This window comes from Battus philenor, unplaced genomic scaffold, assembly GCF_028537555.1.
Source record: "Battus philenor isolate CCGP_79_NKW_IND1 unplaced genomic scaffold, ilBatPhil1.0.hap1 SCAF_11, whole genome shotgun sequence".
In the NCBI taxonomy this organism is placed as follows: domain Eukaryota; kingdom Metazoa; phylum Arthropoda; class Insecta; order Lepidoptera; family Papilionidae; genus Battus; species Battus philenor.
In genome coordinates, this window is record NW_027181673.1 from 7,825,927 (window position 1) to 8,114,284 (window position 288,358).

General features: G+C 32.4%; 15 protein-coding genes and 1 non-coding gene across 34 annotated transcripts; 10 read left to right on the forward strand and 6 right to left on the reverse strand.

Moving 5' to 3' along the window:
- Positions 1-46,915: 46,915 nt before the first annotated feature.
- LOC137932118 (transmembrane protease serine 9-like) lies at positions 46,916-56,663 on the reverse strand. The gene is made up of 10 exons (XM_068775696.1): positions 56,425-56,663; positions 56,072-56,345; positions 55,894-55,992; positions 55,294-55,487; positions 55,038-55,138; positions 50,491-50,716; positions 49,515-49,788; positions 49,343-49,441; positions 48,367-48,560; positions 46,916-47,020 (listed from the first exon to the last, which is right to left on the reverse strand). Exons 1-10 carry the CDS (start codon positions 56,659-56,661, stop codon positions 46,916-46,918), a joined length of 1,803 nt encoding a protein of 600 aa, XP_068631797.1. The 5' UTR covers positions 56,662-56,663.
- A 729-nt stretch (positions 56,664-57,392) lies between these two features.
- Rpt3 (26S proteasome regulatory subunit Rpt3) lies at positions 57,393-66,278 on the forward strand. The gene is made up of 10 exons (XM_068771412.1): positions 57,393-57,494; positions 57,569-57,661; positions 57,827-57,998; positions 59,445-59,606; positions 60,188-60,391; positions 61,518-61,665; positions 63,155-63,251; positions 64,316-64,410; positions 65,781-65,939; positions 66,126-66,278. Exons 1-10 carry the CDS (start codon positions 57,462-57,464, stop codon positions 66,208-66,210), a joined length of 1,248 nt encoding a protein of 415 aa, XP_068627513.1. The 5' UTR covers positions 57,393-57,461; the 3' UTR covers positions 66,211-66,278.
- A 2,639-nt stretch (positions 66,279-68,917) lies between these two features.
- mbt (serine/threonine-protein kinase PAK mbt) lies at positions 68,918-76,638 on the reverse strand. Of its 2 annotated transcripts, none has more exons than XM_068771411.1 (9): positions 76,189-76,638; positions 75,942-76,101; positions 74,934-75,510; positions 74,009-74,115; positions 73,533-73,724; positions 72,786-72,965; positions 71,969-72,091; positions 71,046-71,210; positions 68,918-70,025 (listed from the first exon to the last, which is right to left on the reverse strand). In XM_068771411.1, exons 2-9 carry the CDS (start codon positions 76,080-76,082, stop codon positions 69,786-69,788), a joined length of 1,725 nt encoding a protein of 574 aa, XP_068627512.1. In that variant the 5' UTR covers positions 76,083-76,101; positions 76,189-76,638; the 3' UTR covers positions 68,918-69,785. The 2 variants fall into 2 exon arrangements, with proteins under 2 accessions (XP_068627512.1, XP_068627511.1); XM_068771410.1 differs by having other exon boundaries at positions 75,942-76,107.
- Positions 76,639-77,109: 471 nt separating this feature from the next.
- On the forward strand, positions 77,110-80,728 carry LOC137928812 (CWF19-like protein 2 homolog). The gene is made up of 5 exons (XM_068771799.1): positions 77,110-77,237; positions 77,322-78,197; positions 78,993-79,376; positions 79,864-80,202; positions 80,526-80,728. Exons 1-5 carry the CDS (start codon positions 77,157-77,159, stop codon positions 80,667-80,669), a joined length of 1,824 nt encoding a protein of 607 aa, XP_068627900.1. The 5' UTR covers positions 77,110-77,156; the 3' UTR covers positions 80,670-80,728.
- On the reverse strand, positions 79,624-83,149 carry LOC137928821 (dnaJ homolog subfamily C member 17). Its single transcript, XM_068771811.1, has 3 exons — positions 82,980-83,149; positions 82,297-82,903; positions 79,624-80,934 (listed from the first exon to the last, which is right to left on the reverse strand). The coding sequence occupies exons 1-3, from the start codon at positions 83,052-83,054 to the stop codon at positions 80,744-80,746; spliced, it is 873 nt and encodes a 290-aa protein (XP_068627912.1). The 5' UTR covers positions 83,055-83,149; the 3' UTR covers positions 79,624-80,743.
- Positions 83,150-83,560: 411 nt separating this feature from the next.
- Positions 83,561-87,878, forward strand: mRpS2 (mitochondrial ribosomal protein S2). The gene is made up of 3 exons (XM_068772134.1): positions 83,561-83,679; positions 83,773-83,862; positions 86,615-87,878. Exons 1-3 carry the CDS (start codon positions 83,661-83,663, stop codon positions 87,259-87,261), a joined length of 756 nt encoding a protein of 251 aa, XP_068628235.1. The 5' UTR covers positions 83,561-83,660; the 3' UTR covers positions 87,262-87,878.
- On the reverse strand, positions 87,314-96,221 carry LOC137929159 (leucine-rich repeat-containing protein 58). Its single transcript, XM_068772133.1, has 4 exons — positions 95,591-96,221; positions 93,160-93,376; positions 91,738-91,927; positions 87,314-87,765 (listed from the first exon to the last, which is right to left on the reverse strand). The coding sequence occupies exons 1-4, from the start codon at positions 96,079-96,081 to the stop codon at positions 87,590-87,592; spliced, it is 1,074 nt and encodes a 357-aa protein (XP_068628234.1). The 5' UTR covers positions 96,082-96,221; the 3' UTR covers positions 87,314-87,589.
- A 2,875-nt stretch (positions 96,222-99,096) lies between these two features.
- Positions 99,097-127,483, forward strand: LOC137928467 (glycogen synthase kinase-3 beta-like). Of its 5 annotated transcripts, none has more exons than XM_068771417.1 (10): positions 99,097-99,497; positions 110,859-110,921; positions 114,608-114,798; positions 115,412-115,495; positions 117,436-117,546; positions 117,832-118,069; positions 118,924-119,021; positions 120,518-120,613; positions 123,310-123,604; positions 124,777-127,481. In XM_068771417.1, the coding sequence occupies exons 1-10, from the start codon at positions 99,389-99,391 to the stop codon at positions 124,827-124,829; spliced, it is 1,338 nt and encodes a 445-aa protein (XP_068627518.1). In that variant the 5' UTR covers positions 99,097-99,388; the 3' UTR covers positions 124,830-127,481. The 5 variants fall into 5 exon arrangements, with proteins under 5 accessions (XP_068627518.1, XP_068627520.1, XP_068627521.1 ...); XM_068771421.1 differs by lacking the exon at positions 99,097-99,497 and adding an exon at positions 110,483-110,721 and having other exon boundaries at positions 124,777-127,483; XM_068771418.1 differs by lacking the exon at positions 99,097-99,497 and adding an exon at positions 110,543-110,721 and having other exon boundaries at positions 124,765-124,853.
- A 1,723-nt stretch (positions 127,484-129,206) lies between these two features.
- Positions 129,207-142,565, forward strand: Vps39 (vacuolar protein sorting 39). The gene is made up of 13 exons (XM_068772275.1): positions 129,207-129,458; positions 129,572-129,721; positions 131,347-131,474; positions 131,907-132,110; positions 132,650-132,836; positions 133,505-133,622; positions 134,069-134,195; positions 136,483-136,863; positions 137,792-138,014; positions 139,051-139,521; positions 140,267-140,496; positions 141,018-141,152; positions 142,227-142,565. Exons 1-13 carry the CDS (start codon positions 129,389-129,391, stop codon positions 142,383-142,385), a joined length of 2,583 nt encoding a protein of 860 aa, XP_068628376.1. The 5' UTR covers positions 129,207-129,388; the 3' UTR covers positions 142,386-142,565.
- A 2,721-nt stretch (positions 142,566-145,286) lies between these two features.
- TRNAR-CCU (transfer RNA arginine (anticodon CCU)) lies at positions 145,287-145,359 on the forward strand. The gene has a single exon. It is a non-coding gene; the product is annotated as a tRNA-Arg (tRNA).
- A 1,219-nt stretch (positions 145,360-146,578) lies between these two features.
- Positions 146,579-165,667, forward strand: LOC137930519 (homeobox protein Nkx-2.2-like). Of its 2 annotated transcripts, none has more exons than XM_068773797.1 (3): positions 146,579-146,907; positions 157,187-157,410; positions 164,312-165,667. In XM_068773797.1, the coding sequence occupies exons 1-3, from the start codon at positions 146,753-146,755 to the stop codon at positions 164,902-164,904; spliced, it is 972 nt and encodes a 323-aa protein (XP_068629898.1). In that variant the 5' UTR covers positions 146,579-146,752; the 3' UTR covers positions 164,905-165,667. The 2 variants fall into 2 exon arrangements, with proteins under 2 accessions (XP_068629898.1, XP_068629906.1); XM_068773805.1 differs by lacking the exon at positions 146,579-146,907 and adding an exon at positions 153,967-154,188 and having other exon boundaries at positions 164,312-165,666.
- A 43,676-nt stretch (positions 165,668-209,343) lies between these two features.
- Positions 209,344-222,323, forward strand: Mf (myofilin). Of its 10 annotated transcripts, none has more exons than XM_068771598.1 (8): positions 209,344-209,457; positions 216,039-216,156; positions 216,611-216,847; positions 218,686-218,928; positions 219,935-220,099; positions 220,847-221,074; positions 221,255-221,357; positions 221,992-222,323. In XM_068771598.1, exons 2-7 carry the CDS (start codon positions 216,066-216,068, stop codon positions 221,323-221,325), a joined length of 1,035 nt encoding a protein of 344 aa, XP_068627699.1. In that variant the 5' UTR covers positions 209,344-209,457; positions 216,039-216,065; the 3' UTR covers positions 221,326-221,357; positions 221,992-222,323. The 10 variants fall into 10 exon arrangements, with proteins under 10 accessions (XP_068627699.1, XP_068627691.1, XP_068627740.1 ...); XM_068771590.1 differs by lacking the exon at positions 209,344-209,457 and adding an exon at positions 214,055-214,164; XM_068771606.1 differs by lacking the exon at positions 209,344-209,457 and adding an exon at positions 214,064-214,140.
- Positions 222,324-225,925: 3,602 nt separating this feature from the next.
- Positions 225,926-227,622, forward strand: LOC137928434 (uncharacterized). The gene is made up of 3 exons (XM_068771414.1): positions 225,926-226,075; positions 226,169-226,375; positions 226,985-227,622. Exons 1-3 carry the CDS (start codon positions 225,963-225,965, stop codon positions 227,307-227,309), a joined length of 645 nt encoding a protein of 214 aa, XP_068627515.1. The 5' UTR covers positions 225,926-225,962; the 3' UTR covers positions 227,310-227,622.
- On the reverse strand, positions 227,447-234,321 carry LOC137928418 (serine/threonine-protein phosphatase PP1-beta catalytic subunit). Its single transcript, XM_068771413.1, has 7 exons — positions 234,223-234,321; positions 232,817-232,948; positions 231,209-231,424; positions 230,715-230,906; positions 229,657-229,808; positions 229,193-229,327; positions 227,447-228,929 (listed from the first exon to the last, which is right to left on the reverse strand). The coding sequence occupies exons 1-7, from the start codon at positions 234,269-234,271 to the stop codon at positions 228,831-228,833; spliced, it is 975 nt and encodes a 324-aa protein (XP_068627514.1). The 5' UTR covers positions 234,272-234,321; the 3' UTR covers positions 227,447-228,830.
- A 1,719-nt stretch (positions 234,322-236,040) lies between these two features.
- On the forward strand, positions 236,041-264,822 carry LOC137930144 (nuclear factor related to kappa-B-binding protein). 3 transcript variants are annotated; one of them, XM_068773277.1, is made up of 23 exons: positions 236,041-236,716; positions 236,792-237,085; positions 238,025-238,141; positions 238,214-238,605; positions 240,454-240,581; positions 242,115-242,372; positions 243,087-243,199; positions 243,933-244,048; positions 246,332-246,457; positions 247,361-247,531; positions 248,532-248,678; positions 249,641-249,734; positions 250,367-250,972; positions 251,455-251,544; positions 251,928-252,023; positions 252,524-252,623; positions 253,050-253,114; positions 253,203-254,090; positions 254,717-254,923; positions 260,399-260,477; positions 260,703-260,758; positions 261,395-261,445; positions 263,058-264,822. In XM_068773277.1, exons 1-23 carry the CDS (start codon positions 236,264-236,266, stop codon positions 263,187-263,189), a joined length of 4,779 nt encoding a protein of 1,592 aa, XP_068629378.1. In that variant the 5' UTR covers positions 236,041-236,263; the 3' UTR covers positions 263,190-264,822. The 3 variants fall into 3 exon arrangements, with proteins under 3 accessions (XP_068629378.1, XP_068629387.1, XP_068629395.1); XM_068773286.1 differs by having other exon boundaries at positions 260,402-260,477; XM_068773294.1 differs by having other exon boundaries at positions 246,341-246,457.
- A 2,909-nt stretch (positions 264,823-267,731) lies between these two features.
- On the reverse strand, positions 267,732-271,386 carry LOC137930638 (uncharacterized). Of its 2 annotated transcripts, none has more exons than XM_068773967.1 (3): positions 270,379-271,386; positions 269,022-269,147; positions 267,732-268,367 (listed from the first exon to the last, which is right to left on the reverse strand). In XM_068773967.1, the coding sequence occupies exons 1-3, from the start codon at positions 271,384-271,386 to the stop codon at positions 268,293-268,295; spliced, it is 1,209 nt and encodes a 402-aa protein (XP_068630068.1). In that variant the 3' UTR covers positions 267,732-268,292. The 2 variants fall into 2 exon arrangements, with proteins under 2 accessions (XP_068630068.1, XP_068630059.1); XM_068773958.1 differs by having other exon boundaries at positions 267,732-268,370.
- Positions 271,387-288,358: the final 16,972 nt, after the last annotated feature.

Sequence of the window (288,358 nt, forward strand, 5' to 3'; positions counted from 1 at the left end):
AAACGTTATTGTAAAGAAATAGTTGTTACAGTTATGAAGAAAATTTAATTTAATTGTGTCTGACTGACGATGAACCTATTAGCTTGTTGACGAAATAACTCAATTACAAGATAAGTTTTGTCTTCAGATGAAAAATGTATTAGAAATTATTTACATTGTGTGATATGTCTATATCAAAGATTACAATGACAAAAGAGTTTACCAAAATAACCGACCTCTGAAGAAGTTCATAACAAAATTATACAAGAATAAAATATAAAAGGGACTAAAGGAGATGTTTAAAATAGTGTCAATCTATCAAGTCGCATACCGAGTTGACATTTTTCGTCATAACATAGCTGGGGTGGCTACCGCCTTGAAGGGGACCGTCAGCCGCGTCCAGGGGACTATAAAAAGTGAGGGCGCGTAATTATATAGTGCCACTAAACTAATTTCACGATACATTGCCGACGAAATCTGTGCTTGGCACCGCCTCGCCTGTCGGCAAAATGTGATTTTCCTTTATAACGAAACGTCTAATTACTATTGTTATATATTATTTCCTATGAATAGCAAATATCACACTACGTACTGACATTAAAGCTATTTGTACCAAGCTTGAGTGATGTGTGTCTAATGTATATATTTACAAATAAAATATCCAAGCTATGTATTATTAAATATAATTTTAAATATGAAGTAAGCGCGACAAATACACAATGTTGTCCTAAACTTTTTTAATTTTTTTTTTACCGATGACATTGTATCCGTCTTATAAATGGAGTGATTAGTTATATGTGTAAAAGCTTTAAAGTTATAAATTAATGTATGGCACACTCTCTACAAAAATCAATGGTTTCATAAATAACAAATAGTCTATTGATGCTACACATTAAAATCGATTATAATTGTCTATCTGTCCCGAGTCTATTGCCAGAAGTCATTGGCCAGTCGTACTCTAATAGAAAAAATAAATTAATGTTATTTATTTTAGAGTTATCACTTTATGCAAAGTGGTTATAAATAGGTGTAAAAGGTTTAAAGCTTTTTGCTCTGTGTCTCGTTTTAGCCCCCATTGTCCCCTTAAAGTGAACATTATCCAATCATCCTGTATATCAATTAATAGTAAAAAGCTTAATAAGAATATATATATATTCTATCGTGGTGTAGTACGAACTTACCAACTTATTACAATTGTATTGTAAGCATAAAGTACTTGACGACTTACCGGTAGTTAGTCTCTCGTAAACAGAAGATTAGAAGCGCGAAGTTAACAGATTTGTCAAACGTCTTCCGCTAAACTAAACCACTATCTCTTACGTGCTGTTTAACATTACTCATCTCTGTTCACGAAGCAATATTTAATATTCGTTAATACAAATTTCCAAAACGTAACATTGATATATATATTCCCATTTTTTACTATTTATTCAGATATCTGCAATTAGTCGTAAAACTATAAACCGCTTATGGGACGTGGGTTTAATAAAGCAAGAGCTTAATGCATTACTATCTAATCAAATCACATGGTTCCTCTTCGATCTTTTAACCATATTGTTGTCATTAAGTCATAGCGCTCGATATCTTTGGCCACTGTTGTTATGTTCAAGTACTGGTATATTTCGTTATTTTTAGTAAACAAACGGTCGTTTTTATTTTTTAAAGGATGATATTTTGAACCCTTTACAAGTATACTTTAGTTTTGATAATGAAACCCTATTAAATAATAGTTTTTTACCATTACAATAGTTTTTAAGACAGTTAGTTTATACTAGCGTAAAGATTATTCTTCATCTCATATGTGACATAATTTATCTCTTTTCTGCATTCCCTAATTCATCGTCATTATTTCGGTCTCGAGGTCGTCTTGCTGGACATATGCCTCTTGTACAAATTTCCAATAGAGCCGGTTGAAAGCGGCAGCATCTTCTAATGACCTTAACAAGGTAATCAGTCCACGTTGTTCTTGGACGTGTTTGCTGGTCTTTACTAAAGAACCTCAATACACACCCACATAGCACGCAGCGGCCTATGCTGCGTGCTATGTGGCCTGTTTACCGCCACTTTAATTTACCAAACCGGCGATATTGACATAGGCGATAAGTCATCTCCGGATCCTTATATCTGACAGTATAACCAATGAATAAGATTGCTACAGAATTTTCCGGCTATGCCGAAGGAAGTCTTCACTTCTATTTTTTTTATTCATTTTTTAGTTATATATGTTATTAATGGCTTCGAAATCATAACTAGAAATATTCTCACATTTACAGGTTAGCACTGATAGAATATGCTAACAGTTGCGAAACCAAAATATAAAACAATATAAAGTCTTTATATGAAATCAATAATAAAGGGATTGGAAAAGCAATAACGTATCAAATCACGGGTGTACAAAATGCGTCGGTGGGGCATGTAATGTGTCATTTCACGGCGGGAACGCATGCCGCCGTCGCTTTCGTCTACATTAAATAATTACCCCAAGTCAAAATTTAGTACGACGGGGTAACCAAGTTTGGTAATAAAACTGTGAAGAATATATATTATTATTACTACTATTAAAAACTGCAATTAGAACATATAATAAATGATGATTGGTTATTTATTTATTGAATTTGATTTATTTATTTCTATACCCCTAGAGCAATTCATAACATATATTTTGTTTAGTTTTATTCAACAAAGTACATAATTTAATGTTTTCCGATTAAAGCCCTGGCCATCATAATGCTAGCTTAACTAAACCTATCGTTAATAACTGAACAAAACAGAAAACAATATTAAACGACTCATTTGTTAGCAAAAACTTTTAAAGTTTTTTTGCAACTATTTCCAATCACGATGTATAGTGAAATATGTTGGTCTGAAATATTTCACAGTAATTTATTTTTCCTGCGAGTGGCCTATAATTTCTGTCAGTACAAAGGCTGCAGGGGCAAATAGAACAGTAATTATTTTTAATATGTAGTCATTTAAATTTTGAAAACAATTTTTCTTACTACAGTATTATTGCGTTATTTATTATTTCTCAAACCATTGATTATTAGATAGAGTGTACCGTACATTAATTGGCAGTAAACAAGCTATACATTCACCATTTATTTAAATTCAATGCGTTTATAGATCTATAACTTCTCAGTATAGATACTATCAAAAATTCTATAATCAAAATTTTAGTATTACATTCTTTAACCACTTTAGTGCTGTATTCAAAAAGTATATTAATGAAATTGTCATATTAAAATGCTTTAATTTTAAGTAATATTTATAAAAATTAACAAAATACTTATATATTTTTATAATAAATAATACATTAAATGGTAGCATATGATGTATACGTTCACCTTTTATGATATATTTATTTGTAAAATAATTTACGATAACATAATTCGTCAAAATGTTTTAGTAATTGGAAACCGTTTTAAATTGTAAAAGGTCTGAGAATTAACTTAAAAGGATTAAGTCATATGTGCTTAGTTCACATCAGTAGAAAGTAAACAAGAGGAGCCGAGTGCAGCGCCGTTAGGTCAACCGAGTAATCCTTTATTACATACATCGGCACGGGATGAGCTGCGGTGTCCCACTCTCGTAAGCGCATTACCCGAATTAACAATTAGTCATGCCTACGTCTGCCGACAAAGTTTGCACAAATTTACATAACAATAAAGCCCTTCGTCCTCCGCACTCCTATGCTGATTTTTAATATTAATTGGATCACGATCGTGCACCGTGGAAAATTTGTACCCACTGAACACGCACAACGCCCGTTGCGGTCAGACGCGAACGCAACGTGCGTTATCTCTTTTTACTGTGCCCGATATATTTTAAATTTTCAACTGATTTCAAAATTGTCTTTCTGGCTTTTGTGTTATAAGTACATATTTATTAAGACCAATTTAGACCAGCTTGGCCAGACTAACGTGCCCATAAGACCCCAAGCAGGCGTTTAACACTTTACATATACTTCTAGACTGAAGACCAAAAATTGGCAAACGCAACGTAGACATCCACCTGCAAACTAAACCACCTACTTTGTTAAGATCATCGGAATACGTGGCCTGCATATAGCCGCCTCCATCGAATCCTATTACGAATCTATGAAAGAAGCTTATTCTTCACAGTGGTCGTCCTAACAACATAACACTATGCCTAATAGCATCTATAGCACATTCCGTATATGTGTTTTAACTAATGTTTATCAGTGACGTGAGACGGCATGGTAATCCCCACAAATAGTTGGCATTGGGAAAAATACAGAAATAAACAAAACTTCACAGTAATTTGCAACTAATACTTCAACGCTGTTATTTTCATTGCTAAATATAATATAATCACTTCAAAGCATGCTTTTTAAAGTTCTGCTATACGACACGACAAATTTACGAATAAAAATTAGTTTACGTTTACAAGCGAGGACTGGATTTTCTTTAGATCTATTTCTACGACTTAAAATTTATATACAAACATTATAAGTATAACATTTCGGTTTTAAGTATGCCATTGATAATTAATTTATGTAATGTGACGTGAATGACGTATTATTAGAAGGCAAATATGTTCTCGTACTTCCTACAGATGAATTGTGTAATAATATTTTTTTATCGAGCAGCAGCGCATTCGATCATCAGCGCAAATAGTTTGAATGAGGTTTTACTGAAATACACAGAAACTACTGCGCCAAAATAATAAAATATCCATATAATTCCTTATGTATAGTACCGATTTCGACAGACTTACTAATTAAAAATAATAGAGTAAATAAATATTATAAAAGTTTTTATGTTTAATAAAACAATAAATAACCTATGTTATACAAAATACACATTTTAAACTGGTCGCTTTTACAAATAAAAATGAGTGAATCACTGACTCGCTAATATGATCCTGGTCCAATATAGCTCCCATACAAATGGACTCCGATAAAACGCGAAACTAAATCGCGGTCCGAATGAAAGAGAACAATGGCGGAGCTTAAATTGTAGCATTGTGAACGAACAGCGACACGTCGCCGAAGAATGGAGTCATTTGCCTTTAACAACATTAACAACCGTGACCCTCGTGCCATCAGTTTTTGTTTGTTAATCTGCAGGAAAGGGCGTAACTCATTTTGTCATCTCGTAATTTAATTTCACTTGAACCCCCGCTACAAGTTCGGTCGTGTCTCGGTTGCTGCAGGCGGTGCCGGACACGGGGCATAGCAATTTATTTACCTAATTTATTATCAGTTCATTTGTTGATAGTTGAATTAATAGTTGACGGGAATTAATCGCACGCAAAAACCCAACAACCACCCCGCTCCGTATAATATTTACGTAAAAACGTATAACATAACGCTATAAATTCTGAACTTTCCGTATCCCGGCAATATAATCTCGTCCAGACCCAAACGTTATTTGAAAACTTTAATTTCCTTCCACAATAAAAAGCCAAAGTGCCGTCCCTTTCATAGGTAACGGTAGATATACATTTAGAATCGCTTAAAACGCAATTTTACACGAGCACTTTTATTTATGACCGCCAAAAATGTAAAATGCAAACGTTTTATTATAGGGCTCTCCAAAAATACGAAGAACAAACAATGCCTCTGTTATCCCAAGACAGGGGACGTCGGAACATATTTGTCCGTTTTCCACGCTTTGCAGGGGCGCCCCAGAACTTGTCTGAATACGGAAGAAGCAGGTAAACGCTTGAAGAAAACGCGTTGTTTCTTTTCGTATACATATTAGATAACGAAAATATGGCGTGCATAAAAATATTAAAGCAACAATAATATTGCTTAAATAATGTCACATCTCAATTTTAACACTCAATTAGAATCATTAAAACAAAAACAAACAGACATTTTGAGACCCTTGGCAATAAATTTTAGATTCGTATGACTGATAAATTTGATTACTCCGCTCACAGAGAGATTTAATTTTGATAAATCAACGCTTATTATTAAACAAATTTATTACGTTTCGTTCCTTCTCACTTTCATCAGACATTTTCGTTTTGAAATGATCTAATTTGCTTATAGTCATGTATTAAATCCATCAATATAAAAATGTTATTGGCTGTTGTTTATGTAACTAGTTGTTCGCATCGAACACATTTTGGCGTCTTTTTATCCGTGAATATGCTATGCAAAGTAATAGGGATCGTTATTCTCCGGGGACGGCACGCTGCGAAGCTAAGTGTTGAAAAATGTAAAATATTTAAGATGCAAAATTTTATAATAAGAATCGCGGAGATTACACCTTGTGTTCATTTATATTTAACGCGGCGGCGGGAAGTGGGACATTTTTATTGCTCCGAGCTTTAGATTAGTTTTGTTCTGTGAATTTGATGCATATACAATGAGCTCGATTGCTCAACGCCCCGCGTTAGGATAGTGTATTGTAATATAAATTCAAAATGATATCGCATAACTCTTTCTCCCTAAAGACCGAACTGATTCATATTTCACCTGTTTAATCCTGTGTCCGTATTTATGCTACGTTAGATTCCGGCTACAACAGATGAACAACGAGCGTCAAATACGAACCTCGAAATTTCTGCTATCGATCTCCCTTGAGCAATCGAATTGAGCGATACAACTTCAATGATATGATTGGTGTCGCCGATTGGGAATTTCAAATTCTGGGAACAAATCTGAATTACGGCAGCATGAGTGACATTCTGTGTCGAATGGGAACACAAAAGTGAAAATATGAACATGTGCAAAAAATATCCAGCCTGTGCATTTGGGAATTTCGCGTGGCAGAGAATTTAATGCGAGGGGAGTCTAATATTAAACCTCGGGGACCCATCACTTTTAATATTTGGCCGCTGTCCTAGAGGGATTCTAAATTATTTACCAAATGGAAAGGTAATGGTTGAGGAAGAGTACGAATGAAGGTATGCAAATTTCATAAACATGTATTGTTGGCTATAAAACGTATTAGCTGTGCTCTGCGCGGCTGTAATGAAGAATGCGCGCTCGCCAAAAATACCGGCACCGCAATATTCATATTAACCAAAGTGAATTTCGTCGTACCTCGAGTATTAGAAATTATGACCTGAAAGTGTACTACACATTTGTACACTTTGTTTGTCATATTTTTACTGTTATTGCAACATTAAACTGTAATACCGCTGGCACCCGTAAGTAACACCCATATATAACATATTTGCATGTCAACTAACAGAAAAAGATTTACGATAAGTTATAAAGGATTTTGTAAAAAATATGCATTAAATATTTCAATATATCTCTCGTTTCTTCTTCATACATTACAACAAAGAGAAGGGTGGAACCAATTTAGTTTTTCGATTAAACTACGACGATTCTGCAGTGTGCAGCGTCTGAAATGCGCATTCGGCTTATACCGATGGGACTTACTGCGAAAAATCTGTATTAATTCGTACACGTGTCTGCGTTTAGGGTGAAAGGGTGAGCGGAGTCACGGGTCGTAAACAGTCACGCATCGCGGCGTCGCGGCTAATGACGGCAGGCCGGCCGACGCTCCACGACTTTCCACGGCCATACATCACCGCGTGTACCTACAAAACGCGCTCGACCCATTAGTTATCGGACTGCAACTTAATTGATAGCCACTCACTCGTATTGCGACTTGTTTTTACACGTCCGGTTGCTATGCGTCTGCTAAATAAATAAAAAAACTTTAGTCTAACAAGCTATTTTTAACCCTAACAGTAACGAATTTTTAGCATCCTGAATATTGAAATACAAACGTACAGTTTATTCACAAACGGAATTCGGAAGGTTATTAAAAATTCGATGTCAATCTATAATCAACTCATATTACAAAGGTTCTAGAGTAGAAATCACGCACCGGCAAATCATAAGACGCCACACCGACGGTCGTCTATTCATTTACATATTTTACGAAACATTTTCATTATTATTTCGTAACATTAATTTCTATTGTATTAGTATTATTGATTTATTAGATATACAACACTTCATCATCATCATATTGGCGTCCCCAAAGATCGCCACAACGACCAATGCTGCGCTGCCTGCATTCAACAACTTAACTAAATCGTCAGTCCAGTTAGTGGTGGAAACCTATTACCTACCCACGCCGCTAATGCATAATACATTTAATTATAACAATTATAGTTACACTTACAAAGTAATATTTTAATATTAACTTGATTGTCTATTCTATTTTTATTTGTAATGCTGAATAATAGAATAAGAATAAATAAAACTAACCTGGGTTCAAATGTACATTTTAACTCGCTATAAATATAATTTAAATTCGCCGTATACGATTCAATATATTAATATTTTATAGATAATTATTTTTTAATATTTAAACTAATATGTGACTAATATTTGAGTCGCTCGCTAAGCACAGTGATAACTGTGCTTAGCGAGCGACTCAAATAATTCTTTATTCTTACTTTAAAGTTTCAAAAACTTAAATCGTAGAAATAAGCGGAATGTGTACGACATTCTCAATCAAAATGTGTTGGTATAATACAGAAATACGCAATTCTTTACCATTATCGTGTTTTCCAGACACACGGTGGAGTATAGTAATATGGATTATTCAAATAACAGCTCTCGCTTCCGCCTCACGTCAAATCATAAAGCGGATCTTCATAAATAAACAATGCAGTCATAAGGTACCTTTGCAGCCTCAATCTTACACGTATATGACACAAAGTACGGATACTTCCTCTGAATCTATTGTATACCGTCTTACATTACAATTCATTTTTTCCTTCAACCAAACCAGATGTTTCTACATTGGATGAATATAATAAAATTTATATTCTGTTTTGGTATGTTCGTATACAGGGTTATTGCTAAATGGGTGTTAGTTTTAAACGGACGACTTTACAGATCATTTTCTGTCAACTAATGTATAGAATACACTTTCCACAAAGAAATAGTATTTCTATTCTTCTTTCTTAATTATTTCTTTATTATTTCTTCTATATTTCTTTTCTATTCTTGAAAAAAAAATTATTATATAATTATTTCAAACTATAAGCTCACTTATCTTTGTTATTACTATAGAAAAGTATATTATATAGGCACAGCATAATTCGCGTAATGTAAACGGAACTGTAATTAAGCCTATGCGTACCGTATCAATGTTGTATTTCGGAATTTCCAAGCTATTACTATGTCGAATTCCATATACAACGGAGTACACTAATTGTAGCTGTAGTTACAGTTGAACTGTGCCCAACGTTCCACGCGTTACCGCGGCTAAATTATGGTCAAGATGCTGTAGACGTCCTGCCATTTTCTCTGTAAGGCATAACAGACACGTTTGCGGTTATACACTTTAACCTCAAATCTAACCCAAATATAGTATACGTTGTATGTTAAAGATAGTCATAGATCAACAAAATTAACATTAGGATTGTTCATGGGTTTTAGCTTTGTCTATATTAAACAAATAAGATACGAGATGTAACTTTGGAACATTTTAGAATGTTAAAAGTCAAAGTATTAATAATTTATTGTATTTTAAAAGATTCCCCTGGATGCTATACTATGTATCCTCGCATCCTGTAAAATCATTTTCACCATCATCAACCAATGGGAACATACCTCTTTAAGAGTACCGTTTCTTCATTATCTTGAAACCGTATTCGGTAAAGTTTTTCCTTTAGTTTTGGAATAAATGAAATAATAACAACAATCACAATCGAAATTCGCAATAAAGCTGAATCATAAATTAAAGGTTGCCGTCAATTTTTGAAAATAAATAACAGCAAAATGTAATGTACCTGGAAATTTAGTAAAGAGTTTGATTTCCGAACTATAATTTTTTAAATATTTTTTCCTAACTGGCCTGTTCTATAAAGATTCAGTATAAACAATGTGTTTGTGTTTAAATGAATACATTAAAATTCATATCTATTCAGTTTTAGAAGACTCGAACTTCCTTTCTTCGCTAATAATTGCTCAAAAACTACTGAAGTTTTAAGATCAATAAAAACACTAACAACCAGTTTTCTTTAAAGTATACGTCACCCTGCCAGAGCACCTTTACAACGTAGTTACACAGACTTTCCTCAAAGAAGCATTAATTATATTTCTTTTTTGAAACTTGTTTCCTGATGAAATATTTGAGATATTTCACCACTCTATTAAATTATTGCAAAGTATTGAAAAATATACATGGAATACAAAAAAATCTCTTTGTTTTGTAAATTTTAACTAAAATCGCGCAACAGTCGAAAATATATTCCGTTCGTAAGCTAATATAATTCAGTGTACAAAAGGTTTACGGTTGTCATAAACATTCGTACATAAAGGAGAAACTGCATTGAATTACTGTTGTATTGTAAAATAATACAAGGCTTAGTTTTACTGAACTTTAAATTTTGAAAAACTAATGTTTTACGGTTGCATTATTTTTCTATTTTAACACAACGCGTATGAAATATTTTATTTAATTTTTGCTAATGTCAAGGCGTTTCTGATTTATTTTCTCTGTCCATGTTATCCTTTCTCCTTTAAATTATCTCATGAAAGTAATTAACATAAGTTAACACTGTGTTAAACCATAGAAGCCAGTGACGGTCTGCAGGGTCATGATTGAAAATCAGTATTTTGCTCACTGGTTGATTCTTATCACTGAATCATATATCATCACCTATTTCACACAATAGCGACACGCATCATTTCTAGCTGGTGAATTATTTTAAAAATATTTATGGCAGTAATGAATGATCTATGCTTATGTCAAAGTGTAGCTTTTGGTATAAGTAATTGTTTTTTATGTATGTATAATTGAGTGTGCGTCAATTTGTTGTGAAATGAATGTTTATCTTATATAATCTCATCTCAAATAGACAAATAAAGCATGATTCTGAGTATGTTGTGTAATAAATAAGGAGTATATGGACAGTAATGCGTGGGACAACGCGGGATAGGCGTTCGTTTACGACTGCGGTGACTGAATGATGTCCGTCGGGTTACCGCACAGTCACGTCGCCATATGCGCTCCACGCTGCCTGCACTCAGTGTCTTAATCAATGACATTCTGCAATTCAGAAGACATTAAAGGTTATGGGCCACGGAACCCTCATCTATACATATAGCGAACTCCATGCCTAAAATTTTCCAACCTCAACAGTATGGCGACAAAGAAATACAATTTCAATTAAAGTATTATAAAAAAAAAACAATTTCAATTTGAAATAAAGTTGGGTATAAAATATTTAAACATTTCAATTTATATTTTGAATTTAATTTCTGCCGCCTAAATCTCGTATGCGATATTCTTTATAACTGTTTTAAATTGTTTGTGTATGTACAACTTTTTTTAAAAGTATGGTATACATTTAACTGGCGTGTTAGATAAAGCTGCACTGTTGTCTAATTATAGTGCCGTTGGTAAACTGTAAATGTTTTTTAGACAATAAGAAGTCATTTTACGCAAAACACATCGCATGTCACTATCGTGATTATAAAACATTTTATCACAATTATAATCAAACAGTAACCTATGTTTGGAAGCGGATTGGCAATCACAGTGCGGTATTATCGTAGGCTGAGGACGCTGCTACCTGTCCTTTGGAAACTTGTTTGTGTGCAGTGGCAATCCTATTCAAATTATCCATAAAGTGTGAATAGGCTTACGTAATTCATATCCCTAAAAAGCATCCAAAACCTCCCCTGATTTTGGTACCAGAAATAAATTAAAATCGTAATATTTACGACTTTAATATTTTTATAAATAAATCAAAACAAATGTTAAAGCCAAAAGCACAGCCTGTAAGTATAAAATAATGCCAACCTATAAGTATAAAACAATGCCTTAGTGACATTACAGATTCCGCTGATAATAGAGCCCTGAACCTTGTTTTTAGTAACAAAGCGTTAAACTTGCCCCGGACCCTTACATTGTTTTTTACAAGATTAGGATATATATGAGAGTTTGAGGTGAGGGGGACACCGTCTTTAACAGTGATCACTAAAAAACGTTCTGGCTTCGCAGTCAGGGTTTCAAGGTCATAAACGTAACTAATTTTCTTTAAGCTATTAGTTCTGAATCTCATATGCAGCACACAGTAGATATGCTATCTATACCACATTACATTCTTTTTCAAATTATAATTGGCAAAAATAAATAATTGAGATAAGCTAAAGTTGTAACAACTGAAAATATCAGCTCTGTGGAACTATTGTTACTTCTGGCTTGCAGATTGCTATCGATTGGCGTTAGACACTTTTAGCCTTTTCGACACGTGATCTCTTAGCAAAAAAATAAATCAAAAACCTACATCAGATGTGTTACCTGACGTATTGTATGGACTAATTGATATCTGATTGTCAGAGGAAGACGCGAATGTCTTCTCCCACCTTTGATGACTAACAGACAGGAGAAAATTGGGAAATTGTTAACCAGCTTTTTTAATTGATTTTTCTTCAATCAATAGTAAGACCAACCTCTTAGCGTAGAACCAGACATACCTCAATGTATAATACATTATTCAGTATTTTATCTTTCAATGTCTTTGACATTTCACTTATGTACTTGTAATAAATTTATCCAACAGAGATTAATTATGACATAACCAGAACTAAACGAAGGCCATGCCTTCTTTACTTAAAGGATTTTCAAAACAAAGGACTTTCCCTGCGTGCATTATAAGCTCCTCTGCAAGACTTTTTTTTGAAAAGTACTGCTGTTTTATTTTGTTCTACGAATGAAAGTCGTGGTGTGCATTTGAGATCTGTCTGATCCTCGCCTGCTCTAAGTTCTTAAGTGCACGTAAAACGAGCGTACGCTTAGCTTTCTTAAAAATTTAATGAGTATTCCTTGTGCAGGTTAAGTAAAATAACAATACCTTTGTTTCTAGAAACTTCATGTATATTGTAAAATATAATAGTAAATAGTATTTAACTAAATACCATTGTCATTTTTATCTTTTACTATTTAAAATAAGTATGAAAATCACTTTGTTGTAAATACATTACAGATTTTATTTAAAAAATGGGACAGTTTTATTTTCACGAGAATTAAGTACGTAGTTGCAGTGGGCGCTAATACCAGGGATCAAGGGCTGTGAGCTCGTCTCCAGTGTCGTGCACCGCAAGCTTATAAACGGAAAACAATCCTTTTGTATCATGAACAAAGAGATTCAAGTAACAAAAAGTTCTCTTTTTTGTTCACTGTCTATCAATTTTTAAACCTTAATTTATCATCCAGTTTTACACGTATTTCTAAGCAGATCTTTTATGTATAAAAAAAAACTTTACAATACTAATTAACAATATGAAATTTAGAAACATTTTTGAACACTCCACGAATACTTATGAGGACGACATAACAGTTTACTTGAAGCACAGAATGCTTTGACCGAAACGCCCGGAAAGTTTTATAGATATCATATTAAAAAGCTTAAAATTATTTTCTATTTATGTTAACTTATGGTTAATTATATGGTAAAGCTTTTACACCTATATCGAAATATTCCATATAAAGTTACCACTCTGAAATATATTTTTTCTGTTAAAATGCGAGAGACCAATAACTTCTGGCAGAACAAAGTCGGCAACGACAGAATTAATTTCAATATGTAGTAATTCGAATTTTAAAAACGCTTTGTCTTAATATATTATCATGACGTTTTATTTTATTTTTGAAACGATTGATTTTTGGATAGGGTTTACCATACATACAATGACAGCAAATGAATTACACATTCATCCGTTTGAAGCACCCATATCATATATAGCATATTTAAATTATTAGACCTTGTTCAATTAAACTTTAAGAGATACTTTAATAGTTAATACGTAGCTTGCACTATACATTTTTCTTGTGCAACCAGTAAGTTACTTACGTAAAGCGAATTATAGATAACTTTTAGTTTAATATAAAAGTTTGTCTGAATACTCTTTTTAATTTCGATATAGAAAGTGATATAACGGCGTGGGTTAGCAGAATCTTCTATTTGAAAATTCCGCGTAGAACCTCATTAATATTAAAAAACCAACCACCATCAGGTCAACATCCTGTCAGTCATCAACGTGAGTGAAATGTTAACATAGCTACAAATAACGTCCATACACACCGGGTAACGAAAAAAATAAGTTATTGAAAATAACCCTTACTGGGTATACTTTTTAATTATCTTAAAACACCTTCACATGACAGCAACACGAAGCGAATGAACGAAAGTGTTAATAAAACAAGCCGAGTACTGGTCGGTGTGAGAAAAAAATTATCATTCGCGTTTAATTATCATTTTTAAAGCGAAGCGAACTGCTGCGGCGGCGCATTAAAGCCGCGGATTAAATAATGTTAAAGCGCCTTTGTTACCGGCTACATGCAGCGAGCCGGTAGGTCCGTGCTTTTTGTACGAAAGAGAACACGGTATTGCATAACGCTACTTCTCTATTAAAATGACGCGATGCTCTTTTTATTTAAACTTAACACCCTCTACACGTATTCATTTTATAAACTCAACTCCATTGTACTTAATCCAGTATCCATCCTAATCAAATAATATCTTCTAAGTACGTTCCAGTTACTTTTACGTCAGCATTATCAATTCTCCCCAAGGTAACAACAATCTAAATACATCTTTAGAGCTATCCATGAAATTTGTAGACTTTGAATAAACGAAGGCTTTAGTATAATATATATCTATTTCTTTATTGACAGTATCACACTGTTATAAATCCGAAAATTATTATAAAAACATATTTTGATATAATTACGTATTAACACGTTATTTTTGTGTTTAAAATTAATGTATGACGCAGTTTTATTACGTTAGCAATACGAAACAACAAGAATAAGGTTAGAATATTTTTTCTTTTTGAACTTTTATAAATTACTAAGTTATAATTTCGCTCTGTGCTACGGAAAAGTTTGGAATTCTTACTAAGGTAAAAATACTGTATACATATTCTTTACACCGATATTTTGCACGAGTTTGAAATGTTAAAATAAAAATTCAGTAAAATAATTTCATACGTATGTTTTTATTTTAAAGCTACAGAAAAATTAATAACATTATGATTTAATACTAGTATAATTTTTATAAACATTTATATATTAAATAGCGTAAAAAATATTACTTCAATGCTTATAAGTGTTTTTTACTAACGAAACAGATTGTATTACGTATTATTTTCTCGCATGTTTTTTTTTTTCATTAAAAATTGTTGTATTTGATCTACTTATTCTACCCTTCTTATTTTATAAGAGACTTGCGACTGGCGACAAGAGAGCACTTAATAGATGATGATAAATTGTCCTGTCAGTCATCGGCCGTGAGCTAAGAGTAGGGTAAATACATGATCAGTTCGCCAGTTTCTTAAGTGGAATTTAAATTAAAAAAGGAGCTATGTTAATGTCATTCTCATAAAGATAATCCTAATAAAATTTCTCGTATAACTCTTTAAACTTTTCTAATTTTACCAACTTTTAAATTAATTAATAAACTACAGGGTTAGCCAATAACTTGATCGGATTTAAAAAAATAAAAGAAAACCTTCTTAGCTTGGCAAAGAAAATTTACATTAAAGTAGTAAATACGTCCCAATTTTATGTTAAAAACCACGTCCATCGTGTCATCTAAACGCCAACAACCAAATACACACTCCCTCAGATTCATTGGATGTAAGAGTGTCCCTCCAACTAGTTAAAACCAAATCCTACTGTTGTAGACTTTAAAATTATGTAGTTATGAAAAGAAAAAGTTACCTAAAATTGAAATTCGCTTTTCTGGCCCGCTTTGTATTTCTTTACGTTAATAATCATCTAACTACCGGCTCGTGGTACACGTATGGTATTGTAGCTTGTACCTCGCGGCGTGACAGGCTCCGCACTAGATGACATAACGAGATGGCTAAGGTCACGGTCAATCCGGCAGCGCAAGTCAAGTCATCGAGGCGATCTTAGGAGGAGGACTAAGCCTTGCAATGAGTGTCTATCGGCTGTTATCATGATGACTATGATGATGATGATAATATGTGTAAAATAAATGAATGTCGTTAAAAACAAAAACTAAAAATTACCTTTTTGTTGTAATACATTGTGCCGTTATTAGAAAAATATATATATATATTTATTTAGAAAATGGGTAATGGTAGATTGCGACAAAAGGCAAAAAAGAGTGTGCCGGTTGAAAAAAAAGAAAAGTATTTATTTAATGAAAATAGGTAGTTGGCAACAAAAAGGCACACAAAGAAAAATATATATGTGTTTAATTATCTAAGGGTAGTGGGCAGAAGGCCTGGTCTAATTTTGCACCGCAGTTCGGTACTCCCCTGATGGTGGTGGTAGTAAGCTGCACGATCTCCCAGGACTGGTCAGGCGGCTGCAAGTCGAGAGCAGGGAGCGCCGGTAGGTAGCAGGATGTGATGGTTCCGGTGAAAGTTGATATGTTTGATAGTTCCGGTGCACGGTGATATAATTCCAACGGTGTAAAACTTGCAGTGTAAAACTTGCAGTGTAAAACTTGCAGTGTAAAACTTGCAGTCTAAAACTTGCAATGTAAAACTTGCAGTCTAAAACTTGTAGTATAAACTTTGCAGTATAAAGGTAGCAGTATCAAAGTCGCAGCGTAAAACTCGCAGTATAGAAGTCGCAGTGTAAACTTTGCAATCTAAAACTCGCAGCATAAAACTTGCAGTCTAAAGGTCGCAGTATAAAACTCGAAGCATTAAACTCGCACCCCTTGGGGTGCGAGACGATGTAAAGGTTGTGGCGTGAACTAAATGATGCCCGGAGAATGAATAGGACCAAGGCGTGAATTTATAACGTAAATTCTTATAGGCCCCGGCGCGTATGAAGACACATAGCTGGTGAACGCAACCGACACAAAGAGTGTGCGTCGGTGCGTGAGACGACACCTAGCTAGTGAACGCAACCGAGGCCTGGATCCTTCTCCCGAGCACTCTGTAAACTCTGTGTGCTGGTGCGCGGGCGCATTGGAATTTTTGTTATAAAAACAAAGATCCGTTAAACCAATAGCATGCTCCCACGACCCCACGCCACTTGAGACGTACCGTTACCCGCTAAGGGTTGAACAATTTTTTGCTGTATTGCGATTTATGAGACGTTTCTCGTGATTATATTTTTTTGGTTAAAATTTTAACTAAGATTTATGGGACGTTAACTTGCAACGTTACATTACCCCGCGCGTCACCGAAGGATTTTATTTCATTTAAAGGAAATAAAATCCGAACTTATTGATAACAATTTCATTTTTATCCTTTTAAACTCATTCTTTCATACTTCTCGCAAACAAACTAGCAATAGTAATCATTATAAGGATTACTAACGCGACCAAACAATTATGAAGGTTATAGATTCATTCTAATAACCCAAACGAAATATTACGCGGTTAATGGTAATGCTTTAGTTTATGTTGTGTCGCATTATGTTTGGTATTTATTCAAACCTATTTTTTTTAAATCCTTTATGTGCCATGTTCCAACATTTTTACCGGCCATGCTTTCTAATACGTACACTAAGAGAGAATTATTTTTAATTATACATTTTATATAAAAAATCAAGAATAACGTATGTCTTAACAAGCACGTCTTCTAAGCTATCGGAATCGTCCGAAATTTGATTGACTCTATTAGTATAAAACATCCTCAGAAGGAAAAAGAGGACCCAGTGTAGCGATTTGTTTACGTAAGTTGTTAACAATAGCGCCATGTTTAATCTATTTTTATAAATTGGTAATGAGAGAAAGAAGAAAAAATTAAATGCACCACAATAAGGAAGGTGTTGAACAAGTATTCTACTCAATCTACTCCGTTCTGTTACAAATTCACTAACGAACGTTATGGTTGCTAGTATAAGAATTAAAAAAATAACACACAAAAAAAACACGAAAATAATGCGTATAACTGCAACTAATGTGTACGGTCCTATGAAAAAATAGCAGAAGCAAAAAAGGTTACAACATGAGAACAAAATGTATGTTAAACTAAACAAAAACTTTTTTTTAAGTGAAGGATGTACACTTCAGTTGCTGGCAGTAGAAAAGGCAAAAATAACGTTTTACAAAATTAATTAAATAAAAAAGCAATCACATAACTACACTACAATGCAAAATCAGACCTTTTAGCCCCACGTTGGGCGCCAGTGTGCCGTTATTAGAAGAAAAATATGTATTTATAATAAAAATGGGTAGTGGCTGTTGGCCTGGTCTAATTTTACATCGCAGTTCGGTACTCCCCTGATGGTGGTGGTAGTAAGCTGCACGATCTCCCAGGACTGGTCAGGCGGCTGCAAGTCGAGAGCAGGGAGCGCCGGTAGGTAGCAGGATGTGATGGTTCCGGTGAAAGTTGATATGTTTGATAGTTCCGGTGCACGGTGATATAATTCCAACGGTGTAAAACTTGCAGTGTAAAACTTGCAGTGTAAAACTTGCAGTGTAAAACTTGCAGTCTAAAACTTGCAATGTAAAACTTGCAGTCTAAAACTTGTAGTATAAACTTTGCAGTATAAAGGTAGCAGTATCAAAGTCGCAGCGTAAAACTCGCAGTATAGAAGTCGCAGTGTAAACTTTGCAATCTAAAACTCGCAGCATAAAACTTGCAGTCTAAAGGTCGCAGTATAAAACTCGAAGCATTAAACTCGCACCCCTTGGGGTGCGAGACGATGTAAAGGTTGTGGCGTGAACTAAATGATGCCCGGAGAATGAATAGGACCAAGGCGTGAATTTATAACGTAAATTCTTATAGGCCCCGGCGCGTATGAAGACACATAGCTGGTGAACGCAACCGACACAAAGAGTGTGCGTCGGTGCGTGAGACGACACCTAGCTAGTGAACGCAACCGAGGCCTGGATCCTTCTCCCGAGCACTCTGTAAACTCTGTGTGCTGGTGCGCGGGCGCATTGGAATTTTTGTTATAAAAACAAAGATCCGTTAAACCAATAGCATGCTCCCACGACCCCACGCCACTTGAGACGTACCGTTACCCGCTAAGGGTTGAACAATTTTTTGCTGTATTGCGATTTATGAGACGTTTCTCGTGATTATATTTTTTTGGTTAAAATTTTAACTAAGATTTATGGGACGTTAACTTGCAACGTTACAACATATAACCATAAAATGTTTATATAGCATTATATTATATCTTTAATAAACTGGAATTTTCGTGCATGTTGATAAAGAAATCACATGTAGCCTGAAACAGATATCTATAAATAATCCAAACCATTGACTTTCTTACACATCGTCTTAATATTTCAATGTCCGTGGCACTAGGTTCATCCCCTAGCCAATCAATTTTGGGTTTCCGGGCAATAAAACATCAGATACACTTGAGTAGATATTAATCACACTTTAATTTGTATCCCAGACATTGTATTTCACCAGTACTATTATCTAAATTTTCGATCAACGTTGTATCGTTATCTTTATACAAATTTCAAAATAAATTACTTCTTACGAGTGTGTATAAACAATGTACCTATAAAGAAACGTACACATGAAAATGCACAATGTTTTTGCAGACAATTCTGTATTATGCTCACGATTTAACATGACTATCATCATTTATTATTATTATATATGTCACCTGGGTATGTACCGTATTAAAATCAGTATACACGAAATCTGCACATAACCGCCAAATAAAAGTTTTCAAAGTTTTTATGGAAGACCTTTGTTTTCGAAGATATTTGAATATTACTGATATGTGGTTTTAATTGGGCGATGTAAACCACATTAGTACTCTTAGTAGACCCAGGTCTAAGCGTCGAAGGATCTTCTACCCCACCTTTCTCATACCTCCATAACTTGGCCTTGGCGATGGATTCGGAGTGATCCGCTGCACGAATACGCGGTGATACGCGAGCCAATTCAACTCCCGTCTTTATATAAGGCGAACTGTAGCATTTACCCTAAAACATCGAGATACTAAGCCACCGCCTTCGAAATTACGATGGTAAGCAAAAGTGTTCTCGTAGTATTGACAAAAGACGTCAAATAAGACCGTGTAGTTTTAACCGGTAGAAGAGTGACATAGTCCTTTTTTTAGTCCCCGAAACAGTCTTCTATTTTGAATAGAATAACCTCGTTTCCCATACAACATTTCCCCACGAGGTAAAAAAGGTACAATAAGTCATATAGCCATGAACATATATTTGATATAAATTCGCTATTTTTATTTGGCGTTATATGATACATAAAATCTTATTATAAACAATCGAATCAGTTTTAGCACTAAAATTAGCCCTTAAGAAAAAGATCCCCTATTGTAGCAAAATGTGATTACAATGTTTGATAAAAGTGTCGACATAAATACATAGTGGCCGCGGTCTCTCTAAAAAATTTACTTATTCAAGTAGGTATTTACACGCGCTTTTGAATTGGTAATTATTTTAACATTATAAGTAAAAAGTAGCTCGGTACAATTTATTGAGAATAGTGGGTCAGAAACTCAACAGTATCCCTTTCAAATGATTTTTATTTCATGTGTATATTTTAACATCAATCATGAAAATGAATTAACAAACCAAGTATTACACATTTCGATCAACTAAAACTTTTGTATGCTATAATAATATTTATTTAGTAATATAATTTTAATTTTAGATTTAAAAATAAGAAACGAAATGTCCAATATATCGTGTGAATCTAACATATGCCATACCCAAGAAGAATCTGTTAACTTTTTCAAGACGAAATTTAGACGTTACGAGTTTATTTTTATTTCTTGTATTTATCATGTCTGTCTCTATTCATCATATAAGATTTGAAATTATGGCACATAAATAATACGTAATCTAAAACGTATTGCAAAGCATCCCTTAGAATGCCAATATTTTATAAAAAAAATATCACAGGGAGTCTCTAGCTTTTAAGTTATAAATAACCCGTACACTTTTAGTAAAATAAATGTAGAATGAATATCTGCGCCCTGCCGCCATTATAAAATACCGTAATAGAGAATGCTATGAAAATAACGAAAATATATGAATCGAGCTGTGAACGTCCGTTAATTGTCTCACTTTTTTAATTACAGACACTACTTAGCTGCGTTTGCCTGCAAATGTTGAGAAATGAGGGTTCCACTGAGGCTTCTTATTAAAGTAATGCCCAAGAACCGTTGAGTCAGTCAGCTTTAACACTTGATTGTTATTTAACTACTAATTACTTATAAGCCATTATACCATCAAAAGAAGTCTCTGCTAGTTTGGAATTAAAAATTTAATTAAAAGCAGCAAAAAATAAATTCGTTTTAATATATACGAGTATACTATACATGTATAAAAATTAATCCTTATATATGGGCATTTGCTAGTTCACAGGAATTTCGTGCGTTTAACTGTTGACGCGCAGCAAATTTATAAATGCTGTTTAACAGCTGCATCAGTCTGTATTAATAGATAACAAAATTAATTTAATCATTGTACATTTATTCAGTAAACATTATGTGTTATACATTAATTTATTATTATATTGGCACGCTACAGGTAAATAACTTCTGTCAGTGCAGAAATTCTTGTGTATAACACAATCGACATTGTTGAAATTATTGATAAATGAGCCTGGGTCTTTTTTTCATAGTAAACCTTTGGTTGAAATGATAATTACTTATTTCAAGTAAATAAGAGTTTAATGCTAATAAAATAGTATAATCAAAAATTATACGACATCTATAAACTCTATTGGCTGTTATTGTTGAAAACGAGTCGTTATTGGGAATGAGCGAAGTCCATTACGCGGAGGCACTCAACAGCTTATCAGCTGCATCGACTATTACCGTGTAGCACTCACCTGCCCTCTGTTGCGCTTTTTATAGCAAACAATTGTTTTATTCTGATTGCAAAAACTGTCGCAATGAGGTCACACAGACAAGTAATAACATCTTATGTTTAATTTATTACATTATTACCATCATCCTGTAAACCGAAGGACTTCCACTGTTGGATATAATCCCCTCCCATTGATTTCCAATAAGACGCAAGCAGCCTTCATCCATTGTCTTCCAACAACCTTAAAATGTTCACCTGTGGATGGACGCTACTACGCTGAGCTTGCCTGATCTCTATTCTGCGTGGCCACTGCCACAGTAATGTTTTATAGTTATGAACTTCACCGCATCATTTAAATGAGGGTACCAGGCGGAATTCTGCCAAAGTAACCAAGACTCAATCATAATTTATGGGACAAAATTGTTAGCGTTTTTTTTTTCGGGTATTTTTCAAATTAATTTCTAAGATTCTCCTCAGAATATCCATGCCCGTATGAGTGTCATTCGGATATTTAGCGATCTATGCTACATGTTCAATTAGCCTCCAAGAGCACACATAACCTTGAAAGGCTTGCTACCTCCAATCAACGACTTCTGTAAACAGTCATGTCCTGAATTTATAATTCATCTTTTTAGACAAGTTAGAATGTCTTATAACAAGGTAATTGATTTGACAATGGACTTAAGTAAACATTAAAGACGAGGCCTTAAATAGTCCAAAGTTCAACCCCATCAATAACTTAGTCTCAGGAGGCACGTTTACTTCACCTAATAGAGGGTTAAATATTGAATTATAACATTAATGTGCTAAGAGATCACAGCCGCCTCAAGTAATATAACTATTTATTACGAAGTTCTGACGTGAGTAAAGCCCTATAGGAGTAAAACTTTTATATAATTACACTTAATAAGAAGCACATAACTAACTCAAAAGTATTAAAAACTTTTTACATAGTAAGATAAACAATACTAAAGGTCTGTAAAATAATAAGGTATCGTTTGTTAATTGCTTCCATTATATGATTTTCGAGTATATCATAATAGATTCAGTTTATTTGTGCGTTCAATGCAATAATAAATTCAATACATAAAATAAATTAATATTAACGATATTGTAAAAAAGAACACTAAATTATCCTTCTGATTTTTGTGGTTTCTTTTAAATCTGGGAGCGTTTCGAAGCCTCGCAATTTAAATTTGATGGATGCTCTTATGTGGCTTAATATATCTTTTAGTTTCAATCAAATTGCGCTCTTCTCGTAAAGTTCACAGGTGGCCACTGTAATGTTTTATGGATAATAAAATGAATAAATAACTACAACGGTTAGGCCGTAAAGGCCGAAAAGTTCTCGAGGGGCGACCCCCACTAGGCGGACAGACGAGATAGTTAAAATCTCGGGAATTCCCTGGATAAGGGCAGCTCAAGACCGGTCATCGTAGCAATCTTTGGCGGAGGTCTATGTCTTGCTGTGTGCCCCATCGGCTAAAAAAAGAAGTAGAACAACAAATATAATAGCTTTGAAAATGCTATGAGTATTAAGAAAATCTGAATTATACATATTTTCAAAAATATAAATAAACAAGTATTACTTTGAAATAAATTACAAATGATATATAAATAAAATTAATACGCGACTATTGAAAAATAATTAAATTATATTTAAAATTAAACGATCGTAACAGCGTTGGGGTGCTAAAGCCGCCGGATTAAGGAATATAGTTATGATCCTGGTGTTAAGAGACAACTCGCTAAAATGCAAATTGTTTTAAACGAAATAAAGAAAGAATATACTTAGTCTTGCCATAAGCATTGTTACAATTAAAACCAAAAGTTTCAATTATGTATTTCTTTTTTTTTTGGAACATTTAATTTCCTATTTTGTGCGCTAATCGTTGTCAAATTTTTCTGGTACATCAAAATTTTATCGGATGATTGATAAAGAGAAACAAATCGCTAAAATAATATGAAAACAAAATATTTTTTTAAACTCAACAGCCGCTCGGTATTGGCCGTAGGTTTGCGTATCGTGTTATTAATATGTGCAATATAACCTACTCTGTTTATGACAGAAAAAAAATCTTTTTTCCAAGTTGTAATCGGGCAACAAAGATTATCAAAACTGTGAAAGAAAGTTTTTTAAATAATTATTAATTAAGCGACATAAAACATTAAGAATTAAGGCATACACTCCTTAACTACATACCTGGAAGTTTTTGTTATGTATAAAGTTATCTTGTGACGTAAGCTGGTACCCATTAGTAATTTAAGCGGCTTTAGTGTCCGGTAGAACAGTTTTCCTTGTGTACTATTGTTTGGTCGTTCTGTAGTAGACTTAGACTATATCTTATTTATAATAATACATGTTATTAAATATTATATAACTTTAATAATACAGCGGTACACAACAGTAATACAATTATATTAGGAATTCATATAAAAAAATTGTAACGATCAAATTATGAATTTTATTCTTCATTATCATATCATCAGATGGATGCCCACTGTAAGTCATAGGCCTCCCCCAGATGACCATTGGTCCTGCGCTGCCCGCATCCGACGACTTCTCGCGACCTTAACTAACTCGTCGCTGCATCTCGTATGGACCGGCTCGTCATTGCCACTCGAGAATCTTGCGTCACCAATGGTCAACGGTTTCACAAACGATATGCTCCGCCCACTGGAACTTCAGACAACCAATTCCTCCAGCTACGTCGATAACCTTGGTACGACAACGTAGGCGCCATATATCAACCCTCCTTCATGGTTTAAGTGACCTAATTCTTAAATTTTTATGAAAAAATCTCTTATTGTAGGGTTCACGTAAATCAAGGGCTTACGTTAATTTACATGATACTTGAAATGATATCACAAGAAAATTATTTGATTTTATTAGTAAATATCTTCCTACTTCATTACGTCTTGTATTCGCTAATGGATTTTACCCATTACTGTACCTCCTTTGTTATGCACGTTCTATTGCCATTAAGAAAACAGCACTCAACTATGCCCAACCATAAGAACAATATACTTTCACCTTAGAAAACCTCAAAATTGTAGTCTATAAATTCCACATTTTCTTATGTGGTTATTACAGTAAATACAATAAGATAATGAAATAATTATTATGTCAAATTAAAGTATAGTTAATGTTTATTTTTTTATATATCAGTAATGGCTAAAGAGAATGCAACCAACCGTTCTTGATTCAACTCGTTTCAACAGGCCTATGTACTATATCATATACGGACAAAATTAATACCACTATTGTTCCTTATTAACCAAATCAATCCTATAGTTGTAGGGAAGCAAAAAGCAATTATCAATTTTCTTGCCTTGACATCTGATTTCTTATTATGTCTTGATGTCCAATACAAAATAAATAAATAAATAAATTGAGACGTAAGGATGCGCTTACTTCGGTGTCAAAAAGTAACCTAACAATAGATGTTTCACCGCTTAAAAAGAAAAAAACCATTAGTTATTTACCAATTTTGAAGATACAAGAGAATATATTATGGTACGCATGCTTTATTGGAATGAACTCTGTCCAAGAATCATTATCGTTATCATCATCTTCGTAGGGCGTGAGACGTTGACCGCTGGACATAGACATCCCAAAATATTTTCAATACCACCGGTTTACCCTTTGAAAAATCTTGATATACCTCCGTTCAACTTACCAGACCTCTTCAGGAAAAAACTACGACAGAATCTTTTGATGAGTTGGCCCGGCAAATTGTCATAAACCACAAGGCATTTAACGGTCTGCAGTGCTTGAACAGCGACTTCAAAAAAAATAATGCAGTAATTAATGTATAATTGTGTTAATAATCAAACGCTGTCGTGACACGCAGCTGGGAGAAGAAAGATCCGTATCAAATAGCGGCAATTCCTCACCAACTGTCTACGTTCTCTAAACAGGAAAAAAATACCTCCAGTTGGTAGCGGCCTGCATCCAGCGGCATTAGACAACCATAAATTTCTTCATGTATTTGCAAACCAAACATAAATAAATAACTTCTACGCCGACGAAATCAATACAACAACAAATACCATAAATAAAAATAATATCCTATCAAAAATTTCATTTTAAAAAAAGTCTACTAAGCGGTAAATGTTATCGGTGCCATGAATGAATTCGGAGTGACGGCAGAATAACCTGTCCGCAATCTGACGAGTCAATTATCCGCCAGGGCGTCAATCACGGACCAGACACGGGATGATAGAGTTATGCGTAATCTATGGTAAAACTAGCTCAAACTATAGCGCTCGCTACGTTTTGGGCTATATAGTAAGTACCTAAATGATACGATTAACGACTCAAAGGATCAATTATAAAGAAAAATATATCAATGCCTTTTTTTTTAATAATCTTGAAGCGCCATAACCAATAACTGAAAACAAAATTTATTAAATGTAACCTACATTTCATTATTTTTGTTTTTAATAATAGACCATAAATAAATAGAATAGAAACGTAAAAAAAATCGCATTATTTGTGAAGGATTTTTATGTGATAAAAAAGCTTTGGAATGAATTACTCTCCCATTATATTAAGAATAATGTAAAAAGAGTAACCGCATTAAAATATTCATCTGAATTTATTGTGGGCTCTGCTCAGATACATTCGGAATCCTTTAAAGAATTTAAAGTATAATATATAATAGTATTGGGGATCTCAATCTAATTCTAGATTCTATCAAATTAAACTCTTTTAAAATTCTTCTCATGTACAACGTACATTACTTATTAATGTAAATAATCCTGTGTAAATAATAATAACAAATAAATAAACTTAAAATATAAAATCTAACAAACCCAAGTACTAAAATAATGGTAAAAACAACTGTAAAAATAACTAGTATTATTTCAACTGGCACGCTTTAATCAGATGCGTTGAAGTTGGATATTATGACAGTTTTGCCTGAGATGGGAATTCTTTTTACAAAATTATTCACCGAAATTGTATTTTAGTATAAAACTGTAATTTTGCTGTTTGTACTATATATACTTAAATCCATTTTGTTTGCTCACCAGTATCAAATAACTACAATTTATTTGAAAACATATTTCTCAATAAGTGATCTCTTAAGAGTCAATCACAATAATATTATGTATCTATGTTATTTTAAGGTAAACTAAGATGTTATTTCTTCAGTTTATATATACAGAGTATTAATTTTAATTAAAAGTTTAATTTTTAAATTTATACTATCAGAGTGTGAGTAAAATTTCATTCACGCAATTGTAGACACATTTTCTTTTCTTTAATTAATTTTTTATTGTTATTATTTAATTTCTTTGATTAAAATAGCACTTTCTTGAATATTAAAATAAAATTTGCATCAAAGAAATGAAATTCTACATAGGTTTTCTCTGTGATTTTTATATTGGTAGGTGGAGAAAAATTTATGTCGTAGATAAATTTTGTCATTGTCGTTAAAATATGACACAAAAAGAATGCTTCACTAAATAACCGATTTAGTATTTTTTACTTTCAAGTTTTCAAGCAATACTATGTATGTATGTATCGATCGAAGTATACATTGTTCCATTAACTCATCCGGCCTAAGTTAGCCTAGGTCGGCTTCTTTGCGGTCACGGCAGCCATTACTCATTGGAAATTATACCGGACTAAGTGGTGTTTCGGATAGTTCCCGATCATGCGTTAAGTCCGCAACGTGTTAGTGAGGGGAACCACGGACTTCAACAACGCAAGGGAATTTCAAATTAACTTTAGCTCCGGACATTGGAATTGTTTGTATCCGATAGTTTCTCCTTGGAATACTCTTTAGTATATTACTTTTTGCTTTTTATCTATAGCATTTTTCGATAAAAGCTTTATTTCTTTAATAAATATAGATGTTACTGACATATTACACGTATATCTACAGCCACTGGAACAAGAAAAATTTATTAAAGCAACAATTGCCTTTAGGAAATTTCACGTGCTTGAAATGTTAAATGGCCGCCGACATTAGAAACAATTGGATTAGTTTTGAGAGACCACATTAGAAAAAAGTCTAAATTGATGCCAGCTTTAAGTTTTAAAAAATCAGTGAAGGGATGTTATAATTTTCTTCAAATATTACGTTACAATTCCTGACTGTTACTTGAATGAATTTAATTGAAATTGACTATAACTAACATCGAGATGGGAAGACATCAAGAAACCCATTACACATGTCAGCGGGTGAGGAGCAGTCGCATCCGGACATCTCCCTATCACGTCTAGCAAGCGACGTCGTGTCATCGCGTCCCCATGTTTACAGTGCAAGATAAGCATGACCAATCTTATACCGCCCCCGCACAGGAAATGATTCGTTGCTTGAACATAGAACTTAGTGGAGCGACCGTATTAAAAAAAGACATTACTGATCAAGTCAAGATCATGCTTAACTAGCGCCTTTTTAAAAAGTAGAGCACTGGTCGCTCTTCTTTCCACACATACCATCTCATAACTCAAGACGACGTGCGCTTTTAAAATGTTGAATTTTACTCCACTCTATACTGCTGTACTCACGCTGTAATATAGCTTGAGTTATAACACTAATTTCTTAAATTTTCTGCGAAAAAACTTTCACAACTTAATTGAAGTTATTTTTTTATTTTACACTATATTAGTCAGGGAATAAAATGAAAACAGATGAAATACGCAAAAAATGAAGTAATAGAGCGGTCTTATCACAAATGGCGATTTCTTCTATATAACTATTGCATATACTTAGTTAATAATGGAATGTATGCATTTGTTTTTTATAAAATGGTAGACGTAATAATCTTAACTAATATCACTGTCTCAGGTAGAAATTTCATGCCATGGAAAAAAATTATGTAATAATAATTTTTAAATAAATAATTTTCAAAATTCTTGACCTTTAAATTGTCTGAATATAAAAGGATTCGAACCCATTTCATAAACAGAATTTTTGTATTCAAGCCAATGGACTCCATAGTATCTCTGTTCTTCTGCTTTAAGCCTCCTAGTGACCGCCACTGACATTATTCATTGAAAACTATTCTGCGCTAAGCGATGTTTCGGGTCGTCTCCGGCCATGCGAATCCACATTGTTTGCTCACGGATCTTCGGTTGAGAATTACATCGAATTCAAACGGAACCCTACCGATGGATATCCCTGACCAAATCTTATTTGCAAATCCTACGAAATTTTTTATTACTGTTTCTGTACAATAGTAATATACCTTTAATATTTAATCTAAATTTGATTAAAAAAATTCTAAGGATAAATTACTAAAACAAACTATAGTAAAATGAACAGGATTGTTCATTTTAAAAAATTTAGTTCATCGCTGCGGTCATACAATTTCATTTTCGTAACATTGAGTCTACGAATCCTATAACGATTTTTTTTTTGATAAAGATGTATGAAAAGATTAACTCCGTGTCCATGTAGAGAACCTGAATGGCTACATATAAAAATATCAAATAGATATCCTATTTATAATGTTTGACTAATACATATATTTAATGTTTCATGAAACCACGGTACAATGAGATAACAATGGAAAGTTGCGCTTTTTGATATATTTTATTATTACTACTTACCTTTTATTATTATTATTACTACAACACGTGAGATCGGCCGACCGCGAAGTACCTTATTTATACTCACTGAGACGATCACCACACTAAATAAATCGATATTTATTTAAATATATATCTTGAATTAAACGTCTCTATTGAAATACAACAACGACATTAAAAAACTCTATAAAATATAAATGATATCTTGAAACGGCGTAAAACATGTTTAACTTTATAGGAATACTTGATGAAACAAAACTGCAGATTATTGTGTAAAACGCTCTGACGTATAGAATTAACAATCTCTCGACGACGAACATAATTATTTCGCACAACAAAATCGGGTCACATTATATTTATTATACTTATGAATTAATTTAAGAAAACTTTTTACTAAAACTAGGCAGGATATAATATATTATTAAGATTGTATTATTATAACTATATATAATATATATATATATATATATATATATATATAAAATTTAAATATATAGTTGTAATAATACATACGTTCATAATCTACATTTCTGGTTTATACTATAAAATAATAATAATTTACTACAAAAAATATTACGTGCTTGAGTGAAGGCTGATAACTAAAATTATCCCATTTTCAAATTACTAGTTAAACCTCAAAAATTTTATTGTTACTTTGATATTAAAGAGATATTAATTCATTTTTCATACACAATGTAATACATTATAATAAATGTGAAAACTGTTATAAATATAAAAAAATCTAAGTTCTCATATGGCGGTAAAAAATTAAATTGGATTCATATATAAAAATATCTTGCTACGCATTCGATAACTATTGCGATATAAAAAATAAATAATAGTTTATTACTTCCCATTATGAATTGTTTAATGCATAAACTCTCTTAAAACATATTAAACCATGTTATTTAAGAAACGACATCACTGCATAACGTCTGATAAGTCACTTACGTACAAAAGTCTATCCTGTAGACAACTTGAGTAATGAACAGGATTAAAGAACGCTAAAACGCTTGCACCTTAATGGCCACGCCTTTTAACTCATTAAAGGGTTTAAAAACTCGTCTAAAGTGAAACAGTAGAAGAGTAAACGTCGTTAATGTTAAAATATTGTTTGGGGACGAGCCTCGGGACCGACAGTGTGAAATTTTAATCACAGGTAAAGTATGTGTTTAAAAGCCTAAAGCAACAACGCTCGCTATAAACTGTCAACTTGATAAACGGAAATTAAATAAAGGCGTGTTGTGTGCAAATATGATTGCGTACGCTGGAAGACTTGATATCCTATTTGCCGGGATGTTATTTAGTAAACTGACAATCTCTACCATCAAATAGTTAAATAACAGGCGATTTAACGACCTTGTTTTCAATTGAAAATGGTGCTTTTCCAACTCTTACTAATCACGACTGTTAAATAAAGAAATATTTCAACTTGTTATTGTATTTCAAAAAATATATGATAAAATAAGTTTATTATGAAAAATGGAAAATTTTTTCAAACAAATCCGCTACGCCACGAGCACGCGTGCAATTGTTGATTCCTTAGTCACCTTTTAGTCATATTTTGACAAATTGACATTCTCCTTCGTAAACTAGTTCAAATGTCTTGTCGTGATGTACATGACAAAATATTTGAACTTTTAAAAAAATATTATTCTATTAGTTTTGTAAAGACTATCTACAGATAAAAAGAAGATAAAACATAGCTCTAAAAAAAGTAATTCAGCTTAATTCACTTATTATTCGTCTAATTTTAGATATTAATACTCACAAACAATCATTTATAGTGACCACTTATGTAATTAACGGCTGGATTTTATTCAACTAAACTTTAATAAGGCGGCAGCATGACGTATCTGTCAATGATATTTATGCCTAATGGAAAACAAATAAAAAAAACTCGGTGTTTTAACGTACAATACGAGGGAATAATAATGGAATGTATTTTAATTGAATAATGTCGCTAAGAAGAAGACTGGTTTGTGAACAAAAACTTTGTAGGAGTATAAATAAATTTTATTTAATATTATTTTCTAGCCGTCCCGTGTCGCGAAAGCTTTTACACCTATAACTAATAATGCTGTTTATAGATAGATTAAACAGGCCATATTAAAAAAAATGCAAATTTCATTGGAAGTTTTATGTTTATCATATCTACCTACTTCTCCGTAACACACAATGTTCAGCGCATATAAGACTCCATAAAAATAGAAACACATATTAAACGCCAATAAATAAACAACAAAACTACTCTCCATACCGCTTGAGTTACTAATTCAAACAGCAGTCAGTAACCAAGTACGTCCTTCGTTTAAGTATCTGACATAAGTGCTTCCACTTGTCCCGTCGACTTACTTCGGGCTTCCTGTACGGTACGGTAACTGAATTAAATAGTTTCCTCTGAAAACTGGGTTATCGTTGATAATTTCACTGACCAACAAAGACGGGCGAGTCTCTGTGAGCGACGACATGCGCTTATTTAGAATAAATACATTTTGAATGTAGCGCACTGTGTTTTTACACTTTGAATATATTTGATAGGGAACTGAATACAAAATAGGTTCTTGGAACAGAACTTTTTCATTAGTTTATGCATATCTATTTATACTATATATTACAACCAGATAGGTTAAATGGATTTATTTTTTAAAGGACATCCACCCACGAGGTAGACAAACGCCTTTGTTAAGACCCTCGGAAATCGCTACTCGTAGGCGATTTTCAATCGGCTAGAACGCTAGAAAGGCCAATGTACAGTTGTGGATGTGCTACGGCTGCAATGTTGTTGATGATTGTTTAATATACTTTCCCTTTCGTTCACGTTTAGGCAGAGATTTTTTACAAATATGAAATAGAATAATCTTTACCTGTACAAACACCAGTACACAAATTTGTCACGAACCTGACTAATAAACTAATGTAAAATATATTGCAGTATGTATATCTATTATTACTTCGAATTTCATTATTTGACGGATCTTTGCAAAAAATCCGTACATATTTTTTTTTAAATTTTAGCTGTCCTCTTAGTATCTAAAAAAATATGTATTTCCTCATTGTTGGTTGATGTCCTACGCTGCGCTTGTAGGTGCATGGTCTCCACTCTAGAAACTTGAGGCCCCAGCGGCCACCTGCTAACTTTAGCGGTGGGCATATATACATTAATGTATCTTTTAATAATTTATTTGCTATTAAGAATTAAACATTTAGTTGCTATTTTCATTATTCAATAAACGAGACAGGTGGTATAAAAGTAACAGTTCATCCAGATTTCCTACATTGTATCCTTATTCAAACGACCTTATAGAAAATTCGAGAAAGGGACCAGTCGCAATTACCAGATAATACAAGGCCTCGTCACAAAATGTCTATCCAACGTGACAGATTTGTACCGGCGAAAGATGTTGCAGACAGGCCGAGTAATGGATGAGATAAGAGAAAATAAACTCTGCTAATGGGCATGCTTTTTAACTCACTAACGGGTTAAAAATTCGCTTAAAGTGAAAGGGTAGAAAAGTGAACGTCGTTAGCGACTAAATATTGTCCTCGGACACACCTTCGGACCTAAGGGAGTAATTTAATCTCAAGTTAGTGCCGCGTCCAAAGGGTCCTTTGCAAATAAAGCAAGTTTTGTGACACAGTATTTAACAATCTTACTGTACTCGTTTAATCTTACCAGTTACTGAACACAATTTTGACGCGTTTCAAATAACGTAGCTTGTAGCTTCCTTGTAGAATAGAAAAAATATAAATTATTGCGGGCTTTATTTGGAACTCAAATCTCGTGTTAATAAAATTAGCTTTTTATGAAATGTTTTTCATTTACAAATTCTTAACATATTTATCATTACGTGATAAAGTGCTTCTTCTTTTAGCCGATAGTCGCCTACTGGAAGGCATAGGTCACCTTCAAAGATCGCCACGATGACCGATCTCCGCATCCAGCGACTTCCAGCGACTTCCCGCGACTTCCCACGACGTTAACAAGTGCAGTGGGTCCACCTAGGGAGACCTACCCACGCCGCGTCTAATGACTCGTGGTCGCTGCTCGTGTACTTTTAGGTCCCAATGATCATCGGTTGCACATGCGACCTGGCTCGCCCATTGTCACTTTAAGCTATAGCATTCAAACTGAAACTCCTAGCATAGTCCTCTTCATTGCTCTTTGGATTAGCTTACTTGGTTCTTCCTAAACGACCATTTCTAGGATTCGTAAGAAGATTCCCGAACGCTGCCCATTCGAATTGGATTCAGCGCGTGGTCTCTTTCTTGAAGTTAGAGATACAAAGCTGGACGATTTGTCTTACATATTATAACTCTCTACAACTTCAAGCGTAGTGCCTCCGAAAACTACTAGAGTCGGTACGACATGGAGATTAGATAAAGTATTACCATATTTAATTTCAGAAAAGTTGAAAAAAAATTGCAGATTTAAATTATCATCATATCATACGACTAGACCGTGAGACGTTCACTGCTGGAAATAGAAGTCCCGATAGGTTTACAATAATACAGGAAGTAAGCAGCTTGCGTCTATCGACTTTCGGTGGCCTTAACAAAGTCGTCTCCGTGTGCACGTCCTACAATCTGCTTACCATTCTGTGGTCTCCACTCTAGAATCTTAAGGTCCAGCGGCCATCTTTTCTGCTCGCGACTGCTAATTTAACTCGCCAATCACACAATCCAAATTCAAGTATTAGGCGGTATCCCTTTAATACCAATCTATTAAAGACTTATTAATTTTTTAAAACATTATTAAAGTGTATTTACACTATACTGAATTTACTACCGACATTGATATTTTTTCTACTGGTTTAATGATTTTTTTGGAGTTTTTAACGAAAAAGAAAAAAAATATTTTATAAAAAGAGATCATTATTTAAAAAGCGATACATTTTTAACGAACATCCGCAACGACAGGTTTGTATGGACCAGAGGTGTTATAGACGACCGAATAATGGACGAGGCAAGGGAACTTAACTCACTAATGGACACATTAAACGCTTTTAATATATATTTAAAATGAAACTGGGATGGATGAACATCGTTACATTAAAGTAAAGTAAAACGTAACGTATAAACTATCCGATCACTAAAATACTTATGTCCACGAAGAATGATAACTAGTAATAAATGTTTAGAATATTTACGTCGTATCTATAGTCAAAAACTTATAAAAAATTTAAAAAGTCCTCATAAATTAAGACCTCTTCGTGATTCTACAAGCAATTTAGTTCACAAAAATTCTTCATAAAGGAATAAAAACATTCACTATATTTTTTTCTGATAAGATAACCGGAACTTATTTAGGAACAATTTCTACCAATGTCATTATAAAAATATTATAAATATACATCAATACGTCCATTGGGGAGCACGATGTGTGATGAGGCAAAATTTGACACAAAATTATATTTTTTTTACACTGATGAGGGAAACAAATTAATCCGAAAATTTTACAAGTGACATTTATTATATTTATATTTTGACATATATTATTTTTTATCATATCGATTCTGGAATTGTTTTCACTTGTGTATGAAATGTAATAAGTACGTCATAAGAGATCAATTTGAAAGAAACTCGAACGACATATTCAGCAATCAAATTGAAGCTATACATTATATATATACATATATATATTATACATATATATATATATATATACACAACATAAAATAAATAGCTACAAGAATTTCACAATTGACTGTCTTAATCGAGTTTTCATCGGTAAAATAGCACCCAAGGCTGTTATCTTTAACCATAATATCGTACATTATAACAGTCGCGTAATGAATTACATTCACTTCTGCAATTGTTATTGTTAATCTTAAATATTGGCCAAAAGACCAGTAAACTTCAACCGGAGAACACTTAATATCTTCATTAAAGATATCATCAACATTTCAACTGTAAAATGTCCACTGCCAGACATAAACGTCTCTCATAGAAATCTAACACCACCGGTTTGAAGCACCCGTAACGTTATGTACTTTTACAGGTAAATTATTTTTTATTTCAAATTCAGAACAAAAGTACATCTTTTATTAGATAAGTCTCTCCGTTCGGAAGATAAATGCCTCATACCTGAGACTAGCGGAAGAAACAGAGGGAATATATTTTTTTTAAAACATATATATAGTTTTACTACTTTTACTGTTTGGTGTACATATAATGACGAATCAAAATCCTGAATTACTGAGAAAAAATTCCTCGATAAATCATAGATATTCACTGTTCATGTTAAATTTTGTAAAAGAGCTGAAGATGAAACAAATAATTAAAATTCCAGAGAAAATAATCTAATCTAATCGTCCATTGTGCTTTACATTAACTAAATTAATAATTGTAAAGCATTAGAATTATAAATATTAACAGAAAACTAAAAATAATGTAAAAATTTATCACCACCTGAAATAAATATACCGCCACCCAAAGGTAGTCATAATATTTATCAACAGGGATAAACTTAAAGGAATAAATGACAAAAAATTACTACATAAGCAAAAACAAAATAATTATAAAAAAGAACAAAAATTGTAACAAACAATTACAAATTGTGTGCTAGTTTAAAACAACAAAAACTTTTCAAATTCAAGACTAACTGTACAACAAAGTGAATCTGTAGATTATTTGGATTAAGAACAAAGCCACTACCAGTACGTAAACTAAAGTGTGAAAACTACGCGCAAGTACTATATTTCTTAGTTAATTTACAATAAAAAGATAAGTTTTTGATTAAATCGCATTAAATTTCCTTCATTCATGCAAAAATAACAAACGTTATATTAAACTTCAGGTTAAATTACCAATTTCTAATTTATCAAAAATTCAAACCTTGTGCTAGGGTAAAATTGTTTAATATGGCATATTATTATATTTATTATTATTTAGGACATAAACGTGCCTGAGATTAGTATCATTTTGATATTACCGATTCATATAGACTATTTATAACACCAAAAAATTATATCATTATTTGACTTTTCGAAGGCGGTACCCATTTGAAATAATAAATATTGGTTTCATTGTTTTATCAAAAAAAAAACAAATATATAGAGTCGTCAGAGCTCGTTGATAGTTCAACAGGACCGGTATGATTCCACTGAAATATAAGTGAGGGCTTTATCAGTCCATCTCGTATCGTATAACACTGGCTCTCTTATATCCTCTTCACAAACTGCAATCACTCGTATTAGACATCTCGAGTCGACGTCGATACCGAGCAATCGAGTTGCAAGTATCGAGTGAAACCGGAGAGCATCGTAATGTGAACTAACGCACACTTGATCGTTCGCCTGACGAAGACCGAAATTCGATTAATGTTTGAGTTCACCTCCACGAACGTGTAACGTAGTTGATGGCAACTAATTGAATGAAAATCCAACACAAACTTGCACAGATTTTTATTAATTTCATAAACAAATTTAATAACATCACCATTTACCATAAACATTTTAATACTATATAAAATCAATTCATTGTTACGTTTTCTCTCTTATATTAGACTTTTCAATTTTAATTATTCATTTGTAATCTTAATTATACTGTTTCTTTTCTTAAACGACCGCCAAACTTTCGACAGCTAAGCTTAAACAAATGTAAGTGACATTAAAAATAACTATACTTGTTTTCCCCACTAACAATAAATTTAATTAAATATGAATATTAACTATTTAATATTTCAAGTCATAAAATAAGCTAAATATATGATTAAATTAATATCATATTATATATTATATTGGCATAGCTAATATAGCAGATATTAAGTTTATTAACTGCGTATATTTTTGAACGTTAAGTCTAGTGAATAAAATACGCGGATAATTTGTTTAAATTATTAAATAATATTAATTTAAGATAATAAATACAATGAATACGTTAACAGAATATTGTATGACTTAATTTAATACACCGAAAGAAAAGATTTTGAGTAAATCTTATAAGATAAATAGTAAAAATTAATCAGGTGTTCAAAAGGGGCAAAGATATTAATTTGACGTGACGAATTAAAAGTGCAAAAACAAAATACTTATAGCGACACTCGTTAACCGGTCTGCGGCAATCAGCCCAGGCTACGGCCCAACGCCAAACAACAGTGCCACCAATTAGAATAGGCAGGTAACGTACCAGCGTACAGCCATGCGTTATCCGTATAACACTAAAACGGTGCTTTAAAACTCTACGATCATACAAAATTAGATTTAATTTTTTAGTGATGAAGAAGCTCACATTGTCAGTTGCAATGCTGTAGTATAAAGTTCCTCTCTTCTACTAGAACTAAATTGTATCAAGAGAAATTGAACAAAGTTTTTTTTGGAATAGTCAATCGTCGTATCCTACCAATCCATCTATTCTTTTTTGAAATTCTAATGTCTTTGAGTCGATTGTGGCTCTAATTTTCCTAGTACCTGTCCTCCTCTCTACCCCATACCGATATATATATATATACCTATATATATATATATATATATATATACCTATATATATATATATATATATATATATATAATATATATAACACCAACATAGGACCCCAAATTATATCATAGAACCAGTAGGAAGCTTACTGACACCAGCGTCTTCCGAACACTTGAACTAGATCTTCTGTCCACTTACCCTGTCCGACGCTGAGCTTACCGCTCCATGGACTGCAGTCCAAAACGTCAAGTCCTTAACGGCCAGAACCTTAACACCCCATAGAACATCAGCCCTGCATGCTATGTGGCCTGCTCACTGTCACTCCAACTTGTCATACTGCTGAGCCAAGTCGGTTACTTTCATTGAGACATATCATCATTCAAGATCTTCTCATTCCTGATCCGATCTCGTACTGAAATCCCGACCATAGCTCCCTCTATACCTCGTACGCAACTATAGCTAAAATTACCTTGTTAGGATTTTTTCTTAAATTTGTCAAATATCCCATATAACATAGCTATATATTTTTTTCAACGTATGTTAACTGTTTAATTACATAAAATACACGAACGTGTTCTAGAGAGAGAAAAAAACATTTTAACGCCAACGATTTCGTCGAGTGCAAACTTTTCTATCGGCCAAATTAGTCATAACATAGCGTAGATTTAATTAGCGCGATAATTGCAGTGGCAGGTTCGCTTAATCGCAAACTAATGTGGAGCCGAGCGCCTCTCGCATACCTATTTTTACCGTGAAAACTAGACGTCTGTTAAATTCGAGATTTATTGAGTACACCTTTTATATTTAAAATTACAAGTATTATTATAACGTTATACCACGAACCGTTCCGAGAATCGAGAAATTATAAATTGATACCAGATAAAATGTTTTGCGTAATTAAAAATAAATTCAATTAACGACCTTATAAAGACAATTATGGTTAATTGAAAATTAAACATTCGGCAACCTAATTCGTTAAAAATTAAGTATAGGAAGAATTTAACGTAGTAATTTATTTATTTAATCGCAATTTTCACGCCAACAACAAAACCTAAAATTAGTTTACATTACGTTCATATATATATATATATTACAAATTTAAATACGTATGCCTATTACACTGAATAACAACCCAAAAATATCTTGTTTGATGATTACATTTTCTAAAGCAGTTTTTCATGCTGATTACAAATCTGAAAACCGTTTTTCTCTATCACGTCAGGTTTTTAAGATATTAACATAAACATACATTTACATCTACAGAATACAGAGTCGATGATGCAACACAAGAAGAAAGTTCGTTTTCCAGCAACATGGCAGACTCTGACTACAATCCTGATGATGATGAAATTCATTTGATTAATAATGATGATCTTTGCGACCTTGCACGGAACCTGGCACTAATAAAAGGCCAAACTGAACTGCTAGGTTCACGTCTGAAAGAGTTTAATTTGCTATCACCAGGTAAAAGAACTTCACAATTTCGACAGACACAAAGAACTCGTGCAGTTCTTTGCAATGAGTGACAATATGTGCTACTGCACTGACATCCAAGGTCTTATGTCAAGCCTCGGTGTAGAACATAAGACTGAAGCATGGCGTCTATTTATTGATTCCTCCAAGGCAAGTTTGAAGGCTGTATTATTACACAATGGAAACATGTATGCATCAGTATCGGTTGGTTATTCTACTCATCTAAAAGAGACGTACGAAACCATGTCGCTACTTCTTGAAAAAATTTGCTATCGCGATTACAATTGCAATATGTGTGATTTAAAAGTGATGACTATTCTCATGGGAATGCAGACAGGGTACACCAAGTACTGCTGCTTTATCTACGAGTGGGACAGCAGAGATAGGAAGCACCACTATATAAATAAGAATTGGCCCATTAGAGATAAAATGGAGCCAGGTAGTAAAAACGTCCTGCGTGTGCCATTGGTTGAGCGTGAAAAATGCCTCCACTTCATATAAAGCTGGGGCTCATGAAAAACTTCGTGAAGGCACTAGACAAAAACTCAGATGCTTTTCGGTACCTATGCAACAAGTTTCCAGAGTTGAGTTATGCGAAAGTGAAAGAAGGTGTATTCATAGGTCCACAAATAAGGAAGATCATAGCAGACAGTCACTTCGAAGATTTACTCAGCAAAACTGAAAAAAAGCATGGTTGGCATTTAAGTCTGTTGTAGCCAATTTCCTTGGAAATAATAAATCTCCTGACTATGTAAATATTGTGCAGAAGTGCATTAGTGCGTACAAGTTAATGGGTTGTAACATGTCCCTCAAGATTCATCTCCTCGACTCACATCTCGACTTCTTTCCAGAAACTTCTTTCTGTTAGTGATGAACGTGGTGAACGTTTCCATCAGGAAATCTCGGTGGAGTGCAGCAATGTTAGCCGACTATTGCTAGATGCTTCAGCGCAACATCCCAAATTGTCAGCACAAACGCAAGTCTACATCCAAGAAATTCAAACCAAACTAACTTTTAATTTAAGGAACTTTACGTTATACCTATGTATTTTACAAGTGTATTATATCTTAAACTATGTGTATTTATGTTAAGTAGTACTCTATTCAGCGATATATGCTCTACTGTAACTTGCCTGCGAGTTGTTTCTTTGATACAATATTAAACATATACAAATGGTCAATGTCAAGTATCTCAACAACGATGGGTGATAGAGACAAACGGTTTGTATGTTTTCTATATTTGTAATCAGCATGTCTTACTTGTCTTAAAACAAGTGTTGGTTTCCAAGACATTTTCCGAAAGTTTTTTTTTGTTGATCAGTGTAATTATTCCAATTGACGAGTTTCATTTGCTTGTATAACAACTTTCTGTCAACTCTCTATATTTTCGTAATAAAACGACAAAATTACAAATTCCGATTACAAATACAAAGGAATTACATACATGATGCTTTGTTGATACACACGTTATATATACAGATGTTGGTTTATATATTTTTTTAATCTGACTACAAAGTCACGTTTAGATTATCATATTTCATCAAGTACGCCAAATATGTATTTTTTTTTGATATTGATAATGAATGATTAATGATCAAATATTATGTACTTATCTTTATCAATCAAGATTAAACATTAATAAGGATAATCAAAAGAATCCAGTTCATTATCGTATGAAAGTCCATATATTATTATTTGCGAAATACGACGTAATCAAAACAGTTATAATAAATAACTATTTATAACTTGATATTGTAGTACACCACAATGAAAGAAAATATACGTAATTAAGTTAGGAATAGACAAAATAATATCTTTACAAGATACAAATCAACTGTTACAACAATTGTTTCTTATTTTACAAATTCTGTTGGATGAAACTTAGGAAGGAGGTAACTCGCGCGAAGGCAGACGGTAAGTTTCTCTGGCAGCCCAAACCAGAGCCGAAAGAAGTGATGCCAATCTAAAAACAATAATATATGTTTTACAATACTGTACTAAAATAATTGCGAATATATAAAAGGCTATGGAATAATTTTGCGTCGATTCTCTGGGTCTCGCTACAAATATTAGCATTTGATGTGATTGAAGTTATGCTGCTAGCCAATTTCGGCTTTGTGCAGCTTTTTAATTGATCAAAAAAGAAATACAAATAAATATCTCGTATAAATTTAGTAATTCATTGTAATTTACCTCGGTAAGCTTATAGCACACGAGCTAGAACCCGTTTGCAAGTTTATTAAACGTCAGTTACAGGCGGTTCGTATTATACAATCTAAGGATATTGGGACGCGAGTCGCAACTATGTACTGAATAAACAAAGATATTATTAGTTACACATGAGACCTTTACATTACTTCCTATAAGATAAACAAAAAATGACATATTATCACCACATATTAGAAAACTTGTAAATTAATAAAAATATATCTCTGAATTGTTATGACAAAAAAAAGTGATCGAAAAAAATGTCAGAACGAAGAACGAACCCTTACGGATATTTTCTTGCCTTCCCCATAAATTTTTGATAGGATCGATAGTAGCTTGCTGATAGCAGCCGACATCTAGTCTCTTTCAACGACTTTAACCAGAACATCTGTCCACCTATGCTTTCCTTCGTTGCGCTTATTGATCCATGGTCTCTACTCCAGAATCTTAAGACCCCAGCGGATATCGGTTCTGCGCGCTATATAAAGGAGCACCTATAGCTACTCTTACTTGTAAACCCGCTGAAATATGGCGAATACTTTCATTCGTCTACAAATCTCCTCATTCCCGATTCGTTCTCGTAGAGAAATCTCGAGCATAGAAACCTCTTCATGGCATGTTACGCAACTATTACTATACTATGTAGAAAATCATTATCTTCATCTGCGATAATTTATTTTGTTTAATTTTTTTAACTGAACTTAATTTGATTAATTGTATTAGAAAAAAACATTGCAATGCTAACAATTTTGTCTAGTGCCAACGATGACCATTTCTTTTAATTTTAAAAATTTGCAAAAATATTTATACGAACTAAAAGATGGCGATAATATAATTATATGATTAATCATTAATAATATATATATACATAATTATTAATTAATAATAATTATGCGATAATATATTATTCAACATTTGAGTTTCATGTGATTTTTCAACAATATATCATCTTAATCGTAGGCAGACAGTTATATTTAAACGAGAAATTCGCATTGAAAAGGTGGTCGCTGTTTAAAAAATCATTGCAACATGACAATGCACTTTCATGTGCATTCTTGATTATCCAGTTCCCGTGCTGGTATAATTACATTGTTGCTATATATAGCAGACTGTTTTCCTACACTTATTCAGCACACATTTCTTTTTTTATTTACACCTTTATTGCAAAAACAATATTTCTCTGTGATAAATTAGACACTAAAAATTACCAACGGCTGCATCATTTAAAAAGCTTAATGTTATTATTTAATCTATCTATCTCTAGCTTTGTTTTGTCTTTGAGTACTGCTTGTCTTACATGTGTTTTGCAAAAATTGTTGAAATTGGCTGTTAACAAATTGTCCTTTTTTTTGCAGTAAAATCGTGATAATTAAAAACGATGTACATGGAATATTCATAGTCATTTCCTAAAACTTGTTAATGGTGCAAACAAATTTATTGAAATTTTTGTTTTAGTTTTTTTGTTATTTTTTTAACACCATGACACTAAAATTATATTATTCTGTAATTTTTCACGATTCATTAGAAGCTTAAAGAGAATCAAGTATAAGTCATTGCTTTAAACTGCAGTTAGTTTTAGTGGGGTGTCGATATTAAAGGACCGACTAGGTAGTTATAACTATTTGAATTATCAACACTGATTTTAATTTGTAAGAAGTATTCATTTTGTTTTCTTTACGTGTTATACAAATACAGGATATTGAGGCATTGTCTAAAATTAATGAAATAAGTTGTACGTTATGCAAGCGTTATTTTATAAAAATGGAAATTTTTAAAATTCAAAACCTGCATTGCACAATAATTCAATGCAATGAGAATTTTATATTTTCATACGCCACAACAAACTAACATTTTCTAAAATTTCGTTATTCATATTGAATAAACTTGTAGCAGCTAACGAACGTGCGCTGTGGGCCGCAGACGAGAGATTGAATGCTGTTACCGGAGCCAATCAAATCTTATTGTTTGTTTGACATAACAATAACGATGCTATGGGAAGCTTGGTACGTAAATAAATGTAATACAAATTATTGCATTTCATATTTCTAATCAATAACGCAATATTAACGTACGTTAAGTTAAAATTAGCGTAGAAATGGATGTTATTTATTCTCTACGGGGTTTAATTGTGGTCTCTCGCTCTGGGCCTCGTTGATCAGCTCACAGTCGCACAACGAGCCATGGAAAAAGCTATATTCAGGCTATTTCTCTAAACGATCGACCCGTAATGAAGATATTGATAGACGAAAGAATGTAACCAAGACAGCTCAGTCGGTAAGTTGAAATCACGGTAGGCATATAGCACAAAGAATCGGCAGGCGTAGCATAGAACGTTCACCCATAAGGTGGACTATCAAATTTGTTCGAAACGCCGGAAAATGCTGGTTGCAGGCCGTCCTATCAGAAAAATTTTGGAGGTTCATGTCCAGCAGCGGGCGTCAACATTATTAATGTCAACTTTAACAATATCTTCTCAAGTTCAGGTATGGTAAGGAGATAAAACTATATATACCTCAATACAACAAAACCCTTTAAGATAAACTGGAACATTGTTTTAAAATTTTAATAACGTTTAATTATTAGTATCTACGATATAAAAATACTTTAAAGAATGTAGGATTTGTTTATTATTAAAACTACCAACTTAGCTCTAAGGAATCAAATACGAATTAAAATTTTAGCCCTAGAACAATTAGTAATATTATAAAATTTTATGACTATTACCTGAAAATTTTTTGTATTATTAAAAGTTAGAAGTGGTCTTAATCTTGTTTAAATGTAAGTAGAAGATATAACATTATAAAAATAAGCCGCAATGATAATTACTACTTATATATATATATATCAGTTACGAACCTACAATTTTATCATCTTGATACTCCGGCGCGTGGACTCGATAAATTCTTGTGTAGATCTATCAATCGCGCCGCGGTACGTGCGCAATGAATACCTTTATATGTACTTGGGATTCTACAAAACACACGCATTACGTCGGCTCACGATACTTTGACTATAACCTGCACCATGCCTACCCACCAATTGTAGCGGTGCTGGCTCGCTAATTGTAAAAAGCGATTCTAGGCTCTCACGCAGAGAAATTCAATCGTCGCCTCCCTTCAGACGCCGAGACCACGTCCTCAACTCCTGAATGATGCGGCAACTAACAACCAACTTAAACAGTTCCCCAACTAGATCACTAACAATCCCCACCGCCAAGTAACTTCTAGGCAGGTGTTCCTTAATCAACGAAAGAGGCGACGTTTGAATTTCTTCCGCCATTTCTCCCAGCGCTATCGTTTTTTGATGTGGTACCAATGTCAACATGTCGATCTCATCATAACCCATTCATGCTTAGAATGTAAATGTTTTAATTGTTTAAACAACCTAAACTTAAGTCTCTTTGCAAAAGCTCTTGTGAGTAGTCACTCTAAAGAAGTCCAGCTAAGGTACATAAAAGCTTAGCGACATACCAATACGCTGCCTCCTTCGCTGTATTCGGGCAGCACAAGATCGGTCATTACTTATTGTCTTCTATTCTTTGGAGGAGGCCTACTTTGAAGTGTACATCTATCTGCTATTGTGATTATAATGATGATCCAAATTCAATGAAATTGCTAGAATGTTACAGCCCTAGCTGTGGGAAGAGCTTTCGCCAAGAAGACCTCGAGCTCAGTAACAAGTCTTGTCTAAACGCGTTTAACTCTCTGCAATCTGTAATCAAGTACAGCTGTTAATGCCATCGGGCATGCAGCATTCACCCATGTGAAATAAATATATTACTATGTACAACCCACGTGATATATAGCGTAATATATATTAATGACATTTTATACATAAACGTAATAATCGTGGCATAATAATATTCTCAGACTTCAAAATGAAAAACAAGTAACCCAAAATTATATTAGTTATTTTATTTTTTTTATTTCTAACAACATCAAAAAGTAATATATCGTCTTATTTACGAAAGAACGGACACTCCTCAACAGACAAGTGTTATAGGAACAATAAATTTGGTTATTATTATTGTTAAAATCGTCGGAGAACCCTGAATGCGGGCCGGCTTCAACCGCTCTTATTGTAAATCTACGTGGGATGCATATGTCCAGCAGTTGACATTCTATAGCTGATATGATGGGGTTGATATTTATAATCTTGTTCGCCTTTTCTACTGTAATAGAGTTCTGCGTACCATCATTTTAAAGTGAAGGCTTCATAAAAGAATTTCGAAGCCGTATAGATTAAGAGCAACGAATAATATTGAATATGAACATACTTTCAAGGCTTTATGTTTTCGTTTATAAATTCTTCTTTGAGGTAAAGATTCTCCTAAAAGTAAAACGTCGTAATTGTTTCACGTTTCTTACCTTACCTTTTTTATATTCATTATAGTTTTCTTAAGTCAATTTTTAATTGTGTTACAGTGCGTTTGAATATGCAATTATTGTTGAATTTTAAAATTTTCGCAGTTTCTGTTCTCTCTTTTAACGGAGAACTCATTCTGAGATACTTAGTTTTAATTGAAAAAGATTTCTCTTTCAAAGTTTTGAACAGTTAATTCACTGTCACTCCGTTCCATTATTAGAACATGTAGTTTAATTACTGTCTATTTTAGTAAACTCTTTCGTCTAATATTCAATGAATAAGTAGATTCCGCGTTTTCAAATTTATGTAAAATTATTAAAATTAAATTTTTCAAGGCTAATATTTTTACTGCATAATTTTTTAATAATATTTTTTTAATTAATGAATATCTTCTTTGGTTACATATTACCTTGTTCCCTACAAAGACAAATCCCAATACCCAGTCAATAAAATTGGTACTGCAATTCTAAAGTTATAAATAGTGTACCGAACACGACTTTATGAACTATGGGTTTTGTCCATAGATATATAATTCCCATAATTTATGTCATCAATAATTTTAATTCGTACTCTCCGTCATAGATTCTAGATCTATCTGCATACTGTTGCCATATTTTTAAGGGTTAAGAAAATTAATAAACTTTTGTAGCACAATGAAATCAGCCTAATGCGTTCTAAGTGACACTGCAGAGACAACTGCCAAGTTTCATTGCTTGTAAAACAACTTTCTGTCAACTCTCTATATTTTCGTAATAAAACAACAAAATTACAAATTCCGATTACAAATACAAGAGAATTATATACATGATGCTTTGTTGATACACACGTTATCATACGGATGTTGACTTGTATTTTTTTTTAATCTGACTACAAAATCACGTTTAGATTATCATATTTCACCAAGTACGTCAAAAATGTAATTGTTTCTTTTTTAATATTGATAATGAATGATTAATGATCAAATATTATGTATTTATATTTATCAATCAAGATTAAACATTAATAAGGATAATTAAAAGAATCCAGTACATTATCGTATGAAAGTCCATATTTTATTATTTGCGAATTACGACATAATCAAAACAATTATAATAAATAACTATTTATTACTTGATATTGTAGTACACCACAATGAAAGAAAATGTACGTAATTAAATAAGAAATAGACAAAGTAATATCTTTACAGGATACAAATCAGCTGTTACAACAATTGTTTTTTATTTTACAAATTCTGTTGGATGAAACTTAGGAAGGAGGTAACTCGCGCGAAGGCAGACGGTAGGTTTCTCTGGCAGCCCAAACCAGAGCCGAAAGAAGTGATACCAATCTAAAAACAATAATAAATATATTACAATACTGTACTAAATTAATTGCGAATATAAAAGACTATAAAATAATTTTGTCTCGATTTTGTAGGTCTCGCTACAAATATTAACATTTGATGTGATTAAAGTTATGCTGCTAGCCGATTTCGGCTTTGTGCAGCTTCTTCGAAATTTAGCTAACGGAAACAGCGGTCCATGATATAAACATTTACTCTGGACGATCGTATTCCAGTTACATCGATGACTTTCGTACGATGTGGAACTATACCCGTTTATTTGTATAGTGTTGTGAATGGAGTGTAATGTACGTTAGGAAGCAAAGACTATTCGGTGGTCAGAGGTTACATGGGCCTCTTCTAATCACTCTCGCTTGAATGCGAGCGAAGCGGACGCAGCCGCCGGTATCGCGAGTACGCGAGTAAAGATTGTGTAGTGTATTGAGACCGCCGCTGATTCGATTATGACGTAGACCTAGATTTCTAAGGGAGGCCGCGGATGACTAACCTTAAATGTTTTCCTTTGGAGAGGACATACGTGTGGAAGGAAATGCCTTCCTCACGTAGGAACTGAGTTAAACGACGGTAGTCGTCGACAGCCTGGGGGCTGATCATAATGCAATGACTGGTGTTTTTAGCCTTAACGTTTTCCATTTCGTAAACTAGTAGCCATTGGTGGACATTATTTTACGATTATTTTTCGTAGAGACAGACAGGGTGGAGGTTAGTACGCTGCGATCGGCATCCTCCCCAATCTTCTTTCTTTTTCCCGTGACGAGTGTAGCCGTCACCCCCGAGGTTGGACTTGAGACCGATGACTACTCTCTCCGAGTTCGGGTGGAACTATTCGGAACTGTAGGTGTAGTTGGAGGATTTGGGCGCTGCTTAGCGCCCTGGGAGGTCCGGGGACTACGGTAAGACAGCCAGGAAGAGGATGGGGAGGTTGCCGACCTAAGCATTGAGTTTCTCGAGATACTTGATGGCCATTAAACGGCTGAAAGCGATGAAGAGGTCCTCACAAGCGGGTATACCCAGGTCGTTGCGTCAGCATTAGGTCGAAAGAGAGTCTAAAAGAAGTGACCTGGACGATCAAGTAGATATATATATATATATATATATATATATATATATATATATATATATATATATATATATATATATATATATATATATCTACCTTATGATATAATTACGATAATTTAGGTAGCCCATAACGGAGCATATGATAAACATTTAATAAATAGATTTAAGCATAGAACCCAGTGTTGTAAATGTTATTTAAAAACAAGTTCACACTCAAGAAAGGTACATGGACAACAAATTTAAAATAAAATTCTGTAAGAAACACTTACCAAAACAGGGTTGTTGTTCAAAACAACAGTCAAAGGACCACCAGAGTCACCTTGGCAGGTACCTCGGTTGCCCGCACCGCTGGTGCAAATGTTTGACGAGTGCAGAATTAGAGGGAATGACAGAGAGCAGACATTGTTTGTAATCACGTTCATTGAGACGAAACTAAGGAATTGGTTGGTGGAGATATCACCATCTGCAATAAAAAAACATAATGAGTGCCACTCATACCAACACTAACCAAACATAATAATGCTTTGACAACATTAACAAAATATTTAAAAAATACGTTTCATAGTGAATATTCAATTTATTCAGTTATATGATGTAGATGTGTGAGGACTGTTCAAAATGTATCAAGAATTTGGGATTTCCACTATTTAGTTATTTTCTTTAAGTTACGATTTTCGTTTTTTTTAATTGGTCATGCTATTTTGGAAACCAAAGCTCAGTCATTCCACTAAATTCGACTGCAGACCAATAAAGTACGCCAAGTTAGGTCGAATGAGAAGATTTGCTATAAGTTTTCTGTTATACAGACGTTATGCACTATAAGCTCTTACCACAATATAGATTTTTCAAGGACAGATTTACGGTAGAATAAACATTTTTCTTTGTACCATAATAACACATGATATGCTTGTTGACCAAAACATATATTTCCCAGAAATATCCCCTCTAACCTTTTTTTGTTCCCGGGACAAAAATGGCCTGAGCATTTTTTTGTCGCTTTCAGGACAACGCTACGCTACAATTCAGAAGATAAAGGTTTCAAAGAGAAAGATGAACATAACCTCATAGAATTATTTTTTAAGAACTTCTATGATTCAAATTCGTTGGAAATATCGTTACTTAAAGGAGAGAAAATAAATGTTCATAAATTAATAATATTAAACACAAAATCTGTGATACTTTTTAAACGAACTTCATATGTGTCGGTTTTATGTGCATGTACATAGACATTAATAAAAAACTTACTGTCCCTTGTAAGTCCGAAACCAGAGGCAGTTGCGACGGAACCCGCGAAATTTTGATTTACTTGAGATCCGGAAGGCAGAGCGACTGCTGCAATGGTGTCTAGAAATAAAAACAATTTTAAAATAACATTTCTATCCTTTAGAGACTAAGTGTCGATATATGATATACTTACTTGAGTAGGAAACAGATCTAGGTAGGCGAATAACAGCAATGTCGTTACGCGCATTAGACGGATTCCAGTTGTTGTGCATAACAACAGAGGTAGACTCCAAGCGAGTACCGCCGCTGAACAGCCTAATAGATCCCAGAACGACTGTAAATCTCCAAGCTTGGTTTCGCCCGTCAAACCAACAATGAGCCGCAGTCAAAACTCTGTTTGGTCTGACTAAGACACCACCGCAAATACCACGCCCGGTTGTACCAACAATGTCAGAAATAAGACCAGCCTGAAAAAAAAACAAATATTATGATTTCAAATTATTAATAAGGTATATATATCAAATATAAGATTTCAAAGCTGATCTAGTTTTAATGCACGCATTCGCTAATTGATTTTAAGATATAGTTTAGTGTGACTTGTACTTTTCAAAAGTTGTAAGTTGTCATTGTTCACATTACAGAATTTTAACTTTATATACATAACAGTTTGTGCATTTAAAAAAATAGGTTAATAAGCATTCTATTTCTTAATGTTCCATATGTGTCGAGTTACAGACAACAAATTCAGATGGCGAAGGCTTATAACGATTCTCCACTATTACCGGTTTACAACCTAGTGAAAGTTTCTTCACTGTGAAGGCAATTATATCCTAGGACAGCCAGTACTTACAGTAATTATATTAAGACTTCAGATTGGAAAGCTACAAAGCTCGTCAGCACTTCAATCGACGCTCAATAAGGTGATGAAGTGATTTATATGGCATCTTATAGTAAATATATTTCAATATTTGATAAACATCTAATTTAAAACATAATCAAAGTCGCGGGAAGTTGCTATATGCGAACAGAGCAAGACCGGTCATCGTAGCGATCTTTGGAGGAGACATATGCCTTGAAGTGGGCGTCCATCGGCTGACATGTTGATGATGATCATGAATGCTTGAATTTGATAAATCAATTAAAACTTTATAATTTAAAAAAAATCGAACCTGCCATGGGAACTGCCCTTCTCTGGCTGCTGACCCGCCTACAATTCTAATCACTCCATTGTCGTAGTCTTCTTCCGCTTGCCGTACCCTTTCTGCTAATGGAATACCATATTTTTCCATGTACCCATAAGCGGTGTTATATTCGGGTATCTCTGGCTCGAAATACCTCGCATTGGCAACAGCACAAAGTGCTACGACAGCCAGAAGCAACTTCATTGTATTATTAAAAAGTTAGGTCTGATTACCAAAAAAAATTTCTTATATATACCTACAAGATACCACCAGTATCATTTAGTTACTAAGTTATGATAACAAAAATTAAAATATCATTTGATGTAATCAAAATTTAATATACTTATCTATAGCTTAAAATGTATAATTTAAAACATGTAAATAATATCGCAAGTTGCATCGTTGAGTGATTTTATTGAAACAAACATTTACGGTTAATATAGAATCGTATAATGATCGTCCATGTGTTCTTGTACGAAATTGCTGATTTCTATCGAAAAAAATTAAAATCCTATAATAATTCTAAATATTTTATAGACGCTGAGTGGGTAAGACTGATACTAGGTGCACAGGTGACATAGGTTGCGAGAAGGCACTTGATGCGGGCAGCGTAAGATCTGTCATCGTGGAGTCATCTTTGTAGAAGCCTTAAAACGGGTGGCTTTCGGCTGAAATGCTGATGATAATAATGATAATTCAAAATGGTTCATCCATAATTCAGCTTACTTCTGTCATTTACGAGAAGTTTATTGATTAAAAATATCCTAGGTTCAAGACTCAATGAATCCTTTAAAAGCAGCTTCTATTATCTCGAGAGTATTAATATTCTTTCCTTTGACGTAGGTATCTAAATTTATGAAAAATATACTTATCAATCGAAGCACTCTTTAGTGTGAAATCAATGGTGAGTTAATAATATTTTTTCACTCCCAATCACTCTCTTTTAGCAACTGTCTGTCGTGTAATATGTTGGTTAACGTTGTTTTGAAGCTTTTTCTCGGTATTTGAATGACAATTATCACTTGCTATTGTAGACAATACATATCCGCAGCAAATGTCTGATCTATTTTGAAAAGGTCGTTCCTTGCTGGAACAGTTGTTAAAATGCGTGTTATTTAAGCCTTTACAACTGGAGAAAGAACACTGACAGAGTAAAATAAAAATCGTTAAAACACATGAACAATTAATAAAAACTTGTGATTATAAACTAAAGTGCCAGTATTCCATAACGAAAATTTCGTAGGCAAATATATACATGTATAAATATATATATATCGTAACCTCCTATTTATATGTAAATGTAATAAGTATAAGGCATTAGGTCTGCCTATACAAAGATTATAAAATGAGGAAATTAATAAATAAAGATTTAATCTGCACGTAAATATATAATTTTTATCAATTATAATTCAAAGTTGTAGTCATGTATAATATTTTGAATTAAAATTGTTTTATAATAAGATATATTATGATAATTACGAAACAAACTAAGAATAAAAATAAATAAATGGAAAAATATAAATATATTAGAATATAGTCGAGACTATGTGTACCATTAAATACAGCGGTATAAACAACTAATATTAATAAATGGAAATTGAGAAAATGGAAATTCGAAAGGAGACAGAAATCTCTTTTGCAGAAAATACTGACTTTGATCAGGCTTTGTAGAATATTAAACACGAGTCCCGTATCTATCGATGAGTATATTTGAAAATAGTTCCTTACTAATTTCTTAACGATGTACTTCACGTTTTGTAGTATTATAATTCAAAGTACTTACTATCTAGTTAGGTACTTACCTATCCAAATTCGAATTAACAATCTTATACTTCATCCTTTTGACAATAGGCTACCACTGCTCGCTTCTTTTTACGTTATCTTTATGTTATTTTAGTTACCTCTTCGATAGATAATGTTTATTTATGTAATAAAATTCCTAATTTATTACGTACGTCATATTTGCGATTAAAAGATATCAGATTTGCTACCTATCTCATCCTTTCGCGCGACTAATACTAATTTTTTTTTTTATTATTGTACCTACTAAATTTTTGATCTTAAGAAATTCTACTTAAAAAATTAACAAATTTTACAAAGAAAAATTGTTACTCTCATATATCTCTACATATTAAGAGTAACTCTCTATTCACATTGTTCTATAAATCTTTAAAGCTTTCGATGATTCGATTGTTATTTACATTATTTTTATTAATATTGAAAATTTACATACTTAGCATAACTTTTTCATCGCTTGGAATAATGAAAATAGATGAATAAAAAGAAACAAAATTCGTAAAACATGATTTAATCTTATAATTGTGTGTAGTTTTTGGTACATGGATTCATTTCCCAGATTCTTTATTTTTAAATAAAATAATATTCGATTTTAATAAGATTCTTAGTTCAAATAGCATGTAACGTTACAAAGGAAAAGAATCCAAAATAAAAGCTACGGTATATTTCTTTCCTGTTGACATCTCACACATAAAGTTTGCTTTATTTATTCACGTTATATTGTATCTCTAATATAACAACTATCTACATTGATAATTATTTGATTCCAGGCGTACGTGGTTGAAATCAGTATTTTGCAATACATACGTAAGAATACCGTACTTAATATGATAAGATAATGTATAATAATAATTCAGTTATTAACGTTTAGGCATAAGCTATCATAATTATGACCAGGGCTGTTTACGCTTACAATGGGCAGACATATTTAATTTTGTACTCTGAAATTATATAAACTTACCTTATGAATTGATGTTGTCGTATCTATTTGAAATAAGGTTAGAAGTGGCTTGTATTTTGTGATAGATATATTATACTTCAGTTCGAAATAGTTATTTTTATTAACTCTTGGCTTTATATCCATAAATACAAACCAAAAGAAAAATTGTAAAATAGTGGCAAGCTAGTATTATTAATAAAATAGCGGAAAAAGAACAGCATAGTTAAAATAACGGCTACTATCTACTAACGATATTCTTGGTTAATCCTTTTTGTACTGAAAAATCATATTTAACGTTATGTTAGTTAATCTATATATATTGCGTAAGTAAGGACACCTTCGTAGAGATCTTGATCAACTCCTAGGGAGTAAAAGTCCTACTACTGACTCTACTTTTACAAACAACCTCTCAAAGGTAGTGCCCCCGGTGCACCGTAATTTTTATCCAAAGTAGCCGTAATAAAAGCTGATAATAAAATCAAACCAGAATCGCTGCACCGTGCGATAGCTGCAGCTACCTGTCACTAGAATATTCTCCCAACAAGAATAACTCTTGTTGCATTCTGCTAGCGTATGCCACACGCAACGTCTTTTTTATCATAATCATGACCGCTGATAGACTTCCAGAACAAGACGTAAGCCTCTTCCAAAGATCGCCACGATGTCGCCACTCAGCCAACCAGCGTCTTTCCGCGACATTGAATATGTCGTCAGTCCAACTAGTGGGACGTCTACCCACGCCGTGTTAAGTACAGTGAAAACGGATCGTATGCTCTAAAGAGCATGCTTTAGAGAGATATAGAGCAGCCAAAAAATCAGAGGATCCTGCCATTTGTTAAGTAAGTTTTCTAAAATATACTTGAAAATGGAACTCCCGTTTTATTTCATCAGTGATAACACCGATTTTATATAAACTTATTCGTAAAATTGTTACCAAATTTCATTTAAACAATCATCTTCTGAAGCTTTTGCGATCGGTCAAGACTACCTAAGGATTGCTTTTTAATTTAGGAGATGAATGCTAGCATCTGCTGTCTTAAAACTATCGGAAAATCAGAATCGTCTGTCACTATCCGGGGGAATAAGAGTAATAATATATTACTCGCAAAAGTACCTGTTGTTGTTGAAAATAGACAAGGTTTGAAATATTGTCGCCAATCATAATACGTTTACCTCCACTATAAAAATAAAAATCTGACACAAATATGCTTCTCAAGGCTAGTAAACTTGTAAATGTATAGCCTAACTTACGATATAGCTACCCCTACAGTCATAAAAAAATTCACTTCGTAGTAGATAAATGTGCCGTTGGTGTAAGGAACCACTTTAACATCCAGAGAATACATGATTTAAAAATTAAATATAATCCGTTTTTCACATACACTACGCCAAAATCAAACTCGCCGACCTGGAACATCGCTAATATATAAAACTAATATTCGTTTACAATAATGAGTATATATTCGAGAGATAGGCCCCTCTAAATCGACCGAGGCTTCCTACTTGCAATCAATAGGTTCGAAACATAGCACATAAATCTTCTTGAAGTTAAATTTGATAAACAATAGTAATACTGGTCACTAATTTTGTAGAAATTTTGAGTTTTTTTTGAGGATAGGGTAAAAGAAAGAGTTCAAAACAAAATTTGCTTAAAAAATTATTAGAAATATTTAATCATTTACAATGGTATTATCGACATTTATATACTTAAACAATAGGAAATTTTTATGCGTTTCAAACGGAGAAACACATTTAAAAGTTATCATTAAACTTTGCGTGAGAGTGGAGAAAAAATTACAAATGTTGTTTAATGAAGTCCAGGTATGAAGTCACTCGTACGAATACCGATGGCCACCCAATATCACAACCAAAAGCAATACCAAAGGATGTCACACCAATCTGCAAGAAACATTCAAATATATTAATGTGTTTTATATGCATACATGTTTTTATATGAAATAATCATCTAACGCTTCCAACCCTTAAACAAAAGTAATGTAGGTAAAACTACCTTTTAAAATAAAATAATTTTATAACAACTAAGTAACACATACCAAAACATTTTGGCCGCCACGATTGGTAACCAATGGGCCGCCCGAGTCGCCACCGCAAGCACCTACACCGCCGGTACCGCTGGTGCAAATGTGAGAACTCTGTATAACCGTAGGAAAGGCAACGTTGCACACGCTGTTTGTGATCACACTTAAGCTCACGTGACTCAGGAACTGATTAGAAGAAATAGAACCACCTGTAACAAAAGAATAATACATAAATATATAGATGTTTAACATTGTACAAAATCTACATTTTTAAACAAGATCAACCGCAACTCTTACGTAACAAGCGAAATGACAATATGATATATGTTAAAAGCAAAAAAGTTGCTACCGAAAGTTTTTAGCTCAAAATCCAAAGCAGCACCGTGTTTGCACTTAAGGTAAAGTACTTTTAAAAATCACGGATATACTTTCCATGATCTACATCAGTGAGGAAAAAACTCAGCAAAATAGATTTACCGCCAACAAAATCCTTTTTATTATCGTTCAAAATTGATTTGGAGTCTGCGCCTGACGATTTTGTAAAACCTCTTAGTAAAATTTTCAAAACAAGCCTTTAAATTAAGTTTAATTATATTAACGAAATTATTTACTTACCGCTACTGGTTAGACCAAAGCCTGAGGCAATAGCCCGCACCCCGGCGAAGGTCTGGTCAACATCTCCTGCACTCGGCAATGCAACGGGAGCGATTGTGGCTGAAAGAAAAATTTTAGATAAGTTTCTTAACTTCGAAGAAATTAATAAAATATCATAATAAAAATGAATATATCCTACATGAGGTCGCTACAGAATTGGGCAAGTAGATGACAGCTATATCGTTTCTGATCAAAAGTGGGAACCAATTTGGATGAGTAACCACGGCACTGGTCTGTAGTCTAGTCCCACCGGTGAACAAAAGTACTGAACCCAGCACTACAGTAAATCTCCAAGCTTGATTTTGTCCATCGTTCCAGCAATGAGCAGCAGTCAGTACTCTTTCCGAACTGAGCAGCGTACCGCCACAAACTCCTCGACCTGTCGTGCCTACAATATCAGATATAAGTCCAGCCTAAAACAAACGAAAACATTTAGTGGAATTTTATTTTAATTTTTATTAAAATAAATAAATTTAATGTTATTAATCATACCTGATAAGGGTACTGTCCAAGAGCAGCTGGGACTCCTCCGACAATCCTTGCCCCACTCAAAAATGCTTCTTCAGCCTTTTGAATTCTCTCAGCTTCAGGTATACCAATGTTTTTCAGATATCCATAAGCTGTGACGTGGTCAGGTACTTTGAACTCAATAGATTTAGAGTTCGCAAGAGCGACTAGTGCCACGAGAACCACTAACACCTTCATTGTGATGATTTCTTTGCAAAACATTGTAATAACCTTTATATACTCTTAGTGTCTTACATTAAAAATAGATTATTTTAACCAACTGCGATAAAAATTTTGATAAATTACTATGATTACAAAATCCCATCACAGTTCGAGATATGTTACAGTATTTTATTTAAACCTATTATCAGCTCTATTGATTAGATTTTCCATGTGATACCAGATAGTCGTTATCCTATATTATCAATTGGCGTACAGTAAATGTGTCCTGTTTATTAAAATATGCAACAAAATTCTTAATTTTGACTTACACCTAAAATATAAGATTAAAAACCATCAGTGAAAACATTAAATTGAGAAATACTTAACTTAATATTTATTTAAAGTAATAATTCTTAGTCAAGTAAAAGTATGTAAAAAGTAATAAATGTTGACACTCCTTTTAGGTCTGTACAATTCGAAAAAGGACGCATTTATACATCATGAAGCTCCTACATGACCTTCGTCTATACAAATCATATCCACTATAAAATCCAGTCATGTTGCTACTCATATGAGTACTATGAGTGACAATTGATAGCAAAAAATTGTTACTAATAGACATTAAATTTTATCAAAGATTTTTTAGTCCTTGATCTTACAATTGTTATCTAATAATAAAATACGAGAGCAAAAACAAAACAAAATTTGAATAGTAACATTTATTACAGAAAATCTAAAAACTGCGTAAGTTGGAGCAAACATGACAGTGCGTTTAACTTTTGACAGAATTATTGTATAAATCTGTGGTCCATACGAATTTCTCTGTAACACAATAATTGGGTGACTTTGTATTTTCAAATATGGAAGAAATTGGAATTGTTTTGCCTGAGAAGGTATTTATTTAAAATGTAATATCTAACACATTATTCGTTTAATACGATAATACATCATTTTCCTAAAATTGTAGGATGATCAAATCGCCGATACAAAGGGATTGCCTTTCGCTGGACCTCAGTCGTTTGATGAACTGGAATCTGAAGATTTATATACTAAGTACAAGGTAATTAATAGTAATAATTCTGAAAGGACTCAAAAGTAAAATGATACTTTAAATCAGTTTTTTACTAAAAACGTTTGACAATTTTTACTAAAAACGTTTGACTTTGTTACTTTTTCTTTTACAACAAATCATATATTTGTAATTTAAAGCAAAATATTTTTACAGAAATTGCAGCGAATGTTAGAATTTTTGGAAGTACAAGAAGAATATATAAAAGATGAACAAAGAAACCTTAAGAAAGAATACCTTCATGCTCAGGAAGAAGTGAAGCGTATACAATCTGTTCCATTGGTCATTGGACAGTTCCTAGAAGCAGTTGATCAAAATACAGGCATTGGTATGGATTTATAGCATATGTATTATATTAGTATCTGTTAGAGTTTTTCTTTTTTTTCATATCATGTCATATAGTGAAGAGTTAAATTTATTAATAGTAATTAACACAAGAAAGCACCTTAGTTTATAATTGCAGCACAATGCAAAATGCAAACAAAGTTATTATTGAATAAAAAATAATTTAAATATAGTGATTTACAATGTAATTAAAAGAAGGTAGTAAAGAAAACTGCTGTAAGTAAAAACAATAAATGGGAATAAGTGAAAGAGACCAAGCCTCTGCATGAAGTGGCATTCGGAGTCATGAATATATGCATTGAGTTCATCATTGTTTATGGAGTAACTTAAACTGACGTTTGATATTCTTTAGTGTTATATCATCTTATGATTCTGTGGATTGTCTATTGTACTATTGCTGTATAAGATAGGCGGTTTGCAGGTTTAAAACTTTTATTATTTAATAATGTATATTATTCTGCATATGTAATGTATATTAAGATAAGCCTTTTCAAATTTATTATGTACCAATCAAGTTGTGTTTTGTCCCTTTGAGGCACTCTTAAATCTGAATGCTAAATCCACACCAGGTTAGGCCTTCCAATCATCTAACATAACTTGTATAGTAGCTTAGAACTAGACACCCAAGCAAGTGATTGAGCTTAGTTACAGTGAAGACAATAGGCTAAGTGCATTTAGTGTTAGGCCACCTCAAACTTGAAAATAGGCAAATCATAATAGTCCCTGCTAAGTAATAGAAACAAAATATAATAAAACACAAATATCATTGAAACAACACCAATATTTGTTAAAACAAACTTTAAAGTCAATTATTTAATGTTTGAACAAATTTTTTTTTTACTTTTCACCAATATCCTTTATATTATTCATAAATAATTTAAACTTTATTTTTAACACTCGACAATAATAATGTGGTAAATACCTCTTATTAAGGAACAGGATACTAAGACACTTGTAGAAATACCAAAGTGCAACTTGCACACCTTTATCACAATGTCATTAAAAGGAAACCGTAACAAGAAAATTACTTAAGTTATCACATGTATAGTGACGCATACTACATAACAAGCTAGAAGAGTATTATTACTTGAACAATCATGTCATCACATAGCCATACCAAGGGAAAAGAGGCATCTGGCAAACGAGCTTCAGGGCTCACAGTTTAAATAAAAAAGGTTTCACATGAGATATTTTAAAATTTATGATAATCATTTTTTTAACATAAAAGATCCTCTGGAGAGCTGAAATTGCTTTTTAATATATGAATTCATGTATGGCTATTTAACAAGGCTGAAGCACTGAAGAATGTGCCACTCACCTTGAGTTGAAACTTGTTTATTTATAGTAGATTTAACAATAAATGTTAGTATAAATTAAAAGGAACACTGGTTTTAAAATGAAGATGAAATAATTTGAATTCTTGTTTCAGTTGGAAGTACAACTGGCTCCAATTACTATGTTCGAATCCTGTCCACAATAGACCGAGAGCTCCTTAAGCCATCTGCTTCTGTTGCACTGCACAAACATTCAAATGCTTTAGTTGATGTGCTGCCTCCAGAGGCAGACAGTTCTATTTCCATGCTACAAGCAGGTATGAAAAAATATTTATTTTAGCCAAAGGCATTGATTAACAATACTTTCCTCTAAAAAAAAGAAATATATTTTGTACTATATGTTGTGACCAGTATTTTTTTTTTGCTTTTTATGTTTACTGGTGTCAGGTCCTCATATGAGTAGTATTTAAAAATGATTCTGATAGATGGAATTATTTATATTAGATTTATTCAATGTGGATTCTAGATACAAGTCTCAAGCTCTTCAATTCTATATATAAACATTCTATATTTCACAAAAAAAATTAACAAAAAAACCATATCTTTGAATAAACACGTTTTGACAATCAGTAGTAGGTTTTTTTTTTCAAAAAACTATGTTTTATACTAGTACTACTCATTTTTTGGCAAAAACAAATGCGACTCTTTAAAAGTATCAAATTTTAATGAGTTTTTACTCTAAACTCTTCTCAAAAGGTTACCTTTTTATCTCAAGGTGGTTGCACCATGGTTTAATTTTGTGAAGAATATTATAATACAAATCGATATTTATATATAAACAGGAAATTCGCCCTTTAGTCTATTGGGTACTAAATAATGTAATGAAAATCATTTCTAGATGAAAAACCTGATGTACAATACTCTGATATTGGTGGAATGGACACCCAGAAGCAAGAAATTAGAGAGGCAGTGGAATTGCCTCTTACTCATGTTGAACTGTACAGACAGATTGGTATAGAACCTCCGAGAGGTGTGCTCATGTATGGTCCTCCGGGTTGTGGCAAAACTATGTTAGCAAAGGCTGTTGCCCATCATACCACAGGTTAGTCTGTTTTGCTATATAACATTTTTATTTTATACACTTTTCAACACTTGTCTAATAGTGGTTCTACAGATTTAATGTCATGATGACATAAATAAGGCTTTTATGATATACACAAAATATCAGTCATTTTATCAAGAAAGAAAATACAATTGTTATTGCTACGTCATTTGAAACTATTTTTTGAAATCTTATGTTACTAATGCAAGAAACATATAAATTGACAGTGTATCAGATACTGACAAGATTTTGAATAAAGTTAAATATTGTATTGCTACGTATAAAACTTTTACCAACATAAACTGTTTATACCCACTACAATAATTTGTCCCTTTGTTTTGTTCACAAAAGTGTTGTAGAAATGCTATATTAATTCTGACTTTTGAAATAAATGAAATAATATATATAATCACAATTTTTCTATAAAGCATACTGTGGACAAAGACTTGAAAATTAATATGTTAATTTATTCCAAAAGACTATTAAAACTGAAGTATAGCTTATAACCATGTATTAGATTGGTGCATAGATTAAAAAGATGTTCTCGAAAGTTTTCTCTTTTGTTATTTCATTTATATTTTGTACCTATATAAATATGAATCCAAATGATATTCATATAATTTTTTGTATCAGCTTAAACTGGTAATGATGCTGCAAAAGCACGCAACATAAATCAAAGGAATGAATATAGCTAATGATCGAAAATTGTAGCGTTGGTTTGAAAAATTTTTATTTTTATTTTTCGCTACTAAATGATCCAAGTGGAAAACACAAAATGTCTGTCATAAATGGTCACATTAGCGAAAGCAGAGCCAACTGGATCTATAAGCTCTGATTGGGTGAAACTATGCTCATTGTTACTATCCCTTTTATTTGATATATGGAGTTATAAGGCACCAATTCACCAGGAACTAAACAGTATGAAAATGACAGTTTGAAAAATAAAAAAAATAAAACAGTTAAAAATGTATATTTTATAGGTTATTTTTTGATTAAATAAAAGCTTTTAAAAAAGGTATGCTGATTTATGTATTCATTAAAAAATCCGATATTTCATATGCACCAACCTAATACATAATACAAGATCAGAATATATGTTTAATATAAAAATTAAAAATGTTTACAGCTGCATTCATCCGTGTTGTGGGCTCAGAGTTTGTCCAGAAGTATCTCGGCGAAGGTCCTCGGATGGTCCGTGATGTGTTCCGTCTAGCTAAAGAAAATAGCCCGGCAATTATTTTCATTGATGAAATAGACGCCATCGCTACAAAACGGTACTTTTCCTGTTTTTAGTTGTAAATGAAAAATCTTAAAAAAATCACTGCAACTCAAAACCAAATGACTTCTTGCCATTTTACTGTGAATAAATAAGTCCACTCACAGTTTTACACTCTCACCTTTATTAAACATACAACGGATGGCATAAGTATTATCATTTCATCTGCAAGAGATGTGCACCGCTGGCCTTCCCCAGAGATAAAATCTCCTGTTGTTGTTTACAGAATCAACATTAACGTATATTAGGAGGACCAGAAAGTGGTCTTGTTTCTGTCGACAGATTTTACAGAAAAACTGATTGTTTTTACTATTCCGGCATTGAAAATTTGTATACTAGATGGCAAAAAGTTGTTGATAGCAATGGTGAAAATATTAAGGAATCGAAATAAAAACTTGTTAAAAATGTAGTCGTGTGAATTTAACTTAAGAAAGCGACATTACTTTCCAGTCCCCATAATAAATATAAATACACATTTAAATGCGCATCATACTTACTAATTTCATAGCCACTGACAATCAGCTTAATATTAGCTTTCTGCTTTTCTTCTTGATAAATAAGATATTATACACAAATACTTACTACTATACATACTTTGTGCATTCTTAAAACATTTCATAAGTTACATCACACTTTTTGAATGTTGGATTTCTTTTTCTTTTCTGTCTTTTTTGTGTAAATTACTGAGTGGTGATATTATTCCATAGTCACACATTACACAGTGTTTGCTAAAATTTTCTTTATGCTATGTGTTCTCTTGTATGGAAAGTCTAGTGATACAGGTTTCTGTAAATCTATCACAGGCAATAGTCACTCTCATCTTTGTTTCTACTAAAATGTAGTCTTATATAGCACTACTGCAATTTTACTAAAAACTATTTTGAAAGAGAAAGTAATTATTATCATTTATTCAACTTATTTAACTTCGTAACCCATTCGCGCTTACTCACATCGAAAGTTCAAACAACATGCTATTTACTCATTGGTTGTCCTTAAAAAAATTTAAAATGGTTCTTCAAAGGATTTCATCTGCCTTTAAATACTTGTATAATTTTGTTTGTATTTCCTGTAATTTTGTAACCAAAAATTTTTTATCATAGTACTGCTTTTTTATGTTTTACTAACTATTATGTAGTGGATTAATTTTTACTTTTGTTATCAATCAAATTTATTTACACCATTTTTTATTATCCCATATAGCAATAATAAGTAAAGCAATAGCTTGGTAGGTTCTAGAAGTTGGTTGTAATAAAGTTGTGTATATATTGTAATCAATGATAACTAGTACTTTTTTTTAAAAAAGTCCAAAAAATACATTATTCACAAAATTACAATAGGCATGACTAATAAATAAATATTGAGTAAAATGTTTTGAGAGAATTTGAGATTGTGTATCATCAACAATTCTTTGTAAAGTTCATTCAAAACTGCTTTCCTATGCACCACTGTATCTTTGAATGAACTTATTAATTTGTATATATTCTCAGGTTTGATGCACAAACCGGTGCCGACAGAGAAGTACAGAGGATCTTGTTAGAACTTCTTAATCAAATGGATGGTTTTGATCAAACCACTAATGTTAAGGTATGCAAATTTAAATAAAATGGTCTGCATTGTATTCTTTCCGTCATCTTTTCAATGACAGACGTCCACTGTACGACAAAGGCCTTCTCCAAAAATCGCCACGACGAGAAGTCGTACGCTGCCCGCGTCTTCAACTAGTCAGTCCACCTAGAGACTACTTACATCTGCTTACAATGTATATTATTATATGAATGTTACTTTGTTTATTTTAGCTAATATTTTTTCAAATACTTAAAAGGAGGTATTCTATTGAATTGAATGTTAAGAAAATTATGATTCATCATTAACTAAATTCACGGTACTTAGTAGACATTCATGTCATTTTGTAATAACCTCTTTTTACCACCATAAACCAAGGGAGTAAACGATCCACGTCCCATAAAAACGCTGTAAGTGTTGAGTGTAACACTAATATATAATAAACAGGAGTTATTTTGGAATATGCTCAAGTAGGTATTGTTTGTGGTCTCACTTAACCATTCACTTAGTGGAATTTTTAAAAACAAAATTGCTCTCTAAAGTAAACTAACATAACTTTAAGATCAAATATTTATATGCATATTGCATATAAATATTTGATCTATGCTTAAAGGGAAATTTTTCTTCAGCCCAATATTTTACACTAGATAATTGAATGATAAAGGTGTTATTGCAATAGTCACACTCAAGCCTATCTTATACAATCCCATGAAGAGTATGAGTGTACACATACATAATAAAGTTACACAAGATATCTTAGACTTACCATTCTTAATTTTAAATTAAAAATTTTAAGTTATATCTTAAAATAAATCTTATCAGAGCATTTAAAACTTTTTATTTGATCAAAATGAGTGGAACTTGGTTTTTTGAGTCATTTGTTCAAATTGTAATTGTTAATGATTACATCAAACATTGTTTAAATTATTTAAAAAGGACAAAAATCGAGTTTCTGCTTGGCTCTTCAGCAGATCAGCATTTCGAGCTGGAACCAGCATACCACCTTAATGTTTTCAAAGTTTGATGAGTTTGTGTAAATAAATGCCTACTTGAATAAAGATAATTTCAATGTAAATGATTTTCAGGTAATAATGGCAACAAACCGTGCAGATACATTGGACCCGGCTCTCCTGAGACCTGGACGCCTTGACAGAAAGATTGAATTCCCTCTGCCTGACAGGTAATATGAGAACAGCATTAATGAATACTTTGTTACATTATTGTACAATTTTATCACATATTTAATAGATATTATATATATTTATTTTGATTGTGAACAAAATATGTCTATATATAGCTTTGGGATCATCTAAGTAGAAAAATTTAACTTTAATATAAACCTGTTCCTGTACTCTTGTATATTTATTAAAATTTTGGGTTGGACTCCAGTTTACATAGTCGAAGATAACTTTACAGATTACATTTTTTCCAATTACCCTCTTCATTCTATTTCCATGTATAATATTCTCCCTGCCCAAATTCCGCGTACTATCTACTTGAAGTCACTCTTTTTTTGTTTTTCTTGTAATGATTTAGTTGTAAAATTTGATTATTGTTATTCGTGTATTGTTGTTTATGCCATTTAAAGGTTTTTATTGTTATTAACATAGCTCTTAAGTGTGCATGGGCTTAGCCTAAAATTCAGCAGGAACTTAATTTAAGAAAAGAATACTATTCCGCTAGTCGGAAGACTACCACATTCTTATATCGGTTATTAAGGCCACTGCTATGATTAAATAAGACTCAACGGTGAAGCTTCATGCTGGCTGCTGACTTTTTTATAAACTGTCTACAGTTGTTAATTCAATGAACCAGATCGAGTTCCATAGTAAAAGATTCTAATAGGCTGTCTTCTATTCAAAGTTGGGTCTATTGTCCTGTGTGACAGTGGCAAAACTTAGTGGAATACGCATGACTTGTGAATGTGTCATTTGGTGACCTTTTTACTATTATGCTTTGTAGTCCAGGTTTAGTTTTATATTGATGTAATTCTTTATAGCCACTTCTTCTGAAGTTTCTCGATAGATGTTTACATAGGCCTAACTTTGAAGGTGAATTCCCCATCAATGTAAAAATTTCTTCTATACACTCTTAGTATATTGCCACCACAATTTCTTCAGTCTGATTTAAGCCTGTCAATAAATGCCTAGTTTTTTGTCATGTCTATCAGTCTTTTTTGTTTATACATTGTCAACAAAGTTCATCTACTTAGTTAATTTTCGGTTTACAAAGAGCTTTCTAGGGTTTCGTAACAAATGACAGTTGACTTCCAGGAATTTTTGTAGATAGAAGACATCTTGCTGAATATAATATACATCATCTGGTTATAAATGACTTGAATAATTTAAATTTTATTTCGGGCCAATAAAGTGTTAAATAAAGGTTTATATACAATCTGACAAATACCATTCACTGTACAAAATTTTTGAATTCAAATTTTAGTTACTATATTTATGGCAAGGCTGGGTATCATTTTAAATCATGATTTATAATTGTCCTCTGTTTATTAAATATATTGTCTTATAACAATGTTATTCATTTGTTTTTCAGGCGTCAGAAACGGTTAATATTTTCAACAATTACTGCTAAGATGAATCTATCTGAAGAAGTTGACCTTGAGGAGTTTGTAGCTCGTCCGGATCGCGTATCCGGGGCGGATATAAACGCCATTTGCCAGGAAGCTGGTATGCACGCCGTGCGAGAAAATAGGTAATTATAAAAACTATTTGCTTAATCTACGTTTAGACTCCTCTCTTGTTTAAAACCCACTCATTATACCAAAAACAAGACAAATTTTATTTCACTTGCTAATTTTTTTAAATTATTTTTCTAAGATGAAACTTAAATTGTTTTTTATATTTTATGGTTTATTATATAGAGATTTTATATTTCCAGATACATTGTTCTACCGAAAGATTTCGAGAAAGGCTACAAAAACAACATTAAAAAAGATGAGAGTGAATATGAATTTTACAAATAATAATTTACATAGTTTTCTAATTGTAATTATTGTTTATCTTTTATTCCGAATAAAGATTCTCTAACGCAGAGGAATCATTTTAATTTAACCCAAACTATAGCATGTTGTGATTAAAATTAAATGAATATTATAAAATTGACCCGATTTACATTGAGACTTTCCGCGTGAATCACTGTGTGAAATGAAAAAGCAATGAATATTTCAAAAATCTATATTTCATAACAGTTTTTCTATTAACAATGTGATTTTATAATAATACAATATATTTGGCATATAACCTTATGAAAACTGACAGAAATTAATTACATTGATAATGACGTAATTCGTTCATTCGTGAAGTCGTTTGTGATGAGAACAGTTGCACTCTGTGTATTCAACATTAAGCAATATATTTATAACAAAATCAAATTGTAAACGTTTAAGGCACTTAACTATATATTTTTAAACAACTATAGCTGCCTTACTGTCACTAGCGTGAACCATTATGAAAATGTAAACTTTTATAAAATATCAATAAATTACATTAAATAAAAGCGATATTTTTTAAACTTGTAAAGGTGCAATTTCAAATTTAAAAACCAACAGTTAATACGTTTTCTAGACCTACTAAATATAAGGCAATTCATAAACAACTTCTGAGTGTACGTAAAACTTTTTGTATACCTAGCGATTCTATATTAATTAGGTGTACACATTCTGATAAAAAAAAAACTTGGAGTATCTACTCATGTAAAAACTAATTGTGACTAAATAAAAATATAAAATTAGGTTTTTGTTTCAAATAAAACGTTATGTTCAATATAAATAAAATTATTTTTGGAATGTCGAGCTGCAATATCATATAGAATATCAATGATACAGTAATCTGATCAAGTATTTTGTTAAATAATAATCAGAAATCGGATAAACGTTTTGGCTTATGGGAAGCAGATGTTTACTTTGAATCCAAAAATATTCGAAATTCTAAAACGTAATTGCTTCAATTATAAAATAATAAAATTAATTTATGAATGTTAATAGTATATTTAATACCGTTTAGTCAATATAATTACTTAATTATGTAATAATATATTTGTTTAAAATTATTTTGGGATTCAATAAATTTCAAAATCATTATTTTTATTAACCTTAAGTATGTATATACTTTACATACGTTTCCCTCAAACCCTAGTACCCTAGATAAAATACGAATATTTATATGATTTTTAAATCCTCGTAGGTATAAATAATACCACTAATGTTTATATTGTGTAATCATTTTGTTATAAATTGTTATTTTAAAACAACTCATCGATTTTACCCTGAAGCTGCCTCCATAGTTGTTTTACCCTCCCGATTATTCAATTTCTGATTATTTTACTAATGCAGATACCATCTGAAAACGTTAATTAAATGCAATAGAGCATTCCAAATAAGTACATAGTCAAATTTAATTTCTTAATACTGATTTCAAATAGATCCCTTTTGTTCAACAGTTTCAACTGGAATTATAAAACTTTATACACATCGCTGCATTTAGTAAACAGCAATTATAAATTTTATCAAAAATATCATAGCCATTGCCACAAACGAATCTTTTATCGTGCTATATTATAGTTCAAAAAATCACAAGTAGAATTTTGATATATTTCAATACAAACATTTTTTATTCTACCTGGAAAAAAATTAATAGACAATTAGGATGTTCGAATATATATTTACCATAAGCGGAAGCGTTACGGAAACCACTATTGTGTCGAAAAATCCCAGGATATATGAGACGAATTCTACATCCGCTGATATAAAAGTAGACTCAAAAAATCCTTGATTTTAATTTATTCATAAGTACTTCATCAAAGCTTCCATAATTTGTTAGCCTAAGAATAACTTTTGGTAAATATACATCTGAATATCAGCAACTGATGACAAAAATTGTCTATTTTCGTTTTTCGAAATCATTTAGATTGTTTTATCTAAATGATTTTCTGGACATAATATCTGGTATATCAATAAATTGTTGCCATGTAAATAATTGCTTATGAATAATAATTAATTTAAATACAACATTTACATTTCTACTGTGTAAACATTTGAAACTGTCATGGTTTATTAAACAATTGTTTATTCAAATAATCAACGTTTTAAGTACATTCACAAATAATACTTGTACTATATGTTCCTTTTAAAAAATGTGACATGGACGGGGCGGACATGTTTGAACCAAAGGTTATCACTGGTAATATCTTACTCAACTTATACAATATAAAGCATAAGTTACAGATTAAGCTTATAACAAGATTAACAACAAATGTATGGCAATAAAAACATGACAATATCTTTTAATAACAATATAATTTACTTGCTAGTATTCGAAAACATATACTACTGAAAAGATTTTTAAGGAATGTAAGAAGAATTTAGTAAAGGTATATATATATATATATATATATATATATATATATATATATAGCACGTGCACATACGTTACATTGGCCTAAAATTTACATCTATATGAACTACTTCAATTTTGAACAAAAAATTCACATTTAAATTCCAACCAAGAAAACGGCTTCTTTTCATAGTGTTCTTTTTTTAAATATAACAAAGTAGAGGAAGTTAATAAGTAAAAGAAATATACAAAATTAAGGCAAAGGAGGTTAATAAATATTTTATCATTTCATTAATAAGTCATTCTTAAAATAATTAAAAAATTTGTAAAATCCCCGATTCATTGTCAAGTTAGGTCAATTAATAATTTAAAAAATTGTGATGTTTTTATAAGTAATTGTTGTAAAAACAATACTTTCTATGAAGTGCCTATTACTAACTTCTTTATAGGAAAATGTTATAGACAACATAGATAAATTTTTATTCACATGTAATCAACAGTTCTAGTACAGGATTTATTTTTTGCTAATTAATTAGCAATAAATTTTCGCATTGTGTAAAAATAATTATTATATAATAATTATTTAAAAAAAAAGTAAAAACACCGATACGATTTAATAATCCTAATTGATTTATTGATTTTCATTTTCCGTCAAATGTTTTTATGTATATTGCTCAAAAAGTTACAAAATGAAATTTCATTTCTTAATTATAGTCAGTTACTTTAAAAATTAACAACTTTAGGCGCTTCTGAGGGTGTCCTCGAGCTTATGTTTAGAAGTCTACTGTCTTTAACGGTCTTGCATTTCAAGCTTAGTGAGTTGTTAAAGCCAATGGGCAAATATCATTTGTCATTAGCAAAATGAAAAAAAAATCTTTAATTATAAATATTTGTATCTTTTATATGGGTTACTTTCATTTACCTGCCGGAAGACCTTGAATGCAGGCTGTTTTTAATTAGGCCTATTGAAAAACTTTGAGAGAGGCCTATGTCCAGCAGTGGATATCCAGCTACCTAAATGATGATAAATATAATAAAAACAGACCGTATTGGTCTTACGGGTGGCTAGTTGAATTACCAAGAACAACTACAGTTGAGAAATTATTGGAAAATATGTATCTGTGGAAACATTTAAATACACTGTTACCTCGGACAACAGAACTTGCTATTACAGTGATTGGTAGTGGTTTATAGTGGTCAGTAGTTATTACTGATGCATCTGAGCTGGTGTTTGTATTTGATGTTGATGATTGGGGGGCATGAGTGGCACTAGCAGCGCAGGGGGTCCTGCTCTTCGCAGGAACGGATGATGAAGTAACCTTGAGGCTGATTGTCTCTGAGCCGGGTCCCTAACTAAAGCACATTCGACAAACTGCAGAAGATCGGGAGGACATTTAGCTGCACCGCGTGGTCGAGGCGGTGGCATGTCTCGTATGCGACGCATTGCCTGAAACAATTTTATATATTTTTATATATGTATTCATTATTCAAATGTTTACGATGTGTTTGCACCCTTAAATCAACAATATCATCATCTCATCAGCCAACAGACGCCCATTGCAAGGCATAGGCCTACCACAGGAATCATCACAATGACCGGTTTTGCGATGCCCTCGTCGACTTGCTGCGACTTTGACCAAGTCGTCTGTCCGCTTAGTGTTTGGTGCCGAGCTGTACAATAATATACTACCTTTTGTTGAACAAACATTTATTCTATTGAATAGGCTTTGCTAAGGACCTTCGAAAAGTAAAGACATGATACAGTGTAAAATTAAATATAATCCCAACTTTATCTACATACTACTGCCAGATTCGGAATGTTAATTATATTAAGGATCTAGCAAGAAACTCTGTGGTTTCTTTTAAAGCAAATTTTACAATTTTGTCCTGTTCTAGGTCACCTATTTTTTACGTTAAAAAATCAGCACAATACAAATCCTCGGCATGTTTATGCCCTATATAATATTTATAGGCTTCACACAATAATATAGGGATATAAAAAATCAAGAATTTTAAAGTGTGTACCTCATTGCAAAAAGAGATGAATCAACTTTATGTGAACGAAAACTTGGTATTACAAGCTTATCTTTCCTTATTATATTAAAAGAAAGGTGGTTGCTCTTTTTTTTTATTTTCTGTACACTAGGTATTCAATATTAACACGCTCATAATTAAATTTGCTTATTTGAAAAGATGGCTATTTGCCACATAAATCAATAACATAGTCAAATAAATCAATGCCAAAGCGATTGAGGATGCCTATCATCAAGCAGTTGCAAACTTCAAAAAATAAATTTTAATAATCTATGTTTGATACATGACATAGACATAAAAATATGGTAATTTAATTGTGGTTAGCATAATTAATAATGATATGTATTTATTACTTTATAGTGTTTGTGAATTTTTGTTAACAAGTTAACATGTAATACAAAATTTCAAATTAACAATTAGAGATTAAGCTTACCTGAAGAGGAGGTTCATTAAAGAATGGCGGCTCGCCATCAACCATCTCAACAAGCATTATACCCAATGACCAAACATCTACTTCTGGACCATATGGGAGTCTTGATATAACTTCCGGAGACATCCAGTATGGAGTTCCCACTAAAGATTTTCGCTTTGGTAATTCCTACAAATATTTCAAAAAAATGTTATGCTTTTAAAAAACAGCTATTTATAAAATTACAGACAAGCATTCGCACATCTACTATTCAACCCACATTATTAGTTTAGTGATACATGATACATTTTCTATTTTTTTTTAAATAAAACACTTTTGACACCAACAACAACAACATCAGTTTATAAAATATACTACAATACATATAACTTTTACCTGAAAACCAGAGTTTAATTGAAGAATGGAGTTTATTCTTGCGTGTAAACAACAATTTTCATGAGTTTTTATGTAAAAACAGACAAGTCTTTGCTTTGCTTCAGTGATATACTAATTTCTTATAAAATTAGTATAGGTTTTGGTGTAATATAAACTTTATATTGCAAAACACAATAGGTCGTTTTGTGAGCTATTATAACACTAAGGTTAAATATCAATAATGTTTAGAATCAGTACAGATATCAACACAAAAATCTCTTCATTAACCATTCCGATACGGACGTCGAATATATTTGACGACCCCAGGTGAATGCCTACAGCCCGCTCTTTCCTTCCGTGACACTGAGCTCCTTTTGCTCTTTTCAACACATTTGTGACAAGGGTGTTTTACATTACAAGCTGATACAGATACGCGTTACGTTCACCTAATTTTATTACAATAAACTGTAATTGCGGAGATAGGTTAAAAAATTTTAGTTGACAACTAAAGCCGACACTCGGCCGTGCGCGTTCATATTACGTGCGTACATTTAGTCGAAAATTTCACTTACTTGAGAAACTTGAGCACAAAATCCAAAATCTGATAACTTTACACGACCATCTGCAGTTAATAGAATAGAATCGGATTTTATATCCCGATGAATGACACCTTGACCATGTAAAAATGCTAAAGCCTGAAACAGAAACAGAATGACACGTTTTTAAATTTAAATTTATATATTTTTTTTAATTCAGGTACATACAAGCACTTTTGAACGGTATTTTAAGATTATAAGTAGTAAGTAACAAACCAACCAGAATCTTGATGGTTGCACTTTTTAACAATTTAACAAATTAATATCAATCAGCAGAGTCAATAAATCAAGTTAAACACATTTCAATCAACTAAAAACTCTTGGATGCGGTAATAAAATTTATCTAACAATTTACGTTAATTTTAAGACCTAACTAAGAAAAGGAAAGTCTAAGAAATGTTGTAAAAATATAATTTTTCTAATTTTGTTTTTATTCAATATCTATGGAGACAGAACTGTATTTTAACGGTGAAACATTTCTGTTTTCTCAAACACTCATCAAACTTTTGAATTACTATGTAGCAGTGTATAAAATTAAACTTTATTTGCAGCAGTTTATCAATTAAAAAAAACATAGCTTAAATCATAAGAATTCCTTTATCTTGAGTTAGATAATGATCATTAGAGATAATTATTTGTTAAATCAAATGAAGATTAGTAAATTAAAAAATATTAATAAACTAAATATTCCATATTAAATAATACTATTATATTTTTTAATATAAAACCTTTTAGAAATCGCTGTATATTCATCAAAGACTTTTTATACAAACATAGTGAATGAAAGAAATACCTTGAGGCACTGTTTACAAACTGTAGCAATCTGCTCTGGATCCATTCCGGAGCAGCGGGTCACTATGTCAGTGAGGGAGCCCCCAGCCATGTACTCCATAACTACCCACAATTCATCTCCCACTAAATATGACGCGTGCATTTCAACTATATTAGCGTGAGGGTAGTCGCGCATTATAACCTGTATATAATAAAATTAAATGCGTTAAAATGACAAAAAAAAAGTACTAAGACCACAAGCACTAAGTGGACCGACGACATAATCAAGATCGCGCAAAGTCGCAGAAGGTCGCCGAATAAACAGCGCAGTAAGCACCTATCGGCACATATGATGATGACATTAAAAGAAATTAAATTACAATTCGTACAGTGTCATCTCATGAAAAAACCTATTATTTATATTCATAAGCAATTTAGTTATTTAACTAAAATAATTTAGCTAGCTATATTGAATTTTATTATAGGTTACAATTATCATTACTTACTAAAAGTAAGCCCGGTCAAGTCTTTAAAACAAAAATACATTCTAAATGTAAATCACTTTAAAGTTAAATCTTAACTAGCCTTTTGATCTAACATTGACTATTTGGTATCATCTTAACCTATATAAAGATAATTATATTTATTCAAGTTAAAAGAAGCCTTTTTACATTTTTTACGTAAGTGACATCCTTCATAAACAGGGTCATACTTTTCCCATGCACATTTTTCTTGTACCTTGAGTCTCCATTTTTAAAACAATAATTACCACTTCATTAAAAAGCAGCTCCCTCCGTTGCTGTTTTCTTAAGTTCATCATTTTAACAGCCACACGTCGTCGGGTTCTGGTGTCAGTGGCGGAACAAACGACGCCCGTGCTTCCTTCGCCGATTTTATTAAAACCAACTAAGGTTGCTTTTGGATCACCTTCACTTACAACTAAACGTAGAGCTGCTCTAAACTAAAAAGCAAATAATATTGTTAACAAACAATGATCTTTAATAAATTCTATAAAATATAATTAACATTAGGTGGTATGGTACAATTATACATTAAGTAATAAAAATTATAATATAATGAAGTAGTGAATGCAAATTCAACAACTTTATATTGATATGTAAAATTTTTAATATTAACTTGGTCACATAATGATACATCTTGAGCAAATTTTATTTTGAATATATTTTAATATAATTTAACTGAAGTTTGTAAATGGTGTGACAAAATGTGAATTATTTGATGTACCTGTTCATGGGTTAAACGCAACTCATGTTTAGATGCAGCAAGGGGCAAATGGGATGGAGCCCCGGGTGGCATGACATGCTGGTGCCGTGTCATAGAATATGTGTCACCTTTAAAAAAAATTTATATAAAACTAAGTAATAAAGATGTCCCTTATTAATTTACTAATACATTTAAAATAAAATACATAAAAAGGCAACTGTTTCACTGTAGAAGTAGTTGAAATTCCAAATTAAAATATTGTTTCTTTGTTAATACCATACCAAACACCATACCAAACAACACCAAAACTGTTATTTAAAAATATACCACAGTATAAGTAGTTATGCACTAATTTTGTTGTTGATAGCAGAATTAAGTTTTGAACTCCTAATTTACTACTAATTTTTTTAGTGTGGTCACCCTAAGATACCCCTTCTTTAAAATACATTATGATTTTAGAAAAGTAGGTATTTCAAATACATCCATATTTCATACAAACCCTTTTTTTACACTAATAGGGAACTGCCAAAACCAATATTTTATAAAGTGAAAAGGGAAGTATGTAACAACATCAAATTGCTAGAATATGCAACTAACACTCCGAAAATATTAAATCATCTTATAGTAAAAATTTATAAAATAATGTATAATAAAGTTATTCAATTTTTCACAAAATTCGATCATGATGAGTCAATAGAATAGGCCATATTATTTAAAATATTTTTTTTTGTTTTTGTATATAAAGCAAAAAATAATGTATATGGGTTACAACATTTTTTTTTCAATATTATACTTCAATAAATATTTCTTGACATTATGTAATGCAAAAGAGAAAAAGATACAATTTTTCATATTGTCTTAAACACTATAGTAAATAAATATAAGAAAAACTTTAAAGAATGAGCAAAATAAAATAATGACTAAAACATTTGTAAGTATAACTTACCGATATTATTTCCATTAAGTCCTTGCATTGTATGAGGAATAGGCTGAATTTGAGGTGGGTGATTATGTTGATACGGCACATTAGCATTCTGAATGTTTTGATATGTTATTGTTGTCTGTTGATTATCATTCGGCTCAGCTATTGGCCTTACCATAGCCTCATGTGTAGGCTGTGGCCATTCTACAGGTGATTCAGGTATGGGTTTTTTTAAAGCATAATTACTTTGCTCTCGTTTTAAACTAGGATACTGCTGCGGAGCAGGAGGCACTGGTGGGGATTCTTCAGGAACAGCTGGTGGTACATTGGCTTGATTGCGTAAATCTCTTCTTATACGTGGGGGACTTGTACTCCTTAAAGAGTTGGATCTAGCCACATTAGAGGTTTTTGGTAAAACAACTCCATTTTGTATAGGCTGGGTAATAATGGTTGAAGGATTGGTAGACGGAGGACGCACCATAGATGCAACAGAAGCCGATCTATGCTCTCCTCTTACTATAGTTTTTAAATCCAAAATCTCAGTTGGTGTGATCTCTGATGGGTCTATCAAAGGAAGAGGTCTATTAGTTGATTTAAATATCTGAAAAAAATGTTTAGTTAAAACTTGATAACTACTACAAAAGACATTTAAAGTCTAATGATCTATATGATGTTATGGAATTCTGCTGAATTCTTAATATTTCTATTAACTTTCATCACTACTGCCAAAATGACAATTTGTTTATAAAAAGTACCAGCAAACAAATCCTAAAAGTGATAGATATGAACATGAGTAGTTTTTTTAGCAATAAAATTATTTGCTAAAAATACCAATTCTGTTACCTATCTTCTGATTATCTAAAATGGTTTTTTGTGAAAAGTAGAGGCGATTTGCCTTTAAATTGTTGTTTCAGGGTGGACTGTTTGATAATCATCATTAGTATCAATAATGTAACAATTAATATTTATTTTACCTTATTCGTTTTTTATATAGGTACACAACCCATAACATTGATTATAGAGATTGTTTACCTGATTACTCCCAACAAGAGAAGCCCACTGCAAAGGAAGTCCTACATATTTTCCTTCCCTTTTATCAAAGCCAGTATGTACTCTATGTTCAAAATTACTTGGTGGTGAAATAAGTGGCTTCTTTTTCTTTTTTGAAAACATTCCGAATGATAATTTTCACCTGCAACTGTCTCTTGAAATATTATTCGTTACTGAATTAATTACTTTTTAACTCACGTACACAGAATGTAACGTAATAACTATTCACCGAGCAAAAGCAAACGATGCACTGACACACACCCAAACACTAAGTGCTAAAATCGCAAATCACATCTTTGTAAAGAAAGCTTGAAATTACTGATTTCACTTAGAACCGAGATTAATTTGTACACAACGTTCACTGTCCATATCAACAAAAAATACGCACAAATCAGTGAACGACAATTCTAACAGCAAATGCAACTATTAGTTCATCATTAGCCCAAGTTTTACTGCTAGCGTACTAAGAGTTACAAATTTATATACGTAACGATAATAGAATTCTTGTTGTTGTGTATTCCAGGAATTTAATTGTACTTCTAACGAATACAATCAGTGGCCTTTGAAGGCAAAGCCTTACAAATTTGTCACTATTATTTTATGGTTATTTATTACATTTAAATACATCTCCACAATTGCACTTGCTCTAATATATGCATTACTTTTAAAGTTACACCCAAAGTACATAGCGAGTACATTTAATCATAGAGTTATGCTTTAAAAGTATTTATATTCAATTACTTAATTCAGTAGTATCTGGTAACATCAGCATCAATGCAGTTATAAATGCTAATATTTTTACTAGCAATAACATATATATAAATAGGTAATAACAAATGTTTTAAGCAAAATTATTCCGGTAATTCTTGGCACAAAATTTTAAAAATACAGTCATATTGTACCTAACATTCTAAAAGAAAAATTAAGTACCTCAAATTATTGTTTAAGAAAGAATCTTCTATTTTTATTGTTTCTTGGTGGAAATAGTAGTAAAAATCAGTTTAAAATTATTAAGTAAATTTATTTAATAAACGCCTATCAAAATTATGTTTTATTTATACCAAATTTGCTGTAACATCTTAATAATTGCTACTTATTTGTTTCTACCATAGACAGCAATATTTATTAAGTAGTTGAAGTGTCAAACATTGCATACAAGTATCAGAATTATTGAATCATATTCATGATTTTATAAACATGAAGGAAAAACGTGAGAAAAAGAAGAAACACCATAAAAAAGATAAAAAGAAGAGAAAAAAACATTCTAAACGTAAAAATGTAATAGGATAATATATTTCATGTATTGTTTTTAACCGGTATCGAAAATTATACAAATAACTTTGCATTCCACATTTTTCTTAGTTTTCAGAATCTTCAAGTGATACGTCACAATCAGATGAATGGGTTGAAAAAGATGAAGTTAAACGATCAAATGATAAAGATCGTGAACAATGGATGACGATGACAGGTATGTTAAAGACATACACAAAAGATGATATTAAAACCATTCGTGAAGACAAAAACAAGAAACATTTAGACTCTTATAATCCTTCAACAAGTACTAGAGAGCTTAATCCTTATTGGAAATGTGGTGGTTCTGGTCTTCCTGAAACATCAAAAAGTCAAGTTAAGACAAGACAATTCATCAAACCTCCTGATGATGTTGATTATTACACTAAATCATATAGTAATACTGAGACAAAATCTGATAGTTTGGAGTTTACTAAGGATGTCAACAAAACGGAAAGCTATGATTCAAACAAATCCTATAATTGGCGAAAAGGAATAAAAAATAGTGATCAAAATGAAGAAATAGCTGAAATAAGAACTAAACAAAATTTAAAAAAGATGGATGGGCTAAATACACAATTGCCCAAGGCAAAGGAAGAAAAGAATATCCTATATCTCAATGATGAAAAGATGAATAAATTAGCTGCCAAAATATTAAAAGCGGAAATTATTGGTGATGTTAAGGTAGTTAATGAGTTAAAAACGAAATTAGAGGCTGCAAGGGAATATAGGAAACAAAACCCTGAACTTTGTAAGGAGGAAAATGATGACAGGGTAATGTTAATAACTGCAAACAGTTCAGGAAATTGTAGACCATTGACAAAAGCAATTTCATCTGATTTTGGAGATCCTAAAAGCAAGGGTGGCAAAAGAAAAGCCGAAACTCATATGTCAAATCAGAGAGTAAAATACTTTGGAAATGATGACAGATATAATTTATCACAAATGGTAAGTAAATTATACAACAGAAAATGTACTCTCGAGTTAAGTAAAAATGAGTATTTGCCTAGTTGTAAAAGTAGGTACACATACATATTGTATGATGTTGCAAATTTACCAATATTGTAATTTATTTATTTTGGGACAAAATTTCATCTATATGCTCAGACAACTTTTTTGGTAACACAATAGAGCTTTAATTTAATAAATACATTATCTTAGAATTGAGTACAAAATAAAATATCTATAATACAAAAAACAATCAGTTCAGTTTTAAAAACTGGAAAAGATAGATGCATTCAAGAAAATTCTGTAAATTTTCAAAAAAAATATGATTTCTTTTTAATTTTAGTGTTTAATGTTTATTGAACATTAATGAATATGTGAAGATATTGTACAGGAAATTTTCTGACAAAGACTAACAGGCCTCAAGATATCAGCCATTGGCTGTATTGGCCACCCCTCTTGTGCATTACATTATCTCTCTTCATTCAGTATCATAATGAATTTCTGCTTCCTGTAGTTATATCTTTCACAATATTAATTTCACATACTATAAACAATTGAGACAATCTGATTTAACTTAAAATAGTTTAGTAATTAATATAAGATGCAAACATAATTTACATTTTTGCTATTTTGTTTTAATCTAAATTCAAGACATTGTATGTCTTTACAAAATTATGTTAAAGTAAGGTAAAAAATACTATTGTCTCCTTTATGAAATAACAGTGAAGAAAGTCCTTAGCTATATTCTGCTTTTAGTTAAATATATTATTTTTAAATATAATGTATGTATTGCAGTTTGAACAAGAAAAGTATGGTACAAACTTTGATCAAGATGCAGAATTAGCTGTAATTGCAGCAAAACATAGAAATCCAAATGATGATCTTGAAGACATTTTTGTTGATGAAATATCAAAGAATAAAAATGTTGCAAAGGATAATGAAAGAGAAAAGCAACATGCAATCAATCAAAACATAAAGTTGGAAAAATCATTAGATGGATGTGAATACTGCATTGATTCTAAAAACATGTTGAAACATCTAATAGTAAGCTATGGAAGTAAAGTCTATATGGCATTACCAGCTAAAAAATCCCTTGTTAAAGGACAATGTATTATTTCAACCCTGCAGCATTCTCCATGTGTTACTTCTGTAGATGAAGATATTTGGGAAGAAATATTGGTAAGCTTAAAAAATAAAATGATAGTTTTCTAAAAAATTTTTTTATTAAATATACATAACAACTTCAAGATAGCCTGCATTACCTCACATGCCATTAAATTAAATTGACAAAAGTTGAAGTTTTAATGATATAAAGTAAATAATAATGAAGGTATGAAATATTTTTATACCCTGAAAAAAATTAAAAAAAAAATCCAGTCTATTGTAAATACTACATTAATATGTTAAGGAAATTGAAGAGTTTCAACAGTGGTACATAGTGATGACATATATTTTGCATAATTAGAAATGTGATAGTATAATGCATATGATATTTAATAGTTCTATTTATAAAATTAATTATATTAACATAAATAATCACAATTTTTAAAAACATGGATGTTTTGATTTGTATAATTGTATTTTCTTTATTGGTTTACTATTGTTATAATTGATAATAATAGTATTCTATTTTAAGCTTCTATAAAATATAATCTTTAACTTTCAGAATTATCGTAAAGCTATTACTCAATTTTTTAATTTACAAAACAAAGATGTTGTGTTTTTTGAAACTGCAACAAAGCTTCACAAATATCCACATATGGTAATTAACTGCATACCCTTACCAAGAGATGTTGGAGACATGGCTTCAATTTACTTTAAGAAGGCTTTACTTGAATGTGAAGCAGAATGGTCCATGAATAAAAAAGTTATAGACTTAAAGGGTAAAAATGTTAGAAAAGGTGTTCCTAAAGGATTACCATACTTTTGGATAGATTTTGGTATGGATCCTGGTTTCGCACATGTTATAGAAGACCAACAATTGTTTCCAAAAACATTTGCAGAGGTGAGTTATTAATTTAAATTAGTAACTTATTAAAATAATAATAATAATACCACAAAAGATGGTCCCATTTAATACTGCAACCAATATTTTATTTCAATACAGAACTCTTGCATAGTATACACGCCACAATCCATGTCCATCTTTGCATAATTGTTGGTTAAACATGTCTATCCTATTTAATTAGCAAAATATGCATTCTTCATTATCTATTTATTTCCATTATCATTTGAGTGTAAAAGGGTATTATTTAAGTTTACATAAACAAAGAATAATTTGAAACTTGCACTCCTTTTTAAGTTCTCATTATATGCCATTTTTTGCAGGAAATTATTGGCGGAATATTGGATTTAAATCACAGCTTGTGGAAAAATCCACAAAAAGAATATGGAGATGTACAGAGGAAAAAAGTTTTAGAATTTATTCAAGACTGGAAACCTTTTGAATCATCAATGAAGAATGCAGTCTAGATATTTTTTTTTTAATGATTGTGTAAGGTTGTTGAATCTTAAATACATTATATGTACAATATTTATTTTTTTAATCATAATCCTTTGTCTTCTTTTAACATTTCTTCTATTAATCTTTGTCTTTCTGCAGCCTGACGCATTTTTCTTAAGACAATAGATTCATAATCTCTCTCTGAGACCAATGAAGAAGTAGAGGCATTCTTCTTTGTTGTTAATACAGGTTTATTATTCAACCATTTTAAAGAAAGTGGATTTTCTGGAAGCCCTGAAATCAAAAGTAAAATCTTGTTTAAGTACACTCACCAATGTTTTAAGTGCACATTTGAAAATGAGATATTTCCAAAATTACAACACATTGTGAAACTACATTTTGTATGCTATAGTTGGTACAGCAACAAACAATTGGGTATAAACAGAATGTTTAGCACTTAGTGCAATTTAATCAAGTTTAGGATTCATAAAAATGAATTATACACAAATATAGATTGGGAAGTGCCTCTGAATCTTTCAGTCATTGATACTTGGAATAATTTCTTAAATGCAAATTATTAAAAAAACAATTTGAATATGATGTTACATCTATAAATCTGTGGAATGGAAAGTATTTTTTTTTGATAATATCATTTGAAGTTTAATTTAGTAAAAGAATTGTTTACAGTACCCGGTGATTAATATTGCACATTGACCTTTGGAAAGAGACTATCGGCTAATTTCAGCTTTGTGGAACATTATCTCTGTTGCACAAAATACAACAACTGACAAAATGTCACATAATGTGGGACAGAGGTAGTGCTCTATAAAGCCGAAAATAGCCAATTGTCACTTTCCAAAGGTCGATATACAATATTGATCGCCGGATACTGTACAATATACACTCTATAATTTACTTCAATTGGTCAAGCCACTAAAAAAATATAATGTACATTCAAATAAGTTTTGTATAGTTTGCCCTATTAGAGGCATATGCAATGCTGGCTACAATTACGCTGGTTTAACTATTCATTAATAATGTAATACATCAGAATTATAATATTAAAAGAAGGCTAAATATTAAATTAATATTATATTAATAATTAAAAAGATAATTTAAGGGAATAATGCATTTTGCACATTCATTACAATTATAGAAAAAGAAACAATTTAATTTACAATAAATTATTGGTTAATAGTTAAAGTTGAAATATGTAGAGTATAGTAATAGAAATAAAATACATAATAAGGCTCAACAGGCTTTTCCATAGGCAAATGAAAAAAACCAACAAAGCTCAGCAGATTGCCAAGTTGAAGTGACAGAGGGCAGGCTACTTAGTGCACAAAACAGATGGCCAATTGGACCTCAAAGTTCTGAATTAGAGACTATGGACTGGCAAGGGCAGTTCTACCAAAAAGGTAAACATGTTACCTTGTAAAGGCCTGCAGAAGATGTTGGATACAGGCCGCTTCAAACGGTCCTATGGGAAATCTATGGAATAGGCCTATGTCCAGTAGAGAACATCTTAAGTATGAGTTAATGATGATGAAAATTTAAATTAAAAAAATTCAAATGGTGATTTATTCACCACAGAAAATAAATGTCTAGTTTGTAAGTAATACCTAAACTATTAGTTGTAACATACCTATATCTTACCTTTTTCAAACTCCACTGCCATTTCAGATGCTTCTTTGCTTGAAAACTCTACTAAAGCACTTCCCTTCTTTTTAGGAGAAAAAATTAAAACTGATATTTCACCATATTTCTTCAGGAATCTTCTTAGGGTTGACTCGTCATAACCTCCATTATTTGGATCATTTTTATCTGCTTTCCATTTAATTTTAATTCTATTCAAGCTTGAATCCCATACATGTTCATTAAATTTAGATCTATTTTTTTGGATTTCCTCCTTAATCCTCTGTTGTTCTTCCTGAAGTAAGCGACTACCTTCCTTTTGTAATCTTTGAATTTCAGCTGCAAGTTTTTGTTCATCTGTGAGATTTGAATATTGACTTTGGGTAGCTTCTCGCTCTCGCCTTTCAAGATCTTCTTTTAATTTTTGACGCTTACTATCAAGTTCTTTATGTCTTAACTTAGCAGCCGCTTTAGCTCTCAAAACTTTGTCGTACGCGGATCTAGCTGATACATCCGTCAATATCTCTAAAGCTCTAGACAGTTCGTGAAACGTTTCTGCTGCTTTAGGGTCATCAGGGTTTTTATCTGGGTGACACTGTAGAGCCTTTTTACGATAAGCTTTTTTGATCTGAAATTACAAAAGATAATTATTAATATTAAAGTCACACTACAACAATTAAAATGTACAATTACTTATTTCATACCTCCGATTCAGTAGCGGATATTTCAATTTCAAGTATAGCGTATAAATCAACGTCTTCTATGTTTTTTTTAGACATTTTATTTCTAAATGAGTTTTACTTGAAGTGTTAAAATAAGTTTATTTATTTATTAAAACTCCTAGATGCCAAGGTGATTTTGAACATAAGTTGACTTATTTAGTCATTCAATCATAACAGAAGATATAGGTTAAAAAATTGTAAACATTAGGATTTCAGAAAAAAAAAACTTCTCGATCATCGAAATTTTCAAAACTTGATTTGTATATATTTTTAGATATATATATATATATACAGAAGTTTAAATACATAGTCAAAAATTTATATAATAACAATATTGATTAAAATAAATATAAATTTTTAGTAAATGTTTATGAAGTGAATCCTTATGAATTTTTAAATTTTTTTCCTTATCGTAAATTTTGATGACTTTCTTGCACTCAGTTAACGTGAAATTAATACTATAACACATTTATTTAAATAGAAAAAACTAACGCATTGTGTAATTGAAATTTAATAACTTTTCTGTACGAATTGTAAACCTTTGCCACTTCTCATCACATGAATGAAAAAAAATGATATAACCTTATTATTTTACTCTTCCAAATATTTTTAATTAAAACAGAGTAAATAAATATACCGTGATAGTGATATTAATAAGACACTATGTTGCGACGATTTTTAAGTATGCATATATCTCTTAAATAATTTTGATAAGAAATTAAGAATAAGTTTGTGGTAACAAATATTATCATTATTTAATTTGTCTTCATTTCAGACAATTCTGCAAAAAGCGGTGGTTTATTAATACGGTGCAATTCAAGCTTACCCCAGGCAGTTATACAAAAATCTACAGATATATCAGAAGGTATGTCAATTTATTTTGACAAACTAAATTATTTTAAAACCGAAGGAATTTTTAAATAAATTTATATCTTTTATTCTGTTTTTCCCTGTGCCAAAAAAGGTTTGTTTTTGTAATAACCAAGAAATAGATATATTTTATGCTTATCATTTTTAGTTACATAGTATTTTGACTTACCAAAGTTTCTAAACAACTGTTGTATAAAAATTAAGGTCATGATAATTTTTTTGTGTTGGGTAGTACAAATTAATATTTACATGTTATTAAACTACAATAATTTTGCCAATACATTAGTTAGGCTAGTATGTTACACAAATGGATCTCTTCTTAAAAAAATCTTTAATAATGTGTGTAAATGTGTACATGGTTCTAAACAAGATCTGTAAACTGGGAAACTTTGGAATTAGCATTAATATAAATTATAGATATATACATTACAATGGTTGTTCTTTCAGTTGAAGAATATGTTATATTTATAACATTGAAGATATCACCAAACTTTCAAAAAGTATCTAGATAGCTATTAAAAAGCTAAAATGCCTAGTATGGTTTCAAAAGTTATGAATATGCATAAATACAAACTATTAGTGTATGTAGTAAATTATCTTTTTTGATTCATATTATGAAATAATTGTGACTCTGATACTGTTATAACTCTCTCATTAAGTCAATATTTTATTATTAGTTGCTACAATAATTTAATGTGATTAATCTCTTACTCCAACCAGAGCTTGAAACTAATCTAGTTGCAGAGAGGTATTAGACAGGGAGATGATTAGCTCTCCGAAACTTCTCCATTGCACTGGAAAATATCTTCAAGCTCATGGACTGGAGCAGGCTCGGCATCAATGTAAATGGCGAGTACATCACCTGCCTTCGGTTTATAGATTATATAGTCATAATGGCTGAGAACATAGAGAACCTGGGTACAATACTCGATGATCTTAGTAGAGACTCTGGAAAAGAGGGCCTTAAACATGGGCAAGACAGAGTATAGAAAGTAATGTCTAATGACCATGGTGTGCCTACTTGCTGTATCTGGGACCCGACCAGCTTCGAGAAAGAGACCACTCTCCGAATCCAACTCTGATGGGCAATGACCAGAAAGCACTGACCTTTTCTCGACCAAAATACGGTAATGTTTGAAGATGAAAGTCTTTGTGCAATGTGTGTTGCCTGTGATGATATATAGTTCAAGGAGTTGGTCACTTACGACTGGCCTCATAAGAAGGCTCAAGGTCACACAGAGCAATAGAGAGTGCTATGTATGAATAATGATATGAATCCGAAATAAAGAGACCCGCAGAGGAACTAAAATTACCGACGCTGCTCGAACAATTTTTAGTCTGAAGTAGCCGATAGCGGGGCATATCGCTCATGCAACCGATAGCCGTTGGGCTAAAGGTTCTCGAGTGGCTGATGACGAATCGGTAGAACGCGGCGTGGGTGGGCCTCCCACTAGGTGAAATGCTAGCAGCGTTGGACGGTTCATGGTGGCAATCTTTGATGGAGGCCTATGCCTTGCAGTGGTCGTCATTATTAATTTGATGATATCGATTTTTCTAGCCAAAATATGATATTTTGAGCACCCTTGAATTGAAGTGCCTATTTGGTTACAGAACTGTTTCCACCTATTCCTAAATTTGTTGATTATACTGTCCCTCAAGTTCCCAACTATTAGGTTGTACCAAAGGGGACAGTATACCTGCCCAAGGGCATAAGCCTTTTTTCGGTGGGTGTTGCCTTCACCATCTCTGACAGCAGTACTCTTCAAAATAAGTGCCCTGTACGCAAATGAACTTCCTGACTGCCCAAGCAGGTGACGAAGTTGTAAGGTTCACACTCGCACATCTCAATCTACCCAAGCGTCAGCAAGAACATACCAATGATTTAATCCTTGCTAGTGACGCCAAATAAGCTGGCTCCCATATTATGGATCTAGTACCAGGGTTGTTTGGTAGTACTTCTCAATTTCTAATACATGATCTAGCCTACTAAACTACACCCGGCTGAGGTGGTTATTATCTATCATATACCTTTTGCTGGGTAGGCAAGTACCCGAGTTGCAGTTAACTACCGGTTGCCAGCCAGCAAGTAACCTCTTGCGGTGGCTCTTAACACTACGATTACCCACCATGCGGCCCGTTTGCAAAACCAATTAAGTCGAATACTCGCGCGACATCGAATGCCCATTCAGACACCAAACCAGACAAACGAACATGTTCGATGTCACATGGTCACTACAAAGCCGACACCAATGACCAGTATTTACCAGGCGGTCTACTAGTCCCCTTATAACTCTAGTCGAAACACACGGAAACGTGGTTCCTGTTGCGACCCGACTGAAGCCAAGTGTCTTTTCAGCCAGAGCCTATTTAGTGAGTCGAGATAGAGCTTTTCTTTTTAGGTTTTGTATCCTGTCACATTACCACATGTCCATTAAAAGGAGCAATGTAAAAGTTTGATGGTCTTTCAGAGGCTTTGCAGCAATCTGCTTCCTCGAATTATTTTGCTTTTAAATGGAATTAATGTTGTAGTTTTAAATAGACAGTAATTATTATTTCTTTTATTTATCCACACAAAGAGAACTCACGCCAAAACTATTCTCTAATCATTTGTTTATCGTGATAAATGAATTTGATCTATATAAAATTTGTAACTATTTATTATTTAAAATTTGTGAATTAAACATGTATTGTTTAATTTCCAAATTTTTGATTAACATTATTAATGTTATATATACTTTAAATTACAGAAAATCTGCCGAAAAGGAATAACCCACTGGATCATCCTGACTATTTTCAAGTGCATAATCTTTTCACTGTAAAAGATTTATTTGATGCAAGAGTACATTTTGGACATAAGGAGGGATCATTGAATGAATTTATGACACCATATCTTTACGGTTCTAGACAGGGACATCTTATTTTTGACCTGGACATAACAGCTGATCATTTGCGAAAAGCATTAAATTTTACAGCACACATTGCATACAGAGGAGGAATTATTTGTTTCTTTAATAGAAATGCCTTAAATTCACACTTGGTGGAAAAAACTGCACAAGAATGTGGTGAATATGCTCATACGAGATTCTGGCGTGGTGGTATTTTTACCAATGCCAATCACCAATTTGGCGCTATAACTAGGTTACCAGATTTATGTATATTTTTAAATACTCAAAATAATATTCTTAATCAACACACAGCCGTTAGAGACAGTGCAAAGATGTTAATACCTACAATTGGAATTGTTGATAGTAACTGTAATCCAAACTTAATTACATATCCAGTCCCCGGTAATGATGATACACCTTGTGCCATTGAATTGTATTGCAAGTTATTCAAAGCCGCTATTCTCAGAGGTAAAGAACAAAGGATGAAGTTGTTACAAGAAAGTGAATAATGTAATAATTAGTATATAAATATTAAAACTTTAAAAGCGTAGTTGTAATCTTTATTTAATATCAACATTGTAATTTATAACAATAATGTTTTTTATTTAACATAGTCCAATATACAGTTCTTAATTAAGGAATGTTTTTAAACGTGGAACAATAATGATTATTGTAATAAAGCCAAAATTTAAATAAAAGCACTACTGCAAGTTTGTAATATTGATAACAATTACATTGATCATATTTTGTTCCATAAAATATAAAATTACTATACATTGTTACATATAACAGATATCATTTATTTGCTATATATATATATATACATTTACAGTATTATTAACCCAGGAGAACTTTACGCATCATATGAGTGTTAGTGTTGTTATCTACTTCACGACTCTCCCAGCTTCCTGTGATACATTTTGAGCTGCACAAGTACTGAAGTAAGGGTATGCGATATTTTCCACAGAAGTCGACAAACTTTATATGCTCCACTCGGTTATCAAAGAAGACACCTGCAACAGTTTATTTTTTAAATGATAATATTAACATAATTTTTTTTTTTTTGAAATAAAGCAAAAAGAAAATATTAGGTATAACCAGACAAAAAAATTTCGAAAGTAAATTTATCTGAAATATTCATTGGCTATTAATTACGAGGACTGTTTATAATAATTAATATATAATAGCTATTAAAAAGTATTTATTTTATACTACTGAAACACAAGTAGGTGTTGTTGTCATTCGCTTATTTGATTTCCGGAAATTTTATTTTATTAAAACCAAGGAGAAAAGAGAGGCCGTCTTAGATTAATATGTATTGCCCGTTCCGTGAACGTTTGACATTACGCCAACATTTGTTCAAAGAAAATATATTGACTTTAAGGAAAAATGAATTAATTGTTGTTTTTATTTGAATTTATATGAAATTTTGCTAAGGCCTTCTCCGGTCCTCTTAAACTACACGTCTTATTTTTGGGAACGAAACCGTAAAAAAAGATATTTTATTATTATATCTTATAAAGTGTCATATTTTTCTCTATTAAAATTTAGATAGAAAACATAACGTAAAAGTATTGTGCCCTACTTAAGCGACGCGTTATTTATCATCGCTGCTATTTGATATATTATTATTAGTACATCATTAAATTAATATAAAGATGTCAGCAAAGTAATTACGACCAATTATATTGTAGCGAAAATACTTTTTCTTACAAAAATCAACAGTAATTAGCAGCTGTTGTTTTCTTACGATTCGTTTTTTGTAAAATATGAAAGTACATCTACATTATTTAAATAAAAATACAACAAACATCATACAATCATTGTTATCCGAGTGAGTCGCTTTCTCAGATCCTTATGAATAGCTCAATCCATAACGACAAATTTAGAAAAAAACATTGAGCATTAATTTTATACACAAAAACTGAGGTCTCAGTGTTGTTAATTGGGTACAAGAGGTTATCACACAATTCGTCTGCTTGTTTAAATGAGTATTTTTTGCAGAGTTGTACTATAGTCGTTAGCCTTGTTTGAAGATAATATTTAACTGACATGATCAATTCTCGTAAATAAGTCTGATAGTACGCTAGATAAGAGTAAAGTAACGCGAATGGTAAACTATGGTCCTAGAGCCTTTATCAACATCAATATCATTACTGCCGTCAAACGTCCACTTCTGGACATAGGTCTCCACATATATGATGCAGCCTGCTTTGTCGGACGACCTTAACAAGGTCAAAAGTCCTCGTTGTAGGCATTTATTCTGCCATAACACAAAATATATTAAAATATGTAAACACCTTGACGTATTTAGGGGATAAAATTCAAATTATCGCTATTATGAAAGATTAAATAAATTTTTAGTGCGTAGCGTTCACGCTCCGTTCTGCTTTCCACTACGCCCACAGTAATTTTTTGTTAAATCAGTCTTAGGCGTTCGAATTAAAATAATTTAAAAAAAGTATTGTGGTCGTAGTGGCAAGCAATACGAAGCGTGAACGCTACAAGTGATTTATTTTCGTGGCCAAACTATAATGCGAAAATATTACAGTTTTTGTTTAAGCTCTTTAAAACTCTTTAGAGCTGAAAGCAAAAGAAAATAATAAATTTTGTTTGCTGTACTGCGTAGAAATTTAAATAATTCAAAACTGTTTACGCCTTCTGACATGCAGGGTCTGATTATGTACCTCCAGTGATTTTATGACGAATATAAAACTTCTTAGAATTCTCTTTAGAAACATTTCGTATAAATAAAATTTAATCAACCACGCTTTCATGTAAATCTCATAAAACATTATCAAAGTTAGGTTAATGACAGTTTACATGATGCAAAAACAATCTAAAAATATATTGAATATTCATAATATAGTTTAAACTGAAACTTAGAATTGATCGTAGAGATAGATAACGCAAGAGTGGTCTTTGACCGAATGTCAATCATGTCGCATATAGATAAGTACGAAACAAAGAGAAGTTATACCGTCAGCCGTGAATAATTGAATTAGATTAGTAAACATACGTGACGATTTGCCTCTCGTTCGGGACACGACCTAATTATTCTAACATATTTTTAAAAAGAGGATTTTATCTCTTAATTTTTTAACATTTTCAACAGGTTACGACATTGGTTTAGTTTAGTATTTGTTTACGTTGTCTGAGTATATAAGGTGGTCGTTATAGGTGTAAAAAATTTTAATGTATTTGACAGCAAAAAGCTTTAAAACTTTTACATTTCCAATCATCCCTGTTCATACAGTGAGTACTCTGAAATATTCATTAATTTATTTTGTTCTTTCGGAATGCGACAGATCAATAACTTCTGATACAAATTCTGCAATGATATTTTATTATGTATTAATCCGAATTTTTAAATTGGTTTTTCTTACTTTATTATCATCACGTTATTTGATTTTTCAATAACTATTGAAATTGAGTAGAGTCATTATACATTAATTGTCAGCAAATGAGCTATATTCGTACATTCATCTCTTTAAATTTCTACACATATAACCTGTATGTGACGATGGGTGTGCTTTAACATATCTAGGGTGTGTTCACTCGAACAGCGTGTTGAGATATTCTTTCTTTGTTGGGTTTCTTACGGGACGTAAATTATAGTAATTATAATTTCACCATCAATCAGATGCAATTAATGTAATAATAATAATGTGTAATAAATAATTTTATTTGACGGCGTTTGACCTTGTTTTGTTTGCTTATTTAACACTGCCTTTATTGTTTGTTAGCTGACATATAAAGTTTTACTGGATTTGAAGTGGCAAAGAGCCGAAGGTGCTAAGCTTGAGGTTTCCGTCTGGAACGTCGCTTCGTACTTATTGCTTTAGTTCGTTCAGAAAATCGGCCACCGTCGAGCTCTTACGTTATTTAGACGGCAACCACATGAAGAGATTGGATAGGATAGTTGTCGAGAGGGGACGCCGCCTTTATCTATCACTTGATAGCTATTGTTTACTTTTTTAAGAAATATAAATTATTATTGTTCGTAAACATCTGCAAGTATAGAATAATTGCATTTGCATTGAAAATCTTGAACATTGGAATATGCTCTCTTTTGGAAAAGCAAGAATAAATCCGGAATATAGCCGACGACTTCATAGTACACATATTTTTTGTACGTTATTAATAATTTACAGATGTTATAATATATTTAACTTTATATCATAAATATGGTATAAGTGACAGCGATAAATTCAATGTACATAATTTTACGGGCCTACATATTATGGTTTAGTCAACAAATTACGTGAACAGGGATATCATTTTTATTATCAAAACGAATAATATTTGGCTATTAGAATTTCTGCCTATCCAAAACCCTCGGTATACGTGGTGCTCGACAGAGAGGAGCCGACATGAAAGAGAAAGCCTGTTCTGTACTATGTGAAGGAACTGTGAAAGGTACACAGTATATAAAATCAATATTCAACGGCACTTTTGTAAGAAAATGAAACGAGATAGATGATTGAAGTGGGCGTCAACATTTGTAATGCAATATAGAGATGTGTTTATACATGGCTATTATTTGGGAATTTTTAAAAGGTATTGTTAAAGTAAAAATTAAATTATTTTAAGTCAACTACGTAAACACAAACAAACCATAAACTCCAGTCCAGTCATGTGCATAATTTTTTATTGGAATTAGGTATAAACACGTTTATGCTAATTAAATGTATAAGCTATAGGTAAACATAAAAATAATAAAACTATAATACATAAATAATAAAAGCAATAAATACAGTAAATAACAGGAGCTATATAATATCATGCAGCTTTTTTCTGAATAACGTAGTCGGGTCATGAGAAATATCCAGGTTATGTTATCTGTGCAAACTCCTATATATGGAAGTCTCGCCAGGTTTCAGGTTCAAATAATTAAAATGAATGAAATATATAAATGAATTGAAATGAAAGGTAATTAATTGGCTATTAAAAAGTTTTACTAGAAAAAAAAAACGTTTACGTACCTTTGCATTTAGGATTAACACAACGTTCTGCAGCTTTCAAATATTTAATCAATGTTAATGGCACTTCTCCTACTCTTATTGGTATTTCGTAAAGTTTTATATTTCGTCCTGCAAGCTCCAGTAGCGATGGCGGTTGTAAAGTCATATCTTTGACAAATCGGACGACCAAAGGGTTTTCTCGTAGACTCAACTGGAATGTAATGTTGCATTGTTGTAGTTAATATTTGAAATTGTGAAATAAAAGATTAAATGGGATTATACAATGTGAGATATGTATGAAATAAAGGTGTAACACCTTTAACAAAGACGTAATATTTACCAACCTTTACTATTCTACTTGTATTGAAGCATTTTAATTAACTTATTAATTCATTACACTTTTAATAGGTTTAGCTAATTAGGCAAGACACACTGAGTAAGCTATCTAAGTAGACAAAAGTAATTTCAGTATTTCGTATGTAGCAATTCTGTACCATAATAAACGACAGTGAATAGTGTTTCAAATTTACTGTGTCAATTATTCGAAACACAAGCGTCACTTACTTTTAATTAAAGTATAAACAAAAGCTAGAGAACATCGTCATCGTTTCAATCATAGGACTGGATATCTACTGCTCGACAAAGAGCTCTCTCACAGATTTCCATAAGACCAATTCAAAGCGGCCTTAATAAGAACATCTGTACAAATTGTGGGCGGACGCCCTTTACTGCGCTCGCCGGTTTGTAGTATCCACTTCAGAACCTAAGGGCTCCGTAGCCATCGGTTCTAATATGTTATATAAAATATATATAATGTCTTTGTTTTTTTTTTACTTAATGTTTGCCCGTTGGCAGTGGACTTGGGGCAGAAATAATGTGGCAGAGCGTTGAAAGCACTGAGCCTAAACTTATTCACTTATTTAAGGGAGATCTTCAAGCTCTTAGAGCGGAGGTTCCATAGAGTGACTATGCATAATGACTTCCGAAAGAAGACGTCGGAAATGGATGTAACTTAAAATTCATTTATAGGTCTGGTTCGAGGGTGACCGTAAAATCTGGCAATACAGTAGAATGTACCCCCCAGGGCTCCTAAGGAAGCCCTAAAGCTTTGCTACCTATAATGGAGGTACTGTACTGTAACTGAAAGTACCACTAGGGTAGCAGTGGAGTCCAGTCCAAAGAAAAAGGTATCTGATAGAGCGGAACCTCGGTTAGATATAGAGCTAAATTGTTCTTGAAGTTTTACGTAAGCATGTTAGTCATCGACATCATGAAAGCCGACAGACGCACTGCAAGGTATAAACCTCCACCAAAAATCGCGACTACTTCGATTACTTCGACTTCTCGCGGCCATCACTATATCGTCGGTCTACTTAGTGCTACTCCAGAAGCTTGAACTTCAGTATTTAACTAAAATATTCGTTAAAAAAAAAGAATTCGTACCTCGGTTAAACATTTTAGTTTAATTATTTGAGGCGGTAGAGTTTTAATTTTATTTTTATGTATTAATAAGGAACGAAGCTGTTTTAGATTTGCAATACTCGCAGGCAGCTGCTCGATGAAGTTATCGCTCAACACTAACGCTTGAAGGGACGTCAGCGCGCCAACTGACTCGGGCACCTCAACTATCTGATTGCCTCCAATTGAAAGTATTTGTAGACTGCGGAAGAGATATATTTTTGTTAATAAATACATCTTGCGTAACTAATAAAACTTAATAATAACATCATTATGCAAAGTATAAAAAAAATAAAAATACATATAAATCAAGAAGAGTTTTCTTTACGTTTCTTAATGATATATGAAGAAATATTGATCGAAAGTTTCTATTTAATGACTTGAATTGAAAAGATAGGAATAAATGTATTAATGAATACTTCAAAACATATTCTAGAGGATGTTAATAGTTACTCATATTGAAGCATAGATGATATATCAATATTTTAAAAACAAAGGGCTAAAAGCCACGTTATTAAACCAAGAATAGCGTAATAAAACAAAGGACATAGGTTATAAATAATGTTTAACAAACGTCCATATTATCTAAAGAACACGTGCTCCATTGTGTTATTGTACTTGGCAAGTAAACACGAAAATGCCTCGTTTTTAGATATAAATAAACGTACTTCCATAAAAACTTTTCGGTTATCATTTCACAAAATTATTTTTTAATTTATTTCCAACAATCCGTTAAGTGTCAAGTTAAAACGTAGTTATAAATCCGAAAGTTAATTACATATCATTTCGCTAATTGATTAACTGATAATGTTGTACTTAATAATTTTTTTTTTATTTATTTAACATGGTTAAGAAAATAACACAACAAAACTTAGGATTATATTGTATTTATGCTATCAGAGTTAATATTGAATAAAAAATAAATAATATTATTTAAAATTAAGTTATAAAGTAGGTATTTAATAACAATAAGTACTAACAACTAGTATAAGAAAAAGACAACTCACTGTCACTGTTGCTCATTAAAATACGTTAATATATCAAACTTTAAGTTTTAAACATGCGTCATAAAAATTCTTATAATTAATTTTTAGAGTGAGCCACTAATTCCCTATCACGCGATTATTTGGCTTGTTATTGACGTTCATAGGATATTCTGTTTGATACACCAAACTCCACTTTGATCGTGCTAGTTTAAAACCTCGTACTCTCTTTTTAAAAAAGCTTTTGGATAAAGGAACAGTATTGGTCAAGCTGTTAAAGATTTATTATAATTTGCGGACTCGGTCCCTGAGAAGCCTAGAGTTTTTGCCAGTTTGTTTAAAATAAGAATTGCACACATATTGACAAAAGAAAAATCAACCACAATTCCGTAAAATATAATCTGCGAAGTCGCACAGATCCTTGTTTCTTATCTACGAAAGAAATCTTGAGTTTTAACAGGCAACTCATAGTTTTGGACGGCTATTAAAATTGAACTAGAGCTTTAAATGACGTAGATACATATATAATATGATATTAAGAATTGATGTGGACCTAATTACATTATATAAATAAAAAATATGAAGTTATTTTATCCGGTACCTCAAAAGAGACTTTGATAAACTTAATTGGTATATTGACACTCTTCAGTCGATTAGTCGTTTTGTGTATATTAATTTTACATAATATTATTGTTTAAGATTTGTGGGTTGGCCATTTGTATTATACGCTGCTGATACGTGAAACACTATAATAATTTAATAATACTTATAATTTATTAATTAATTTTCTTAATTTTTTCAAATAATATTTAAATTTCTAGCTTTGAGTCTTTATAATGTGAATATTTATTTTAATTCTTTTAATGTATCTTAATACAATTTAACGTTTTGTTAATTATAACTACGTTTTTACAGCCATTAAATGTTTTTATTGTTTTTCAAATGTTCATGTTTGCAAAATTAACTTGTAGCTTAATAAATTCATAAAATTAGAAAAAAAGCTTTAGCCAATTAGGTACCTTTATTCATATTTTAAAGCAATTTTTAAAACATGATTAGAATAATACCTTACTTCTATTCACAATACTAAATAAATTAATCTTTATGATATAAATCTAAATAATTATTTAGCAAAAAAATAGCAAAACGATCAAATGAAAAACCTTTGGTCAAACTAATTCAGTACATTCAACATTATTCATTAATTTGTTATGATACGCAATCGACAAATTTAAACATATGTAAAAAAGTAAAGTATTTGTAAATATATATTTAAGTAAATAATATAAGTCAACATTTGACTAATAATTGTACTTGGTCATTACGTCTTATCGTGGTAGATGAATATAACTTTATTCGCGCTATTATATTGTATATTTTTTGTATTTTTGATACGCATATAATATAATAATAATAAAATCATGCTTACCAACCTATTTAATTTCCATATATCCTTTGGTATATTGACTATGTTGTTACCACCTAAATATAGGTACTTAAGCGAGTTTAAATCTAAAACTTGTTCCGGAAAGAAATTCAGTTGATTTCCACTAAAATTTAGCTCTCTCAGTGTGTTCCTCGTGGAAAAGAAACTCTTAGGCAGCGACTCGTTAGTGAGCTGGTTATGCTTGGCGATAAGAGAAGTCAGCGGACAATTCTTGAGTAGATCTGGAAGTATCGCTAATCTATTGTTGCTGACGTCCAGTATCTTCAAATTGCAGAACTTGTTAATAGATTCAGGCAGCGCTTTAATTCTGTTGCTGTAGAGAAGAATAATCTCGTAATTTTCCGCACAATCTTTCTCGTCGATAATACATTTCAATTCGGTTGATATTGTCATTGAGTCGAGCAATCTGCTTGATAAATCAAGAGTTTTCTGCTCCCTGCTGTCGCTGTCGCAGCTATCTGATGTGTAGCACTCCATTGTATTGTTGGTGTGTAGTCGTGTACCCCTCGGAACGATTCATCAAGCCTAAATATGACTTTAATTTACATTATTTGTTAATAGAACAGCCACGAAAGAGCCTGCTGCCTCGATCGCGGCTCACGCGCAACTGTACTCTTCCTCCCGCACCGCAGCGAGCACTGACTGATGACGACATTATATTATAGGTCTCTACAGCGTACACGACCGATAAAGATAAAAGAAAACCGACCATCTTATGAATATTTATATATTAATGTACTAATACGTTAAGTCATTTTTTATTATTAAGGGAAATTGTTTTTAAGTGAAGTAAGCCTGTGTCCAGCTGTGGACGTTCTAAGGCTGAAATTATATGATGAAAAATTGTGTAAAATAACTAATTCACCTGAAGCAAACGAAAGAGTCAAGATTGATCGTAAAATTGATTTAATTCATAATTATATGTAAGAAGCTTAAACTTTCTTTTTACGAATTACTTAAATAAATCGGCTTAAATTTTCTTATAACTAGTAATAGTAAATATTTGATATGGTGCCATCACAAAAACCATGGCGATATTGTCATTTGTTTATCTCCTACATACATCAGTGCGTGCATGTGTAAAACAAAAAGATATTGTATTAAACGTATATACATGTGACAGGACATTATTTTTATCAACGATCGGTGTCGAAATGAATGACTTGCAAAATAATAGGAACATATAAATCTGTCTGTTACCATCTTTATAATCTATATATCTAATAAACATATTCAATAATATGAGGAAGCAAAGGCTCGTAGAGTTTTAATATATTTTTGTATAATATCCCAAATACATTATCATCATTTCATCCATAGGACGTCCAGAGTTGGACATAGGCCTCTTCAAAAGATTTCCTACAAGATCGGTTGGAAGCAACCTGCATTCAGCGTCTTCCGATGACCTTAATAAGGTCGTCTGTTCTCCTTGTGGGTGGTCACCACTCCAATATGCATCCTGCTGGGCTGTGATGATTACTCTAGGGATCTCTTCATTTCTGATTCAGTCTCATCTCTATACGCAACAGGAAAAGCTCTAAAGCTTTGGTAGGGTCGCGCTAAGGACCTCATTTTTTGTTTTTGAGTTTTCATTCATTGTACTTGCGGATGGGTTATAGAACCGGCCCAAGGATTAGCATTAGACGTGCTCAGTAATTTATGTATAATTCTATAGGAGTAAAGAGTTTTTATATGTTAACTGAAATCAATGTTGATAAAAAAATGAAACAAATTTAAATTACTGAATTTACATGGCATAATTAAAAATATACATGGCTGTTTATACACCGGTTGGAATAATATTATAGAGTTCCGACAGTCGCGCGGCTTATCGAATGGCACTAAATTTGTTGTAGAGATGCTTTTCAACACGGTGTCGTGATGCGACGGTGTTCCTAGAAGTGCATTGTCGCTTGCGAAGGCGTTTTCGATGGTAAGTCAAGTTTTAAACCAAGTGTCTCGTCGACCGGGGCTCGCGGGTTGATAATTTGGAAATAGGTTTGTAGCTTCTTGCGTTGCAGTTACTATTCTAAACATGAAGTATACTAGTGAAATAAAAAAATACAATATGGGGTCATTTAACAGGTTCGCCACTGCTAAAAATTATTGACGAAAATAGTTTACTGAGTCAGATTGAGTTTAAATTTTTCAAAAAATAAAAATATATATATTTTATAGTCTTCGGATATCTTTACGGAATATCTAATGTAACGGCCCGAACCGATGCTTTTAAATAAGCACTAGAGTTTAATTGTTGAAAATAAGTCTAAGTGAACCACCTCAGCTGCTCAACAGTTATTATCTATACCACAAAAAAAAACGTTAATAACTGATTTTGACTAATAGAAAGTATAATTACTATCAACGATGACCTCTAAGCACTAAAATTTTAAATTAAATATGAAAAAATTACGGCAATATTTCAACAAAAGGAAATTTATAAAACGTTTGAATTTTTTATAGTAATCATTTAAAATAAAGAAAAGTTTTTATCTATTATTTTATAGATTTTACATCCACAGATAGAATTTATATACTAGTTTTCATATTAAATCTTCATTTTATTTATTTTTAATTGAAAAAACAAAATTCTCAATGTATCCGTTCTGAATATTTTATTCGATAATATTTATAATAACTCTTATATCTCTAAAATGCTGGAAATGAGGCATAAATAGTACAGAAATTATGAATACTTCTTATAATATAGGGAGCAATAAAGAGTAGAGAGTAAAAGATTATATTTAACTTTGAATATCGGCAGCCCTTAAACACAGGGAGTATAAATGGTATGACATGGGTTCAATTCCCGACAAGTACGCATTTTATATAACATCGCTGCTACTCCACGGTATATATTTTTATATATATTTTCATATTGTAAGAAAATCGACGTCTCACTAAAGGAAAAATTCGAAAGATGAGTCTGCGTCATGAATTATAACTTATAACTTGTTTCTCCGTACAGTCTCTCAGAAATGAACCTCGTGTACTAACAGTAAAAACATCACAAACTCCTGATAAATAGTTGTCTTAGTTTTCTTTTTTGTTAAAAAGTTGTTAAAAATAAAGACATTTTAACAAACACGTAATTTATATTTAATACCACAGATGGCGCTATTTTTCCATTTGTTCGCGTAGGTTCTTAAAGCGGTGATTTATGATTTAAGCAACATTTGCATTCATAATTTTAGTATGTTGTTATTAATTGATTCATCTTTTGGTGTGTATAAATGTTATATATATACAAATATACTATATATAAAATGTATGGCGATAGTTCCTGTTGTGATTAAATATTAATGAAATAAATGTTAATAGAGATTTATAACTTACACATACTACTATACTACATATTATAACTTTAATTTATCTCAATATCTTAATATAGTTAAACTATGGGCTTATAACAAATTTCATTGCGTATAATGGAGTGCGCACGTGGGACGTCACTGATCGAACGTCCGAGTACCACCCGAATGAATTCCGAAATTAGCCGAACGAACGAGTCTGTGAAGTCCGAAGAAACTAAAAATTTGTCGTTCACTTTATTGATGTAAATTTGAAAAATTAACAAAATGATATTGTAAAATCGTACTAAAACAATTTTATTTTGTTTTAAACATTGATCAGTGATACCATTTTGACAATTTCATTCCTAAAATAGTATTTTCATCGGCGCAGTGAGAGAGTTCAGTGCGAGTGCTAGCAAGGGTGGTAACGAGAAATGTGAAGTAGTATCTATGAAGTTCAGGATTCGGTCGTTTATTTTATACCTTTAATAATGAGCGGGCGCCCTAGGACCACGTCTTTCGCCGAGGGCAGCAAATCCGTTCGAAAGACATTCGAAAATCAACCACCTAAACCGCCTCTCGGAGGAGTAAAAATTTGCAGTAAGTACCACCTAACCGTTCTTTTGTCGGCCATCGTGATTTCTCACACTGTGACGTATTCCCATTCTGACATTGTAGCATGACTGCAAGATAGCAATTCGGGATGAATTCCAAGAATCCTGCGGGTTTGTACAAATTAAATCGATATCGACACTATTGCTTATATTACTTTTGTACAAAAATGGCTACAGGCTGCGGCTTAGATTTGCCACATAAGCCTTGGCTTGGCGTGTGACAGATATCACGTCAAAATATGATTTTTTAACAAAATGCGTAGTATTTTGTGATTTCTTTTTTAACGAGTAATATTATAACTCGATCGGGGGTTTTTAATGTCGGTACTACATATTTCTTTACTTAGATCCTTTAAGTCATGGTATTTGTAATTTCTCCATTACTTTGAGGTTACTCTTAAATGACGTAATTAATGATAGGATCTATAGTTAGAACTAACAATATAGTCCAAAAGTTTTGATAACCTTTTCGTGTGTTCAATCGTACTCATCTATAATGTAGTCGTCACCTTTGTCTTTGGGAATATTGCTTCATTAAAATGATATAAAGTTATACTTTATAATTATAGAAAATTTTTGATTGTACGTTAATCTAGATCAAACGAAAATTTTATTACACTTGATGGTAAAATTTAATCATAAATTTATTTGGGTATATTAGGCATATCTTAATAAATCATTAAGTAATTAAATGTAAATTAAAGAGACATTATCTAATTGCTTCTTTAAAAAAAAAACAATTTTAATGAGACTGTCATTTATTACTACTAAGAATTTACAAATTATACTTTTTTCATTTATAATCATAATATAACATAACCATGACTTTGTGAACTTAAAATGGAAAGAATATTTGAAAATCTTAACTATTTAAGTCACATTTTTTAGAAAAGATTCAAAGATAGTAAAATGATTGCATATTTTTAGAGTGTTTATTTGTGAAAAATGCTCTGAATTTTTAGTTATGAATTTACCTCAATTATTTTTTTATGTTTTCATATGACATTGGTCATTCTATATATATTAAATGAATTAATGTCTGTATAAATTCCATAAAATCTTTATCTTACTAAATTTTTAAAGACCTTTGTATTCATTTCCACTATCATGTTTGATATTGGGAATAGATACAAAGGACAAAGGCAAAATGTTTTAAAAATTCTGGTTATGTAAGTTAAGTTGCGTATTAACAATTTTTTCTATATTTTTTAAACAAAAATTGAAATTGAAATGTACTAAAGGCAACCATGTCTATAACACTAAGTTTGTGTTATAGACATGGTTTTTAAATTAACATATGATTTTTTTAAAACTCAATCTATTTATTACCAAGTTTAATTGAACATTTCTGATAAATTATAAATTTGGTGTCTTATTTAATCAAAGTTTTTATTTGGAGACCTTTTAGCATAAAAGCATATACTAAACAACTATATTTAAAATTTTACATAACAGTATTTTCTTTGATAAACATTACATATTGTGTCAAAATCACTAGCATTTTAAAGAGATCATTATTCATAATTGACATTTACTGAAATTATTTTTAACTATTTTACAGAATAAAATGGATAATAATTTCCTAATCATCATTTCAGCTGAAAGACATCCACTGTTGGACATAGATAGGCCTTATAATATTCCAGTAAATAATTATCATAAGAATACTATTTTTTAGATATTGCAGTATATACATATTAAATAACATATAATGTTTTTAATTGTAGCGTGATATTTCAAGGAATACTCACTGGTGATTCAAGTTCCAAGGTTGACTTACCAATTAGTGATTCAAGTAATAGAAATTAGTCTGTTTATTGGCAACAAAATTATCATATGACTAACATTCATAGGAAGGCAATTTTTATAAGAACTATAAGAGCATGCAGTTCTGACAAAAGTAGAGGTTTAAGTCGACCTTAAGAGGTTAGGTATTTAAATGTATATTTATCTAAAGTTGAAAAATTGGCTTATTATGGAAAGTACCTTGAATTGAAAAAAAATTATGCAAATGAGCAAGTGAGACAGGTAACATCACCTGTTTCTTACGGTGTGATGACACTACACCTGCTTGTGTGCAGGTTAAAAAAAAATCCTTTTGTTAAATTACCTATTGATAACCTATCAAAGCTACCTCCATAATCTGTTAACAACTTAGTTTATGGAAAATAGGCATTCAGTTATCCATTCTCCTCTAATGAAGTTGCCGATTTTGTTTTCATTTAGTAGCAAGAAAGTAAAAATGTAAAATTCTTTATGTTTTGTTTTATGTGAGTTCCTAATTTAAAGTTTGTTCTGTATTAATGTTCATTTCAAATATATTGTTATTACTTATGTCTAAATCTTTTTTTATTTTTTTTTTAATCTTTCTGCAACTGTACAAATATGTCATTACTTAATTATCAAAGGGTCTTAAAATGTTAGTTGGAATATTGTTCCATATCTTCTTATCTTTTTAATAACTTGATGAGAATTTATGTGATGAAATGCTGAAAAAATTAATATATGTTACATTTTTAAGTTATCTGTACATAAGTAATTGAGTGAATAAAATTTAAAATTATTCCAAGACTATAGACATAAAAGTAAAAAATAAGGGTTATTGTATATTTAGTCTTAATACAGGGTAGTTTGTCTGTTTTATTTGCTCTATAATTTTAAAACTATTTCGGGATCTCTAGATATGATAATGGGTGAATGTTTATGACTTAAGCTGTAAAAGTGTTCGAAGGCCGATATCGTCAATTGTCCGCGTTATCTGACGAGTTATCGGTAACTGACGGCGTTCTATCTCGCGGTCGAGTCAAGTGCGACCCATCCTGTCATTCGCGGTGTAAGCGTGCCAACGCACTCTCGGTTTCCACGACGCCTTTCGCTTGGCCCGGTCACAGTCGAACGCCGTGGTCGCTACCGTCGGTGCATGTTGCTAAATTGCCAATCGGTTCGTTAACCCACTTCCCAACGACCACATTCGCGTATTTCGTTTAGGAAGTTGAACAATGTTCCGCCATATTTGACACATGCTTTGATTAAATATAGTGAACACTGTAGTTCTGAATGACAATGGTCATTTGGTCAGTGGAGTGCATTGGTGATTACGTATATAGAAGGGGGATGTTGCAGTGCGACGATGTTGCGTCGTCGTGGTACTTACACTGTGAATGCCGATGGTGGCGTTCGTCACAGCCGCGATAGAAACATAGAACCGGTTTCGCTGCGGTCGAAAAAAATTGGTAGGCCCAATTTTTTGTCGATGTTTTTTTGTCATGCCATACTACCTATTGTTGTATTTTGGAATACTATGGTCCAAGAAATAATTTTATTTGATTATGAAATTTTTAAATTGTAACCATCTGCGTCTTAAAATTCGAAAATAAAATTAAATGGATGGAATAATGGCAGAAAAATATTGTTTTGTTATAAAAATTAATGAGATGTCGCAAATACAGTACAATATGAAAATTGAATAGTACATAATATCACGTGCTATCAATATCTTATAAGATGAAACAACAAATATGTTATCGATCTTTTGTCTTCGTGTATGTTATGCGGTTGAATGGGTATCCTTTTATATTATTTTATTTTATATAGACTGAGGTAAAACTTACGAGGGAAAAATATTTAAATTTATCGTTAAGTTGTTAATGCTAGACGTTATCAGAGTGTTCATAATGATAGCCGAATGACAGGTCCTACTTTTCATCATGGGAATAAAGAGCATTATGTGTTAAGTATAAGGCTAGTGAAATGCTTATCTAATAGTGATATTAAAAAATAATCGTCATAAATATGATATATTTAAACAAGCTATAATATAAATTCGATAAACTGTGACGTAGTTTTATAGGCGGACTATATGTTTATTAAGGGTAATGTGATAAAATGAGATAAAACCAATCCAGAGCCAGGCCTTTTTACGCTGTTAACTAAAAATACGATAAAGCAAAAGCAGATCTCGGCGTTACTTGTAAATACTTATTCGCGTCTATAGTGTTACCGACACCGCTGTACCGTGTCTTAAGCATAGCGAGAAGTGTACCGAAGAAGAGAACGTGAGCATCGCCGTCACGAGCGTTGATGGCGGACTGATGGAATAGAGCGGCTGATACTCCTCCCTTACCGAGGGCATAGCTTAGGCGCGGTGCAGCGGTTTCTGTAACACTATATTAGTACCTAGTCTAGTCTAGTCACAACTCGAGACAAGATCCACTATTGGATGGCCCAATGCCTAGTGACTATATGGATACCTTTGGCCTACACGGTGGCTACGCCTACAGCAGTTTGCAGTAGCACTATCTCTTATAGTTATCCCAATCAGGTGGAATGTGTAAAGTTATGGCCCGACCAGTGGCTCCCAAGAAAGCTTCTAAGCTTTGTTACATTGTAAATAGATTAAGCCAAAAAGCCTTAAATCCATCTTTGCTAAAAAAAAAGCCAAATTGCGCTGTTAGGCTATTACATTATAAAAATCCATACGATACGTCTCATTACTTTTGTAATTATCCATAAAATATCAGTTTCACTTACAATTGTAAGATATAAAAAAATTATTGTTCTAAAGTTAGCGTTTCTGTATGTCTCGTGACGCCTTTGCTAAATATTTTAAGTCGCTTTTGTTCGTGGATGTGGAGCGAGGTGAAATTTTGTTTTTCTTTTATTGTAATTTTTAACAATAAAATATAATTTGAGTGGTATATCTTCAAGAGTGAATATCAAAGCTTTTTATAAAACTATATATGTATGTCTAACATGAATCGTGGACATGTGATTTTCAGTTCTGCTAGTATATGAGTAATATAATAATATATTCGCCAAATAGAGTTTATAAAGGGTTTTTGCAAGTGCTCTTTTATTAGCATACAATTGTGAAGTGAATGCAAGTGTAAAGATGTTTGTACACAATAAAGTGTAGGAGGTAAGCATGTAACAGTTTAATTTTTAATTGCAATTTCAAAATTACTTATTGTCAGATTTACTATCAAATACTAAACTAACATTATTAATAGCATTTTCAGCCATTACTTCAAGAAATAATTATTGGTGGACTTTTACACGTTTGATATCATGCAAAAACTTTTGAAAAAAGACGCCTAGACGTGAGGTAAACAGAAAGGATCCAGTCGACAATGTCCTGCTATCATAAATAATACTATTAAATTTTATACATACAGAGTGATTGGCTGTAGGTGTAAGAGTTTTTCTATTGGAATACTAAAAGCCTAAATATAAAAAATAACTTATGTCAATACAAAGCTTGCAGACTCTGTACATATAGTCGATACAATATAATTTTAATACATAGTAATATAATTTAGAAAACGCTTTTTCTTTCTATACTATCATTACGCTACTAGTTATTTCTAAAATCATTGACAAGGTGTACTATATGTATTAATCGACAAGCAAATGAGTTCTTATATAAACATTCACCTCTTTAAAGCTGTAAGAGTTTAAACCAATCATCTGTATGTTTTTTTAGACCCGATTAAGCAACATCTAACGTATTTTTTTCTCGACAGTTTGTATTTATCTACATTTTGTTACAAATGTAAACGCATCCTGCATCATTCTGTAGTATAAACTCAGTTCGGCTTATATAAGTTCATAACTATCGATCTCACGAGCTTATCTTAAAAGCTCTATAAATATTTGTCTAACCACTAAATTGTGTAGTGTTTGTTATCAAAGATATTTTTTTATTTATATTAGAGTAATCATTGTATTATCTAATCATAAATAATACGTCTTTAAGTTTCTATTTGCGGTTAATTTATAATTAGCTAATCATTTTAGAACTCTTCTGGATGGATATAATATAGTTTCGGATATTTATTTTTTTCCTACTAAGTATACCCGTTCACGCGTTGCTACATTATGCTGCTAATTAAAAATCTGCATAAAAGCAGTTTAGATATCACAAACATAATCCAAAAAATCAATTTTTCCAAAACCTTCCCAGAGATAATTTACCAAATTTTTAAGTTGATTAAATGTATGGTTATGGTTTTAAACCCATCGAGTGCAAGACAATCAAAACTATTATTATTATATAAATTTTAATTTTCGTCTACATTACCCATGTATTATTTATGCACAAAATAGGAGAAATTTGAAGAGTCCATAGCTTCATATTTAAAACAAAAATTCGCAAATATATAGAATTCTAAATTATTGCCGATTTTTTTTTATTTTGGCGCAGTGTTTTATTCTTTTAAAATTTTACTTCACGGGTAAGAAACAGACTTGATGCCAGATGCACGTCAGTCAGAAATTGAATTGGAGCAAGAAAATGCGTGAATACAAAAATTCTGGAACGTGTGCACTATATGTGTAATAACATTAAATGCATAAAACGCTTGAATTTCAACGTATATGTATATATAAGTTACAACATGTATATATATGGTATAAAACCTTTAAAGGATTGAATGTGTCGCAAGAAGCAAAAGCGTTTTCGAAATCACGTTACTATGAATGGAAATTATTGTTTACTATCTGTCCCTGCAGCTTGTGCTATCTGAACTTAATTTGCAGCTCGCATTTCAATTGAAAAAATAAATTTGTGTTACATATTTCCGAGTTTTCACTTTAAACAATGTGATTAAAAATATGAGTATATTAATCCCTTTAAAGATTTTACACCTCTAACCAAAAACCCTGTATATTCATAACTATGTAAAGCATTTAAAAAAAATTAAAAATCTAATTTTTTAACAAAAATTATTAAAATTTGTATAACGTATAATTGTTTCGGTATAAGTTGTATCAAATAAGTCTTAAGTATTAGCGACATAAATAAATTATTAGTATAACAAGTCATAATTAAAAAAAAAATCATAAGTATGCATTCTTTTCAGAAGTAACTATCGTAAAGGTAAATTATCAATTTGTTTTTAATTCTTCTAAATCAAATGATGAAGGTTTTATTTTATAAGTTTTTTTTAATGCAACAAACTGCAGATTAATATTAAATAATACGACATTTGCGTAAATTTGTTAATGCACATGCTAATCTAAATGTTATTGTGTTTTGGTAAAGCTCATTTAAAAGTCGCCACGTTAATAATTATGGTAGCAATCGTAATTTGAAATTGAGCTCAGTATTCTAATAAAGAGGTCCCTACAGACTGTACTGCCTGAAGTTATTGGGCTAAAAATAAATTAATGTTACAGGTTTTGTTACAGAAATTTTTCAATTACTTGTTTTAAATGCTGTCTAGATTGAGTATTTACTAGATATAGTTTATGCCTAAGCCAAATGTTTTATCTGACATTAATTTAAGAGCAGTTAGTAAAAAGATCGTTAATAGAAAGTACAAGAGAAAATTATACTGATGCATATAAACTATAACGCGTTAGCTGCTAAAATATTTCGTCCCAAGATTTTGTAAAAAAGTTATACTACACATATTATTTCCATTTTGTTAGTTGTGGGCACGATAATGGCGCGAATATATTGAAGCATAAATGCATTACACGTTTTATGACAGAGTGGCCGCTACCTTTGTCGAATGGACCGGTTTCATTACGCGCGGGCAGTGTTGCAGCGATATCGCCTTGGTAAGATTCAAAGGCGAGAGCGTGCGCGCCAGAGCGTTGTGGCATAAACCACGGGTCGGTCCGGTGTCGCTTTACAAAACGACGGGGATGCGCTGCCGGCCATGAACACAGGACCATGAAGTGCAATGCTTGCTTCTTTCTTTTTTAACCCTTTATATACTTTATATAGACTTGCTAAAACGGAATACGGGTCAGTCCGGGGACGCTAAATTTTTAACATTGTCAATAACGTCTAAATATAGTCGAATATACCTTATTTTCTATCGTAGTTTTGTTCTCCAGAGCTTTAGGAAAAAAACTATCCATTGGCTAGGTTAAAATGATTTTTTTATTTTGATAATAAAACCTACGTATTTTTCTCTTTTGCTTTCTTCGTTATATTTTTATTCTGGGTTTCGTACTCCAAGGCTTCAGGAACAAACCCAACTATGGACCACCGAAATTACAGAATTTTAGTTAAAGTTTAGTTAAAGTTCATCTCGAGAATAAACCACGTACATTTTTACAAAGGGCTATTTGAAATTGGAAATTGCATTAATCAATAACGTAGCTTAAGCGAAAGCGTATCGAATTACAAGTGCTTAGTAGCACGACCTCTGTTGTACTGCGAATCCAAACCGAGACGGCTTAATATTCTAATCTAATTATCATTATTGACCTTGTATGTAATTAATGTAATATTAGACAAATAATTACTCGAAATGAAGAAGAATTTTGCTATCGAAAAAAAATTTTAAATTTTATTTTTAATTTCCGTAAAATATACATTCATGATTTCGATTAAGTTTCGATTTCATAGCGGTAGTTACCTTTAGGTGTTTTGATATTTTATTTCTAGAAGTTACGTTTCAATTTGAGATGCAATTTTTAATTTTTGCAAGTTTTGAGTGATAAACGTTGCGTTGCTGTATTGTATATTGCGTTGTTGTTTTTGAGTAAAATTCCAGAAACATCTCAGGCGACGTGTGTCGTGAAGGCCGTCGATCACGCATGTGCAATGATAAGGAAGGAAGAACTGGATAAGGTGTACATCGCCTCAAGACAGTAGCAATTCGATCAATATCTTAAAGCAATAAATATTTATAGATGAACTGATAAAGAATTTTTCCAAACATCAAATAATAAATGACTGTTATTTTTTTAAACATGGCAATTCTGTGTGTATATACAGTATTTATATTTTAGTGAAATAACGGTGTTGGGACGATTGGTGATCATATTTTCTAAAGATTTGATATTTTATTACAGTTTTCTAAAAGCTTAGGAAACCTTTGAAACCTTTGAAAGCCTCAGACGGTATAGGATAGTGAATCTCATTCGTTCTCTGTACGGATGGCGATCATTGCTAACAGAAATTACTTACAATTTTGGTGTATTAAAAATTCCATCCACAAACAGAATGTATTAACTCCTTATTTAGAAAAAGTACAATCTAAGGCGAGTTCGAATAAACACTTGAGACTGCTCTACTGAAAAAGTAGGTCAACGGTGTAGAAGCAGCATGACGTATCCTGAGAATAAATTGTGAGTGTTATCTTTATCCATTGTTATTTCGGGTTACAGATAGGATGGATACAGACAGGCTGCTGTAGCCCTAAGGTTCTAGAATGGAGACAGCGAACCGGCAAGCGCAGCGTAGGACGTCCATTAACAATGTGGACTGGAGATGACCTTATTGAAGTCGACGGAAGTCGCTGGATTTAGGCCGTCCTATCAGTCCTATTGGAAATCTAAGGGAGAGGCATTTGTCTAGCAGTAGGACGTCTTACGACTGAAATGATGATGATTTAGGTTTTTATTTGGATTCAGGTTTGACTGATGTATTTTTGGTAGAACATGGATGATTTTACGTTTTTATGTACTATATTATATTTCAGGATTCTAACTGAATTCACGTCGGTTTTGTTTGTGAAGTTCCTAACAAGTTTCGTCTCCTCACTCTTGGCCGCAAGCATAAAATTGGCACATATAATTGACATTATCAGACACGAATGACCCTTTTGTAGCACAAGCTTGAACGTGTTAGATTACAAAATATGACAACGTCTGAAAGAAATTCAGTATATTTTTAAACATCGAAGTTTAGGTAAACAGCTAGGAATAATTTTATGTAATTGTTTATTAATGAACGCGTAAGGAATTGTGTAATTTCCATAAAGAAAAAAGTTTAACATTAAAGTTTGTTTGAGGAGAAAACTTTAAAGTTATAAACTGTGAAAGAGACGTAACTTTTATTTTATTTTTTTGTTTACATCGGTTTAAAGAAAACTGATGTAAATAAAACATTGTGCCGTTGTCGCTGTAACAGATCATTTGCAAAAACTTATGCGTAAACAAGCAGGGACGTCTTGTCGCGGTGGCATCGTGTGGGAGCTTCCAATCTTATATTTTTTCCATTACAAATAGAAGTTAATGTAAAATTGTTTTTGTTTTTTCTTCTTGATAGAATGTGCAAATGTTGGGTAGATATACTTACCTTACTTTGCAAATACTAATAATTTAGCTCATTACATGGATGAAACTTAGAATATTTACGCTAAACAACCTTTCGTTGCGTTGTGTTGACAAATTATATAAACAATAAACGTTTTTATAGATGATAGAACTGAGAAAATAATTTTTAAAGATTTGACAAAAGATACTTTCTTTGCTTTCTTAAACTCGATTTTTATACTTTAAGGCACAAAATGAAAACTACGTCCAGAATTTTATTCATGCTGCACCAGTTTGTTGTTCATCAATTGTTTACACAGTGTTTCACATCTAAAATTTAAAGGTAACATATTGGTGACGTCACATCTCTAAATTATCATAGGTTGTATAAACGGATAGACACGCGCGCCTGCGACATGATACCGATCAAATCGGACGATGTACTCGTGTGACATTGTCGCAATCCAGGGGAAGAATGGAAGCTTTGCTTTATTTGCTATTATGAAACCGTATCCACAAATGCATGCATCGACATTTCTCATTGACTAACGTTATTGTCTCAAACAGATAGATTCCACGAGACGTAAATCCTTATCGTCAAGGCTTCTGTATACAATCGTATCTATTACCTAGCTATTTGCTGGGAAATCAAGATAAACATCTATATCCATTGTGATTCGGTACTCTAGATGCTTCGTAACTAAAATTTAAATAACAAATATGCCATGTACAACAATGTTCAAACGATCGAAGTGGATAACGTGTGTACAATAAGATATTTTTACTTGTAATTTGGTTACCGTACGTTAAAGTTTCTTTATGACGGAATTAATAGATAAAAAATACGATATATGAGATTTGTATATAACATCCACCGCGGTTGCGAAGTTTGAATTAGCGCATTCACGGTACACGCATGAGGGGCGGCCTCTACGGAGCGGGGCGAGAGTGCGCTATATGCCAGTAGTAGTTGACTACGACTCGCGATCGCGTGCGTTCCTCTGCAAAGCTGGCGCGTCCCATAGGCCCGGTATGCTTGGACAATCTGACCGTCTCCGAAGGTCCCACCGGAATGACTCTCCGACCCGTAGGAGAAGTCGGCGCCCGTTCCGAACCCTCGCTTCTACGTTTACTTGACACTGAAAAAAATGGCCAACTGAGTCGTGCTCGAGACCGACTCTCCACCTTTTGTAAGAAATTTCGACGAACCATCAGTGAGTTGCTCTTTGTAACTGTTGCCTCTGAATTTGCGCAATGAACACGCCGATTGTCCGACCATCCCATATTTTAATTGTTTCACGCATAAACCAGTTGATGTTCTAATGTTGCTTTTGTGTTCCGCGACACGCAGGCGACGTGGATACTCCTAAAAAGGCCGAGCTGGCTTCCGAAAAGAAGGCGACCACCTCGCATCGTAAGTGCTTAGATGTGGTGCACAAATATAGATCAAAGTTTTTAGTGTTTGATTTTATTGCATACTCACCCCCTACTTAATGCAGCTGAAGGCTTTAATATTTCATCTCCTGCTTGGAAGGCAATATCGATATTATATTATTGAAGTATGATATGGAGTTGCAAGATTGTTGCGTCTCTGTTTCTAATAATTCATCGGCTCTTTTGTTCATTTAATATTGCGCTTTGTCGGCAAAGTTATTGTGCTTAGAGTTTTGTAATTGTGAAAATCTTTTTCATTTCTTTAGTGTTTGCCTAGCGCATAAAAGCATTAATGACAAGTTTGTCAAGTATTTGTAAATATTTAGATTACCAACATTACAGACTTCAACGTGAAATACATGCCGTTGAAAAGAAGAAAATAAACACATTTTAACATTCTTCATTTAATACATATTACTCAGGTGTTAGGTAAGGAGGCATACTGTAAAACTGATCAGTCAATCATGTTATTTATAGGGAATAAGGAATCTGTAATTTTGAATATACTTTAACACAATTTATTAAATGCATGTCTAATTGTTGTTAAGGTTAGTTTTTTTTTATTTAGGGTACTTTATTATTTGATGTTTAGCATGTCATTGTTATGATTAGATATTTTAATACTTCTCTATCTCTAATTTCAGGTTTAATACTCTTATAATGATATTGTTTTTTGGATGTTAGTAACACCTACATATTATATTTATGTTGTCTTTGTGGTTAAAGAGCATGGTCTAGACTTACCACCAATATTAGTCTCGATAACAATTTAAAACAGACTTTCGTCGTTTTGATTTTTAGTTATGTAACTTTATCAACATATCTTAGTATGCATAAGACGCAGAAACTGTTTATTTCGGAAGTTGAAGTTAAGTTTCCAGTTTTATGTTACATTATTTTTAAACTTTCGAAATTTTAAATACGCCGTTATCATATAGCCATATTATTGCGATAATAAGTGTTGTTACATGTATTTAGTCATATCTATTGCGTCGCGTGAACAAGTACATACATAAGCGTGTGTATCAATTTATAAACCAGTAAGTCAACTGGACGGTACCGCACCCGTAGACTTATTGACGTTGACCCAAGCGCACTCCACCCTTGTTTATCAGCATGTTTATCTAACCACTTCATTCCGTTTATTATAATATTCCCTAATGCCGCTTTAATATACTCATCAAACAACTTAGTATATACTTGACAATATAGTTATAATTTACTTTTAAAATCGCTTCTTTATATGTTGATCGAAACATATGTCGGACTTGACATCCAAAAACTTTTGGTCTACAGACATGTCATGCAAAAATAATCACATAGGTTAATTTAGATCTTATTTTTATTGTATATGATTAGTAATAGAAAACGTCAATCATTATTTAAAATAGGAAATGCGGTGAAAATTTTGATTACCGGAAAAGTTGATGTTCGGCGATTGTTGGTGCGATCAGATCCGAATCATGTTTGACAAAATAGTAGCCAAAACAATACAGGAGAGACTTTTCGGAGATACGACACAGGGAGAGAGATTTTAAAACAGCCGATAAAATTAAACAAAATTGTAATGTTTGTTGGGCATAACTCTGTCGGTACAAAATCTAGATGTGTGAGTCTAGATGAATTAGATACCTAACATTCTCTATTTTTTAAGATAGATATCTAGGTTTAAAGTAAAAGTTTGGAAATGCTTTTAGTCATTACCTATAACCATATTTATATATATGGCGGAGGATGAAGATGCATTTGCCAGACCCTAGATGTCTGTTTACGAGACGTATAGATTTCGTTATTACACTGGCCAAGTGACGCCCTTACGGAAATTTCTTACAGTTGTAAATGTTATCATGTTCATGTTCTATATTTTGCACTACTCATACAAGCATATCACGTCAAGATTTTGTAATTAGAAGATCATTAATTTTTAATATTAATTATTACGCATATCAATGAATAATTTATTGCGTACTTTAAAATTAATTGTTATTTTCGATATTTTTTGAACATAAATGAATAAATCTTTGTTATAAATATAAATAAAATGTTTAATGTATATCTTCAATCGAACCTTTTTATGATTAATTATTTGGATGTAATAGGAATGTCAAAGTATTTTGAAATATATTTCTATATATCTAGTACGAGTTATGTTCAGTCTATAATCATTTCTTTGCGACATCCAATCAGGAATAAGAAGAACCTTCCAAAACGTCCAAACATCCTTATAGTGAAGATAGTTTGAAATAGAGTAATAAGCCTTTTGGTAGACTGTGCTCAAAAATTTCTTGAATTTACTTATTTTATCAGGTTAGGAATTTCATAGACTACGGTTGCTTTAAACGAGGATACTGCAACATTTGGCTGCTTATCGGTAAAAATTGATGAATTATAAAGCACTAATGACTAACGCCATTGCGACAGATAAAACAAATTTAATTAGTCAAAATCGGCATTACTTATTTATAAATATACGATATTACATACATATATTATTTTAATGTTATTCTAGCAGTATAACTACTGTTTATTATTGACCACCGCCTCCCGTTGTATCGATAGCAGATGATGATTGTCCCCAAATATAATTGCACTGATTTTTAATAAGAAATAAGAGAACAAAAAATTCTGATTTTTTATACAGTGTTATGTGCTTTTACCGTATTTTATTTTAAGACATTACAAATGATGAATCAATAAAATCATATTAAATTATGTGAGTAATTGATACGCATATTCGTGGTTGACTGATATCTAAAATTAGTTTACGTAACGGGGTAATCTCGCTTTGTGCAACCTTGTGTTCCACTGTTCTCTGAAGTGGCTCACTCGGTCGTGAGTACACGACGAGGTGCGTTTAATCTCCAGACGCCATATTGCCCCCGCTTCCGGGAAAGTCGGAGCACTCTAGATACTCTCACTTCTCGGTAATTGTTGTTTCCTGTTCATCTATATAAATTTGTTCATGTCTTCCACAGTAATTTGTTTTATTAAAAATAATATAAAATAAGTAATGAGAGGATAAATATATGATAATATTCATCACAGACTACATTTTCGTAGTTTTTAAGTAAGCGGGAAACTTGTTTAAATATTACGTGTCAACCTGTTTAGATTTGTGAACATTCGAAAGATAAATGACATGACAAAAACATTGAAACCAAACCAAAACAAACTATATTTAGTCCTTAAGGTTAAGGTTATTCCAATTTTTAGGCACTTATACCATTGCGTAATGTAACAGACTTGTTTAAATAATTTTAGTAAGGAACATATCTATATATATACATTAAAGTATGTTATGCCTTTCTAGAAATCAATGGTTTCGTAAATATTAAATAAAATTAAGATATTTACATAATTAAATTTGTTAATGTTTACTATTTGTTCCTGCAGCCTTGTAACGCTACAAGTTATTGGCCTATCTCATTCCAGTAGAAAAAAAGTATTATGTTCATAAAAATGCATATTATCGAACTATGTCTCTTATAGGTTTGCCTTGCCCAGAATATTTTTTAGCATAGTAAAAATGACTAAGAATGGATTTGTTTAAAATTACATCCACAAAAGGCAGTGCGGGCCACGTTAAGTGCGCTGGGGACTGTATGTTGAAGATACGTGCTGTGTTTAATAAACGAACGTTGGTCTGAGTTTTCAGTTGTTTTCCAGGCAAGGACGGCTCGAAGGTGACGACCGTGGTGGCGACGCCGGGGCAGGGCCCTGACCGGCCTCAGGAGGTCAGTTATTCTGATATGAAGCTGATTGGCAATGGCAGCTTCGGCGTCGTCTACCAAGCCAAGTTATGCGACACCGGCGAGCTTATTGCAATAAAAAAGGTGCTCCAGGATAAGAGGTTTAAAGTAAGTTTTATTACTGTATACATTACGGTGTTGACAGATTCACACATAATAAAATATAAATATTGACGGATAAACTACGCCATTTTTTAAGTACATATTATTATCAATTCAAAGTAAAAAAACGAAAGTACACAAAGGTAAAGAAGACAAAGTAAATAGAGTGTGTGTGTTGAATGTGTGTGGAGTGTGTGTGTGTGTGTGTTATTTGTGATCGATCTATGATTCCATTTATTTACAGTATAAAGTATATAGAATACATCACATATTACGTGTATATAGTAATAACTAATAATGATGGTGTATAAAAAATTTGATTTTTTTTATTTATTTATTTTTTCCTAAAAGATACATTTCTGTTATTTGTCTTATCCATTAATATTACATAAATTGTCTTCACTTACCTGTTCGTTTTCAAAGTCCTTTAACAAATTTATTGAATATTTTTTTTGTTATGATAATTAGGTCTAAAATAATTAACGATAATTAATAAATAAGAATAACTAATGGTTTATTTTGAAATATGCAAATCCACAATTCCTCATTTTTTGTTTGTTCATAATTATCTTTGAAATTTTTTTTGTTTCTTCAATCATGTTTTTTACTGTCATTTCAGAACCGAGAACTTCAAATTATGCGACGACTGGAGCATTGTAATATTGTTAAACTTAAATACTTCTTTTACTCTAGTGGAGAAAAGGTAAATTGATATGATTATTTTGTCTTTGGTATACATTGAATGGCCAATTTTCAGTTAATAGCTTGTTGATGATAGCTGTGCAAAAGAAGACTACTAAATATTGAAACTCATAGTCTGCAAATCACAGTAGTGTAAAATATAAATTATAAATTTATAATAATCTAGTTAGACTGTATCTTAAAACGTTTAGTCACTGAAACTGGCCATTATTATTGACACTTTTATTAGATTTATAAGCGGTTATGTTGCTTTTAAATTTGTTGTTTCATTTGGGATAAGGTGACAGTGGCCGCGGCGGTTAGCCCGCTTCTAAATGCATTGCAGTCTCTTGATGTCGCAGTACGTTAAAGAAATCTGATGTTACGCTAGTGTGCTACCGCACATATAGACTAGGCCACTGTGATGTTCTAGAGAAGGGTTACCGATTCATATATTTATTGCTTTTCATATACAAAACACAGCAGATTTTTATATAAACTCTCGGTGACCTAGCATTGTGCAGTGGTGTGTTGATTTTATTGGTTGATCATTACCGGCCAGGGGCTTTCACTTGAATTAATTGAATCCACTATCACTGGAACATTTTAGTTCAAACTCTAAACCCATGTGGACCGTTTGCTCGCTTCCTTGTTTTCGTGAGAGACTGCTATGGTCATTCATGTCACACATGCACACTTTACTGTATTTTAAGCGTCAAATGTTTTACCTTAAAACAAAATATTCATTTATTTTTCGAAATAACATTTGTGAAATATTCCATGGTATTTTAAGTTGTCGTCAATTAAACTATTGACCCCTTTGAGTTCACTGCTTTGTTTATTGCGAAAACATATATGTGTTCAAAATCATCCATCTGTAGTCTTATACATGGTGTTTGGTTATCGGTGAAAAAGCTTTAAGGGAGTGGTGAAAATATATCTCATTTGCTGTCAATTAATGTCGTAAGGTTGTATTAAGGTTTCTTATGTAAATAACGTAATAGTAATATAGAAAGAAATTACGTTTTTAAAATTGTAATTACTATGTATTAAAATTAATTATGTTTTATCTTGTGTATAGGTTTAAATGAGCTTTATATAAATCCTTTTAAAACTTTTTACATCTAAAACTAATAGTCCTGTATATTATCAGTACATTATATACCGTCACAATATTAATTTATTTTATCGGTCAGCACGTTTTTTCTAATGTAATCTCTGGCCAAATATCTCTCGTCATGTTCAAGATGAGATAGAAATCGTCACCGATTGTTGAAGCCAAGATCCTTTGGATATTAGCCAAATCAGTTTGTTAAATATTACCTATTTCGCAAGTTTACAACTGTGCTGCTTTATGTGATATGTGAATTTATATTCATACGTACGTTGTCGTTAAAATATCTTTTATTTACGCTGTTAACTGGATTACTTCGAATTAGTACAGCGTATATAAACCGTTTTTCTTACGTGACGCTTTAGCGGGCTTCGTTGTTGCGTAATTTCACGGATCGCCTTTGTTTGATCTTTGGAAGGCATTGAAAGTTTATTAAACATTTATCTCTATTCCTACATTACTGACTGTTGTTACTGAAAGTGACCTTAAATGTGTTAGAATAATATAACAAATGTATTTAATGTTATCAGGAAACATTCACATTTAAGCGTTGTTTTATACTAACCCACCATATTTTCGACAGTTTCTTAACTCCTTTTTAAGTAATTTATCTCAGCGAATTAGTTATAACTTTGGCTAAGATACTAAGTTACGTATTTTGCAAACCAACACCTGATATTAAATATTTTAATAATAAATCAATATTTAAATACTGACATCGAATGGCTACAGATGGACGATGATGACGAGATAGCAATATTGTCCTTCTACGATTTATCAGTTCATTCTTTGTGTGATTGTAAATTAGTTTTTAATAGTGGTATTTGACAATGTTTTTAAAATTACAGAAGGACGAAGTGTACCTGAATCTGGTGCTGGAGTATATACCCGAGACCGTGTATAAAGTTGCGCGTCACTACTCCAAAGATGAACAAACTATACCCATAAGTTTTATAAAGGTAGGCTAACGGAATACACTGAAAACAACAACACTTATATGCTTCTCTCACTCACATATACACAATATGTCTGTGTTATATTATTGTGATACATCGTTCTTTAAAATTGTCCAAAATTCTATTAGTATATAGTATTTATAATATTTTGTGTCATATACTTGCACTAAATAATTTGTAGTAAATAAATTGTTTTAAATCTGTGTATTTATGTTGATGTCGATGTTGGTGCTTGCATATAAGAAATAAGTGTAATTATATTTTAAAATAATCTCTTCTGTCCAACAGCTGTACATGTACCAGTTGTTCCGGAGTCTCGCGTACATTCATTCGCTTGGCATCTGCCATCGGGACATCAAACCTCAGAACCTTCTACTGGACCCCAAGACAGGGGTGTTGAAATTGTGTGATTTTGGCTCGGCAAAGCACCTCGTTCGCGGCGAACCAAACGTCTCCTACATCTGTTCCCGATACTATCGTGCCCCGGAACTGATTTTCGGTGCAACAGATTATACGACTAAGATAGGTAAGTGCACGCTTTTGATTATATGCAAAACTTGCCCTATTATTTAATGCTATGAAACATTATTGGCCTATCATTGACTATCATAATAATTTCAACCGTTAGACCTTTATTGCTGAACACTGGCTTTCCCAAAATATTTCCAATGGGATCAGTATGAATTGGGCTTACATTAAACATTTTCCGATGACCATAACAATGACAAATAACTGAAGTAAATAAATGGAACGTATTCCACATCGATTATTTTATTTACTGATTTATTTTCTTAACAATTAATATCGATTTCTTAAATAAAAAGGTTTACTTTAGTGACTTATAATAACATGATCAAACAAAGATTATCTTAACATGCCACTTTTAGTAGTGATTTATGTCAAGTATTTGTCGGCTAGGAACTGGTATTTTAATTTTTTCTGTGTAAAAATGTTTAAAGAATGTTTCTTTAAAAATATGAAGATTAGTGGAGGAGTAAGTCTCGAGTTTTGCGGTTAGCAACACATACAATTCATTTTTAAGTTTATCAAAGCAATTTGACAAAAAATGCATTATCATAATTAACAATTATGGGAAACTATTGTAGCAAATGACAATGATCATTAAATTTTTTTGATATTTGTAAGAGCAAATAAAAATAATTATAAATTAAATAAAATATTTAACACCGAGAGAAGTAATATTTAATAAGATTAATCAAATCCAATTGTAAATTCATATGCATATGTGTTCTTATCGATTATGTCTGTAAAATGTAAGTGTAAACTGAAGGTAATAATAAAAATTTTAGGTCTTGTTATGAAATACTATAAATCTAAGTATCTTAATTTATGTGATTAATGTATAAAACTACTTAACAGATGTTTGGAGCGCTGGCTGCGTCGTGGCCGAGCTGCTTTTGGGCCAACCGATTTTTCCGGGTGATTCTGGAGTTGACCAGCTGGTTGAAATCATCAAGGTACCAATATATCTGAACATTTAATGATTAATATTTTGTTACATGCAGAAGTTCATTATCATCATCATTACAGTCGCGTAACACAGGCTAGGGTTCTCCCCCCACATAGATTTACAATAAGACCGGTTTCTCCACTCCAGAACTTGAAGGCTCCTGGCTATCATTTTTCTATGCTTCGTGGCCTGCCCACTGTCACCGTCAATCGTCTACGGATAGATCTCCTGATTTCTGATTCGACCTCAAAAAATCCGAGCACAGCCCTTTCTATGGCACGTTGAGCGACTTTGATCGCATTGTGTATATTCAAGTTACAATAATATAGTAATAAAGGTCTTTCTGGGATCCTTTTTTTTGGCGAATGAAACTCAAACAATCTTCTGTTCATCTTATGTAGTTAAGATAGCTATTGTGAAAACAAGGTTTGGAAAGTGTTAGCGAGTTAAATAGTGACTTTTTTCCTCTGGCTATGGTCGTCAAAAAAGTGGACCAAGTTGCGATATTATGTTATAAACATAAATGATAGAATGAGCCTCAATAGTATTTTAAGTGCTATGTCAGAGTTGCTAACGTTACTAACCAAAATCCTAATAGAAGACTTTTGGAGAAACATATTTCTATTTGACTAACAATGTAACACAATGTCTTGAGAGACTTGAATTCTCTGGGGATTCAAGTGGAAACACTCTGACCGCATGTAGCTCATTGTTTATACTTACCAATAATTGTCTACACCAGTGTTCCCAAAGTAAGGACCACGCCCAACAGGGGGCAATTTGATTGTTAAGGGCTAATTCGTGACTATTCACGAGAGAGTCTATACTCTAGACGAGTTAAACCCTTTCGTTTCAATATAAAAGATATACACATATATGTTACATAGAGGAGCGTAAGATTTTAAAAAGGCTAAGGTAGGGCATGGCATAAAAGGTTGAAAAATTTTGGTCTACACTCAACAAATAATTTTGTGCAGTATGATGGTATATATTTACTTTGCAATGTTAAACTTTTTCAAAAAAGATTTTTGTTTCCACTTATAAGTATAAATATCGCTTTTTGAGAGGCATTAAGAGTTATTAAAAATGTCTAATTCATCTATCTAATAGATTCAAGCATTATTTTGGGGAAGTCCATCCTAAGTAAGAAAAGGACTAATATATAGTTACTTCCGCTATGGAGCAGTAGTCGTGCATTGAAGTGCACCGCCCGCCAGCCCGCTGATAAATGCGCATGCGGCAAACAATGCGAATTACACAACTACCACCCTTAATTTACTCAACACGTGTTTCACCCCTCCACGGGGCATCCTCAGGAGTAATGTTAGACAGTAAGGTGTACTTGACTATCATCGGTAAACCCGCCACTAAGTGACGGGCGGCTTTGTCAAATTGTCTGTGTTGTTAAATGAATGTTTGTGTAATGTCATAATTTAAATTATAGATATTAGAGCGAACTTATAATCAAATTACTTTTTAAACAATTATTCCATATTGTTGCAGGTCCTCGGTACGCCGACACGCGAGCAAATCCGCGAGATGAATCCCAATTACACAGAATTCAAATTTCCACAGATCAAAAGTCATCCCTGGGCTAAGGTCAGTTATAACAATATCAATTTAAAACTATCAATATCGTACATTATTGACACAAAGTATTTATATGTATTTATCTATTTATATTAATCTAAGAGGTTACATAACTTTAAAATTAATCAACATTTGAGAGGATCTTTGGTTTTACTGATATTTTTTTCTAAGATTTATGTGTTTTGGTGTAGACAATACAAGCAACTTTATATGCTTTCTATAAAACATATATGGCATACACTGTAATTGTACTGTGCTAGTGTTTGGGATGATAACGCTAAATATATTACAGTATATGTTGGAGCGAATGACGATGCCCAAGTCGGCCACTGACCATCAGCGCATTCGAGTAAGGCACAGCTATACAACTAACCTAAATGCCTTCATTATCCACTATGTACAAAAAACAAAGATTTTGAATCCTAAAAATCATCGACAATAAATAACTTCGAAAACATTTAATTTTAGAAATAACAAAGTTGCTAATGTTGTTTAAAATGCAAACTGATTTAGTGCTTCTGTTGCAAATTGAAAAAAAAATGTTTATTTACGTTTTGTGACGCCACACCATGTTACGCCTTTTAATTTTTTAACTTTTAAAATTTGCCAAGAGGTTCACCTATGGGGAAAGAAAAGAACTTAATTAATATACACAATTAGTACATTTCCATCTTTAATGTTGCAGATTAAAAAAAAACTTTTCTTGAAATTTTTAATGTCTAGTTGCATCGATTAAAAAATATCAACATTTTCACTATAAAATATATTTGAAGGAAATAACATAATTCATATGGAAAACTACTTTAAAAAGAATCTAGCGTGAATGGTTGCGTACAAAATGTCGATAAAGATGAATTATGCCTAATGTTGATGGCATAGTTTTAGCATGACAACTAGAAGATAAAATTATTTTCTTTGTTTGCCATATTGACTGTTTGTTGGTGTTCAGTGTGTTCCGACTTGAGTGAACTTTCTACTTAAAAGCTATTCAATGTTTTCTCTACTCATTCGTCATATGTTAATACACTACGCTACTATCTGGAAACATAAAGCCAAAAAACTTTCTTGCGCCATTAATTTAAAACTAGGCTAAAAGCGAGCACTTCATGTTATCTAATTACTAAAATGTTATTGTAAATGTAAACGATTCATGTTTATTTTACATACTTTTGTTAGATTTGTTCTACTTACAAGGTTTTGTTACTTGTCTTAGTGATGTCCTGTATTGTTATTGACTTTTCAACTTATTTATTCAACATATAAATTGGATTAAAATTGGTTATAAAACCAAAGTGTGTCTTTTTTTAAAACTTTTAATAGACAAAATTGAACAGTCAGAAATCTGAAAGTATTTTGCTTTAAGATTCAAAGATTTTATAAAATTAATTGTACATATTTTTTATATAATTATGATCACTAATTGTATATTAGAGCACAAAAATAATTATATTTGTGTCTAAAATAATTATCCAGTGTCAGAACCATGAGATAAATTAAATACATAGTGGCATATGTTTTTATTAAAAGAAGTAGTATATTCATATGCTAGTGTCCATATAATATTTAAAAAAAATGATACGCCTAAAAAGTATCTACTTTTTATATATGATTTAAGATACCATTTTTTTATATGGAAACTTTGTTAGTAATCTAAAGTGCTGTCGAAACCACTATACTGCGCCTTAGGAAAGCGAGCAAATCAAGGAGAGTACTTCCCGTACGGGCTTCTCCGTTCCGTCGTCCTGGAATCTCTTTAGTGTCTCCTCGCGAATACCTATCCACCACTTACCAGCGGTTTCTGTAGCACCATAAATTTTATTTTTAGACATACCTGATGGTTGTAATTATTACAAATATCAACAAATTATAGCCATGTTTTAAGGTAAAATGAAACAACTTTACCTAATGTTCCTGTTAAGACAATAGTGACTCATCATGGTAATTCAGCTCAACCACGCCCGTTGACCAATTAGATAATCGTAAAAAAAACACCCTTTTTTAATTTCTGTCTGAAGGGCTTCAAATGGTTAATGAGAGCACCGCTTTCTAGTTTACTTAAGTAATTAGTATTTTCTTAATTATTTTCATACTGGTGGTAGTCATCGTTTTGCAATATACATTTTTCGGCAATATACTTAAACGTGTACGATGGTTTAAAATGTTATAACAGGTTTTACTTATCCACTCAAACCTTTTTTTGTGCGGTGTATGTATATGTAGGTACCATATCGGAGAAAAAGCATAAAAAACAAAAAAAGCATAAAAAACGGTATACCGTTTTGCAGTAGTGTCGGTGATTAGATTTGCAAAAACTGTTGTTATGAAGATTCTTGTGTATGTCTTGTTTTCACATATATAAGATCCTACTTACAATTTTTTTTTTATTGATAACTTCAACAATTTTGATTCTCATTAATTGAAATTTTGAAATACCGCACAAAAACAAGTGTAAATATTCTGTCACAATAACAGAGCAAAGTTGATAAAACATATTATGTTTTGTTTTATCTGCATTAAAGAAAGCACCCTCAGCGCATACACAGGTTTTATATTTGAAATGTTGCCACAATGGCCGGTATTTTGCTGCCAGCGACTTCCCGCGAACTTAACCATGTCGTCGGTGAGTTTAATGCAAGCTTTTACCACGCCGCGTCTATGGGTGTAACATTTAATTTATATAAAATATTTATACTGGTTGATCGTAGGTATTCCGTGCATGCACACCGCCGGACGCGATCTCGCTGGTGTCGCGACTGCTGGAATACACGCCGGGCGCGCGACTTTCGCCGCTGCAGGCGTGCGCGCATAGCTTCTTCGACGAGCTGCGTGAACCGGGCGCCCGGCTGCCCAATGGTCGCGCCTTGCCGCCGCTATTCAACTTCACGGAGTACGAGCTGGCGATACAACCGTCGCTGAACGAGTTCCTCAAGCCTCGGACGCAGCCCGCCGGCGAAGCGCCTTGTTCTTCATCTGCGCAAGACCATGTACATGATACGCAAGGTAAATTGGGATCTTCATCATCATCATTTCGCAATGTCTGAAGACGAAGGTATTTCAAAAGCGTGTGTTGCCGATTATGACTTGATGATAAGTAGACTCAACTCGTCACCCAGAGCGGAATGAGAATCAAATTAGAAACGAAAAGAACGACATAAGAACCAAAGTCAGTGCTTGTCTGAAGTGACTGAGCAGGGCATATCGGTTGTGGCCCGAAAGGTTCTCGAGTGGGGGAGGTAGCCCCTCTTGTTTATAGTTAGCAGTTATAATGACGATCTTTGGTCTTTGCCTTGTAGTGGGCGTCTATCGGATGACATGATGATAATAATTGATGAGCGATACTCAGTATGTGAATGAGGGCCAAAGAGAGAAATTACTTTCCTGTACCGTTTATCATCACTGGTGACGCAAATTGGTTGTAGAACTTCATTTTTAGCTAAGGATATTAAACGGAAAGATACTGTATAGTTTCCAGAAACTTACAAAGCCGAGTTTACGTTTAATGATTTACGACACTGTGTAATTCTCAAGCTGATTATTCCTGTTTACTCTTCAACAACTTGTAATATTAATAGACAAGATTTTACTATTCCTGTTTTAGTAATAACTCGATGGTTATAGAATCACTTATCAGAATATTTAGCTACAAAATATTGAGAAGGTTTTTCAGACAAAGTAAAAACAAATCATATTTCGTGAATTGTCATTGCGCCTATTTTAAAAAAGCGTACGGTTCTGTGCAATTACTGCATGTCTTTAAATTTATTTCATAAATAGACATCAAACATTGATGAATTTCATTTATAAAGTGCAACTTCTTAAAGCTCTGACAGAGCCGGCCTTTCTTAGCAGATCAGCATTCTGGGCCGGTGGTAGCTTACTGCATATGTTGAAATAAATGACGATTCAGAAATGTGTACTACTTAAATAAAGATATTTTGAATTCGAATTTGCTACTAGCAGTGATATTTATGTACCTGTCACAATTTTTTTAATTTACCAAGGTTCTATAAAAAAATCTGCATAAAGTATGCGTCAAAACAAACTAAGATTTATTTTATAGTTTTTATATGACAGTAGACAGTTTATGACAGAAGTAGGTAGAGCTTGCAATGCCAATACATAAATATTGCATTTGTTTGAATGTTTGTTATTAATCTTAGCACATTGAACAGCGGAGAATGCCGCAGCGTGCGGGCCGAGCGGTGGCTCTCCGGGCTCGTCGTAGATGGCGACGGCACCAGCGCCACGTCTGCTCCCGTTGCCCACGCCCACGCCAGCGCCCGCTCCTCCCGACCTCATCGCCCACGCCTACGCCCGTGCCCCCGACGTCAGAGGTCCCGACAACGTTAGTCCTTCAGTCTACATGCATTTAGGGCGACCACTACTTTACCAATAGTTTGGTAGAACATCGCGATTGATAACGGATTGTATGCGAGTCGAACACTCCGTCAACGTGGGTCGCGTGTCGACTCCGTGAGAACACGTCCGATTCAGATTGGAGCTGAGATCGAAGGTCATTCGTAAGCTATTTAGTGATAGTATTTTTTTCGTGTTGGCCATCGGGTAAAATTATATGCATAATAGGTGTTTTCGGCGAGTAATCGTGTGATACCGTAGTGTAATTGTCGATAAAGCTTCAGCTGTCGTAGTCGGTAAGAAGGGTAAAATCCACAGTAGACTCGATACCGTCTCCATGTGATTTCTTTGTACTTTTTTAAGCTCAAATTGTTTTATGTAAATACCTTATTACTGCGTTTTTAATGTTTATTGGGTAAACGACAGATTATTATCTGGATAAATTGTTTTGTTTTATTATCACCTTGTATCGATTGTTTATTATATTTGATTTAAAGCGTTTTCATCGTAACCCATGATGTACTCGGCGATAAACATTTTTATCACATAGACGGAGAGGGATTGTCCTTACACTTGTTCACTCAAATTACCTGACAACTTACCGCGTGATACTTGGACCGTAAATTTCGCTTGGGCCGTGTAATCAGTAGGGAAATATTTCGGTAGTGCTTTAGAATATTTATTATTGAAACGTATCACTAACTGATGAAAAAGATTTACGAGTGTAGTTTGCTTTCGACAACGGAACATTGCTAACTAAACTTCGGTTCCACACAGAGAAGAGCACACTTGTAAATTTATGAGTAGCATGAACTGATCTCTCAAGATTATTTATAATATTTAATAATATCTCAGCATATTATGTATTTGTAAAAACACTTCAAAGGAAAACTTTTAGATTAATAAAATTTAGATTTCTTTATTTGAAAAATTTCTTATTAAAATCGTTTATTACGATTTATCTTTCTAAATGTCTTATTCAGGACGGGATGAATGTAATGTATTTAATAAATATCACTGTCTATAGTCCTATAGTTAACGGTATAGCTTTTCGATAATATTGTATTCTATATTCAATAAATGATATTTCTGCTATGTAAAATTTGTCATGGAAACACGTTATTAGTAGTCATTTATGTAAAACAATGTTAAAGTAATTAAATTCATTGTCATAGTTTTAAGCTTTCATTCATTTTTATTTCGCACTGCAAGTTGGATACAACTACAAATTAGGCAAAGTATTTTAAAGCCTTTAAGTATAGAATAATATAATTAAATATTTCATTGGTGGTTTCGATGTAGCATGCGTGGTATTATCAATGTATTGACTCGCGCACCGATTTTGATAAGTTTTACGTGAACAGCATCTTTCGGAACCGAGCAGCAGGCAATGCGGTTGTAATCACAATTACATGCACCGAGCAGTTCAACGGGATTTTGTCGATTGGTTTGCAATAATGGGCCGCATTTTCCCAAGACTCGCTAAAATATTACTCCTACGTCGGTGTAGCCGAAAGGTTGGCATTCGCGAAGTCCAGCGTACATTTGGCGCCGGCCAAGTAAATATACACTGTATTACTAAACGTATAACTACGTATAAATTTTTAGTATAATAAGAAATTGAAAGCGCTCGGCGCAGGATTTCAAATCACATATAGTGGAGCTTAGTTGTCGACCCTAAGGCTATTAATTTGCTGACACCTTTATAATTCGTGTAAATATATTATAATTATCTTTATGGTATGACTCTGTAACTTATCGGGTTAGCAGGCATGCGCGGTCACCTTACTGTCTGCTTCGGTCCCTCGGGACTGCTTCGGATTTAGTAAGGGCTAAGGTAGTTTAGATACGCATATTTTATTAAGTCTTATCTTATATGAATTTTGTAATCGACGTTGCTTCTAAAGACACTGTGTAAAAAGTTAAGACATACTAGTGACCTGAATGTTTGAAGCTATGTTATCAAAACGTCTTTATCCCACTGAATTCTCACTCTCACGATTTGCGTGCACGTTTACTTCATGAGGATATCCGCAAAGCATTCAAATTCATACATGCATACACTTCGAAATGGGGTTGACTTATATAAATTATTTAAAGTAAAAAGAGTTTTCTTATTTACTAGTACTGTAAAATTAAATTTAATGAGTGAAAAATGTATTTTGTTTTTAATTTCTTTACTGAATTTGAATAAATAGTAACACCCATATCGTTGTTAGTTATGAATGAAAATAACATAATTATAAAAGTAAATATTAAATGAATAGTAAACATGGTATTTTATTTCACACCCCACTTGGCCTTAGAAAAAGCCCCGGTTAATTTGATTTTTTATTGTTTTAACTGTTTAAATAGGTTTAATTAACATGTATGTATGGTAAATATGCTGGATATAACATTTATTAAAATCGAGAAGGTAACAAGATATAATTGCAGTGAATTTTATCTTGGGTTTTTGTTGCTTGTGGAAAAACTGAAATTTTTGCATATTGTGTTGATAAAGGTCGCCGCAGTATTACTAGTTATATGATCCTACGGGCTTATAAACAGCCATATAACTTTGTTAATACGAAAATTCAATATAAAACAGCCTTGCGGTTTACTTCGCACGATTCTTTCATTTAAGTTAGAACTATCCACAAGATGCACTCGTCTGGGCTTAGCTTACTGTCTTTTGCAAGAAGGTATGCCAGTTACTTTTTTTTCCAAGTATGTAATAGTGAGAGAAGGCAGTCCACAGTAGAAAAAGAAGATACTGCTATTGTCGCAAGCTTGAAAAAATTAAGTAATTGTTAATTAGATGCAGGTTTAAAAACGACCCATCACAAATGACTTTTCGTTTGAAAACAGCGTTAGAAACCTGAATTATCTGGCACTTTGATATAAGAAATTATCTTCAGAAATATTGATTCCAAAGAACCTTCAACTAGTTCATCAAATAACAAATATGACAATATATCCGTTTACTTGCCCAGATTCATGTGTTAAAGAAAAACACAGAAACTGCAAAATACAGCATAGATATAACCTAATTTCGAAATAGCACAACTTTAGAATAGCTACAAGTTATATGCCGACAAACAACGAGCAAGGTAATGCGTAACTTTGTATAACTATAAAATTCGTTTTGAAAACAAAAAATTATTCTATTACAACACAGGAGACCATGATAGCGCAAACATTACTTTTTATCTGATTTTTGCTATGTACGTCATGGAGATTTACTCATTACAAGAGGATGTTCTCCCAGTATAGTCGTCCTTTTAGTGTTCACGTGATTGGCGCAAGGCGAAATGGCTTTTTATAAAACCAGCAGTCGAACAAAATAATCGTAAATACGATCTAATAATGGAGGTTGGATAAGTGAACCCACTTCACTTATATTTGAAACTACGAAGTAAAGAGAAATCGTGGTTTTCAAAAAGACAGATCGTCTCTGATAGTAGTTTTAATCTTCTATAGATTTGGATCCAAGAAGGTAAAAGTTCTTTCTTCGCCAATTAGTGATAAGAAAGGAAATCTGGTTATTCTTTACTTGGAAGTGCAGTCGGAGTCAATGACATTAGGTTTTAATGGTTTTAAAGGCATAGTCGAGCTCCTGCATATTTAAAACAATATTTTCGAATACAAACTCCAGAATAACAAGAGTCATGAGCGTAGGCGGCGCAAATTGTTATAATTATAACAATTTTGTATAACTATAATTTACCAATTGATCGGTTTCTTGTTGGGTAAACGAATATAAACCATGCAATTTACTATGTACTAAATAAATTATATAGTTAAATAATTAATTATTTGTATTTTTTATGTTGTACGAATGCTGGAATATAATTAATTTTCTACTAAAATTGATACAATAGGTACAACGAAATATATAGCACTAAAAACTACGAGCTTTTTTTGACAAAGAATGGCAAAGATGTTCAGGGTTGTTGTAAATAAATGTAAGAAAGATGAGTACACAATGTACACATAAAATTGTTTATATTTTTTTATTTTCATAAAATGTATAATGCTTATATAACATTTGCACATTACAAGCACTATAAAAATTATTGTTTTATCACACACAATTAAAAGAAAATAATTTAATTTCAGTTGTTTTTAAACAAATTTTTAAAAATTGTATTTTTCTTACTAAAGCTAGCAAGTATTGCTTTTACTAATGTCATTAAAGTCTCTGCTTTTGTTTTTAGGTAATGCAACTATTAGAAAGATGTCAATGTCAAAGATAGCAACAAAAACAATATTAACTTAATTATCAACTTATTAGAGAATAATTTATTTGAATATTATACTAAATAACAAAAGTTTTTAAAAGTCTAAATAGTTTTGTTAATTACCAAAGGCGCCTAAAATATTTAATGTTATCTTCTTTATTAAATTATTTCTTCAAAATATTCTCGTACGTATTGTTATAAAATCATGCATGAGGCGTATGAAGTGTCCCATTTGCTTAATGCTACTGTTCAGATAGAATCTATTGCAGCTTACGGTAAGTTATTATGTGTAGTATGTATATTTGCATACGAATTTTAAAATTTGGATGCCTTGTTTAGGTAATCGTACAATAAACGTAATAAATATTTATGATTTAATTAATTTCAGATGGCAATTTACTGTTAGGCACACGACAGGGTCATTTATTAATGTACTCATTATCTGCCATAAATGGCAATCAAAAATATGAATTACAGCTTCTTCGATATTGTAAAAATTTTAGCAAAAAGCCAATTCAGCAAATTGAAGTCGTACCCGGTAAGTAAATAAAGCAAATAAATAATTCGCTCCGGTGAAATTTAGTAATGATGGCAGAACTGAAGTTCCCAAGAAGAGCTTGCAATCTTAGTTATTTTAAATAGGATTAGGTTTACCAACTTTACTGCTTTTCACTTTATACCAAGCTATTGGGTTGGGGAATAAGTTCAAAACATTTTAATATTTTTATTTTATTTTACAACAATTTGTTTGCTGTTTGGCAAAATGTATGTATTCATTTGGTAGAACTCCTTATGTTCTACAAAACTATGTTAATTGTATTTTTGTGTTATTTAATTTTTTATTAGTTTTGAACCATAAAAATAGAATACCCTGGAGGGAATTACCAACATTTTCGAAACCTGTTCTGCTTTGCTTTTCATCGTGTTCAAAAAGCTGCCAAAGTAGCCTGAGATATTTGTGACATGTGTGGAAGAGGTGTCATGACATGTAGACTCTAACAGCATGGAAATAGCAAAAGTCAAAAATGGCACGTCCCACAGCGGAAGGCCTTCTAATTCGATAATGAAGATCTCAAAACACTCATGAAAGAGAATGGTTGACAAAACTAATTGTGAATTAGTGGAAAAATGAACTGCAATCATAAAATGATTTTCTATCACCATCATTCAATGGGTTTCAAAGGGATTTACCCAAAAATTGGAAGTCTGGGTGCTTCATAAGCTCAATGAAAAAAAGAAAGTGCATTCAAATTACTTCTCAGCATTTCACCCGCCTATGAGTGACATGCAGTTATAAACAGCGATTTTAGTTACGAATCGTCACAGGAGACAAGAAATCGTGCCTATACATCATTTTAATGCAAAGAAAGGAGGGGGTGGCTCCAGGATGTATGCCAAAGTCGAGGGTCAAGCCAAACCTTCATACAAAGAAGATCATGATATGTGTTTGGTGGGAATGGGAGGGCACTGTGAATTGTTAAAAAAAATGCCATGGTCAATAAAGAGCTTTCTTCTTTAGACCTTGCACCTACTGATCACCATCATTCCGCTCTCTGTCAAACCATATGAAGGTAGTTACCTTCTCTATGAAAGAGATCCTTAAAAACTGGCTCCACAACTTCCTTGACCTTGCGATTTTTGGCGGAAAGGCATAAACACATTGGTCGAGAGGTGGTAAGAGGTTGTAAACAACAACAACAAATGTATAATATGTTAACTTATTGATATAATTATTGTTTTTTAATGTTTAAATAAAAATTTTTGGTGATAACACTAGGAACTCATTCCCAAACCTAATGTTAATGCCAATGGGCCAAACATAATTATTCCATAACAGCAACAAATAAATAATAAGTTTAAATATTAGTTCATTTAAAAATAGCTATGATTGCAAAGGTCAGAGATGTATGGATGGTGTTCTTCTCTTAGGGCATTTTTCACTAATTATATGTTTGAGAGAATTTTTTTACATGTTTTCAAATATAAGTAGTATTTTAGTTTGTGGTGTATCATATTATTTGTTGGAGCTGATTGTATAGTTTTAATTCTTCCATTTTATATTAAAATTATTTATTTGAAAAAGCAGTTTTTTCATGTTTTATCATATTCTTAAATTACTTATGAATTAATTACTTTGGCTACAAGTGTTGTATGTATTTACAGAAGACAACCTTCTGCTGTGCCTATCAGATAATCTTTTATCAACTTATGATATAAATGGTGTGAATTTCCCATTAATAAAATCATTTCCACAAACAAAAGGTGCATCATTGTTTGCTTTAGACAATAAGGTTAGTCTCGTTTCATAATTTGTATTTGTTTATTCTAAGCCATAACAAGTCAAAACATTTTTTTGGTAAATTACAAAAGTTAACTAAAAAAAAACTTTACTCTTTTATCAATAACATAACTTATTTCCATTTTAAATTACTTAAAAGAATATTTACGTAAATTAAATAAAAGAATTAGTGTTTTTTTTTAAATTACAAGTCAAAATTTTGAGTCATATGTCATTAAAATTAATTATTTGCTCTCAGGTGAATGGTTCTGTTTATTTTCCATTTAATGTTATATTATGTTAATGTTAACAATTGAAATGAATAAGATGGTAAATTCCATTAGCCATTTTTACTAAGGCAGTAATTAAATTAGGATACTATAAAACTCTTATCAAAACCAGATTTTTGGTATGAGTTAAATTAAAATTAGTTATTAAATTACAGTCTGCAACATCAATGACAGGTGAATCTAACTCAGTTGTCCATCTTTGTGTCGCTGTCAGAAGAAAACTCCAAGTTTATTATGGCAAAAATGGAGAATTTAAACAGCATATATTTGATTACACTGTGCCCGATGTGCCCAAGGTGCTGGCCTGGGGACAAGAGTATTTATGTGTAGGATTCAAAGCAGAGTACACACTCTTTGATGTAAGTACATATGTTTTCCTAATAATTTTACATATTTTTATCAGTAACTAATCTTTTTTAAAATGACATGTATTATATTATACATACATTATATTATATTATTTGGATAGTAGTAGTTGTTTGTTTATTCCACAGACCTTAATTTATTTATCCCTGCACTGCCCAGTTTGTCATTATAATTTGTGTTATGAGGGTTTAAATTAAATAAATGTTAATGTGAAATAAAATTAATATTAAATGAAATTAAACTAAGACACTTGCTTCATTTCTACATATATAAGTGTATATTCACAATCCAAGAATTTCACTACACTTTTTTAGGTTTTTAAATATTCAACTTGAATACTTTTTTATGAGGTAATTATAAATATTTTTCTTATATAAAATGATTTATTTCATAATTTATCTATATAAATTATGTAATAAAGCATTATTATGATTTAAATTCTTTCTTATGTGATAAAAAAACAAGCAAACAATATGTTTTTCATACAAGTCTTATTATTATTATTTTTTGTATTATTTCAAACTATTTTTAGCTTTCTTCAGGCAAACCTAAGGAATTGTTTCCTACAAGTAGCTCCCGATCACTTGAACCTACAATAGCAAGATATTCGGAGACATCATTTCTGCTTGGTAGAGATAATACTTCTGTATTAGTTGAGGAAGCAAAAGATATTGAAATTAAAAAAACAATTAAATGGACAGAAGCACCAGTTGCTATAGGTAAATGTTATTGTTTATTATTATGTTTTCAACTGATATTTTATCATTCAGCCATACAACATCCATTGCTGGACATATGCTTCACCCATGGATATCCAACAGGATTAGTTGGAAGCAGCATGCATCAAGCCTTAACAAGTTTGTCGGACCAATTCCACCCACAGGTGGATCTACCCTGTGCTTGCTGGTCCATGGTCCTCACTCCAAATCCTTAAGGCTGCAGGAACCATTTATTCTGCACATTGTGTGACCTGTCCACTACCTCAGCTTGCCAACCAACTGGGCTATGTCGGTTATTTTTACGTCTAGAGATCTCCTTATTTCTGAACCTATCTTATAATAAAATACCGTGTATAGCACTCCCCATGGCCTATTTAAGCCAATGGGGCTCAGAGTGAGTGACAGAGAGAAGTATATTTACACCATGTAGTAGCTCATTAGATAGTATAAACCTTAAAATACTTTGGGACCAAAAGGAAATTTTGAAATACCTTTATTTAGCACAGATATATTGCGCAAATATTCTCTCCTGTTTGAAAAATCTGTGAGATTAATAAATTTTAAACTATTTAGCCTTGGACTTTTTGTTTCCCTTACTATATGAATTTAATATTTGTTTCATAACTATGTGATGTATAAAGTATGATAAATGGTTTATTTAATTTCAGTTTGGGACAAGCCTTTCATTTTGGGTTTACTCTCTGACCAAGTGATCGTGCAAACTGTGGAACCTCCAATGTTTATACAGACCTTACCAGAGCTTAATAAAGCAAGATTAATGTACAGGTATGTTGTAATGAAATGTAGCTAATGTAAAATATTAAAAAACTAATACACTTCTGTACCAATTGAAATGGACAAATGAATGACTTGAGCATCAATAATTGCAAATAAATTTAATAATACGTAGCAATTTGCAAATATTTTAAACGAAGTGTTCTCTGGTGATAATAAACGTAGTCTCGACCTGTTTGTTGCTGGTTTTCTGATGTACTTGTCTTCAGTGTTCGAGAAGCACATCAGGTTATAAATGAAATAATACAAGAACACGTCTAATAACATTAAATAGCACTTGGAACGAAAATATGCCAGATCGCAACCTTCTTTTCGTATCTAATGCGTAAATGAAACTGACGAAGTTAAGGTCGCGAGTAACTGCTGTCACACCCGAAACATGAACATGATTATAAAACTGCATAAAAAATTTCAATGTATTCATAAAACTGTTACAGGTGCAAACGCGGCCTAATATTTGTTGCTTCAGTTGGCCAGGTGTGGTGTCTCAGTTCCATTGATGTCACCAAGCAAAGGCAGCAACTCCTTAAAGACAAACAGTTTCAAATTGCCATTGATTTGACCGTAAGCATTATACTCTTTATTAACGATATTGTTATAAACAGTGTAAACATCGGGGACTACACCACGACTACAACCAGTGTACCTTAAAAATTTACTTGAAGTTTCGTATTGGTCGGTAATGGTCTAAGAGCACATAGTGATAACTGCTATTAGTTCAACGGAACCGCTATACCGCAGTTTTTAAGAAATAAATGTCAATGTTTTTTTAAACCTTTACACTCAGAGGTTATTCTCACATTTTCTTCTAACAACTCGATAATGGCATATATATTATATTATAAAAAATGTTGGATAACATTATAGGTAAAAGAATAAAACAATAAAATATATAATTTTGACCTAAATTTGTTGATAGAATTTATGAAATTTCACATCTTATAGTTTTCTAGAGTGTGATACAGCTTAAAACTCCTTTGGCGTTGGTGCTTATCACCCCTGGATAACTTATACTTATTACATCCAACCTAATTTGAATTTCGAATTGCCAAAATAAAACTTCATACCAGCACTGCTGGCATTCCGAGTGCTAAGGGTTAATACAGATATTTATTATACTTTGTCCATTCCTGGTCTGATGAATTTTGAATTAATTTTAATTTCTGGAGGTGTCGATGTTCATCGAAAATCTTATTACACGTTTGTTAATGGATGGAATGTCCAAATTAATAGTATTGAAATGTTATCTCCTGTATACATGAAAATACCAAAAACGTTAATACCTAGGGTAATTTTTAGTTGTATAATAATAGCGAAACCGCTGTACCGCGCCTTCGGAAGGCTCGGCGTGGTGGGAAAAAGAGGATTGTAACGGCCGCGAGTGTTAATAGTAGACGACGGTCTCGCTGCGCTTTCCCTTCAACAGTATAAAACAAAACGTAATCAAGTTACACAGACGCCACATGAAATTAAAGTTGTGCATAAGAAAATACAATAGAAGAAGGGAATGTAAAAATTTAATGTGAGGTCTATTAGGCTAACATCGTCGACATCTAACAGGAACCAAAAGTGGTTAATATAAATATATATATGTATTAGGATTAGGGGGATCGGAAAGTAATGTCGTTTCTGTCGACATTGGAAGGCATTGACAATTCGTATGCTAGATGGCAAAAGGTTGTTGGTAAATATATTGTGGAGGTGAATGTATTGTTGATTAGAAATAAAAACTTGTTAAAAATGTAGTCGTGTAATTTTAAGTTAGAATTAAGAACAGCACATTAATTTTTAAAATTAAGAACTGCTTAGTATTAATTTTTCCTATTATTAGCGAATGAAGCTAATTGGAACTCTGAATTTATGAAAAAAAAACTTCTGCCGATTATTATGTACGTTATATAATACATATGTTCCAGACAAATAGTTATTCGTTAATTATTTATTTCATAATACGACATAGTAATTAGTGTAACAAACTAAACATTGTAACTAAATTATTTGAGAAATACGAGTGGGATAGAAATGAAGTGTAGGATGTTATTTTACATTCATTGATTGTTAAGTTATAGTTATTCATTTTCAGAAGTGGTTAATTCATTACGGCGGTTTTTGATTTACGTTGGGCGCGGTAGTGAACATTTTAATTAATTGGTTAGGTCAGTTTGATATGAGCTTGTGTATAACAAGTATGCGATTATTTTATTATGTTAGTTTAATCAAAATTGTACTGTAAAGTTTTAGTTAAAAAAAAATTATTAGAACAAAATACGCGAATAAAGTAGTTGAAAAATGTTTCGCTCCAAAACGAAGAACCGTAAATCTGAAATAGCAGCACTTATGCGTGTAAGTTCATATAAATATATATACGTACACAAGAGATTTCCACCTAACCTGACTCATCACGGTATCTACGGAACCATAAGGCTTGAAATTGTTGGCAGTAATTTTTCTTTCACCAAGTAGAGATCAATTAAGAACTGATTTTACGAAATTCCTCCTGCAAGGAGATTAAGTTGACGTTAATTTTTTTTTAAAGAAAATATACGTCGTGTAGCTGCTTGAACCACTTAATTGATTAATTCAATACGTGTATATAATGCTACCTTACTCGCTGTATCACATCATAAGTATTCGCCCGCCGTGACCATATGGGAGAGTCCGCCGTGCCGTTCCGTCAATCCACCGTCAATACTCCTGACGATGACGTGTATGCTCTATCCCTAGGCCTTCACCTCGTCATGGTTTTTGAAGGAATGGTACATTAATTTCGGTAGAGCTATGGTACCCGACATTTGATAAACATTGTTTTTATTTATAACGAGACTATAATAACGTAATTGACTTTTTCCAGCTCCTTTCAGACTGCACTCCAGAAGAAAAGAAACAAACGTTACATTCTATTCGGATGCTAAGCGCTCTCGATCTGTTTGACGATAAGAAATATTCGCAGTCTATGCAAGTGTTTAAACAACTGAACACCGATCCAGCGGACGTCATTAAACTATTCCCCGAATTAGACAACAAGCCCGGCAACGAACAACACGAGAAAATGAAGACAAAGGATTTGGAGAACGCTTTGAATGCATTGATAGATTATCTTGTCGATGTACGAGCGAACATTGGCAAAGCAATTACTGAAGAAGGGGGCAGCAAAGATGATGGGATCAGTCATAGAAACGTAACACAACAGCTTGAGTTAATTGATACAACTCTTTTGAAGTGTTATTTACAGGTATTTTGATCTGAAATAATTATTATATATTGAACACCATATTGCAGACCGTCGACATAGTTATAGTCACTGGAAGTCGATGGATGCGGGCAGCGGCAAGATCGGTCATTGTGGCGATTTTTGAGAGACGCCTTGCAGTGGGCGTCTATCGGCTGATATAATGATGATGTACACTAAATATTTACATGATTAAAATAAGAATCAAATAATAGTACACATATATAGTTTGATTATTTATTGGTATAAAAGCTTTATATGGGTCAATGTATTGCTCATTTGTCAGAAAGAAAGCTTTCACATATATTTCCAATTACTCTGTTTAAAGTGATCACTCCGAAATATGTTACATTGATTGACTATTAGAATGCCACAGGCCAATAAATTCTGGCAGTACAAAGTCCGCAATGACAGATAGTAAAAAATAATTAATTTTAATATGTAGTAATATTCAAAACGTTTTTTCTGACAATATTATCATTACACTGTTGATTATTTTTGAAACCATTGATTTTAGGATAGGGCGTGCCACATATTGACAGCATATGAGCTTGAAAACTTTTACCTTTATAACCCTGTGTATTAATAAATGTGCTGTCTGGTAATATTATTTTCGATAATAAATAAATCGGTATATAAATACAAAAGTAAATGCTATTTATAATTTTTAATCTATATTCAACTTTTTTATGTCGTATTTATTATCTGTTACATATCAATTCAAATTGTTGAAAACTTTAATAAGTACATAAATGATTATGTTTTCCACTATTAAAAACGTTTTATTAATTAATATATTGAATTTGAACTCGTGAAATTTGTCGTAAAAGTTTTTGTTGCTGCAAAATTCTTTTTAATTTACTATTAGGTTAACAGAAACTTTTTCGTCTTATATATACTATATACTTTTAATTTAGGAATTTTTTTTCAGACCAATGATGCTTTCGTCGCTCCTCTCCTGCGTTTAAATAACTGTCGTTTGGAAGAAGCGGAGAAGACATTGTCGCAACACGGAAAACACAGTGAACTGATTATATTGTATCAAACAAAAGGACAGCATACAAAAGCGTTGCAACTGTTAAAGGAGCAAGCGAAACAACCTGATTCCAGTCTTAAGGGGTATCACAGAACGAAGAACTATTTGCAACATCTTGGTTAATATTAAATCTATTACTGTATTGTATATATACTTATAGTATCATTTTATGATATTATTTCAATTATATATGTGTGTATATATATATATATATATAATGCCGTTTGATCTGGGTCGGAACAGTTTTCACTGACTTGCTTCGGTAAAATGCGTTTTATTTCGTAAAAAGTAATGTTAACTAGTGGCACTTGGTGAGAAGTTGTAGCTTTATACCAGTGGTAGAGAACACTGAGACTCGCGATCGTAGGTCGTGGATTCGATTCCCGGGATACAATCTTATATAATTCACACTTTGTGCATTGATTATAAAAGACTGACATTTTTCACAAATGAGTTTTCAGAGAATGGGCAACAGCGTCCTCTGTGTACCATAATACTAAACAGCGATCGCCAACCCGTCTGCCAAGCGTGGCGATTATGTTATAGTCCCCCAAAGATATTTTTGGAAAAACGACGATAAAGGCACTGTGTTACAATTAGTTCTAAGTAGAAAAAACGCATTGTAATGAAAAATGGGCTTTAACTGTGTTACACATATACGTGAAGAAAAGAATGCCGATAGAGTCCAATTTGTTAGAAATTCATATATATTGTGTCAATTATTTCAAGCGATCGTATATATTTATATATATATATATATATATATATATACTGCCGTCTAATTTACATTACTCGCAATTTTCGGTTTTTCTATCATTTATAAAAGTACTCGCGGGTTTTGCGATTAATAATTTATTTGTCCTAATATCTATAAAAAAGATACCTAAATCCAGATTTTATACGGCGTCTTTCGTCTTTAGGCTCTAAGTCTTCGTCACCTAAGTACTAAACAGTTAAAACTATTGAAATTTTACTCGCAAGGGGCAGATAATTAGACAGCTTGATAATAAGTCGGCGGGCGTCAGCTAGTATAAAAATATATAAATTTGAATATTCTGCACTATAGTCTCAATGAATACATACGATATTATTATAACAGGTAATAAATTTTAAGTTTGGAAACATAAAGTAATATATATTTTTTTACATTGTAGGAGCTGATCATATCAATTTGATATTCAAATTTTCGGATTGGATATTAGAAGAGCATCCCGAGGAAGGTTTGAAAATATTCACCGAAGACATTGTGGAAGTCGAGAATCTTCCACGACCGAAAGTTCTAGATTTTCTTTTAAGAGAGCACAAGTCTCTCGTTACCGCCTATTTAGAACACGTGATTTACACCTGGAACGACACTAACCCAATATTTCACGACGCGTTGGTTAGTATGTACAGAGAGAAAATAACCGAACATGCTAACAAAAGTGGAACAACTACCACAACGGACGAAGAAATACAACACATAAAGTCCAAATTGCTCACTTTTCTAGAAAAGTCTACGCATTATACTCCGGAACGTGTGATATTGCATTTTCCTACTGATTCGATGTTCGAGGAACGTGCTGTGATCCTGGGAAAACTTGGAAGGCATGAACAGGCGCTTGCAATTTATGTGCTTATCTTAGGTATGATCAATTTATAAAATTATTTTTTTAGCATGGCTTATTTATTTTTTAAGTATTTTTTATAACAAAGATAATTCGTTGTGGCAGTTTTTTTATATATGTTTAATACGTTTTTTTTACTTTTATGTAAAAATATTGGTAATAAACCAGATGCAAATCAGGTTATATAATCTAATTTAACTTAAGATTGACTTTATAAAACCCGAAGAATTGCTCATTTGAATCGGGGGCACATTGCTCGTGCAACCGATGGCCGTTCTGGCTGATAGGTTTCGAGCGGCGACCACGAGTTAATGCATCGACGACTTACTTAAGCTTGCGGTAAGTTGCTGGATGCGGGCCTGTGCGACTTTGGACTACCCCTATGCCTTGCAGTGGGCGTTTTCAATTCAACTCAAAGAAATATGTGTCATTCATAATCTAGTTTATTCACGGAACATTTGTGCAAAAAGGTCTAAATCCATATCACGCTTTATATTGTTTAAATGGTTGCAGGCTCTTATAAGAAAGCCATTGTTGCGATAATTTAAGTTAATGTTAATTATATATTTATCTATTAGAATGTAATCTACTTTTCTTACTGACTCGCTGTTGTATCTCGAAAATATTGTGTATGCAGTACAGACTACAAATAAGCAAGGTGCCTTTCAGAATTTTTAATTGTTATTACGCTCAACTATACCATTTTAATGCATTTGCTTCGGTTGTGGTTTTCTTAATAAATAAATTATACTTGTTGTTATAGGCGACGTCGACAGAGCTATTCGTTACTGTGAACAGGTTTGTGAGAGCTCGAGTAATAAAACTCCGGATGTGTACGTGATCTTGATGAGGATACTAATGAATCCTGAACAAAGCGGGGCGCTGTCGGGGCCGCTGGCAAACGTAGCGAGACATCCAAACTCATCCGTTCCTGACATTGAGACGGCTCTAACTATGTTGGAGAAACACGCTGATAAAATCTCACCTTTGAAGGTAAGCATTTTATTCTAATTATTTTCTTCAAGTGTGCTACGAAGAAAGAGATCTAAAGATTTATCAACTCGATAAAGTTCAGTCTTAGATATACAAAATCATTTTTGCTTTTGGTTTTTACATTGCAATATAGGCCATATGCCATTCTACTTTGCCAATTAGCTGACCTATGTCGGTTACTTCGTCTTCTTTCTTCATTCCTGATTCGGTGTCGTAGAGAAATATCTAGAATTGATCTCCATGGCTCATTGAAAGATTGTGTACTTGCCGACAGGGTCTACAGTGAGAGACCACATTTCAATACCGTAAGTCATCACAAGTAACACACCTTGACTAAAGACTTTCGACTTTAGCCACTAAGGTATATTTGTCGAAAAGATATTTCGTAGATCCTGTACCCTACCCAGTCTAGTTGGATTCAACTATTGACTTCTTTATTGAAGTAAGACTTACCTAGTTCGTTTGAATCTATTGCATGTTTTTATGTTCTTAGTAAACTCATGTTGATTTTTTTTTATTAGGCGTTATCAGTTTTACCTGACTCAGTGCCACTGAGCCGTTTAAAACACTTTTTGGAAAATGCACTTGAAAGGCAATTGACTAAGAAAAGGAAGGTGCAAGTACTCAAGGGACTGTTGTATGCGGAACATCTACAGGTAATGTTCGTTTTAATATTTAAATATATATTTTATTTATTTATTTTTAAGTATAAGTATATATTACTTCGCTTATAACATGGTTCCGCCAATAAATATGACAATAAATTTAAGATTAACAAAATAATTGAAATTCTGTTTTGATCAATAATACTACGTTGATAGATACAACGTAATTAATAGTTATCTGTCTGGCATTTCATTTTAATTATTTATGATATCAAAATATTATTTATACTTATTTTTTTGTATTCATTTTACTTGTACAAAAAAGTCAATATCTAGATGTGACAAGAGCCTTAAAGTTTTTCTATAATACAAGTAATTTATCATCAAATTAAATCTTGATATAATATATCATGTCTTCACAAGATCATATATCAAAGTGTATTAATAGAACGAATTAGCTGGGTTGTGGTTCGTATAACAAGAATTTGCATGGCCATTAGACTAAACACAATACTCAGTGTAGATATAAATATTGTCACATGGAAAAATCTCTTTTTGGACAGCATAAAACATTTGAGCAGTGCTAGCCCAATCGTAGAGCATTGAGACCTGCAATCATTAATCGCGGGTTTGATTCTGGGGACAGTCTTATGTATATATATATAAGACACGCAAATATAAAACACTTTAGCGTGGGATTCCCGTATTCGATGCGCCACTGACGATGACGTATTGTAGCTCCTACAGATTCACGTACTCTCTTCAAGGAAAAAGTAATCACTGTCATTGTTATGTCAATGGATTTTTTTGGGACTTCAAATTGTCTCTAAACAAAAATCATAATCAGCGAATTAATACGGGAACTAGATATCAGCCAGTCTTTTGACTCGATTATTGGAGAGTTTAAATAACCGCGTTTCGCTTGCTGTTGGTTCCTTTTATTACATTATTCCAATTTAATATCACAAAAGTATTTAACACCCATTAGCAAAAAATAAGAACGACAAATTCTAAATTTAAATGTCATATTGTTTTTTTTAATGTAGTTTTTGTGGCCAGGTTAGGTATAGCACTAAATTTCTAGGCTATATAGGATGATGGTATATGAGTTAATCCTTGTTTCAGGTAAAAGAAGTCAAGGAGTATCATGAATCAAAGAGCATAGTAATACACGATTATAATGTTTGTTCTGTGTGTAAAAAGCGATTCGGAAACCAAAGCGCATTCGTTCGGCACCCTAATGGAGACATCGTTCACTTTTCATGTAGCCTGGATAAACAGTGAAGCGGTTTACAGATTTTTGCCGATATCTGCTATTTTAAACTTGTTTTACCCGTTAAGTATATACTTATGTAGTGTAAGAATTTTTGCTTATCGTAGTAATAAATACGAGTATATTTGTGCATATTGCTGTATTTCATGTAATGTAAAATATGTTTTTATTAAATATTTATTTGAATTGTACTTTTTTAATAATTATTGAATATTATTTATCAGTTCATAATAGTACGCATAAATAAAGTTTACATTATAATTTTCTTCTAATTTTTGGCACTAACAGTGTAAAAATTTCATACACCTTCATTTATATAACGATAATATTGAAACCCAACGTTCACGAAATACATTGTTTCCTACGTAATGAATTACGTAATATCTTTAATTCTTATAAGAAGTTACTATAGCTTACGCAAGAGAGTACTAATATAATCCATAATGTAAATAAATCCTGACAAAACGAATCTTTAATTCGGTCAAATTATTTTGACAGTATTTAAAAAGTGAAGGATAAATAAATAACTGAATTTTCACGTAACTTTTTTTTTTCGGAAAAGAAAATTGGGTTTCTATATTGTAAATAAGTTTTTTTTTTATTCGGTCTAATGGCTATTTTCGAAACTGAAATATATTCATATTTGTAGTTGAGTGTCATGGATCGTCAGACGGAATTTTCATTTTATTGACAGTACTGCTACCCACGAATCATTAAAAGACATCGGGTCGCGCAGGAACGATTGATTAGTGAAGCACAGGAGTACCATGCGGAATGAGCAATTGCGTGTAGACTTTTTTTTAACCAATGATAGCCCAGTGCTTTAAACAGGCTTCAATCGATTACTTTGTTTTTGCCTATATCAAACCAAATTCATTAACGAATTAATCCTACCAGGGACATTCTCCCACTTTCGATCGCCGAGTACTCCTCGCTTTTCACATCGTACTTTTACACTCATTACGCTATACGCTCTCGCGTATAGTTCACCTTCGTTTCGTTTAGAAAAATCGGGCTAGTCGTTTTGTTAAGTTCGTGGACTCTTTAGTTTTCCGAATTCAATTCCGATAAAGTCGAAAGCCTCGTGTAGGCGTGTGCCGTTTTGTCTTCTCGACTGTCTGGACGACGGGACTACAATAAGACAAGTTACATAGCAAATCGCAGTGAATTAAAAACAAGCCGCACAGCTAAAGCATGTAGGAGAGACAACTCACGATTCTTCTAGACAGAAGCCTTCCTTCGATTCCTAATGTGGCAGTAACGTTAACCAGCCATCAGCCTCTGACAAAGTCGAGATTCGGCTTTCTTGGGCACTTGTGTCGGATTGCTAAACGCGTATTGGGTGACCTTAGAAGCAGAAATCTTCCCTCGGGACTCTTGCACGATGTTATTTAATGCAGCGCACGCCTAAGCGATCTATGAGCCCAACGGCCAATAATAATACACGGGATGTAGCCCGAGTCGAGGTTCCCAAGGCAGTCCAAGAACTAAGTCACATAAATGAGTTTTAGGCTAAGCGATCTGATCCTCAAGGTCGCAGAATCTGTAAATGACAATATGGCGATAGTGTGATACAAAGCGAAAACGGAAACATGTCACTGCGTGTACGTCCTTCAGAGAACCTTTTGATAGAAGACATAATTTGTTTATCTGATAAGTGATTAGCAACAAGGAGGTTAAAATGAAAACATAATTCCTCTTCGGATCATTTTGCTCATTGCAAAAGGTCTATTACACCGTGCCTCCTGTTCCTATTTTTGGCATCGCGCAGCAAGATATTGGGTGTAGGCTGTGGACCTACCATTTTTTCAGTTACCAACACCAGTTGTTCAGTTTTTGTCTAACTTTTTTGGATGTGACCAAAAAACTTCAGTATTCGGTGTAGATAGAAAGCCTAGTTTTAAGTTTTCGAGTTCAAAGGATTCGCTGGTGCGGAATGCAGTCCACAGAATTAAGAGCTTTTTCCTTTAAAATCACATCTAAAAAGCTATACGATTCTTGCCGGCTTCCTTTAAGTTCCTCGATTCTGACTCATTGAAATCCAAAAATTTTAAAAGATTCAATCGTAGTTATGTTAACTTCAAGTAACAGATAATAAAAGATCTTTTACAGCGTGTTTCATGAATTGCTATATTTTTACTAAATTTGCGCTTAAATGCTAAAAGTTTCAAGTCATTAAATAGCGCTATTTACCAGTTGGTATTTATTTATAGCTTAGATGCAGGGTGGCAAAGCGCTGAAGTCGCTTAGGCTAAACCTCTTTACTGTAATAAAAGCTCGTGGGATCCCCCGGGAGCCTCGGATGGGCCTGCTACATCAAAAGCTTTACTGGACTGGACCAAGCTTTTGAGGGCGCTCGGGCAGATGATCCATGAAAGGTTTTTTGTTTACTATTATAAGTTTTGGACTGTTAAAATACAATCATGTAACGAGTAAATTTATTACCATCGCCTCTAACCGGACACGGTAATGTTATGACATAACTCTAGTCGTGCTATTTACAGAGATGTCGTCTGCGTTTTTGCATCGATAAAACCATGAACGATTTAATATTATCTATAGTAAGGTTAGTATAAAACATGAAGTTTAGATAAATTCATGTAGTTATATAGTAATGAGATAAATAAATACGTATAGAATTTAAAACTTGGTAACGAGATATATTTTTAAGAATAATTCTAAATATAATACATAAAGCAATTAACATTCCGTTTAGTAGCCTTGATGATAACACAGAAATAACCAATGTCACTCAAATTTTATACGTGTTAAAATCGAAGTACATTATAATTAGTTTGGCTCGAATATCTCGTTCTCGTTAATTTGTGGGTGTGAACGCAACCGCTAGTCTGTGACGTGTGGTGACGCAACTGAGTTACAGCGTATGGCAAAAGTAACGACGCACAACCGCCGCCTCTGTGGCCCAATGGATAAGGCATCGGCCTCCTAAGCCGAGGATTGTGGGTTCGAGTCCCACCAGAGGTAATTTACTTGATACCTTTTTATAATTTTATACCAAATGGATAAAATGACGAGAGCACCAATGCTTTTAGGTGATGTCAAGTAAATAGTGGCGTTTATAACTTGCTGTTTGCTTATTGATCACAATTTATAATCATAATAATATTTAGAAGAAAATACACCTCGACAATATTTTAATTATTATGAATTTCCTAATTTAAATTAATTTGAAACTGGTGTAATATATTATGTTAGTATATTAAGTGAAATTAATTATCTTTACTCAATTTACTTTTATTGATTTATTATATCGATTTTCATAAAAGTCACTTTGAATGAATGAATTAACATTTGAAATGTAGTCTACATTACTGTAACAGTACAGTGAATTGTTCTCTTTGGGTTGCCTAAGGTTTCTGCTAGGTCGATTGATATGATTTTCAAGACATTAACATTATCTTCCCTCTATATATAAGTAAGTAAGGAGATCCGTAGACGAACGAAAGTTATCGATATAGCCCAGCAGATTAGCAAGTTAAACGGGTAGTGGGACGACCACGTAGTGCGCAAAACAGATGGCCGCTACGAACTTTAGTTTCTGGAATAGGGATCTCAGATCGGCATGTGCTGCGTAGAATTTCCTTCTACACAACGAGAAAACACGGAAATCCTTATTAAGGTCGTCGGAAGAGGCTGGATGCAGGCTTTTTTCAACCGGTTCTATGGGAGATTTACTAGGGATATGTCAGGCAATGGACACCCGATGGCAGAAATAATTTTGATAATGATATATATTATATATTTAACTACAGCAAAGTAATAAAAGCCTATGGGTGTTTTTCATATTAATAATTCTATTTATCAGATAAAACAAAGTATAATGCAATGGTCTTATTAGAGATCTACTGGGAACCTTATGTCCAGCTGTGGACATACTACCGGTGAAATTATAATGATAATGATTTTAGCGCTTTATTTAAGTTAATACTTCATTCTCAGAAAAGACGTTGCCTTGATGAACACCATTACGCAGAACAGCACGAGGACGTCGATAATAGCTCGTTTTACTTTGTGTCTGACATTGATAAAGCAATCTACCGAACGATATTGGAGTTAGCGTGGTACGGCGCCGCGTTTATAAAAGTCCCCATATCGCGAGGGAAAGCTGTTAGATATGATAACGATATAATTTTATTGATAATGCCCGGCGAGGCATCGATCAGTCGATACGATTGCAGTTCCTCAGTGACTGCTTGCGAAGTACCGAAGCGAATCACCTTATCAAAAGAGATTCGTGGATACAAACGGATTAGTTTTACAAAGACAATCAGTAATCAATCACAATAGCCAATAATATTTTTATCTTTAGATTAGTGTGTGAAAATATCTAAATTAGTCATTTGGTTGCGAGTGTATAATGAAAATGATGGGTGAAAATGATATGGGTTACGGGGACTACTACAACTACGACAACAGTTGGTCTGTCGCCCCGCCGGACTACGGCGCCAGCATTGATCCCAACTGCCAGTTCCGGCAGCCCGTTGAAGAGGACTATAGATATGGCACTTATGCGTAAGTACTGAAATTAACACATCTGCTAAAAGATGAAGTAATAACAATACTTATTTTAAATAAACTACACATTTATTATACTTAGAAATCCTTATTCTATATTACAATTTTTAAGTAGTATATACGATAAAATATGAGATTAATATTATTGCTACATAATTGTGAAGCATAACATGACAGTTTATTATAAAAGCCTACTATGTACACAATTCTATTAAATTAATTCTAAAATCTACCTTAGTATTCAGATTTGAAAAATCAGTGTTAGTTTACCTTAATGGGTATATATTTAAATTTATATTTACTTGAAAATGACGAAACCCTTCTTTATTCAAATTATATCTAAAAGAAATAATAGTAGGCTTTTAAATTAATTTACCGGATTATTTAAAAAAGTTTATTTTATTAATTTCTACAACACTCAACACACTAGACGACGTTTTGCCAGTTAACATTATTGCAAATTTATGTACAATTATTTTAAAGGCACTATTTGCCTCTTCTATATTTAGAACTATGCTAATCATGACATCCATAGGTACAAAGATTTAGTAGTAAGAGATTCAAAAGAACCTGTAATGGCTTGTTCCACGGCCAATAACATTTGAATATGGAATAATGTTTGTAAAGTTTTTAACTACATATAAAAAATACAATTAGTTTGTAAAATGAAAAAAAAATTAAAAACAAATTTTTTTAGACTAAGATAAAATTAATGTCAAAAAAGAATTGACGAAAATTATGAATGTATATGATTTATACATGTAAACATACGACTTTAAGTACAATTTATTTTAAACAATTGAAAAGAAGTTCTTTATAAATATGTATATTTGAGTAAACAGAACACGGGTAGCGTGCCTCCGCCGCGTAATGTCATAGTAATAACGTCTAGCAACTGACTTAGTCTAAGTGCATCGAAATTGTCTAAAAGATTTAGGACCTTTTTTATAGGGTAACCATTTATTTTTATTAGAACGATAAATTTATTCTTTAGTACACAAACAGTAGTAAATAAGAACACGTTAGGAGTTTTTAGTATTATATTACAATCGATTGCATGATACAAATAAACTGTACTAATATTTGTTTTTAATTAACTTTATTTATTACAGTACATATTTTTGAAGGTGGTAAAATATAAAACTTCATTTTTTCAACAACAAATTAAGTACAAGTAGAAAGAAAGACTGGGACGATAAACTCATTTTAATGTCTCCTCTTCACTAGCTGGTAAGTAGGGATATGAGAGAAAATACCCCAATGGAAGGTCTAATCCCCCAAATGTTTGCAATTCATTCTTTAATCTTTATGGATAAGAATTTTTTAACGAAACAATAATTAATAATTAAAACGTATCTCGTTATTATTAATTTAATATTTGAATCTCATAAAGTTCAGTGGAATTAGATTTATTATTACGTTTTTTTTTCGTTTTAAACACTAATCAAAGTTTGTTTATTTGAAAATTATTATGGAAGCACAATAAATATATTCGTCTGTTATAGTTGTGCCACACCAGGAACACAGTCGGTCGGGTGGTTACGGTTGCGTGTCCCACACCTATAGTCCCGCCGGCGGTGAATCGCCGCACTGAGTACCATCGAGCTCGTAATCCGTCAGCTGTGTCTTCCCATGCCTTCGTGGAGCCCTTAATTGGTTTGGAAACCCTCTTCGCGGATTTGCGTGTTTCCAACTATTTAAGCTGCATGCGCCTAACCAGATTGTCGTAACGAAATATTCGTGAAAACCCATCGACTTTTACTCTCTATGCCTGTGAAACTGTATGAATTTTGCTTAATTGAGGAAAATCGTGTATCTTTAATTTCGTTTTTGCAACTTAATTTCTATTTTCGTAACATTTAATGAGCTTCAAAGTCACGTATTTCGCGAGTGACAACAAAGTCAGAAAATGTCTAAACTCAAAGTGCTTCGTATAATCATTAGTAAGCGGATTATGCAAAAAGTTGTCTATTACGTTCATAGCAACTTAGCTAAAGTAATGGATAAGTTTGGCCATGGGGTATTTTTTTTTCTCGTGGGCATCGGCGCTTGGTACGAAGCTCGCGGTCTCCTCCACATTGTGTATTCAAGTTTTACGTAAATTACTTTTCTATCGTGCCTAAAACCATACCTCTATTATTTTATCATTAGCTATTGCTAATACGAAACGACTGTTTCATAGCTGGCGCCTAATGATGGGTTTTATAAATTGATCCGTTTCATTTTATGAACTCTTAAATTGATGGCAGTATATTTGCATGCTTTACTTTAATAAAGTTTTATTTACTTGCTTTATATTGGTAGGGAAGCAAAATGTCTTAACTGTCCTCTTTTCAATCCTTCAGTTTCTAAATTTATACAAGGATAATTGTAGTCTTAATTTCGTTTATTATAAATTCATACATAATGTTATTAATAGGATGTTTTACACGTTTTATTGACCGTTCAAATATTTAATAAATTTCTTTCAATTGATACGCTATAAATTATCATTATATTCCACGGTGTTTTTAAAACCAGTCATCGTTTCTTTAGCTTCTTATATCTGTATTCCCCGAAGTTTTTCTCTAATGTCTTACATATACAATGACGAAAATTTGCTCGTGTTTTTCATAATGACACTGACACACGTTTTTTTTTAATTTGTCGCCAATTTGTTAAAATAAATGACAAATTGCAATTTGTCGTATAATACATACTTACAAAGATAAATAAAGAGTTCTTTTTTCGAAACTTTATAATTTTTTAAACTGGCCAGTTTTAAAAACCTTAAGTGTCGCCAGCGTATAAGACCACACTGGATGGTACTAGCTCGTGTATACGCATTGAGAAAACTGATTACATTATTGTATAAATTTGAAATGCTATTTATTTTATAAATATGATTTCTCACAAATGAATCGATTTTTTATGGTATGGTTTTATGAAAACAATTAGATATTATATTATTATGATTACGTATGTAATACGGCTTGTTTAAAGGATTCTATCATAATAACACGTGGTTATGTAAGGATTTATTTTATGACACATGACTCATTTTATACAACACGCCTTGATTTTGGATAAGATATGTTTTTTTTATATCTTCGCATTTGTTTTTATTAATAAATAAAACACTGGAATACTTAGACGAAGGTTTTAATTTGAGTATGCTTCTAAATTGGCACATAATAAGTTGATGTTTTTTTCCGAAGTTTTTAGTGTTTAATGGCCATATGCTTGGAAACATATTTTACAGTCGATAAGTGTAAGTCCGTAATTCATTTACGGACTTACACTTATCGAGGCATTTAATTCGGCTCTAATTAGATTTATTTGTATTTATTTGTGAGCTGGTGAAAGCGCCGTAGGTAGGTTCCCACTAGGAAGATCGACGACAGATTCAGGGTCTCGAGAAGTCGGTGGGATTCGGCCAGCGCATGTCCGGTCATAGTAGCGATATTTAGAAAGGCTTATGTCTTGCAGCGTGCATCGGCTGTTGTTTTTTTTTTTATAACAAGGTTATCATTCTTAAGACAATTTTTCTCAAACTGAATAGAGTCGTCCAAACAGTAAATCTTTGTAAACAAGAATACCAGACAGATATTGATGACCGCTAACAAACGCATCCCGACGGCAATAAATCTAGCGTGCTAGGGAGTTGGGCTGGGAGGTCGCAGTGTAGTGAGCCGGCAAACGGAGGGCGCTCGCACCTGCCGACCGCCCCTCACAAATCTGGCCCTCGCACCTTACTTCAATACAGTATACACAACAATTGCACATGCTACAAATTTAACGATTCTATTTTCACAATATTGTTTAGATCTCATTTAATCTTTTAAAGTGTTTCTTAAGTACGTGTTAGACACAGTTTTTTTTAGTTTACTTAAGCTTTAACGAAATCAAACATGAAATTTGTGTCTGGATTTAAATATTTTGTAGATCTCTCTTAATATATTGATGGTAGAACTTCATGAATCATTATCATTATAAGCATCCATTAAATATCGCCACAATTACTGGTCTTGCGCTCCTGCCATCCAGCGACACCCCACGACCTTGACTTCGTCGTCGGAAGGCTTGTCCACGCCGTGTTTGTAATAAATCAACGTCAAAACCAAATTGTGTGAAAGAGTTGGTAGTCTAACTCCACAAAATTAACTAAAAATATTTAATTGAATACAGTTTGACAATAAGAGCTATTTCTCAAAATTTCCTCAAAATCAAGCCATTGCATTGTAAATTTTTGTTAGTCGTTTAGAGAAAGGGTGGTCGCAATAATAGAAGTGAATAGATCTTGCGCGCAAACTATACACAGTTAAACGCCATGCTGATCTGAAAACTGAAAAAGATGACGCTTATGATCTTATGACTATATGTCTAGAATGGATTTTATTTTAATTTATATAATGATTCTTCTTATGAATAAAGGTGCTCTGTAAATTGAACAGCGATGGTTTGAAACAGATATTTTAAAAACCCATTCTCAATAAGTCAATTAAACGATTCACGTAGGATCGCAGCACGCCACTTAGGGGATAGTTCCCAATATAAATAATTGCCCTTTGTTATTGTTGCCCTTTAGCGCAGCCATAGCGCTCGGCATGGCGGTATCTTCAACGATAATATTTTTTTATTTCTTCAAATCGCTGTATGAATCATTTGTGCAGAATTCATTCTATATTATTATTTAATTTATGGCTATGTTTTATATTAGTAGTAACATAGTATGTTCTTACACAACTTTTAAAATAAAGCTATTAAGTAAATATAAAAGACAATTTTTTAAAAGTGAATTCATTAATTATTAAAAAAAAAACATTTGAATTACAATGAAAACGTGTGTTTTAACATTAATTTTCTGAGGAGATCGAATAAGCTTAATAGTTGCAGCTCTAATTTCAAGTACATATAAATACATGCTTGATTATATGCGGTTACTTTTTTGTATAAAAAAATCTAATCATTGAATTTGATAAAGAGAATCCTCTTTCAATTTTCTCAAAATTGTAAATAAATTTTATTAATTACAGTAAATTGAATTTGTGAATAATTTAGTTTTATTTGTAATTCAGCTACTCAAACATAAAGTAGTACTTAGTTTTCAGATAAAATAATATCAACAGCATTAAAGGCAGAAAGGTACTTGTATATTATGGTTTTTCGGTGATTGGTTTTAGACGTAAAAGCTTCAAGGGGTGAAGGTATAGTTCATTTGCTGGCAATTAAGGTACAAGCGTACAAATTATCCTACTCGCATACCTGCAGGCTGTAAAATCTTTTCGCTAGTTTATGATCCATTTAGGAGATTTCTTTGTTCTTTCTCTGTCATTTGCGCGTACAGTGGTAACTGTTGTATTAAGTGTACCTGTGATCGGAATCGCTCGATTTGGTAAGAAAGTGTAATAAAATATGTTTTCTAATAAAAATTTCAGATTAATATTTTAAAAACAATGGCAATAAAACTACTAAAGGCGATCTTTTTTTTTAAACTTAAAGACCATTTGTATTTAAAAGCGGACTTTTATATTGATTTTCAAGTCCATCGAATCTATTATCGCATATTATCTTTTGAATTAAAATATACAATATTAATATCTCTACTTATACATATGAACTAATTTTTGATCCCATTTGCCGCGAAAGATCGTACGTATTATTATCATACATTTTCCCTTTTTATATATATATTTTTACTAATAAAATACCATTAACGAGGCGAATTTTATGTAAAGTGTCAATTAAATCCTCTAAAAAGCTTTAATGTAAGGCTAAACATAATACGTAGTTTAATAGACGTAGATTTTTTTTTAAGTTTATTAGCTCGCGGATTTCGGATGCGCGAGCCCAGAGTCCGATGAAGCTGTAAAAGCCAAAACGGCTAACAGCGCGCATCAACACATCATTTTTGTAAGTTTTCGACTGTTTTTTTTTACTTTAATTTTTATAAAACTAAAGCAACATAATTTGTGAATCTTTTCGTACTACTAATAAATCATGAAAATACATCATAGAACTTAAATCTTTCTGCCAACATGCAAAGAACTTTTTAAATGGCACGTATTACAATCAAATATTACTATATTTAGTCATGAGTAATATTTTGTTCATTAAATCAACTATGAAAACAAAATTTTATAATGTCATTCGGGCTATAGAAAGTAATTTTTTTAAATACCTGTCTCTTCTGACCATCACTTTAATTACATCGACCTGTTATTGAAAGTTTTAAAGATAAAAATTATGTTTCTTTTGTTTCTTAAGTAGAAACAAATGTTTTTTCGAATAACAATAGAAACAATAAGTTGGCGCACACGTGCAAGTCATAAAGTCGTAGGCCCTGCTATTGTACCTGTTCGAGGAAGCACCGCTACTTTAAGTTTTGTCTTACCGCAGACAAAATCCTAAGTACTTCCACATGTGCGAAAACGTCTGCTCACCCTTAAAACTTTAGCATTTATTGTTTCTCAATACCTGTGGAAAAACTTCGTTGAATTTTTTACAATTTATGATAAAATATTTCGAAAACACATTTTCGACGTTAATTGTGTCATAGAAAATACAACAGTGGAAAAAAATTTCGGATGAATTTTTTTAAGTTTTCTTTTCTGATATCCAACAAAAATTTGTTGTCAATATGGATGGACGTATTGTGATTTGTTGAATACAAAAACGTAAGCACTAAATAAAAGTAACTATCAAATACGAGCTTACACGGACTTATTAAAAACACTCTAAATGAAAATCGTTATCCGGGGTATTTGGAGCGGCGTCCATAACGAACCCGGCTTCAACAATGGGCTTAACGCGCGTACTCATTACAAAAAGCAGCATAACAAACGCGCTACGTCGAAAGCTCCTCTATTCAGAGTGTATACTCAAGTTTTTTTTTGTTGGGACCGTGCCCGCATTGGTCGGTGTGGGATCCGCCCAGTCGCCGGCCGTCCGGGATTGGTGGAGTTTATTGGAGCACCCTTGTGGAGCTGAGTAGGTTGTCGAGGCAAGGGCGGTGCGGGGTGTTGTTCACCCCGAGGGCCACTCGAGGGTTGTTTAGTGCAGACGCAGCGTCGCGAGACGTAGCACGTGTCCCCGCGAGTGTTTGGCAAACGTCAAAATTATTCCGAAAGTGTGCTCTCCCGTTCGGGAGATGAAGAGCGAGGACGAAGGTGTGCGCTCGCCGCCTCCGCTGCTGCCCCCGGCATCTCTGCTGGCATGGAGTCCTATCCTCCTACCGCCGTGGGGTCCGGCTTTTCTCCCGGCTCTCTACCCGGCGGCCTTTCGTTCGGCTTTTCCTGGGTGAGCAATTGTCCTAACCAGTTGCTTATTAATGCTTTAAAAGCGTTAATTATTTTATTTCATGTCACCTGCTAAAACGCCAAACACGTCACGGGCTACGAAATACGAAAGCCCTATATTATAGTATTAAATTCACAGTATAGCAAAAGGTTATGATTTGTTTTAAGCGTTTTATATAAACATTTAGAATTTTGTATAACAGATTACTCTTCTAAACGTCATTTCTCTTCGTGGTATTAATTGCATACACTCTAAGAACTATTGAAGTTTTTAATTTCCATAAGTGTAAATAATTACAATTGTTGCTATTGTTACTAATTCGTAAAAATGTATATAGAAAAAGTAATAAATATTTCGTTTTCGCAAAGTACACGAGCGTAATGTATTGGTTTTGTACAAACCACTCAATGAACATAGAACGTGTTTATAATATTTCATTGTAAAGGTGCTTACCGACATACGCTTTAAAAATTTTAGAAGTCATCTTTTATAAACGCTCAATGAAGTTCCACGAGGTACTGTAATATTTTTAATTTTGAATATCTAAATCAGTAAACTAATTCTCATATTATTTTATTAACTCAGACATTTTAGGTAGCAGTAAGAGTAAAGAATATCCTAATTATGTAAACAGTTAATAAGATGAAGATACACAAATGAATTACGGATATTAAATGAACGAAGTATGAACACTTCTTTGACTAAAAGGGGTAAAGTAATATTAACAAAACTGATTTGTAGATATTGAATTACGATACGATAATGTTTATTATTATATCAAAGTGACTGAGTCAGTATAGATTTATTACAACGAGAAGTATTGGAGATTTTGGAAAACCTAAATAAATTTAACTTAAAACATAAAATATAACCAATGAATAACGTATTTTTATATGTTGTATATATTTAACTATAATTATTTATAATTACATGACATCTTATAGTTAACTAGAAATTTTAAAAAATGAAGTAAAATACCAAAATAAATCAATTCCCGGAGGTTCATGGATTAAACAGTAACGAAATAATTTAAAATCAATAATATAAAGAGTCTATGGCGCCTTATTTTTGTATTAAAAATATTTTATGGGTTATTTATTACGCAGTTATGAGTATATTATATAACAAAATAAGTTAATTATAAAAATTAAAACTCCTTCCGTACGTTATGAATAACGTAATAACGCAATGAATAACTTTTACAACCGTCTATTTATTTTATCAATAATTGAAACAGAAAAAAAATCTTATGTAATTTTGAAAAATTTGTGAACAGAATTTGTATTAATATTCTTTTGAAAAGAAAAATAATGAAATCTTTTATTAATTTAGAAATCGAGAAATATAGAACCATAGAATATGACATCGTTAGACATCAATATTACCATGGTAGAGGTCGTACTATGCCAAAAGGGTGTGTTTGTTGGTACTGCGGCGTTATGTTTGCTGTTAACGAGCAGTAAGTATATTTTGGGTGTAAGTAGCTCATTGTCAAACCGAAAAGCTTCCAGTAGTGATTTATTATATAGCTCAAAATAATGTGAAGAACAGAAATACATGAAAATTTTAATATTCAGATTATTATATAGTAAAGTAGTTCCGGTATTTTGTTTATCTTGTCGAAAATAATAGTATATACTAAATACAACGGTTTACTATTCAATACTTCTGTAATCTAAATAAATGCTGGTATCTCCCGAAGTGCTTAATATTATGACGGGTACTGTATTTAATCCGACGCACCGACCCCCAAAGAATCAAGCGCAGAAAGTAGAGGTTATACATTCAAAATTAAATTGTACATCTACTAGCGACATTGTTAATATACTAATTATTATTGTCACAGGTTCTATTCTGATTAAGATACAAGCCTACAAAGAACAAAAGTTGGGGAGTAATTTTTTTTTAAATATCTTAACGATGTGGCCGACATAGTCGTTTCCATCACATGACAGTGCCATGAGCTCCCTTCGTGAGCAACTGATAATAGTCCTGTTTACAACCTGCTAACGTTTGTTGCCGCCTTTTCATGTCGTCACGTACGACACCCAAAGAAACGTTTCACGCCCATGTGTAATAACATTCATACTTTTTGATAGACAGCACCTTAAGAGTCCGCTTTGTATCATTTCAACCGATCCTTTATATTAGTCACGTATTTTCGAGAGGCCCTCTCCTAAGAATCAAACGAATAAATGTTTTCTGGAGTTCTCTCGAAATTACACACTCTTTGACATGTTCTTGTTAATAGAATGTTACATTTTTGAGGTAACAATCCTTGATCGGTTAACAAAAAAAAAATATGTTTAGGTTAACTTCAATTTTTGTTCATCATCATTTTGTAATAGAATCAGGTCTGTTCAAAATTTTCTAGCTATCATTTTAGCTAGGTTAGGTATTACCATCTTTTCGGGCATTGTAAAATAACCTTGAAATATTATAATATTAGTCATCTTGAGCCTAATTAACGACGATTTTACGATGATATCTTTTGTTTATGTAAAGTTATATCAAAATAATATGTTTTTTGTTGTTAATTACAACTAATCCATACAGAAACGTGTTAGTTACTTCATAATTGTAAAACGATTAGACACATAATAAGTATAATATTTATCGTTTAAAATAAATAAAATTTAAAAAAACATCATTCTAGCCGTGAAAAAATAACTTATTGATTTTGAGTATAATTGAAAATGCCGAAGCTACTCTTAACTGTTAGCTACTTATTAACTGTTAGGGGTAACGAAGTTCGACGAGCCAACTACTCTTACACGCTCATATATATACATATATATGTATTTAAATGTATAAACCTACTTTTGTTTTTTTTACCTAATTAATGATAAATGACTGTTTTTCAACTACTGTTACACGCTCATGTATATACATATATATGTATTTAAATACATAAAACTACTTTTGTATTTTTTTTTACCTAAATAATAATAAATGACTGTGTTTACTGTATTCTAATATAGCCGTTTTTTGTTCACAGACTCCTGGATAGTATGAAGATGCCCGGTCAACGCCCGGGTTTTCAAATTTCTGATATCCTGGGACTGAATGAGGCAAAGGGCTTGGAAAGTTCACAAACACAGGCTCCTTTGGGCTGTGGTCCTCTAGAGCTTCCTCCATATGCTCCGCCTCAACACCATTACTCGCATGATCTCTTAAGACATCATCAACCTTGGCTCTCTCTGGATCAACACGAACCTACTGGTATGTTTCATTGTATTGTCTATATTAAAATATTTGTCTTTAACAGATCATCGGATAATTAATGCTTAAAACTTGAGAATAACAAGCGAAAAAAATTTAGCAGGATTAATTATCTGTACATATATATTTAAAATAATAGTTTGTAAAACATAATTAATTAATATAACAACAAACAGCCTAGAGGCGAATAGATCATTTCCTAGGTTTGCTATGTCGGTAGTCACTTACAGTGTAGTAATTCTTTTTTTTATCTAACAACTATTTCTTTGACAATTTTATATATCTAACAATAAGGGCTTTCTGAATTTTAGTTGGGATCCTATTGTAAAAGTGTAACTTAAATATTGCTCGTAGAAAGATTTATTATACAATTAACTTATTTTTGCTTCTGGTATATACAATTTGTATAAAGTGCCTGTAAAATCGGTAATGTTTTGTGGACATACAATATATTTTTGTACATACATTAAGTACTGGTAGCCCAGCCGTAGAGAACCGATATATATATATATTTAATCTTATGTAATTCACACTCGCTGCATTGATTTCTTTTAAAAAACGACCTATATTTTTGAGAACCTTTTAGTAACCCTGCCATGCATGAACAGGAACGTTATGTTTCGGGTAAATGAGTTTTTTAGTTTTTTTTTATTTTTATTTACGCTTACTCCTTCCATTCTTCACAATATCTTTTATGCCTTTCTTTTGTCCTTCATATGTTCTGCCTTTCCTCATTTTCATTTTTTTTTCTATATGTCCATTAATCGTTTTCCTTTATTTATAGTTTTACAATTAGATTTAATTTTTTTTTAATTTCATTTTTTAGCTTGTATTGCTTTTTATGATTATATTATGCACGAGGGATTCTCGTTGAGCTAGAACCTATAAAGGTACTCAAAGAATCCCCCGTGCCCTGTGAACATCTGGACTAGATACGTACCCAGCTGTGTTCAGAGTACGCGATAAGCTGAAACCGCGTCCGGGAAGAAAGTTCTCGCTACGGATGCCATCTTATCTTCCGCATGCCTCCATTTCCATTCGTCAAGCGTACCCAGTCTAAGCTGTCACTTGACGAAACAAAATTAAGCTGCATTTCTCGTATTCTGATCTCTTTACTTCAGCGTTGCATTCTTGGTCAACTGGTTCGGATTTTACCGAATAAACCTTTCAATCTTTTGTTCTTGCTTCCATAATGTTCTCTTTCATTCTCAACACTAAGAGATAAAGGTTGCCCGATCTTGTGACAATCTCGAGGGCGGACCGTAAGTCGCTCAAGATAATGCACATTTGCGCCGACACCATGGCCGCGTACCCTGTCGCTTTCGTTCGTCAGCTCTGCTTGATATACGGTTGTCCAACTTGAGTTCTTACCGTACATCTGTGCGGCATCCCGCATAATGTAGAACGCCGCACCCACCTTATCCTCTATGCGGCTGTCGTCAGTATAAATTACCAGATCGGTAGCTGCGGTGATAAGTCAGGTACTAGTACTAGTAATCCAGACACGAAAACTCTACACTATTCTCATCAGATGGTTCCTCCAGCTCCGGGTCTTCTATCACTTGCCTGGAATTGCTAGGCTTTACCTAAAATAATGAGGCTGATAACTGGACAGGGAGATCCAAGGGAAGCAACCCGACAAGTATAAGGGCTGAGTGCAGTGGTGCGGTCCTGTGGGTTTCATTAATTATATGGGGTTGCCATTCCTCAAAAACAAGGATGAGCAGCAGCTTCTTGAGCGTACCATAATATAAATAAATATATTCTTCTGATTTTGTGAGTAGTAATTTTAAAATTGAAAAACTGACAACAGCAGTGTATTAAATACCTAAGACAGGATTCTAATTTTATTAGCCCTTTGATTTTCCGAAGAAGATTCTTAATGAAAAAAAGGAATTAATAACACTTTTTTTCTCATACAAACAAGTAAGTAAATTAGAACATTTCCGATAGTTGTTTTAATTTATTTTGTGGATTGTATTAGAAAAGATACGTTGTTTTTACATTTATTTCCAGAGTTTGTTGCAGTCTTTGACAACTATTCAATATTAGGTAATTCATAAATAAGCATTAATTTTAAAGTTGTAAAACTAAGGTGTCATAATAATTAGAGGCAGTCTAATAACAGATAATTACAAACATTCAATCAATATTTTACAGCAAATGCTGGTAACGTGTATAGCCACATAGTTTTATCTTGCTTAGATATTTGGTACAGGTTTATCTTAACTAACTTTGATACTCTTATCACGCCGCACCATAAAGACAAGCCTGGTTGAACTTGTTTTTATGAAATGTCAGTTTTATCCGATGAATACGATAACATTATTCCCTTTTTATGAACATTAACGTTGTTTATGTATATTGTAGTATGACTTTAGTATCAATCACAAATTTTAACTACTCATAATACAATTTTATCAAAGTAAAAAATATAATTAAATTATAATCAAAATTGATCATTAAGATTGAATAGTTTTTTTACCACCTGTATTAATCCTATTTTGTTGTAAATAGGCACGTTGTTAAAATTTTTTTATCTAAAAAGAAGGGCTTGGAGTTTTATCCTCTTAATATTATAACTCTTTAATCATAATTGTTTCTTACCACCTTTAAATCTTGTATAAAAGAGGATGGATATATTCATCGGTAAAGCTAACGGATTAGTGTGTCGAAGTGGCTTTAATTTATGGTTACTTATAACAGAAATTAACTCGTGTTCGTTATTATTAGACTTATTAGTTATTATTGACTTAAAGATTATTCAAATAATAAGTACACTATAGTATAATTTAATATTTCAGTTACAAAATCAATGGCTTTTAAAAATTATTACACCAAAATAATAAAAGAAACAATCCGTCTGCAGTTGATAATAGCGATTGTAATTCCTACTAGAATCAATTTTTTTCCTCGCTTTTATGCGTAACGCTCTCATGCTTATATACTTATGTCAGTGCTAGCGAAAATGAGGTTTAAATATTCACTAAAATATTGATATGGTGTTCTGTTCGTTTAAATGTGTATCATCTTCATTATTTCAACCGCAGGACGTTCACAACTAGACATAGGACTCTCCTATATATTTCCGATGGGAACTGTTACAACGCTACCAGCTTCCAGCGTCTTCCCACGGCCTTTACTAGATTGTCAGTCCTTCTTGTTGGTGGACGCACTTCGCTACTCTTGCCGGTTCATGGTCTCTCCTTGGAGAAAGCAGCGACTGTCTATTCTGCGTGCTGCTTTCGTTCGTTTATGGATGTCCTGACTCCTGATTCGACCTCCGAGAAATCCCGAGCATAGACCTCTTCAAACTGTATCAGTTAAAACGAATTACACATAAAAATTGATGACCCACTCAAAACTAATAGCTTTTTGGCAGTCGAGTTCGAGAGGCCGAGATTATTTTTTGAAATGCTCCTCCAGTGGAGTGCCTTCACCCGCTAATCTCTAGTTGTCATTAATTATTTTTATCGCTTATCGAACAATTCGGCACTCATTGCGACCGTGCTTTCGATTGCTTGTTAACACAGTCCCGCCTCCTCTGTCTGATAACATTTAAAAAATCTATTAAACTAAAATTTCCGCCATGATTATTGTAACAAATAGCGCTAGAGTAGATATAATAGCTTTTTCCTAAGAAAAACTTTCGAAAACAATTGAAAGGGATCCTTTACTAAGTTCCAGTAGATTTAAAGTAAGTTCCAGTAAATTTATTTCGTTAATTTCCTTAAAAATAACAAAAAATACAGATGCTTGTCTTCTTTGACTCATTTTCACTTAAATTTCTCTTAGTTTTTTAATTATATTATTTTACCTTCTTTATTGTTCAATCTCAACTCTGATGGCAACCATAACAAAATTCAATACGATAGAAAAAACATGTGTTTGATGAGTACATATTTTTTTATGAAACAAAAAATGGAATCTTTAAGAAAATTTCACAAACGATAATGAAGATTTTCAAAGACATTTCAGCAAGGTATATACCTATATACCTACGCCGTTTCTTCTCGAATTATTGGCTTTAATTCAGCAAAAGTAATCGGTGAGTTTTAGAAGACTACTCTTTAGATGTTTCCACAAAAAGTTCACAAGGCGCAAATCTGGACTTAGTGGTAGCCAATTGATGACACTCATCTTCGATATGGCTAGGGAACATTTCTCGTATGACCTTCATGCCGGTATTAGATGCGTTACTAACTGAACCCGTATGGCTAGAAACAAATAGTAGAGTTCTCTTTGAGCTTTTACAGCTTTATTTGCAAGAATAAACAAAATTGAACTTTATTATATCCCTTCTCTTCTAAAATCTTCCGTTATCTACTATCAAAAGATTTATTTCTTCTTTATAAGACTAAATAAAAAAAAGTTATCTTCATATTTTTTATTGTTATTATCTAGGCACAGAGTTATTGTTTCAAATTAGAAATTCTCACCGGTTGTCCGAATAAAAGAAATATTAGCGAATCAAACGGTGTCCCCGAGGGTCTATAAATTGTCTCTTAAACATTGTAAATTGAACGCGGGGTCGGCAAATCGTTCACGCCCTTGCTTGGGGCGATGCAGGCCGCTACCAGAGCGTGCTGATTGTTTGACTGGAGGGTGCGGTGCGAGACGAATTTGTCACCAATAGACTCTGCTCATGCCCTCGTGAACCAAAAGGCAGCTGTCGCCTATCAATTACACAGTGTTTGCGGCTGTTAGGGATGCAATTTGTTCATTATTCGATGACAGTTATAGATTTTATTGTTTTCTATACGCATAAATCGTTATATCGATACAGTCGTGGGATTGGAAATTTGGTAAATAGTTATACAAATGACCAGTAGCTTTAGTCGCTTAAATAAAAATTGCTTCTAATCTTCTTAAATTTAATTTCATTTATAAATTCATTTATATAAATTCATAAATTCATTTAATTTTCATTTTAAAATTAGAAGTAATTTTTATTTAAGCGAAAAAATAGTTTAACAATAATTTTACTGTTTTAATCTTATCTGTGTATGTGTAAATACATTATTTTATGGGATATGCTAATTAAAAACCCAATTTATTATTCATCTTAAATAAAGAGGTGTGTTAGCCTTGCGGTATGAACTGAAACTTGCGGGTCGATTCCCGGGATACACTCTTACATAATTCATACTTTATGCATTAATTATATAGGATTATCTCTACGCACCTACGAGTTTCCAGAGGATGAGAAGCAGCCTCCTCTATGTACCAAAATAACACACTACTATCGCGAAATATAAATCTGTTTGTTTAGCGGACATGTTAAAGGTTTTATAAATAACATTACAAATGTGCGTACACATATGTATTTGTATTTAATGTACATTCAAATCTTTTTAACAATTAGCGATGAACTTGTCTAGCGAATTTTAAATTGTACTCAAAGAGTCGACCGCATAGTTCGCGTGCGTTGTAATTCTGTCGGCTAAACCAACCAAATTGATACGCCTAGAAGTCGTATCAATTTGGTTGGTTTAGGTGACGTTCGTCGCCTTTACAGTACTTACTACCGTCGGTTTTACCTTTATTTAGTGTTTATTAAGTATAAAAAACGTTCTCATTTGATTAATTTATATACAAGGCGATTGGTTAAAAGTGTATGTTGCTTATTTCATTCATTAAAAGCTTTGACACTTATAATTAACCACCCTGTTTGGGAAATTTCCGCCAACGAACTATTTTATCACTATACCCCTGGAACTATACTATTGGTTTTGATATTTGAAATTTCCTAGGAATATATCTTTCGTCGAGTATAGATCAGTTAAGGCCGGATGAAGTAAAATTTCATCGGTAAGGGGGAAAGGGATGGATGAAATATAGAAAAAATATTTTCAAACTTTATCTCTGCTGGTTATGGAACTTGGCGAGAGTGTTTTTTCCGAATGTTATAAATTAGGAAAGGATTTTATAAAAATACACTCGCTATTTAAATATTTATTAGTATTTATGTAATAAGCTATTGATTATGTGTATAAAGCATATAGTATAAATTTATATAATTAATTAACTTTTATGTAATATTTCTACGTGCCTATGAGTTATCTCTGCACCACCTGAGGTTGACTGGCGAGCTGGGAACAGATTGTAACTACCAAACGTTTATGAAAATAAGCAAACCTTGAGTATTATCCATAAAAATATGATAAGTTCCATTTACCGTTCTGGATGAGCTTATTGATAGCTTTCAATAGTCGTTACCAGCTGCCGGGTGGGTGTGGCGGTCTGAATTCCCCGGACCCAAAGCCCCCCCTCCCTTACCACGCCCAGTCTCGCGCACGCCCGTATTATCACTGCCGTGTGAAATCATTGAATACGAGGGGTGAGAACAGGGGACAATGCAATATTTGCTGTGATTCTTTCACGTCTCATTGTTTGTTCGCTGGCATCCCGATGTAGTTGGAGTTAAATAGAGCGCAGCCCTACCAGATTAAGTGGAGATTAAGGAACGAGTGTTTTGTATTACAAACGGTTTAACATGTACTATTTAAATATTAATTTGTTAATAAATGTACTCATATAAGAATTTATGTAGCGTTTTAAATTTAATAATGTACATTTAATGTAAAAATAATAAAAATATTCATTATTATTATAAATATTAGTTCAAAATTTGATGCCCTGACCTCTGAACTGATATTCAAAGTATTTGATTCAACATGTAAAAGCTTTAAATTTATATCCTATGTTTACATTATTTGTAATTTCTAGACCGGATAGGGCCGGATTTTTAGATAGAATTTACCGCATAATAAATGACAGTAAACGCTATATATTTATCTATTTTACACCTATAATCAATCACTCTGTATTCGGTTATTCTTCATTCCAACAAATAAAGCTTTTAACACATAAATAATAGGTAATTTATCTTTGTCCGTAGGTGGAATTGGTCAGCAAGCCAGTCCTGATAGCACCTCACGCGCTTCCGAACTATCGTATGTTGGTGTGTCCGCATCTTCCCCTGCAATCACGGATCCGCGGCACGATCAGGATCAAGACCACGATAATGATGACATAGACCACGAGGACGACCACGAACACGATCAACCATCAAACAACAGTGGCGACCCGAACCTCGCTCATAAGAAAAGAAAGAGACGCGTTCTCTTCTCCAAAGCTCAGACCTACGAATTGGAAAGACGTTTCCGTCAGCAAAGGTATTTATCGGCTCCCGAACGGGAACATTTAGCGAGTCTGATAAGACTGACGCCAACGCAAGTGAAGATTTGGTTCCAAAACCACAGGTATAAGACGAAGAGGGCGGTCCAGGAGAAGGGTGCCCATGACTTAAACGTTGGTAGTTTGAATTCGCCGCGGCGTGTTGCGGTACCTGTTCTTGTCAAGGACGGTAGACCCTGCATAGGAAAGCCCGACGGCCTCCCACCATTAGGCATGGCCTTACCTCCTTACCAGCCAATCCACCACCAACCACCCGTCGGCCACGGATCGCAACCGAGCGGCTGTTGGTGGTGATAATATTAACTAAACCAGTGATTTCCTAGTCGTCAGGTTAGTATTTGCTTCGAATTTGTAGAAATAGAAAATTTTTCATTGTAAGCTGTATTTTTACCGGTTGATTCGGATAAATAGATTTTGCCACACGTGTCAATATAGTTTATCACACATTTTGATTAGCGCATAATGTGAAAATTTAATAAATTTATTTCCTAATTTTCGTATCAGACTACATGTCTTAATTGTGAATTGCCTCGAATATAATGTGAATTTTAATCATTATTATTTTCTTTTTTAAACCAAGGTGTACAGAGTTCCTATTTTGTGAAACGCGATTGCGTGAGAACCTACTTTTTCAATATATATATAATAATTTATTAATTAGCCTCAAATATATATACGATTTCATGTCAAGGATTTTATAACTACAATTTAGTTTTAAAAGTGTATAATTTTTGCACGCGTTATTAAAATAACGTAATTTCAAACTATGGTTAGCTATCATTAGTTGTAACAATCACTGCTTCGTGTAAGCAAGCCAATGTTAACTTCTAATAGATGATGGCAATAATTGTAAGCGGGATATTACATAAACTTTTTTAGATATATCATTATATACATTCCAATATATCACAAACGTTGTTTGTAAATTAATGTAAAAAGTTATTAAAATTATTACTTAAGACGTAAAGTTATGAGATTTGACCAGATTTTATCAGAACGCAATATTTAGATGTAAGGCTCAGTATTATAGTCGAATATACCAATTTAGTCAATAATAATTTATGTATATTCCAAATAAAATTATATTTAGATTTACTTATTTTGTAGTTAAATCTATATTAGAAATTGTATATTGTGTAAATAATTGATTTCATGAATATTGTTACCAAAATGTAGAATGTCAATACGTGTAAAGACAAATATTATTATTCGTACTCTGAACTGTAATGACTTTTGACTGTTTGGTAGTACAGTACACACCTAGAAGTAAAATAAAAATAGATTTGTATAAATCGATCAAAGAAATAAATTATTGTGAATATATAAAACGTGACTATTTTTTTAAAAAAAACTCCCACAACCATCTTATAGTAGTTCCTTAAAATTAAATAATAAATCATAAGTAAAAAATAATTAAATCATAATTAAAAATAATTGCAATTTTTTTCATTACTTACTTTAAAACTTGAATATAAATTAAAAGTAATTCATATGACAAAAGTTACTGTAGCCAGTACATTTTAATGATGTTTTGAATGGAATTTCCTTGTACCTCATTAAATAAATAAGTATTTGTATATACAATAAAATTTATTTTACATCTAATAATTTATATCACATACATAAAAGTTTAACATTTGTTTTTTTTTTTTAATGTTTATATGTCATCATCGGTTGAGAAGTAGAGAGTCCGTTGTTTGACATAGGCCTCCAATAGATTTCCAATAGAATCGGATTAAAGTGGCCGGCCAGCGTTTTCTGACGCCCTGTATGACGTCTTACGCTGCGCATGGCTTGTTTTTAATGTTCTCGATTTCAGAACTTCGTTAGTAATTATTAATAAAAAGTAAAATTTCGAGTATTAATCGATAGAATATTATGGGTTCTACAGCGTCTACCTACTGAAATCATTTCCAACTATTAAAACACATACAGTTTATAATGACTATTGATTGGTATGAAATGTTTTTTTTTTTAATTATAACGATTTATAAATTTAGTTATTGCCTAGAACATAAAAAGTAGTTTTTCTCACATTTACCGAGCAATAGTAATCAAAATTGAAATTCATATTATTATTAGTCTTTAGTCATAATATTAGTTATGCGTATTCTATTAAACTGTAACCTGTCGCAGCATTATGTAGAGCTGACTGTATTTATATACCAGAATCGGTCGCGATAACCGATAAAGCTTTCCTTGAGATAACACGGCGTTTGCTCATCATGAAATCCGCGCGTCACTCTGAAATTGTTGCCACAGAAATATTTTTGAGATCGTTGTTAAATATTATTTGAACATTGATCACAACAATTATAGAACAAATTAATTCTGAATTATATGTGTACAAAGACGATACGTTATGCAAAATAGAATAATTTCAACTTCAATCTCCAATTTGAATTAAATGAAAAAAGATTAGATATTAACACAATATGGATGAAGCTATATACGACAATAGACAAAAATATTAAAAATTATAGTATGAAACCTATAATATTACATATTAAGTTATGCAGATATTGTAATAATGTATAATTGAAAAGAAATTAAGAAATATTATTTTATCATGATATTAAATTAGTACATACCTGTTTTGCACACTTTTCATATGGTTTTAGTTAAATTCGATAAGCGGTCATCTTGGAATTGGATTGATTATACATCTAAATTTGCACGAGTTTTATTTTGATTTTTGTTATTAAATTTCATCGTGCAACGGCATATTTAATAATAGCCTATGTGAAAAAATAGAGAGATCGGAGAAATTTTGACGTAAAATAAAGATAATAAAGTCATGCCTCCTTAGAAAGAATTAAACCGCCATGCCTATATTATACCGATCCAGTTTAAGTAACGCTATCAACAGTAGATATAGAGCCGATGAGACTAAACATTTGAATGTATTTACCGTAAATTCAGTTATACTTTAGAAGAGATTATTTAATACTTTAAAAACCTTTGCTACGACGAAAGCATGCTAGGTGGTAAGCAATGCATTTTACCGAAAAGTAATCCGTTTGATTCTACATTATCACTCCGACCAAAGATCGTTTGAATCAAAATTCCATTGCAGTGCTGTTACTATCAAGGTTATTGGAAGACACTGGACGCAGGCCGCTTCCAACATGTTTTATTGGTAATCTAAGAGGAAGGCCTTTATCTAACACAAATGATAATATTACTTTTGAGTTGATTTGTAATATCCACTAATATAAACAAACCTTTGTACATACCTTTTGCGCGGACGATAGGCAGTAAATAGTTTGACAATAACAGCCAGATCCAACATTAAATTTTTATAATTAAATGTAATGAAGGGATTTTACTCGTTAAAAAATTGATGTGATTGAAATTTTGAAAGCTCTTCAAAATTGTACTGCTGTGGTATTTCACGATTATGCTCATTGCTTTGAGGATAAAATTGTCCTCCGTTGCCTCCGACGCCTCCGACTAGGCAGTCTGATAAAATATAAAACATGCTTGTACTCTACTGCACAATTTGACTGCAAATTTATGGGGTTGAGTTGGAACCTAGTAAGGTGGTCTTTTGATATTTCACAAACAAGCCAAGTATAAAGTAATAAACTATCGATATCCAGAAGATTTTTAAGATATCAGATTTTTAGATACCATCCTGTAGATACAGAGAGAAGTAGATTTTTTTTCCTAAAATCTTTTTAACATCTACAAATGTATTGAAATATTATTATATTGTTTTCAGACCCAAATATCACTAAACGTGCAAATAATTTATCTTGTGAACAATATTCACTAAAGATGTAATTAACAAAAGAAGGGTTGTTTGTGAATTCCCCGGTTACATTGTTGTTTTCGCAAAACGTACGTATATCTGAATGTCGTCAGAGGTGGATGCCATGACAGTGCTCTGTTTGTCAGTTAAATATTTGCCGGACCCGAGGTTTATCTAATCGTGCTGCCTACTGCGATAGCTCGCGACCTGATTACACCGAGTTAGCTGGCCACGTCCACATTCTTCTTTACACCTGTTCTAGTTTATTGGAATTGGTACCTTTTTAGGTTACTCATACGTATCTTTATATTAAATAACAAAAAATTGTTAATAATTCAGCTTCATAGGTTAATAAATTAATAAAAATCTATTTTATTTCTTAAATATTTGTAATACGTTTATTTGACAAGTGAATGTATATAATTTTATATATAGTAGTTTTGAAAAAAATATATATCTAAATATCTGTAGCACATCAAGTAAGCATCGAGAATCATTTGAACGTCTATGATGTAGAAAAAAACCGTCAAGTTCACAAAGAGCTCACGCCTTCTCGCATTGATTGAAAACAAATTCAACAATGCAATGTCGCCGTTTATTAAATAAATAATAACCTCTGCACAAAGGATGGAGTCGTCGGTGGATCGACAATAGGCAAACAACTTAGAATTAATTTCGATGAATTCTCAAAACGCCTTCGATTCTGCCGATGTAAAGGACCGACAGAAAGGAGCGGCTGTTGAAGCGAGCGGTTAAGCCGATTAGCTCGATACAAATACAACTATTCGGGTGCTGACACATGCGTGTGTAAACGTCATCTCTGTGGGATCCTTCACCGGTGAAAACTTATTCAAGAGAGCTGGTAACCAATCAGTATTTGGCTTCCAAATTTGTTCTAATAAAGAATGGAATTATGATTTGCTCAACACATAAATTAAAAATGATATTGTAGAAATGTACAAAATGATGAAATATTGAGATTAATGATGTTTAAAATTATTATAATTTGAACATACGACCTTAAAATTACAATACAACGTGTCATGTTATATTTATAATACGAATAAACTACGGCTACCTGTTATATACTTAGTGTGGCTTTGAATACTTTTGGAATTAAAAAAAGACAATATTATTCTACAATTTGGTATTTTGTTATTTTCTTGCTTATCGGTATCAATTATTTTTGTAACATTAAAATGAAGTGTGATGATAAAGAGAACCGAATTTCAGCAAAGGTAAATATGAAGCCAAAAGCAATTTTGTTAACTCCATCCTTTTGGCTAATTTGCAGCTGTTTGTGTATGTTAATATATACATACAATGAAACCTTATATTTGTGACAGTGAAAGATATGGTCTTTGACGCTTTTTAGTAGTGATAGATCTTTATTGCCTCTCTAGTGTGTATATCACCCAAAACAATAATGCAGAAGTATAAATGTGTATTTGCGTATTTACTAGTGCAATCACTAGAATGATACGACTTTCTATCAATACCTCAAGGTGAAGAGTGGGCCGTATCATTAATGTTTTGCTATAATGAATGTTCTACTTGTTTCATTACTAACCGATTTAAAAAAATAATGTTGTGTAATTCAATTTAAAATATCTTTAGCCAAGCAGGCATTTACGGACACTTTTAAACCAATTATTTTAATAATATACGTAGTAAGTCACCACTGGTTCGGAATGCGGACCAGCGAAGAAGAGCGGTTGTTCCTTTTAAATAAATTAAAAGACGAGCTACTCTTTTCAAATGAATTATAAAAATGTTTTATATATACAATACGATTAATTTAAAACATTTTAATGCAACTAAAATATTTATCAATTGATATTAAATCTCGTGGAACTTATTACCTCATAAGCTTTAGGCGCGACGAGTCTTATGTTTGTTACTATTTTACACATAAATATTAAAATTTTGGTGTATAAATATTACGCTATTAAATAAAAAAAAACAACTACTACGTGTGAACGATTTACAAATTTTCAATATATTTTGTGATACGATATCGTAACATTATTTCGAATTTCCGTTCTTTAGACGGACCATGACCGTGTTTATATCAATTCAGTGCGTCTTACGGTAAACTGCAGTGCGCTGTGAAGATGATAGGGTGTAATATTGGATAATGGGGCGATAGAAGAGCGTATAAAACACAATATTGTTGATGTAAGCGTAATATCGTTATGATGGACGAGCGGCGGTCAGCGGGTGCAGTCGACTTGAAACGCGATAACGACCGCTGAAGCTGTTCATCTCTATGTTATTTGAGCATCGACATTTCTTACAAGTGCTGTTAATTAACTAGAAGTGTTTAGTTTAAATTAGCTTCTCCTTTATTTATGAACTATCTACAAGGAAAATGTGGATTATATTTAAGTGAAACTGCAAAAAAATATTATCGATTTTCCCAGATAGTGTGATTTACACACACACACATATATATATATACATAAAACTTGATTTCATCGACTTAGAAATTCATTCTGTTTATACTGTTTTACAATGGGATTCCAGATAATATTCAGAAAGCTCCAATTGCTAGATTTTTAAAAAAAAGTCTCAGAACGTTAGTATGCTTAGGGTTACTGGGATGGCACGCCCTTGGATTATTTGTTCATCTCCAAGCTATTCCAATGTTAATTATATATGTTAAATCTTTTAAAATAGGCAAATTTTCCTGCTGAGTATAAAACAGTTCTTCTGAGGCCTCACACAGGCTAGTTAGGAACATTTTATCTAAACAGATGGTAGACTCATCTTGATGTAGATCTTCCAATGTTCAATAAAGAATCTTTGAATTTCAATTTCAATTTATAATTATATTCACATTTGCGTAATACGACAGTTCATTCTTTATTTTTGACTTAGATGTGAACTAATGAAATTAGTGAGTCTCAAAAGCATAAAAGTCGAAATAAATCCTACATTAAATCAAAGTCATCAAATATTGTTGAGGGATCTGAAGAACATTGTAAGAGCTCAGTCGGCACGCGTTCACGCCATTTTGCGGCTAACCCTGTACCGCCGTCGTGACCCACCCGATTTATTGCTCCTCTAATAAACACGTCATGGAATACGAATATTATTCATACCAATTTTGTAGATTTTTGCGATCCTGGGATTTCTAAGCCTAAGCTTATTTTTGGTAATGATTTATGTTAAGGTTTAAAAAACCTCAATCTAAAATTAACTTTTCTATAGATGTTGCATGACCCTTTTCATTATGATTTTTAAAGCACAAAGTTACTAATTTAGTATTACTTATATAGGTATTGTTATTTTTTTTTCCCGTGATGTATACAGGGTAATTGGTATAGAATCTCTGGCGGAGTGAATGTATAGTCTATTTACTGTCAATTAATAATGTATGGCATACTCTATCACATATAAATTAAGGTATGATGTCTCGGAGTGATTATTTCATACAGCCTGATTAGAAATAGGTACAAAGTTGTAAAGATTTTTTGCTGAAAAATGATCTATTTATAGATCAAGTATTAAAATATATTTATTACTTGGTGAGTAGTTTTTTAAATCGATTATTTTTAACTTGTAAATTAATAATAAAATTTTGTTTTGTTAACGGTTTCGCGACGAAAACACTGTTAGTATTCAGATGGTTACAGAAAAATGTTTTAGTTTTTCTATTTGTATCGCAACGGCCATTTTTCATGTGCCAGCAACGACGCACAGGCATAAAGGTTTACGACAGGCCGTCATATTTATGGCGCTGGTATTGTGATATATTTTTTGTTGTTCGCATTAGGTTTTATCTGACTTTCCGCTAAATCAAGTAGCTACTGGCCGGTGTCAGGAAATACCCTCGTATATATCATCGGCGGCGGATGCGAGCAGTTTGGGGTTACGTCCCGATTCCGCAGGGCGCGCCCGTTTTGTATCCATTTGTCTTATCGATTGTGTTAGCTTGTCATTTTCTTATCAGCGATGTGTGCTGTTCTTTTACGTCCTAAAAGATTGACAATACATTTATTTTTGGATATTTTTCCTCGATTATATCTTAGTTCACGCTGTAATTTTGTTCTGTAATAAAAATAAAAACAAAAATCTTTAATTATTTTAGTTCGACCGACAGTCGTAAGACTATGAATGCAAGCTGCTTCTATTCCAGTTCCGCAGTTGATGTATTACGGCTAAAATGTAGATGATAAAATATTTTAGTTCTAAATACTGAAAATAGTTACAGCTACTATCAATGTTTATTTTAAGAATTTTAAAAAAACTTAATTGTTTTATGAAAAACGTGGTACCAAGAGAATTTCATAAGTTGCGATCTTTGAATTGTTCGGAAGCAATAAATATAACTTAGGTCAAATAAGCCAGTATTATCACAAGAATATATCCAAAATATCTCAAAGATCACCTGCAGTGTTAAAAATTATTCTTATCTTTGTTAAAAGCTCAACGGATTAAAAGAAACTGCGTTAAATATTTGTCCCATCTTGTTACAAAAGCATATGTGCAAATTAAGCCTATGGCGTATACGAACGAGGGGCTCGCTCGAGTCCGAACAAGTTGAATTAAGACGTCACGCGCCCTTTTTTCGGTAAAAAAGGGAAAATGAAGACCGCTGAGCGGAAATATTACCGAGTAACGGCATTTCCGCACAATAAATCGCCGTCCAATCAAAGGAAACTCAGCAGTGTGCCGTCGTATATCTTTGTTAATGCTACACTTTATTTTATTGGTGTTTTTATATTGGCTGCATTCGCTATTGTGTGATTTAATCGATTACAGTGATAAACTTAAACTTCACATTTTTCTATAACTTAAAAAGATTAAAAACAACATTTTTTTTAATAAAAGTTGAATACACATTTTGTAATTACCTCCACTTAGATGGGGCTTTAAGGTTCTGGAATGAAGACTACAGATCGGCAGTGCAGCGAAGGATTTCTATTGAGATAATAATACCAAGATACATAAAACATTACTAAGGTTGGCGGAAGACTTCATGCAGGCCGCTTCCTCACGGTCTAATTGAGAATCTATGGAGGCTGTGGACGTTCTATAATTGAAATGATGATGATAATTAAAAAATATCTTTTATGTAGAAAAACGTTTAAACAGCTTTGAAATAGATCTATCAGATTTATCATTAAAGAGATACTAATTTGCGAGTTATATGTATTTGTTTACATTGCTTTAAATTTCTGTTGCATCATTTTTCCCATTCTTATAAAACATGCAACTTATATTAGTCTGTAATATAATATAATATAAAACTGTTTAGCAAGACGATCTTTCTCTGGGAAATTAAAAAACAATAAAAATAGCATAACAATAAATAATGTATGCTTCACTTATTTATTTAAAATGTATTAATCTAACATCGTAGAAATCGTATAGGAAAGTTAATAAAACGGTCAGGCAACATTATGATGAAAGTTATGGTATTTATACGATGGTTGTGTGTTTACCTGAGCGTTGCCGTTATCTACAGGGGGAAGCTAAATCAGAAAATCGATATGGACACAGCGTAGCGCGTTTATTACAAGTCGCTTCTCTGTTCAATTTAAAAGTTTTCAGTTCGACGTTCATAAGAAATACTTAGACATTTTTTCCCATAAAGGTTTTGCACGTTTGACTTTCTTAACCGGGGTCTCATGATGTATTTTGGAGATAAAGTAGTTGAATTTATTTGAGTTTAACAAAAGCAAAAACTTTTTTAAATAGATTACGTGAGGTATTCATTAAACCATTCCTAATTTGATAAATGAAATCAGCTTACAATATTTGCTTTACTTTAGAACAAACACCTACTTTTTAATGAAATAAAATGGAAATTTTATCATTTTTTTTTGATCCTTTATTATGAATTATGTTAGGATTTATATTTCAATTATTTTAATATACATAAAATTTTATGAAACTAAATAAAGAATTTGAGTTCAATACATTGTAATCGTCAAGCTATTGCTATTTCTGCGACATTGTATAAAGTAAATGCTTGACCACACATGATAGATACCATTGTGACTTTATGGTTTTGAATGAAGACATCTAAATCTTTGGCAACATACTTATTTTTCCGTAATTTCAGACAGGAAGTAGCAAATAAAGACGTCAATATGGACACACTTCCGATTCGGTCGGCAATAATTGCGTCCCGCTGATTGTTGTGAAAGAGCTGTCGAGCAACAGATTAATGACTTACAGATTAATAATAAAATGACCACCAACCAACCATCGCTCCTAAAAGTTATCTGTGGACGCAGATGTTTAATGACAGCTGAAATGAAGATGTTACCCTGATGTGCATTAATAATAAAAAATATTTAGTATTAAAACTGGTTCCAAATATAAAATTCAGTTTTATTTTTTATCTGTCAATACGGTAATTTACGCTAGTATGGCTAGTAAGAATTTATTAGCAGAAAGTTTTTTAAAATTTTACGAAAATCATTGATATATGTTTGCTACCTTTGAATCAAAATGCAATCAAAACATATACTTTTCCAATTTATGTAAAAATCACTTTTCAAATAAATGTAAAATATCAACGAATGAAGATACAATTGTAAATCATTATTTGAAAATATCACTTCCTTGTATTTAAGTTCGTGTTCTCACATATCGACAAAATAGAAACTAGATTGACATCTGCAACATTCGCTTTTTTTAACTTTTGCAATGCCTAACTATTGCAAATTATGTCTTTACTCAATTTTTAAGAAGTAATATTTTTCTTCATTGACATATGTTTGGTAACTAAAATAAAACTTAAATTTCATTATCAACCTACGATGTTTTTATTTAGTTTTATATTTATAATTACATATTAAAAAAAATTAGTCGTAAGTATAAATAAATAAATGTTTGTATGAACACGTCGATTGCTCCCTACTTATCATTCTGTTTTCATGCTATGGTTGTTTGTAAGAAATTGGCTTTTGACGGACCGCCTATTGTACTTTGTTTTAGATCTTATTCATCTATGTATTTTTGACCTGTACAATAAAAAGTTTAAAATAAAATAAAAATAAATAACTCACAGCAGCGAGATCGTTATTGAAATCATAGCTTTTACGATCTGTCTCTTCCTGCGACCACCGCGTCGGTTAGTGAGTCAGCGTTACGCCTAATGGTCATTTGGTTTGTTGGCATATGATTAATTACTCTTATCGAGGCTCGCATGAACGGAGCCAGCTGATGGCTCGTTGATGGGAGCTGCTTATATCAGCTACAACCAGTCCTTATAACTATCTATAGCTTGCTCTGTATTATGACTTCGTTGTTCACACTAAATTTATTATTTATTTTAGACATCTATCCAAATAATTTTTAATTATCTGTACAAAACAACGTTAATAAAATTTGTCATGTGCTGTATGTTATAATATTAACCGTCGTCAATTATTTAAATATTTTTAATCTCGTTAAAACTTTACAACCAGTTTTTACTGTCAAATGAGTGTAAAACATTTATTATAACACTGAATAAAAATTTCGTTTGTGAAATACTGTCTACTAGAAATATACTGATGTTATGACATCTAATTACTACTATTTATCAGAATAAATGCTTAACGGCTATGCTCCTGATTTCTCAATAAGATCGATCGATGAGGAGAACATTCGTAGATGAATGATAGTAATTGACATAGCTCAGCGGAGTGCCCAGATGCAATGCAGTGTGTAGGCCACCTAGCGCGCATAACAGAAGGCCGCTGTAAATCTTAAGGTTCAGGAGTTTAGGCCCTGGACTACCCAGCAGCATATTGTCCAGGTGAACAAACATATGTACTTGTTAAGGTTGTCGGAAGAGGTAGGATGCAGGCCGCTTCCTACCGTTCCTACTAGAAATCTAGAGTGAGTAGAGTCCAGCATTAAAAGTTTTACGGCTCAAACGATGACGATAAAACGCTTAAAAAATCGCTTTACTCAAAACTAAGCACGAATTGTGTCTAAGACACTTCCGCTTTCACGAACTCAGTACCGATGAAGCTGTAAAAGCCTTAGGGCTTACAGCACTAACATCATCAGAGAAAAAGCAAAAAAAGCAAAAAGACTGTTAACTGCCTTATTATTAAGGCTACAAAATCCACTAAAGTAATTAAAATAAAAAAAACTATAATTATTTATGATTTGAAATAAAAAAAGGCTCATTAATGGAAAAAGCGTAAGAAAAAATACAGACGTAAGTACATTGTTGAAATGATCATGATAGATTAGAGGATGAAACCGGAATTAGATTACAACGGGGGGTCCCTGTCCGCTGACAAAAGCATGCGTCCAAGTCCAAAATAACAAAAAGTTTCTTTAACACAATCTCTGTTATCTATTTGTAGGAGTTAAACTTTTATTTTTCGGTCAACAAATTTTCTGGCGGCTTTTTATTCGAATTGCTAGTACCTCTAATATTTGTTTTAAGAATGAAACAATTATTATACAACGCACTTATATTTACTATTGAATATGAAGGGCAATAGGGAGCCAACACCTAATTTATTTATTAAAAAAATCTCTCTAGCTCTTAAAGCATTGATTAACAAATCAAGTTTTTCTTAACGGTTACGTTATATTGTAAATTATCATAATCCATTATCCTTTTCTTCTCCGATTCTTTGAAATTCGGGAGCCGAAGCGCCTTTTAGCGGACAACGATGTAGGTAATTCTTATAATTGGTTTCTTTATGTGTCTTGCCACCGGAAAGGGGACCCACGTCAAGGCCTCGCGCCTTAAAAGGATTTGTACTTTGTAGTACAAATTTGAAACACGTATTTGCGATGCATTTGAGATCGGGCATACTACAGACTGAGTGTCGCCGAAATGAATTTTGAAAAAGCGGTAAATTTATGCCCATAAATTTACTGCTGATTCAAAAAATTTAACGTTATAAAATTTGAGTATATTATTACTGTTGTTCATTTTTTGACTGTACTAAAAACCAATAGATATAAAAAATTAATATCATAAATATTTCTTTTTAATTACCTGTAAAAACATATACTCATTATTTTCGGTTTTGGTGTTTTATAATACAACTTCTGATATTACAATAAATATATCTATTATTAGATGCTAAATAACTTTACATGAGAATAAAACAATTTTTTTTTATATAAGATGTTAAGAAATAGTAAACATTTAATGATAATTTTTAAAATTGATGTTAAAACTTGCCCCTGTGTCAATGCATGTGTCTAGTGAGATTGTCTCCCTTAAATACAAATTAGAGAACGAACAAATTTATCAATTATATATGTGTTGTAACTAAAGTAATCTTTAAATACATAAGTAAATGTATTTAAAACCTTTTTGATTAATCGTGCGAAGATATATATTTGATAAGAATTACTGATTGTATCTTTACTGTGAAGTACTTTTACAATATTTAAAGATAATAAACAATATTGATAGCAATGATTTAACGTCTATCTATTTGTATTGTTTGATAAAATTTATCGCTATTATTGATACCTAATAGGTGATTATTAAATCGATTAAAACCTATCTATTTCGCTACCTATAAAGTACAATAATAACATGTCTTAGCAATCAACTATTGACTAGAATATCACAGCGTAATACAATATATTTCATCATTAAATTTACAAAATATTCACATCTCTTTAATATCAAACGATTATGGTTTAATTATTTAGCAAAAGATGGTAACTCTAATAATTCATTTTGCGATGTTATATATCAATATAGAACTTCTAATGTCTACCTAGTTCTTTGTTAGCCTAAAGATCAGAGTAACTTAGGTCTGTATCTGTTACCTTTTAACAGCTTATAATTCTTTATCAATATTTTTATAAATATATTAATGAGGTCAATACGGTCCGTAAGAGTTCTCTTATATTTTATTGGATTTCAACTGCAAAACCTAAGGGATTTAGTACGTTATAGTTAAAACTGTGGAAAAAATTAAAAATATAAATTTTTCTGTATTAAAACTACACATTACGCACAATTGAAATAAAGTGGCCGTTGTACATACTAGGGGTCCATCAATAATGTGTTCGTAATCCAAAATGACATTCTGTTTGGTTAAATAAACCGAATAATAAAAGCCGCTGTTTGAATTGAACTACATTCTCCGGAGGCGTCCTTTCGTATAATTCGTTCCTCGTGCAAATCACTATGGGACTGTAACATTTTGCTAAATTTAGACTATTTAGTTGTATTTTCACGGTATCTTGCGCGTTTAAATTTCGGTTTTATGCAACGGCGTAGACCGTGAAATTGTTGCAATCCGTTTCGTTCGCTAGACGGAAGTTTGGCTTCGACCTGGCTCCATTCATGGTCTGTGGCCATTGATAAAAATTTACAACTCCCCGTACTATGATGAACTACTACTTCGCAGGTAGGTTTCGTTTCTTTTGTTGGTTATTGTTGAGTTTTAAGTCAATGGATTTGAGCGTTCCCGAGCAGTTATCCATTTTTTGTGATTTTTTTGTTTTTACTTATTAATATTCTTCACATACTTTCTTTCGTCACTGAAAAATAAGACGAGATTGCTGTGTTATTGTCGGAAAATATTTCTAGTAACAATTTAATCCAATGTACTGTAAGATAAGTATGCATGATAAATTGTTACAGACAAATTAAGTTTACATTGGTATGGTCATGAAACGCTGTAATGTAACGGAAGAACATAACCACATTTGGTTATAATCGAGGCATCAAACAGTGCAGATGACAAAAATGTTACGTGAGAACTGTTAACATCGTTATATTTAATAAAAAATCGTTCTCTATTCTACTACAATTTTTGTCATCCCTTTACTTATTGCATATTGAAAAAAACAATAGACAAACACTTCTAAGCGTACTCATTGGCAGTCTTTTTAAATGAACAAGTGTTATGTACTTAGTTCATTGCAAAAAGTCTTCAGGTAGAGTCCGGACACCGCAGATGCTGCGTTCCCACGCTTGGACCGGCCAGTTATTATTGTTTATGAAGTGACGATTTTAACGCTTATTGTTTTTTTTTTTCTGTAGTTAAACTTTACAAGATAAGGACAAAGCGCCACATGTTTCGGAAAGGATGATTGTTTAGAATAATACTCGTTTACTTAAAGTACCTTCACGTTATGTTCGTCGTGGTTTAATTTAAAATCCTAAAAGTATTCAATTCATATTCTTAAAGCACTCGTATCCTATAGGATGATTATTTATAGGTGAAAAGCTTTAAAGAGGTGTAGATATAGTTCATACATGTATAGTTATGTAGTTCATACCTATATTCAATTGGCCTATATAAAGTGAATATTCTGAAATACATTACTTTATATTTCTGTTGGGATGCGACAGGCCATTAATTTCTGGCAGAGTAAAGTCTGCATGGACAAATAGTAAACAGTAATTAATTTTAATATATAGTAATAAAAATTTTAGAAACCCTTTTACTTACTACATAGTCTATCCATAAGTTCTGTTACAAAGAAAATATTCTATAATTTTGAAAAAATATATTTTATTTTAAAGTTTAATATGTCATTATATAAAATGAAAAAGATATGTTAAGATACTAAACTAGTTATTCAAAGTATCCCTTAGCTTTAACGGACCATTCGTCGATGGGTATAACGTTTTCCATAGGTAACTTGGTCACTGTTGCCTCCAAAGATTTCTTGAGCGATCCAATATGTGGGTGACACTTAGAACAGGCCATGTCCTCTAGCACAGACCATAACTTATAGTCCAAAGAGTTTAAGTCCGGACTAGTCGAAGGCCAATCATCAGCCTTTATGAAGTTTGGAACATTCTGCTTATCTAAACAAAAAAAAAAAACATTACTGAATAGTGCGCGCCCTATAGCCTGGGCTGAATCCTGTTAGAATGTATCCACTTCGTTTATGAATAAGGTGTGGTTGAGTGGTTTAACTACAGCTTCTAATATGGTATCTTGATACACTTTGGCTAAATTTTTCACTTCTTTTTCGCAAAAATAGTGTTTTGTAACCCTTTGATAGGGATATCCAAACCATGACGTATGCTCGGTGATGGCCACGCTGAACTTTGGCCACCAACTCGGAAGCTTCTTTAGAGCTATGTGCATACACTCGACCATTTTTTTTGTTGTAGTGCTCCTCGATTGTCAAAATTTTTTCATCGGTAAACAGAATTTTTCTGTTTTTCGCCCGCGTATCGAAGTAACAGTTGTTTTGATCTTTCGACTCTCTTTTGTTTTAGTGTCTGATTTAACATATGTCCTGTATATCTTCGGTAAGACCTAAATCTTGCTTGATAATCCAAGAAAGTGTCCTCGGTGGGATTCTTATTTCTCTGGAAAGGATTTTCTCCTCCCTATGGGATATCGACGAATTCTAGCCTTGACTGCATTAATGGCCTGGTTTGTTCAAATAGACCGCGGTCGGCCGAATCTCTCATTACGGTCATCAACAGACATGATTTCAGTGTACCTTTGGATGGTATGATACACAAACATTCTGGGTAATCCCAGGCTTTTTCAATGTAACACAAATGTCGGCTGGCTCCTAACCAACTTGTTCAGTGCTATTACTGCAATCCTATTCTTTTTAGTGCCCCACTCCATTTTCCAAACAAATAATTTCATAACAAAAATATACAATAATGGTGGGAAAGAAGTCTATTTTTTAACGAAGAAGCTAATGGCCGAAATTCATATTAACGTTTTTTTAGAAATTCGTAAACAGCCAGTAACAGAATTTACGGTTAGACTAGGTATATTATCACGTTCTTACTATTTTTGAAACCATTGATATTGGGATCTTAATTTAGTGTGTACTATATATTCATTGACAGCAAATGGGCTTTACGTTCACCCTTTTAAGAGATTTTCTTCTACAACCAATCATATCCTTTTTAATATGTATCAATGATATCTTTGGGTTCCTATAAGATGAGATATTTACCTCAGTATTTGTTTCAATGTGTACTACATGAAAGCTATAATAGCTTATTCCTATTTCTACCGTTAGCCGTTACCGGTCATAAAGTATACTCGATAAAGATCATCGTGATATCTATCAAATCTAACATGATGTAAAGCTATTTAAAATTCACGTAAAACAAAAATCTTAACTACGGAAAACGCTTTTGATCTTCACGTAAAAATATATGTCAGGGCCTCCCGAGGTTTCCAAAGTACCATCCAGCTTGGTTACAAAAATAAGGTTTAGATCCGGTGGCCTCACCACTCTACGTTTTATCTGCGAAGGCTGTAAATACCACTCGCGGTATATGTTAATACCAATAAGTAAGAAATGACTTTTCATCATAAAAAATTTAAACAGTAATGTTTTGTCCTTAAAAAGGACAAGTAGATTAGTAACTACAAATTTCTTGTTTTTTTAAATAATTTAGTAAGGCAAAAAGTATCAATCGAAGACATTCTCGATGATATTAATTACATATTCAATTTATTACAATGGGTGCTACTTTCTCAGTAGAAGATAATAAGTATTTTTACTGTCCCAACTTTTTAACTCATGCTTTATTAACAATGAGAGCTAGCCAATTGCCAAACCAGTAACATCCGTTCGGAAATGTCCGGTTTATGAATGCGTCTATAATCTTCCAACATTGGCCTGTTTACACAGATCCAAGCCACAATGCTAGGCGATGAATGAAGTGTGGCGACCACCCAATGAGGCCACGAAGAGTAGCGACACTTGATATTCTTTAGTTAGAAGAAAGTACAGTCCAATATAGCACTCCGTACATGAGTTTTATAATGTTGAAAAATAAGTTTATACATGTAGCTATCCATACCAAAACTTATTTTTTAATATTTCAACACCTTCGCATAATTTTTAATGTCGTATTTTATTTTCGCAATTTTTTTTTAAGTATCATTTACATTTTTAAAAAGTTCTTACTCCATTATAAACTAATATTATGTATTAATTATAATAATATTGACGAGACTGAATTTTTACAGGTCGTTATAATGAAAACCGAAAGAAAGAATAATTAGAACAATTAATAGATTTTTTTATTGGAATACCCATGCAATAGTTTTAAAGGCAAGCCAATTAAGTCAGAGGCTGGCCTGAGCCAACATTTCTTCGACCTTCGCTCTAACGCGCGCTGTTCTCATTATTTGACGGTCAATTTATTTTTAATCTGTGCCGGGCTTAGATACAAACGGGATGGAAACGCTGATATTTCAATGCTACGCTCCATTTTCATTCGGTACACCTAAATTTAAACTCAACTATAACAGTGCAGTACTTTCGCTGGTCTGTGTAAAAATTACGTAGGTGCGTCCATTTATCAAAGCAGCTTTGATTCAAGCCCATGGGAGTATTGTGAACAGGCGTTATTCTGTAAACGGTTCTCATTATGAAAGCACACTTTGTATAAAAATATGTGCTCGAGTATAAAGGTAAACATTGATTTTTTCAATCGCGAAGAGAGAATGCATGTTTGGGCCGCCACTGAGAGATGGACAAAAGGGACAATGAGTGATGGTGTATGAATGGCGACCGCACACTCGCTATTTACGCACCCGCTATAAACTTCGACTGAAAAAATATACAGTACAAAAATAGTAATCATATGCTAAAATATAATTTTTATCATAGAAAAATGTTGCTTTGATATTATTATTCAACATTAGAGAAAGAATTATTTCTTAGCCTCCCAACTTCTTTATTATCAACCTCAGTTGACATTCTAGAATTTAGGTTAAATGAGCCATAGCCTTAACCCCAAGTAATATCGGAACCAGAAGATTCCACCATTATAGAGTCATTTGAGTATTATTAACAGCTTTACCGAGTTGGAAGTAGCAGGGCGCCGAAGGCGATTAACTTTACATATGTAAAATCCAGAGCTACTTCATGAACCTGGACTCGGACCTGTATGTACATTATTCACGAGATCCGGAAGCCACCAAGCCCTTACATTATTAAAACACGTTCCTTGCAATCACTGAAGGCAAAGACTTCAAAATAATAAATGACAAAATATATTTATTTTGTTACATGATTACTATTATTATATTGAAATTTGCAGATTACGCTGGCCAGATAATGCAGTTTTAATAACGACTCAAATAGAATTTTTAAAAAGAGCTAAAAAACTGGAACAATATCTTTAAGGTAAGTATAATAAAGTCGATTGTGTACGTCTAGACACAGGCTAGCGGTGTAATGGGTAGGACGTACTTATCCATTACTATGAACCTTTATTACAACCACAATTCACGTCACGAGGATAAGGCAATGAACGACATTACGTCCACCTCGAGTAATGGTTTCCACGCCTTCCGAGACCATTTGAAATTTCTTCTTTTGGTTATTATTATTACGCAATGAAATTTTAAACTATTGTTTGTTGTATAAAATTTTATAATTTCTTGTTGTTTTATTGTCTGGTGATTGATATATACAAGGAGATCGGCTATAGGTGTAAAAATTTAAGGAGGTGAACGTAAAAGTGATGCAGTGTAATTTTTAAGAGGGTTAATGTATAGTACTCGTTATCAAAAGGCTTTTAAGCTTTTACGTCTATTTACAATCACTTCGTATAAAGTGATCACTTTGAAATGTTTTATAATTGGTTTATTCTATAGGAACGCGACAGGTCAATAATTTCTATCGGTATAATATCCTCAGGGACAATAATTAATTTTAATGTATAGTAAACCGTATTTTTAATACAGTTTTTTTATAATATTATTATTACGTAATTTATTATTTCAGAAAACATTGAATTTTAGATATGGTTTACCATAAATTAATTGACAGCCTTTAAGGTACGTATTCACTCCTTTAAAGCTTTTACACCTATTTCCAATAACAATTTTTTCAATATTTTTAGGTGAAAACATGATCAATATCTCCATACCTTATGAAATAATATTTATTGTTCTCTCTAGATCATGTGAATTATTGTGCGAGCATGGCGGTAAACTGTGCAGAATGAATCACCGTCTCCGTTACTTAGCAAATTACTAATGTACAGTATATACATAAAATCAGACGATTCGAATCTGCTAGCTCCGTTCATATGTATACAAGGTTATTGATTATAGGTGTAATTATACTTGCTGTTAGTTAATGTGTAGTATCACTATTCAAAAATCAATGTTTCCAGGTATAGTAAATAACATAACGATAATATAGCAAAAAGCGTTTTCAAAATTCGAATTACTACATATAAAAATTAATCATTGATTACTATCCGTCATTATGCAGATTTTGTATTGCCAGAAGTTACGGACATTCCGGTAGGAAAAATAAATTAATATAACATATTGCAGAGTGATCACTTTATATAGAGTGATTTGAAAATAGTGTTAAAGTTTTAAAGCTGACAATTTTTTTAATGTGCTATACATTAAAAAAATTATAACTGCAATAAATCACCTGGTGTAGTTCATGCTGTGTGCGGGTGTGTGTGTTCAGTCTGTGCTAATCAGAGCAAAATGGTATGCCTGATCAAATATCATTGATAATGTATTTTTTCTTTCAGATATTCACCCATTATTCAGGCACTAATGTTTCTTTTTTCTGACGAACAACAGGCGAGATTTTTAAAGATTTTTGATGATGATTATTACGTATATTGTACACATTATCTATGAAAAGTTAAAGTTTTAAATTATGTTTAACATAGTCTAGCCTTCTGTATTTTGTGCATATACTACGTCTGATCTTATAAAGCCCTGAAATCCGTCTCGAGTAAATTGAAATTGGAAAGAGATGGCCTGATATCGTGTGATCTGGTTTTCCTTCAGGTGTAATAAGGATAGGCGCAATGGGAGTGAGAGCTCAATAACGAGGCAGCCAAGGGTTAGTTGTTTCTCTCGCAGGCTCGCTACTCGGTGCGGCAATATGCGAAGATTTATGTACACCTCCCGCCATTTACTTATGTGTTATTTTACTTATTCTCATTGTTTCTACTTCTTTATGTAACGGAATAAGTAAAACTTATAAAGCAAGCAAATAATCTTTTATTTTTTCTTCCACAATTTCAGAATATAACAACTTAGCTGTCAGATTTATATAAATATTTTATTTTTAAAACATATCTTCACCATTTACATAATTTAAGTATTTAAATATATAAGGTGGATCAAACATATTTCTAAGTGTAGTTATTTTATAATTCATCAAGACCTGGCACAACGTTATTTGAGGTATTTAAATGTCCCAGAGGCGAGAGATCATATAAGATCGTAAAAGTATAAGAGGCAAATAATTACGTTTATACAATATTGTAAAAAAGAATTATTAAAACTGTAAATTTTGCATTATTAATACGTATATAACTAAAGCTTTTAATAAAATATTTAAAAAATTAAGTTAAAAGTAAGGAAGCTACGGTATATAAGTACTTGTTCGTAAAACGAACCCCAGGCGCGGAGGCGGAGTAAATGAGGATGGATGACGGTTGATATTGCAGTGATAATCCGTACACGATCGAATGACGTCACCGGCGAAACTTCACCATCACTCACATAATCACGTTTCATATATTATATATATATATATATACAAACAAACATACAAAAACAAGATACTGACAGAGATAAGTCAGATAAGTATATATATATATACATATATATACACTCAAGAGAAATCAGTCTGAATGTCGGTAAAAATTACGTTGTTTCTAAATTGAGAAGAACTGAAGTAAAATAAGAAGAAAATAAGACTGACTTATCTCTGTCAGTATCTTTATCTTATTATCCACATCCTTTACAGTTGCCATTAGACCAGTGACGTCATAAGAAGCATACCAGAAAAGCCTAATTTAAAAGAAACTAGAATCAAGTCTACTCTGCATAACAAACTCGGACAAGTTTTTTTTTTAATCATGTATACAGTAATAGAACACTTTATTTCAAAATTATTAGTTATTTCATGGTAATGTATAAGAAATTAAAAAAAGACATAATGACTATTTAAACTTTGCATATGACAATTGTCATAAATTTCGCGTATATAACAGTTCGCATTGAATTACGCGCTTTAGATTTCACAAGCTTCAATTTATATTACCGTTTAAAAGATGCACCAGTTTAACAATCACAAAAATTTTTGTTTCACATTTAATCAATAAAGAAACTGATCAATTATGACACTTTTCACATTTCAACAACTTTTGGCAGTACAAAGTCCGATGGGATAGATAGTACTTGAGTAAATTGCAATCTGTCGACTATTTCCAAATTCTAGATTTATAAACGCAACACTAGACAATGTGGTAATTTCTTGAAATGACAACATATAAAAATTAAGAGTCAGAATAATGACATGTTATATTTGTGCATCAAACAACATCATAATGGCATTAAACTTCATATTTTTTAACAACAGTCTCATAAACCTTATTTTTAGGAGAAGGTGTATATACTATCAACAATATTAAAATGGATATGTATTAGCTATTGCATTAAAAGGAACTCTTTTGCATTTAACAGGATAAATACACTAATAAAACGAATTTTCATAAGGTGAACAACAGCTAACAAGCATTAGGTGATACATAATAAATGCTAGTGATAAATGATAAATGTAAGTGAAAGACATAAATTAAGTTTATATTAATATCGCGACGGTCGCAAGTTTTTCCCCGAAGCCAATAAGCATGAGCGGCCCACCCACTTAATCTCTAAGTATCGCTAACAAATTTAATATTTACTTTAACGGACTTATCTTTATAAATCGTCGACATTATTAAAACCACCATTAGATTTTGATTGTCGTGTCGCAGCCACCCTAACGCTATTGTTGTGTGGCTCAAGTAACAGATTTCCATAGGTATATTAGACACTAGTAAACATATAAGCGTTTTAATATTTATAAATGAAGCGATGCTATAGTTGCGTTAAGCATTTATTATCCCAGCGCTAGCACTTTCTGAAGTAACAGTAATATTATCAAGGCAATAGAAACCGACCAAGACGAGGTTCCGCCCTGTCAGGCACTCTTGAGGTTCACGTTTTCAATTTTCAACAAACTTGTCAACAAATTTCAACAGCAAAATCCATGTCACATGTCAGTAACCCTCATGGAGTATCAGCGATGTCAGAGCTTATCGGCCTCCCAGGTTATAAAGTAGTATACAGTAGCTTGTGCGGAGGCTTTTTACTTAAAATGAGGTTTAGATCATGTACCATCTGCATTCTCAAACCCACAGAGTCTTTTAAAATCAATAGGGTAGTGACCATTCAACACAAAATAAAATGAAAAAAAACTGTTTACAATAACAGTAAGAGGGTTAGTAAATGAAAATAAATTGGATATACCAATCTTTCGCAAATTGTTCTTAGCTTTTGTTTAATTATTGTGTGTTACGGTCATTGCGTGCTTTCATGAGCCAATAATTTTATTGTATATTTGTCGGATATGGTTATTATTTCAGTTGAAAAATGTCCACTGTTGGACATAGGCCTTCCCCACAGATTTTGAAAGGATCGGTCAAAAGCGACCTGCCTCCAGCGTCTTGCAAAGGCGTTAAGAATATTATCGATCCGTCTTGTAAATTGACGTTCAACGCTGCGCTTGTCAGATATGATCGTATTTGTGGATCGGACGTTATTAGCGTAAATTAAATATATAGATAATCGTATAAAAACATTAAAAACGCTTCCACTGATAATTTGGGACAACGATTTGTTGAATCTGCACCCTCGTACTATACCCATGCGCGGATTTTATACTAATCCTAACCTATGTCTATGACTCTGCTGGTGTGTATTGAAAAGTAAGTTAACTTTATTAAAATACTCACGAATTTATTTGGGAATGTATATGCTACAAATATGCAAACGTAGAATGAAATATAAGCAATAAAAAATAATATTCCATTATGTTGTTTACATTTCCTCCATTTTCATTCGGTTAATTTTCTTTCATATTTCGATAGGGCCACACGGAAGGTTATATAAAATAAAAATGGAAAAAATATCTAGAAAGGGGTAAATATAAAATCTGTCAAACATCTGATGTTAAAAAAACTGTTATAAAATAAACGCTAAAATTAAGGTGATTATAAATAGCATATGGACATACATTTATAATTGTTATTAATTTGTAGCACAGCATGTAAATAAATGTGTGTAAATATTACAATTCGCTTATGTACGTTTTATTAAAGTCAAAACGTTAAGACCTAACTTTTGGTGGATATAACAATCGATTTAAAAATTTAAACAACCATGGAAATGTTGTTCTTATTCCATTTGCTTAAATAGGCTCTGTAATTATTTGTAGAATTGATAATGTTAAGTGTTATTTCAAAATATCGCAAAACCTAACTGAAAACAGTCCCGAGCTGAAAACAGCGTAGATAAACTAACAGATGTGTTTAAGTCAAATTAAATTTAAAACAGCAGATTTAGACCAGGGTGGTGACAATAACTGTCTAATTAAGCGAATAAAGGGTGTCACCACAAAGCTTCGGTGATGGATCCTTTTAATATTGCCTTATGCTACCGATACCGTTTGTGTACACCTAGTTAAAATTCACTCTTTTTTATTTAATACATACAGTCTTCTCTCTTTTTTATGACATTAGAATATAAAAAATTCAAATAAATTTGTTATGTATTAAAACTTTTGATTTCCTTTAAAAAAATCATTGTCATTTTTTCAGCCATAGAACGTACACTGCTGGTCATCGGCTACCCCCACAATTACCAATAGGACTGATTGCAAGCGACCTATGCACAGCATCCTATCTTGTTAGCGCATATTCTATGCTGTGTTTGCTTCCGTAGTCTCTAGTATTCCATTCCGCTCCGTGTACTACAGAATCTTAAGGAGCCAGCGACCATCTGTTCTGCGCGCAATGTGGACTACCAACTGGCATTTCAACTTGACAATCCGCTGGGCTAGGTTATTAGGGTTACTTTTATTCGTTTTTGGATCTAAGCTCGTAGAAAAATCTCGGGTATAGCCCTCTCATGGCTTACTAACTGTCTATTAGCTTATCAATGTCGTTCAAAGTGACTGGTTACTGAAATTAAAGTTAGTCGAAAAACCTAAATTAAATAATCACATAATATTAAATATTGACACTGCGCACATATTTAACTAATGTAAAGTTGGTTTATATTCCTTTATAAATACGGAAGTAATAGTCTACTATATATATATGTAATCACATATACAAATAAATTACATAATTTAGTTCAAAACTTCTATACATATACATATCTAACTAGTTAAAAGAAACAATTTTATAATGCACTTTGTTTATGGATGCCATTGATAGAAATCTTTAAAAGGCAATGATACCTTAAATAACATAAACAAATCAAAAAGCCCGTGTTATAGACGCATTGAAAATCAGACGTCCGATCAAAATAGCCCGGGCGCATTAAGTAAGATGTAACAGCAGGGGTCGGAGGGTGAGGTCGGAGGGTTCCGCAGGATATTGCCTAATCATTCCCGCCTTCACACCCTACTAACTGCCAGTTGTTTTAGTATTCATCGCGTTTATACAGCAAGCTGCACGGAGATTGATTTCCCATTGTTAGGCCTTGCTAAAGGAGACTACGTCTTTATTAATCGATGAAATGAGATCATATTACTTTGATGACTTTGTGAAAATCGTGTTATATTATAATCTTTTTGATATATATATTTATTACACCTAAGTCTCTGTCGTTTCTATTAACGAAAAAAAGTTATAACATTTTTTTTCACGAAGTTATTATTAGTCAGTCTGACCCATTTTGTGCCGAGGGGTTCGTATGCATAGTAACGATCCTTATAAATTTATTTTCATAATTGGATTGCGAGGTTAACTACGCGTAAAACAATCCCAAAATCAGAAAAGTTGTTACAATGAATTGTGAAAGTCCCGTAGCGTTTTCGCGCTATTAATTCTGACAAAGTACAGCGTTACTAGCTGTCGAAAGGGTTGCTCTGAGAACGGTCGACTAAAATATTGTGACATTTTGCTGGTTTGGTGTAGTAACTCTTTTATTATATTTCTTATGGTTGTTTAACTAAACTTGTTTTATTTTACCTAACATTCTTAAAAACGAATGTTTTTGTGTATCAAAAATCGTATAGTTATGATAATATTGCATAAAAGTCTGAACATTGTGCAATAGCATGAGCAAATGAAAATCGGAAGGAACCAAAGAGCAATGGACTCCGCCATACATCATTCGTTCAATGAAACTACAACAGTCAGACAACAGTCTATTGAGCGTTTCCTCTATTGTGCGACGTAATGTCATCAAAAATATCGGACACCACAATGGTGGTACACGCCGACAAAAGTCGGAAGAGCGGATGCAATTCGCATCGACTCGCCGACGCGGGTTTTTTTACGCAATCCTTGCACAATGAGTATTCTATCGGTTGATTGTCGCGAAGGGATGTTTCCACCCACAGATCAGCAACAAGACTCATCCTTCATTACCGACAATCGGAAATGACTTTACGAACTATCGGAACTTTTGTGCCACTTGTGCTTACGATTTTTGTGAAGCGACCTACAATACCCATCGGCGTGTACACAGGTGTGATGACGCTTTTGAGCCTGAACATTTTCTGCTTTGACGATTAATATTAGTATCATTAAAATTGAAAAGATCATTGTATAGAATGCAGCGTTAGATACGGCATGGAAAAAAAATCGATACGTACCGATTTTTTTTACTCAAATCGCCATGTTGTCTTTGACCTAATTTTTATATTATGATATTGAAGAATTACGTACTATGATAATATGTAAACAAAGGCTCCGAATAAAGGTTTTATTTACAAACATTTTACGTATTACAAACGTCTTTTATTTACGACGTTTTAATTTGTTTCAAACAGTTGACCTTGTTGTTATGAATTAGAACGAGAAATCATGTACTTTAACTGCCGGGTTGGTCAATCGGTCAGTCATACAGTGAGAGGTCGAACGAGTAGCGTAAAAATTTGACCAAAAACTAAAGTTTTGTTGTTTTCTAAACCTGCTAACCGAAGTGATAGTGGAACGGCTACATCTGTATCGATTGCGGAGAAGGATTCGTTGAAAAGGCTGATTATGGGACAAAAAGAAGTGAAAGCTAAGTGTGAGTCTTACGCAGATTCCGTGGTCTCTACTGCAGACCTTACAGCTCTCAGCAGCCTATGTACCTGCTCACTGCCAGATAAACTTACCGAAATTGCGATTATAGCTCTTTCCGTGGTTCGTTGAACGACTATAAGCATGCCAATGAGGCCTAGAGTGAGAGATCAGGTTTAATTCTTGGCCATATCACTGACCACCCTTTGGTCGTAGATAAACTAGGTAGTAATATATTCTGTTATAGATAATATTCGCTACACATAACAGGTATGCATATCAAACCGAACAATTATACATTCTAGTTAGATAGAATGACAATAATCTAAGTTTTAATTTAAGTTTTGATTGCTAAAATGTCCTTTATGTTCGCACGAATTGAACTGTCACAGTTAATGTAGTTGGCAATTAATCAAGCTGGCAACACCATTAACAGAATGTGACAATGTTGACGCAGGCGGCGTCAACTTCGCCATTATTAGAGTTTTACTGTTATCGCATATCGTAACGTTGACCATCGTACACCGTGTAATTAGTCCGCAATGGTAAACTGCTTTCTAATTCTTCTCTCTGCTTCACCACATCGCTTCCATTGCGCAGAAACTGTGAACGTAATTTGAAAAGTAACGAAGAAACGTGGCAATGAAAAATGTCTTTTATAATTTTATCGCAGCTAACAAAATATTGTAGTTAATTGTGAGGGGTCGTGCTACAAAAGGACAGTCGTTACAACAATGCGATGGGTAAAGTGCGATACAATTGATTTTCAGACTATTTCACTCATCGATGAGTTTAGTTTTGAAACATAAGACATTGTAAAAAAAATTAAAAAATCATTCATGTATTATTTCAGATAAAGATCTATATTTATCACACAATATTAAGTATTTCATATTTTTTTGTTCAAATATCTTAATACTCTTGACGTGGTTGACATTTCACCTATTTAGTCATAAAAACTATGTTTAGGTATAAAAATAGCCTTGTAAGTATGTATAATTGGTAAGATCCTTGTAAGTATAATTGATAAAATGAGATTATTTAAAATTTTCTTAATCAGAACAGAAAACATTACTTTAAACCTCCTGAGACGCTGGTTGGACTACTAGCTCCAAAAGATCCTGTTTATTACTTTTATATGCAAAAAAAAAAGTGTTTTTGATCACTTACACGGAAAATTTGTGGCCAGCAGAGGACGCCTTATAGCTGAAATTATGTTAAAAAGACAAAACAGAAAATATTACACCTAATTTATGATTAATTATACCAACTTAAATTCGACGAATAATCAAATTTATATTCTAAGAATTTTTCTCTTGTGATTGATCACAATCCTAAATTCTACCATTGTGGATGTTTCGAAAAATATATTATTGAAGTATTTTATCACATCACCAACAATCTATTCACTGAAAAGTGGCAGATCAGCGGCAGAGGGTTGAGACTTCGATCGTAAGTCTCGGGTACGATTCCCGGGATACAATCTTATGTAATTCACACTTTGTGCATTAATTATATAAGTTTGTAATGCTCATAAAAGTTTCCAGATAACAGAAACGTCTGCTTACCATCATGACACACTGAAATCGCCAACCGCTTGCTAAACTTGGCGAATATTGTATATCCCCCGTAGATATTTTTGGTAGTGGTCTATGCCTTGCAGTAAGCGTTTATGGGCGGAAACTATGAATAATTAACTAATTTACAAGTTATAAGTATGAATTATCTGTTTATATGGTCAATCACCAAGTAATCTTTTCAGAATCCGCCTGTCCAATGGGCTGGTTACCATCTATTATTCTTTCTATGTTTTCCAGAATTATTTAAGCAAAAATCTTAGAGCTGTTGCATATAACACTGATTGGGCGGAAGGATTAGGATTGAAATTGGCAGGAAAGATGATATGTTCGATTTTTCATTCAACTCAACTTCTTCTTTTACTTCGTTATCTTTGTAAAATATATCTTATAATAAGTTCCTGCTGTTTTACGTCGTTCATTACGTATGTTCTATTGTGGTTCCATTTTTCGATTGAATTTTTAATTATTTATTAATTTATATAATTAATTTTTACAACTCAGTCTTCAGATTTATTTAATTCCTTTTATGGTTTTTTGACTCTGGTTCTTTTGACAAATTTTTCAATAGTTTTCATTCTATTTATTTTCTTATCTTTTCTTTTGTTGTATTTCATCGCTAATTTTCGCTAGCTGTTTTCTTCTGACTTGTGTGTCTTTTGTGAATATTAAGCTGTTTCTTTCTTACAGTAGTTTTCTTGTGTTCGTTGTTGTCATTCATTCCTTCTTGACTGTTTTTTCACTTGCTTTAATTTTTATCTTATTTCTAATAGTATCTTCTATTTAATTATACTCTATAAATACATTCAGGTTCATGAAGTTGTCTCTTAATGCGATTTTTATTTGTTCCATCTATTATATTCCTAGCTTTGTGTATCCTAGGTCATATCTCAGTCTGGACTTTTCTTTAGCTTTTTATTAAATTTTGTTTTTTTAGTATATGATTGGTGTTGAAATTAAATTTATTGAGGCCTAAGAAGTAATAAAAGTAAATATAAATAATTTGCTAATTGGTACGAAATCAATAACATTTTTGTTTTGAAATCAGATGAGATCCATGTAAACATGTTTTTCTTATTTTTTCTGTATTGTTAGGTTGTTTTCCATTCTACTTCTTGGTTTAATACTGTATGTAAATTATCCAATAATGGGGCAAATGACGTCTCACTGAATGTTAATATTTCAAAACGGATCTATTAAATAGTCCTTACTTATTCTTCTTAAAACGTAATTTAGTTTTGGTACACAATACCAAGACTAAATTATTCTTTGTTTTGTGATAGTACAGTAGATAGTAGTTCTTGTAAGAATCCAATACTTTAATACAAAGTTTTTAAGAGTGGTTAGTAAAATTTCGCAATGAATTAAAATATTTTGAGTTATATAATATAAACAATTTACACATACGACTTGTACTGCCATCTAGTTATGGTAACATAAATTAATTTCTTTACGTTGCTTGCCGAGTCAACACTGTAACGTGGTGCTGTAATAACTTAGACATACTTATTTACATTCTAGCTCTGTAGTGTCAATTGTGTACATTTTCTTATCTTATAACAATTTTTTTTTATTGAAAACGTTATTAAAAACATCAAAGGTTATTCTCCAAAATATAACTTTTTTTACGTTAACGTTTAAAGGTAAAATGAATGTAAGAAAACCAGGTAGGAAAGGGTTACTAAAGCATTCATAATTTTAAGAAATAGTTTGCCTTGTATACGCAAAGCATCAATTATCCTGTCGCATCAATATTAAGCCGCGAGAACACGACGTGTCTAATTGTCCGTAAGCAACACGCTAACTAGACTGCCGTCAGCCTCACTCCGGCGTAGGTAACGCCGGGAACTAATAGAATTCCAAGCGATGTTAATTACGAGTTAATTGAAAGGGAAACAACGGGCGACGTGACCTCACGGCGGACTGTTTTATGAAACCTTTAATACAAAGGATGCGAAAGCTGACAGGTTTTGTGAAAATGAATAAAAATTGAAAAAAGTTCTCAGAAAAATAATTTGGATATCATCGTTTTAGCGCTCAATGTTAGAAATAGGCCCCTTATATAGAATTATTATAAATTAGATTTGCAATAGTATAGGTAAAAAGCAACATGCATCCAGTGTTTTCCGACGGCCTGAAGATGAATGTCTATCCACCTTGTAGCTGGACGTCCTCCGTTATGCTTGCCTACCCGTGGTCTTCACTCCAGAACTTTATAGCTACACAATCTGTTCTACGCGCTATGTAGACTGCCCAGGAAAATCCCGACCATAGCCGTTTCCTTGGTTCGTTGGACGACTTTGAAACTTTACTATATATCATTGTTATATGTGTATAAATATGTACTATATATATGTGTGTACGTATAAAATGTACACTAGTGACAATTTAAAGTTTAACTTTAAAAAAAACCTTTAATACGTTTAATTCAAACAAATTTTTGTCAAGTTTCACATTTCTATTACTTTTTTTAATGGTTAAGTATACAATTGTTTAACTTACAGACTAGTTACTATTGTTTTTTTTTTCTTTAACAACAAATAATTCGAGTCTTTACACAATGATAATTTGTCATCCGCGATGACTTTGACGCAACACCTGGCTTCCACGCGACCCTAAAACTGTTTTAAAGCGAATGTATCTTTGGTTGGATTCGCAACGCCCCTACTTTTGTCAATATGATTGTTTAATTTATATTATGTGATCTTTTAACTTTATCTAAAGTACTTTTCTAAACATGTGCAGATGTTGCAAAGGGCGGGACGTAATCGGCAGATGTTCCGTTCAAATCGTGCGATTTATGTAAAGTAAAGAAAAAAGAAAAATCTTTTCATCTATTGTTCGTTAACGTTTTTCTCTTGGACAATACGTAAATAATATAAAAAAATATAAAGAAGACAGAATAATTTAAATCGGCTACGACTTCTGTTACTAAAAAATTCTCTTATAAAACCTATTGATCTATGTTCATCCAAGTAGGTTACTTTAAATGTCTGTCCAGTAATAAAGATAAAACATGGATGTTTGGTTTAGTACATTGCTTTTTAGTACTGTTAAGATACAAACACCATTTTCATAGCAGTTTGTTCGTCTTTTAAATTGTCAGTTATTTTTTTATTTTATTATTAAAGCATTACACTCTGTACTATAATACTGAGCGATCTTCTATTGAATTTATTAATACACAAGCATTGACATCGTCATTTAAAGATATGAGATAGTATTTTTCATTAGCCTGATTGACTAAGCTAGCCTTTCAAACCGAAACACAGTAATAATGACGCATTTTTTGTGGCAAAAATTTCATGGCTAAACCTCGTGCAATATCAACAGTGAAAATATATCAGTGTTCAATATAAAAAATAAATCACAACTAATAAAACTATAAAATAACGAATGATAAGAGTCGTATACGACTTATCTTTAGTTATTTATATATATTACTCCTACTTAGGACCATTTTCGCCGGACACGGGCAGCTCATGACCGATCATCGTGGCTATCTATGAGGGAGGCCTTTACCTTGCAGTAGATTAAAAATGGATGAAAAGAAGAAGAAGGACCTTATCTAATAACCACTGGTATATGTCAAGAGAAGAATGTAAGAAGTGCCCTATTTGAGAAATTATAATCAGATTGATCTCAACCATTTTGTCATGCTTCAACTTAAAGTAACGCGGGTCCAAACGCGCCCTGATCTCTCAAGAACCCACAATAAACTCGAACGGGTCTTTTTGTAGTCACTCTTACAACATCCTTAACACATTAGTAGACCAATTAATTTCCAATATTTATTATTACTTAAAAAATCTTTCGTATCATAACAACATTTTTTACCAGTTTTTGTGTACTAGACACCTTAAATGTGTTCTGTATTACCGTACATAGTTGTCTGCAAAATAGTTATTAATTTTTTGAAGCTTAGAGCTTACCCTGTGAAAATCTTTTATCTTAAATTTATTAATAAATTATTAAAAGTTATATTTATAATATATATTAATAATAATTATTTATTGATCGTAGATCAGATTTTCATATACATATATGTCGACTGTCAACCGTTATAATGTTTTTTTTCACTACACTCAGAAAGTGTCAACATTGATGACCATGCTCTCCAACATTCACATTGGTTCAAATCCGCTCAACTTTCGTAGCTAACGGGATTAAAATTACCAGCCGTAAAAAATTTCTATAATAATTAATTTGCACATATCGGATGATCCAAAAACTCTAAATTCGGTGAAACTGCTGTTCGGATGTAGAGTATGACACACTTGACCAGCGAGGCAAGTCAAAAACGTAAACTTTAGCAGAGAAATGATGGTTTAGTCTGCATACACGAACTGGTTAGCATAAAAAAAGCAAATTTAAGAATTATAAATTGCGTTGATATGTTTTCTTTTTGCATCATTAATACATATAGAAACTTTTTAAAAGCACTACAAAGAATGCAATACATTTTTAATATGGCCGAAATAACAGATATAGAGAATGAAAATAAAAAATGTATTGAAACACCAAATTTTTAAAAAAAGGAAAAATTTCATATTGAGTTTATTTTTTAATAATTTAGTTTTAAGTATGTTTAACAGTATTATACACTTCAATTTGATTGGCATGTTTCATACAAGAAAATTACTACCCAACGGTTTCTACTACGATTTCAAGGAAGTGATGACAACACTAGATAAGGTTTTCTTTCTTCTCCAATTGGGATCCTGGCTCTTTAGATGTCTTTTAGATTAACTACATGATGTGATGTGATGATGTGATTTGCACTCTACAATTTTTAAGCATTTATTTATTTATTTATTACTTCTAAAATGTATTTATTACTACTTACTTAAACTACATTATTTGTGTATGTATATAATATAATTTATTTGTAACAAATGTAACTTTCGGTTATTTTGTAAATGATTGTTTTTATTAAATAAGGCAAAAGACAATTTGTAATAAGCAACCCGCTTGTGCAATGGCGCCGACTCCGCGGTCGGCGAATCGACTTCCTGTGTACCGCTTCCCGCCGAAATGGATCACTTCCGACGCGTATTTGTCATCTCCAAATCACAGCACGCCGGAGAATCTTCAAACAGCATTATTATTAATATTTGGTCTGTAATAAAAATTAACTCCTTAATATTCATATCGAAAGAATGTATTGTCCAGTTGGTAATATTTCAAATTTTATAGAATGATTGAATGATTGTTTAAAGGTGTGAAGACTTTTAAGGGGTCAATGTGGTCATTTGCTGTCAAATAATATGTGATACAACTTATCCAAAAATCTTCAAAAACTCACCACTTTCAAAATTTTGACTATTACATATTAGATATAATTATTGTTTACCTGTCCCTACAGACTTTGTACTGTTAGAAGTTTTGGGCCTATAACATGCCAATAACAAAAAAATTAAACATATTTCAGAATGATGGAAATAGGCAAATACATCTTAAAAAGGATATAGAATTCTGTAAAAGTAATACATCGGTATTATCGTACAAAGTATTCATATACAAAGACAGCTAAAGTTTGTAAGGACACCTTAAAATGTTATTCTCATACTAAATACATACATACTTCTCATCTTCCTTTACCAAACCTAATACGTAAAGTTAAAAGAATTATTATGTATATAGATTGATTCTCGTAATAAATGCATATTTGCTGCTGAATTATGTACAGGTCATATACTGTGTCACAAAATCACCGAAAAAAAAATTAAATTTAAGTTTGATGAGTCAACGATCAGTGATGTAGGTAACATAACGATATGTAGATAAAGATAATGACGCATATTGCCATCCCCGCTCCAGGTCGTCGTGTCACTGATAATTGTGTGAACTGATGCATAATTAGCGCGACGAGTCAACGGGGCGTGGGTAAACACCCTCGCTCTGGCTTTTTACTATACCCGTGGGACATTTTAATTGCAGTCGGTGATGGTGATTACGATAATTAATTTTTATTGTCATTCTACGCCCCGTTTTTCCACTACACAACGAATAAAAAAAAATATAGAATATCAAACACTTAAGTAACACTTACATACTCGTAATTATATTGTCAGCCGATAGATGCTCGCTGCAAGTGATAGGCCTCTCTCAAAGATCGCTACCATTGTCGGTCTTGCCCTGCCCGCATCCAGCGACTTCTTAACTATGTCATCGGTCCAACTAGAGGTGACCACCCGTGCTGCGTCTACCAGCTCGTGGTGGCCATTCCATTCCTTACGTCCCCAACGGCATTCATGAAGCCTGGAAGCTTATTTTGAAATGTTGAAAGTATAATAATTATATTACTTACAAATGATTTCTTCAGAGAATCTAGGGTTATAAATTCCCAAATACACCATCATACTTTTAAAAATCTATTGTAGTTTTTTTCTAATTACGGCGCTTAAAACTGAAACATGGAAAAGTACGCGCTTATCTGCTTTTGGCAGAAAACAGAACTGATACAATCGTATTAAAATAGAAAAAACATATTAACGTGAATATGTGTGAAGATTATCAAGTAAAATTTAATTAAAATTCCATGGTATGCAATACATTATCGATTTTTCATATAACTTATAAACTATTTGAACCTAATATACTTTTAATAAATTTAGACTTTATAAATAATGATTGTGGATGTTTTTGTACAATAAAATAACGTGAGTGCATCAATTTATTTCAATTTACACGATAGTATTGTTTCGTCGGCCGAGGGCGGCGTTCCCGCGCTTCCGGACGTCGCTTCCGACACGAGCGCGACGCGTGCAGCACCATCTTTGAATTACACCCTACAACAATTGCCGTTTGTTGCCAATAAGAAAAACAAACTTTACATTCCTCATATCGGCACATAATTTTCAATCATAGGTCAATGCAATAAAACTCATTTTTGATTGTTAAATTTCTTGATTTTGTAACGTTCTGACATTGTTTCTAGCCACATTATTGTTTTACTTCGTGCTAATGTTGTTTAATAATTATCTATGGTATTGTACGGTGTGTTGAAAGAATATAATTTAAAGTAAAAGTCATAAATGTAATTGTTTATGTAACAGTTTTGCGTGTCCATTAATGATTTTTTTATGAACAACGTCCTATATACCTACAAATTTTATTAAGCACATAGATCAAGGAGAATAAAGTTATGGTAAAAAACAATTAAATGATATTCCTATATAACACATAAAAATATTACTTTTGAACAAAGATTACATCGCACACGATTTTTGGTTAAAAATTGTAGTATTCAACAGTATACATACTATATTTTTGAAATCCTGAATAAATAGGTAAAGCTTAGAGATGTTTATATTAATCTTTGGCGTTCAGTAACTTCTTCTGTTGATCAATTATTATTATAAAACATTTGTTTGTAGCGAATATTTGAAGTATTGAAAGATACAATTTAAAATTTTTGAAATTCTGAATTCCAACTGCGGATATATTTTATTTCCCATTACAGTATCGAAAAATAAACAGCGACGTGTGAATGCAAAATAAAGGACGAAGGTGATGGCGGTGAACGACGTTGCCTGCAATACTCTGTAAACATTTGTACTGCCACTCCCTGTGTGTGTGCGCACATGATTGAACTGTGTTTGTTCTCTAACGCCCTATTGACTTTATTACATGTTGAATAAATTTTAGTAATTGAAGCATTAATGGAAAGTATCAAAGTATACATGGAGTTATTACTTGAAGTGATACCAATTCATATATTCAGAAATTTTACTGTTATATGTAAATTTAGAATTGTAATATGAATGTAATTTTGAATAGTAAATTTATAAAAAAATTACTTTCTTAATAAATATGTTTTCGTTAAACGCTACTAGATGGCTTTAGTTGTTTATCACTAGATGTTCTGTAAACGAAAATCTCTAAATCTCTTAGACACTTCGTATTTTTACTTTACAATATAAAAGTAATTATTACATAACTTCAAAACAACATTTAAATTATTTTAGTATTAGCTATGATAATTAAGTATTTATGTTTTTAAAGAATACTTAAAATTTATTTAAATTTTCATAAAACATGAAAATAAAATTTATAAAGTAGAAACGTTAAGGCAATTCAGAGTTTACAGAAGATTTATTAATGAAATGTAAGTGTTAGTCTTGTTTGTTTTGAAAAATCAAGCGATAATAGAAAGAGCAAAATAAAGGTCTTAGACAATAAAGAGTTATTTATTTAATCAAAAGCCAAATAGAAATACTTCTCGTTATAACCAGTAACAAAGTTTGATTGCTTTTGTTCTATTGCCAAACCTCTCGTTTACTACAAAGTGATTTTTTTATTTATTTAAACTACAAGGTTAATGAAATACTGTTTGGTTGCACAATAAAGTTTATTTTTGAAATTCGGAGAGATAGTAAAACAACTTAATGTTTCAATAGAAATCTTCACAATCGGATATCACCTTTGAGAAAAATAAACAAATCTATCTTAACTACTCAACAGGACATTTACGCTTCCGTAGTAGTATTATTCTGTTACTTTTCCACTGTTATTATTTGCTGAAGCCTATATTGGGATTTTTTTTAAATGTTTATTGAGATATTACTAAAATGTGACGTGTCACAAAAACAAATTCAAATGAAGGAAATTTAAAAAAAACTGCGAAAAGTAAAATTAAATAACACTGCCCATTTAATTGATTGAATAACGCTAACTTAAAGTGAACATATTGTTAATTAGCAGTATTATGTTATTATGTGATACTAAAAGTTATTACAATATATGTTTACTATTCAATATAAAGAATTCGATGTTATATATTTAAATTTTTCTCTAAACTTTCCTCTTTTGATAGTTTAACAACATTTCTGTACATCGAACATCTTGTTAGAACGGAAATGCTCTGAGAATTACTGAGTGAACGCTTTGAGCAGAGAGCATTACGCTGAGAAAGTTTTGTGTAACAATGTGTAATTTTGCCATTTCTATGCGTAGAATTCCAATCCGGAAGTCACGGAGCGCTCGGCTTCAGCTAGGGATTCGCGCAACTTTTCTATTGTGACGCCATCTACAACTGTCCGATACACTGACGTGTTTCCGGCCGCTTCAAAAAGTCTCCAACATCCAGTTTGATGGCGGATGCTTTGGAGTTTCTCCGAGGGTCGTTTTATTCATAAGATTCCTGTGCAGATTTACTGCTTTAAGCAAACAGATTATTTTTATTTTAAGTGTCTTGAAAATAATATTAAATAATACATGACTGGCGGAACGTTAAAAATAATAATCTTAGTATACAAAATTATCTTGTTATTTAATCAAAAACACATAATACCTTTGTCTTTAGGTATACGATATTTAAATTAAATTTGTTATAATTTTTGCGTGTTTATCTAAATAAACAGAAGGAAAACACCATCAAATGTTTTTACAGGAAATTTTCCATCTCACGTATTTTGGCATCTTGTGCATCTTTACGCTAATGAGTCATAATCGTTTTGTTGTATAAGACATTAATTATTACACAAGGACATCAACAATGGACCAATACATACAATCACTTTAGAGTTGCAAATTGTGTTTATATTACAGTATCAATATGTAACTAAACGTCTGCGCATCATTTTCGGCGTTCGTACGTGGGTTGACGCTATTTGTAGCAAGGTCGGGCGATATAATGTTACCGACTCGAAATAACTGATATTATTTGACCCTCGATTTTCCTGAAACTGTTTCTTTTGCACTCTAATTAGGCTTGTACGAAAGGGGCGACGTAGATCTTTTAAGTCTGGCATGTTCCTCGATTTGTTGGTGTGTGAACAGCCCACGCGTAACGTCTTACGTCATACATTGCCAGAGCAACGGACAATCAGTTCGAGTGAAATAATATTCCTATGTCCGGTTCGTTGCTGGCTACGGAACATGTCCCGAGTATATTGTAACCATAATAGAACTGGATATTCTTACACGTGACGCTTAGAAAATGACATCATGTTTTTCCGCGGATGTTTTGACACCCATGACCTAGACAGACGTCAGAAGACGTGGTGGGAGTAAATATAAAAATTTCAAATTTCTACTGCATATTTATTATATCAAAAAAACGTTATGAAATGTTTTATATTTTAGAAGAAGTGTTTTAGGTTTTTTATAATTCTTATTTGTTTATTGTTAGATTTGATATAGTCATGAGCGTATATACTCTTATAAAATTCTTCACGAGTAAATTCTTAAATTGTTTAAGCCTTCAACAGGGTTTTTGGGCAAATGGGAGGTCATAGAGTAAGGCTAGATACGGAAAAAGAGGTAGAGAAATATAGGAGAAATAAATAAGATTTCTAAGACCAGAGCACAAATTTTTTTATGTAAATAAGGTGCTGGGTATAATCATGGGTATAAACCTAAGTATCTGCTATATTATAGACTTAACTATCAATGTTTACATCTATTTCTTTTTATCTGCAAATTCAATACGCGCTCTAAATTTAAACTGTTAGTCGTTATGAGTGTTACATTTTATTACACTATTTTACACCCTGTATCACGGACATGTGTGCAAGCAATAACAAGAAAACCTGTCTCAGTTCGTTGTAGTCTCTTCGCAGGTTATGAAGCACTTTTTGTTGAAGGATTAAATGAAGGATCAATTCGATTTAAGATTCTATTTTATTTGACATACACTAGTAAAGACCATAAGTGACTCAAGGTGGTAAATAATATGCATAAATTAATAACGTATTTCTAGACTTTATGTGTTACCGTGTCTTTTCAAAGACAGGCTATAAATTTACATCTATGCTAATCTGTAATGCAACATTTGTACATGGACAGCTATAAATATTCTGTTGACATCTTGGTTGTCTTAACGTCGTAGTAAAATAAATCACAGATTGTTGTTCTGCATTAATGAAACCGGCAGCCGGCGTGTTTGATTAGCTATTAAGCTGCGGACGTAAATCTTCCGGGTGCCAAGTCCCATCATCGCTATTATTGCACGGCACAATATACTAAAGTCAATGCTATTTACCAAATTTAACTAAATTACAAGTTTTGAAGTCAAACAACATTGAGTACTGATTAGCTTTCTCTCCCATAGAGAAATTAACAAAGCTCAACTTTTTAAATAAAAAGATATTTACGTCAAACTCACATTAATAATTTAAATAAAAGATCAATAATAAAAACTTTTTATTTGTTGTTACACCATACTTATACAACAAAGATATAAAAATATACTAATTTAAACAACAATTTAGCAAACAAATTAAAAATGAGTCAACGGCCCCGATGGCTTTCTTTACGTTAATTTACAAAAATGTCATAATTTAAAAAAGAATCATTATACATGGTGATAGAATGTAAAACGTTTTAAATAGTTTGGTGTATAGCTCTTTTGCCAATAAATTTTTTTACACCTATTTCTAAGAATTTTGTTTACAGTGATTACACTGTATTATGTTATATTATTTTTCACTGGAATGCGACACACCAATAACTTCCTGCAATACAAAGTTAGCAGGGACAGGTATTAAACAATAATTGATTAAAATAATTTGTATTGTGATTTTTGAACGCTTTTTCTTACTATATTTCATTAGGTTATTTATATTATTTATTTCTGAAACCATTGATTTTTGATAAAGTGTAACACGTCTTAATTGACAGCAAACAAGCTTTTTAATCACCCCTTTAAAGCTTTTATATCTATGACCAATCACCCTATTTTACAGTTCTTTTTCAAAAATTTTGTAAAATGAGGTAAAGAAATCTATTAGGATAGATTATTTTTGTTCGCAAAGATTGTTGTTTAATGTTTTGTATTTTTATTCGTCTTCGATAGTAAAATAAGTTTTAATTAAATAATTAAGTTATATTAAAAATATTCTATGATTTAGTTAGGAGTAGGTATTGAGAATCAATCATAACATTTTACAAGTGCGAATAATTCTGTGACTGAATGAAGATTTATATCGTAAACATACGAAACACGCATCTATTTTTACATCACTGACGGCTTCACAAAAGCAGTGGATTGGATGAATAAGATACTCGAAACCACCACAGACATGTTACAAATGTATGTATGTTATAAACCGAAATTGTGATACCGACTGTAAATATTATTTATGCCTGTATGTACATTCAATTGATTTAAAAGACGGTTCACAAACTATTAGCGCAACTGCGCTTGGTTATTTTACGAGATATTACAATATTTATGTTCAGAATACGGTAATAAAAGTTCTGAATTATCACATATCACATATAGTATAGATTGTGATAGAGCAGGTACAAAGAAAACCAAAGAAATTCATAATAAATTTAAAAATTATACGTAAAATGTTCGTGTCATTTTTAAATGTAATTTGCCAAGTTGAATGTAGTCAAAATTTTATGCAGATCGTTTGGTACTAAATATAATATTATTTTCAAATAAGAGCATTGTACTACGAATTTTTTCGTGACTTTTACAGAAGGGTTACAGTAACATAAAAAAGAAAAGATTTGTAGGCACACTAGTAGAAAAAACACCATAGGGCTTATATTTTTTTAATTGGAATAATTTTAAAAAAGATGACGTAGATTGGTTTTATTTTTTTGAAGTTAAAAACTACCTGATCGATTTTCGTTTGACCGTTTTTTATGGGATAACCTGTATATTTCCAGCTGCATGACTCCAGTGAAGTACTTCATGAGTTATTTAAATGTTTTGAATAGCATTAGATATTTGTGGCGAGTGATTCACACGGATGAAGCTTTCTCTCAAATGTTATTTATGAAGTAACTTACCAATTGACTGACGCCCAGAAATGAAATTCTGTGTATCTGTGGTCTAAGCTCTGAAATAGTATTATATCAAAATAGAAAACAACAACATAAAATTTAAATTCTAAAATTCTTTATTCAAAATAAGATGGATTACATGACTTCAACATTAGTCTACCAGATTCGGATAATAAATGCCTCAGATTTGAGAAGAACAGGCCAAAGAAAGCGGGATTATAAATGTTTGTTATATGTAATGTTTTGAAAGAGTATGTACATATCCAATTAACACGGAAATAGCCTGGAGGCGAATACATCATTTCCAAAGTGATTATAAATAATTGTGAGTGGATAAAGATTTTTTTTGATATAACTAATAAACGTAAAATTATGGGTACCGAAGGGTCAAACACTAACATCCGCTTTTTAATCAGACGAAGCATAGAATGCAACGGAAACTAAACGAACAAGGAAAACGAAAGAGTAAAAAGTAACCCCTTTAAGTCATATTGTAGAACCATTACGTTTATAATAGGAACTGGCATTATTTGGAACATCATAAAACACGTTGATGGTAATTCTTAAAATACTCAGCAATTAGGTTTTACGTATAATTTCAACAAATTAATGAGAGTACTGTAATGTAATTTACATAATCCACAGCTAATGTAACAGCGAGATTTTGACAGTCGATGTAACAAAATGAACGAATTACTCTTAACACAGCTTACATCTAATATATAAAGAAAGCAAACCATATGAAGAAAACAAGAAATTCTAAAATAGTCAGTGTCTTTTTACCTATAACGCGATATAAATTTTGTAATTAATAATAAATACTTTTTCTTTATTTAAAAATATGTTCATGTAACGCATTTTTTGAGATATATGTAAGTACTCGATATTTATGAAAAGATGGAATTTTGATTTGTTCTTCTCTTGTCACGAAATTTTTGTACTCGTATAAGTATAATTGAAAACTTAATCGTTTTTGTATAATAATTTAGATTATATGTTAATTTAAAATAGTAATGGAAGCCTTATATTAATCCAAATTTATTTCCAGACCATAGTAATAGCAAACACATAGTTTTTCGGATTTATTGATGCTTTGCTAAGAGTATGTAAGAAAATGCTCTGTTTCAAAAACAACTTAATTTTTTTTCGTTTACAGTCACTGCATATAAATTCCATGAACATCTCTTTGAAATAAATTTATTACTCTATAATATTAAATTTTGTATAATATGTATACCATGACGTTAATTAAAGCGTATATTTAATGGCACGCAACTAATTGAGACAATAATTGAATTTATCTTTTTTGGCATCGAAAGGGCTTGTCACGGAGTAATAATCATTTTTTACTCCGATTCGACTATTTAATAAACATCTTATTAACTAGACCAAAGAAATTTTTGAACCAACAACAAATTTGTAAACATAACATTATAATGCCATCATCGTCTGTTCTGTGCGCAATGTAGTCTGCCCAATGCCACTTCAACTTCCCAATCCGCTGGAACTGGACTACATTGAACTATCCTTTTTTTTTGTCTACGAATTTTCTCATTCCTGATTCGAAATCGTAAAGAAATCCAGTACAGCCCTCTCCATAGCTAGTTGCACGATTATAAGTTTGCGAATGAGACCTAATGTTAGAGACCATGTTTTATTCTCGTAAATCTTCATTTTTGACATAAATTGAATATAAACTTTCATCTTAAGTAGTGACTTTACATTGGGGACATTAGTCATCAGAAGATTCGTATTTACCCGAACGGTGCCAAGCCGAGTTGGATTCGAAAATTGACCCTATAAACTATTATTACGTATTTATGTATTTGGAATTTCACCCATTAATCAGCTTCGTATGAAAAAATCGCTATCCCCTTTTCTCCTCTAAGTTCACCCGACATCAGCGTTGAACCTGTTGGCCGATTATCTGATGACGACTTTTTAATGGTTACAAATGTCAGAAGAAGTATCGATCAGTGCAAGGCAGAAGCGAAAGGTTAAAGCTACTGGCAAACTGCCGCAAACATATGATGATGATAGCTGTAGAATAATATTTTCTGGCATACTTCCACAACGACGTGTTCAGACTCGGTCAGGGCACGGTGCATCAATCACACATAAATCTCTCTAATATAGGATACATATTTCTTATTTACTAAAATATACGAAATCTTCATACTTGAAAAAACAGATACACATTAAATAACATTCAACGGTTCTAGGTCGTTTTCTAATTCTGGTTCTTAATAAAATATATTTTTGACAAATTTACGAGTACAGGGTACGCGCGAAAAATACAGTATAAGCAGCAATATAAATTTATCATATCACCGTTGTACATATATAATATAATAATATATTTTTAGGTCATTTAGTCTTTAAACTATACATATTGAATAAACATTTAAAACTGATCTGTGGAATAGTGTATTATAGTAATAAAGTATTTTACTAAATGAAAAAGCATTAATTAATGTATATTTATATATATTTAATAGAATAAGATGAAATACATTTAATAGAAATATAATTTAGTTAAAAACATACCAGAAAGTATAGCTTACTTCACGGTAACGTAACGCTATGCAAGTTACTTATTCCTCGATGTCGATTGAAAGACATAGCAGAACAAGAGAGTATATACTGAAGTAGTATGAATAGTAAAAAGAGAGATATGCAACGTAATGCATAGTATATGTATTTAATTATTCATTCATCTTGAGAAAAGTGCCAGGAGAGCCAAATTCAAAAGAAACTAGAATCAGATTAAGCTGTTTGTTAATGTCATCCTTCAACTTTAAGTTACGAGGGTTCCAAACGCGCCCTGATCTGGGAAGAGCTCACAACTAGGGCTTATAATACCGGGATTCCCGGATCCCGAATACCGGGATCCCGGATGATTTTTGTCCGTTATTAAAAACCGATATTTGGGTAAAAATACCGGTATTATTATACATACAAAACGCAAGTCAATATTATTTCATAAATATTTTCAATTTCATTATATTTTTTTGCTTCTTTAATTACACAATGCCACACGAGCCTATTGTATGTAAAATGTAACATACAATTTATTTTGTACTATTTTTTACTTGCACGTTTTTCTGTATCTATCTACTCCTTCTCTCCATATAATAAAATAAATAATATCTACTTATTACAGAACAGTATTTATTGGATTTCAAAAATTATTTGTTAACAAGTCAGTATAACAACTGTGGTAAGTGAAAATATCACTAGTAATTTTTTTTTATTAATAATACTGGTTTTAATACCGGTATCGCGATATTTCAAATACCAAATACCGGTATTCAGATTTTAGTTCGGTAATGTAAGTCCTACTTACAACTAACATGATCAAAAACCAGTCTATTCTGTGTTCACCTAACTTTGACCTGTGGTTAATGCAGCTGTAGAGTAATTAATTGCCTTTTAAGATTTATTATCACTAAAATACACTATAATAAGTTTTTGTTTAATGATGTCACTTGCTATTAAGTTGATTAAAACATATACATATTAACAAACTTATTTATGATAAATCATTGAAAATATTAAATAACTCGTGAGAAGTCGCATTGTGAGCACTACGCATAACCTAAAAAGAAAAAGCGGTCAAGTGCGTGTCCGGAGTCTCGTAACGAGCGCTACGCAAATCCGTAGCAGTGTAAAGACGACCGCGCACACCGAGTGCAAGTGTCGCGCGTAAATATATTCTTTATTTCAAAATTACATAATATTAAACTTATTATCACCGAAAAATAATTTCTCTAAGTATTTAATTTATTAAAATATTTTAATATGCTTTATTGTTCGTAAAAACATTTAAATATATAGCTTCAGATATTGTATTCTACGATTTTTCGGCACAAGCTCATATTCTATCGTTCAATCTATTATATATTTTATGTTTCACTATTCTAAACAGGATCTTTAAGAACAGAGACAAGATATTTATCCTGTCTTTGTTCTTAAAGATCTTTAAGATATATTCATTTTAATAAACAAATTTTTTCAGTATTTATTGTCCATGTAAATGGTACAACAGCTTATTTTAAATTAGAGCAACTACAAACCAATTCAATAATAACATCTTCATCATCATCATTTATGAAGTCCACTGCTGTACATAGGCGTCTGTCATAGTATTCCACTAAGACTGATAGGAAGTCGCCTGTTTTCGGACAACCGTGGCAAGAAAAAACCGACTTTGTATATTGTTAAGTATTTTACATAAATATATATTTATATCCTTAAAGTACGAACTCAGAATATGGGAAATTAAAATCAACGTCATTGTTCAATAATTATTTATGTAGTTTTTTTAAATAATTTTTCAAATTTGAAAAATGAAAAATATGTACATATTTCCGACTATATATTGTATATTATACATATAATCTTGGAACCATGACTGAACACGACAAAAGAGTTTATTTCATTCAAGTTACTCTTTAAAACTTATTGTTTATAAAATGTATGAAGAAACGGTAAAAGTTCTTCTGCAAAAGGAATGCTTTTCCAGACGACCAATTATGATTTATTATCTAAATACAATTAACATTTAATTTATAAAATAAACCTTATTGATGATGATTTTGAAAGAAAAACTTAAAAATTAAAAATAGTAAAACATAAAAATATTATAATTATACTACAAACTATCTATCATTCAATTAAAATTATTTAATGACTAATTATATATGTCATACATGTCATAGACGAACATCACATACTATATTTTAATGTGGTCCTATTAACTATTATACTTTTATACAAAAAGTAATTGAATAGTAATGCGTCGGAAACATAGCAATCGACGTTGATATCAAGAAACTCTATACAAGAAAACTACGCGACGTCCATTGTAGCTTTATAAATACCTTAAAATTTTCAATCGTTTTAATTTATTTTTTTAATCAAATCGCAAATGTAAATAATAAAAATAGTATTAACCATCTGGAAAAGAGATCTGTATAAGAAAAATAAATAAAATATTAATAGTAATGGATGCCAAAAGATGATTAATTAATAACGTATTTCCGTTGTTTGTATGATTAGCGGATTAAGATGTATTGGTATTTAAGATATATATTTATGCACTCTTAAAGCTACAATCAATTTCATTAATCAGTTATTTTTCAACGGCGAGAAAAGTAAAAAAAAAAATCAGTCTTCCTGTTATTGTTCTTCTATTTTTGTTTTCATAATCGAACGGATAAAGGGTAGAAGTATAAAATATACTATCTGAAGATTAACGTTGTAAGTTCTTATATAAACAGTAAATTAAAAATTGTGTTATTATATCTGCGAAATTTTTTCATGTCGTTAAGTAGGATCGCAAAGTATGTGAAAGCTTCGGTATTCCTTGATAACGAGCCAGATTTTTTCAATAACAAACATTTTATTTTAAAAATCTCGAGAAGAATTGAAGACTTTTGTACAAATAAACTTTACTCAAACATGTCACTTTTGTTAGAGAAAATTTTGATTTTCAAATTACTCGCTGTATATTTATATAATTTTTTAACTGATTACACTTAGATTTTTCTTAGAAAAAAATGAAAACCTAGTCAAAGAAATAACTAGGAATAAATTCATAATGAATTTCTATACAGAAGGGGCGAAAGGTATGACAGTAAAATCTCTAAATGTATCAGCCTGTCGGATTTAGGCCTGTCAAGAGCGAACATCACCTCATTTTTGGAACGGGCTTCTATAGCAGCATTGGTGCGTCATCTAAATGATTTTGGATTAAGTAGGGAGAGAAATCTGGTCTGATGAATGAATTACATCATTGGCCTTTATCGACCAGACTCTCGAAAAGACTTTTTTAAACCTTGTACGCGGATCGTCAGCCTCGGACATTGTACCAGAACCTAATTCCCACAACGCGATAGACCTGGTACTCGCAGAATGAATCCATTGAATGCTGAGAAGTTACATTTTTAATTAATTGATGAAATGCTTCCATATATATATGTGGTGATGTTCAGTGATATTTCTTCATGTTTTCAACCGTACGTATAACTAAAGTTTAAAAAGTTTCATTGAACACAGATCTCTATTGTGTAGTGTATTTCTAAATTACGTATTGTAATAAAATTGTCAAGAGATACAAGTAAAAAAATATATCGTACATTGGTCCACAATTTCTTTTATTTACATGGTTGTCACACGAGCATGAACATGTCAACGCGTATTTACAATAAGTAGGCCATATATAACAGGAGCTACTGCGACCACTCACTTCCTAGATGTAATATAAGGACTTAATAGCGTGGCGACCTCCCAATCTCGTTTATCGAGTATTATAAAGGTCCAAGCTGATTTCTCAAGAACGCCTTCGCTTGAAATTAGCGAGAAGGGACCTAGGTATTACACTTTCAGAGCTCTATCGGCTCACAACAGCGGAAATTAATGCCAACGACATTATACAGTTAATCCGAGACAACAAAAAATATTAGCTTATATTATACATACATAAGAAATTTCCAGTTATGTACGCACTTATCATGATTTCTTGAAAATTCCACTTGGAAAGTTAATATTTTAATGGAATATTCATTTTGCTAAGATCAGCTAAGACAAGATTTACGAAATTCCAACCGCTAGAGGGGTTGAAGGGAAGTTCATTAAAAAAATACATTACTTCAAACTATTGCTCTTACAGGTAAAAAATAAACGCTTGAAAGACATCAAATATTGATTTTATGAAATTACACTCACAATAGGCAACGCAGGCCACGAAACGGGTTTATGCTTATGCAAGTGTTGATATAAAGCTATTTACAGTTGCCTACATGCAATTATGCGTATGGTTTATTCATTTACTATATGATTGCACAAATAAACGTAATGTTAGTTTAATATGTACAATGCAAACCATATATCAAAATTTAAATCGTTAATTATAACAATTAATTTATCGGTTTAATCCTCGAATCCAAATAAACTTTTGATAACCTCAGGTTTCTGTTGTGAGGAGTATTATGTCTATTTTCAATACGTAAATATCGCCAATCCTCTTTGTTAATACACTTTTGCCTATTATGACGTTTAGCAAAATTTAATTTTTTAATGAAACTTTCTCAGGATTTAGAAGCTAACTTCATCAACATACACATCTATTTAAAAATAACTAATAGAATATATGGTATTAAAGTAGTGATTTAATAATTCCAACATAAAGTTTTAAAAACGCATAATGAAGTTTAAATATGAAATGACATTCATTAAAAAAAATCTTTAGCAAGTGTACTTTTTTGGTTTTGTCTAGAAAAATAATAGTAGCCCTTTATTTGATATTTTTTTGTTAATAATCTATTTATACACCATAAAGAAGATAAAAAGTAAATATTGGAAAAGGTAAATGGACACGAAGGTCAAAAAACAAAAGAATGAAAAAGATATAAAAACTGGTAAACAATTTTAGAATTTATTTTTTTATATATTTTACTTTTTGCATGAACCGATTCAATCATCTAAAGAATTTAAATAATTCTAGAAAATTTCTCAGATCGCATTTTATTTCAATCTACGGTTGAGTCATTATTATCTTTATAAATCCAGGTGTGCTGGAATTATTTCAGCTCAGACTACGGTTTCTTAAATATGGGTGGGAGAGTTTAATCACTTACGCAAGTACTATTTCGATCGAAGTCTGCGAACCTAACAATTTCGCTTTAAATGTTTTCGAGATGGATAATTATACTTGTGAAATTATAGTAAAGTATGTTATTTATAATATTAGCGTTATTAAATGTACCGTAAACATTAATTTTATAAAATAATTGGTTAAATGTACAGGGTAATTGGTTATAGAAGTAAAAGCTTTAAAGATGTGAATGTAATGCTCATTAGCTGTCAATTAATGTATGGTTAACCCTGTCGAAAAATCAGTGGTTTCTTAAACAATAAATAACGTTATGATAATACAGTAAGAAGAGGTATTTTTTAAAAATTAGGATTGCTATATATAAAAACTACTTATTGTCCCTACAGACTGTAGTAGTCTGCGGGGACAATAAGTAATTATAAGAACCACAAGTTATTTATCCATCGCATTATAATAGAATAGCAAATTAATGTAATATATTCAGAGTGATCACTTAAACACAGATGATTGGAAAAAGGTGTAAAAGCTTTAAGGATGTCTCTTGTCTGAAGAGCTATTCATTCAACTATTTAACACCTGTAACCAATCAACATCTATAAAAAAAAAAACTATTTATATTGTACAGTTTTGTAGTGACAATGATATTGGGACTGTAAAAATTGAGACAGCGGAATAAGACGAATGTAATAGAATGTTTGTTGGGCGGGTTTTCACGGGCGGCGCGACACGGGCGGGGGCGGGTGTGCGTAGAAGCGCAAAACGTGCCGACGCCAGTGCGCGCCCGCCCCGGTCCGACACTCGACGTCGGCTCGTCCACGACTACACACCACTAAACGTAATACGACCATTATTTTAACCGGTAAGAACCGTGATCCGCCATTATTTTACGCGAGTGCTTCTACCCCACCCCCGTTTCGCGAGTTTTGTCATCGGAGTGTTTTCATCTCGCTTTACTGTTACGCAATCGTATACATCTTTCGTAAGTCTGAATAAACTCGATGGATATAAATTTTAGGGGTATTATGTTAAAACAAAACACTGTCTAGGTATGTAAAATGCCCTTTAGTCATTTTTTTAGTGGAATAATGTTTGAAATTTTCAACGTATATTTTGTAGTATGATTATTCATTATGAATATTCATACTACACATATATAACACAGATGAAACTTGCTTCATTAATAAAACAATACTGTGGTTATTGGTATAATAGAATCATAGTTATAATTTGCAGTTTTTCGATTGTTCATTAATGTAACTCATAAGAATGAGATTATTTCTGTGAAAACTTTCGAAGCGATTCAGCCAATATGTATTACGAATTGAATTGTAGTGTTATGTTATTTGTCGATGCCGGTTCTGATAAAAAAAATTGCGAAGCGCCATCTGTCGGCATCAATACGCAAGATTGAGGAATGCCGTGAATACGATACGATCCCACGCACCTCTATTTTAGGAGCACTCATACCGCGCCAAATTTGCGATCCCGCCAAATCGACGCGTCTTCTATATTTTTGTAACAGTTTCATAATCGAATACTTTTCATTACTTCGTTTTAAATAAACTTTTTTATATTTAGAGATATACATGTATGTTGTATTGAATTGACGATGAAGTGATTAAATATTATTTTGACATTGGCCTTTAAACTTGACCGAACTTTCACATGTTGAAACGAAAGGAAGTGTTGATAAACATAAGCATCTGATTGAATATATTTAAAGATTAAATATTGTATAGATGTTTATGTCTAAAGAAAGAAACATCTTTCAACCTTTTTTTCCAATCAATTGTTCGTAATTTAATATTATATAGATATTTTTGTCTAAAAAACACCTGTTAAACTTTATTTTTTTCCAATCAATTGTTATATAAAAATAAATATTAACATTCAGACCTGCCTAGCATTCAGCGTATTTTGAATTTATTCGAAAGTTAGAGAGTACAATCAAAAATATTGAGTTATAATATTTTACTTCAAATGGGTCTGTCAGGAAGTACTAATAAAAAAACCAATTCTTATTAACACACTTCATATGACTCTTCTTTATCAGTTTCATTGTGTGTTATGCTTTGAAGAATTTTAAGCAAGGTAGAGCTTGGATTTTAAAGCGAGCAGAAATAGAATAACATACAGCAAATGCAATAAACTAGATAATGAACTACATTGATGAAAAATATTATTAAAATAGATTATAATATGTAATTTATATCAATTGATATTCCAATATCCTCTTGAAGTTTCCTGGTGTGAAAATGAATAATAGTTTACTGAAGGCGGACAAAAAAACGTAATAAAAAAATCACCAAGCAACTGGAAACAACGCTGTTATATTTTAAACGTACTGTTAGTATATAATTAAAATAGGTGTAGGCCACTAACTTAGTTTTTACACTACAAGGTCGAAACGAATTCGAAAATAGAAAAGTGATCAAGCATTCGTAAAAACGGTCGTTTTCGAGTTTCTCCTCGGCAATAGGTTGGCCATCGTCCAACTCTACCGCCATCCGACACGGCGGCCAGGCGTCGAGATAGCTATTTGCAGCCCCGGTACGAACCCTGCATACGTCATTGCTATATTTACGAGAATCGAACTGGGTATTGTACTCAATTATTTCACCTGTGCGTCTATTTAAAGTCAAAACGTTTACTGCAAGGTTATTTGAATATTACATTTATAAATATATTCCATACTTAATGATAGTTGTAAATAGCAATTGTATTATATTGCAGAACACGAGCACGACATAAGCCGCCAAAATGTTTAAAAGTCATTTAGAAATGATTGGCAGAAATGAAACGCCGTCGAAGAAAGCCAGATTTTGGCAATCCTTCGTGCGGTCTCTAAAAGGTATGTATTATTTATTTCAGGTATTTCCTTGATTAAGTAGTCATATACTCTTAGTCACAGTGTGCAATAATATGACAAATTATCTAAACTCTACATCACAGAAACTCATATTTCTAAGTTTTTATTTTGTTTAGATTCTTTTCATTCTAAATATAATATAATAGCAATTTAAAAAAGACCTTCTTTAAAGTTGTTTTTATTGATATTATCGACAACACCACAAAACATTCATCATCAACACTTTATAACTCAAAGTATTATACACGATCAAGGTGTGTATTGATTATATTGTAAAAGTATTCATATACACGAGTATACATATACACAAAAGCATACAAAAGTATACACGTAAAGCATACAATATATAATACAGATTTTTTCTACCTCGGATCAGTACGACTTATTGCTGAGAAATAATCACAGAACACCTAAAGACTTCTGAATGTTCTAACAGGGTCAGAAGACATCAGAGCCGAGGAGAGGTACAGGCCGAGCCGTCGCAGCATTTTCCCCGAGCTTCTTTCCACCTACCCTTACTCCAAATCTATCTACGACGACCCAATCGCTGCCGCTGAAAGGATCACCGTCCCTGGATACCGTTATCTGCCGGTCCACCGTGAAGTGTACGGATATTCGCCGCGCCCAATCTACGCCCACAACTACCCGAGCTCTCTTGAACGGTACAGGCCAGGTTAGTACGATACAATGCAATTATGTAAATATTTTCTTCATTACATTAACGCATCAAATCAATATTTTCGATTTACAATCCACTGCCACAAAGTGTTACTTGTCAATAACGCAGTACGTAATTTAGTCAATCTCACTAAAATATAAATTCTTTGCTTATTCAGGAAATATTATTTTCGTAATATTATGTTATTATTCATAATCAGTCACACAACTATAATCAGATGTGTTATGTCGACATGGAATTTAATAGAACAGAGGACCAATGCCTGTCTAATCAAAGTATACAGGAAATATGAATAAATAAATTATTTTATACTGGTTAATTTACTTTTTATGAAGCACTTCGACGGAGTACTTCTTTCATTTATTTGATTTCTCAAATAAAATAGAGGACATGACTAAAAGTGAAGTAAAATTAATTAAATGGTATTTTTCTTATTTAAATAACTCCGTAATATTAGTTTAACAAACTTTTAAAACTAATGCCACGATAATGTAATTTGCCAATAACTATTGTGCAAAAGCGTACCAAAAACGTTAAACTTACATTTTTGAAAAAATAATGCAGATCACATTTACATATTTATAAAGTACAGAACATATTTACGCATTTAAAATATGTTTACAGCATACAGATACAAAATATTTAAACACTTAAGTTAAAAAATAAAGATAAACATTGGCCTTTGCACTATATTGTTTCAGCTTCAAAAGTCTCCGGGGCAGTTTAAATATCAGAAAAATCTATCTTAGAATATAAACGCTTTCTTAATATTGTTACAAATGATTTAAAATCAAAAGTGAAAGTATATTTTTTAAGATGTACGTTTACAATCATTAGCAACGTCTTAAGTTATTGTCGCGAACGTTGTTAACGTAGCATATGTATTGCTGTAACGTTGTATTGCATTTTTAATTAATAAAGCTTACGCACATAGAATGGCTGTGAATTCTGTCAAAGGCTTGAAGATTGAGATAGAAATTAAAACGATGAATCGATTACATCACACAGAAGATTCACAAGCCCATCAAACAATGATATACACAATCAGTTTTCACTTGTAAGAGCATATATGTTGTGTTTCGTGATGTAATATACCGCATAAAAAAATCCTTGTTACATATATTGATAGCCGTCAATGTTGTGTTTGTCATTGAAATGTCTGCATAGATGTGTTGGCACAGATGTTTGCTTTGATCGCGTCTAGTCATATATCACCGCATGTACCAAATATGAATCACCTCTTACACTTCATCAACATCATTTACACTTGTAAAATATATACCATCGACTTCATCGATTGATCTTCCAGCATTTGTCAGGAGGTCACATTTTTCTTTTTAATCCTCATTCTTTGTAACACCGTTTACCTTATAATGCGTTAACCGGTATTTAACGAGTCGACTTCGAAATGTGCTAGAGGTGAGTTATATCTTATATATGTATGCATTTTTATTTTAATTTTCACAATATCACTAAAAGCTTTCGCCATGCAACTTCTAACAATAAATTATATGTAAACATTTCTGCAATATTTTTGATTATTTTTTTCCAACCATATTTATAAATATGTATTTGAAATTTAACTACATGCTTTTCAATAAGTGACCTTCTTGTTAGTGGAATGCTTTAATCTTCTCTACCATTAATGTTAGTTGAAGTGTTCTAGCTTTTTTTGGTTAAAGAATAATGAACGTAACATTCTTTTGTAAGATTCTGCCTTTTTAAAATTCTTTATTTAAAATCCTGATCAACGGATGTTTTATATCTTCATTGTGAATATTTTTATTAAATATGTTTAGTGCATAAATGATATGTGTTGTTGGGTTTACTAGTATACCACGTGCCGAGGCGCATCCGACGTGGCGTTGATCCCTTCGACGCCCACAAGGCGTGGCAAGATCATCTAGACAGACTGGCTGCTATCGACCGGCTGTACCCCTCTCGTTATGGCCTTTATCTGAAGGACCGGGCATACCCTATCACCGACCTTACCGCACCCATTATCGATCCTCTCTCGCCCAAGAGCCTTAAAGGCATCGAATATGAACCTGACTCTAAACCTCATTGGGGAACAGGTAAATTTTATTAAACTATATGCACGATCATTATAGTTTAAGTTAGGTTAAGCAATGCGATTCGTGCTTTATATACGACATGAAAACTTATAGTCCGTCTTTGTGTCTGAGACGAATGTTTTGTTGTTTTTAAAGTATAAAACTCGGCTCTCGCTAGTCCATGTTATGAGCTAAACGCTGTGTGATTCCAATTGTGTGAGAAAATGATAAGCATGTTTATTACTTAATCGGAACATACCGGCCATGGCTAATCACATGGATTCAGATTATTGTACAAACAACTAGGATCTAATTCACTGATTATTTCAATGCTATTTGAATCTGGTTGCTGGGAGTTACCATCTTATTTAATTGTTATCTCAAAATATAAGTAAATATAATATGAAAACTTATAATATATTAATATAAGAGTAAAGTTGTATTTACATGTTAATTTCGTTAAAATGTTCGTTATTATTGTTGTAATTTGTTTTTAATATGAAATTTAAAATCGTTTTTTCTAAAATTGGCTCATTTTAACTATTCATTATTTTGTTAATCGACATCTGTTTGTCTTGTTATGTTCAAAATTTATTGTTATATACATATAAATATCTTGCAATTCGTAATTTTATCGAAGATTAAAATTTTAAAACTGCATTGACTAACCCGATTCATATTTTTTTTATTAAAATATAAAAGACCGACACGTGTTTTGATTTAGTAGTTTAGTACCTTTCATTATTTTAAGGATTATAAGAATGCATTATAATTTTCATTGTTGATGCACATATCACGAACATTCATCATGAGGTTCTGTCATCAGAATATGCATGACCTGCATTGTACATATGCAAAACTACATTTATGTTATAATTATTTGAAACGTATGTCCATCGTCATGAACACTGCACTCCTATGTGATTTGGTTCCGGTTTCCATTTATGATTACTGTGTTATGGTTAATGAACATTGTTTTGAGTCCCTGTGTATGAGGGAGTGGTATTGATTAAGAATTCCCGTGAAGGAACGTGGCCGGCGAGGATATCAGACGCTTTCAAAAAGGATCCGTTTTTTGCTGAAGCTGAAAAATGGGCAAATTTTGATCGTGGGCTTCGTGGGAAGTCTCCGACACCCGTGAAACCAAGAATAAGCCCACCCCGAGATTGTGAGGTCGCTTTCGATGCCGATGGTAAGGGCCAAAGACCCCAATGCACCCTGTATCTTCGTCGCGATCCTCTTCGTGAATATTTATACTTTTCAAATACAATTTCTATAAAAAAAAAATTGATATGTTTTCGGATCGTAATCCAAAATTAAGTGTTACCGGTACTGCGTTCTATTGTTATTAATCATGTAAGCCTTCAGTGTTTTGTGGTTAGTGCAAGTCCATATTATATTTATCTGTCCTAATTGTATGATATTTAAAAAAATATCTGCAGTGAATGAAAAATCAAGACATTTTCATTCACTATACAAATGATTATACTTATTTCGTTTTCTACGAGTGTATGTGTTCTTGAAATAATCAAGTATGTCTAGAACCCAAGACTAACAAATTTAACTACTAAATGTGGTTACTAATGTGCATACAAATAAAGAGTGTAAATATAATACCAAACTAAAACCCATATACATTTTGACTTTTTCTATTAATATTTATACTAATATCAATAATCAATATCCTAACCAGTTTGATTTACGTTGAACGGTCTTATAATGATGGGTTACTTAAGATAGCATTTTTGATTAAATCTTAATTTATTCTATGTTCTTATTAAGTAAAGAAAGCTTTAGTTGCATGTTGTGATATTTCAATATAAGGCCGTTTGAGTGATGATTCTAAACAGAACGCTTTACGGTTAACACAAAGTGGATGATGGCGAAATACAGTGGTATTTGTGTCTGTTGGTCCGGCACTAATTGTTGTGGCGTGTAGGTGCTCCGTTGTACAACGCTGGCGGCTTGAGGCGTCCGTGGGCTGATATTTTCAACCCGAGCCCCTCCCTGCCGATCTCGGCGATAACTCGGGACCCCTTCTGGTACGACTGGCCGTTGCTGAAGCCGCTCGCCAGATGGGATCGCAGCCCCTCGTACATCCGCGACTCCTACCTGTCTCCAGTCAAACGCACCTTCCTTTGGGACAAGCATCCGATCAGGCCTTTAGGTTAGTGAGCCGCTGTAAATATGCTGGTACACACCTGTCGTTGTCTCAGCTGTATAAAATGGCCTGTTAATTTATTATTTAATCCAAATATGACTACTTTAAAATGCTGTTCAAACTCTAACAATTTCTTCGAGTGAGGAGTTTAATAAGTTTCTAATAACATATCTCTGGTCACGACAGATCTAATGGTGGCAGATGCATTCACAGTCGGTGATATAAGCGAGACTATGCCTTTCATCCGTAGCCTATAAGATAGGAACACCTGATCTCTACTCTGCAGTAGGTAAACGCGTCAAAGAAAGTAGAGTATTTTTGTTCGTTAATCTTTACTACCTTCCAGATAGTGTTGAATATGGAATGATCCTACCGAAAATAATTGGCCTGTAAGGACTAATTCTTTTATTGTTATAAAACTTACATTATATCATATTTTAACCTTTCCATCTAGATAAAAAATTCAAACTATGTACATATAACTAATTTCCTCGATACATAGTCATTATCTCTTTTTTGTAGCGTCTTCCAATTAATCATACCACTTTCTTAAAATAAACATCTTTTTCACTTTATACATATAAGTACTCATTTAAATTTTTTGCACGACACCTGTAATCTATTGCTCGTTTCTTTACTGTAAATTTATCTTATGGATAATGTAGATGCATAGTAAATGCAGGTCCTGCTCTTTCATATTTTTGCATAACAATTTTTATCTTAAATTGTGCTTACTTTTTTGTATTGTGTATTTTAGATTGAGAATCAATTGTATTTCATTTCATTACACATTTCTATTTACAAACTCACGGTATATCTGTTAAGCATGATGATAAAAAACAACGGAAAAAAATTGCCTTAAAACTATATACTTCTATTTCTGACAATAAAACAATTATTAGTAATGAAATATTTATTTTCAGCTGCCGCTTTCTGAAGAGCCCGCCATCGCGTATATCTATAATAAGTAACGTATAATGTCTACAACATATTCTCAAAATACTATTACTTCGACTATGTTATCAAACACAATTTTAATGTCAAATGACGATATATAATATGTAAGTATCACTTCGCACCCGTTAATCGTATTATTATAATTATATGAACGGAAGTGAATTGCTTCTATAAATATCGTAAAGACTGTGTGACATAGTCACTGCCACAGACAAACATGTTTGTTACAAAAAAAATATTTATTACTTCTATTTTTATGTATACAATAATTTAAAAAAAAATAAAAAACTTAAAGCAAGTACTGTTTTTCATTTATAAATTCTAGCATTTAGCAATTATGTTAACGAAATAATTAAAGTTTTAAATTGGCATAAAAGTATTTGATTACATATACTCGTATGACAACTCAAAAAAGGTAATGAAAGTTTTGTTACTTTAGTTTTAGGATTAACATACCAAGTGTCTTCCATTTACGCGCGCATTGGAGGTTTGTGTCCAAAATGATTATTTGTTGAATTTAATTACTGAAATTACGTTCTACGTAGGTGAACTTCGTGAATTCGATATTTTAATTTCGAATAACAGCTTTTTTTATCGACTTTAGACAAAGCATTTGACCTCTGTCTAGCCTGATGTTGAGTGACGACGAAGTCTATGATGCTATATTACCTAGAAGAAACGTATTCATTCATGACTTGAAAACTCTCAGGCTATAGTAAGCTGGAAACAACGACGCTGATTAGTATTCTTTATGTGACCGGGCTTGTACTACATACTGGCTTATAAGCTGTCCTGGCAAAATACTACCGAAACTTCCCCAGAATACCTAGCTAATTTAATTTTGGGCTCAATAAACTACCCAAAATTGACATTTGATCTTAGTGTAACCTAACAGTTTGAACAGTTGGATCTTGCTGGCGTAAAACTTGACTAGATTGGTTTTACCTCAATCAGAGACTGCCTGTAAAGACAAGTTGACGCGATCAACCAGGACCTCTCGGTACTTCTCCGGCACCTGCATCAGATATGTCTCTGTGAACATGCTGTCATCTGTAACTGTAACAGATTGTCAATATGTAGCAGGAAAAGGGTTGGAGAAAGAACTGACTTCTGGCATTGATTGGCTTCTGCTTGGACCAGCAGCCATTAATGAGTACTCGTATCAATCGATCTCTCAGAAAATCCGACACGATCTCTGGAAAAAAAGAATTGGACTACCAGGGATTATTTGAAAAGAACGATCGGATCCCATACCAGTCTGCTAGCTTATAACGCCTTACTCGTTGACTGCCTTTACGACAAAAGGATCAGGAGGGAAGTAAGTCAATACATATTTCACAAGACAATGGTTAGAGCTACCTAATAGCGAAGAAACTGACACTGAGTAAGAGTCTAGAGCCGTTCTCAGCAGAAGATCTAAGCAATTAGCCGTATGCTTGACAACATCATACAACGTTGTATCTTGATGGACCAGCTGGGTGAGGATAGTTGTTAAGCCTAGTTTATGCCTTTCACTTTCAGCATGGTCAGTGTAGAAAAAATTACTCCTGGTGGTTGGCATTAAAATCCCCTAGTAGCACAAGTTAGGCAAAATATTACCGTTGTTATGCGACATCTGCCGTCACACAAAGATAATCCATGAGCGTGGTTATCGCCTTATCACTGCTGTGCGGACGTAACACGTCTTGCGTACATCTAATTTGCGTCACCGCAAGAAAGAGCAAATGGGGTCTATCAATCTCAAGATGATGGTGTACTGAAATAATATTCGAGTGCAAGCCTCGTATGTTACTAAAATGCAATTAAAGCGAGAGGACGTGCAACCGCTTTCGAACTGATTTTTTGCGCTTTGCTAGTTTCACCTTTTAAATTAGGAGAGGTAAGAGGGCGAAAATGGAACTATGCTTTGTTCTCTCAAGTTAGTCACTCGATAATGTCATCAACATTTTGCGTCTGTGGCTAGTCTGCCAAAACCGCTACTGTTCCGACCTATTCTCTTAAAGTGGTTGCACCGAACGATCATGCCGGAACACGATCAGACTGTTTCATCAGAACGTTGTTACCCGTTTAAGACTCCCGGGGATTACGTGTAGGGTCGCTAGGGTTCCTTCGAATACGGGGACTTCCAACCCCGATTAAGACAGTAAATAAATAGTTAAAATAATTTATTAGACAATTTACAGATCAAATGAGAAATAAAAAGATTTAGTTTGACAAATCCCAAAGAATTGCCATTATAAAACCTTATTTTATTTACATGTTTTCCATTCTTCAAGCATGTATAGACTGAAGACATTGTCTGATAGAAGTTATATTAATCATTCAAAATTGTTAAATAGAAGCATCTTTTTTATACTGTATAAGATCATATGTGCAAAAACAATGCTAAATTATTTAAACGAAATCATAGTTTTGTTTATGGAATGTTCGTGCATTCTTAATATACATTAGTTTTATTATCATAATCAACAAGCAGTAGATAATAATAGATATAGACTATTTACAAGAATTGCACTGCACTCCATTCCTTACAACAAACAGTAGTCGAACTACCCATATAATGCAAAAAAATTTATAAAAGCTGTAAAATTATCAAACTAGATTTAGAGTGGAAAATTGCATGTTATACAAAAAAACTATGGTTTTTGAATTTACATGATGGTGCCATCATGTAAATTCTTAGATAATGGCATATAAATAATAACTGATAATTTTATTATTGTTTATATCGTTTTTAATTATTTATTAATAAAATTAATTCAGAAACTATAGGAAAACCAAAATGTCTATAATATAAATTAGTTTAAGTATGTCTAAAAAATAACATTTTAAACAACATCTACATATCTTTAAAATGGTTGACGCCTTCTACAGTCGTCTATACCTTTTACTTGCTTAAAAAATTACATTGTTTTTGACATTTTATTTTGAAAACATACGGACTTTATTCTTAAACGTTAAATTAGGAAAAGAGAATTGAATAACCAGAACCTTCCTATTATGTCTTATGAACTAAGCAAATCTGAACAAAAAGACAGGAAAAAATTGTCAATTTAGTATTTTTCTTTTAGAGACATTTTAACAGTAGAAAAAATTATCAAGAACGAAAAATTTTTTGCCTTCTTTGCCATTTACCAATCATACCGACAACAAACCAAATGGGTTTGCTATTTTATAATATAAAAAATATGATAACAATGACGAAATTTAAATCTAGCACGTAAATGTTAGATATATTAGATTTTCATAAAGCTTCGCAATGTAAGTGGTTATTTGGATTTGTCACACAGCATTCCTTAAAGAAATTTTTTTAATGAATAATTTAAAAATATTTAACAGATTTATAATTTAAAAATATTTTACAAAGTTTAAAAGTAAAATAAGTATAACTGATAAATCTAGATAAAGTTTAGTGCAGAGTATGAAAAGACATTTACGAAATTAGTTCGATACATAAAATATAGTTTACATTCAGCCTGGCTTTTTTTGTATTCTTTAGAGTAATACTATATATTAATAACTAGATTTTTAGGTGTAATATCAGAAATAAGCACCCAAAGTAATACATCTATTTTTCCTGAGAAATAAAGATACTTTTTTATTTTTCGTTAAAACATCTTAATAACGTTAAAAATTATTAAATTTACAATCCCTATCACAAATTACTGTAATGCTTCACCGAAAATGTCGTACTAATTGATCTTGAGCTCGCAAAAGGATAATATTCGGTTACTAAATGTACTCTTCTAATAAATTTTTGTAGATTTCATCTATTTTGTTAGCATCATTTTATGCGTGTAATGACGCGCCCAATATTTTTTTGTGTTATGTTGGCATCTGTGGGAGTAATTTGACATTAGATGACGTTATGCTTTAAAAACGTTAATAATATATTAAAGTTTGAAAGTTTTGTTTATTTTTATATTCATTTGTGAAAATGGGAGAACAAATTGAAGATCCAAAGAATGAATCAAATATGAATAATTCAGAAGCTTTATTTGATAACTTTACTATTCTCAAAGAATTTAGTAATATAGCCAATTTAGTGAGGTATGAATAAAAATTTCTTGTGTAATAATAAAGTAAGTTAATAAATTGTTTTCCATATAAGTACTTTAACATTATAACTTTATTTTATTTAAGAGATGAAGATTTTCTGCAAACAGTACCGAAAGCAAAGTTAAAACGTGTCAAATGGGTACCAATGTTTAATTTCCTTAAACAAGGTATACTCAAAGAGATGATTCAGGAAATAAGCTATATGTGGGAGTTTGAAAATATGCCTGTAAAATTATACGTTTTAGAAAAGCAAAAGGAGAAATTCACAGAATTAAACCCTCAAGAAGCCTGGTAAGTTTGTGCAAAAAAGGAGAAACAATACTTGCAAATTTGCAATTTAACTGGAGTCACTCTTAATTGATAACTATTTTGTTATCTTTAATAACAAATATACGGTCATTTTAGACTTTTTTAATGAAAATTTGATTTTAATTTGACAAAATCTATAATAATCTTTGCCAAAGTTTTTTATACCATGAAAAGGTGTGTGCTATAAATTAGTGTAGTAAGCAGTAGTTTAGAAAATTTGTATTTGAAATTATTAAAGCTTGGTTAAAGTATAACTTTTAAGAAATGTAGGAAATGATAAAAATGCTGGAACTAATTGTTTAGAAAACTATAAGATTAAATTTAAAATCTTTACAACCAAATCATAGGTACATATATATGGATTAGAAATTCAGGAGTTATAAATACATTTGTAAGAATCAACCTCATAGACCATTCCATGATCTCTGTCATGAAATGTACATATATATCTTTGTTTTTTTATAGAAAAGATTTACACTCTATACTTTAGTACCGCATACTTTTAAGAATGTTTAGACTCTTTATAAATGTAAGACTTCCCAGTTTATTTATTGCATGATGAGAAATGGTAACATTTATTGTTTGTTATAGGAGACCAAAACTTAATGATGTCAAAGCTCAATTAAAAGCTATTGATATGATCAATTTACAGAAACAAAAAGTTGTATTAGACTCAATAGTGCAAGAGAATGATGTAAGAGTAAATAGGCTGAAAAAAATTGTTGCTGCCAAAAGAGGATATTTAAAAGCATTACAAATGGATATACAGAAATATCAAAAGAAAAATGATGAACTTTATTCCAAGATTGTAGATAAAATCGAAAATAATAAGAATCTAGTGAAGTTTATGATACCTGTGAAAACTAATGTGGATGACATAAATCAGGCTGTAAAGGAATGTTCAGAATATGAATAAATAAATAATATCCATAAATATTGAGTAAAATTTATATTTCAGAAAATTGTACACACCTGAGAAAAGTACAACAAAATTTTATATCTAAGTATTTATTAAACTCAATATATTAATAAAACTATTCTTTTACGAGTGTAGATAAAAATAGAGAAGAAAAACTTTCAAGTGTAATAAAGTGAAATCACATAAATCTAATTTTGCAGCACAAGTTACTAGTTAATAGCTTATATTCAAAATAGTTAAAAATGAGAATAAGATTTGTAATATATTATTTAGAAAGCAAAATACAAATGGTTAAGGCTGAAAATTTTAACAAATGGTTTTAAAGGTTTTTAGACTCATCACTCATGTATTTTTATTTCATTAAACAAAAATTGCAAGTAATTTTATAAATGCAGAACCCAAATGAAAAAGAACAAAAACTTCTTATATTAATCAATAATATTTATTGAATATATGATATTTTAATAGCTAAAAAATAAAATTGTACAATGCATAACTGCATATAATTTAAATATATTTATGATAATAATTGAATTGCACTATTGTTGCGAGGACTACACTGCTTCTACCGTCGTATATTGATTGCATCATTTTGGGACTTACTACATATTGAAGACATAGCCTCAGTAAGGCGATTTTGCCAATCTGCCAAATTTTACCAATCACCTACTTATTTCATATTATTCATAAGAATTAATACTGAGTGCAAATTAACATTAATTTCACTGGGAATATCCATATCTCACTCCCTAAAGCATCCTAGTGAGTGGCAATGAAGTCCTGACTGAAAAGAAAAACACTTAACAATTATCTATAATTGATGAAGGTCAATATCATGTCTTAGGCCAGCTCTGCAACAAATTCCATTCTTTTCACAATAAATTAAATAAAGCACTAATTCTAACAAAAACAAATGTGTATAACTAAGTTTTGGAAAAAGAGAAGTCTTAATTTAATAAACTAGAAATTTTTAATGAACCAATAAATGTCACTTATACCAAGACCTATGTTTACTTTACATTTGTAGGCACATTAGTTACAGAATGATAAACCAAGCAAAGTGCTTTCGATCCACTACAACCCAAATATATAGATGAAATGAGACAAGCTTGTGTTGAACACCCCATTCAAAATGTTTGCAGTTACCAACATCGACATGAACAAAAATTTACTACCATATATAATGATAAGTGTAGCACTAACATAACAGGGCACATTCTTACGAAAGCTGTGAGGGATCGAAAAAGCTGTAGTCAGAAATCAACGCCGAATAAAAGATCTTTTGCCATTAATAAATTCTGTTAACTAAATCCATAAATTAATATCACTCACATTTATAATAAAAATTAAAAATAAGAAGGCACAAACAAATTGATAAATAATTTTAACAATATAAATGACATTTTATTCGGCTCTGTTTCTTGACTACATTTAACATAGTAATTACAATACTTGATATAATTAAATATATTTGTAGCATTCTTCTCACTGTGCAGCACACTGGATCCTAAACGTCAGTTATTTCTTTTTAGGAGGTGACCTTTGAGGTGTAGCTGGTCTTCCACTGTTGATGCCATTGTACTGATACTTGGCTTTTTTCTCAGATGGTTTTAATATCTATAAGTACATTACAAGAAGTATAAATTGTTTGGACTAAAAATAAATTCCTAGTCTCATTGTTGTTAGAAATAACTTTACAGTAAACACATAAAACATTCAATTGGCAGAATATTAAATAGATATCAATATATTTACAAGTATTTCAACCAGCCACAATAAAAGTTAAATACCACAATCCATTTTAATATTGCTGTTGATGAACCATAAACATGTGTCATACAAGAATAATATATTGCATAAATATGTTGAACATAGTTTACCTGGAAAGAGCACATTAGTGTCTCATCAACAGACATCATGCCACCGGCGTTGTCAAATTCACCACAATAATTGGGTGCAGAGAAGAGAGTGACAAGTTGTCGTTTTGCAAAGAATTCATATCCATCTTCAACAACCTTTAAATAAATTGCATATATAATAATATAATACAAGCTGTAGTTATGGAAATAAATCTCGAACATATATTCAAGCATTATAAATTTAGGAAACAATATGCTGCTAACTCCAATACCATGTTATTATTTTAACAGAATGAAATCAAAACATGATAAAACCACAGGCACAATAATGTCTTTTCATTCACTACAAAAAAAAATCTTTATTGGTGATACATTAAAAATGTTTTTTTCCATTAAAAAATTTTAATAATTATAACATTCTTCGGCTTGCATAGGCTATATAAGAGTTTGCTCTTAATTAACTTCCTTAGAACTTAAGTACATACCTGGTGAGCTCTACAGATAAGATCCAAGTCATGTCTATTGAGAAACTTGCTAACAACATCTGGACCAAATGTAAATGATACACCACGATCATTCTCACCCCAACCCTGCACATCCTTATCTGGATCGGACCATAGCAGATCACAGAGCAAACCTGGAATATTTTAAGTGTGATAATGTCTTTTCTATAAGAGTTTCCTATTTCAAAATATCAATTACAGACCATTTTTAAGTTCTTTGTAACCTTACTTTTTATAACTAAATGTAAAAATTGCATAGTTATGTAAGTTTGTAATTATAAGTTTATTAATCTTTATTTTTAATTTAGCTTAAAAATAAATATCATACAGTGCATATTTTCTATCTATTTATAACAGCATTACAGAAATATCCAAAACATTCTTTACTTATATTCTGACTCTTAACAATTGCAACCATTGCATCATAATATTTAAAAAAAAACTGAGAATACTTTATTCTAATAAGAATATTGACATATTGAAATCAAAAACATGATTTAAACCTTCAACAATTACAAGCATAAATTTTTCAATTGTATTAATAACACTGCGATTTACAGATATCTATTGTTTATAATTCTTTATGAGAATTGTTATAAAATATCTTTTGTGTAATGCAAGAAAAGTTTGAACAGTGAGCGCCATTACAAAAAATTAAATACATTACAAAATACACTTGTAAGTGAATAGTAACTATTTATGTTGTATGTCTTTTATATTATTGGGATCCATTTATATGACATAAGACAATTTTTTTTAAATATGTGTCTCTAACTAATAATATATATTAAACAAAATAAAGTCAATTATAAAATACATAAATCTCTTATTCGCAACAGGTGCAAATTAATTGCCATTACTCTGCTAATGCTGTTGATAAGGTAGTGGCAGTTTAGTTATGTATAGAACTAACTAACTGGTAGTAACCTATTATTAAAATATAAAGGTAGTTATTTTTTGTTATGTGTCTTTATATGACTACCCTCATATTTTAAAATTTGTCAAACATAACTACTATTAACTAATTTTAACTGATTAACCTGTATCAGGGACATCTGTGGGTCTCATTATCCGTCTGATCTGCTCCATGCCTTGCAAGTCTGGGGAAAGGCCACCATGGCAACAAAAAATCTTTTCATCAATGATAGCTGCTATTGGTAGGCAATTAAAGCAATCAGTGAAAGTCTTCCACAATTTTATGTTGTATCGACGTTTGCACTCATCATAAAACCCTGGTATTAATAAAAGAAAACATATTTATATTATAGATCTTTCATTAGAAGTAATGTAAAGACAAACCAAAATTTTGAATAATTAAATTTAATAAAATATTTGTGATTAATTAAAACAGTATCTTAGTAACTACTCAATAAAATATATTACACATTATATCTAAAATAGAAATTTATTTTGAGTGATGATTTGATGCTAACTGAATGAAACCACTATTGCAGGCAATGATTAAAACACAATATTTTTTACATGAAAAAAAAAACCTTATTTATTCTTTTGGAATTGTATAAGAAATACTTACCATAAATACGATTTATGCTTGCACATTCATGATTGCCTCTTAGAAGAAAGAAATTTTCAGGATATTTTATTTTATAAGCAAGCAGAAGGCATATGGTCTCAAGGGATTGTTTTCCACGATCAACATAATCACCCAAAAATAAATAATTAGCTTCTGGTGGAAAACCTCCATATTCGAAGAGACGCAGCAAATCTGTATATTGACCGTGAATATCACCTGAAATTGTGGAAAGTTTTACCTAAGTTTAACCATGAAGATGTATAGATATATACAGATCATTCTCCATAATACATAAAAGACTGACATGACTTGTTATTATTAATATTCATAATAATTAATTTTTGAATAAGTTATCATCAGGAGATTGTATTTTTAGATGATATATCCTAAAGTTTAAGTTTTGGCTAATGATGTAAGACATTTTTGTTTTGAAAAAATCTCAAGATTCAAATGGGCAACTGCAATGGTTAACCATACAATTTGTACATGTGAGATTACTCTTGATTATGTGTAGACAGAAACTTGATAAATATTTCCTGTTCTATAACTGAAGCCACATCTGTAATATCTCAATAAAAAATTCTCTACATATATGTATGTATCCTATATATATCTCTAGATACTTTGTAATTGTCTATAAGCTATTTAATAAAGTAACATAATATTATGTTTATTAGATATTGGGGCATCACACAAGCCCAATATTGATTAGTGTATTGGAAGGTCATATATATCAAATAAACATTTGGCAAAAGATTAATATGTTTTTGAATTTGCGTATTTTAGGTAGTTTCATTAGTAATTTTAGGGACCCTTACTAACCTAGAGTTTTACCTTTCTGTGAATTGAAAGTGTTAAGATTATTAAACTAAAGATTTATGAAGATATAATTTCAAGTATTATATAACTTTCCCTCTATCATCTAAGCGATTTTTAAATAAGTAAATTTCAACCACCCATTGCACACAGTAGACATAATTATCAATAATAAATATGACTCAACACTTATAAGTAGTCATGCAACAATGACTCACCATCTTCATATTTTAAAGATATCTCTCTTCCTGTTTTCCAATCTACATTTTTTTTAATTTAGAAGCTGTATGTGGTTCTTTACCAAAAGATGCTAATTATAGACATGTTTTTATTATAATTTAGATATCTCTATTTTTTTAATAAGCACTTTCACATCTAAGTTGAAAGTAAATATACAAACATAACTTAGAATCAATTTAAAAGTATGTTCAAATTAAATAACAAAAATTTAGTAAATTTTTTGACATTTGTTTGATTTCATTTGTTATAAATGAGGAAATTATAATAGTGCATTATTATTTTCTAAAGATACTAAAGTTAGGCATAGCAAATTATTTTGATTACACAATATGCACTACAGTATCAAATTAATTTAAGGTACATTGGGTTAGAAAAAGACATTAGCACTATCAATTAAACCTTGGATTTTAAAACTTCAAATTATTAATAGGTCTACATTAGAAAAAAAAAATTAATTTAAAATCATTATTAATTTGAAATAATGATTTGTTATGGATACTAAAAATCTGTTTTAGCAACTAAATAAAATTAAAATAGACATAGACAAGTTACCACAAATTTTCAGCGGGGCTTCCAACTCTAGTAATATTGGTTGCTGCAAAAATATCTCCCGTGACTTGGTGCAAAGTCCACGCACCTCGGACTCTGACATCTGCACAGTTTTTCCAGGCCTGCATCCTCGAACTGTAGCAAAAATTTTCAACTGATTTCTTTTACTTTAATATAATGCTTTGCAGAAGCCAAAAGTACAGCTCTGTTTCATATAAGGACCAATTACAAATAATATTTTAAAAATATTTACTATTAAGCCAAAGAGGCAACTAGATACATTTAAAAAATGGTTTTTAACACTAACACAAAAAGCTGTCTTTTTGGTTCTAATTTATACATCAAGCAGTGATAAAAGGTGAAATTATATAAAGATTTAAACAATTACAGAAATGTTGTCATGAGAACATTTTTTACAAGTTGAAACAATAACAAATACAATTTTTAAGACATTGCAATACAATTTTAAAACATGCATTTAAATTAGCTATAAATTGTATTATAAAAATGGTTGGAATGGGCAAATGATTGAATGCAATGAATTATTACTGTAAATTGCTAGTAAAATTGTCATTCGTTTATTCTTTTTATTGATTAATTAAATTAATGTATACATAATATTGATATTATTAATGAAAATATATATGCACATTAGAACATTTATGGAAATCCAAAGCAGTTTATGCTCTTAATCATAAAGTACTGACTTAAGTCTCATTAATTTCACTTATATCAAAAATGTAATTGTAAGCTCATTTACTGAAATATTGCGAAATACTAAATTTTAAAATTGGGCAAACACTTTTGTAGTGAAAATAATAAAGTTAATGTTTGTGGAGCAAATTATTAGGGCTATGGGGAATCAAAATAACTTATACGATTCTAGCTGAATACTTTGTAAATAATTTAGGGTTAAACCATACATTCTCCCGAAAAGATGTCTTTCAATTTCCCTTTTCGCCTTGCCGTTTCCTGTTGCTGTCTGTATACTGTCGTAACCCATAATAAGCAGCATGATAAAGTGAAATTAAGAAGTAAAGTAAGACATAATGCGAACAAAGCATAACAATAAGCCCATGAAATTGTTAGATGCCATTAATTCTAGCCAGATATAAACGGAAAAATATTCTTTCTTATAATTGTTAACAAGTAAAAATTACTGTGCCTGGTCTATTTAAAGATTAAAAACGATTTTGGTATTAGATTTAAGGTCTTTATACTAAAACTAAATTCAGATAAGAATTGAGGATAATCGATTTATTTATGAGTTTGACGTTTCTATTCCTATGCACTGAGTGATAATTACGCAACTAGAAAATAAAGTATATTACAAAAACTAATGTCTTATAGAAATTTAAGGTGAGAAAATTGTACGAAAACTAATTGATTAGTGAAATATTAAATATTACCTTCTAAAAGTCTGTGAATAAGACTGTCAACATTGAGTTCGTCAGCCATATTTACTACACCACGATTAATTTACGTCAAACAAAAAGTCAAACCGTACACCATCATACACACATTTTGTAACGAACACAGATAATTTTAAACCTAAAGTGTTCGGAAACATCTTTTAACAAGTTGATTAAAACTAGTTTCTTGAAGCAACAACAGTTATTATATTACTGCATTATGTTGTTATATCAGAGAAATGTCGAAAATTTTAATGCTTGTACTATTTTCTGGGTAGTGTTAATAATTTTTATACAATAATGAAACGGACGCGGGAAGTGCTTCCTGGTTATGAATAAATCATCGTTAATAAAATAAGGATAATCAATTTGCTACGCAATATAATGTGCAATTTAATATAAAATGCCTTTCAACAGTTTCTCTTCCTCGGCCATGAACATATCTTTAACTTTTAACCACGGTGTCCTTGGTGAGCTAATGTTTATTATGACCCTTACATGGCGATTTGAAGGCGACTTATTTAGATAGTTAAAACTTAGAGCGGCCCTACACCAAGACCGGCTAACTGCGCAGCTTTAGATTCCCCGGCGAGCTGTCGTTTACCTAGACAATAACTAAATGAATAGAAGTCAACCGCAAGCAAAATGGAACAGTGCATTATATTACACCGTGTACGTATTTTCCACGGCTGTTGGCTACAAGCTGTTGCATAGCTGTGTAAAATAAGTACAGTATAAAGCTAGAGAACAGCTTTACCGATAGTTTTGCTGTTTTGTTTTAGAGTTTATTTAAAGAAAATTTGTCCATATGATTGCTTTAACATATATTACTATACATTGTTTGATCAACATCACTTAACATAAGACCTAATGAGGGTCACAAGAGGTTGAAGAGTTGAGACTTTTTATAGGTACTGGACAACATTGAAAGTACTTGAACCTACATATGTTATCGCCCAATTCTTAATCCGCAAGTCCTAACCGACGTCACATTACAAGTAAAGAACAATTATTTTGCTCACAAGCAATTGACTTCGAGTAAATGGCTAAATTGCAACGGGACTATAATTCTTTCGCGGTGCGCCTGTGGAAATCTTTCATGATATTATTGCTACAGGTGTATAAATAGCCGTATAACTTTCACAATCAAAATAATAAGTTTAAATAACAGAGCGGTCCAAAGAAGCTGCAAGAGCTGCATAGGTTAATAGCACTTACCTGATCCGTATACAGTTAAGGAGCATTTTGTATTTGTGTTTCCTATGAAACAGTCGTGCGGTTTACTTCTCACAACACTCTTTTTTAAAATTTAGGATAGAGAACTCTCTCTGTATCCTTAACGTTATATCTCTTAAAACGTTTTCTTTTTGTGAGAATAATTTAAACGAACAGTCCTTGCTTAGCGGCCATTAATACTATATGCAACGGTGGTCCAAGAAAGCTTTGTAGCGTAAAAATCTTCCTTATTCTGTTTTATTTATTTGGATATTATTATTTATTAATGAGCAATGTTTGTTTTAAAAGTTGTGTATTATGATGACAATTTGAATGTAAACTTCTCAATAAAATATTGCACACTTTCTATAAGTTAATTATTACGTTATAAACAAGAAAAACATCAAGAGTTGCGAAAGTGTTCTAATTGTAGACAAATTGCTATATCTGTGACATTCTCCTAGATATGGTAAGAGTAAAATCCTGGTGGTAGACATAGACAAGATAAATTTTGTTTTAAAATTCCATTTTGAAATGGCAAAATGTCGCTGATTTGGATTGTCAAGCTATTTTCTCATCGTAACGCGCCGTTCTGGCGCACAGTATGTATGAAACGACGGAGTTTGACGAGTGCGTTGTATTTTATTTTAGACAAAACTTGACATTAATGCAAAAGACTTTAGGGTTTATTGTTTCCAATGTTACACTATTGCATTTACTTTTTGTAAACAAGAGTAGTTAAACAAGGGAATATATCAATGCTACACTGAAAATAACGCGATTATTAGTTATTTACGACAAAGTAAAGTAATAGTTCCCGAAAATGTCTGATAAGGTTACAGAAGCAGAGGATAAAATGGACAGTGAACAAAGTTATAGTAGTGAGAGTAGTAGCTCCTCTGAGACTACTAGTGGCAGCTCAGAATGTGATGAGGAAATAATGGAACCAGTTAGCATTCTAGGCCATACTTTGGAGCTCCCACAAGAGCTCTGTGAAGACTATGGTGTCTTTAAAGAATTTTTTTCCTTAAAGACCTGGCAAAGTTTAGATGATAAACACAAAGATGACCTCACAAAATTACTTCCTCAATTTAATGATAACAGTGAAGAGGAGAATGAGAAAACTTTAAAAATGTTATTTAATCATGAGCCATTTCATTTTACTTCACCACTCAGCAATTTATATAGTAATTTGAGACAAGGTAATTACAGGCCAGACATAGCTAAAATGAGGAAGTTTCTAAAAAAAGCTAGAGCTAAACAACAAAAGCACAAGGTAATTGACAATAAACTGTATAAATATAGTACTCTGTGTTAAATATTATTCATGTTATCTGTAAAAACTTTTCAGAAAAGATCATATTATGCTAAGCTATTACCGGAATTGTTACTCTCGCGAGAACGTTTGTTAGCCGCTGTTAAGGGAGCTCCTCCTGGTCCTTTACCCAGATTGCCACTCTTAGCTCCAAAACCATCCACCAAAAATAAATATAAACCCTTGTACATGAGAGTCAAACAAAGATATTTTGAAGAACTAGCTGCCATTTGGAGTGAAGTAGGTGGAGAGGAGTCAGAAGATGAGAATTATCCTGATGGAGCTCCTGAACGTCTGGTAAAAAAGAAAAAACAGTCAATAATGGGGCAGGTAATATTAATCCCACATTCTTCTTCACATTTGTAAATAGATAATATGTAAGTGATTGTTAGAATTCTATGAAGCATAAATATAAATTTTAACTAGGCGGCTACAAAGATGAGCTGGTTCTATTTTGTAGATTTTTGTACAGTTAAAACAATTTGCATTTATTAAAGATAAAAATATCTAATGAAAGTTATTTCCAACATGTCAAAGCTATGCTATAAATAGTTTATCTTCTTTAATTGGTCAGGCTAGATATTTTCATTTAGATGTTGGAGCCCTTGGTCAAAGATGACTGAGACTAGCAATTGTAAGTCACAAGTTTAATTCCCGGGATGCAATCTTATAAAAATTACTCTGCTGCTTTAATTATGAAGGATTGCCACTGCTGACAAACAAGTTTCTAGAGGATGAGCAGCAGCATCCTCTACTATAATATACTCTAATACCACACTGCGGTCACCAAACCTGCCAACTGTGGCAATTATGGTGTATAGAAACAAGGCATAAGCCTCATTCATAGGTATCTTTTGGTAGGCCTTGCAGTGGGCATCATATAGGCTGAAAAGAAGAAATAATTGATAAAACAATAAACTTTACACAAACATTTATTTTTATTTTATTTTATGTGGAATATTTGTCCTATAAAGATGCACAAATATAGTCCTAGGTGAATTTTGAAACTCTTCTTTGCATCACATGATGCTGGATAGAGTATTAATTGTCAGATGGATGCTCTTTATCTTTACGCTCTGCAAGGATTTCCATTTCCATCATAAGTGACAAATGTAATAATAAACAAGGATTGTTCTTATGATAAATACATGACTTATGTACATCTAAGTCTTAAGGTTTTATAATTTAAAGCTTAACAAAGAACATATTTCATTTAAGTAATATATATACAGAAAGTTGAGTGATTAATACTGATTACCATGTTTTCAGCCTGTTGATAACAATGTATCAGGAACACTTGGCGGCAGCAATCCAGGGCATTTAACATCATTACAGTGTTTGAAAAATGTTTTAGCAACTCATCGTGCAAGAAGACAGTATAGAGAGGTATACATGTTCTACTTTGACAGGCATTTTTGGGTAATCTAACCTACTATAATCATTATTAAATATTTGTAGAATCACCCAGAACTCAATACTACTGGCATAACGCTGGATGATATTAAGCAAAGAGTTGCTATAGTAAATGGAGCTAAAAAGCTTATGTTTGGTGGTGCAAAGGCTGAAAGTCCAATTCAGAAATTACGGCGAGGTGCTAAAAAAGAAATGTATCAAAAAGCAATAAAATCAGATGTAAAATCGGCAATTAAAAAGACAAAAGACGATCATCATGACAATATTGACAATAAACCACTTTTGCCAAATATAAAAATAAAATGTGAACAAGAAGAGTCGGATTCAGAAAACTCATCATTTTTAGATCCTGTAGCAAGTCCAAAGCATTCTAAGAAACTGTTGGATCACTCTGAAATTAAACAAGAAATTATTGACAGTAAATATCCTAATTATGGGTTAGTATTCCTACTTTATACTTTTTATACAATATTTTAATATTTTATTCATGAGACCAAGATAAACAACAAACCACATTGAATCTCAATAGAAATTACTATTTTACTTCATAATTCACACAGTCTCTTTATAAAGAATTAAACAAGTGTAGCTTGTGGTATTAAACCTTGGGTTAACAGGGTATATTCTATACCCTTTATGCATTTACTGTACACATTTCCATCCTCCAGAAAAATAGTTTTCTCCACCATTTCAGGGATTTTCTCAGAAAACAATATGTTTCAGCATATTGGTCGGCACCATTTACTCCACGCATATTTTATGTGTAATTGATAACAATTTTAGGTTTTTGTATTCTGACCAATTCACCACCACATACTCTTCTATCAACCGATGTCAAACCCAGTGCATTACGAGTACACAACATTACGAGTAAAGTGACAATCCTTTTGTCCTACCATGCAAGAACTAGAGTTTTGCCTATTCTGTAAGCCACTGTTTTCCTGTCTCTTACAAATTCATGTTTTTTGTTTTGATTGTGCCGGTGAGGAAACAATTCATTTTTAGCAGTTCTTCAGCAAGGGGTATGCTTGTATAATACCTGTCGGTATACATTCATAACCTTTAGGATTAGAAATATTGTCCAAAAGTTTTCTGTACAGGTCTAAAGGAATTCTGGAACTGACAAGGCAGATCAGGTCTTATAAGATTTTCAGAAGTAATACTGCCGTAATAAGGCAAAACCGAATAAACATAACTGGTAGTTGAGTCGGCCAGAACATAAATTCTATTTCCCCATTTAGTGTGTTTAGCTGGATTATATGTCATAAAACATATATTCCCCTTAAATTTTACAGTGGATTCATCAATGCAAATCAACTGATACTGTATAAAATATTCGGAAAATTTTGAGTTGATTGTTGTTGTTGTTGTTGAAATTGATTGTATTGTAAAAAGTTATTAGCTTTTTGAATGCAGGTCCTTAAGCACGTATTTCTGCCTACTGGCGCATTTTTGTGTAAATGAAGCATCCAAAATATTTTCTAGAATCTATCTCGAGTAAATATGTCTGAAAAAAATGGAATTTTACTGATGAACTTGGTATACCAGTACTCCTGGAGATTTGCAACCGGCATGGTTCCCATATTCAAGATCCCTCCGATGAAGCCCAGAAATTCTTTCTGATTAACATCACTCCATGTATTCCATATTGATCTTCTTGACAATTGCCCTCCTTGCAGTCTTGAATTTGCGTAATTATTTGTCTCTTTTATTATGAAATTAATCAATGTACCCGTAAAATATAATTGAAAAAAATTTTAACGATTTGTTTTTGTTCTTATGTTAAAAACTGAAAATTATTTGCATTGTCTTCGTAGCAGAGCCCTTGAGTTTGAAGACAAATTTTAAATGGCTCTGCTCTGGAGCCCTCGTGTGCAAAGGGTTAATATTGCTTGTGATGTTGTCAATATATTATTGAAATTTGATGAAATTAATACTTGTTTTGGTTTACTGGATATTAGAATCCATTTTTGCATTCAATGAAGAATTGGTTTAGTATGAAAAACCCTTTTGTCTTGAATAAACACATGACAGTGGTCTTGTAAGATTGATAAATGTGCCTGTTTGTATGAGTACAATGACAAACAACGACTGTGGATGTGCAGGCAGAGACAGGAAATATATTTTTTCAATCTGTTAGTAAGTCAAAGAAACCCTATCCATACTTTCTTAAAAAAAAGACTTGGTAAATATGCATCCAAATATCTTGTTAAACCTCTTCTGTTTGTATAGAATTATTTTCATTATAAACCTTTTTTTGAAAATTGCTTCGTGGTTTTTTGTAGTATGGCTTATAATGATTCAAAACTGGAAACTGTCATAAAACAAGAGCCTTTAGAATGTGCGGGATCCATTCAAAATTCAAGAGTCTTGCAACCAGTGCCTATTAAATTAGAAGATTTAGATGGAATTGGTAAGTTATATGTATGTAAATACTGTTGATCATATTTATCATCATGTCAACCTATAGACGCTCTCTGCAAGGTAATTAGATCATTCCATTATAATCAAAATTTGCTATGATAACCAGTTTTGCGCTGCCCGTATCCATTGACTTTTAGCGACCTTGACTATGTCGTTGCTCTACCTAGTGCTTTATCCTTAGACTTATCCGGCGCTACCAGCTTGCAGTCGTCACACGATACTAAATAAAGTACTTAAAATAGATGAAAATGGTTTACTTTGCTACCAAGTCAAAGTGAAATTAATTTCCAATAGGAAAAAAAACAGATTTAATTTTTTTTACTATCAGTTCCAGAAACTTGCTTCTACTATACTTCTTCAGAGTAAACTACATTTATTGCATATTTATGTTATGTGCCCCATAGATTCATTTGTTTATTCACAAATTTTACATTGTTCATAATTTTGGAACCAAAATTTTGTTAAAATGTCATAGTATGATTTGTATACTATTCTCATGTTATAGGTTATGAAAATGTGTTATTCTAATGATTAAATGTCTTATATTAAATAGATATAATAATAGAGTATGATTTATTTATCATAATTTTGTTTTTGATGTGATTTGTTTATAATATCGAGCAGGTTTATGGTTCATTATTATTATATATGCAATGAGAATTATTGAAAATTATACATGTTAAAAACAGTGAATATGTTAAGAACGCTGGCATAACTTAGATAATTTCCCTCACAGTTTAATGTCCCTACCCTTTCTTTGAAAGGGTACCTCTATCTCAATTGCGGTTTTTTATAATGACTAAATCACGTCTGAGCAATTCGTTGAGCCTGCTATATGTAGAATCATTACCAATTGCAAAGTAACATAATCTCTTTGTGGCCATTAATCTCATTAATATATCCAGATTTTTTTTAACAGTAATAACGGCTTACTATGTTGAAATCATTTATTTTTTTTATGGAGAGGTGCAGTTTGACCATTGATGTTTACAGTTTCACAGAGTTTTAGTTGGCAGCCTAAATCTATTTACATTATTTTAAAGTTAGTAGGTTTATGACGGCAGATACCATTACAGGCAAGCTTAATTTGTCTAGTTAAAATCCAATTTCTGTCAAGGATGAGAGCTCCTCTGGCAGTTTTTTCATGTAAATGATCCTATGTTAATAACATGAATAAATAAAGGAATACATGTCTAATGCGACTTGGAAGCCACAAGATTCTTCGATTGCTAGGACTGATATTACATGGGGTAATTCAAAAGGTGCCATGACCTCCAGTAAGGCATTTTTTAGGCGGTCACTAAAAAAACGTAATAGTAGATTTTAACACATGTATATTACTATTACAAATAAATAAAATGTCAATTTTTATTGATATTTTGCTGTTTAAGCTATCTCTCAACAAAAATTATGATTCTGGTGTAAGATGTGAACTCACAACGAATTGTTCAAATATGACTATTTAAAAATTTGTTATTGAATTTTGTATTGTTTTTAATGGATATTTAAATGCATATTATAGATATGATGGCTCTACCAATAGAACTGGCAGATGAGTCCGGTGAAGTTCTCCCAGTGGACACATCCACAGAAACAATGGATGAGGCTTTAGTAGATGCTGATGAAGCTTTAACAGAGACCACGCACGCGAACTTCTTATCTCTGGTACGAGCTTTGTTTCCGGCGAGAGCGGCGCATCGTGCTTCTAAACAACAGCTGCATGCAAGGTGTGCGGCGGTCATGAGGTCGCCAATAGCACCATTAAACACGTGGTATAATTGTAAGTTAACAAAAATAATATTTTAGTTATTTTATTGCATGTGAGCTTTCTTTAAGATTTTGTAGTGGAGACCTCGGGCAACCGTATAACGCCCGCACAAGTTGGACATATGACCTTCTTAAACTCGGCGGAAGACGCTGGATGCAGTCTAGCATGGACAGTCAGTGGACATCCTATGGCTGTGGTGTTGATGATGACGAGTTTAGACAATTATGAAAATTCTATTAGCGACACTGCAATAAGTAGCAGTGGATAATAAAATATGGGTTTGTGGATAAGTTTTTGCATTTTGAATGACTCCCAGTTTATTCAATCATAATCTTTGTTTACGATTTTGTAAACAGGAATGTATTAAAGGCTTTAAATTTAAAACTTTTTGGTAAAAATACGTAAGATAATTATATTTTATAACTTTGAGGTTAATTTTAATAACATATAGTAAAACTAAACATGTAGTGAAAACTATTGATTTGATTGAATTAAATGTTAACTATATATATGTAATCAGAAGTAATGGTATATTGGTTGATTTTACTATAATCCATGTTTACTTATATTCAGTGATGCTAGGTGCTGATAACGTTTATTTTTCTTTAATTCATTAAACAAAGTTCTCGGTAGTTTGATGCTAGTTTTGATAATATATAACCCTAAATATAACAGCTTAAATATTAAAATGTCCTTTAAGTTTTTTAACATTTTATTGTTTTTAAGTATGTGATGACTGGTGCGGAGAACTTAACTCGGCCCTGGATTTTCTTGCTGGAGAACGGGGACCTCATCCAGAAGACTTTGTCCCTTATTTGCAGTTTATACCTGAGTCCCAGGTAAATGTAATGTTTGTACCTTAATTATTTTTAAATGAATGAGTTCGTTATAATTAGTGTTATTTCAAAGTGTTATGGCTAATTAAACATCTTGATGTTGCTATAATCTGTTTAGTCAATGTAATACATGAAATTACAGAAAAGATTTTAGATTGATTAGCATTAGATATAGAAATAAGCTTGGTATACCTTTTTCTATGTTTTATAAAATTAGTAACTCTTGTGGCTATCTTTGTACGGTATAACAATACATTTTCATGTACTGTCTCTAAATTATTATGAAATAAATTTAAGACCTTTATTTATCCTCTTGTAAAAAAAATGATTATTTAGTGTAGTGTATTTGGAGAATTTTAGGTGATAATAGAGCTTGGGTTATGGACTTTTCTCAGATCAGGGCGCGTGAACACTTGTTTTAAATTGAAGAGTGCCATTAAAGCCTTTTATTTAAATTAGCTTCTTCTGTTATTCTTCTCAAGATATACACCAGTGATCCTATGTAGATAATAAAAAAACAAAAGTATGTACGATGTACAGTACATAAAATTTTTTTTTTATTACTTTAGAACTTTGAAAAGAGCTTTTGGCTTATTGACAAAATAAGTCACTTATTGACCGTAAATAAATATTTACCGTCGGGCTCTGGTGAACTTTTAAGAAATCAATTCTTTGAAAAATAATAAATATATTCAGACCTTTTTCTTTTTTTGTGTAAAAATGTAATTTTTTGAAGACCTACCAATGGATCGGAGCAGGCCGAGACTGTGACGCGATCTTGGGCCGACTGTGCGAACGCTGGCTGCGAGCAGTTTCACCGCAACCGTCTTCCAATGAACCACCGCCGCCAAGGTATTATACATATTATTTACAATATGCCAATATTTCAAAAATAATCTAATAAAAGTAACCGATTAAGAGACAAAGTTCATTCTTTGTCTGCCGGATTAGGTTCCTAGGGGACAGGACGAGGCCCTTTATTCTTGTCACCTTCACCATCATGTGAGCTGATAGACGTTAACTGCAAAGCATAGGTCTCCCCAAAGATCGACACAATGATCAGTTTTGTGCTGCAGTATCCAGAATATTATATACATATATCTTGAGACTGACTATGTCAGTCCACCTAGTGAGGGGCCTAATTACGTCGCGTCTACCGGTTTGTGGTCGCTACTCGAGTGACTTTATCTCTTCGAAAACGTCGGTGACCTTGGTTCTTTTGATTTTTGATAATTCTCTGAAGTTCCCAGCATCTGAGCTCTGGGTGAACTCTGGGTGAACTTGAGCATTCTATTGATGATCCATATGTCCTATATTCTATAATATATTATGGTCTCATGCGACTAGTAACTTCTTGAAGCCTCCGCTGAAAAGCTTTCCAATAGGACTGGTTGAAAGCGGCTTGCATTCCGCGTCAGATGACTTAAATAAGGTCATCTGTCCACTTTGCTCTACACCGCGCTTGCTGGTCCATGCTGATCGATGCTAGGTTTCTGCCACCTGTGCTTATGCAATGTGACTTGACCACCGCCTCTTCGACTTGTCAATCCTCTTGTCTACGTTGTTTACTGTCCTTCGTTTACGGATACTTATATTTTTGATTACCTTAGAGAAAAGAATGTAACGTAATGAGCCGAGAGTCCATGGAAGCCGTGATCCTTAAAAAGGTATAGTTTACGCGCTTTTAGCGCTCTGTTACCTTAATCCTGAGTAATTGGTAAGAGTTACTACATAAACAGTATTTATGTCTATGATATAAAGAAGGAAGAAAAATCATTGCTGATGTTATTATACAATTCATTAGATGCGAGTAGACCAACTAATGACTTTTAATATAAAAGCCAATATATAGTTAATATAATTTACTTTTGAGTCTTGGTGATATCTTAACAGAAAATTTTTTTTTTAAATTAATTTTTGAAAACTTTTTTCGATACTGTTTCTTTTTTTAGACTTGAAAATTTAATCCTTAGAACATGTAAACTGAATAATATAAGTAAGTTTAAGGAGTGAATACAAAATTTCGTAACTTAGTTCAGCAAACAAAATATAGTAATTATTTCATTTTCTCAACACTTACTCAAACTTACAAAAACACACTTACTCAGATATAATCTAAGTAATGCTTCTAATTACGTTTTCAAGCTTCAATGTTAAGTTAAAAAAAATCTCAATTAGATTTGAATGTAATATCATAACATTAATCGAAATTAATTATTTGTACACTATATATTAGACCCGTGGTCATTTTTCCGACGAAACATTACTCTGAGCAGTCTTTGGTGATTGGATGTTAACTTAGTCATGTAAACTATATGATGAGGGTACCTCATACCTATTATCATTATTAAATAATTTTTTTATCAGTTACTTAGATGACACTGATGATGACAATACAATGTAGTAATGAACGCAGGATAGAGAATGGAATAACATGTTGAATATTATTCATCTGTTTTTATTTTTATGAATATTCTGCAGGTTATTTTACACTTATTATGAATGTAGATTTTATTGTGTATCTGAGCAGCGTTGTACACATATAAAACATATAGTTGTAGCCGAATTAAATATTTAAATTTAAAAATAATTTATAATGTCAAATAAAGAATGATTAAACTATTAATAATAACATTATAATTTACTTCTAAAAATTTATATTTTCCAAACATCTGTATAAGCCATTTGCTTTTATAACTTTTACTATGCTTTGTTTTCTTATGATGTTCGTTGTTCCTCAACTTTTACAAATATTAACATTTACTTAGCTCTATAAATCATTTTTATTAAGACTGATTGAGCACAAAAATCTGCGATGTTTTAACTTTATACTGTAACAAAAGTCACATTAATGTTTTATAATTATTTCAATACAATTTGAATAATTTCCATTTTACCATAAGTCAACATTTTAAAACGAAATTACATAAAACAAACTGCAAGGCATGTTTTAGCTGCCTGAGTTAAATATATATCTTGCTTTTTTGGTAATTTTTTAATAAAACATAGCAGCAAATAGTAAAACCATCAAAAAAGATTTTTATAAGAGAAAATATATTTATATTTGCAATACTTAATTATTATAGTAATGGGATATGTAATTTTCAATAATTTAACCAATTAATACAATCAAAGTCTTTCCAGATGCCCAACGTCCTGGACAGTGAGAACACCCACTCCAGCAGAAATAGCAGAATTTCGGGCACAAGAGAGACGGAGATTTGCTTCTGCCACAAAACCTTTTACTTATGTGCTACATGGGTATGATACTTTTTTTACTTATTAATAAAATACTATTGTCAGTGTTTAACTGGATGTTTCATAAAGTATAAAAATATCAGAGGTATAGTCAGAGAACTGATATTCGAATGTATATTTAACTAAACTTATTTTTTGTTTTGAAAGGTGAATTGCGGAAACTATTTTTGGAATCTTTTTCTACATATGTATCTAATCTATCTATGACCTTAGTGTATAGTTTGTTATCTTACTGCACCAGATACAGTAATTCAGGAAAGCGCTGGATCTGATATCACCTTCTAGGATGTTTTCGAAAACGCATTCCAAAATAGGTCAATCTTTCAACTTAAACATAAGTAAATAGTGAACCAAATATAATCAAATGAGTTTAATTTAAAAAGGTTTCTAAAATATTTTTTTCTTATATCGTTATTTTCTTCAAATGTGCAGATATTTATTTTGCCTTTACCATTACTTAATTATTTTTATGAAAGACTGCTGTTTTATTGATATGTATTTTTAGGTTATAATTGCTAAAGCTAAAAGCTAGCTCTAACAAAAAAACTTTTTTATATCTTCGTGCTGAATGCTGAGATCAGTATTCATAGCCAGCTAGCAGATGCTAAGAATAAAATTTTACCAATTTTTGATAATACATTGTAACATATTGATCTACTAAAAACGTTTGAATGCTATGATAAGATTTATTTAATAATATACGTTTAGTTTTTGATTTATAACTAAAAAAAAGAAAGGGCTGGGATATCTTGTGGAACTTTATTATTTAAAATTTTTTAAGGTGAAATGTAGGCGTTACGTTTATCATGTATCAATACCATTACTTTTTGTACAAATTTTTAAATTTTGGTGCATAAATAATGTTATTAAATAAGTATTGACATGTTTTTAAACTGTCGTTTTCAGTTATAGATCGGTGGTAGGACCGATAACGCGCACCTGTGGTGGGGGCGCTACAGGCGCGTTGGTTTGCGCGCAGCGACCTCGCGCCGCTACCTTCGGTGCGTTACTGCGGGACGCACTAGCACGCCTTCCTAACGGGGAGGGAACACGTAGTGAACTAGTCACTTTACTCAAGTGAGTATCTATTTTATCATTATTTCAGCCGCAGAGCTTCCACTACTGGACATAGCCAGACTTATATAAGGCCAGGCCAGATTTATAAAAGGTCCGGTGAAAAGCGACCTGCATCCATCGCTTTCCGAAAACCTTCCTAAGTTTGTTTTTCCACCCTGTAGGTGGTCGTCTTCCGCTTCTCTTTGCTGGTTAGTTGTCTCCACTACAGGTGTTTATTTATACATAAAAACGTGCCTACGTTTTGAATGAATATCTATTCTATTCATAGAAGCGACACTCTGTATCCAATTAAATCGTTTCTAATTAAAAAGTCAAGTTTATAGTGACCACCTAAAAACATACTTTCGTAAGTAATGCCTATGTTTATTGATTCATCATGATTCACTGAGTTTTTAATGCAAACGTAAAGTCATTTGGTTAAGAAATTGTAAAATGCCTTCAATGACTTACTAATAAATAAAAATGTACCTATTTCGGGCGTAATTTGGACACAAGCAGGTGTAGTTTTCCGTCTCACGTGTACAAGCTAAAACAGTTATCAGTTTCACTCGCCCGTTCCCATCCTGATATTTTTTCGATACAAAAGTGCTTTCCACATAACCCATCACTTCAAGTTTAGGTTGTAAATTAAATCTATCATGTTTATACATTAAAAATTTGTGGCTTTGTTCAATATTGCTATTTTTTCATTGGTAAATCATTTTACACAAGTTTAAGATTTGCATTTTGTGTTAAGAATTTGGCTTTTATAAAAAATACAAGTCACTTATAAAATTGTTATCCAGTAAGTTTTTATATTGTAATATACTGTTATATAATGTGTATGACAGTAACTATGCTTGTATAGTTATTGATATATTTTAAACTGAACTCCATGAATAGTAAAGAAAATTATTTTTGTAGTAAATTCTACCATCAATAAACTGTTTTATTAACTTATTACAACCTTCAAAGTTGTTTTTTTTTTAAAATATTTAAACTTTTAATGATTTAATTTTAGAATGTCTCAATGGATTGCCCCGTGCACTGACCAGGCTCTGTCGAGTGCGGTTTCAGCCGCTTTGGAGAAGCTGTTATCTGTGAAGCGAGATCCTGTTGTTAAATATGATCAAAGGACTGCCGTTTGGACCTATCTACACAGACATAGGTATGGTCAAGTAATAAAATTTGTTATTTAGCACAATTACTAATTTTTTTGTCTTAAGATCGCTAATCCGGGTTTGAAAATTTGCACTTAGTGTTCTGAATTTTAATATTTATAATGTTAATCTTGCTACAATGAAATGATATATTAAAAAGGATTATTTAAAAAAAAAGTCTGATAAAATTAAAGTCTCTTACTTACAACTTCTATTATTTTTGAATTTAATGTTGTTTTTGCACATTTTTTTAAAGAATTTTTGTAACTTCAGGATGTTATGATAACATATTAAAGCTGGTTGTTGACTATATAGTGACAATCAAAATTAATACAAAATTGACAGCCATGAACTCTAATAGAAGAGAGGTAGACGGTATATTTTCTGGTTTTAATCAACGTTTATAAGGGTATTTAAAACCAGTATTATGCACTTTCGATTTAAAAAAGAAAGTAAAGAACTACTATCGATTTTGAATTTGGTTCAAGGCAGTAGTTTAATCTTCGCAAGCTCAAGTGTGTTTGTATTTTTAATTATTTTGCGGTTCTTATCTGATTTATTCTTATTTATCACTTTGTAAATGCCAAAAGGTATATTACTTTATTTCGGAGTTTGTACACAATGTTTGGAAATGAGTTGTTCTAATTTTTAATCACAAAAAAGAACAACCCAAATAAAACCCACTGAGTTTTTTGTTAGTTATTCTTAATAGATGGCGTGATACGAAGTAACGTAAACCTTATTTTAATCTAAACATTATTAATGATCGTAATGATCTCATATAAAAAAGTTATTTTGACTTTGACTTCTTATCTCATCAATACTGAGAAAATTGGCAACACCTTGAACCAATGTCCGTGAAGATATACGACATCCACCCTAAGCTTTAGGCTACAAGCTTATGCTCGTAATTGCGAGTATTAAAAACCAAATAGAATTTACCTTTATTTATTTTAAAACTGTTATACAGAAGTGAAGAAGATTGGATAAAAAGCAGCGGTCCTCGAGGTCGCGGTGGAAAAACTGCTCCCAATGTACCACTTTCTAATTCACCTCATCGTTCCGTAAGTAAAAAAATATATATATATTTATGATGAACACCAAATCGACAAATCCGATGGACTGGTCCGCGTCGCCGACGTGACTCTTACCTCTAGTAGCCGAACCCCAGCCACTTGCTACCAGGGTTTAGTGTTCCACTAGGGGCCGGAAAGTTCGCGACTGATTAGGTCATTTAAAACCTCCTTATATTTTATTTGTTTTTTATACTTTTTAGATTGACAGCTTGTATCGCGATGCATGTTCGTTTGTTCTGACAGTCTATTGTTACTTATCATTTTACAAAACACGGCATCAATATACACTTTAATTTTTATTCTTAATATAAATATTATTATTATAATTTTATATCTATATCGTATAAAAATTATCTTTGCAATGACAAATAAAGTGATTTTTCTTTGGATTTTTAATGTTGACGGGTTTTGCTTGCAAAGCAAATAAATTCTCAATATCCGCTAATTGTTTTTATATATGTTATTAATTTTGTTTGAGTCAGTTAATCTTGTAATTGATAAGACATTAAATGCGTGTTATTATTATACTATAAGAGAAAACTGTTAAATCAAATCTTATTAATTTTAGTATATTTTAAGATATGCTACATATTTGTTTAAGTTAAACAAAATAATTTCAGGCGGAAATAGAAGTGGCAAATGTAGAAGAAGTAATTGAAAACGCATCGGATAGCGACGTGGATGTTGACGATAGTGGCCCATCTTCTATGCCCCATTTGTCATCAGCGCAGCTTCTTATGCAAGCAACACAAGCAACTCAGGTCAAACATCTGCAGTCGGTACATAACAAACCTAAAGGAAAACTAGTCGCGACGCTGCCGACGAAGCCCAAAAACCTACCAATAAGGCAAACGCCCCAAGCGCCGCAAACAATTAAGACAAATACATCTCAAGCAAAACAAACAAACATTTCTCTGTCTGGGAAACAAAACGTCTTGATCGGCCCAACAAAAATAATTAATCAAACTCCAAAATCAAAACCAAACGCCATACAAGTTAAGCAAGCTATGGCTAAGCATGCTGCACCAAAACAAGTTCCATTATCGAAGAATTCCCCCAAGCAAACGCAGCCCAAAACTGTCGTAGTCGAAACTGTAAAAACGATCAGTCAGCAGAAACATATAAGTGAGACAGTTGCAAGAACTCTGCCTTCAGTTGTTGTGGCCTCTAAAGCATCTTTAGTCAAGCCGAAGGTTGCGCACAGAATTGAAGCGTCACCAAGTTCCGTAAGTTTATATATAAATTTATTTATCGTTTATTTATTAACTATTCTTTCACTTTATTTGCCAGTCAGAGTTAATATCGGGAACCAAATGATTGGTAATTTACAATAACGATTTACGTAATTTGATGTATTTCTTTGACAATAAAGAGTACATAAGAGTGTCTTCAAATAGGTTAGTATGTCATTTTGACAACAGAAAAGACAATAAAAATTGTAAAAGGAAAAATAAATACGTAAATTAGTACATAATTTTTAAAAAAGTAACCCAGTTTAAAGGCATCTTTAAATTTCTTAAAAATTGTCGACGCCCTCTATAATCATCTGTTTTCACTTGCTTCCAAAAATGCGGGTTAAAATACAAACCTAGTTAAAATGAATTTAATTAAATTCTTACACAGTAATGTCGGTTAGACGATATTTTCAAATAATCTTTGAGAAAGATTGCCATTAAGAGTTTTAATGTTATTTTTAATTTTATTTCAGATTGCCTCCAGTTTAGCTAATCAACATTCGACGATTGTGTCTGTAGTCCAATCTGCGTCAATTGCGTCTGTTCAACAAAGTCAAGCTAAGGTGCTTTTTTATTTTATTTATGTAAAGAACTTTAACTTTGATTCCTGGTAAAATAAAATATATGTATATGATGAAATACGTATATTTTGTGGCTGGACAAAAGCCTCCCCCTTAGATTTCCAATTAGACCGGTTTTAATCACCCTGCATCCAGTGGTGATTTGTCCACCTGGTGGACACTGCAGTTTCCGGTTCGGCCGTTTGTTTGGCGCGCTATATGGCCATGCCATTGCTGCTTCAAATTGCCTTTATCTAATCTAAGAACCTCTTTATTTCTGACCACGTGTCTTGATGTATATGATGCTATCTGTTCACGTTGCGCATATATCTTTTAAATAACCAACATTATGAATTTCTTGTTTAAACAGTATAAATTATTTGCAGCTGGGGCAAGTGACACGGTCCCTGTTAATAAGGCCGCCGTCAGTACAAATAACTTCATCGGTGACGGCTATTTCTGTGAGCAATCCGTCCACTCAGGTAAGCAAATAAGAGTTAACCAGAAGATCCTGATGTGAAACTGAATACTAATAGTGCGAAGATACTTTGTTCTCAGTATTAAATTGGCTGTAATACTGCTTAGTAATTATCATATTGAGTTAAATGAATTGTAATCCAAAAATTACGTAAAACTTTTTTGGCCGCAGAATGAAGAAAAAATGTTTTGAACTGATATATTGATATTAGCTGATATACTGATATATGGATATTTATTATATAGGAAAACAATGTTTGTAAGGAACTACAATAGATTGCCTCCTAGTGCCTTACATGTTGATCTCTTTATTCACTTTATTTGTAGCCATAAAGATATAATGTTAGGTCTAGTTTAAATTTGTCACATATTTGATGCTAAATGCATTACTTTATAGAGATTATATTTAAGATATAATACTATACTAAACTGAGTACCAAACAGAGAAAAATAAACCTTTTTTATTCTTGTATTTATATTTTTAATGTATATTTGTATTTTACAGACATCAACTACTCCCAGAAGAGGAGTTGTTAGAGTATTAAGTCCAGCAACTCCATCATCAGGAAAATCTCTAATATCTCCTCAAGCTCTTATGCAACAAAGTAAGTTGTTTGAAAATTTAAAGGTTAATTTTTTGTTTTAAAATGGAAACATTTTCTGTTATAATTATTTATTGTTTTTTAACAGTAAGAATTGATTTTATTAATTGTAAGAATTTTTTTCAAATTGAATATTTAAGTCTGACTAGGCACGATAGGAGTTCTGTTGTTTGTACTGTAATGAAGATGTAATAATCACTTTATAGTGACAGTGAAGTTATAGCAGTGTTGATGAAGAACAAATACTTAAAATGACTCTGCTTCTGATGACTTTATTGTTCATCCAAAAGAACTATGCATTGTATTCTACAATTTGAGCATATAAATATAAGACAATTTTTGAGCACTTAAAGGGTTGAGGATACATGGTGTTATTGTAGCAGTGTGTTGATTTGAATTACTGGATTTATATTTACATCGTTTTTATAGATATCCCTACCACTAAGAAACGCACGATAGTGACAAGCACAACATCTGTAACAACACTGGCTCAGGTACTTGTAGATGTTTACTACTTTGATTAAGCTGAAATTTTAAATTTTGTAATGCAAACAGAGTTTAATAGATTATTGCGAATTTCAGACATCAGCTAGTGCAACGTCAGTCGTGAGCAGTGTTCCTACTGTCGTAACTTCGTCTGTAGCGACGCGGACAGTTCAATTGGCAGGAGGTCGAACGGTACAATTGGCGACCAACCAAACGGTCCACTTGCCGAGCGGTCAAGCCGTTCAACTAACGCCGGGTCATACGCTGCAACTATCTTCACTACAACTCCCGACACACAGCGTGCGTCTACCAAGCGGTCAAACCGTCCAACTTGCTTCACCGCAAACAGTTAGATCCATCTCAACAACACAAGTCAAAAATCCAAGTCCAAGACCGCAGTCATCTTCCCCAACAATCAAAACAAACACACAAACAAGCCAACCTCTCCAAATTCCAGTTTCTACCGTCCAACTAGCAGGTCAAACAGTACAAATAGCTGGACAAACTGTTCAATTAGCCGGTCAGAGTGTCCAGTTGACAGGACATACTGTGAAATTACCAAGTGGACAAAGTGTTCAAGTGGCAAGTCAAAGTGTGCTTCCATCGCAAAGTGTTCAAACAGTTCAATTAGCTAGTAGTAATGTTCAATCTGTGCAATTACCGGGTCAAAGTGTTCAAATGTCTAGTGGACAAAGTGTCATAGCGCCATCATCTGTACAGATTGGTGGACAAACTGTGCAGTTAGGCAGTCAAACTGTTCAGTTAGGTGGACAGACAGTTCAATTACCTAGTGGTCAAACGTTACAATTGCCCAGTGGACAAACTGTGCAATTATCTAGTGGTCAGACAATACAATTAGCTAGTGGACAAACTTTACAGTTGGCAAATCAAACACCCAAATCAATTAGCCAAGTTGTAAGAACTCAGTCTACAGGTGATAAATCCTCACAGCCAATAGTTGCAAAGTTGTTAACTAATGCACAGGTATGTATAATAGGTTTAATTAATTATTTTATAGGAAAAGTTATATTTTAGTAGTTATGTTTTTATAATTAATAATTAGCTAAGCTTTGTCTAGTGTTTTGCTGCGAGATTGAATCAGAAATGAGGAGATACGCAGAAAATCTAAGGTAACTAATGTATCTTGAAGAATTGTTAGCCGGAATTGGTATAGGGCATAAGATCAGTAATCATGGAGATCTTTGGGGAAGGCCTTGCAGAGTATCTATCGGCTCAAAAGATAAGAAGAAATATTCTTTTTTCTTTAATATTCAGTTTAATGTCATGTATATTAAGCATTAGGGATTTGTTTGTTTCTTTGTTGCATGTAACCCTTATTAGTTCAAACATAAAATGTAATTTTTTTTTTCATAAATAATTACTTGAATAGTTATTCTACTTTATTATAATTTATTTAACAGTTTTTATAAATTATAAAGCCTCTACTGTCCATTTGTATTATGAATACAGTGAATCATTGTCCACTGTCAGTCACTGAAATATTTTTTTAAATTTGATTGTTAAACCTCGCCCTTTAAAGATGTTGGACATTTTCTTATTGGCATTAATTACCTTAGTGATACAGATAGTTAAGTTTGTATTTTATTCAGGGACAAATGATTTCGCTGGAAGGCATGGTAGGCGGAGCGCGAACGTTGCAAGTGGCGGGCGTCGGTAACGTGAGCAACGTGAGTGGCGTGGGCAATGTTACGAGTATCCGTGGGCGTGGAGGCGTGCGTGTGCTCTCGCCGGCCACCAGACTTGCAAGACCCTTGCTGCTCACGTCTGCAAAGCCACTGCATAATATTATATTGCAGGTTTGTATATTATATTTGTAGTCTGTGGACCATAGTATCATGTAGATCATATAATCTTTGTTGACGTTTCTAAGTGAAAGTTAATTGTAAATATCAATTTAAAGCATGCGTGCGTGGGTACGTAGCAAGCTTTTTAAAATAATAGAAGGTGCGAGGGCAGAATGGGAAAACTTATACTAAAACCAACGTATTTATGCGAGAAAGTTGAGGGGCAAACTGACATGCGCTCCGCGTCAAAATCATACCGAGACTGGATTCCGCGCCGGCGCAGCCGCTGCACTGCGCGAGCGGGGGTTGCGCGGGCGCGGCGGGCCGTGACCTACATAGCCGGCCGGCAAGCATATGTCGCAGCTAGACTGCTAAAATAAGTGTTGCGTACAATGTCAGTTTGACCCTAGAATATTTATTTATTGAATACATATATACAATTATAAGTAGATATATTTGAAATTAATTTAGGTGTTTAGGTTTATGTAAATAAAATCTTTTGTGTTAAAATAAATGTAAATAAAAATTTTGACAAATAACAATTTAAATAAAGTGACTAGTGGTAGTGAGATCACTACATCAGCCCCCCCTTGAGACCGTCAAGGGCGATAATAGTTAGGAAACCTTACTTTTCGTCCAGATCGCGTAGTGTGAGTATTTTTCTCAGGATCTGGTGAGCTCTGGTTTCCTGAGCGTGTCACATGTGTTTTTGTATCGTGTTTGCGTGTGTCATGTGATTGTGTCTGTGTTGTAAGAGTGGAATTAGTTGAATGTGTTGCTGTGTGTGTTGTGTGTTTAGTAGGTGTGCATGGAGTGGTGTCTGTGTCACGTAGTATGTAAGCGGGCTTAACTCGGTCTACCGATACTGTGACTTTTTTACCATTGACCAGGATAGCGAAAACTTTATCGTCACGCTGAAGCACCTCGTACGGTCCGGTATACGCGGGTTTTAAGGTACCGCCGACAGTACAGTCACGCAAGAATACGTGACTGCAAGTGGCTAATTCCTTAAAAACGAACGTCGGACGCGTACCACTATGGCGAGCTGCAGGTGAAGGCTTCAAGCTCTGAATTATACTCCGTAGTCTTGACGTAAACTCCATCAAGTCTAGGGTATAGTCTGCCTTTGAGTCAAAAAATTCTCCTGGCAGGCGTAGTGGTTCGCCATATACTAGCTCGGCTGAGGTAGCGTGCAGGTCTTCCTTGTAGGCACTTCGAACACCCAACAAAACAAGCGGGAGAGATTCTACCCAATTCCCATCACCGTGACAGACTATGGCAGACTTCAACTGTCGATGGAATCTTTCCACGAGACCATTGCAGGCCGGATGATAAGCTGTGGTGCGGCGGTGGTTGAATCCAGAAATGCGTGAAAGATTCTTAAATAACGCGGATTCGAACTGCCTGCCACGATCGGTAACTATGTCAGCAGGACAACCAAATCGGGATATCCAGCCACTGAGTAGGGCTCGTGCCACTGTCTCGGCTGAAATATCTGCCAAGGGAATTGCCTCAGGCCAACGCGTAAAGCGGTCGATGGCGGTGAGACAATACCTAAAACCTTGTGATAGAGGCAATGGTCCTACCAGGTCGATATGGACGAACTTGAAACGAGCTGCAGGAAGTTTGAAGGTGCCAACGGGAGCGCTTGTGTGGCGTGTAATTTTCGAACGCTGACACGCTAAACACGTTCGCACCCAGCTCCTGCAATCTTTTTTTACCTCTGGCCACACGTAACGCTCGGAGACTAGTTTGGCTGTTGCATTAGTCCCGGGGTGACTGAGAGAATGAAGGCTCTCAAATACCCGTCTCCGTAGCATCTTGGGGACGAAGGGCCGTACCACGTTGGTACTGACGTCGCAGAACAGCTCCGTGTGGCAGCCTGGAACTTTAAGTTTTTTCAGGCACAGTGACGTGGAGCCTTCTGCGAGTTGAGTGAGCTCTGGATCGGAGTGCTGAGCGACTGCCAGCTGCTCCGGATCTACTGGCTGGAAAATTTCTGCAACTCGCGAGAGGGTATCGGCCACCACATTGTCTTTACCGGATATGTGCTGTATATCGGTGGTAAACTGCGCGATCAGATCCAGGTGCCGGAACTGTCTGGGCGAGCAGTTTTCTTTCCTATTGTGAAAAGCGTAAATCAGCGGCTTATGGTCTGTATAGACCGTGAAGACTCGGGCCTCGAGCATGTGGCGAAAGTATTTTATACTTTCATATACGGCGAGCAGCTCTCGGTCGTAGGGCGAGTATTTTTGCTGAGAAGAACTCAGCCCACGAGAGAAAAATGCTAGTGGCTCCCACGACCTATAGTTCCTCGACTGCTGCTGCAAGACGGCGCCAATAGCCTTATCGGACGCGTCGGTGACAAGCGCTAATCTAGCGTCACAGCTGGGATGAGCCAGCAAGGCGGCCTGACATAGGCCTTCTTTACATGTCTCAAAAGCCTCGAGCGACTGTCCAGTAATATTAACAGGATGTGAGCCTTTCACTGATCCTGTGAGAAGCGCGTTGAGAGGAGCTTGTTGTGAAGCTGCACTTGGGATGAACCTTCGGTAAAAGTTTACCATCCCGAGGAACCTACGAAGTTCTTTCACTGTTTTAGGGACAGGGAAAACCTTGATCGCCTCAACCTTCGCCGGCAGCGGTGTGGTACCTTTACCTGAAATGCGATAGCCCAAAAAAGTGACTTCCGGCGCGCCAAACACACATTTGGCCGTATTGACGACCATGCCGTACTGCTTCAGCCTGGCGAAAAGTTGTCGCAAGTGATCTTCGTGCGTCTTCTGGTCCCTAGAAAAGACAAGAAAATCGTCCAGGTAAGCGTAGGTGAAATCCAGGCCCCGTAGCATCTCATCGACGAAGCGCTGAAACGTCTGTCCGGCATTACGAAGTCCGAACGTCATATAAGGAAATTCGTACAGACCGAACGGCGTCGTGATGGCTGTCTTCGCGATGTCATCCGGATGCACGGGGATCTGGTTGTAGGCTTTTACCAGGTCAATGGTAGAAAAGATTGTGCAACCTGACAAACAATGGGAAAAGTCGTGTATGTGTTTGATGGGGTACCTGTCGGGTACAGTTCGGGCATTCAGCATGCGGTAATCCCCACAAGGACGCCACCCGTTGTCCTTCTTGGGGGCTAGGTGGAGGGGTGAAGCCCATGCAGACTTCGAAGGACGGCAGGTACCGTTCTGCAACATCGCCTCAAACTCCGACTTGGCAATCTTAAGTTTATCAGGCGCAAGCCTGCGTGGTGTGCAAGAGACCGGTGGCCCAGGTGTAGTGCGGATGTGGTGAACTGTGTTGTGAGTCAGTGTGCGATGAACGCCGTGTGGGCGAGTGACTTCAGGGAATTTGGCAAGTATGTCGTGATACACCGAGTGACCAGATATCACCTTCACCGAAGAAATACTCTCGTTAGTATTCGCGAGTGACGCTACAGTCGCGAGCGTTGTGACGCCGTCGATGAGTCGCTGGATTCGTACATCTACTATAATATTGTAGTGTGAAAGGAAATCAACGCCTATTATCGCCCTCGTAACGTCAGCTACAATAAAATTCCACGAAAAGTCACGGCGCAAGCCTAGATTAAGCACTAAGTTGTAAAAACCGTAAGTGTGAATAATTGAGCCATTCGCTGCACACAACTCGAAATTTGTTTTTGAGCGATATTGTTTTAAATATTTACGGGGAAACACACACAAGTCACTTCCTGTATCGACTAGTAACTGTAGTTTAGTTCGTTTATCCGTGACGAATAGGCGACCGGTAGTCGGGCAGTCGTCGGCCGCCATCACCGACTGCCTTTTGCGTTTCCCGTAAAATCGCAGGGCTTGACACACTTATTTGCTGAGTCCGCGAACTTGCTATGGTACCAACAGATTGGGAACTTTCTATAGTTTGAGTGAGACCTAGTGGATGATGCTGATGAACGACCTCGACGTTTTGAGAAATTCCGATTTTTTGACTTTGACCGCGACATACGGTCGACTTTTTCCGTCAATGCTTGTACTTGTCGGGTCAATGCGGCTATCTCACTAGATCCACCAGAAGACGTACCCGAAATTCCTGCGACCTGAGAGGTCGGTGACACCGCATCTAGTACCTGATCTGCGAGCTCGGCGACTTCATCCAGCGTCATTTTGGCCTGAGACGCGATGATGGGCTGCACACTGCTAGGCAGACGACTGGCCCAGAGGGTTCTGAGCAGATCATCCGGTACACCAGAACCGGCCAGGCTCTTTAACCGACACAGGAACTGTGATGGCTTGCTGTCACCTAGCTCTTCATGGTGAAGCAATTGCTGTACCTGTCGCTCCCGAGACGCAAACAACCGCTTGATGAGTTCATTTTTCAGTGTTTCGTATTTGTTCGTCGTGGCCGGGCCCTCAACAATATCTTCGACGATTTCCGCATACTGCGGTTCCAGCTGTGAGACTGCATGATGATACTTTGTTGCATCGGACGTTATATTGGCAAAACAAACTGGCTCTCCAACGTCGCAAACCACAGTTTTGGCTTTGCCGCGTAGAACGGCGGTACCTTTACCGCGACGCGATTCAGCACGTGTTCATCCGATCCTTTGTTCTTGTTCTCCTCATTCGCCATTTTGTTCCAAAGGTGGTCACCACTAAAGCATGCGTGCGTGGGTACGTAGCAAGCTTTTTAAAATAATAGAAGGTGCGAGGGCAGAATGGGAAAACTTATACTAAAACCAACGTATTTATGCGAGAAAGTTGAGGGGCAAACTGACATGCGCTCCGCGTCAAAATCATACCGAGACTGGATTCCGCGCCGGCGCAGCCGCTGCACTGCGCGAGCGGGGGTTGCGCGGGCGCGGCGGGCCGTGACCTACATAGCCGGCCGGCAAGCATATGTCGCAGCTAGACTGCTAAAATAAGTGTTGCGTACAATGTCAGTTTGACCCTAGAATATTTATTTATTGAATACATATATACAATTATAAGTAGATATATTTGAAATTAATTTAGGTGTTTAGGTTTATGTAAATAAAATCTTTTGTGTTAAAATAAATGTAAATAAAAATTTTGACAAATAACAATTTAAATAAAGTGACTAGTGGTAGTGAGATCACTACAAATTCCTTGTAATTATTATCTTTGTAAGAAAAGTTTTGGAGTTTTGTAATTTTATTTTGAAAGAAACAAGTCATGTTCTATTTTAGTTAACAAACCGGGGTTTTAGGGTCTCTATTGGAGGTCACGGAGAAGACGTGGACAGATGACCGTTAAGGTCTTCGGAAGATGCTGAATCGATCCTAATGGATTTAAATGAGGGATCCCTATGTCGAACAATGGACATTCTAATGCTGAAATGATGATAATGAACAATTTGTGATGGTATTGTCACAGTACCGATATAAGGAAGTGAACTTTTTATGGTCGTTCATGATCGTTAATTATTTTTAAAAATAATTTATTATCTTACATTTTTGAATTGGGATTTTTATTAAACTTTCATTTTCAGCAGAGCGACGGTAGCGCCATTCGAGTGACGTCAAGTGGCGGTGCATCGACGTCTCAAACTATTGTATTAAGTAATATCGGTAAGTTCGAGTCGTAAAATAATCTTTTTTTTTTAAAAAAAAAGCATTGGTGACCCCGACAGGCTACGCGCTACTGTTATTATTTGTTATTGTTATTATTGATAACAATTTTGTAAAAAAAAAACTGTCAGTTTTTTTTCTTGAAACGAAAACATTGGTGCATAAAAGCTGCTTCTTGTACTTTAATGTCAACTTTTTTTAAATATTTGCATGTAAATGTTTTAGGAGGTCAAGCCGTAACTACGTCAACGTCGTCACCGCCCATTTTAAAACTGCAACAGGTAATATCAACGTAATCATAAATATTATGTCATAAAGCACTTGTAGCAGTTAAATTATATGTATGTGTAAACGAGACTTAGTATTTTATATAAAATATCATCATCAATATATTTCGAACAATACAGATAAAGAAAGATTTTTTATTAAGCTTCTCATATATTAAATAAAGTTTATCTTTACTGAATTATCTAACTTTTTATGGAATGAGATCTGTAGGCTGTGTTAATTTTATTTCAGAGTAAAGAATACCTAACGGTTATCTTATGTCTATAAATTTTGTTAGTGTATTATGGTACAAGTACAGTATTGTTTTTGTAAAACTGCATTTTTCAAACAAAAATTACTGTATCTAAATCGTTTCTGTCTGTACATTATATCTCTTTGGGACCATGTCGTTTTTTAAGTGTTGTTTTCGAATTATTAATCCTTACTTAACTTGAATTTTAGAAATGAGTTAAATTTTACACATTCAATAAGGGTTAGGTATCGAAAATGTTATTTACTGCAATTTGTTTTGAAATAAAATTTATCTATGATTGTTTAACTGAATTTATTATAATTACGAAAAAAATGATTTACATGTGAACAGTCTCCACATAGACAGTTTGTTGATCCATATTTTGATTGCATTATAGGTGAATCCGATACACCAAGTTAGACTACCGCAGGGGATAAAAATTCAACAGGTGACTTTTTAAGAGTTTGCATGCCTAAATTCCAAAACGAATGTAGTACAATATATTAACAAATGCATGGGGTTTATGAGCATGGTGCACAGTTAACGATGAAATAATTAAAAGACAACGGGTTTAATTTGTTTCTTTGGAGACTACACAAATCAATTCTTGAAATCAATCATTTTCTTGATTACTTGTTTTTACTGCTTTCAATGCTGGTAATATAGGACTCTTGGTATTTTTATTATATAATTATGCACTCGAGGGACACATGTATTATTGTTAAATAAATATCATAATTATTTTCTTCACTCCGGTCTGTACTATTACAAATCTTTATACCTAGTCTTAAATAAAAATCCATCGAATCTTAAATAAAAGCCTTATCGGAGAATTGTTTACTGATATTTAACATGATATAATATATTATATTAACAGTCCTCCGCCTGCATCGCGTGTCACGTATTCTTTTAGCGGGTATAATTTCATAAAATCCATCAGTAGTAATTTTTGATATGCCTAAAAATATTCCTACCAAACTAGGAATATTTCTACCAAATTCCATGTCCAAGCCTTATGGTTGCAGTGATATGATAAGTTAGTACATAAATAGTAGAAAAAAGCCATTATATCATATGAAAATATATATGTTATTGAGATTTGCAACTTACACTCTCCATTGTTCATATCACTATTATAAATATTTTATTACCATCGGTTTTCCAGGTAATTTATATATATAATTATTATATGATTGATATAATTCTTGATCCTATTAGATCAAGCATGTAATTATCCAAAATAAACTAATATTAATTGGATTATACTTATTTGATTAAAAATAAGCTTTGTATATGTTTAATCAAGTTCATATGAACGTACGTAAGAATGTCTATGTACGTAATGTATATTATGTATTATTTAATAAGAAACATTTTATATAGAGTAATTAATTTTAAAAGTCTAATAAGTTTTCTTTATTTATATATATACATATATATATACATATATATATATATATACTATATATATATATATATATATAGTATATATATGTACATAGAAATAAAGATATATTATATAAGATATATGATACTAATTTTCATGTATAGTTCGTTCGCGTTAAGAATGCAGTAAAGGATCATCATTAGTCTAGTCATCGAATATGTTTACTGTTGTATCTGAATAATGTATTATGTATATATCAGTTCGCTATTACGTCTTCACACAATTTAAAATATAATGTGTCCTCCCGACTCGCGGCTCTCACATATATATACATCGCATCACATACATCACAATATATATGATGCTGCCAGCCATTTTGACTTTATGCACTTTCGTTGAAATTGAGAACGTGGAAACGGAGGTCCGTGAGCTAAAACTCGCGGTAACAGACGGAAAAATCATAAATATATCTGTGATTAAACTGAAAGTTGCTCTGTTTTTAATTATAAACATTTGATTCTTAACGCGAGCGAACTATATTCTTGTGAATTTAAAGAACACATTACGTGTTTGTAAGGTTAACCGATTCTCGCTAAGGTTATGGCAGTATATTTTTTATTATAATTCATAAAGGTTTTATTAAAGGCGATTGAGTATGTGTTTTATATTTCAGGCGGTATCGACGGCAGCAGTGCCAACATCAAGTGGCGTTCGCAGCGTGCTAATGGACGGACAACAGTTAAAACTAGTGGGCGGTCGTCATGTCCTGGCTAGATTGTTGAGGCCAGCTAACCCACCTCAGTAACATCAACTCTTGACTCTATTTGTACATATGTTCAAACATTATTTTAGATGACGGGGATAAAAGGCAGATTATTTGGAATACCAACATAAATGTTTTTCTATAAAACTTTGAAATGGGTGCCGTTCATAAAATGTCATCTGATTTTTATTTTAGTAAACTTTTCTCCACCTTCCCATCTCATTGTCCATGATGTCATGCTGTAATTTCTGAGACTCTTTGTAAATATTACGTCACAAAAGCTTGACTCCGCCCACCCCTAAATATTTACAGTCATAAAAATTGTGATTTTTAATAATAAATAAATTAATATGTGTAATTAAAAACAAATCATTTCTTTAATATCAAAATGTCCAAGGATTTCTTGCAATCTTTTAACACTATGCTATCTCCCCTTCCCCTTTTGAACGAATACTTTCTATGAACGTCACCCGTCTCTTTCTGAAAATATTAATATCGAAACTTTGACATATTGTGTAAATATAGATGATAAGTATATGTTTTGATGACGACTGAATGTGGTCAAAAATGAATTTCTAATTTTTAAAATCGCCCCACTTTATGATATGTTACAGCGGAAATTTATCATAATTTTATTCAATTAACGAAAGCCGATGATGTTAAAATGATAATGTAAAATAAATTTGTTTAGTTGTTAATTAATGATTTATTTTGTTAACGTTTATATTTAACATTGGAAAGCAATATGAAATTAATTAAATATGGTGAAACATTTGTTACACGAGAAGAGATTGTAACTTCTATATTAGTTTAGACATTAAGAATATTAATATTTTGTTTCAATAAAATTGACATTTTTAGTTATTACTCTTATGTTAATAGATATTCAGCCAACATTATAGTATTTATTTTGGCAATTGAAACAATTATTGAGACTAAAATTTTATAGTTTGTTCTTGTTAAAGTGTAGCATTATCATTCTCTGTAGTCCTAGTCCCTTCAAGGTTTTAGTTAGTTCTTTAATCAAATAAATCAAAATAATACAGCCATTGCATTCAAAAGTATGTCTTAATCTCATCACTGTACCACTCGACTCTTGAACTAAAAACGATTTCATTCTTAACACGAATGAACTATTGATTATTATAATCATTATTTAGCTAAAGTTGATATGTTAGCGTATTTACGATTAAATCTGGATGCGAATAGGAGAGTGACACAGATAACCATATCAACTTGTGTATGTGGTATATAAACTACACCTGTTTGTAAACAGGTAGAACCATTGATAACAGTTCCTTGTGTTAATAAATCGATTAGAAGCCACCACCATAAACATTAGGTAATCATCACCGAGAAAATGTCTAATCCCTGGTTATAGACAAAAATTAAGAATTAAAATTATGAAGATACAAATTTAATATTCTAACACTATTTTTTGTCAAAGTCAATTATATTATATGTTAAGATTAGATAACTTAAAATAGGATGTTAACGCTTTAAGTTCATTTAAAATTAAATGTGTAATTTAATTTTCTTTGCTCTTATGAGAGAATGATTTGCCTTTTACTCCGTGACATGCTTCATTTAAGTTATACTAATGGACCCTTATAGAGAGGCGCCTTGGATATAGAGACATTTCTTTAATTTGTGTTATTTGATTATAAAATTTCAGTGGCAATATCTAGTTGTATTCCTAATGTAAGTCAATTAGGTTTGTAGTCTATATTTTGTATAATAAATTTTGTCAATTTTAAATGAGTTTTGTTTGAACGCTGATTATATATGTTATGAACGGAAAACAAGTGAAGAAGAGTAGGTAAATGAGAATAATGCATCGGTGGGAAAAACGATTTATTTAGTTACTTATATACATGGTGGGTGTTTAGCATAAACAATAACCACTCTGCTTTCACATAAAACCAATGCCACAAATCTACCTAAAACTCCTATTGGTAATGTGTGCGATATATAATACAAAATTCAAATAACAAAAACACACTTGTAAACGGATTCCATATGAATGTTTCTTTTATAACATCTAAACAATCGATATAAAAATACACACGCTTGGGAAAACATGCTAAGTAATTACTCAAGGATAAAGGAAAAATTTTCGTGTTCGTTTTGGTACTTTTGCGTTAATGACATAACTACTTTTTTGTTGGGGGGGGGGGGGGTCACTTCGCCTAAGATACCCTGAGCTTTTAAGGGAATAACCTTTAAAGGGACGCCGGGATCCCCTAATTACCGATTAATAACCAAGTTAGCTAAAATGAATAATTTTCGATTAATATTTACAATACGTAAAATTCAGTGGTATAGGTTATATTCAAACGGGTTTTTACCTTGTCCGTGAAAAGCCATGGCTTCCTATGGCGCTATGACCAGTAAGAGGCACTCCTCTCAATTATAGGCGATTCCGCCCGGAGACGACAACGTTAGCGCAGAAGCACATCGCGTAACGGCCCTCCGAAGATAAAGTTCCCATATAATAAATGGAGCCTTTGGAGCGTCGTGTGATCGCGTTTATTAAGAGTTAGGGCTCTAAACTCCCACTAGCTTCAGCTACTCTGAGTCGGACGACTTGGTCTCGAATTACCGTGATAGCACCTCGAAACTTTAAGGAGTATCATTTACTAGCACAGCGCGTGAAACTATTGTAATAATAGAAAAAGTTCCTAATGGATATATCTAGCGCAAAGTGTGACCACCGTATAACCTCTCCCTTCCGCTTTCAAAAGAAGGATACACCCCAAACAAAAAATGAAGTTAAGTAGGTTATTTTGCTTGTACCAGGTTAAAGAAAAGTATCAACATTTTTATTTAAGCCCGCTTTATTCTGCTGGTTTGTTGTAATAATATTTAGTCTGTCAATCGGTCTAATTTGACACCTAATGCCAAACTCATTATTTTCACTCTTACCGCCAATTGACCGGTGAATATTGATACGTTAAAAGATAAGAATATATATAATAGTGTTATAGCAGAACATATTTATTTTAATCGCTCCATACTCCATATTTGCGTGCACACGATCGTATTCTAGCGTTTACTTGTCGTTCAGTGCTTATGGAACCTAACGTAGTAAAATGCAACATATCAGTCTTATTTCTATTTTATGAAGTATAAATACAGTTGGAATATAAAAGATTCCACTGCATCTATATAGAGCGGAAATTCAAGGAACATTAATGCAACGAACATTCGAGAATGTCAAATGTGAATCTATTGTCAATGTAGGAAACTAGTAAGTTGCTTGCATAAGCGATGCAATTGCGTGATTGCTGTGAAACTCTTTTGTTTCTAGCCGTGCTTTATGTTTACGCTATCTTTGAAGTCAAAGGTTCATAAAACATGGCTTTGCAATATAATTTTTCGGATAAAATGTCACATTGATGCGTGAAGTAACAAAATCGATATAAAATTTCAACTTAGTCTACCGTATTACTACATAAATATGTACGCTTACGTTGAATTATACCACAGGGTTTACCTTAATACTGACGAGTCGTACAATCGTACTTTCAGAGATATGATATACCTATGCTATATTCGCCGGAGAGTTAATATAAAAAAATGCGAGAAAATAACTCATTAATCATTGTGCTACTGAAATCGCTGTGCTGCGCCTTAAAATCGCTGAGGAAAAAGAGCATGAGCACCGACGCCGTGAGTCTTGATGACAGACTGATGTAATAGAGAAGGCGATACTCCCTTCCGTTTGGACTCCCTCATACCTAAGGAGCGGCACAGCGATATTAGTAACACTATAGTCATAACAAGCTGCGTTTAAATGCATTTGTTGTTTGCACGGTGCTGACGCGTGGTTTTTGCTTGTTACACATAATGTGTTTGAACTGATCTCTATTAAATTATGCTTTTGGGTGTATAAATACCTTTTTCTTTCTTTTGAATCAGCTTCAGAAATGAGGATGACAATTTTCTTCAATCGAGAATATAATAAAAACGATAAATAAATTGTTACATTTCTGTAAAATTGTTAAAGCTTTCTAGACTTGAAAGTCATCCAGGTGCCCATATCAATTACATACAGTGGGAATGAGAGCTATGCTAACTCTGTCCAGCGAATATAGTATAACACATTGGCCAATGTGTAATGTCTAAATCAAGACGTGTACAGGGATAAGACTCGGCTATGTTAATATTTCTAGCAAGCTATATCACGCTATAATTGTTATTTTGTGGTCACTATGACAAAATGATGAGCTTGCGATGAAAATATTATTTATCACATCAACAGAACAATGTCATCAAAACGATGAAAATAATGTATCGAATGTAGATTATACTTTGTAACAAAAATATTTTTTAGCAACTTTGGCATTTGACACATTAAAATAGATATCTAAATTACATTTAATGGTTTTTTCCGTTAGCTGGGCGCTATCAAAAATCGTGAAATAGTAATTCTTCAATATTTATTCACGAAAGGAATTTTTATTTGACGCCACGTGCCCTGTTTTCGGAATTTACGGAAAAGAAATTATATTTTGCTGTTATTTTAAAGCATCCTTTAAAGATAAAGGTTTAGAATTTCGCTTGAACTAAAAAAGACAGTCTCAGTGTTTTCAAGAGAAAAATGGAATGGTAAAGAGTGTAACGTGCGATTAGAATCACCAAGTTAGGTTAGGATATAAATAAATATTCACGAAATGTAAACAAAACAGTCTTACTCAAAAAATACTTATTATAAACGCGTCTGCGTCCGGCTAACGGAAAAGTACCCATTTAATTATCTAAGGCGATTACAAAATGTACTTAACTACGCAATTTTATACCGTATCTTTCAATATGCAAAACCGCTGTGAACGCGTTTGTCAGAGGTCCGTCAAATCGTTTTTATTTACAAACAATAGGCACTGAAAGATGATCGGTTTATAAATTATAACGCGGAGACGGTTGTAATATTCTGAATTCTACAGATTTAGCAGATAAATTATTGTACGGTGCTTTATGTGCCTAATGTACAGCGAGGTTGTTATGATTATAACGAAGAGATAAACCTTTTAAATCATCCATTATATTTAGAAAGTAGCACTGATTCTGTATTTAAACCTTTTTGTACATGAGACATTTTTTTAAACAAGCTACATGAACAAGCATTGTGAATTTTAAAAGAAATCACTCCTCGGTTTCTTCAGGATTTTCAGCTTGCAGCAGATTTGTATTATCGTCGGCTTGAAGGTCGGCGGTTAACTTCTGGAACAGATGAATATATTTAAATAACTGCAAAAATATAAATAAATAACATGTATCTTGTTATTATCGAACAATCAAATAAAAAGTAATATAATTTGATAATTCAAATAGGTCAGGAAATCATTAATATTCTAGTGGAAGTTACCAATATTTTAGTAGGCTCACCGTAGCGTCAATCATACAATGTAACATGTGTTATGCCCATACAGAGCAATTGTTTATAGGTGTAAAAGCTTTACATGGGTGAACAATTAGCTCTTTTGTTGTGAATTAACGTTAATTGTAGTCTATCCAAAACACAATGGTTTCAGAAACAAAAAATAATGTAATGATAATAAAGTAAGGAAAATTGTTTTTATAATTTAAATTACTAGGTATTAAAATTAATTACTATTAACTGTCTGTCCCTGCAGACTTTGTTCTTCTGGTAATTATTAATAGTCGCATTCCGATAGAAATATATTAAAGTAACACTTTATTTTATTTTATGTTTTCTATCGGAATATAAAATACAAAATCCTACATAAAATTATCACTCTGAAAAATATTTCTGGATGATAATTTTCTCCTGATTGGAAATAGATATAAAAGAGAAACCTTGTAAACATTGTTATTAATTTTTTGCAAATAATTAAAGTAAAAAACACGTACCCCAATTTGAGCGGAAGCGGTCGACGTTCTCTTTCGGCGTCTTATGGCGAGAGCGAGAAGTAGAACTAAAGCAATTGACGATAACGCTGCGACCAATAAAGACAGATTGTCACCGAGGGAGTAGCCCTAAAGAAAAAGATATAATTAAAAGTTATATGCTACTCACTCTAATGTAGTCTCTGTTTCCTGTAGCATGTCATCTTTCTTTCATTCAAATTATAACGATGGCATATAAAATCATAAAATTGTGCTGCAACTGTAGCATTTTTTGAATACTTTAGTAAATCAAGAGATAATAATCTTTTGATTTTTCTATCTTGATAATAATCAGTATGGAAAAAATGTTAAATAATTTATGTTAAATATATATGTTTCTTTTTTCCCATGATTCTTTAAATATAACATGAATTAGTACGAAAAGTTAATCAAGTATTAAAATTTTAACTTTCTTTTATAATGCTGACTAATTATTGCCATGTTAATTTGAAATTTTAATGATATAATCTGTTTTTGTGAACATTATGAAAGGCGTACACATTCATGTAAGTGATATATGGCCATAGATGGCATTTATAGGAATGATTATAAAGGTAAATATCACAGTTGTTCTGTTTGGCCAATTTTTATGTATTATAAAAAAGTTTCTGGAAAATTTAAAGACATTTTTTGTTATTGTAATTATGTAAACGAATATTTAGTTCAATATTCTGTTATCGTAATACACGGTTGTTATAATTATGATTTGGCTGTTAATTCTTAATAGTAGTATAATGCACGCAAAACCTCAATCATAATCGCCTTTTTAATTAGTTTTTTGGGCAGATTTTCTTGGTGATAATATACCAAAATATTTAAGATTTCATTCAAATGTCTTTTTCCTTACTTATGCGATGGTTTAGTTGTCGCCACATTAAGTTAGACATAAAGCTTTAATTTGATATTAAATATAAACATCAAAATTTGTTCGGATAATTACTTTTTTTGCATTTGTTGGTAATTTTTTCTTAACAAGCCAGAAGTTTAGAGTTTTATTGCCTGTTTTTCTTACTTACTAAAGTAACGTAAAAACGTTTTTTTTCCATTCGAAACGACAGCAAAATACATCGAAATATTTTAACTCGCTTCCGACTGTTACATAATACAGAAATATAGACTAAAAAGATTTCTGAAAAAGTTGTTAGCCTTTCGGATAAAGTTGTTTAGGTAATAACTAGTACCATAGTACCATAAGTACATAAGTAATAAAGTATAATGTACGACGTGGCGGTGGTGTATTACTTGAATAGACGTTACTATGTGAATTTGATAGGCATGCAGCGTTCGTGAATGCAAACATTACATAAGTAGTTGCACTTACCGTCCACTGGAAATAAGATGCCGTATCTACAAAAGGCCACCGAGCTCCGTACCAGCCGCTACCACCCGTCTTCGATACTGTTACTTCATCAAAATCATTGACGGGTGCCGATGATTCTGATCCCAACGGAGGCAGCGAAAACACTTCGTCCACTTCTAGAGATTCTTTAAACTCTTCATCTTCGTCTAACGAAAGAAACGTTGCAGTAGACTCTTTAGTTACAGGAGATCGTGTGGTGGTCGCTCTGGTAGTGATCAAAACGTCATCAAACAACTTCGTGTTACTGGTATATGATTTATCTGAGGTGGAATAGGAGTGAGAATAGTATTTAAATAAATTTCTAACAGTCATTGGCTCGGGCGTTACGGTGGGCCGTATGATTATGTCCTTTTCCCAAGGTTTAACTGACATGTAATTATCCAACAAACGGACGCTGCCTGATGGAGTACCGATAAGTGGGATTTTTTCGATATCTACTGTTGGAACTGGTGATGAAGTTGTTGCACGAGTAAAGCCTTTCCAAGATCTTAATGCGGGCATAGTCCACGGAGGAGTTGTTGCTTTCTCTCGGCTCACAATCGTCGGTACACTAGTGCTTATCACAGGTTGTCGAGTTGTAATATCTATTTTAGTATTTTCTGTTGCTTTTAACAAGAAATCGGGAATGACTTTGAGTTCCTTTTTCCGTGATTTTACTACTTCACGGCCAGCTGGAGTTAGGGGAGCGGTTGTGATAATATCGTGAGATTCTTGAAGGCTGCGTCTAGCGTATAAGGCAGCGTTCATAATGTAAAGAGGAACTGATGCTAGAGCTAGTGCGACAACAATTCCAAAAATTATCAACAGAACATACTTTAACGTCGACCTTCTTCGAGATCGACGCACGTGAATGGAGGGGCTGTAATCCCGTCCCTTGCCCTTTAGTCCGCTGTTGTTCAACACTTCCTCCGTTTGCGGGAGGATCGTGTACTGCAGGCTGTTCTCACCGTGTCTCACTGTCTTGTACATGATAGCCGTATAAAGAAAAGAAACACTACGTTACGTTACTTTTTGCGTTAAGTCTTATCACATGCTCGAATATTCACTGATTAGATCGTAGCGTATCGCAAACGGGTCCGGATGTCACGGTACATTAATGTTGGGACGGGTCAGTGCATGCCACCGAGGATCTTCGCGTTTTGTCCAGCGTTGTCGGTCGCTTGCTTGTACGAAGCGAATGGTGCGCATGCGTGACAACATTGAGCGGCTGCGCGTTCCCCTTCTGTCTTACGCCGTATCTTCTTCAACCCAAGCTTTGAGGTTATACTTAAGCCGGTTGAATTACTTTTTTCCTTGTTAAAGCACAAAATTTTAACTCGTGTTTAGTTCCATTTGTGTTATATGTCTAGTTTTTTTTAAACCCATAAAACTTGTAATTTCTAGTATACTTATTATTGATATAAATTGCTTTCCTTATGCATAAACGTTCAAATCTTTGTACTTTTTGTAGTAAGCTACACTTTATTGCGACTACAAACTGCCTGTGTTTTAAAAAAAGTAGAAATGTAATCCCTGATAAAGGTACTTCAGGTCACGACCGGTTAACTATGTAGAACTCAATTCTTTTCCTATTTCTGTTAGAATAGTTTTGCAATAAAGCAAGCCAATAGATTTCTAGACTTCTCATAACTATCTATTCTTTGCCTTACCTCTATCAAGCTGTCTATCTGTCTCTGGCCCCGTTGTCCACTGTCGATGTTTTGATGTATAACATTAAATATTAAATTTAAGTAGTTTACTACAAACATTATATATTGAATAATTATTTAAAAGCCATGGCTGTCAACATCGAAATCTACTGTGTTATATCATACCCTAGGGGGTGCCGATACCTTGTGGCAGATAAGCCTACAGAAGCACTGCAACAGTGCTGACGGTAAACTGGTTTCTTTTTAAAAGCCTAAAGCATGCAATACGTATTAACGATAAAGTAATTTACAATCAAACTAAAAAGCAAAATATTAAAGTGCTAACTAGTGCGGGTGCATTATGTTCATGTTTTGTGCATTTACTTCACAAAAAGGGAACAGCTCGAGTCTTCCATTGTAACTTCTTTTTATTGAGACTTTATCACACAGACATTAGTGTCAGCGGCCTTATTTGTTTCAAAATACACTTAAGGCCGTCTTGTTCTTGTTCGCTCATGTTTGACTTCTTCAAGGTACGAGTGTCATAGTGTTTACATGTACTTATTAATGCTAAAGTTGCTCAAGTCCCTTCTTAAACTATTTAGTAGCGTTAATGTTATTCCACTAAAGTAATATTACTATTTACTTTGATTATACATTGTCACTTGTTTATTTTGTTTGTTTATTTTCTTCATAAACTTTTTTTTGCATATATTGATTTATTGGTCTTGTCTGTTCAATAATTTCTTGTACATTCATTATTGGTTTTAGTCGTAAGACTCCCATCACTGGCATAGGTCTGCCCAATAGATTTTCAGGAAGATCGGTTGATTGGCTTGACTCCGGCGTTTTTCTTTTCTCCATTTTATTCTCTTTGAAATGTAGTGATAATGATTTTATCTTACATTGAACTCAAAACTAGAACAAGTTAGTTGATCATTTTTAGGGTATTCCCTTATCTACCTACGACCGTTGTATGCAAATAAGGTATAAGTTATCCAATATACTAATTCATCCCATAGTTACTACGCTCCTTAATTTGACAGAAGATAGTGCGTCAGAACTGTTCAGAATTATTAATAGCCAATTTTCTTGCTTTTGAATCGAATGTAAATATTTTTGTACTTGCCTCGGCAATATATATACAAAAAAAGGTAAATATTGGAAACAAAGGTATAGATTGCCGGTTTATATAACGCGGTAGTAGGTGCTGAGTGGAGTGATAGCCCAGCGGTAGAGAACTGAGACTTCCGATCGCACGACGCAGGTTCAATTCTCGGGCTACAATCTCATATAATTCACACTTTGTGCATTGATTATATAGTATTTCCATTGCTCACACTCTTTTTCCAGAGAATGAACAACAGCGTCCTCTACGTACCATAATATTACATTGCGATCGCCAACCCGCCATTACTACCGTGATGAACATGATATATGTATATCCTATAGATAGATATCTCTGGTGGTGGCCTAATTTACGTCTAAAACAAAATAAACTGTTCTTCAGTTACATGAAAGTTTATAATTCATTCCACAAGATTATTTTATTCAATTATATAGAAAAAGGTGGCTTTTTATTGTTATCTTATGTAGTGAAATACTTTTATATACGTTGTGGTGACTACAGTGTAAGTCTATAAAGTCAACATTTTATTCATACATATTTTATAAATCATTTGCTGTCAATTAATTTATCGTATATAAAGTTGTACCCATAAATTAATTATATTACAAAAATCTGAAAACTCAACAGTAACATTTGCAAGTTTCGTGAGTTAAAATATTATACAACGTAATGATGGCGTAGTAAAAATATTGTTTTTAAAATTCTATTTACAGCGTATTAAAATAATTATTGTTTACTACCTGTTCTAGGAGACTTTGCACTTATGCTATCGCATTTTTCTTAAAATATGAATCAATGTCATACAATTCAGATGCGATGACATTATTCAGCGTAATTGAAAATAGGTGCAAAAGCTTTAAAGTTTTTTTGCTTACGAATAACCTACGTGTATACTTTTTAAGACTACAGACTAAACACTGTACAAAAAATGAGACCTCTGTAAATAGTATAATAATAAAACGAGATACATAATCGTTATAAAATTAATTCTAAACATTACGAAAGACAAGGTAATAGATATGAATTGTGATTGTTATGAGGTCCTTTGCATTCTGAAAATGTTTCTGTTCTTGTCATAATATACTACGATTGAATATTTCCTTCAATTTATATATTTACATGTTATAAATAGTTAATATTTAAAACATGATAGAAACGTAAAGTTACCTTTACTTTATACAAGTTTATATATTTAAGTAGTAGAGAGTTATTATTTACATTTTACTTAATACATAATTCATGTGCACATCTTTATCTCTTTAAAACGCAAATGAAACTGCCACTTCATAGTTCAATGTTATAATCCACTAAACGCTACCTAATATTTATCATCGAAGAGATCGCGACATCCGGGTGTATTACGCCTATGGTCTATTCGCCGTTTCAAGTATTGCGTATTAATAGGCAATTTGCATGTTTCGACAAAAAACAAAATACAAGCCGTTTTATACACATGCTGAACTAGGAACATGATTGGAACTCAATTTAGAGGAAGTTTTAGTACGATTTTCAGTAAATTTAGCCTAAAAGAGACGATTTTTTAAAACAAAAAAATTACAATTTCTTTGGACGTTAAAACCAGACACAATAAAGTTATCCCGATAAATTGAACAGTAAAGATATCTACCAATGAAATTGATTTTAAAATTTTAAATCACTTTACAATCAAGAAAAGCACTTCACATGGCGCATTCTCCGGGCTTTCAAATTACGTAATCTGTGAAACATAATAAAGAAGACAGGCCCGCTGCCGGCTATCTAATCATTGTTAGAAAAAAAAAATCGACAAGCAAGCATATTAACGAGTTTTTGCGTCCGGTCAAACAGCGAGAACACCATACGAATACTAATTCACTTGACCTTGGACAGAATCACGTTTCCTTTCGAAATGAGTTCGTGAATGCGATATTTTTAGAATAAAAGTAAAAAGAGCACGACGGAGCAAAATAAAAGGGTTGGGCGAACGAATCGTCCCAGTTTTTGTTGGTCGACCATCTTTTTCTACTTTGATGGAGCGTCTTCGGTTAACTAAAAAGATCTTTTGTTGTCGTTCAGGCGTAGATGCTTAAAAAATTCTATTTATATTTTGGACGAGAATTATTCAATTTCTAGACAATCTATTATTGAAGTAGTAGGTAATTACTTTACCGTTGTAAAAATGGAAGTGTTATAAATTGAGAATTAACACTTATTCAATAATAAATGGGATTAGAGAAGATTTTATAAAGTAACTTTTTGTTATTATTCTGTTTGTTAATTCTGATTTAGTAAGTAATAATTGTCGTAAGTTTCTTTCTTCAGTAATGTAATGAATCTTACTAAAAACTAACAATATACAAATAATATATAATTATTATGATTTTTTTTCTTCAAAAGGGAAATTAAACTTTAAGCCATAATAATTCGATAATTGTATTTGTACAACTATAACATTGCGAGTACTTTGGTAGTTAATATTAAAATAAATTTATTACAACACTTGTCCTTAATAATTCTAAGTTCAAATTACTTTTTTAATAATACCAGTTTTAAAATCCTTTGTCTTCCAAAAAATTTTTAAAAATATCAATAATGTTCCTTTTGTTTACAAATACTCATAATGTTCATGGTGTTAATATAATTATTTTGAAATCGTATGTTTCGATTTGTTGGTTTTACTGATGATGATGATGAAATTTATTAGTCCTTACGTCCATTCGTGTTTTAATACTTACGTTCTCGGAGCATTAGTGCTTTCTAGCCATAGTACAATGACATCGACAAAGCTGCTATTTTCGTTTGTTTCTGGAAGTCGGCCAACGCCGCGAGCATTGCGTAAATAAACGCATACGGCAAACGCGATCTCTCCAGAACTGTTTTGAAGGCGTAATGGACCGTGGCAGAGAGAGCTCGGCTTTGGTCACTTGACGCTCTTAACGTTCAAGGATATTGAATAGACTTCACAAAGTTGTGATACAGAATTAATGATATCGCTATGTTCAATAGATGATGATAAGTTATTGGTTTTAACTTGAATGTTTCTTGCGACAAACTCCACTATGTGTGATATATATACATAAATTGAGATGAAAATTATGGATCTCCTCATCAGATATAGCCTTTTAGCGATCTTCAGGTGACACAGGTTCTTTCTGAATGAGTATACACGGGATGATTGGTTATTGGAGTAAAAGCTTTTAAGGGGTAAATAGCTCACTTGTTCTCAATTAAAAATTGTTAGAAATAATAACAACATAATGATACGTATATAAGAAAAAACGTTGTATATTCGAAATGCTACATATTAAAATTAATTACTGTTTACTATCTGTCATAGGAGACTGTACTGCCAGAAGTTATTGGCCTGGTTTTTTTTGTATCTGGTGTTGTTTGTATACAAATGAGCTGTATATTTAACCATTTAAAGTTTTTCCATCAAGAATAAAGAATATTAGTAATGTAAAATAAATAATTAAATATTAGTAACACTTTAGTATAAAAATGATTGTTAGGATCAACAGAAAACGTAATAATGTTGATATTAATTCAAAAAGGGTATTTTGCTTCTAGTACTTTTTTTTCATGTCGTGGTGATTTGTAAAGCAAATTGTTTTGTTTACGGTGTAAAGTGAAGTTAAATATAAATGTTATATCCTATCCTGAAAAACATTAGAATGTTTGCCATGTGTAACATGTATTATTAATAATAAAGTCTAGCGTAATGTAATGGAATTATGATGACATGACAATCAGGATGGACTGTTTTTAAGATTTTAAGCGTGATAAGGATAAAAATTTTCCTTACATATTTTTTGTTGAATTTCAAAACATGTTTTATTTTTATTGACAATATTTCTTTTGTGTTATTTAATTAATTGTATCGCTATTAAAATAAAATAATACAAAACATAACATTGATTCAAATTCGATTCGTAAGCGATCAAAAGTTATTTTGGGTTCAGTACACAACACATTATTTATTCAGGGTTGGAAATAACTCGACCGAATTCAAAATAGTCTACAGCTGTGAAGAGGAACGTTTTAACATACACATTCCAGGTTTGATAAAACTTTTTTTAATATGAGTTTTTGTTTCAGAATAACGATATGTTTAACCCTATTTCGTTATTTATTCGTCAAACTTACTTAGAATAAAAATTATGCAAAAGTTGGAACGCATGTTCGTCGTTTAAATTAAATTTATATTAACAATTCCTAAGACAAATTTGATCGTAGCCTGGATATTCAAAAACGAGACCATGCAACATTTGAAATAATAAGTTGGAATAAGCTGCGGTGACATTCAATGTTTTGTTATTTTCTCGAACGATGGATATAGTCTTTTAAAAATTATTACTAAGTAAAAAAACTAGTTCGATGACCTACCTTCATAAAACGTACGTTTAGTATAACTTAACTTTCACTAATTTAACTTGAATGGCTTTGTAGTATCCTAAATACAAACATAAAATTATAAAACTGTAGAAAGAGGTCTACTGCTAGGTAAATCTTTGTGTACATAAAAAGGCTTTTAAGATAATTTATCTTTTCTAGATACATAAAAAAAATGTAATAAAACATAGAATCTATTAACGCAATTTTGTATTTGAAATGTTATAACTTCTGTTGACGCTTCACTTGTGGCTATTTTTATTCGTACAATAATGTTAAAAATATCTGATTATGAGAATAAATATATTTTAAATTGCACTGCAAGTTTAAAACGCAATTTGTGAGTGCGTTTTACGACTTAACCTAAACAAACATTTTGACGGACACATGTTGCAAGCTAAAATAGCCGTGGCGTCGCCGGAGTGAACAAACTTTACCTTCATTGTTATAAAAGCCCTGTTCACTGCCAATTGCTAGGGAAATATTATTCTTTCCACCAGCAACAAAGCTGTTCAGGGCCATAACTCACTACCTGCTGCGACGTACATGACCCAAAAGTTTTTGTTATGATTTTTTATATCGACCGTTTTTAGATAGTGCGCTGCTCTCACCATACCGTCAGGAATAGATAAGTCCTTTTGCCTTATCTTATCCTTAAGTAGTCAATTATTTAAACGAAAAGTATTATGTCTAGTTTTTTTTCCCCTTTAGAAATTTTGTATAGTTATTAATATACGTGATGATCGCTTAATATACTAAAAATCATGGTATGATTACGATTACCCAACTTATAACTTTATGACATATCTATAAAACATTTTTTTTTTTATTGAATATTAGTAGCGACTTGTTTTACTCATATCTTGCGCGTGTCCAGCTAGTCGTCTCTATTTTGGTTTAATTTATTACATTAAAAACTACAGAGTTATTATAAAAAATACAAATACTATATGTTCACAAAAATATATATGTATTATAAACAAAGGTACGTCTGTTATCAAATGGGACTCATTTGTTGGTAGATGAAATTTTTCAGAGACGTTTTCGTCTTATTTATCAAATGGGCTAGAGAACGGGATGAGATATTGGGTAGAAGTAAATATACACAATGGAATCCACAGCATAACTCAGGAGAGGTGGTGAATTGTCATGATCATCATTATCATATCAGCCGATAGACTCCCACCCAAGGTATAGGGCTCCGTCAAAGAAGGCAATGATCACCGATCTTGTGTTGCCCGCAACACATTGATATAATGTATATTTATATAAATATTTTTACATAGTATTAATGGTCTCAAATTTCTTCATATACCACTACTCTCAGGTATTTTAATAATATTAAAATATCAGCTCGTGTTGCGATGTTAGTGATTGTTGTTAGACAGAAGGTGAGGGCGCGGGTGCGTCGGCCGCTCGTGACCCTGGCTGGCCCAATGCCACGTATCTGCCAAACACTGGACTGGGCAATCAGCCAAACGCTGCCCGATTCAGGCCTTCCGCGTGGTTAGCAATTTGCTCCCGAATTTACTATTGTTCGATCTATTTATATTATGCAACGCGTAGTAGTTATTTAATAAAATTTTGTACATGTTCTTTTTCATTAATGACATCTACAAGAACATTTTTTTAGAGAATAATTATTTTATATTTATAATACGTAATTTAATGATTTTGAATACATAATTAAAGAACCAGATTAAAGAATAAGAACATTTACTTTACAGAACTGTTTAAAACATTAATGACATTTGGATTTAACAAGAATATGCCTTTAAATTTATAATTATATTTTTAACAATTAAAAGACACGTGCAATTGTTCTGAAAGTTAGAGACTGTTTGACACATAAAAACTTATACGTTATAATCTTAGTAATAGTAAAATGAAATGATTACTGTTTAATATGTCTTCGTATGACACCTCCTAGAATGATCTTTTATAAAACAAACTTTTAAATACCAACAAAGAATCCCAAAAGGGATTGATAGAAAATGTTACTGTAAAATTTAAACATAATGATTAACAAGATTTATAACACATTCAGTTCCTAGTTATATGATATAAAATAGTATAACTATAAATTTTGTATGATTTTGTTTTACTTTTAGTTTTAGCTTTGTTTGATTCATAAAAGAAATATAACCAAAGGACAAACACCTTTGCAAACACCGAGGGTTTACTTCGCAACGTCTCCCATACATCACCTGCAACGCATTAATAGACGACTAATTGAAGTTATGGTCGCGATTGTTGGCATTGGCATAGGTCCAGGGCGTTGACCGCTCTTCTACGTCGCTACATCCACACAACTTTGAAATATACTATGGCTATGTATGTGCTCTACATGTACTCAGTAACCATTTGAGCAAATTTTAAGTTTATGCATGTACAGACAAGCTTTAAATTCCACAGCATATGTTAAGAAATATGAAAGATCTCAGTAATGTTCATACCATTGATATCGTTTGTGGAAACTCTTGCAAAGATAATTTCATTTTGAACTAATTAGAATACGCAACAAGAGATGTTCAAGTACGAGTATGTACATAAACAGTTTCTTACGCAGACTAGAGGTCAGCAAATATCAGATTTTAAGAAATCCCACTTGCAAGGGTTGTTCATGGGACATTCTTAAAAGGCATTATAGCTCTCATAGGTATTAAGCTTGGCACATATATTTTATTGCCTAAAATATACTGAAAAAGACAAGGTGGAAGGGTGGGGGAAGACAAATGGTATACTTTATGTTAAATAAATCAATTGTACCTTTCTATTTATGAATCAAACAAGCATTTAAATAGGAAATTTTATGTCGTTAAGTTTAAGTACATCGCACTTTGCCAATCTATTCTTAACTACTGTTGGAGTGTAGTTTTTAGCACCTGCATCTTCGTAAAACTGGAAAGAGCAGGGCGAATTTAATTAAAAGTAGTTCCTGGAAAACCGATAAAGCGTTTATCAACTTTATTGGACGGACTTCTATGTAAAGAAATAAATTTATATATTTATAAATTAGTGTCATTTTCTAATTTCATTTTATTGACGACTTTTATCCCATGTTTTTTAATAATTCAAAATGATTAAACTTTTGGCGTCATTTAAAAAAAAATAGTATAAAATTTCCTGAACATTTACTTACACAAGGAAATTATTATGAAATAAATAGCGATATTTTATATTACATTATCTCACTCGTAACGATAACTTTGGAACAATAAGGCTTCGAGATGTAAAATTTGGTAGAAATATTTCTGTCGCCAAATCAGCTAAGAATAATTAATGTTTACAAAATTTCACTGGCAGCAAGAGTTTGAGTAAAAAAATATATAATATATCTTTTAGTTTACGCCACGTGAAGCAAGCGGGGGACAACGAGTGTTATTAAAACAACATTTTTTCGCTGTTGGAAATGTTATTAGACAATTATTTAAAGGAACATTATATTTTTTTAAATGAAAACTATGAATATTAAAGAGAATATTTTAAAAGCGTAATAATAAACTGTTCTCCTTTTCATATTTGTTAATTTTTCTAAATAGTCGTAATGTAGGCATCACTTTGACATTTGTTGTTTAAAAGTATATGGACTTTTTTATGTTAAGATGTCTTAGTTACTATATCTAATGTGTGTTGCTATCTCGATAAATGTACATATACATATATATGCTTTTTGTTAATAAGTCAAAGCGAGTGTAGTGTTTGCAGCCGCAAAAGTTTTTTCTAGGAGAGTTTCTCTCAGAGGGTCTGGTTTCGAGGTGGTTGTCTCACAAAACAAAGGATTTTTTTTCTGTGGACGCTTTTAGCCTGTTTCAATTCTTTCGTGACTCTAATGTTGACTTTATTTTATTTTTGTGCAAATAAAAGCCATCAAAGTAGTTGTCACAGTATTATTCATAAAATTGTGTAATGATATTTATTTAAAACAGACAATTTGAAGATTGGATAATTACCATACAAAACAATAATAAAAATGACAGAAAATACAATTTTATTTCATGTTTAGTGTTTTTTAAGCTTTTTGTGCAGTGATTTTTTTAAATTATGATCATCATTATTTCAGTCGTTGGACGTTCACAACTGGGCATAAGACTCTCCATATATATATTATATAAATTTAGCATAGGATTTCTACTACTAAAAAAATTCAAAAAATGTTTTAATGGCAAAATTAAAAGCCATTATTTACAATTAAAGTCAGAAGTCGATGATCGCTATTAATTTATAATTAAAGCTATGGTCTTGCACGTGTTAAATAGATAAAGGATAATCGTAGACAATCCTATAGTTTTATTTTCAATCGATAGACAGAATATTTGCTTTTACAATTTATTACTTTAAAATTTTAATTTACAAGGTAAGTGATTGCTACGTCACTGTAGGGGGTCAGTCGGTGTACAGGTCCACACGGGGTTGGTTGTTTAAGATTAATACATATTTGTATTGTATTATACTTATCTTTTATTCGACATCGTACGGTGATCAAGCATTAATATACAAAATGTTTTGTTTATGCCGGAAACCTTTTTTTTAGGTATTACGGTTACGTTATTAGCAGAAACAACAGGAATAATCATATATAGTTCCGTATTAATGATGATCTCCAAGATATTTAGATAATAATTACAAAAGTAAAGACGTAAAGCCAACACATAGCTAGTTTTAATTGTATATTAGTAAAAAGAAAGATAGTTTATGATTAGAACATTAGTAAACCAGAAGTATAATTCTAATGCAAATGTTATGATTACTAGATAATAATATAGTCAGAATACAATATTCCTTGACTTTTAAAATCTAAAAAGTATAATTATAATCGAAATAACAACATTAGGTAATACCACAAAATTAATAAATATTGGTTCTAATGCATTTATTCTATAAACAGGATAATAAAAGGTAATGTATAAAAGGGAGATAATATAGTGATGTATAAAAAACAGCGATTTTATAGACTGAACAAAAGATCAGAGTTCTGCCTACGGTTTAAAAATTATTGCACGAACATGTGAACATTACTTGTGCCAAATGTCCCAGGACAAAGTTAATGTTGTGTTAAGTTTATTATACAAAGACTTGTAAAATATCCTGTCATAGTATGATGAATTTTTTTGATTAAAGCTTGAGAATGAGTTGGTCTGCTAGTGTATTAAGGATATTGTAAAAATGTACACAGAAAAACGTTCATCGAGTTTGTAGAGGCTCTTCTCAGATCAGGATGGATTAGCTCATTTTGATTTTAGTTTTTATAAAATTCAACATTACTGACATTTTTTCAAGACCTATACAATTAGCTTCTGTAAATGATATTGCATATATGAATTCGAGTCTCCGGATCGTGATCCTATTTAGAAAGTTAGTTGCGCACAATATTAAGCCATTTGTGCTGGTCTTCGGCGATATGTATTGCTTCGCCTATTGATATCGTGCATGGTCCGGACCTGATCAGAACAGCCCATGCGGTTGCAGCTTCGCGTAAAGGATTTCATATGGATACATTAGATTAATATTTAGAGAATATACGTTTTATTGTAGGTAAATATTTCAAGAGGATTTGTAATGGTAGTCAAAATTTCTTACAATTTTTTTGTTAACACCTGCCTCGTCGTCCCCAATGCGAAAGTTTTTTCGGTAAGCATTTGAAAGCGAACGCGCGGCAAGTGCAGTTTGCGAAGACCGTACCAGTTTTGGGTGCCTGCCAGACGATGAATCAAAATATTCTACCTTGGACCTGACTTTGTTCGCTTTATGACTTGTGAAAGTCATTATTTAAAATTACACTGTAAATATATTCGAAAGGTATTCTAAAATTTTTCTATTTATAACACGGATATTTATGGTGTAAAAAGTTGAAGTTAGAAACAGGAAGCATTGAAGATGTGATTGATTGAGAATTTGTAAGCAATTGTAGAAACGAGTCTCTTAGATCGCTACAATCGTTGAACGATCAAACACTGTAATTTTTGTCAAAATGACAATTTTGCAAATGGTTTTCATATACTCTTAAAAGAAGTAGTCATGGATACGGGACCTTTAGATAAATTAAGTAAGGTAACTAAAGGACCTAGCGATTTTTTACGACGATATTTATCAACATTACAAATAGCTAGCTTATGCACACTTAAGAAATTACGAATACATGTTTTTCAGACCCACTAAGCAGAATAATTCTACGTATAGGATCCTGCGATATGTGATCTACAATATTTATCATGTGGATACATGTCTTTTATGTCTGTTATGTAAGAAAGGTACTTATTTAGATCTCGCGATGTTTGTGAAATATAATCTAAATGTGCGCGCTTTCGGTCATTACGAGGTCGATGTATGTTAACTATTATTATTATTAAATGCGTCGCTTAATATGCATGGTAAGATAAAGCTGCGCTCCATATGTGCTCCTGCGCAGTTCCCACGGCTCCCCGCCTCTTTGCCCGCTACGCCCGACATGTGGCGTCGACCAGTTTTTCATGACCCATACCTCTTCGCCATCTATATAATAAGGTAATAGTTGAATTGAGTACTTTAAGAATAGAGGGTTCAATTTTAATTGGTTAATCATTACCTCCCGGGTCTTCGTCTTACATGTTCACGCCTAGGGCTTCAGTGCGTCGACTAATTGATTGATGTGTAATTGGTTAATGAAATATTAAAGCTAGTTACGAAGGGATGTAGTTGCTTTTTATAACGTTGCAGGAGGTTGACGGAATGCATTAGAATGAGTGCCAGTGTGTAATTAACATGACGCTCTTCGCGTCGTATCGTTGATGGATAACAATTTACACACGTGTCGCCTAACCATGATAACGAGAAGATAAAACATTGTTGATACTCCGTGCATCGAACCCGCTGCGAAGGTGATGCGTTACATTTATCATGTCTGATATACATATTTGTTATGTAGATGGAGATCACAGAACAGTACATATGTTGCTACATTGTGTATATAATATATTACGAAAAAAAAAACTATTCATAGCATATGAACGATTAATTTAACTTATTGGACGAAAGAAATTAGTTGTAGGTATACGAAGCTTTCGAAGGGCATACGTATAACATAAGCAAATAATTGCTGTCAATTATAGTAAACTTTACTAAAAATCAATGGCTACGTTAATAATAAATAACATATTATAGTAAAAAAAGCCTTATCAAAATTAGGATTATTTAAAATTATACATAATAGAATCATTTATTATTTATTATTAGTCCCAGAAGACTACTGTCATAAGTTATTGGCCACTCGCATTGCAATATTAAGAATTAACTAATATAGAAGATTTTAGAGCCATCACTTGGTATAGGCTGATTATAATTAGGTATAAAAGCTTTAAAGGCTTTTTAAGCAAATGAGATATTCATTCCCTTCTATAAAGCTGTTGCAATCATAACTCTTCATCCTGTATACATAACTATTCAACCCGTAATTTCCTTGACATTTTTTTTTGTATCGTTAAAGTTTCAACTAGGATAATATTTTTGTTGCACCAAATTAAGTACAAACATTGTGCATATCTGTTATTAATAAATGCTCTAGTTTTAAGATTTCTTGTAATGTTTTTTAAATGTTTATGCATATGGTGTGCCTTTAAATGTAATTAAAAAGTAAAATGTAAGTCAATACATTGAATAACTCATTACATATTTTTCAAAATTATTCTTGATCCAAATTCAATATAACGGTTATTAAATGCGACCAATTCTAATTTTATTATAACATACAGACTAAATAGCGTAATATTAGAATGAAATTTATAATAATGCATACACATAATCATAATAGACGATTAAATGTTTATATCATTCAAGTTTTAATACTTTTATTATATGATTGCACGTGAAAGCAGTTTAGAGTTGTTCGCGTTGAAGATAAAAAAAAGAAAAGAAAACTGTACGAATGGCATCCAATTAAAACATGGATATCGGTCAATCTTTATTATAATGCATTTCTAATAACTGCATGCGGAATTGTATAAAAAAGCACATTAGGTATGTAATGTGTAATTTATCGAAAATAATTGATTATTTTTGTATCAAATGCATCCGGTTGCAATTTAAATCATAATTTTTAACGGTTGGATTTGCAAATAACATAATACGTCATGAAACAACCAAATATTAGTTTGTCCAGTGATAACTGTAAATTATACATCTTCATTAAGTTATTTCCCATAATTATTGGTTGAACATACAATCAGAAATCTCTCGTATCTTTGTCTTTTTCTATTTTATTTAAGTTGATAAATCGCTCTTAAGCTCTCCACTTCAAAAATTACTACAAATTATCTCCCAAAATGTTACCTCTTGTGTATAAATAATTATAATATTTATAAATTTACCCCGTTGAAGAGTTAGTCAATTAACTAGTCGACATAACATGGTTATTTTGGAGATGCTATGGGTTATCTCTATAAGCCGATTAAGAATTTCATAATATATTGAACGATGAATTTATTTTAGACAATTTATAACGTTTATTTTATTAATTGATATAATGTTGGAGATACTTTAATTAGAGAGTAAATTATTATTATCTATGCCTGATTTTTTAGATATATACTGACTCATCATGATATCTCTAGAACCATAAGAATCAAAGACTTGAAACTTGTTAAAAATATTTCCTTAATCGAGTAGAAGAGATAAGCTAAGAGATTTTACAAAATTTTATTTGCAAGAAACTTCACTTAGGCTAACAGACAGTGTAACATAATAAATATTAATATGTATAAAGAGGCGCTATAGTTGTTTAAAATATCTGTTCTTTATAATATTAAAAAATTGGTGCGTCGTCACGCACAAAGGATTAAAGCTTTCGTGATAGAATAGTTATGCAGGTGTCTTTTATAAACAAAAAATCTTTCCTACCCCAACGGACCTGCCGACTTGTACGGTTTCGTGCGGATTTACGTCCCCGCACCTGCTTCTTGCAAAATGACACGCTATTTTTTTCACGTCTACAATTTTTGTGTTAAAAATTATAATTTTCTTTGCGGTGATTCACAGTAGCGCTAACATATTTTTATTGTTTTGGGCTTACATTATTTTTTGGCCCTAATTAAATTATTAATTTAATGCTATTCTTTGTAAATACTTTGTTACAACAGGCACAGGAAAGATAAGAAAAATAATACTTTACTATAATTTAAAGTAAGTGACTGAGTAAGGATTTTACTGCCGTATATGGGCTATGCATACTTGCAGCAAAGACAATGAATTTAAATTTTATTAGTATGTGATGTTAACAGAATTCATTTTATGATGATGGATCTTTAGCATGTTACAACGAACTAAAAAATTGCTTTCATGATTGTCTGTGTTTTAGCACTCTTGTTCATTTTAATGGTAAAGAATATAAAATCTTTTAGATCTGAGTATTTGGTAGGGATCTGAATTTAGAGGAATTTTTTGGGAGCTTTTTCTGCTATCGTTCATCACCATCATCATTTCAATTGTAGAACGTCCACTACTGGACAGCGGTCTCCTCTATTAATTTTATTTGCCGTAGGTCATCAATAATAAACTTATTCCAGTTAAATCCAGTTATTATGGATGCGCAAATGTAACGACAACAGACACATGATGAGTTTTAATTTAAAAATTGTCTAAACTTAAAAGCTGCGTGTGAATGGTACCAGTAATCCATAAACGGTTACGACTTTTTAGAAGTCGTTGCAGTGTTGTTTGCTTTGTACAGATCAAACTTTACTTTTAAATTGTTTATTACATGCGCTTTATTGACGCCGTAAGCTGTTGTCAACGGTAACTTTTTATGACATTCTGCAGTGATGTAACGCGTGAATTATTCAAACTTTTTGGAAAATTCCAAATTTTGGGTTTCCGTAACCCATCAAGATGAGACTTTAGAAGAACAGGCGAAAGATACTTAAAAGAATTACACGTATTTATAATAAAATAAATAAATAACATTGAAATTGCCTGTAAGCAAACATTTCATTCCCAAAGCGAGCTATCTTAAATGAAAACGTTTACAGCGTGGTAATCTTTAGCACACAAATATTCTTTGGCAATTTTCAAATCGTAGTAACAGGAGCTTTCTGCTAATATTATCTAGTATTCTATTATAAAAGCGTAGTCTATACACTGACCATAGAAAGATTTACTAACTCGATGAAGTCTTCGTCATCTTAGGTACATAAAATTTGTAATTGGTATTTGAATTGTTTTTATGACACTTCTTGGGATAATCAGTACTGTTTTTGTGGTCGTATAAATTTATTTCATTTTTCTACATCGCTTCAAAAACGACAGGCAATAATGTTATTTTCTTTATATTTTTTCCCTAAAAGGCACTTTTATTTATTTGGCTAGGAGTAATTTTTTGGATGAATAATTGCAGAGGATTCAAATCTGATGATGATCCTTGCGTACCATAGATGCAAATGATTGGACGACCATATACTACGATAGTGGTCATTTTTGTTGTCGCTACGTCTAAAGTTGGTGATGTTTAAAATATAACCAAAAATAGAATATCTTTTTAGCATTAATACACTTTTATTATTAATACTTATTTTTTATATTAACGTAACTTGACAAATGCTACCAATAACTACCAAAATGTACTATTCAACTACGAAATAGAAACGTGAAAATATAAGAAGGTTGAAAGACATCGTATTGATGGTTTCCAGTTGTAGAGCTGGAGAAGGATTTTTTTTTGATTGGATTCTCACTGCTGCCCCAATGGGTGTGAGGGGGCAGGGCGCAAAGTGCGCCTTGCGTAAGTCCTCTTTAAAGTAGCAAAAGTTGAAGGCTTCAGGCCAGGGCCTCGTAGGAGGAGAATGCT

Excerpts from the sequence above, each read along its gene's own strand:
- LOC137932118 (XM_068775696.1), bottom strand. The coding sequence starts at position 56,661 with ATGTTTTGCAAAGAAATCATCACAATGAAGGTGTTAGTGGTTCTCGTG. Across the intron at positions 56,346-56,424 it reads TTGGACAGTACCCTTATCAG|GCTGGACTTATATCTGATAT; the intron begins GTATGATTAATA and ends CGTTTGTTTTAG. Across the intron at positions 49,442-49,514 it reads TAGATCTGTTTCCTACTCAA|ACACCATTGCAGCAGTCGCT; the intron begins GTAAGTATATCA and ends TTTTATTTCTAG.
- Rpt3 (XM_068771412.1), top strand. The coding sequence starts at position 57,462 with ATGGAAGAAATTGGAATTGTTTTGCCTGAGAAG. Across the intron at positions 57,495-57,568 it reads GAATTGTTTTGCCTGAGAAG|GATGATCAAATCGCCGATAC; the intron begins GTATTTATTTAA and ends CTAAAATTGTAG. Across the intron at positions 59,607-60,187 it reads TATTTCCATGCTACAAGCAG|ATGAAAAACCTGATGTACAA; the intron begins GTATGAAAAAAT and ends AATCATTTCTAG.
- mbt (XM_068771411.1), bottom strand. The coding sequence starts at position 76,082 with ATGTTTTCAAAAAAGAAAAAGAAGCCACTTATTTCACCACCAAGTAAT. Across the intron at positions 73,725-74,008 it reads TGCGTTTAACCCATGAACAG|TTTAGAGCAGCTCTACGTTT; the intron begins GTACATCAAATA and ends TTTGCTTTTTAG. Across the intron at positions 72,966-73,532 it reads AGCTGCTTTTTAATGAAGTG|GTTATAATGCGCGACTACCC; the intron begins GTAATTATTGTT and ends TATTATATACAG.
- LOC137928812 (XM_068771799.1), top strand. The coding sequence starts at position 77,157 with ATGAAGGAAAAACGTGAGAAAAAGAAGAAACACCATAAAAAAGATAAA. Across the intron at positions 77,238-77,321 it reads AACATTCTAAACGTAAAAAT|TTTTCAGAATCTTCAAGTGA; the intron begins GTAATAGGATAA and ends CATTTTTCTTAG. Across the intron at positions 80,203-80,525 it reads TTCCAAAAACATTTGCAGAG|GAAATTATTGGCGGAATATT; the intron begins GTGAGTTATTAA and ends CATTTTTTGCAG.
- LOC137928821 (XM_068771811.1), bottom strand. The coding sequence starts at position 83,054 with ATGTCTAAAAAAAACATAGAAGACGTTGATTTATACGCTATACTTGAA. Across the intron at positions 82,904-82,979 it reads TATCCGCTACTGAATCGGAG|ATCAAAAAAGCTTATCGTAA; the intron begins GTATGAAATAAG and ends TTGTAATTTCAG. Across the intron at positions 80,935-82,296 it reads GGCAGTGGAGTTTGAAAAAG|GGCTTCCAGAAAATCCACTT; the intron begins GTAAGATATAGG and ends TTTTGATTTCAG.
- mRpS2 (XM_068772134.1), top strand. Across the intron at positions 83,863-86,614 it reads ATCTACAGATATATCAGAAG|AAAATCTGCCGAAAAGGAAT; the intron begins GTATGTCAATTT and ends TTTAAATTACAG.
- LOC137929159 (XM_068772133.1), bottom strand. The coding sequence starts at position 96,081 with ATGGAGTGCTACACATCAGATAGCTGCGACAGCGACAGCAGGGAGCAG. Across the intron at positions 91,928-93,159 it reads AACTAAAATGTTTAACCGAG|TTGAGTCTACGAGAAAACCC; the intron begins GTACGAATTCTT and ends ATTACATTCCAG. Across the intron at positions 87,766-91,737 it reads TGTTAATCCTAAATGCAAAG|GTGTCTTCTTTGATAACCGA; the intron begins GTACGTAAACGT and ends AAACTGTTGCAG.
- LOC137928467 (XM_068771421.1), top strand. The coding sequence starts at position 110,580 with ATGACTCTCCGACCCGTAGGAGAAGTCGGCGCCCGTTCCGAACCCTCG. Across the intron at positions 110,722-110,858 it reads GAAATTTCGACGAACCATCA|GCGACGTGGATACTCCTAAA; the intron begins GTGAGTTGCTCT and ends CGCGACACGCAG. Across the intron at positions 110,922-114,607 it reads GAAGGCGACCACCTCGCATC|GCAAGGACGGCTCGAAGGTG; the intron begins GTAAGTGCTTAG and ends GTTGTTTTCCAG.
- Vps39 (XM_068772275.1), top strand. The coding sequence starts at position 129,389 with ATGCATGAGGCGTATGAAGTGTCCCATTTGCTTAATGCTACTGTTCAG. Across the intron at positions 131,475-131,906 it reads TGTTTGCTTTAGACAATAAG|TCTGCAACATCAATGACAGG; the intron begins GTTAGTCTCGTT and ends ATTAAATTACAG. Across the intron at positions 132,111-132,649 it reads CAGAGTACACACTCTTTGAT|CTTTCTTCAGGCAAACCTAA; the intron begins GTAAGTACATAT and ends AACTATTTTTAG.
- LOC137930519 (XM_068773797.1), top strand. The coding sequence starts at position 146,753 with ATGAAAATGATGGGTGAAAATGATATGGGTTACGGGGACTACTACAAC. Across the intron at positions 146,908-157,186 it reads TATAGATATGGCACTTATGC|ACTCCTGGATAGTATGAAGA; the intron begins GTAAGTACTGAA and ends TTTTGTTCACAG. Across the intron at positions 157,411-164,311 it reads GGATCAACACGAACCTACTG|GTGGAATTGGTCAGCAAGCC; the intron begins GTATGTTTCATT and ends CTTTGTCCGTAG.
- Mf (XM_068771598.1), top strand. The coding sequence starts at position 216,066 with ATGTTTAAAAGTCATTTAGAAATGATTGGCAGAAATGAAACGCCGTCG. Across the intron at positions 216,157-216,610 it reads CTTCGTGCGGTCTCTAAAAG|GGTCAGAAGACATCAGAGCC; the intron begins GTATGTATTATT and ends ATGTTCTAACAG. Across the intron at positions 220,100-220,846 it reads GGTCGCTTTCGATGCCGATG|GTGCTCCGTTGTACAACGCT; the intron begins GTAAGGGCCAAA and ends TGTGGCGTGTAG.
- LOC137928434 (XM_068771414.1), top strand. The coding sequence starts at position 225,963 with ATGGGAGAACAAATTGAAGATCCAAAGAATGAATCAAATATGAATAAT. Across the intron at positions 226,076-226,168 it reads AATATAGCCAATTTAGTGAG|AGATGAAGATTTTCTGCAAA; the intron begins GTATGAATAAAA and ends ATTTTATTTAAG. Across the intron at positions 226,376-226,984 it reads TTAAACCCTCAAGAAGCCTG|GAGACCAAAACTTAATGATG; the intron begins GTAAGTTTGTGC and ends TGTTTGTTATAG.
- LOC137928418 (XM_068771413.1), bottom strand. The coding sequence starts at position 234,271 with ATGGCTGACGAACTCAATGTTGACAGTCTTATTCACAGACTTTTAGAA. Across the intron at positions 232,949-234,222 it reads TATTCACAGACTTTTAGAAG|TTCGAGGATGCAGGCCTGGA; the intron begins GTAATATTTAAT and ends TTTTTGCTACAG. Across the intron at positions 230,907-231,208 it reads AAGCATAAATCGTATTTATG|GGTTTTATGATGAGTGCAAA; the intron begins GTAAGTATTTCT and ends TATTAATACCAG.
- LOC137930144 (XM_068773277.1), top strand. The coding sequence starts at position 236,264 with ATGTCTGATAAGGTTACAGAAGCAGAGGATAAAATGGACAGTGAACAA. Across the intron at positions 237,086-238,024 it reads AACAGTCAATAATGGGGCAG|CCTGTTGATAACAATGTATC; the intron begins GTAATATTAATC and ends CCATGTTTTCAG. Across the intron at positions 242,373-243,086 it reads ATTAAACACGTGGTATAATT|TATGTGATGACTGGTGCGGA; the intron begins GTAAGTTAACAA and ends ATTGTTTTTAAG.
- LOC137930638 (XM_068773958.1), bottom strand. The coding sequence starts at position 271,386 with ATGTACAAGACAGTGAGACACGGTGAGAACAGCCTGCAGTACACGATC. Across the intron at positions 269,148-270,378 it reads CATCTTATTTCCAGTGGACG|GGCTACTCCCTCGGTGACAA; the intron begins GTAAGTGCAACT and ends CTTTTTCTTTAG. Across the intron at positions 268,371-269,021 it reads CCGCTTCCGCTCAAATTGGG|AAGTTAACCGCCGACCTTCA; the intron begins GTACGTGTTTTT and ends CATCTGTTCCAG.